The sequence below is a fragment of the Felis catus genome, chromosome B2, assembly GCF_018350175.1.
Source record: "Felis catus isolate Fca126 chromosome B2, F.catus_Fca126_mat1.0, whole genome shotgun sequence".
NCBI lineage: Eukaryota > Metazoa > Chordata > Mammalia > Carnivora > Felidae > Felis > Felis catus.
This window is the reverse complement of record NC_058372.1, coordinates 101378599-101666956: the sequence shown is the minus strand read 5'-3', so window position 1 is coordinate 101666956 and position 288358 is coordinate 101378599. Positions and strand designations below refer to the sequence as shown.

Sequence of the window (288358 nt, the reverse complement as noted above, 5' to 3'; positions counted from 1 at the left end):
ACATGCAGCTTAGTTGAACCAGCCTGGAGAAAATCTTAGGTTGAAAGCCAAAGTCTTAGAAGTGAAAATTACCAAGCTGAGAGTACGTTGAGCCAGTTGGTCTATTCAGTACCATCTAAGTGTTTGACAATATTATAAAGGAGCATGACTGAAAATAAAAACAACTCTAAAAATACATTTATGTGTGCTTGGCAAATTAGTACTTGTAGTATGACTGTTTAAATACCTCTTTGTGTTTCATTATTATTATTACTATTATTTTGGCATAGGCTTAGTGCATATGACAGTATATTGACATTTTCATCAGCAGGGTCACTGAACATCTGTGCAGAGCCTTACGCGTTGGCGATCACAAAATTTCTGGTCCTATAATCATTTATTATTTATATAAATGCATTTATTTCTCTAGTTTTTAAAGTCTATTTATTTATTTTGAGAGAGAGAGAAAGAGAGAGCGAGCACACACGGGGGAGGGTAGAGAGCCAAAATCAAGGGTCAGACTCTTAAGCAACTGAGCCACCTAGGGGCCCCTACATAAATATATTTATATATTTATAATTCATGGGGCGCCTGGGTGGCGCAGTCGGTTAAGCGTCCGACTTCAGCCAGGTCACGATCTCGAGGTCCGGGAGTTCCAGCCCCGCGTCGGGCTCTGGGCTGATGGCTCAGAGCCTGGAGCCTGTTTCTGATTCTGTGTCTCCCTCTCTCTCTGCCCCTCCGCCGTTCATGCTCTGTCTCTCTCTGTCCCAAAAATAAATAAACGTTGAAAAAAAATTTATATATTTATAATTCTTATATGTTTATTTAATCATGTCCTACATATTTCTCAGAAGACAACTCCCCTCTTAGCCTGCCGATGGCTTCTCTGGCAACAGAAATAATATCAGATTATCACGTAAATTATGGAGATGGGAAGATTTCTGAGGAGTTTACTATGCAAAAAAGTATATAATACAGAAGTTAAATCCGTGTAATAATAACCAAGCTAAATTGTCCCTTGTGTGTAAAATAGTATTTCTCCAAAGTATTTTAAGGAGTGAAATAGCTGTCAGAAAGAACAACCATGGATGTAAGCTAATAATAACAATTTCCAGCATTTACTGAGTCCTTATCATGTACCAGCGATTTTACCACATATTTTATTTGTCTTATTTTAACTCTCATAACACTATATGAGATTGCTATTATCCTTATTTCATGTGGGGAAATAGTCTAGAAAGATTTAGCAAATTACGTAACAACCTCAGTAAATGGTGAAGCTGATTTTTCATGAGGAGAAACAATCATGAGGCAAAAAGCCATGTCAAATGCTCGTAGGAAATGGCATGTGGGTATTTGTATGTGTATATGGGGGGTCGGGGTTTGCACATGTATGTGTGTGGTGTGTATGCACGTGTTTATATTTGTAGTATGTGAATGTGTGGGGTGTGTTTGTTGCATGTTGGGAGTCCTGGGCTGAGGGAGGACAGAGGAGGGTGTCCTCATCTTTACGGAGTCTGTGTTGGTGTGACCCATCCTTGTAATGAGGGTAATATGATTTACTTTGTATGTGAGGAAATACGTCAGTATTTACTAGACTGTCTGAAATGAGTTGTAGTTTGAAAAACCAGCTTATTTGTGATCATAAGTGTATGTTCCATAGGCCCTTTCTTTTTTGTTCATACTTGCCATTCCCACGGGGACAAACACATGTCATCTATGACTTTATATAAGGCCATATACCAAATGACTCAATTCTGTGTTGTTTGTTTGCTTATTTATTTATTTTTGAGAGAGAGAGAGAGAGATTTGGGAGAGGGGCAGAGAGGGAAGAAGAGAAAGAATCCCAAGCAGGCTCCTTGCTCTCAACACAGAGCCCTATGAGGGGCTCAGTCCCACAAACCATGAAATTATGACCTGAGCTGAAATCAAGAGTCAGAGACTCAACTAACAGAGCTACCCTGGTGCCCTCCAAATGATTCAATTCTTAAAAGGCCTCATGAGGAACTTCCTCAGAAACTGAACAAGAATGCCCACCTTAAAATGAAACATGTTTGGGGTGCCTATCTGGCTCAGTCGGAAAAGCATGCAACTCTTGATCTTGGAGTGGTGAGTTCCAGCCCCATGTTGGGGATAGAAATTGCTTCACAAATAAAAGTGAAGTAAAATCAATAAGATAAAATAAAGCATATTTGGGAACACTTTATGGAACTGCAGAAGGTACCTAATTATGTGCCTAGAGGCACGGCTTTTAACTGTGACTGCGTAATATGTAAGTTTAGTTGTTAGCTTCTACTTGCGGGGTTGATTTATTCGAAGACGGGCGACAAGACTGCAGCTTTGGGGAAGACATTGTTTTCAGCCAGTCTCCAGGTTTTGCAAATGCGTAGGCTCCTGGTTGCAAAATCCCTCCCCCTAAACAAGCCCATGTTGGTAGTTCAACACCTCTCCATTTGTGATGGAGGTTTCTTTTTCCCTCAACTTCAGTCATACTGAAACTTACACTTCTAGTTTTTGGTCTCCCTTTATCCAGATGGCACCTTTGGCAGGATTCAACTTATTATATGCAAATATTAAAAATATTGCAAATACTAAATGTCAGATATGGAACACAAATATTAAACTTCACAATAAAAGACTAGAAATCTATTTTCACTCTTTAGACTTTCCATGACCTTGAAAGATGTCTGCCAGTTGGCAGCGGCAGCTTCACAGAATCAAGCTGTTGACCTCAGCTGTGCCTTTCCAAGAACTCAAAGGGTAACAGAGCTCTTAAATGGGAGTGGGACTGCTCCATGTAAACATTTTGTTTTTAATTCCCTCACACCTGCTACTGGACCCAGGGAGGAGGTTTGCAAACACAGAGAGATACAGTGAGAGTACGCTTAGGTCAGGGCTACAAAAACAGGCACTGTTTGTTTGTTTTGCAAGAACAAAAAATGGCCACTTCCTCTCTGAAGAGCAGTGATAAGCACTCCTGAGGTGTGTTTGGCTCTTAATGAAATTAATCTTTGTATCTTAAGTCGCAAAAAGAGCCTACAGCCTTCATAGTTAATATAAGCGTTCACACTCCATTTCCTCAGTATCACCCCTTCTTTTACTCCAACCTTCCTCTTCCAGCCGCAACAAGCCAAGGAGAGTAAAGGCGTAACACCCGCACACACCTCCCTCACACCTCCCTGTGACACTAGCATTTTCAGAGATTAGCATTTCAGCTTGCAAACGGATTGTCTGAAATGAGACAGAGACATATAAGATAATGTGCAATTCTTCCTCTCCCTCATGCTGTTAGTGTAAGAATACACTCGAGTCTACTGATAGGAGGAAAAGCCATTTCAATCCTATTGAAATACTCTGTGCAAATACTTGTGAATTGCAACTAACGTAAGTGCAGCAAATTTGCTCGCTTTGTATTGGAAGAGTGATCGTTCAGCTTTATGACATGTATAAATAAACAAAGTAGCACAAATCCGCTAATTCTCGGAAGGAAAATAGCTCTTCTAAGGTGTAGATTTGAATATGAGGTATAATTATTTATGAGGCAAATCATTTGCTTATTATATCTGCCTTCCTAAAAGACAGTTTATGAGGTGGTAAGTTAGGCCTTCAGGGCAATGTTTAACCATCCCGAGAAGGAAGAGACAAAAACTCTCAGAGCCACCATAATACAATAGGGAAAAGAGACTGACTTCCTAACCGAAATTTTGTGATTTAGACTGTTTTGTGGGCTTATGTTTGACTTATCACTTACCAATGTTATGGGTGGGAGAGTCTGCATTGTATGAATGGAGCTCTCGTGTTCTTGGGTTCCCCAGGAAAGATTTATGTGAGGATCTGCACTCCAATAAAGATAGCCAGAAGGCAAAGTAGCAAACACAAAGCAGTTTGTGAGGGACAGTGCACTCTAAAGGTAGGAGAGTGGGCAGGCCCACAGGTGACTACTGCCCTTGAGGCTACAGGGGTCTTTTGTTTGTACGTGATCTTCGGTCATGGAGGTGATGGGCTCTCATGGAGGCTACTTGCAGCCATCTTCAGGACTCCTCCAGCAGGTCAGGAGGGGAAGTTTTTAACCCCTTCCACAAGGGGGTACCTACAAGGTTTGTACTGGAACTGTCATGGCCTACTTCACCATGAAGCGGGTGGCTAAAACCATAATGCAAATGCATTGTAATGAGTCTTGGGGTTACCCTGTGGCATAGGTAGAAATGGAGAGTGCATGTTCTACACCTGTGGCCCTTGGTCTTTTAGCCCTGGGGTCATGGAAGCCCTAAGGCCAGGATGTTGTACCCTGAGGCTCCCAATGTGTAACCTGTTTATCACCATCCTTGCTTCCAGTTCAGGTCTGACTAACTGCCTACCCTATCACTAAGAGATCACAAATACGGAAAGGGGCAATTCTGTCATTGACTCTAACATCATTTCAGAGAAGAAAAAATCCAGTGTAGAACTATTTGAAGTCATTCTTGTCACCATTTCCCCCAAAAACTTGAGTCATTTTTTTCTTAAGACAATTATCATTCATGGAGTTAACGTCGACAGTATCAGATTTTGTCTAACATGTATAGAGAATGCATAGTTTTCTATTTAAAAAGTGTACAGTATCTTGTACATAATTTTTAATACAGATTACATGTTGAATGATAGTATTTTGGATATATTAGGTTAAATAAAATTTATTTTTTTTATTGTACCATTATGTGTTTGCACATGTTTTTATTACTAGAAGTTCTTTTCTTATTACAAAATGATCATTGGTGTCAAAATTTTACATACTGTAGACTGGAAAAAAGAATATTAAAGTCATTCTCAGTACGAATATGTCAAGATTATTAATAATGCTATGTAATGTCCTTGTGGACATGTATCTAGGCATATAGAGATTACTAAAAACTAGGATGGAATTATATACCTTTTTTTAAATTCAAATCCAAGTTAGTTAACATATAGTGTAATAAGTATTTCAGGAATAGAACTTAATGATTCATCACTTACATATAACACCCAGTACTCATCCCAACGAATGTCCTGCTTAATGATCCTGGCTCATTTAGCCCATCCCCCCACCCAGTTTGTTCTCTGTGTCTAAGAGTCCCTTATGGTTTGTCTCCCTCTCTGTTTTTATACTACTTTTGCTTCCCTTCCCTTATGTTCATCTGTTTTGTTTCCTGAATTCCACATGTGAAAGAAATCACATATTTGTCTTTCTCTGACTGACTTATTTCACTTAGCATAATACAATCTAGTTCCGTCACATTGTTGCAAATGGCAAGATTTAATTTTTTTTTTTTTTTTTTTTTTTAAATTTTTTTTTTTCAACGTTTATTTATTTTTGGGACAGAGAGAGACAGAGCATGAACGGGGGAGGGGCAGAGAGAGAGGGAGACAGAATTGGAAACAGGCTCCAGGCTCTGAGCCATCAGCCCAGAGCCCGACGCGGGGCTCGAACTCCCGGACCGCGAGATCGTGACCTGGCTGAAGTCGGACGCTTAACCGACTGCGCCACCCAGGCGCCCCTAATTTTTTTTTTTTTGATAACCGAGTAATAATATTCCATCGTATATCTACACCACATCTTCTTCATCTATTCATCAGTCAATGGACATTTGGACCCTTTCCATACTTTGGCTATCGTCGATAGTGCTGCTATAAACATTGGGTTAAATAAATTTTGTTAAAATTACTTTCATCTGTTTAATGCTGCTTAAAAAAATCCTCTTAGCATTTATTTATTTTTGAGAGACAGAGAGACAGAACATGATTAGGAGAGGGACAGAGAGAGAGGAAGACACAGAATCCGAAGCAGGTTCCAGGCTCTGAACTGTCAGCAGAGAGCCCAACGTGAGGCTTGAGCTCAAGAACTGTAAGATCATGACCTGGGTTGAAGTTGAACACAACCAACTAAGCCACCCGGGTGCCCCATTTTTTTTAATTAATTTTTTTTTTAGCAAATGTTACTTTTTAAAGATATGGCTGCTAAAAATTTTGTTATGTATGTAACTCACATCCTATTTACATTACCATAAGTGCTGCTTTAGATACTTCATCTTATTTTTCATATCACTTGACTGGCTCTAAGAATGTATTTTATAAAACGGGGTTTTAAAATTTTCTTTTCCCCAAAATACAACTTTATCTTCTTGTTATGTTTATTTTGAAAGAGAGAGAGAGAGACTGAGAGAGAGAAAGCATGAGCAGAGGAGGGGCAGAGAGAGAGGGAAAGAGAGAGTCCCAAGCGGGTTCCACAGTGTCAGAGCAGAGCCTGACTCAGGGCTTCATCCCATGAACTGCGGGCTCATGAACTGAGCCAAAATCAAGAGTCATATGCTTAACCATCTGAGCCACCCGGACGCCCCCAAAAATGCAACTTTAAATTCATGGCTAGATTTTTGATGTCACTTTTATTTTTCTATAGAGTGTCCAGCAGTTATTCAAGGTCAAAATGTTAAATAGAATATTTTTATATGTTTAATATTTCATTATTACGTGTGTGTGTGTGTGTGTGTGTGTGTGTGTGTGTCCAGCAGAACTAATGATTATTCTCTGTATTGTCATATTAAGGTTTTACTCAAAGATACTATCTTACCTTAGGACGCCTGGGTGGCTCAGTTGGGTAAGTGTCTGTCTCTGGATTTTGGCTCAGGTCATAATCTCACAGTTTATGAATTGGAGCCCTGAATCGGGCTCTGCACTAGCAGAGTGGAGCCCGCTTGGGATTCTCTTTCCCTCTGTGTCTGCCCCTCCCCCACTTGCTCTTTTTCTCAAAATAAATGACTAAACATTTTAAAAAACTATTAAATACTATCTCACCTAATGGCTGCCAACCTAGCTCCTTCCCACCTGGCACCACTTGTGTTTTAAGATTGTTAGATATTCTTTTGACCCTAGCCATTTGTATTTTTAAAAGTTTTTTTTAATATTAACCTTATAAAGAATATTAAAATAGTTTTTTGAATATTAACTCTACAGTTTGTCTTGGAAAGGACATAAACAGTCGGTCATGTCTGTTAATCAACAATATCCACTACGTGCTTTCTTTAGGTGTGGCTCTCAGTTAATGCTTTTGAGTAAGTGGAATGAAAATCTTGGCTCCTACGCTCAAGAAACGAATAGTTTTTTAGCTAAAGACACGACACAGTTTGCACGAAACTGTGCAATGGCAGCCACTGTCTGGTTACATAACTATTGTCCACATTAGGTGGGCATAGAATGTGCAGTGCGCTACTTTAATTACCTGTCTGGCTCATATAGGTACTTGCCTTTTCAATTTCTGATCTAGGTAATTATTTATGTCCTTTCCAACTCCTAGTTTTAATTATGAGAGTCTTGATCTAGTTATTTAGAATCCTTCCTCAAAGGACTGTACTGTCAAAGTAGTGTCAGGACTATTACCCTACATAATCTCGATTGAAAAGGCATAACCTTACAAACATTGCTTTCTTTCGCTAGTGGTAAGAAAAGGTATCAGGTGGCAATGCAAAAAGTAAGCATTATGGAAAATCATTTATTAGGTTGATAAACTTTTCATGAGAGTAAAATTAATTTAGTATTTGAGAGATCTAGTCTCTGCTGTTAAGTGTGAAATGCTTTTTTGGGTGAATAAATACTAGTATGGAATTATTAAAACTGCTACTCATGTTATTGATGGCATCTAACAAATGGAGAAGAGATAAATCTGTGTAGTGGAAGATTGTGATGGTATTGTTTACTAGCCCACTCAGAACTGAGAGTTCTTTTTTTTTTTTTTTTTTTTTTTTTTTCAACGTTTATTTATTTTTGAGACAGAGAGAGACAGAACATGAACGGGGGAGGGGCAGAGAGAGAGGGAGACACAGAATCGGAAACAGGCTCCAGGCTCTGAGCCATCAGCCCAGAGCCCGACGCGGGGCTCGAACTCACGGACCGCAAGATCGTGACCTGAGCTGAAGTCGGACGCTTAACCGACTGCGCCACCCAGGCGCCCCTGGAACTGAGAGTTCTAAAATGCCATGATGGAGAACTAAATCGCCATTTTTTCTTATGTTCCTAGATATTAAAAAACGTATTCCTCACACAAAATATCCTACTAAGAACTAAAATAAGCCAACATTGCTTTTATTGGACATCCCGAGGAAAGCAATATATTAACGATTTGATGGAATTCTATCCTGAAAATTAAAAAAAAAATGATAGTAGGGAAAAGGACCATAGTAATATGTAGCAATGAATGTATTATTATCAGAAATTTGAAAAATCTTAATTATATGAACTGAATAATAATAAAACTTATTGGATCTACATTATATCCCTTCAAAAAATGGTAAATTATGTTTTCCACGTTATAGACAGAATATTCTAAACAATTCAATGTACAATTAAAAAAGACTTTTTAGAATTTTCTAGCATTAAACAATAGGCATTGTACCGATAATTCAAAGCCAGGTCCAAAAATATTATTAATTTTGACAATGATATTCTAGGCAGATGAGAACAGTGGTTTGAGGGAGAGAGAATGACCACTCCAGAGATGAATAAACTGAACTCTAGTTTGTATTTTCTATGTATTACTTTGCTAATTCTTCATCAGTAAAGGAGTGACAAATTAAAAACTGATTTTTATGAATTCTCTCTATATACCGAATAGCTTACTAGATTGTGCAAGGGATTCAGTGAAATACAAGTCATAGTCACTGCTTTCAAGAAGTATACACTATGTCCTGGGATTCAAATTGTAAGCACATAACAGACACTACTTGATAATGCGTTACTTAGTCCTGTAAGGCATTAGAAAAGTGTGGTGAAAATTTGGACACTAGAATAGCCTGGGAAAATGTCATGGATGAGGTAAGACTTGAGGATGAGGATAAAGCTGAGTCATAGTGCTTGCATATATTAGAAGTGATACGAACCCCAGGAAATTTTAGGCAAAAATTCCTTTTTACTCACCATTTTAACATTTTATGTTTCTTTCTAAGGGGATGGGAAATCATGCATTCAAATTCTAAATCTACTTTTATATGTCTGCAAATGAAATAAAACTATACTCTATTTTCCCTACAATTCCTTGTAATATAGAATAGCATGAAATCAACCTAGTTCCAACTCAGTTCTTTCATAAGTGAAGAACTGAGGCCCAAGGAGATGAAGTAATTTGACCATGATTTACTCAGTTGCTTCTAGATGTCTAAAGAAAATAAATGGATAGCTAGCTACTATCCTGACTGGATTGTACAGTTGACAGATTAAGTACATTTATAGGACACTGTCAGGTTAGACTCAAATATTTTTGGGGAGCATGACACAGGCTTTTATATTGACAGTGAAAATACTATCAAAAGAAAAATCCAAATTTTGTTGGATGTTCTTATACTTATTTAATGGCTCAGTATTGTCTTTTATTTTAAATTTATATAGATGAATGTTAATGAGTGGGCATCATGATTTTTTAGAGTGTAGAACTTCTTTTTTTATTTAATTAAAAAATTTTAATGTTTACTTATTTTTGAGACAGAGAGAGACAGAGCATTAATGGGGGGTGCGGGGGGGTGGTCAGAGAGAGAGGGAGATACAGAATCCGAAGCAGGCTCCAGGCTCCGAGCTGTCAGCACAGAGCCCGACATGGGGCTTGAACTCACAAACCGTGAGATCATGACCTGAGCCGAAGTCGGCAGCTCAACCAACTGAGCTACCCAGGTGCCCCTAGAGTGTAGAACTTCTTAAAATCGTAATACAATGTTTGTATTTTATACTACTTTGATCTTTACTGTAAAAGCCATCTTTACATTTTTACTAGAGTCTCACATGATCTTTATATAATTTATAATTCATGTAAAAGTCTTCATGCTGCTATTTGACCTAGCTTCTCTGGATCTTTCCCAAGTGTGTGTACTCTTTCTGTGATAGACACCTGGACCTTTAGAGCAGCACTTCATTCCTTTGCACAAAGCATGAGTGGGGACAGGATCAGGCACACAGATGGAAGGGTTTCAGGCAAGATGAGTGGAAGCCCCTCTTCTGGATTTTGCCCTTCCTATAACATCCTAAAAGGAGCAGAACTTTTTGGTGACCCATGGAAAAAGGTCACACACAGATAGGAAGGAGGCAGCTCTCCCCATCAATAGCACTCACACTTGCCATGTCAGAATGTACTTTTATTGATTGCGCTCTCCAAGATCAAAGGGATCATGGATCTAATTTTTGCAGAAGACCATATAGTCAAAAGTTGCATTTAATGGGAACACTGTTATGTAAGAATTGCCATACCCGTGAAAGGAGATGAGATTTCTTTATCCATACCTTTTAATGCTACGTTGCTGTCAGTTAAAGGGATGAGTTTTTATTGTTGTTGTTCTTCAGATTTATTGACTAAATTAATTGAGCCATAAATTGAAAATCATTTATTTTCTGTCTTAGGTTTGATAGCATTTTTCCTTCCTTCCTTCCTTCCTTCCTTCCTTCCTTCCTTCCTTCCTTCCTTTTTATTTTTTATTTATGTATTGTTTCAAGTTTTTACTTAAATTAAATATATAGGGGCGCCTGCGTGGCTCAGTCGGTTAAGCATCCGACTTCAGCTCAGGTCGTGATCTCACACTTTGTGAATTCAAGTCCCACACAGGATTCTGTGCTGATAGAGCCTGGAACCTGCTTCGGATTCTGTGTCTCTCTCTCTGTCCCTCCTCTGCTTGTGCTCGCTCTCTCAAAAATAAATAAACATTAAAAAAAATGAAATATATATATACCACACCTTCTTTATCCATTCATCAGTCAGTGGATTTGAGATCTTGCCATAATATGGTTATTGTTGGTGATGCTTCTATAAACATCAGGGTGCATGTATCCCTTCAAATAAGTGTTTTGTATCCTTTGTGTAAATTCCTAGTAGTGCAATTGCTGCATCATAGGGTAGTTCTATTTTAAAATTTTTGAGGAACCTCCATACTGTTTCTGCAGAGAGGCTGTACCAGTTTTTATTCCCACCAACCCTGTAAGAGTGTTCCCTAAAGGGGTAACTTTTATTTGTACCTTTGATTCATACAAAAGGTTAGTAGCACATTTGGCCAGCAGAATGAGAAATAACATTGGACTCTTGAAATCTGTGCCCTTGGCATTATTTGGAAAGGTTCTTGTAATATTAAAAACAAAATAAAATCAAGCTTGAATTTTAACCATTACTATGGCAATTATGCCGATGTGTTTATTTAACTAAAGCAAATCCATTATGCAATGAAAGTTTGCATTTTAATAACATGTGGTAAAGTAAGTTTTCTCTCTAGCTGGTTGAATTGGTTCCATCTGAAACTGAGTTAGGTAACCTATTTGGTAATGATTTCTGCTAATCACAGTGTTTAGCTTCTAGTACATACTAAGTGGATGTGAACTAATGAGGATGATATAATTTTGACAGTGTTGAGGAGACTGAGGAGCCAGAACTCTATGACTCTATGATAAAAGCATATCTTTAACAGACTCAGCTAAGAGTTTTAGCTTAGATTTGACATTGTCTTTGGATAATTCTTGCAAAAGATAATGAATACACTTACTTGCATCTTGCCTTTTTATTTTTATTTATTTATTTTTTTTATTTTTATTTATTTTTTATTTTTTTTCAATATATGAAATTTATTGTCAAATTGGTTTCCATACAATACCCAGTGCTCATCCCAAAAGGTGCCCTCCTCAATACCCATCACTCACCCTCCCCTCCCTCCCACCCCCCATCAACCCTCAGTTTGTTCTCAGTTTTTGAGTCTCTTATGCTTTGGCTCTCTCCCACTCTAACCTCTTTTTTTTTTTTCCTTCCCCTCCCCCATGGGTTTCTGTTAAGTTTCTCAGGATCCACATAAGAGTGAAACCATATGGTATCTGTCTTTCTCTGTATGGCTTATTTCACTTAGCATCACACTCTCCAGTTCAATCCACGTTGCTACAAAGGGCCATATTTTGTTCTTTCTCATTGCCCTGTAGTACTCCATTGTGTATATAAACCACAATTTCTTTATCCATTCAGCAGTTGATGGACATTTAGGCTCTTTCCATAATTTGGCTATTGTTGAGAGTGCTGCTATAAACATTGGGGTACAAGTGCCCTTATGCATCAGTACTCCTGTATCCCTTGGGTAAATTCCTAGCAGTGCTATTGCTGGGTCATAGGGTAGGTCTATTTTTAATTTTCTGAGGAACCTCCACACTGTTTTCCAGAGTGGCTGCACCAGTTTGCATTCCCACCAACAGTGCAAGAGGGTTCCCGTTTCTCCACATCCTCTCCAGCATCTTGCCTTTTTAGTACACATAAATATCTTCCACAAAAATCTGGGTGTCCCCATAGCAGAGGCATGTGTCTGGCAACATTGTTGGAGATTCTAACTGCCTTCTCTATTCTACCTGTGATACTACTTAATTGAATCATGGCATTATGGGGACAGCAGCAGAATTCCCCCGGGGCCTGCTACAATTAGGCTTTTCATAATCTGTTTATGTTGTATGTTTTATCTGAAACACACTGAGGAAATAGGTTTTCTGCCTGCATTCTGAACTTGATTTCTCTGTTGATAGTTCATGAATATTAGTTGTTGAGTGACAGATTTTGTGTATGTGTTTGTATTCATTGCTCTCCAGAGTGGTTGTTATATCTTGAATATGCCAGCTGTCTCTTGGGACCACTTCACAAAATGAGAGGCTTTTCTCACAGGATAGTATTTTTCTCCATAAAGCAGAAGTCAAGTTCTCTTTTTTCCCTTCATTATTTGATAAAATTAAATATCGTGTAGGAAAAACATTTCCTTTTCAAATTATTTCTTTCACATAAATGACATTTAGTTCAAAAATGTTTGCATTTTTCCCCCAGAGATGAGTAGCACAAAGAAATCTGACTTCAACTTAGTGGATTTATATGGTGAACACTGCGTAGCACACAGAATTGTCTTCCACGTATAACAAGACCTTTATATCAATAAAAGATTATATAAGAGAATCTGCAATTCCTCGAAATTCTTTATTTTTAAAATTGATATCGGCAAACAGGAAATGGATATATTACCGAGGAAATATGAAACATACTGAATCTGGACAAGGATCATTGTGCTAAACACGATTATCCTCATGTTTTTCCCCTGCAGTGAGAAGTAGCCATGAACCCTAAATCAGGAGTCATTTATATTGAAATCTACTTACATTTCAAGATATGTGAGAATCATAGTTTAAGGAAAGGGTCATTCCTTTTGGTTAAGTCCAGTGGATGAAGGGCTGAGGCAGCAAGTCTCTCATGACACCATTGAAAGCAGTGCATTTGGGGGGACATCAGGATGACCACTGGACTGCTCAAGGAGAGATGAGTGACAATGGATGACTTCTCAAACTGTCAGGTTTGTGTTGGAGGCTTCGTACTCCTCTGCAGAAATTCATGGCTGACTGAAAAAAGGCTCTGTAACCAGAGGGTGAAAATATTATCTCTAGAGGCCAATTCCTAGGACGCCTGGGGATGAATTCAGTGTATACGGCAAGCCTAAGCTGTAAGAATCCAGCCAACAGAAAATGAAGGAAAGTAAGCTATTTAGGAATATGATTAAATGCAAATTAAGGCTGGCTTCATGGGGAACATTTTGAAAGGCTTTCCATATTAAAAATTATTCTGACTTGCAAATCCTTTCTCTCAAAGACCCATTAAAATGTGAACAAGAATGTCTTTGGTTCAGAAAGCCATCTTGCTTGGCCCTCCAGAGAAACGGGAAAAAAAGTCTTGTGCATGGCAATATTTACATCCAGAAAGGTGGTATGTCACTTGATAGGAGCCCATTAGTACACGTTCACCACTCCAATATCTAAGCAATTATTTGGATCACCTCCAGTTAGAAGATTTGAATGGGTCTGGGAAGTGTTGTTTTCTGAATCAGGGCCACTAATGGTTGGACCATACACTCTAACTAGGAAATGACTACTTCCCTTTATGTGCTTCCTCAGGGTCACACTGTGTGAATGTGCCCCCCTCCCTTTCACCAATATTGGGTTCTGTTTCTTACCAGGAGCCTGGATTGATTCTGTCCACATAGAGTTAACTGTCTTTTTGTTAAGATTCCAAGATCACTTTTGTTAAAATAGGCTTTTTCATCTTGGAGATTACAAAAAAGAGAGTGAAAAGACCATATGTTTCAGTTAGACTAAATGTGCAAGTGTTTGCTAAGATACCAAATACTGAGCAGCATCATTAGAATATATTAATAGATCTCAAAGCATCCTCTCCAATCAATGATACTCCCCAGAAAAACCTTTCTTAGCCAGAGTGAGGGGTTCCACTGGCGCCTCCAGCACAGAAATGCAGCCAAGAAATTGTCTGATAGCCAGCTGCGTTATGTCATGTTAGGAAACCCAGAGAATTCCTCTCATGCCGTTTGAACAATTAAGAAAACCCTAAATAATGAAAGAGCGCGTAAAGCATAAAACAATTACCAGGCTCATAGTTATAAAAGCTAAAGTTTATTGGGAATTTTCTCTGTGTCAGGTACTATGCCGGACTCTTCATAAGCACTATGTTGCCATTTTATTGTCTCAACACCTTTATAACACAGGTACCAAAATCCATCCGTTTTTCATGTGAGAAAACTGAGGCTCAGAAAGGTTAAATAACTTACCTAAAAGCAAACAACTACTAAAAACCAAAGTCACATTTCTAACTCAAGAGTGTTTCCTGAGTCTGAGTTCTTAACAACTTCTATAAGTTAACTCTTTCAGAAACCATAAAAATGGAGATTTGGTTTCATAAAACTTGAACGGTACTTGAATGTCTGAAACATTTAAAATCATGAAAATAATAGCTATCATTTTGTACTTGCCTTATTGCTTAATATTTATGCCTGTAATAAGTTTACCATCACCATGTTATATATGATACAACAAACTCTTAGCCATAGTGGCTTGTTTGAAATCACATAGGTAGTAATATCACATAGATAGAATTCCGACTGAAAATCCTAGTTTTCCCAATTCCAAAATCTGTCTTGCTAATGAAAGGTTATTTTGCATGCAGACATCTGGAAAAATATTTGCCTCATTTGTAACAAATGGTTAATAACTTTCATATAGAAAAGTAAGATAGCAAAAATAAAAAATGCTGAAAATGAAAAAAAATGGATAGAATGTATAGAAGACAATAGTAGGAAGTAAGCAAAGAGAAATAATTATTGGTCAATAACGAAATCTTAAAAATCAACATAGAGATCAAAAGAAATAAAAACAAAAATCAGTGAAATATCATATCTGAAAAAAAAACAATTGAGCCAGAGTTTTTATTTTATTTTTGACTATCCAGTTATGGGTAGATGTGAGAAAATAGTTATTCATACACAGTTAGGCCTTGAATAGCCTTAGGCAGTCAAAATAAAAAAATCTGTGTATAATTCTAACTTCCCCAAAACTTAACTATTAAGGCTCTGGTCAATAGTAGGCTATTCTTAATAACATAAATACTCAATTAACACATATTTTGTATGTAATATGTATTATATACTGTGTTCTTAGAATAAAGCAAGCTAGAGAAAAGAAAACGTTATTAAGAAAATCATAAGGAAGGGACGCCTGGGTGGCTCAGTCTGTTGGGTGTCGGACTTCGGCTCAGGTCATGATCTAGCGGTCTGTGAGTTCGAGCCCCGCATCAGGCTCTGTGCTGACAGCTCGGAGCCTGGAGCCTGTTTCGGATTCTGTGTCTCCCTCTCTCTGACCCTCCCCCGTTCATGCTCTGTCTCTCTCTGTCTCAAAATTAAACATTAAAAAATTAAAAAAAAAAGAAAATCATAAGGAAGAGAAGGTATATTTACATTACCGTACTGTATTTATTAAAGAAAATCTCTGTATAAGTGGACCTGCATAGTTCAAACTCTTGTTCAAGGGTCAACTGTACAGTTCATGGGAGAGTAAGGTGATATAACCTTTAAAGAGGAACATTTGGCAATATTGATCTTAAGTGCTAAAAATGAATACTAACTTTGAGTCAGTAATTCCATTATTAAGAATTTGTCTTAGATTTAACAAAGACATTATGTAATAGTAATTATAACATCTTTTATAATGGTGCAAAATCAGAAGTAAAGTAAATGTCTAATAAAAGACATTAGTTAAATAAGTTAGGGCACATTTATACAATATAATGTGCTGCATTTTTTTACAAATGATAGTGCAAATGTATATGGATTCATTAAAAATATCGACGCCATATAACAGAAAATAAAGATACTTAAACAGTTATTTGTACTAATGTCACTTTTTTGTTATAGGTTTGGTCATAGAAAAGATTGAATACATAGCCTCTAAAATACTAACAGGGTTTTCTTTTTTTTTTACTAGTAGATTTCTGAATGATTATTTTTTTCTGCTCTGAATTTCTAATTTTCTTTGGTTAAGAACATTTACCTAAAAATTAAAGTTAAAAAAAGTGTAGTATGTGTACACACACAAGAAAATTTCAAATTTAGTAAGGGATATAAAAATTACTACCAGATTTTCCCAGCTAGAAAAAAAAAATTCTCTGGATTTCCATACAATTTAGTGTCTGGTAAATTAGTCCCTAGATACAATCTAAGTAAGACTAGTTAACTTCAATACTGAGGGGAACTAAAATGTTGTATTTCTTTATTAATTTATAAGAAGGCTATGGAGATTAAAAGAATAGATGTTTCTGACTAAACAGTCATTTGTTTAATAAAAGGAGAAACCCTCACTAAGATGAAATATATCCCAGATACAATAGTAGAATGGTTCAATTCTTTCTTATTTGGATGATTAATCCTGCTCATGTTTCTCAATGTATAGACTGTCTCAACATTGTTTATCAACATTTTTGCCAACAGTAGATTAATTTACTTCACCAACTGATAATTATTGCCCTGTAAATTAAAAACAATTTGATATATAGTCCCAAATGATTTTTTTAACTTTAGGAAAATGATAATATTACCGGTTATTTAGGTTAATGAAAAAGTTTCTTTGCATCATTATTAATCCTATCCTTATAGGGAGATCTTGATTACATACTGCAATTGCAAATTGTTTGATGTGATAGTCTCAGAGCACTGTTTGACAATAATTCACATTTTAATCAGTATGCTTGTAGGAATAACAGAATAATGAAATTTTAATATTCAGGTTTTTAAATTTACATATGTACAAAATGACAACTAAAATGAAGATAGTTTTGGTCTGTTTCCTCCCTCAGCTGTCAAGACTTAACATCTATTTCTCTATTCTATTACCTGTCTCTGTCATATATATATGGTATATATAACATTTGCTGAGTGTCAAGAGTGGAAATAAATGGGCATATACTAATTTGAAATACAATTACATACAAGACATTCATTTTTAAATTTTTATTTTATGACCTAGAACAAACGTGTTAGATTTGAAGAATGTAATCAATTTTCTCCCCCAAAAGTCTATTCTTTTTTCCTCTCTAAAATACTTACGGGAAATTTAAAAAATATATTTTGTCATTGTTTTATAATAAGTGTCAGTTCACTTGTGTCAATTTTGGACATATATATTTTTCTATCACTCTTTCTGGCTTTCCTTTCTATTTAAGATGTATTTCCAGGGCCCCTGGGTGGGTTTGAGCGTTTGACTCCTGATTTTGGCTCAGGTCAAGATCCCAGAGTTGTGTGATCAAGCCCTGTGCTGGGCTCAATGCTGAACATGGAGCCTCCTTAAGATTCTCTCTCTCTCTCTCTCTCTCTCTCTCTCTCTTTCTCTCTCTCCCTCTGTCCCTTTCCCCTACTAGGATGCTCTCTCTTTCTTAAGAAAAAAAACCAACTTATTTTGTATCTATATGAGATAATGAATATTAACTAACCTTACAATGTTAATTATTTCACAATATTTGAAAGTCAAGTCATTGTGCTGTATACCTTAAATTTACGCAGTGCTACATGTCAGCTATATCTTCATAAAACAGGTAAATAAATATTTCCTAAGTATGAACAGACTTCTGAGGAGGAATGTTCTGAGAATTTCTTAGCTTGACTAAAAATCATTCTTTAAAAAAAAAAAAAGAAAACACAAAAATAGAAGAATGGTATCAAGATGACTTTGTCCTTAATAATAATTCTTATCTTAGGATTCTCAACACAAGGTCAGAGAACCCATACTTAACCCCAGCCTTCGAACCCGGATTTCAAACAATCGGTCTTAAATGGCCTCACATCTATGATATTATGTCCCATTCAGTACAACAATAAAACCAAAGCTGTTTTTCCATAGTCTGTTATCTGCTTGGGTTGAGGCCTCCTGAATCTCAGAAATGATTTGTTCTTCTTCTGACACTTATTGTTAGAGACAATGTCTTTTCACCGTTGTTGAAAAGTGCTGTGTCGACAGGCAGTGTTTGGGTGAGTGCAGACGGTGCTTTCCTCTCTAGCGGAAAACAGACAGAGGAAAGAAAAACGTGTCTTCCTGCGGCCCTGCGCTGCCCCCCTGGTAGGACGCTCTCTGCAGCTGTACAGCCGGCCACCTGGGCCGCGGCCCTGTTCAATAGCTGGATATCCTGTTCTGCTTTTCTGCTGCCGAGCTGTCCAGGAGGATCGCCTGGGAAGTGAATTGTGACTTTCCAGGGTTTTAAGCTTGCCAAGATTACTTAGGAAAACACAGTTTGGGGTTATACAAATTCCAAATCTTCGGCACCCTCGTTGCCTGAAATCTGAGCGAAGGAAAAAGTATTGGTGAGAGTCGTGAGCTTAAGTGCGTTTTAAAGCAAGGACTTTTGTTCAAAATATATAAATTACCGGAGAAAAATATTTTATGTACGAGTTCAGGCACCCTGTTGGTTTTTGTTTTTTTTTTTTTTTTTTGGTTTTGTGTGTTTGTTTTTGTAATGATACATTCAGAAGTAAGAGCTTTCTCCGTGCTGTGTGGATTACCATGTGGAAATTGATCTCAAAGGCAGTAAGACAAAGTCAGTGCCTAATTTGAAAGGCAAAAGGGATCTTTGAGACTTGGTTGCACTCAGTGCACTCAGATTTTACAGGAATATTCTTACTTTGGAATTGTTCTAATGCTCCAGGAAAAAAAGAAAGGAAGAAGAAAGAAAAAAAGAAAGAAAGAAAGAAAGAAAGAAAGAAAGAAAGAAAGAAAGAGAAAAGAAAGAAAAAAGAAAGATAAAAGAAAGAAAAGAAGAAAAGAAAAGAAAAGAAAAGAAAAGAAAAGAAAAGAAAAGAAAAGAAAAGAAAAGAAAAAAGAAAAGAAAAAAGAAAGATGTTCTGAGAGGAAAGGTGGTCTGTGTACTTCTTCACTGGCAATACTTCTCCCAGAGGATTCTGCTGCTGAATAAATTCATGTGACAACTGGTTTGAGAAGACCTTTAGATCCCACAACACCAAAAAGTCGACTTCAGCCTCATTTGTAATGGATAAACTCATGCATTTGTTATGTCAGGAAACTGAGGTGTTTTTTTTAAATTTTTTAATGTCTATTTATTTTTGAGAGAGAGAGCAGGGGGAGGAGGAGCAGAGAGAGACAGAGACACAGAATATGAGGCAGGCTCCAGGCTCTGAGCTGTCACCACAGAGCCTGATATGGGACTCGAACTCGCAAACTGTGAGATAATGACCTGAGCTGAAGTCGGACACTTAACCAAATGATCCACCCAGGAGCCACAGGAAACTGAGTTTGACCAAATTTTCTCTACCTTATGTTGACAACTGATAGCCCTATTTTTAACTTCCTTTTAGGGCACGTTAAAAATTACACTTTTTGTTTGCTTTCAGATTAATGCTTTGATGTCCTGAGCTTTCTCACTAAAGTGTCTAAATTTTTTTGTCTGGTTTTAAAAAAAGAATGTTTCTTTTCCTATTTTTGTTGTTTTGGGGAATTGTTATTAGTGAATGAAACGATCTCTAACTTGAAGATGTTGGCTTATGCAATTGAGTTGGATCTGTTTGGAAAAACAAGTATATCATTTTATCCTAAAATTAAATTATTAATGTCAGATGTCAGATCTTATAACAATCAGAATACTTAGCATTGCATACAGCCTTATAATTTAAAAATTACTTGAACAACATCTTAAGAATAATAGAAAGAAAGTAAATATATCACTGAGTGAAGAAAACACATTCCTTCTTTTATCGACTCTCTCCACCCCCATCCTCCAGCCACACACTATGGTTCATTGCCAAGCAATTTTCAAGGAGATACTCTAGGAGGATATTTATGGGAATATCTTCTTTCCTTTCTGGATCACCACTTCACTGTTTGCTTTGTCAAATCAGACTCATAATGACTGATATTTTGAGAGGTATATAAAAATTAAATATATCAAGAAATCAAGAATTCACTAAAGGCTGGTATTAATTTGGAAGTCTGCATTTTTACATGTGAGTCATATAAACCAGATCTTCATCCACACATTATAGTTCACTTTACCAGTCCTAAACCATAGAATATGAAAACTAAATTTTCCTTTTTAATTTATTTAAAGTTTATTTATTTATTTTGAGAGAGACAGAGATGGCACAAGTCGGAGAGGGGCAGAGAGAGAGAGGGAGAGAGAATCTCAAGCAGGCTCCACACTGTCGGCCCAGAGTCCGATGTGGGGCTTGCACTCACGAAACTGCACAATCATGACCTGAGCTGAAATCAGCAGTCAGATGCTTAACTCACTGAGTCACCCAGGTGCCCCTGAAAACTATAATTTTGTTGGAGAACAAAGCATTTATACTTTCACAGGCTTAAAGAGAAACAGTGATTATTTACTACCACCAAACTCCATACACTTAATTCTGGGACTAGATAATTGGCCCCCAGTGTTCTTTTCACTAAACTTATCATTATAATTTGAAAGTCTAAAATATCTAAGTATTTTTTTTTCTTAATTCTACATTACTTTAAGATCTACACTTTAGCTGAAAATTTACTGGGCTTGTAATATATTGGTATCAAATTTGCTGATTTACTTGTAAGTTTTATCTTTTTAAAAGTTAAGTGTATAAATGTAAATTTCTTAGACACTCTTGCCAAGGAAGAAATTTTATATCCTATTATTCAAATTATGCATAGGGTTCACTCAAAGCTCCAATTTCAGTTCTGAGAAAATGTTTCCTAAATGTATAAACATTTACACACATACACACATGTGTACAAACGTATAAAAAACCCAGAGTGTGGATCCTCAAAGAGGTCAAGTTAAAAAAAAAGTATTATTCATATTATTATTTTATGCACAGCTGTGTTTTTTCCTCTTTTGTATTTAGTAGGGCTGTATCTTCTGTTTTTAGTAAAAACAAAATAAAGGGCAAACTGGAGATTACTTTAAGGTGAGACTGAATGTTAACATTCAATGTTTAGTTAGGGTAAGGGTGAATGTGTGTGTGTGTGTTTAATTTCACCCACCATCGTGACTAATTATCATATCAAATGGTTTTTTTAATCTAATAGCCTTGATTTAAGTTTTATAGTAAATAAAATTAGTTTTAGAACAGCAACACTAACAAAGGTGATGTTTGCTCAGCATTAATGTGTGAGTAATATAAGTCACCATGTCTTAGACGCCTAGTTCCTAACATAACATCTGATAATCCAAACTGAGTGTTCTTTGGTTGCCATGCTTCATTCATTTCATTCATCTATTCAGCAAATATTTATTGTATGACAAAAGATTAATTCAATTCACTCAATAAATTGACCATAAAAACAAAAAATGTGGTTAGAATATTTCTATATTAGGAACTAATTTATTGCTTAGCCTCAATTGTTGATATCATAAAGTTAAGAAAAGGACCCCTTTAAGGTTGATTTTAGGGTTGATTTTTTTCAGGCACACACATTATATCATTCTGATAGCTTCAGGGCTGTGAAATATTTCACATAAGCCACAATCTCTTAGCATGCCACAAATGTGCAGTTTCTAGATAAAACAGGTAAAAATATGTATAGTTCTCAATGTAAAAATATAAGGTAGAACACCAAATCAAATTCAGCAGCATGTTAAAAAAGGTCATATATGACAAACCCACAACTAGCATTACACTCAAAAGTGAAAAACTGAAAGCTTTTTTTCTAAGATCAGGCACAAGAGAAGGATGCCCAGTCACCGTTTGTATTCAACATAGTTCTGGAAGTTCTAGCCAGAGCAATTAAGCAAGAAAAAACAGTAAAGGGCATCTGAAGGGACGCCTGGGTGGCCCAGTCCATTGGGTGTCCAACTTCTGGTTTTGGCTCAGGTCATGGTCTTGTGGTTTGTGAGTCTGAGCCCGGCATTGGCCTCATTGCTTACAGCACACAGCCTGCTTGGGATTCTGTCTCCCTCTCTCTCTACTCCTCTCCCCCACCACTCAAAATAAGTAAATAAACTTAAAAAAAAGAGAGAAAACACTGAAGACCCTACCAAAAAACTGTCAGAACTGATAAATGAACTCAATAAATTACAAGACAAAAAATCAACATAGAAATGCAATATATTTATAGATATATGCTAACAACAAAAATTCAAAGAAGAAATTAAGAAAACAATACCATTTGAAATAGTATCAAAAATAATAAAATACTTAGGAATAAACTTATCCTAGTAGGCATAAGATATGTTCACTGAAAACTATAAATATTCGTGAAAGAAATTTAAGAAGGCACAAATGGAAAGATGTCCTGTGTTCACGGATTGGAAGAATTAATATTATTAAAATGTCCATACTACCAAAGCAGTCTACAGATTCAGTTCAATCCTTACTGTAATTCCAATGCCATTTTTCACAGAAATAGAACAATTCTGAAATTTGTATGGCATTAGAGAAGACCTCAAATAACCAAAACAGTATTAAGAAAGAAGAGCAAAGATGGATGCATCATACATTTTGATTTCAAACTATATACAAAGCAGTAGTAATCATAACAGTATAGTACTGGAATAAAAACAGATAAACATGAGCGAAACACTATCGAAGATCTAGAAATAAACTTACACATATGTGATGAACCAATGATTGATAAAAGCACTGAGAATGCAGAGGGGAAAGGATAGTCTCTTCCATTAATGTCGTTGGGATATTCACATGAAATTAAATCCTTACATCATACACAAAAAATCACCTCAAAATGAATTAAACAGTATTATTCATCCATAAAAAGGAACTCCTGCCATTTTCAACAACCTGGAAGATATTATGCTAAGTGAAATAAGCCAGATGGAGAAAGACAAACACTATGTGATTTCACATATATGCGGAATAGAAAAAAGTCAAACTTAACAGTAACAGAGACTAGAATGGTAGTTAACACAGCCTCAGGGTTAGAGAAATGAGGACAAGTTGGTCTAAGGGTCCAGTCTTTTAATTATAAGATGAATAAGTTCTGGAGACTTAACATACAGCATGGTGATGATAATGATGTGTATTTGAAGTTTGGTAAGAATATGTCTCAAATATTGTCACAGAAATTTTTGATTATGTAAGGTGATGGGTATATTAATAAACTTGATTATAGTAATCATTTCACAATGTATGTGTATATCAAAATATATTATAAACCTTAATATGTATAATATTTTTTGTCAATCATACCTCAGTAAAATGAGAAAGAATTTTAAAAAATGAAATAAATAGGTTTGAGTCATTTTAATTTTTTTTAGTTTTAGATTTTTATTTTTTAATTATTTTTAATTTTTTTAAACGTTTATTTATTTTTGAGGCAGAGACAGAGCGTGAATGGGGGAGGGTCAGAGAGAGAGGGAGACACAGAATCTGAAACAGGCTCCAGGCTCTGAGCTGTTGGCCCAGAGCTCGACACGGGACTCAAGCTCACGGACCGCAAGATCACAACCTGAGCCAAAGTCAGACTCTTAACCAACTGAGCCACCCAGGTGCCCCAGTTTTAGATTTTTAATATGCAGTTTAAATCAGGATTTATATTTCAGTTAACTATGTATACATAACTTACATATACATACAATATACATAAATAGGTTAGAAAAATCCTTGACATTTATTAAGTTTTCAATAAATGTTAGCTCATGTTTTAAAATAATGAGAAAAAATATTAGCAAATACATTTTATGAAAGAGCTTCTTTCCATGGGAAATCATACAGTTTAAATGAAAAAGAAGCCACTGAAAATTTTGTTCTCATGTACATTTTGTTGTTATATTGAAAACATAAGAATATTTCAGGGCACCTGAAATATTTCAAGGCTCAGTCCCAGGGCGTCCGACTTCAGCTCAGGTCATGATCTCACAGTTGGTGAGTTCAAGCTCTGTGCCAGGCTCTGTGCTGACAGCTCAGAGCTTGGAGGCTGCTTTGGATTCTGTGTCTCCCTTTCTCTCGGCTCTTGCCCTGTTCATGCTCTCTCTCTCACTCAAAAATAATTAAAAAAAAATTTTTAATAAAAGAATATTTCCACGTATAAAATACAGGAAATAGGTTTAAAAGCTCAGCATGTAATATTGGACATGGTTCAAGGATCCCAGATGTGGAAAAAATTGTCAGATTCTGGCAAAAAATCTAATTGTCTGGATGATCTCTGACTACGTCTTCAAGACAATTGAAAAGAATTTGAGATTTGTGTCTACATATTCCTTACAGAGTGTATGCAAATAATTGCCTTTATTATTTACTATTTAAATATTGGTCGTTTCAATGAATTTACAAATGCCAGTTGTTTTAAAACACAATTTGTTTTTATTTTATATACTTTTCTTGTTACATGTCCAGTAGTTTTAATTAATTTGAACATCTTAGCAATGAAAATTGTCAAACTAAACTGTGCATAAAGACATTGTTTGTGTCTCTTAATAAGATTCAATTAAATTCATCAAGCAGTATAGTTATCTCAACCAATATGGAGAAATCTTTTTAACCTAGAAAATAATCCACATTGTAAGAAATGTCAAGTAACTTGATTAATCATCTACTAAAAATTTTCTTTTAAGCAAGACATTGTGGCCCCAATCAGAGTTGAGATTATTTACTTCATGTTTGTTCACTGCTTACAAAGGAAGAGGGAGAGGGGGTAAGAGGAACCGTGTCACACATGTGTTCAAGTTCCAATAATTAAATATTCAACAAATTTGGCTATGTTCTTATATAATTCATACAGGCTTATGTATATATGCATATATATGTGTATATATACATATACATTATACATATACAAACACAAATATGTTTTTACTTTCTGTCTTATTTCATTGGTAATTACATATCTGTTCCCAAAGTGTACTATTGGAAGATATCTTTTTCATTAACAGAAGAATTATAGTAAAAGTACATGGTAGGTAAGGAAACTATTGAAGACTCATAGGCATTTTAAGACCATATCTGAAAACAGTGTGTGTCAACAAATGTCTGTCATTAAAGCAACTTAAAAATACACTGATGAATAATTTTAAATGTTTCCATTTAAGGCATTACACAAGCTAGTTTTCTAAAGTTATATGTGGTAAAGTTTCTCCTAGGAAGTTTAACATTTTGAAATCTGTGTAAACAGTGAAGCAAAGAAAAAGTTAATAAAGCAGTTGAACATAGCACAACGTATATTGAAAATACATATAGTCTAGGTCTAATACATTTTGCGAGGATTAGTTTGCTAGGGTTGCATAACAAAACAGCACATAGAGAGTGGCTTAAACAGAGAATTATTTTCTCAAGTTCTCAAGGCCAGAAGTCCACAATTAAGGTCTTGACAGGTTTGATTTCTCTTGAGGCCTCCTTCCTTGGATTGCAGATGGCTCCCTCACTCTTGTGACCTGGTAGTCTTATCTCTGTGTCTCTGGATTTCGAAGTTTCCTCTTCTTCTAAGGACACCAGTCAGATTGGATTACAGCCCACCCTAAAAGCCTCATTTTAACTTAATCATATCTTTAAATGACTCATCTCCAAATACATTCACATTTTGAGATTCTGGAGGTTAGAGCTTCAACATATGTATTTCAGGGTAACACAATTCAGCTCGAAACACTCTAGTCAAAAGTGAGAAAGCATAGGTTCTTTTTTTTTAATGTTTATTTATGAGAGAGAGAGAGAGAGAGTGCTAGCAGGGGAGGGGCAGACATAGAATCTGAAGCACTCTCCAGGCTCTGAGCCATCAGCACAGAGCCTGAAGTAGGGCTCGAACCCACAAACCATAAGATCGTGACCTGGGCTGAAGTCAGACGCTTAACCGACTGAGCCTTCCAGGTGCCCCAAAACATAGGTACTTTTAAAGTAACTTGAAAATTTTGGTCTCAATATCTTTAATGTTTGAGATGATTTTATTTGAGGTTAGCAACGTCACACTTCAACTATCCTCAACCAACTGAGGAGGCAGTTTTCCGATAACAATGTGACAAAAACAGTAATCTCAGAACAAGCAACAGGAATAACAGTACTAGCAGTAATAGTGGTAAAGGCATTTATTTGTCCTGTACCAGGGACTCTGCTTACAGTATTTTTTTCTTTACAACCACACAGAGTTGTAATCTCCATTTTATACGGAAGAATGTATGAGAGAAGTAAAATAACTTATTTGATGTCCTTAGCTATTGAGTTTTAGAACAGGAATTACTAAAAGCAGTAAAAGTAATAGATGTTGACTCAATACGAATGACACATGGGATTCTGTGTAGAATGTCATTTATGATCTTGAGAGGAGAAGCATTCAGTCATTGAACGATATTGATTTGTGCACCTCCTAAGTGCCAGACTGTAAGCTGGAGACAGTTGCAAATAAGACAGACTTGGTAGTTGCCTTCATGAATTAGGTACCAGAGGGGAAATGCAGGAGAGACGATCTCCTATTTTCAAAAGCTATTTTCCCTTTTTCTTTTTAGCAGTGGCGAACAGGCATGCCAATAGCATCGTTTTTATAGTTTGTTATTACTGACGTATTTCAGTCTTAGTCATCTCTTTGGCCATCGGTGCTTTTTAACTTTTATTGTTTTGGTTTTTGTTTTTTAGTGGAATTTGAGAATTTCAGTAAGTCAGTCTGGTCAAAGTGATTTTATGCTGATATACAAAAATACTTTTAAAATATTCATGAAGCTAAATATATTTTTAGGGCTGAAGGATTGGGGGTTGAAGGAAAAACTAACACAAAATGGTGTAAAAATTCCCATTTCGAGTGTCTTTTTTATGAGATGTTTTAATTGTGAAAAACACAGGACAACAGATTGCATTAGGTGTATATGATTGAAAGGAAATGTAAAAAGAAAATGCCATCACAAGCGTTTTCATTTGGAATGGAAATTATCACCAAGGATTTGTCCTTGTCTCTTTTCTTATTTTATTAAATTCATGACATTATTGAACATTGTGTTCTATTCCCCTGACATTCTACTGAATGAAAAATGATAGAGCTCGGCTAATGATTTGATTATGGTATAGAATTATACCTGATATGTCAAGATAAATGTTAACATTGATATGGAATTTATGAATTTGTAGACAGTACTTAATTTTTGGAAAGAAATCTTTTATCAAAATTATTAATCATTTATTATTGTCAACAGAACTGTGTGGCAGGTTTCATTACACTGCAGTAAAACATGTTGAATGTAAAATCTCTTTCTAGCCTGACTGTCATGCAACACCGAAAGCATTTTAAAGAGGAATAATTTTTATCTGTCTTTCACAAAGATTTATATTATCATCAGTTTTATATAAGGAGAAACCTTGTGCCTAGTGAGAAAAGATACCTGCAAGTAAAATGTACATTGTGTGAATGTGCCTCCATGAAACACTGAGGTCAGGGAGCTGATCACTGATCCATTTAGTATTTATGGTAAGACAAAAAAAGCTGCTAATTTTCTAAACATTAAAAAAGTTTTCTGTAAAGTTGCTTTAACGCAAAATTAATTTGTACAGTATTTTCCATATTTATTGGTTTAAAGATAAGTTCTGCTTTTATTTCAGGTAAGACAACCCACTAGTAAGGATGTGTCTTTTCTTTTAAAAAAATTTTTTTTTAACATTTATTTATTTTTGAGACAGAGAGAGACAGAGCATGAATGGGGGAGGGGCAGAGAGAGAGGGAGACACAGAGTCCAAAACAGGCTCCAGGCTCTGAGCGGTCAGCACAGAGCCCGATGCAGGGCTCGAACCCACCGACCGGACCGTGAGATCACGACCTGAGCTGAAGTCAGACGCTTAATGGACTGAGCCACCCAGGCGCCCCAGGATGTGTCTTTTCAACATCAAACATGCCAATTCAAATGTACAAGGAGTTTTTCAAAATTTTTAAACATTTTTCAAACATTTGAATATTTTAAATATAGTCTTGCCCTTTAACAGAGCAAAATGTTGAGCTGAAATGTGGCTCTTCACTCAATCGTTTCAAACAAGGACTTTTTAAAAAAAATTGTATTTATTTTTGAGAGAGAGAGAGAGAATGAGAGTGGGGGAGGAGCAGAGAGAGAGGGGGAGACCCAGAATGCGAAGCAGGTTCCAGGATCCGAGCTGTCAGCACAGAGCCAGATGCAAAGCTCAAACCTGTGAACCATGAGATCATGACCCGAGCCGAAGTCAGACTCTTAACCGACTGAGCCATCCAGGCACCCCTCACTCAATTGTTTTAGTAATTGGTACAGTTGCTCTATTAAGTGTGGTGACACTTTTCTTAGTAAATGTCACTTATTAAATAAATAACTCTTATGTATGCATGACAAAACAAGCAAACAACAGAAACAAAAGGATTATTCCTTAGCAATCTATATTGAAAAACCTCTGCTATTATCTTAAAGAAATAACTAGCTATCACAAGCAGAAACAAATGATTTGATTTCTCAGAATAATTCATCTTGAAACAAAGTGATTACATAAATATGAAACTTAAATCACATATGCTAAAATCGTATGAATTGAATGCTCTGGTGAATCATTTGAAGAATAGTGACTTCGACATACTGAAAACTAAGCCCTAGTGCTCTTAAGCAGTTAATGTGTTTTTAAAAAGGAAAAACAAAAAACAGCTCAATTTACTCACAGGGAATAATTTATGCACTGGGAAAATTGAGTTGAAAAATGAAAACTTGTAAATGAAAGCCAGTCTTTAATGAGTATTAGCATAAAAATGTATGGAATACACACAAGATGGCAATTCAGGTTTTAGTTGAACTCTTTTGAAAAGAGAACGTCTTGACTAGATCTAAGAAAATGACTCAACAGGGAAATTACATATATATATTTTGAAATAATAATTTATTCTAAATTACCTTCTGTATGACAGAAGGAAAAGTGAAACTGCAGGATTTGAGATTTACATTGAATATGGACTTGGCTTACATTTTTTTCCAGTTATGACCTCCTTGTGTGGTGAGCCTTAAAGCTCTCTTCTGTGAACAAATGTTCCCTGAACTCTCCTTTTGCTGTCAGTACCAAATGAAATGAATAGCAATGGAAGATGATGTGAACAGTTTTCCTGCTATAAAGAAGTTGTTTAGTTAGGAAGTATTAACATTGGTAACCGTAGCTTGCTTTTAATCAAAAATGAAGAATCAGTGTCCATCCTAAGCCCTCCATAAACAGTGGATTTAGAAGAACACAGGAGAAGCACCGCTTACTAAAACGATAATTATTTCCACAGAATTGCCCATGTCCAACATGGATGTTTAATCCAGACCAACATATCCATTGTGATGCCTTCTCACAAAGATGAATCGCCCATCTGACCACTATTGCAGGTCTTTCTTCGAGTGTCCTCACTTATTTTGAGTTTTTTCCCAAGCTATACTCATTCCTAATCTGTTGTTCATCTTCATCTCTTACAGGGTTGAACTTCCGCCTGTTGATTTCATCATCCATATTTGTTCTTCCTTCATTAATTCTTAGGCCTCACTTAGGGACTTAGATTAATTTTCATACTGATTCTTCATGTTCCCAACTCCCCATTCAACTGATCACAGACTCATGGCAGTTTTCCTATTAACTACATATAGAATGTATCACCTGCTATCCATCATTACTATCAATTTCTTAGTTCAGAATTTTATCTTCTCTCACTTCAAATATTACAATGCTGGGCTTGCCAGTGTTCTTGCCAAATCCGTTGTCAACTTCCAATCAATCCGCTACAGTTTCCCAGAATAATCTTCCTAAAATAAAACTTATTATGTAAGTTCCCTGTTTAAAACCATTCAGTATCTCCCTAAGCCTTTTTGGATATAATGCAGACTACATTGCATGATATACAAGGTCCTTCGTGGTCTGGCTCCTGTCTTACCTATTTATACTATCTGCTACCAGTCTTCAAAACGAACATGATACTCCAACCATACTGGGCTACTTTTTCTTCTTTGAACACGTCATGTTGTTTCATAACTTGCTTTTTTCAGCTGTATTGAAGTGTAATTGACAAATAAGATATTTAAAGTATACATCATGATAACATACTGTGAAAAGATTTCACACAATTTAGTTAATACACCTATCATTTCACATATTTCGCTCATTCTCTCTCTCTCTTTGGTAAAAACATTCAAGTCATACTCTATTAACAAACTTCACTTGTAGAGTACAATGTTATGAACTATAGTCATCATATTATACATTAGATCCTTAGATCTTATGCATTTTATAGGTGAAAATTGGCACTCATATATTTTATAGTTCTGTGCCTTTGTATTAGTTGTCCATTCTACTTATATCCTTCCTTATTTGTCTATGACAAATGTAAATCAAGTTCTGAATACAAAAACCAAATGTGCACTGCCATTACTGGGGAAAATCATGCATGAGTTGAAACTTGAATAGCTCCCAAAGTGTGAATATCAGTCAAGACCATCAGAAAGTAATAGGAACCCAGATAATTGCCTGAGAGTTAGGGTGGCGAACGGTCCCAGTTAGCATGGGACTGAGGAGTTTCCCAGGTCACAAGATTTTCGGTTCCTTCTCTCTCTCTCTCTCTCTCTCTCTCTCTCTCTCTCTCTCTCTCTATCTTTTTAAGATTTTCATTTCTAAAACCCAATAATCCTGAACAAACCAGAATGACTGATCACCCTAGCTGAGACTCAAGAGCTCAAAACAAATGTCTTCCCCTTATATGTACCCAGTGTTTGCGGAATCTCTATTCTAACCCGTACTCTCTATTGCACCTGCTTTATAATTTTGTGTGATTACCACACCAGGTTATGCATCTTCAGAGACTGGGTCTTATTCATTTTTGCATCTTTAGCAACTACTTTGTTGCCAGCCACATGTCTTGTTCTCAGAAAATGTTCCTTGACAATGAATAAAAGAATTTATGAGTAAATGATGAATGAGTGAATGATAGAGAAAGATTGAAAAAGCAGGGGCAGGACTCACATATTGTAGAAAAAGTAACAGAATTGATGAAGGCTCTAAGACCTGGGTTGTAGATCTCAGAACCAAACAAGAAAGCCACTTCTCTGATTATATTGTTGTCATTGTGGTTTTTTTTAAACATTTTTGTAACACAAGCATTTCTTATATCTGATTCCAAATCTTCAGTAAATTCTACAATTTTGCAAATGCTTTGAATGAGTGTGTTGATTGTGGAAACCATGGCAAGACTGGATTTTCATCTGTTTTTGGCTGATACAAACACATGGTACTTGAAGGCATATGTGACCATCAGACCACCCCTAGGATTTATGAATTTATTGGAAAGAGATTTAGACTGCCACAATATGTGGGAGCCGGAGTTCAAACTAATACCCCTCACATCTCTAGAGCCCAAGAGACTTCTGTTGACCTAAATTACTCTATTAATATTTGCTTTATATAATTACCTGCTCCTATGTTGAGTGCATAAATATTTATAAATGTTATATCCTCTTGAAGAAGAGTTGAAGACTGACCCTTTTATTATTATGTAGTGTCCTTCTTTGTCTTTGATAGTCTTTTCTTATTTTATTTTTAAATTTTATTTAAATTCTAAAGTTAGTTAACCTATAGTGTAATAATGGATCCAAGAGTAGAATTTAGTGATTCATTACTTACATATAATACCCAGTGCTCATCCCCAGAAGAGCCCTCCTTAATGCTCATCACCCATTTAGCCCATCCCCCCACCTACACTCATCCAGCACCCTCATTTGTTCTCTGTATTTAAGAGTCTCTTGGGACACCTTGGTGGCTCAGTCGGTTGAGTGTCCAACTTCGGCTCAGGTCGTGATCTCACAGTTTGTGGGATCAAGCCCCGTATCGGGGTCTGTGCTGACAGCTCAGAGCCTGAAGCCTACTTCAGATTCTGTGTCTCCCCTCTCTCTCCCTGCCCCTTCCCAGCTCTCTTTCTCTCTCTCAAAAATAAATAAAAAACATTATTTTTTTTTAAAGAAGAGTCTTTTATGGTTTGCCTCCCTCTCTTTTTTATCTTACTTTTCCTTCCCTTCCCCTATGTTCATCTGTTGTGTTTCTTAAATTACACATGTGAGTGAAATTATATGATTTTTGTCTTTCTCTGACTGACTTATTTCACTCAGCATAATACAATCTAGTTCCAATCACGTTGTTGCAACTGGTAAGACTTCATTCTTTTTGATTGCTGAATAATATCGCTGAATAATATTCCATTGTGTGTGTGTGTGTGTGTGTGTGTGTGTGTGCATGCGCGTGCACATGTATACCACATCTTTATCCATTCAGCAGTCCATGGACATTTGGGCTCTTTCCATAATTTGGGTATTGTTGATAGTGCTGATATACACATTGTTACGCATGTGCCCCTTTGAATCAGCATTTTTGTATCCTTTGGGTAAGTACCTAGTAGTGCAATTTCTGGGTTGCAGGGTAGCTCTATTTTTAATTTTCTGAGGAACCTCTATACTGTTCTCCAGAGTGGCTGCACCAGTTTGCATTCCCACCAGCAGTACAAAAGGGTTCCCTTTTCTCCATATCCTTGCCAACATCTGCTGTTTCCTGAGTTGTTCATTTTAGCCATTCTGACAAATGTGAGGTGGTATCTCATTATGGTTTTGATTTGTATTTCCCTGATAAGTGATGTTCAGCATCTTTTAATGTGTCTTTTAGCCATCTGGATGTCTTCTTTGGAAAAGTGTCTATTCATGTCTTTTGCCCATTTATTCACTGAATTGTTTTCTGGGTGTTGAGTTTGATAATTTCTTTATAGATGTTGGATACTAACCCTTTATCTGATATGTCACGTGAAAATATATTCTCCATTCCTTTGCCTTTTAGTTTTGTTGATTATTTCCTTCACTGTCAGAAGCTTTTTTATCTTGATGAGGTCCCAATAGTTTATTTTTGCATTTGTTTCTCCTGCCTCTGGAGACAAGTCTAGTAAAAAGTTGCTCTGGCCAAGGTCAAAGAGGTAGTTGCCTGTTTTCTCCTATAGGATTTTGATGGTTTCCTGTCTTACATTTAGGTCTTTTATCCATTCTGAGTTTATTTTTGTGTATGGTGTAAGAAAGTGGTCCAGGTTCATTCTTCTGCATGTCACTGTCCAGTTTTTCTAACACCATTTGCTGACGAGACTGTCTTTTTTACATTGGATATTCTTTCTTGCTTTGAAGATTAGTTGGCCACACATCTGTGGGTCCATTTCTGGGTTTTCTATTCTGTTCCATTGATCTGGGTGTCTGTTTTGGGGCCACTACCATATTGTCTTGATGATTACATCTTTGTAATACAGCTTGACATCTGGAATTGTGATGCCTCCAGTTTTGGTTTTCTTTTTCAACATTACTTTTGCTAAAATAGTATTTGTTTTAAAATCTATTTGGTCTTATATGAGTATTGCTACTCCAGTTTTCTTTGCATGTCTATTTGCATGGAATATCTTTTTCCATCCCCTCACTTTCAGTCTATGTGTGTTTTCAGATCTGAAGTGAGTCTCTTATTGGCAGCATGCCATGTTTTTTTTGTTTTTTGTTTGTTTGTTTTTGTTTTTTTTTTAATCCATTCAGTCACCCTGTGTTTTTTGATTGGGCCTTTTAGTCCATTTACATTTCAAGTAACTATTAATAAGTGTGTACTTATTGCCATGTTAATTGTTTTCTGGCTGTTTTTAGAGTTCTTCTCTGTTCCTTTCTTCTTCTCTTGGTCTCTTCCCTTGTGGTTTCATGGTTTGCTTTAGTGTTGTGTTTAGGTTCCGTTCTCTTTACTTTGGGTGTGTCTGGTGTAAGTTTTTGGTTTGTGGTTACCATGAGGTTCATATACACTGAAATATATATATATATATATTTTAAGTTGATAGTCACTTAAGTTCAAATGCACCCTAAAAGCACTACATTTTTATCCGCCTGCCACATGTTTTATGTTTTGGAGGCCATATTTTACATGTTTTTATTTTGCATGTCCCTTAACTATTTACTGTAGTTACAGTTGATTTTACTTGTAACTTTCATATTAGCTTTAAAGTGGTTGATTTAGGGGCACCTGGGTGGCTCAGTTGGTTAAGCGTTTGACTTTTGATTTCAGCTCAGGTCATGATCTCATACTTTATGAGATCAAGTCCTGCTTTGGGCTCTATGCTGACAACATGGAGCCTTCTCGGGATTCTCTCTCTTCCTCTCTCTGCCTCTCCACCTCCCCCTATTTGTGCTCTCTCTCTCTCTCTCAAAATAAACAAAACAAAACTTTAAAAAATAGAATAAAATGGATGACTTACTGTCTTTATTATATATTTGTCTGTACCAGTGGGACTTTTACTTATTTCTGGTTATGACTTTTTGTTTTCTGCTTAAGGAAGACCATTTAGACCAAAGGTCAGAAATAGATTAGTCATAATGGCATAATGATGATGAATTTCAGCATTGAACCAAAGCTAACAATTTCTTGTTATACAATGATAGGCAGGACAGGTCATGAGTGGAACTAGAGTCTAAATCTGCCTGAGGGTAGAGACCATTTGTAACTTATCCACTAATATTAATAGCACTTAGCCCAGTGCCTGGCACATAGTAAGTACTCACTAGATATTTCTGAATTTTGAATAAATATAAATAAGTTTGCAAGTTTAGTTACACAAACATTTAATCTGTCATTAAAATAAATGGTCAATTCATAGAAAACAGTTAATCCATTTACTTAACAAAAAGGAATGGCCAGTTTGTTAAACACAATCAGTTGATAGCAATCCTGAGACTCAGCAATGCAATTTCATAATTGTTTGAACAGTAGAAAAATAAAACTACTGAATAATCCTTTTCATTTAAAAAATTAAATGTGAACTAAATATTTATATGTTCATTCTTACTTTACAAAATTGTATAGACTGCAATAAAACCACAAATAAGCATTTTTGCCTAAATGTACTCCAACAGAAGACATATCATTGGTTTGGGCTCATAATTAATATTAAGAGGTTCAATAAGTATACATATTGGAGAGTTATAATTGAATTATTGACATAAAGCAAACAGGCACATGACACAATGCTCTAATTTTGCTAACACTTCTTATTCAGAGTTATGTAGACCTAATTTGTTTGAAAAAACAATTCATAAATGCACAAAGTAATGTCAACATTAGCAAAAACGGAAGGAATGATTTCTTTCCATACCAGGATTAAAGGAATATCTTCGCTGATAACAATAGTAAATATCATCATCAATATTTTGAAATACATTAAAGAAAAACCAGAACAAGAATTTTAACTGCACAGTCGCGGTTACCTAAAAACAATACTTTGGCAGGAATGATTTCAGAGGATTTTGTCTTTTGATACTTTTGTATTTTAAACTTACATGCATGTTAGAAATATTTTACTTTTAGAAGCCCCAGAAACAATGTTTTAGTATTTTACTCTATTTCAGTTATTCTTCTAATGGATTATTTTTATACTTTTTAAACTCAGAGTCAAAGAAATAAATCTATGGACTTTCATTATGTTATTAACAGACATATATTATTACATAATGAATTCTGGTATCTAAAATTCTACAGAACATTTAATGACTATTAGTAAGACTGAGAGTGATAGAGAATCTAGACATTGCTTCAATAAAGTCTGTAAGTTTAACTTTTATAAGTATAAAACACTAAATCTATGAGTTAAATACTGAAAACATTTAAAGTCTATTAATGGGCCCTCTCATCAAATGATGAGAGGTCCTGTCAAGTATTGATTCTCTCCTTCCCTTTTGCAGACTTCAGAAATGGGAAGACACATGACTTTCTTTTGTTCTTGACTTTGTTTTTCAGTAGCCCCAAATGTGTCTCAGACAACACAGTAATTTCAGCAAAAACATGAGCCTATTCTGTGATGTGAATAAACTCAGATTGTTAAGTGGCTCCAATTACAAAAATTCCCACTTTGGTATTTTTCTCAGGGATAGCAAGAACTGCTAGCATCCCAGTTTGAAAAAAGAAAAAGAAAAAAATAACTGTACGGGAAGCAAGAACTAGTCCATTCTGTTTTTTAAAAGTCTGGTGTGGTGAAAAGGAAAAAAAAGCTTTTATTTGATTTGTTGAGTGGATCATTTTTATAAATCTTTTGAATGACTGAAATGCAAATATATATTTATTTTCATGTGCCATTTGTGAGGAATGTACAATTTCAAAAATTGAAATAATTGCAAATGTGATGCAAAATGAGTGATCTAAAGTTTTTCTTTTGAATGGCTCCCCCACTCTCTGCTTTGCCTCACATCAATTATAGATCCAAGGAGACTGTTGATTTTACTTGGATTATTTATGGCAGCGTAGTCTGTTTCTGACTTCCTTTGGTAGAAAGGTCTCCAGGGAATTTTTTTTTACCAGTTCCTAAAATTGTTACACCATCCATTTCTTTTTTCTTATTGAACACTTTAGTTGTGTTCATACCATATGTAGCTAAAGTTCAGTATTTCAAGTTAGGCTAACACTATCCTAATATATATACACATGTATATAAAACCATATTTTCTAGAGGAAATAATATGTATGTATTTACTTCTTCACTGGTTTGCTTTATTTTCTTTGATTACTCAAGGTCTGTGTATTGAGCAAGCACAGGCACCTTGGTTATATTACATAGGCACCTTGGGGAGTTGCAGTCAGTGGAAGGGAGATAATGTGAAGTGGCTTCCAGTGAGTGGAAAGAGTTCAAGCAACTTCCAAAGGTACCTCCTAGGGTATAATTTATATGCATTAAAAATCCACTTCATTTTTCTTAAAGACCAAAATGTTCCTCTTATCCCCTAGCATATTTTTAATTGTTATTTATTATCATAGATGTTGGAAAAGGAAACACTTATTCATATTACCTTCTTCCCAGAAGTGTATTTTCTCAAGCTATCCTGACAATGTTGCCCAGTCAAACTTTAAATGATTCTGAGGTTTTTTTGTCACCAACTTGAAAAATTTTCAAATGAGCACTCCTAAGTTTTCCCCCTGATATCTCTAATTAATCACCCAACCTTACTAAAACCAATTTACCTAAATTAGTCTTCTGAACTGATAGTCTTCAACATTTGTGGGGTAGAACAACACCAAAATTTTTTTTTTCTGCCATAGAAATTTCTCAAAGTCATTTATTAGTCTTGAGTTTTTTTCTTTGAACTGTTAGATGCATTTTCCTATATTTTTAAGTTCAGAGTTTCTGTGCTACATTTAATAGTAGAAATGTCATTATTGCTTTACTCTCAAGAAATATTACTGAATTATGTATAGATAGTAGGTGTGTTACATCCTTATACTGAAAGTGTTGGTTAATGCATCTTTATAATGAGGTAGTTTAATCTTAAATATAATTATATTTTCTTTATTTTTTAATTAAAATTTTAAATGTAATCCTTGCCAATATGTATACACAGATTCAATAAATATGCTATCCTTTACTTATTTAATTAATTTCTATTGATGGTTAATTAAATGATGGATGTTACCAATAGAGATTAATTAATCTCTATTGATGATTAATGCCACTGTTCTAGGCATTAAGAGATCTCAGTGATTTGGGAAGTTTGTGTATGATAGCTTTGATTCATTCTTAAAATTTCAGATAATTTGGGGCACCTGAGTGGCTCAGTCAGTTGAGCGTCCAACTTTGGCTCAGGTCATGATCCTACAGTTTGTGGGTTCGAGCCCCACATTGGGCTCTGTGCTGACAGCTCAGAGCCTGGTGCCTCCTTCGGAGTCTGCGTCTCCCTCTTTCTCTGCCCCGCCCCTGCTTGTGCTCTTTCCCTCACAAAAGTAAGTAAACATTAAAAAACATTTAAAAAATTTCAGAGAATTACCCCTATTGTATCATTGCCAATGAGTTATATATTATTTATCTTATATGTAATAGATGTGTAAAAAGCAAATGCAAATTCCAAATAAATTAAATACTCACTTATAAGCATCCATAAATGTGCCCTATTAGTTGTATGTGCAGTGAACATGCAAGGGAATAACACAACTTTCCACAAGGTCATATGGGGTGAGACAGTATCCAAGCTTATCAAGGAAAATTAAAGACATAGTGCTTTTTTCTTTGCAGTGCAAAAATTGTAAAAAAACAGATATATGGTTCTTTTGTCCCTATGTACATTTTCTATCAGTAATGAAATACATTGGGTTTGGAAAGAAGAATTTGACTTCTTAAAATTTTTAAAATGTATCTTAAAACTATGTGATTAAATTCTTTCATCTTGAGTTGTTCATTAGAACTTGGCAAACCTTGGATGCAGATGGTTTATCTTCTTGCCTGAGGAAATAATTTTTTCAAAAGGATGATTGAGAACAATTGTAGATAAAATACTTCTCATGCTAGGAATTCCAACATCATAAGAAAATTATATCATAATGTAAGTTGTTAGTTATTGTACATTGTGCCAGTGACTATACTCCAGATAGCAGGTCTTCTATTGAAAACTATTGAAATGAATAGCTCGCTTCTCAGGCTACCTAATCTATTTTGCAATATCAAATCTATCAAGTGAAAAATAAAATGAGACAGACAAATAGAATTGTGTGGTAGCTACTCAAGTATATATATGTATATATGTATATACATATATATATGTATATATGTTCATACACATACATACACACATATAATTATATGTGTGTGTATATATGTATCTGTGTATCCATTAAATTATATATAGGGAGAATTTCTCTTTTATACTGTGCTGTAACCTCCCAGAGAGTTCTGAATATAGCTCTTAAGAGGGAGAGAAATAGGAGACAAAAGACACAAATCTAAAACAGTAAACATTCCCATAAAGGTCAAGGTTAAGACATTGAGACCTGATACATTTTTTCAAAAGTATATGCCTGCTATGGAATATTAATTTCAGGTTAATTCAAAACGTCTAGTTTCTTTATAGATTTTTAAATTTCTATGGTGTATACGTGCGTGTGTGTAATATATATCTCATGGGACAACTTGTTAAATTCTCCTATGTGTTTCATTCACATTTTTTTGTGTGCTTTCAATCAACGAAAAGTCAGAGTGGACCTAAACTGATCTAAAACTAATTCACAAGTTACAGTTTTACTACTAACATAACAAATAAGGCTAAATAAATATATTCAGTAAATACATATAAAAGACAAATCATAAGTTCTTGATATTTAATATTATATATTTACTTGCTAGATTTCAGTGTTTGCTGGACTTATTTAAAGTTTTTATAATGGGATACCACACACACACACACACACACACACACACACACAAGCTCTTGAATATTTAGAATATCCTCCTGAAAGTCTGAATCATTTTTCAGTAAAAAAGTCTCATCCCAAGTATACGTAACTGAAGTATTAACATCTTTTACTCTTATATTACTAAATATTGATTAATGGTATAAAAACAATTTTTTACTGTTTTATGAGATTTAACACACTAGAAAAAAAATATTGGATACTTAGATTCTTTCCTGCATTTAAATTTGTGACACCAATTTTATGCCACATAAGATTCAATTTCATCATCTGGAATGTCCCAGAACTGTTTGAGATTCATTCCCTGGACAAGACATATTGTCTCTCCTCACCCAGGTGACAGATTCATGCTTAAATATTAGTCTTAGATGAAATAGTAAGCACAATATTTTTCAGACAGTTATAAAATACTTGATTTTTTCACAAGGAGTCCATTGTGATATTTAAGAATCCTTATAGTCAAGGGTGTGGTTGCACATTTAGTTATAATCCTTAAAGTTGAAACTAAATATCACTTTCTTTCTTGCAGCCTCTGTAGAAAGAAAGTTTCTGACACTTGCTAAACTTGTAGTATATTTATTGAATGAATGAATGCATGAAGAAATAGCTGTTTACAGTATTTTGCTTATGAACCTCTTTTGGCCAGTATATATTAATACATGTATTTATTAACATGGTTTTATTTAAACTTTTTTCAGTTTTACTGAGAAGTAATTAACACACATCACTGTTTAAGGTGTACAACATGACAGTTCGATTTATACATATTTTGAGATGATTATCACAATACTTTCAGGTAACATCCATCATTTCATATAGATAAACAATATAAAGAAGAAAAAAAAATTCCCCTTGAGATGAGATCTTTTAAGATTTCTTCTTAACAACTTATATACCATACAGCAGTGTTACCTACAGTCATCGTGCCGTATCTTATAGCCCTACTACTTGTTCATCCTATAACTGGAAATTTTTACTTTGGGACCAACTTCCTCCCAATTTCCCCTCCCCTTCACCCCAATCTCGGTTAAGCACGTGTCTGATCTATCTTTGCATAACATTTTTTTTAGATTATACATACAAGTGAGATTATACAGTATTTATCTTTTTTCAATCTGATTTATTTCATATCACATGATACTTTCAAGGTCCATTCATGCCACAAGTGGTAGGATTTCCTCTTTTTATGGCTGAATAATAACCTATTTATGTATGTATGTGTCTATCTATCTATGTATCTAAAATCCCACAACTTCTTTATCCATTCATCCACTGATGGACACTAAGGTTGCTTCATGTCTGGGGTATTGTAAATAATGCTACTATAAGCATGGAGGTGCATTTTTTTTTTATTTATATGGACATGCAATGGGCCTAGAAGTACTAGAACATTTTTTAAGTGTATTTATTTAGTTTGAGAGAGAGGGAGAGTACATGGGGGAGGGGCAGCCCTCAGAGAGGAGAAAGAATCCTGAGCAGGCTCCATGCTGTTAGTGCAGAGCCCAACAAGGGGCCCAGTTCCACAAACCATGAGGTCATGACCTGAGCCAAAATCAAGAGATAGATGCTTAACTGAGCCACCCAGGCACTCCCGGGTATCTTTTTTAGTTGGTGTTTTTGTTTCCTTTGGATATATTTTCAGAAGTGACATTGCTGGATCCTATGGTAGTTCTATTTCTAATTTCTTGAGGATCTTCCATAGTGGCTCTGCCAATTTATAATCCTACTAACAGTGCACAAATATTCCTTTTCTCCACGTCCTTGCCAGCATCTGTTTTTCTGTTATCTTTTCAATAATGCACTAGCCAATATTTAACTATAAAAGCGCAAAAGTAAAGTTTTTATTCTATTTTTATTGCATTGAACTGTGTGGTAATATACTGAATGTAATATAGCAGTATACTAAAGCTGGGCACTTCATGTATGACATAATGATACTCAATTTGTTTCCTGTTCCCAAACCTAAAAACTTCCTGTCTACATTATCCTGGGCTCCTTCTATCCTTTCTCTCTTTAACCTAAGTCAAATGTTACCCATGTACTGCGTTTCACCCTCTCAGCCTCTGAGGGAATTTGCTTCAGTAGTGATCCTGCTTCCAATCTGTGACTGTACTTTATCCTTCATGTATCTAGGGATATTTTCACCATCAGTGCCTCTTAGCTTAAAACAGCAAATATGGGATGATTCATACTTGCTGCCTCTACTTCCTTCATTGCTGTATATACCTTTGTACCTCAACTGACTAAGATCTAGACCCCTTTCTCATCATGCCATTCAAGCTGCTCATACAGTTTCATTACTGGTCACTTTACTATATACATTTTCCAGTTTTCATCTAATTTGACTTAGCGGTACCATTGACAGGATGACCCATGACTATATCTTCCTTGTTGGAAACTTGCTCTCAGAATAACCATTCATTCTAGGTTCTTTTTCTGATTCATTAGGTATTCCTTCCTAGGTTTGGGTAGTCTTAATTTTTCTAAGCACTTCCTTCCCTTCCAGAGTATAGTGGTGGGTCTTCTCATGAAGATCATTGTGTGCACGTGTTTATTTTTTCTCATCCTGAAAACACTCTCTATGAATTCATCCACCTTGACAGCTCGTATTGTCACTGAAAAAAAATGATGACTTTGAAAATTGTATCTAAATTTTGAGGCTAAAATTCCTTCCCAGGGCATTTGGGACAAGCTGGAGTCCTGTGGCCCCAGAAGTATCTCTTGGCTGATCCTTTCAGCTTCTAGAAGGTACTATATTTCTCCTAATTCCAACTGTCCTGGTTTAACTCTTCATGTTTTTTAGGATTTTGTTTTGTTTTGTTTTCCTGCTCAATTGTGTCATTTAAAATAGAAATAAAACTTTTGATTTGAATTGCCTATCAATATTATGATTTTAAAATCTACTTTATAAATAAGTGAATTTTAAGGATTCAATTGAAGAAAATGGGTATAGATTATCATATATAATGTTACACTTATATAATTTTATTGTGTTCAAAATATATTGTCATATTTATTCAATAAATTCTCATGTCACATAACTTATTATTATTATTATTATTTATTTTATTGTAAGAAACTTAGACTTCTAGAGGTTTGGAGGCTCACCAAAGATCACACTAATAAGTGACAGAACAAAGATTTGAAATATTTAGGAAAAATTACATATCTTTGCATAAATATTACGTAATCTTTAATTTTTACCAACCACAATTTAATCACATTATACTCCATACCTTAGAGTAGTTTGTTTAAGTTTTGTATTCTTTACTAGTCCGTTTTTTTGGATAGATGTAATAATTTAGTTCTAAGGCATGAGACAAAGTAGAAGATTAAAAGGTAAATCAAAGACCATTTATTAGCTACAATTTGTTTCTGTATTCTAAAAACGAACAGTGACTGTATGTTTTCTTTCTTTTGCATGAGATCCACAATAAATACAGGTGAGAAAATTTGTATCTAAACCTAGAAAATAGATCTTTTTTTTCCTCCTGAAGAACTAGAATGCTACTTCCCCAAGATTCAGAGAAATCACCTATCCCTATTGCATTTTGCTCAGTTCTCTTATATAGTGATGGCCTTTTGACATTTGCCTTAAGGGCTCTTTCTGATCTTACCACTCATTCCACATGTTTAAACAAAACATGTGGTTTTCCCAGTGTCCTGCCACCAACTGGGAAATATAATCTCTGAAAGAGGCCGGAGCCAAGACCCCAGAAGTTCTTAAGAATTATGCTAGTACGAGACTCTTGACTAGCAATGAGGGGCACTAACATTCCTCTCTGGCGCCTGCTGAAACAAATTTCAAGAATGGTAACAGGCTTGTTTTAGGGTTTTAAAACTATCAGTCTGGGATCAGCAGCCTTTTCTAAGAGGCTGTGGATGCCAAATTCCAGCTGTCACAACTTGCTTCTGTGAGAACCTTGTGCTCAGTCTGTCAGAGACTTGGAAGATGAACTTCGTTAAGACCGTGCGCCACATCCCTTTTTATAGACAGACCAAACCCAAACCACAAATCTCCCTCTTGAAAACCCCAGCCCTTCCTTCCTGGTTTGGAATACAGGGTCAACACAAGGTTATCTGTAGGTTGGGTGTGAGCACCCAAACAAAATATTTAGCCAACTGTATGACTAGTTTGTGGTTTCAGGTTTTTATTTCAAAATCTTTGCAGCCCATTAATCACTACCATGAAAGAGTCTTCATCAAGAGTTCATGCTTAGTTCACTCATTGGGCTACAGAATAAGTGTATTTTCTTAGCACAAAGAGAAAAGTAGTAATTGACCAAATTGAATGACAGGCATGCCTAGAATTTGAGAACTTCAAGCAAATATTTTTCTCTATACAAGATTTCAATTATCTGTATATGACTCTACAGTAGCTACTTGGGTGATATTAGTTTTCTTAGGGAGGGAAAGGTAAGCTCTGTGTGTTTTCTCAGGACCAGAACCATGACTAATAAACTGTTTATCAACAGAAGGAATAGCTGATCCTCAAAAAGTTGAGTGTTTAGCTGATAGCCTCAGTGAACCTTATACATAAAGTGTTTGTTGGATCTAAGTGGTCTCTGATTACTCTTAATCAGAATTTTTTAAATTATTTTCAAAACCCATGAAGTAATATTTAACAATAGTTGAATTCTTAATAGGTTTGGGGCACTGTTCTGAGTCTTTTTTTTTTCCTTTAATGCACTAAATCCTCATAATACGATGAGGTGGCTATTTCCATTATACCTGTTTTATTGATAAGAAAGAACAGCCCTGGAAAAGTTAAGTAACTTGGACAGGATATCACGGTTAGAAGGTGGAAGAAATGGGTTTCAAATTTGGTGCTATGGCTTGAAATATAGAAAGCAATGGATGGAAGGCTCCATTTATTATTGTGGAACTTAATCTTTTGGCTTCCCTCTCAATATCCGTAAGAGCTATTTGTATACCAAGCATGTCTATGAAATAATAGTATGGTTAGATTTTTAGTCACATTGTTCTTTCCATGATTTGGTTTTGTTGGTTATATGAATAGTCATTTTCAGTAAGTCAGCCTCAGTATTGATACCTTTGGATGGTACGCTAGGTTAGGAGTCAGAAGGCCTGAGTTCTGGATATTCTGCCACAGACAAATTTTGTGTCTATAACAAGTCGTTTTGAGTCTGTTTTCTCTCTTCATCTGATGGTAGTAAGGTTTGCCTTGCTCTGGCCAACTAACAGAACTGCCTTATACATCAGAGACAAGAAATATTTTAAAGTATTGTGTCCATAAAAATATTATATGTATGTAAGCTGCTATAATTGGTGTGATAAACACTAATCTTAAAGCCATCTGAGTGACTTAAACAAATACTAATCCCTATACTTATAAAGTTGGCGATTTTGTCAGATGTTATAGTTCTTACTTTTGATAATGTACATCTTACCTATTTTTAGTGCCTTGGTGTGTTGTATCTAAAACCTCATAATCAATCACAAAGTTACCTAGATTGTATCATATGTTTTCTTCTAGAAATTTTAGTTTTGGATTTTACATTTAGGTCTACAATGCAGTTTGAATTAAGTTTTCTTAAAGGTGTAAAATCTGTGTCTAGGTTATTGTTGCTTTTTTGCATGTGGATATCTGTTCGTGCGATTTGTTGAAAAGACTATTCTTTTGTTCCTTCGTCAAAGATCAGTTGACTATATTTGTGTAGGTCTGTTTCTGGTTTTATTAATCTACATGTCTATTCTTTAATCAGCCAGCCAATCAATCAGTACTACAATGTCTTGATTACTGTAACTTTATGGTAAGTCTTAAGATTGGTGGTGTGAGTCCTCCAACTTTGTTCTTCTCCAGTACTGTGTTGGCTTTTCTAGGTCTTTTATCTTTCCATATAAATTTTAGAATACGTTGTGAGTATCTGCAAAATAGTTGAGATTTTTATTGGGATTATATTGAATTTATACATCAAATTGCAAAGAATTAATATTTGTAAATGTTTATTTTTGAGACAGAGAGAGAGAGGGGGAGGGAGAACGAGTGGGAGAGGGGCAGAGAGGGAGGGAGACAGAGGATCTGAAGCAGTCTCCACTCTAACAGCAGAGAGCCCAATACAGGGCTCAAACTCATGAACTGTGAGATCATGACCTGAGCTGAAATCAAGAGTTGATAATTAACTACCTGAGCCGCCCAGGCACCATGCAAAGAACTAATATTTTAATAATGTCAAGTATTTCAACTGAACACAGAATATCTTTTCATTTATTCAAATCTTTCTTTCATCAATTTTATAGTTTTCTGTATATAGATCCTGATATATTTTGTTAACTGTTTTGTTTATAAAATGCTTACTTTATTTGTTGACATATTGTAAATGTCATTTTTTTAAATTCCAAATATCAATATTTCATTGCTTATAATAGGAAAACATCAACTTTTATGTATTTATCTTATATCTTGCAACCTTGCTATACTTGATTATTATTTTTAAGAGACTTGTTTTTTGCTTTTTATCAGTTCTTTCACATTTTCTGTGTATAAATTTATGTCATTGTATGTAGTTCTTTGTATACACTGGATTTGATTTGCTAATATTTTATTGAAGAATTTTATATCTATGCTCAGGAGACATATTAGTTTGTAGTTTTCCTTTCTTAAAATATTATTAGTATAGTATTTTAATGTGACAAAGAACTAGTTCCAATATAGATCAAGATGCTAACTCCAACGGGCAAAATTAATTTATGAGTGCAGTCAAGAGCATATTACAAACCTTTTTTTAACTTCCTGGTCCATATTTTTTGTGTTAGCATTTACATAGCATCCTCAGCTTACTAGCTTAGAACCTAAAGGTAGGTAAAGAAAGTCTTTGATGGCCTACAGTGGATATCCATTAATGAATATACATAGGAAATAACCATCACAGATTATTTACTATTCATGTTTGATATAAAATATTAACAATCTTGGTAATATAGCCTGTAAATACACAGACTAGAGGAAACAAACAATCTGTTTGAGGTTGAAGGAGCACCTACAGAAGTGTTATTTACAGAAATGAGAAATTATAGTTGCCAGTTTTGGCATACTGGCCGCATGAACACCAGTCACAAGAACACAAGATAATTGTGGGATAGGTATAAATTTAAAGGCTTCTGACATCTCATTAGGCAACAGAAATACTACTGTGTTGTAACTACATATATTCATTGCTTTCACAATGATGTCAGTGAGCCCTCAATAAAAGATTAAATTGCATCTATAATTTTTCCATTCTACATCGCTGTCTAATTTAGAAGAGACAATTATTGATGTGGTTCAAAACAAATGAAGAAACTTCTATAAAAATAGTTAAGCCAAGAAATTGTTATGTAATATGATTAAGTTTCAGTTTTCCTTAAAATCTAATATAGAGCACCACATTCCCTAAAAATGACAGAATAAGTAAATTATAGCACATTATAGTACAGGATTTGATTTGCAAACATATATTTGGGTACACCATTTCTTAGCTTTTCCTCCCTAGGGAAGCAAATTTGAAGCAGGGATATAGGAATGGGCACTGAAAGTCCACATAAACAGTACTTCTCAGCCTTCATTTACATGAGATTAAGTCAGATAAATCAAGTTTCTTGAGGTCATATTTGGCACTTGGTGCCTTCACTTCCTCATTTCTATTCTGATTAATCGGTAGTGATCTGGATTTTACCTCCTACTACGTCAGTGAAATTACACATCCTGTTGAGTCCAAAGCGCACTTTCCCATCATTCTATTACTTGAAATTTGTGGTATTTTACACTACTGGGCACCTTCTTTCTTTCATCTCTATTTCCTTTGGTTTCTTGGACATTAGGCTGTCCTGATTTTCACCATCTACCCTGATCAAATCATCTTGGTCATCTTCACAATTTCTGCTTTATCCACTAATTAATATATATAGTTGTGTATAATAACATGTATAATACATACATATACATGTATGTGTATATACAGATATGAGTACCTCTATAGGACATGTTTAAAGGAGGCCTATACCTATATAGGTGTGTGTGTGTGTGTGTGTGTGTGTGTGTGTGTACATATATACACACTCTCCTAGAGAAGAATGATTATATACATATGCATACACACACATATGTATATATAGATGTGTATATGTATATGTATAGAATCACTCTTCCCTATAATTTTATTCTTGTTCCTCTGATCTTTTCAGTACACTCCCCCAATGAGCTATTTCATCCAAATGCATGGTTTCAGTGATTTCCTCAGATGTGCAATACAGGCCTCACTTTGACTCTCTGATTTTCATATCCCACCATCTTTTGTACAGCTTCACCTAGAAGCTTCATAAATACCTTGAACTCAACTTGGCTAAAATTAATCTCATCATCTTTCCCCTAACTTGCCGTTTTACATATATCCTCCCACTGTACTAATTTTCTATTGTTGTTGTAACAACTTACCACAAACTTTGTGGTTTAATACAATATACGTTTATTGTCTTACAGTTCTGGAGGTCAGAAGTCTACAATGGGCTAAAATCAAGGTGGTGGCAGGGCTATGTTCCTTCTCAGTGCTCTAGGGGAGAATTTGTTTTCTTTCCTTTTCTGGCTTCTAGAGACTGACTTCCGTGGCACATGGCCACTTATTCCAGCACTAGCATCTTCAAATCCCTCTTTGATTCTTAACCCATTTTCTGCCTATCCCTTTCATGTTAATGTACTCTTGTGATTACATTGGACCTACCAGTATAATCTGGAATAATCTCCTTGTTTTAAGGTCTGTTTATTAGTAACCTTAATTTCATGGACAACTTTAATTCCCCCTTGTCTTGTTACATAACAGGTTCCAAGAATTAGGACAAAGACATGTTTAGAAAAGGCCATTATTTTTCCTACCACACCAGTTTTTGTGAATGGCGAGTCTGCAAGCCAAAAGCTATTCTTCCTAAACTCTGAACACAAGATTTATCAATGTTACACTTTACGTCATCCTCTCCTCCACACAATCTCTGATCCCTTTTCAAACACAGAAGTTCATGTTTTCGTCCTATCTAGCTCAGATAATAGTATTATCCTCCTAACTGTTCTCTCTGTGGCCAGTCTTGCACCATCCTTGCTCTGATAATACTAACACCCTTGCATATTTCAACATCTACCCTCTACAGACATACAGATAGATATAAATAGGCAAATATTTTAAGATTTTAGCTCTTTACAGCATTACACGGTGGTGATAAAGCATCTGAGACTTCCACTCAAAGCCTTCAGACCTGGTTCCTGAAACCTGTTTACTCTCACCATATGCCCTATGTTCCAGCCACAGCATGTTCTAGTCAGTGTCTGATTCAATGTTGCTGTTTCTTGCTGTATTTGTCTTTTTAGTTTCCATATTCTATATCAAATGCTTGTCCTCCTCTATCGTCCTTTATTCTAGCTATCTACACTGTGAGACTCCTCACAGATAAATCTTCTTTCAGAAAAACTCGCCCTGTCTGAGTGGAGACTTAACCCTTCTCTATGCTCAAAGAGAGCTGCATTTGTATCAGAATATCCAATCTACTGGGTATAATTCTGGATTACTTGTCTATCTGCTTCATAGCTTCCTTGAAAACAGGAACTTTGGCTTCCATTTGGTACCATCAGAGCGATAGTGTGATTGGTAAAAAGCAGATACACAGAAACTGCTTCATGCGTGAGTACTGGGGATATTAATCTACTTTAGGAACTAAAGGAATATTGTATCTTCATCTTGATGGAATTAATCTAGTCTTCTAGGCTTTCCCCAGGTAGAAGCAGAAACTCTAATCTTTAATATCCTAAGAACTGGACCAGAATTTAGATGCTTTCTTCAAGAGGGGTCAGGAAAACATTTCCTCTGGCTCTAGTCTAGAGCCATAGACCATGAGGCAGGGTTTTTAAGGCAGCTAGAATGCCTGTACCAGATAAATTTTACAGGAGCTGAAATGACATTTCCCTCTTATCTCAATTCGTAATTGGCTGCTCATGGTCACTGAGGTGTTTATACAGCCTCAAGGCTGGCTCCATTTTGCTGCCATCTGTCTTAGTTATAAGTACACTACAGGTTCCATATGGCTCCTTAATTCCAATGACCCTAAAGCATTCTAGTGTTTCACAGGGCCAGTTGAGACAACTGACTCACCTTATTTGTTTTGGGTGTGGAATAATTAGGAAATGGAATTAATAGTACCCCAGATCTCTCAAAATGCTTTTCCTTTAATAGAAGAGGCTACTATAGACAACCAACATCTATGTCATAGCTTCTCATGTTCATCTACTCTCTAAATAGAGAAGACATTTTGCTCTTAAAATAGTATAAAGGTTACATTTTTATTTGTAGTCAATAAAAATAATGTAATATCCACCAGATTCATGCTCAGTTTATTATTTCTGTCATAGTATAGATCATTATCCTTTTTGCTTCATGATGATGGTACACTCTTGCTGTACGTGGGCCCGCCATGATTATAAATTCCATATGCATGTATTCAATCAAAGTTTTTATTCAATGCAAAACTTTCTCAGTTAATCATCTAAGTTCTTTTATGAAGTCCCTTTGAATCTTCATTTCCATTGCTATTTTTTTCTGTTTTATAACTGCCCTTGCAGATTAATTCTGTAACCATCTGCCTTACCAATTATAACTAAACAGTGCTGGAGAATTAATGAAGCCACGCAACTTGGCCTCAGTACCCATTCACTGTTTCCCAGGTCTGGTGGGACCTCACTCTGTTACAAGTTTCTTTCTTCTTCTTCAAAAGCTTCTGTCCTATTGCCCTCAACAAAAATCTGAAGACTTACTATTCTCTTTACAATCCAAACACTTCCCTTCCTCTCTCACACCCCACCCAACTTCCTACCTCTTTTAGCCACAGACTGTTCAATGAGGCCACCTTATCTTTATCCTCTTTTCTAATCCAAGAGAGTTAGTTATTCCATTGAAGATTAATCCATTGAAATGCTCTCCAATACACTTCTTATCTTCTCAGAGGGCCTTGCATTATCAGTTGTCTGCTCTGTGTTGAATCATAATCTACTCCTTCTTTACTGAAGTTTCTCAATAAAACATGCAGGTCAACATATCCTCCCTATGTAAAACATAAAAACAAAGACTTTGCTACTAATACTATCTTCAGATTATACCAGTCTCTTCCACTCCTTTGTCATCAAAAGCTCTTGAATCCATCTCTGTCTTCACTTCCTCCCTATTTCCCTCCCTTTACCTCCACCTCTATTAACTGTCTTAAAGGATGTACTTTTATCTTTCATGGGACTTCATGCTTTCCTTATACCTCTATCATTTGTGTGAGCTTCTTTTTCTCTGTCCCTTAAATTATAAATATTTCTAAGATGTTGCAAACTGACCTAAATTGGTGAGGTGATTCATGATCCTAAGTTTCATTTTTTGGTGGGTAATGACAATCATTCCAAGAATTTGAGGTGAACTAAGAGAAGTAACTAACTTCTGCAGACTTGCTATTAGAATATAATAAAAGGAAGATACAGACCAGATTCTGCACACACATGACAGACATTTATTAAACAAATGTTCAGTAGAAAAAGCAGGCATTAAATGGTTCTCTATGAGATTGATTTGGTCTTTAATTTTTATACTGAAACCCATCTTCTTTCTTTAGTTGCATTAAATACCCATGATTTGGAATTATTTTATATGTGTATGTATTGGGTGAGTAAATAGGTGTATGTGGGAATCCTTGTATGTTCATGTTGTCATGTCATGAAACAGGTGGAATAATTCATCGACAAAAATCTCAAACACATTCCCACGTTTTCTGTGTTAACTGGAAAAAGGAAAGGTGAAGGGAAGAGGGAGGGAGTGATGGTGAGACAGAGAGGGAGGTAGAAATAAGAGAAATATTTTACTTTTTTTTTCCAGTTCCAATCATTTGAAAGTACACTATCATTCAGACCTATTTTGGAACAAGCTCCAAGAACATCTGAATATATTTATTTGAAAAAAATATTCTTGGGGATCTAGTAGTTAATTATGATACCTTTTAATTTCCTTTTTTTAAAAAAACTCCCTCTGTTAGAACAGATAATAATTATTATATTTGAGTAAAATTAGATCTTATTTAACTATATTCTATTTTTATAGTGATTTGAAATTAATGAGGGCATGATAGGTTTTTAAATCAGAAATACTAATAATACATATAACATTCTGGCATAATTAACTGAAATGATTATAAAATCACCCATAATAAAACTTACCAAGTAAAATGGCTTTAATTTTTATTTCTTTTAATACTTAATCGCAACATATCGTTTTTTACAGTTGTAACCATAACGTAGATAAAATTTCTTTTCTAATATTATTCAAATAGCTGTTTTCCATGTTGCTTCATAGTCATAATAACTATTTCTAGTTGTAACAAGATATGTAATGTAGTAGATAAACATCCTCTTTCTTACTCATATCCCTATTTCTTGGCATTTGCTTCTTCCATTATTTGGTATTGTAAATATGTTATATTAACATCTCCATAGATTATATTTTCTTTCCTGTTGGATTATTACTTAAAATAAATTCCCAGAAGTGATATTACTGGATCAAAAAATATGAATCATGTTTGTGATTCTTGCTGCATACTATACATGATTTCCCAGAAGTTTCAAAGATAATAGTTAACAATCATTTATTGATTATACATTAAATTCCAGGAAACATATTGCTGTTGGACATACAGAAAAAAAAAAAAAAAGAGTCCTTGTCCTGGAGAAAACTAATTCTGTATTCTCTTCTTGGGTAATCCATCTATTGCCATAGGCAAGGAAACCATTTATTGAACTTTAGTGGCTTAAGAATTATATGGGGTGCTCAATTAAAATAGAACACTAATTTAGTGCCACTTTCCCAGAGATTCTGAATAAATAGGCCTGAAAGTGCATCTAGGTTTTCAGCATTTTTAACAATAACCCCTATATGGTTTTGATTCAGGTGATTCACAGACCACAATTTGAGAAGTACTGATGTATGTGTCAATATCCAAACCTGAATCTCTGGACCTGCCCTGCCCCAAGTGCTTCAGCTCAACTGATTTTAGAGATAAACTCAGCACATCCCAAACTGAACTCTTCCTTCCCCTCGACTTCAACTAATGCACCCTTTTCTGCTTCTAGGAGAGTGAATAGCTTATCCCTAGTTACTACATTTAGATTTTATCATTTAATGCCGGCTGCTTTTTTATTAAGGTATAATAGACGTATAAAATTATGATAGGTGTACAACATAATGATTTGATATTTGTTTAGATTGAAAATGATCTCCACAATAAGTCTAGTTAGTATCAGCTACCGTACCGAGTTATAATTTTTTTTCTTGTGATGAGGATTTTTAAGGTCTACCCTCTTAGCAACTTTCAAGTATGCAATACAGTATTAACTATAGTCACTATGCTGTACATTATATCCCCATGACTCATTTATTTTATAACTGGAAATATGTGCCCTTTTAAAATGTTTATTTATTTATTTAGAACGTGTGTGTACAACCTGGGGAGGGGTGGAGAGGGAGGGAGAGAATCCCAAGCAGGTTTCATGCTGTCAGCACAGAGCCCTATGCTGGGCTAGATCCCATGAACCATGACATCATGACCTGGACTGAAATCAAGAGTTGGACACTTAACTGAGCCACCCATGTGCCCCATAGAAATTTGTACTTTTTGACCACCTCCACCCGTTTTGCCTACTTCTTGCTCCCACACTCTGGCAACCAAAATACATTCTTCGTGAGCTTGTTTTTTTGTTTGTTTTTGTTTTTATTTATTAGACTCTACATATAAATGGGATTATACAGTATTTATCTTTTTCTGTAATGATTTATTTCACTCAGCATAATGCCCTCAAGGTCCATCCGTGTTGTCACATTTGAAGATTTCATTCTTTGTTTTGACTGACGAATATTTCAGTGTGTATTTCTGTGTGTATGTGTGTGTTTATCTATGTTCATGTGTGTATGTGTGTATGCGTGTGTATCATTGTTTACCCATTTTCTTTATGCATTCATATATTGATGAATACTTAGGTTGTTTCCATACCTTGGCTATTGTAAATAATATTTCTTTTTTTTTTTAAATTTTTTTTTCAACGTTTATTTATTTTTGGGACAGAGAGAGACAGAGCATGAACGGGGGAGGGGCAGAGAGAGAGGGAGACACAGAATCGGAAACAGGCTCCAGGCTCTGAGCCATCAGCCCAGAGCCTGACGCGGGGCTCGAACTCACGGACCGTGAGATCGTGACCTGGCTGAAGTCGGACGCTTAACCGACTGCGCCACCCAGGCGCCCCAATAATATTTCAATATATATGGGAGTGCATACATCTTTTTAAGTTAGGGTTTTCATTATCTTTGGATAAATTCTTAGAAGTGGGATTGCTGGATCATATGATAGTTTGTTTTCTTTTTTTAGTTTTTTAAAAAACCTTCATACTGTTTTCCTTAGAGGCTTCACCAATTTACATTCCCACCAACAGTGCACCAGGATTCCCTTTTCTCCATTTTTTCACTGACACTTGTTATTTTTTGTGTTTTTGGTAGTAGTCATTCTAACGGGTAGAGTGGTATCTCACTGTGGTTTTGACTTGCATTTCCCTGATGATTAAGGTTGTTAAATGTATTTTTGTGTACCTTTTGGCTATCTCTATATCCTCTTTGGAAAAATGTTTATTCAGACATTCTGCCCATTTTTCAATCAGCTTGTTTTATTTGTTTACTCTCAAGTTATGTGAGTTCTTTATATATTTTGGGTATTAATCCCTTATTACATAAATGATTTGCAAATATTTTCTCTTATTCAGTAAACTGCCTTTAATTTTGTCGATGGTTTCCTTTGCTGTGCAGAAGCTTTTTAGTTTGATATAGACACACTTGTTTATCTGTACTTTTGGAGTCAGATCCCAAGTACCAACAGAGACTGATGTCATGGGGCTTATCACCTTTGTTTTTCTTCGTGATGCTTTACAGTTTCAGGTCTTACATCTGAGTCTTTAATCCATTTTGACTTAATTCTATATATGATATAAGAAAGTGATAGTTTCATTCTCCTGCATATGACTGTCCAGTTTTCCCAGTCACATGCAGAAAAATGAAAGTAACACTTTCTTATATCACTATTTATTCCAGAGACTGTTCTCTATTATATATTCTTGGTCCTTTGTCATAAATTAATTGAGCATATAAACATGAGTTTATTTCTGGGCTCTCTATTCTGTGCCATTGACCTACATGTTTGTTTTTATGTCAATACTATACTGTTTTGTAATGTAGTTTGAAATCAGAAAATGTGATGCTTCACATTTTTTTTCTCATTGTTTTCACATTGTTTTTTCTCAAGATTGCTTTGGCTATTTTGTGTGTGTGTGCTTCCATAAAAGTTTTAGGATTGTTTGTTCTATTTATGTGTAAAATGCCATTGGGATTTTGGATAGGGATTGCACTGAACAAATTGCTTTGGGTAGTTTGGAAATTTTAACAAGATTAATTCTTCTAATCCATGAACACAGAAAATCTTTGCATTTATTTGTGTTGTGTTCAGTTTCTTTCATCAATGTCTTAGGTCTTTCCCTTTCTTAATTAACTTATTCCTAGGTGTTTTATACTTTTTCATATAATTATAAATGGGACTTTTTTCTTAATTTCTCTTTCTGATAGTTTGTTAATGCCTAATTATTTGTGGGTATGACTTACAAATAACAGTTTCTTTCTTTCTTTTTTTTTTTTATTTACAAATAACAGTTTCTATGTGAACACATTCATTAAGTTCTTAAAGGTTTCCCTAAAAAACATAGGCAACCCGGGGCGCCTGGGTGGCGCAGTCGGTTAAGCGTCCGACTTCAGCCAGGTCACAATCTCGCGGTCCGTGAGTTCGAGCCCCGCGTCTGGCTCTGGGCTGATGGCTCAGAGCCTGGAGCCTGTTTCCGATTCTGTGTCTGCCTCTCCCCCGTTTATGCTCTGTCTCTCTCTGTCCCAAAAATAAATAAACGTTGAAAATAAAAATTAAAAAAAAACAAAAACAAAAAACATAGGCAACCCGCCAAATATTTAGTTTTATATTCATGACCCTTCAAGTAACTTAAGTTTTTACTCTGGAAATTCTCCATGAATAGGTCTCCATGTGACCCCGTGGCACATTATTTTGGAAAGGTGTGTGCATGTACACAGTAAATATATGTATGCATCTTTATGCATATAAGCATTCACACATATGTAACAGAGAAAGTTATTAAAACAAACATGACTAATCTGAAGATATTAGAATAAAAAGCCGTGCTCCTTTACATATTTATTTTATAAATTAGAATTAGAGGGACCAACTGAAATTTATTAGAAAGATCCTATATGCCAGTCCTCTGTACATACCTGCATACTACTCTATCTTGTCACATTCACTTTGACCAGTAGCCTTGTAGCTATCAGAAAAGTTCTTACTGCTTACTTTACTTCACTGGTGTGTGTAATGGAAAATTTAATCCACCTAACAGAGATTTACTGGAGTTTATTCATGTTATCAAAAATACATCTAGGGGCGCCTGGGTGGCTCAGTCGGTTGAGCGTCCGACTTCGGCTTAGGTCATAATCTCACAGTTCGTGGGTTCGAGCCCCGCATCAGGTTCTGTGCTGATGGCTCAGAGCCTGGAGCCTGCTTCGGATTCTGTGTCTTTCTCTCTCTGCCTGTCCCCTGCTCACACTCCGTCAATCTCTCTCTCAAAAAATAAATAAACATTAAAGAAAAATTAAAAAAATACATCTAGTCATCATCTCTTTAATGAATACTTTCACTAAATTCTCTTTTCTCTTGGGTTCTAGAATATTACTCTTTCTGGTTCTTTATATTCTTCTATTTCTACTTTTTCTCAGCTATAAGGGTATCTGTTCCTCCACTCATATAACCACTGCTGTTTTTTGGAGTGCCATCCTCAGCCTCCATTTCACTCTGATCTTTCTGGGTTGATTTCCCATGTTTGCATGGTACCAAATACTGGTTATAAACTGATGTTACCATTCACCATCTTCTGTTAACCTATCCTGATTATATATGTTTGTATGTATTTATTAAAAATACGCTATTGTGTATTTGTAAAGTTACATATAAAATAACCCAATCATCCAATCATTGTCAGGCCCAAATGAAGCAAAACAGCAACATTTGCTTTTCCTAACTGTCCACATATGAAACCAGGCCATGAGCGGTGTAAAGGATGTATTTATGAAGAGTATATAGTGAATGGATGTGCCTTGAAGTTTGTTGGCTAGTACAAACCACAGAATGAGAAAGCTACCAAGTAGAGAGGAAGAAAGCTGGCTCCTTTTTATTGCAGGCCTATTTCTTTTTACATCGTTAGGTTAGTGGAGGAGTTCTTTCAGCACTCAAGGGTAAACCTATTCCTGCGTAAGTGCTTCTCTATACCATTTCTGATGGCTTCATCAGGCCTATAGCAGCCTGGCTATAGCTTTTCAAACATGTGTTGCTATAAATGTCCTGATTCCAGTTTACTTTTGCAGTAATTAGAGATACCTCACACATCTCCCATTGCTGCCTACCCATCCTAGTTTCCTGAGGAAGCCATGCTCCAGGTCTCATCCTTGCCTTTGCAACAGATGTTGTAAAAAAAAAAAAAAATCTAGACTATTTTACCTGGACTACATTTCTTTCATCTTCTCTTTTATGGACTGATTTCTGTATGTTATGTACTTCTCAATCCTCACTTCTCGGCAGCCTTTCTTCTCCTCCTGACTCTTCCTAGGTCCTGAGTATTCCTTCTCTGTGCTCACTTTGCCATACATTTTATTGTGTTACAATTTAATTTCTCACCGGCTGACTACATCATAAAGTCTTTGAAGACAAGGATAATGTCTTTTCTTTGTCTGAATCTTCAATGCTAAACATAGTTATCTCTGAGGAAGTTATCTTAATATGGAATATTTTATGCTATATCTTAATATCTCTATGAAATGTAAGCTGAAAGGAGTTTATGACTCTTAGAATTTACTACCCCATTCAGCATATATTCCTTTCAGGCCCTCATTTCTGAGCTCAGGACTGCAGTGGTTCTGTTTCAATGTTTTTCACCAAAATTGACTTTAGTGAGAACCAACTCTAAGACCTCTGTGACAATTACACTTGCTGATCAAATTAGGGTACAGCTAGGGTTTCCATGTTGAAAATCATCATAATAAAATTGGCCAAGACCCTCACAAAACACTCTTCATTTTAAAGTTTTCAGAAGACTTCTCATTTTGGTTGCACAGATTTACATTTGGAACTGTGGTATTTTAGGAATATCATGGTCAGAGGGATGGCACCTGGGCTCCCATGAGTTGATTGCAGCTCCCTGTGGGCGTCAAGTGGCAGGTAGCCTGTAATTTCTGCATTTGACACACACAGGGCTTTCATATCCACTTAAATAATCATAAACAGAAACGTGAAGAAAAAAAAAGCGAAAGAGGGACTCATGACACTGAGGTTTTGGGAAAATGCTATGCTGCTGAAATATTAGCAGCCTGGCCTAATTCTGGATTTTAACTCCTGGCTGCTGTGATTTCCCTGGTTATGCTGGTTTTACTCATGATTTTTATATTCAGAAGTGTCTGTAACTATCATTGATAGGTTTCCTTTGGTCTCATAATACTCCAAATCAACAGTAAAGACATCATCTTTATCCTGAGAAACACAACCAATTTAAATGTAGTAATAGCCGTGATACTTTTTTAGGTTGGCATTTTTTAACTTTATGGGTTTCTGCAGTCATTGTCACATTCTTGCCTTCTTTCCAGGTAAAACAGTGAACATACTAAAGGCATTTGAATAAATTATTTATAATACCCTCCATAGGCAAGAAAGCAACAAGAATAATGGGCTCCATTTTTCAGAGAAGCAAATAAGTCAGGGTGATGCTTTATGACTTACTCATGGCACATGCTCCACAGATCGGTAACAACCAGGGAAGCAGATTGGCCGCCACAACCTATTTGCAGGTTCCTGAACATGGCAGACCCAAGGGCAGGCATGGCAATACATCACGGAGAGTTCAAAACATTTTGTCTTGAAATATTCTCAAATGGAATTTTTCTAAAATACAGACTAGTTTTGAGAAAAAGAAATAGGTATGAAGAATAAAGGTTTCTCTTAGACACTAGTTTTATTTATTTCTGTATATTTTTCAGTGTATTTATATATTTACTCATTTAAATAGATCACATAAGTCATAAAGTACAAGATGTATGCGATGAAAATACGTCGTTACCCCATCTCTTGCTTTTCTCCCATTGCTCTCCAGAGTCAACCAGTTACTGGTTTCTTGACTGGTAGGTAGTTAACATCTGTACTTGTACTTTATACAGGTATATTTCCTTAAGAGACTTAAATGCTTTTTAGTTCAATTCAAATTTTTTGGAGCTAAAAGAAGGCTGATATTAGAATAATACCTGTTTTCTTTGCAAAGAGAACCACAAGTTCAGAGCCATTATCAGTCCTAACAAGTTATCTTGCTTTAAAGAGAAACACATTTGTTTCCGTCAAAGCTGGTTGTACTTGTGAGGAATACAGAAATATTTAAAGAAACAGCAAAAGCTGCAAAAGTAAAAATAATATATTGGCTGAACTTTTACAGTACATCTTATGTACAATATTAGATACTTTTTTTAGAGTTACTCTGGAAAGGTTCTTTAAAAGGCATATTTATGAAGTAAATTTTAATGCTTTCTACTGAATGTTTTTAACTGCATATTAAACAGGAAGTTGTAAGAGTGATACAACATTATTGTCAAGATATAATATAGTGGAATGTAAAGATCACTTTCTTTTTCACTTTAGGAAGTCCTTTGCTTATGATTTTCTTTCATTTTCATATCTACTGCGAATCCACATATATCTGGAGAAATCAAGAAGAGGGTGTCATGGTTGCTTTTATCTACCTTTTAATTCCTAATGTTTAGGATAAACAAAATTTCTCAGGGGGCGCCTGGGTGGCTCAGTTGGTTAAGCATCCAACACTTGTTTTCTGTTCAGGTCATGATCTCAGAGTTCATGAGATGGAGCCCCATGTTGGGTTCTACGCTGATGGCACAGAACCTGCTTGGGATTCTGTCTCTCTCTCTCTCTCTACCCCTCTCTGGCTCTCTCTCTCTCTTTTTCTCTCAAAATAAATAAATAAACATTAAAAAAATTACTCAGTGAATGACTTGCCTGAAGTATAATTGCATTTTGGAAAATACAGAGTTTAGAAAACTCTTGGAAAAAACCATCAAATTTCATTAAAAATCTATGCACGTAATCACAAGAATAATGGATCTTAGTAAAATTTTAGTTCTATGGTCAAGGTATTGGTCATGATGGTTAACACAGTATTCAATCAGATTATTTTGGGTAGGTTTACTTTTTTATTGGTTTTATATAATTATGTAAAATTACTAACATTAATTTTGTTTTTGGTATAATTTGTGAGTATATTTTTCTAAAAATGTAATTACTTCCTGATAACTTAAATTGAAATTTAGTAAATAATATTTTTCCATTTTTTATAATGCCCTCTTCCCCATATATTGAATACTTGACATATGATATATCCGCTTCATGAATGTTCTTTGTGATCCACTGATATGTATGTATGATAAATTATGAAATTGTAATTATTTGGCTTTATAATGAGTTGTGGCAAAGAGCTATCTTAACGTTCTTTCTTGATAATTCCTTTAAAATCCATTAATATGATATGTTAACATTATAGCATTTAAATATTTTGTGGTGGAGTTATATCTCGTTGTTTTGTTTTCAAATATTCTGAAATTTTTATCTGATAGACTTTTATATGCATAGTTCCAGATGAATTCTCATGGGGCACCTGGGTGACCCAGTTGGTTAAGCGTCTGGCTCTTTATTTCAGCTCAGGTCATGATCTCATGATTGTGGGATGAATCCCACCTTGGTCTCTGTGTTGATGGCACAGAGCCTGCTTGGGATTCTCTCTCTGCCTCCTTTTCTAACCCTCCCCTTCTTGCCCACGTTCTATCTCCCTCAAAATAATAATAAAACATTAAAAAAATTAAAAGTAACAAATTAATTTTGTTTTTAAGCGGAAGTCAAGTTTTTGTACTATATTAGCTGTATACATTCAATTTAGAGGAATGAGTAATGTATAATTTATTCATCAAGGAAAGTGGTGGAAATCACTCAGATAATTTTTTAAAAGTTATTGTTCTCTTCTAAGAAATTTTAGTAACTGGGAAAATGTTTAATATAATACCAAATGACAAGAAAAGAAGTTACTGTTCTTTATAATCATGTTACCTTCTATGATTACTTAATTTTAATTAAATTTTATATTTTAAAATAATTTTAGATTCCCATATAGCTGTAAGAAATAACAGGGATTCTATATACTCTTTAGCCAGTTTCCTCCAGGGATAGTATCTTACAAAATTATAGTGTAATATCATAACCCAGATATTGACACTGATGTAGTCAAGATACAGAATATTTCCATCACCATGAAGATTCCTCATGTTGCCATTTTATAGCCACACCACTTCCCTCCCCAGACCACAACCTCCTTTACCCTTGGTAAACACATCACTGTTCTGTTCTCTATTTCTGGAATTGTTAGACATTGTATAAATTGAGTCATACAGTACAGAACGTTTCAGAATTGGCTTCACACCCCACCCCCCCCGCAGTGTAATTCTGTGGAAATTCACCCAGAGTTGCATTTATCAATAGTTTGTTCCTTTTTACCAATGAGTAGCATTCCATGGTATGGATGCACCACCACTGTTTATTTGACCGTCTATCCATGATGGACATCTTAATTATTGCCAATGTGGGGCTATTGTGAATAAAGCTGCTATAAGCTTTCATGTAGAAGTTTCTGTGTGAACCTGTTTTCATTTCTCTGGGATAAGTGCTTAGAAGTGCAATTGATGGGTTGTATGGTAGTCTCATATTTAGTTTAGTTTAGTTTTGTTTTTGTTTTTGTTTGTTTGTTTGTTTGTTTTTTTCTTTTTTTGTAAAGTAGGTTCTATACACAGCATGGGACTCAAACTTACAACCCAAGATCAAGAGTTGCATGCCCTACTGACTGAGCCAGCGAGGCACCCCACATACATAGTTTTTAAAGAAATCACTAAACTGTTTTCCAGGGTGGCTGTCCATTTTATATTCCCACCAACAATGCATGAGTAATCCAATTTTACCACGTCCTTGCCAACATTTAGTGTTCTCCCTATCTTTGCCTTAGTCTATTTTTTTTTTAATGTAATGATATCCTTCACTGTGGCTTTAATTTGTATTTCTCTAGTGGCTAACAAAATTGAAAATCTTTTCGTGTACCTATTTTCTATCTGTATATCTTCATCAATGAATTGTTTTTCATGTATTTTTTCCTCATTTTCCAATTGGATGTTTTTTATTGTTGAGTTTCAAATATGCTTTATATATTCTAGATTCTAATTTTCTGTCAGATATGCGCTTTGAAAATGTTCTCTCTCCGTCCGTAGCTTGTCTTTTCATTCTCTGAACAGAATTATTACAGAGCAAAAGTTCTTAATTTTGATGAAGCTCAATTTATCAAATTTTTCTTTTATGGATTTTGATTTTGTTGTCAAGGCTAACTCTGTCTGGTCTTAGGTCTTGAAGACTTTCTCCTATATTTTTTAAATATATATATATATATATATATATATATATATAGTTTTAAAATTTATGGTTAAATCTGTGAACCACTTTGTGTTAATTTGTGTACTAGATGTGTGACTTAAGTTCACTTTTTGCCAATGGATATTTAGTTTCTTCAGCATCATTTACAAGACTGCTGCATTGAATTGCTTTCACCTTTTTTGTCAAAAATCAATTAGGAATATTTGTGTGGGTCAATTTGTGAATCATTATTCTCCATTGACTCATGTATCTGTTCCCCACCTAATACCACACAGTTTTGATTATTATAACTATATCATAAGTATCATATTCAGGTAAACTGATTTCTCCTACTTTATTCTTCTTTTTCAAAAATTGTGCATCTCTTTTAGTTTCTTTGCATTCCCACATAAATTTTAGCATAATTTTTGTATACATCTTAAAAAAATTCTTCTTTTATCCTTCTGATATATCTATATATTAATTTATGGAAAGTATTTATCTTCGCTATATTGAGACTTTCATTTATTATTATTTTTGTGTTTCTTTCACCAACATTTTGTAGTTTCCACCATGCAAATTCTGGACTTGTTTTGTTAGATTTAGGCCTAAGTATTACATTTTTTTTTTTTAATTTTTTTTCAACGTTTTTTTATTTATTTTTGGGACAGAGAGAGACAGAGCATGAACGGGGGAGGGGCAGAGAGAGAGGGAGACACAGAATCGGAAACAGGCTCCAGGCTCTGAGCCATCAGCCCAGAGCCCGACATGGGGCTCGAACTCACGGACCGCGAGATCGTGACCTGGCTGAAGTCGGACGCTTAACCGACTGCGCCACCCAGGCGCCCCCTAAGTATTACATTTTTGAGCCAATGGAATAGTACTGTATTTTTTTATTTTTGTTTTCATGTGATTGTGGCTAGATTAAAATATATTTGATTATTCCATGGTGCTCATATAGTCTCTGACTTTTAGTTCTAGGAGTTTTTATGTCCATCAATCGGGTTGTGCCATGTGGACAATTGTTTTGGACTGGAAGTTTGTGTCCTCGCAGAATGCATGTGCTGAAATCTATCCCCAATGTGATGATTTGGAGGTGGGAATTTCAGGAGGTAATTAGGTTATTAAGATGGAGCCCTCATGAATGATATTAGTGTCCTTAGAAGAAGAAACCAGTTAGCTTACTCTGTTTATGTCATGAGAGAATGCAATGGGAAGTAGCCAGTCTGCAACCCAGAAGAGGGCACTCGCCAGAACTCAAGCATGCTCTCAGACTGCTAGCTTCCAGAGCTATGAGAAATAAAGTTGAGCTGTTTGTAAGCCACCAACTCTATGGTACTTTGCTATAGTAGACCAACTGACTCACACAACAGTCATGTGACCTGCAAATATGTACCCTTCTCTTTCTTTCTGATCTGCACACCTTTTGTTTTTCTATTCTTGCCTTCTTGCACTAGCAAAAACTTCCAGCACAGTCATGAATGAAAAGTGGTAAAAATGGACATCTTTCCCTTGTTTTCAATCTTAGGGGAAACCACTTGCTCTTTCAGCAAGAAGCATAATACTAACTGTAGGTATTTTGTACACGTTATTTATCCAAGTGAGGAAGTTTCTCTCTGTTCGTAACTTGCTGAGGATTTTTATTCTGAGTTAAGTTTTTAATTAACTTTATTTTAAGTTATTTAATTAAATGGATATAATTGCGTGATTTTTCTGGGTTAGCCTGTTAATTCGACAATGTATGTTGGTTAATTTTTGAATATTGATACAGCGTTGCATCCCTGGAATGTTAGTCATGGTGTATCTTTATAAATATTGCTAAATTCTATTTGGTAATATTTTATTAAGGATTTTGGTCTATATGAGGAATATTGGTCTGTCGTTTTCTTTGTTTTTACTGTCTTTGTCAGTTTTGATATCAAGAAAATACTAACTTCATAAAATGACTTGGAAGCTGTTCCTTCTCTTTTTATTTTCTGGAAGAGATTGTGTGGAATTGTTGTTAATTCTTCTAATGTTTGGTAATAATTTTCAGTGAAACAGTCTGGGCTTAAAGACATCTTTAGGGGAAGTTTTCATTACAAATTAAATTTGGGGTGAGATATAGTAGTTTGCATTTTGGGGGGCTTTTCCATTTCAACTCAGTTGTCAAAAGTTTGTGTGTAGAATTATAATATTCCCTTATCATTTTGATGTGTACAGGGTCTAGAGTGGTAACCTGTTGTTTTACTCCTGATACTGGTAATTTACATTTTCTCCTTTTTCCTTTGTTAGCTTTGTGAAAAAGATTTCTCAATTCTCTTGGATTATCCAAATAATAAGTTCTTTATTTCATTGTATTTCTCTATTATGTTTCTGTTTCCAACTTCAGTGATTTGTGCTCTTATGTTTACTTTCTTCTGCTTATTTGGGTTTATTTTTTAAATATTTTTTAGGTACTTGAGGTAGGCCTTTAGATTCTTGAATTGAGATTTTTACTCTAATCTCGTGTATTCATTTAGTGTTATAAATTTGCCTCTCAGCTCTGTTTTACTTAGATCTTTGACTCAAGGTATATTTAGAAGTAGGTTGTTGAGTTTCCAGGCCTGGAGATATTCTTGTTAACTTCTTTTTACTGATTTCTAATTTGATTCCATTTTGCTCAGAGAACACACTCTGTATGGTTTTTAGTTCTTTTAAATTTGTTGCCTTGTGGCCCAAGACATAAATTATCTTGGTATACATGCCATGGTCACTTAGGGAAAAAAAAGCGCTTTCTGCTGTTATTGGGTTGTTGATGGTGTTGTTGAGTTATTGTATATCCTTGTTGATTCTACATTTGTTGAAAGGAGAATGTTGACGTCATCAAATATAATTTCACATTTGTCTATTTTCCCTCTCATTTCTATCTTTTTTGCTTCATATGTTTCACAGTTTTGGTTTTTTGATGCATACAAATTTAGAATTTCTATGTCTGGCTGCTGGATTTCTCTCTCTTTCTTTCCCTCCCTCCCTCTCTCACTTCTTCCCTCCCTGCCTCTTCCTTCATTCTTCGTCCTTTCTTTTTCTTCATTTCTTTCTCTTTCTTTCTTTCTTTCTTTCTTTCTTTCTTTCTTTCTTTCTTTCTCTTTCTTTTTCATCCTACTCTATAACATCCTCCTGGCTTCTGTTAATTTTCTGTATGCTTTATGCAATATTAATATAGCTATTCCTGCTTTCTTTTCATTAATTTTTACATTATAGATCTTTCCCCACTATTTTTACTTCAACTTGCCAATATTGTTACATTTTAAGTCAGCTCCTTATAGACAATACATATTTAAGTAATGTTTTATTAAACCACTCGACCAATACTCTGTCTTTTAGATAATTTACATTTAATGCAATTATTCACATGTGAGGGCTTAAATATATCCTAAAAAATTAATTCCAATATAGTTGACATACAGTGTTGTATCAGTTTTAGGTGTAAAACATAGTGATTCAGCAGTTCTGTACATTACTCAGTGCCCATCACAAGTGTATTCTCAATCCTCTTCACCTATGTCACCCATCCTTCTGACCAACCTCCCTTCTGGTAGTTTTTCCTCAATAGTTAAAAGTCTGCTTTTTGGTTTGTCTCCTTTTTTCTTTGTTTATTTGTTTTATTTTTTAAATGAGTGAAATCCAGAAATGAGTGAAATCATATGGTATTTGTCTTTCTCTGACTGACTTGTTTTACTTAGCATTATGCCTTCTAGATACATTCATGTTGTTGCAAATGGTAAGATTTCATTTTTTTATGGCTCAGTAATTTGTGTATATATATCACATCTTCTTTGTCCATTCATTAACAATGGTTGGGCTGCTACCACAATTTGCCTATTATAAATAATGCTGCAATAAACATAAGCATGCATATATCTTTCATATTGGTTTTTTCATCATCTTTGAATATGGATGTAGTGGAAGTATTGGGTAATGCGGTAATTCTATTTTTAATTTTTTGAGTAACCTCTGTACTGTTTTCCACAGTGGATGAACCAGTTTGCATTCCCACCAAAAGTGCACGAAGGTTCTTTTTTCTCTACATCCTTGCCAATACTTGTTGTTTCTTGTGTTTTTTACTTTAACCATTCAGACAGGTGTGAAGTGATATCTCATTGTGGTCCTAATTTTCATTTGCCTGATCATGAGAGATGTTGAACATATTTTTATGTAACTGGCCATCTGGATATCTTCTTTGAAGAAATGGCTGTTTGTGTCTTCTGCCCTTTTTTAACTGGATTATTTGGGTTGTGTTGCGATGTATAAGTTCTTTTATATTTCAGATGCTAACTCTTTTGGGGTTTGTCATTTGCAAATATCTTCTCCCATTCAATAGGTTGTGTTTTAGTTTTGTTGTTTGTTTCCTTTGCTGTGTAGAAGATTTCTATTTTGATGTAGTGCCAATAGTTTATGTTTGCTCTTGTTTCCCTTGCCTCAGGAGACATATTTAAAACAGTGTTGCTTTGACTGATGTTGGAGAAATTACTGGCTCTTCCCTTCTAGGATTTTTATGGTTTCAGGTCTTACATTTAAGTCCTTAATCCATTTTGAGTTTATTTTTGCATATGTGTAAGAAAGTGGTACAGTTTCATTATTTTGCATATAGCTGTCTGGTTTTCCAAATACCATGTGTTCAAGACATCGTCCTTTTCCATTGTGTATTCTTGCCTTCTTTGGTGATGATTAATTGATCATATAATCATGGGTTTATTTGTGGGCTCTCTATGCTGGGTCATTGACTTATGTGTCTATTTTTGTGCCAATGCCATGTTTTGATTACTACAGGTTTGTAGTATGTCTTTATATATGGGATTGTAATTCAGATCCTCCAGTTTTGTTCTTTTGTTTTCCAAGATTGCTTTGGCATTTTGAGGTCTTTTGTGGTTCCATACACACTTTAGGATTATTTGTTCTAGTTCTGTGAAAAATAATTTGATAGAGAATTTGATCGGGAATTTGATAGAGATTCAATTAAATCTGTAAATTGCTTGGAGTATGGACATTTCAAGAATATTTGTACTTCCAATCTATGAGTAGGGAATACCTTTCTATTTTTTGTGTTCTCTTCAATTTCTTTCATTAATGTTTTTTTAGTTTGCAGAGTATAGGACTTTCACCTTCTTAGTTAAGTTTGTTCCTAGGTATTTTATTAGTCTTGGTGCAATTGTAAATGGAATTATTCTCTTAGTTTCTCTTTCTGCTACTTAATTATTAGTGTATAGAAATTCAATGGATTTCTGTTATTAATTTTATTTATTTATTTATTTATTTATTTATTTATTTATTTATTATTTATTTATATTTTAGAGAAAGACAGCATGAGTATGGGAGAGGGGCAGAAGGAGAGAGAACCTTAAATAGGCCCCACACTCAGCATGGAGCCTGATGTCAGGCTCAATCTCATGACCTGAAACATCCTGAGCCAAAATCAAGAGTCAGATGCTTAACTGACTCAGCCACCCAGGTGTCCCTATGATATTAATGCTATATTCTGCAACCTTACTGAATTTATTTAGCAGTTCTACTAGGGATGTGTGTGTGTGTGTGTGTGTGTGTGTGTGTGTGTGTGTGTGAATGCTTTATGGTTTTCTATATAATCATGTTATCTGCAAATAATGAAAGTTTTACTTCTTCCTTACCAATTTAGATGTCTTTTTTTCTTTTTCTTGTCTGATTCCTATGGCTGGCATTTCCAGTAGTGTGTTGATAAAAGTGGTGAGAGTGAACATCTTTGTCTTGTTCTTGACCTTAGGGGAAAAGCTCTCAGTATTTTTACTATTGAGTGTGATGTTAGCTGTGGGTTTTTCATTTATGACCTTTATTAGGTTGAGGTATATTCCCTCTAAACCTACTTTGTTAAGGGTTTTTTTTTTATCATGAATGCCTATTGTACTTTGTCAAATGCTTTTATGCATCTATTGAAATGATCGTATGGTTTTTACTCTTTCTCTTGTTGATATGATGTATCACATTGATTGATTTGTGAATATTGAACCATCTTTACACTGCAGGAATAAACACTACTTGATTGTGGTAAATTATTTTTTTAACATATTGTTGGATTCAGTTTGGTAATATTTTGTTGAGGATTTTTGTATCTGTGTTTATCAGAGATGTTGGCCTGTAGTCTCTTTTTTTGTAGTGTCTTTATCTGGTTTTGGTATCAGGGTAATTCTGGCATCATAGAATGAATTTAAAAGCTTTCCTCCCTCTTCTAATTCTTTTTGAATAGCTTGAGAAGAATAGGTATTAATTTTTCTTTAAATATTTGGTAGAATTCACCTAGAAGCCATCAGGTCCTTCACTTTTGTTTGTTGGGAATTTTTGATTACTCATTCAATTTCATTGCTGGTAATTGGTCTGTTCAAATTTTCTATATCTTCCTGATTCAGTTTTAAGTGGTTATATGTTTCTAGGAATTTATCCATTTCTTCTAGGTTATCCAATTTGTTGGTATATCATTTTTCATAATATTCCTTTACAATCTTTTGTATATCTGTGGTGTCAGTTACTACTTCTCCTATTTCATTTTTTATTTTGTTTGAGTTCTATTTCTCTCTCTGTCCCTCCCTCTTTCTTTTTGTTGAGACAGCCAAAGTTTTATAAATTTTGTTGATCTTTTTAAAAAAACAGCTCCTGGATTCATTGATCTGTTTTATGATATTTTAGTTTATATTTCATTTATTTCTGCTCTAATTTTTATTTCCTTTCTTCTACTAGTTTGGGGTTTTGTTTATTATTTTTCTAACAGTTAGGTTTAAGGCTAGGTTGTTTAGTTGAGAATTTTTCTTGCTTTTTGAGGTAGACTTATATTATTTTAAACTTCCCTCTTACAACAGCTTTTTATGTATCCTAAAGATTTTGGACCATTATGTTTTCATTTTCATTTGTCTCCCTGTATTTTTTGACTTACTCTTTGATTTCTTGGTTGACCCATTCATTGTTTATTAGCATTATTCAGTATCCATATATTTTTTTCTTTCCAGATTTTTTCTTGTGGCTAAATTTATAGTTTCTTAATGTTATGGTTGGAATAGATCCATTGTATGAGTGTAATTTTTCTGAACTTTTTAAGACCTGTTTGGTGGCCTAATATATGATCTATTCTGGAGAATGCTTCGTGTGCACTTGAAAAGATAATGTATTTTGCTGTTTTAGGATGGAATGTTCTGAACATATCTGTTAGATCCATTGGGTCCAATGTGTCATTCAAAACCACTATTTCCTTGTTGATTTTTTGTGTGGATAATCTATCCATTGATGTGAATGGGGAATTAAATTCCCACACCATTATTGTATTACTATTGATTACTTCCTTTATGTTTGTTATTAGCTGCTGTATGTATTTGGGTGCTTCCATGTTGGACACATAAATATATACAATTGTGGTATCTCCTTGTTGGATTGTTCCCTTTATGATTATATAACTGCCCCTCTCTGTCTCTTGTTAAAGTTTTTGTTTTAAAGTCTATTTTCTCAAAATAAGTATACTCTGGCTTTATTTCACTTCCGTTTGCATGATAAATGTTTTTCTGTTTCTTCACTTTCAATGTATCTTTAGGTGTGAAATGAGTCTCTTGCATATAGATGTGTCTTACTTTTTTGTTCATTCCAGAGGATTTAGTCCATTTACATTCAAAATAATTATTGATAAGTATGTACTTACTGCCATTTTGTTACTTGTTTTATGATTGTTTTTGTAGTTCTTTTCTATTCCTTTCTTCTCTTGCTCTCTCAGTTTGTTGACTTTCTTTAGTGATATATTTGGATTCTTTTCTGTTTATTTTTTGCATATCTATTACTAGTTTTTGATTTGTAGTTACCATTACATTTATATTTCATATCTTACACTATATTAAGTGGGTCTATATTAAGTGGGTAGTCACTTAAGTTTGGACCTCCCCCCCCCTTTTTTTTACTCTTCTCCCCAATGAGTTTCAGGTATGTGGTGTTATACTGTACATCCTTTTATTTTGTGAATCCTTTGGTTAATTTTTATAGATATACTTAATTTTGCTGCTTTTATGTGTCCTCCTTTCCTTGTTCTTCCTTATGGTCTTTCCTGTCCAGTCGAAAAGTCCCTGTAACATTTCTGCTAAGACTGGTTTAGTGGTCATGAATTCGTTCAACTTTTTTGTCTGAGAAACTATCTCTTTAATTCTGAATGATAGCATTTCTAGATATAGTGTTCTTGGTTGTAGGGTTTTTCTTTCAGCACTTTGATATATCACACCACTCACTTCTGGCCTGCCAAGTTTCTGCTGAAAAATTCACTGATAACCTTATGGAGTTTCCCTTATATTTAACTGTTTTCTTTTTTCTTGTTGCTTTTAAAATTATCTTTTTGCCATTTCATTTACTATGTGACTTGGTGTGGACCTCCTTGGCTTGATTTTGGTGGGAGCTTTCTGTGCCTTCTGGATCTGGATTTCTGTTTCCTTCCCCAGATTTGGGAAGTTTTCATCTATTATTTCTTGAACCGAATTTTCTTCTCCCTTCTCTCTCTTCTTCTTCTGGGATCCCAGGTGATGATGTTGCTGATTTCCTTTGGTGCATTTTCATTTTTTATTTTTATTTTTCTCTCTTCAGCTTGATTGCCTTCTACTACATGTCCACCAGGTCGCTTATCTGTTCTTCTGCTTCCTCTAGTCTACTATTTATTCCATCAAGTGTATTTTTTTTATTTTAGTTACTGAGTTTTTCATCTCTGATTGGTTCTTTTTTTTTAGTTTTCTATCTCTTTGTTGAGGGTGCCACTGACGTCCTCCTCATTCTCAAGTCATTGAGTAACTTTATGACCATTACTTTAAATTCTCTATCAGGCATCTTATTTGTGTCTCATTTAACTCTCTTGCTGTGATTTTGTCCTATTCTTTCATTTGGGACATACTCCTCTGTCTTCTCATTTTGTCTGACTTTCTGTGTCTGTTTCCATGTTAGGAAAGTCAACTACATCTCTTGCTTTTGAAAGTAGTGACCTTGTAAAGAAGAGGTCCTATAGTTGCTTGCTGTGCAATGTCCTCTGTTAACCAGAACTTGATTCTTCAGGGGTGTCTCCTATGTGTGTTGCATGCTGTATTTGTTGTGGCTAAGCTGCATTTCAGTCCAGTCATCTTTAATGACTCTCTTTGCCTATTGTGGACAGGGTTTATTCCCTGTGTTGTTAGTAGGCCAGTCTGAGACTACCTTGGGCTTGAGTTGAGTCAGACAACACATTTGCCAGAGATACAGTAGCACTGAACTGCAAAAAAACTTTCCCTGTGCTGTCCCTGAGAAGATTTTATTTGTGACTGGGTTTGTAGTTAAACTAGTTGTCTACCTTCAGCCCACTGCCAAGGCTACAGTCAGACTGATGTGTGTGGTTATCTTCCTCTATCCCTGGGACAGGAGTCACTTTGGAGTGGTGCTGGCCTCTGTTAGGGCTGTTTGCCAGGCTTATGGCACCACTTTGGATGGTCTCTGTGAAGGGCCTATTGGAGTGTGTAATCCACATGAGAATATAGGCGCAGGATGTGTGGTGCCAGCAAAGTCCATGAAGGTCTGCTGTGGGAAGGGGGCTACAGCTCCCCAGGAAATCTCCAAGTGAGACCAGCCAGGTTATGAGGGTAAATCCACAGAAGCTACCATGAAGAGGGGGAGAGGGCAGAGTGCACTCTTAGCAAGCTAGGTGGAGAGTGTTTGTGTTGTGCTGGTTCCTACAGGTATTGGTGTTTCTAGGTGGAGGTGGGGGTAGAGGAATGAAATAGCACCCACCAGCTCCTTATTTCTTGAGAAGTCTCCAAAAGATCACTATCCTTCTAGCATATGCTCTGAAATTAGTAAATACATCTCCTTCCTGTATACACCAGATATTTTTCAAACTGTTGCTTCTATGCTGTGTCTCAGGAAGACTCTTTATTATGCTATCTCTTTAAGGGCAAGGACTCAGTTTCTTATTGCCCTCCAGGCTCTCCATGAGCCAAGCCACTGATTTTTAAAGTGTCCGGTGTTAAGTCTCACTGATTGTAAAAACTCATAAAGTTAGGTCAGTCCCTCTGGTTTTCAAAGCCAAATGTTATGGGGATTTGTACTTCCCAGTGCTGTTCTTCCACGCATGAGGTGCCTGGTGTGAGGGTCTACTTCTCTCCCCTCTCCAAGACCATGGTGTCCCTCCCTCCTACACGTAGTCCCACTGGTCTGTTTGACTCCTGACTGCATCCAGGCCCTTTCTACCCTCTTTGATATAGTCTCTTCTCTAGATTTAGCTGTAGAAAATCTTTTTGGCCAGTCTTCAGGTCATTTTCTTGGTTATTTGCACCGATATGGGTGTTATCTCATTGTACCAGTGAGACAAGGTGAGCCTAGGGTCCTCCTACTCTGTATTTTCCTCAGAAGTCTTCTATGTACTTTTATTTTTGTTTTCTGGTTGCTCCCTTTGTTTTTTGTTTCTCTTTTGTTTGCTTGTTTGTTGGCTTTCCTGAAGGTTATTTAAATACATTTTATAATTATATTGTTTTACCTATATTGTTTTCTTAGTGAATTGCTTCATGTAGTTTTATTTAAGTGGTTGCTCTGTGTATAACATTATATGTAGATAACACAGTCTACAGTTGCTATTTTACTAGTTTAAGTCAGGTATATGAACTATTCCTGACTTTGTGTTCCTTTACCCTATTTATAATCGTTTTAATTATTCCCTCTATGTTTATTTGGAGCTACATCAGATGGTGCCATAATTTTCACTTCAGTTATTAAACAATTTAGAAAATTCATGAAGAGAAGGAAAGTCTTCTGTATTTACTCATAATTTTGCTTACTGTGTGCTTTCTTTCTTCCTGATGTTCCAAGGTCTCTTATCATTTCCTTTTTAGTTTGGAGAACTTACCATAGTCATTTTTTTTTAGATTTATTGGAAACAAATTTTTAGTTTTTCCTTATCTTAGAATGTCTTGATTTACCTTTAATTTCTGAAGAATATGTTCAGAGGACATAAGAGGCCAAGTTGAAGTTCTTTTTTTTTCAGCACTTGGAAAATGGTGTGACACTTCCTTTTAGCCTCTACAGTTTCTGATGAGAAATCTACTGTTAAGGAAATTATTTTTCTCCGATAGGTAAGATACTGTTTTCATGAATTCAAGATTTTTTCTTTGTCTTTACTTTTCAGAAGTTTGACTATTGTGTGCTGTAGTGTATCTGTGTGTGTGAGTGTGTGTGTGTGTTTTCTGTTTCTTGAATTTGTGGGTTTATGTATTTTACCAAATTAAGTTGGTTTCTCTTTCACTTCTGTCCAGTTTCCAGTGGCATGAATGTTAGAACTCTTTTCATAGTCCCACAGTTCTCCAAGGTACTCTTTATCATTTTTTTTAATCTTTTTTTCTCTGTTTTTCAGACTGACTGATTTCTACTATCTTATCTTCCAATTCACTGATTCTTTCCTCGGTTCCTTTCATTCTTCTATTGAGAGCATAAATTGACTAACTTTTTTATGGTTGTTATATTTTTCCAGCTCGAAAATGTCTGCTTTGTTTGCCTTTATATCTTTTATTTCGTTGCTGAGATTTCTCTCTCTTTTTTCATTTATTCCAAGTGTATTTGTAACACCTATTGAAAATCTTTATGGTGGCTACTTTAAAATCATTTTAGGATAATTCTAACATCAGTGTCATATTGGTCTGGGCATCTATTGATTGATTGTCTTCATTCAGTTTGAGATCCTCTTGGTTCTTGATATGTGGAATTTTTCTACTGAAGCATTATGGTAACAGACTCTAGATCTTATATAAGCCTTCTAGTTCAGCTAGTTTTGTCTGACATGGTTCCATCAAGGAAAGAAGGGGTGTCTGATTTGTTATTACCAAGTGGGTATGGAAGGCAGAAGTTCAGATTCTTCCAATAGGATTCAAAAGTGAGGTTCTCTACCCACACTTCATTGATATTAAACAGAAGGGGCTTATCCTTGTTGTGGGTATGAGTGAAATTTTTGGCTTTCCACCAGGCCTCCATTGATGTTGCCCTGGCTGAGAAGGGAGAGAATGTTTCATTGCTGCTTCCTGTGTAGCTGCCAGCTACATCATGGGGGCAGGGGCACAGGGCACTCCTTACTCCTGGTTGATGGTGAAAGCCCCACTCTCTTCTAGGTTTCCTCCTACATTACCTGAGAAGAAAGAGGTAGGAATGGCTTATTACTCCTGAGTGGCAGTAAAAGTACAGACTCCTCCATCGTCCCCACTAACACGATTTATTGGGGGACGGATGACCTTGTTAATGCCAAAAGAGATGACAGTAGTGGCGCCCTACTTGGCCTTCTCTGACACCACTTCTTTGGTGGATGAAAGTAGATTAGATCACCTCATGACAACCAGGAAAAGATGGAAATCTAGGTTTATCATTCAGCCTTTGTTGACATGGATACAAATGAGGCCATATTTTTTTTTCTATGGTGTTAGGTTGGAACAGAGTGGTTATTGTCTAAAAATTTTCTGTCTTGTTATGTTGCTTCTTACCTTGCCCTTTGGCTGAGAGAGTAGTTTTTGTTGATTTTTGTTTATTTATTTTGCCTGTACCTGTTGGTGTTTCAGGGTTTTCAGCTTCTTCAGCTGCAAGGCTGGTGTATATGAGACAAAAAAGAAACACAAGGAACTCAACACACCCCCACTCCTAGATATTCTGCCTTCTCTTCTTCAGCTTTCAGAGTCTTATGTTTTATATATAATGTCCAGTGTTTTTAGTTGTACTTAGCAGAACAAATAGGAAAGTATATATACTTCATCTTCCCAGAAGCAGAAGTCTGAAAGTCTTTAAGACTTCGAAAATCTATAAAGTATAACATTTTAATACAAATTTTATTAGATCCTTAGGAGAAAACAAAATGAATATTTCATTAGTGTATCAATCACTAGTACTTCAGATAACAAATATGTCACAGAATTACCTAATCACCAATAAAACAATCACAGATCTTACTCAGAAATCCTTGTTTGGAAATGACCTAATGAAAAATTGACACCAGGTCTACCAAAGAAAGTGCCCAAAGGCTGGAAAGTATTCTGATTAAAGAATCTCATGGGGCTGAGATTTATCTTTTTCCTTTTCTCTGTTTTCTTAAAATGACACTAACATTCTTGATTCAATATGATTTCATTTGGGAGGAGTACAACTGCAAAGATAAAAATCCCAGAGTTTAAAATTTAACATTTTACATTACCTTTGCTTTATTTTTTTTCCCTTCCCTAATTGGGCTGGAGTAAGAGCAAAGGCTTGCTCAGTGTGTAAGATTAAGCCTCCAGGTTGATGACAGAGTAAGTGGTAAAAAAGCAGCAGCTCACTTGAGCTCTTTTTGGCACATAGAGACGAGCTTGTGGCTGTGTGGGGGTTTGTGCATTGGGGCATTAGAAGACACTGCCTTTAAATGTTTGTGTCTGGAAGAAGATCTTCGTCTCTGCTTGAAGGTCAGTATTTAACTATGAACCTGTGGAAATAGCCACTTTCAAGGCCACACCTAACCTTGTTCAGATGGTTCTAGTTCATCAGCAGTGGAATATTATTGTCTCATTCCCTATTTTCATTCACTTAAGAACCACCTTTTATTTTAGTAATAAACTATTTTATTCGTAACCAAAGGAAGGAAAGCATTTCAATAATTCCTTTAGAAAAAAACAATAGCTTAAGATACATTCAGTCTTGATACCTTAGTTGGATCGGAAAATGAAATAGTTTGAGATTGAGTCTCATACACACACACACACACACACACACACGCACACCTCAGTCTGATACATAACTTTCCAAATATTTTTTAGAGGTATCCTCCCAGAAATTGCTAACCATTACCTGTGCTAATTTTCCTCCTTGTTCACAGCTTCAAATATTTATTTAAATCAAGCCACTTTAGAATGCATGGCAGATTTTCAAAACAATGAGTTCTTACATTTCTTTCCATATGCTCCATATACTTTCGGGAATCATCAATATTTAAGATTTCCCCATTGAGAAGTCAGTTCCTATGGGAAACATGAGGAAATCATTTCTGACCCTTTTCCTTATATCTGTGTTGCTCTGCTGAGAACTACAATAGAAAACAAAATAAAACACAATATTTAAATATTTCATGCAGTTTGTTACTTGAAGCTATATTGACATCCAACTAGTATGTCCTACTTTCCAGCCACAGAAGATCATTAGATATTGCTTTTGATTGATGTTTATTTTCAGAAGTATCACAAAAGAGGGAGAATGTATAATTTGGATTATGTTTTGGATATTTTAAGGAAATTCCACACATATTTCAGAAAAGCCACATGTGAAAGATATAGCTATTAAGATAGTAATTATAAATAAGGATTAATTAATAGGAGCGCCTGGGTGGCTCAGTCAGTTAAGCAGCCAACTTCAGCTCAGGTCATGATCTCGCACATGGTCTGTGAGTTTGAGCCCTGCATCAGGCTCTGTGCTGACAGCTCAGAGCCTGGAGCCTGCTTCAGATTCTGTGTCTCGCTCTATCTCTGCCTCTCCCCTGCTTTCTCTCTGTCTCTCTCTCTCTCTCTCAAAAATATTAAACATTAAAAAAATTTTAAAAATAAAAAATAAGGATTAATAATTTTTAAAGCTATGCATAAAAAGAAAGAGATAAAGAGGAAAAAGACTAATTATGAACAGCCTTTTTTTCTTTTCCCAAAACAATATTTCTGAGAAAAGAACATTATGCCAGATTAATGGGTCATTGAATGTGATAGTTCAATGGCTCCCTTTTTAAAAGTGATACTCTGAGCAATAGGAACTCAACATAAACATAGATATCTCCTTCTACTTGTTTTCACTCAGGTTATATTTCATGCACTATTTCAACCTTGCAGCAATTACCTTAGCCAGGCATTACATTCTCTGTTATGTGAGTACTTATATTGCTGGATTATCACTTGATTAGAGAAATTGGTATCTGTTCTTTTCAGTGGGCATTCTGGAAAACAGAGCACATGTTCTGTGATGGAGATTATTATTACAGTATATAACTAACTGAATTGTTGCTGTTTTGGTTTTTTTTTTCCTTCATACAATTTGTACAATGTTAACATTCATTTACCAAACATTTCTTCACTCCTGGAAAGGAAAATGGAAATGTGCTCCCTTCATAGATAAAATGGGACTCCATTGCCTACCAGAGGTTCAACTTTATGTCTACTGCCGGTGTCTTGTCAGGGAAAAGGCAGGCAGAAATGAAAGCTCTAAATTTGCCAAGAAAATTCAATCTAGTTATGAGGCATATTGCAACAAGTTTCTGTTTATTTGCCTTAAAATAATTTCCCAGTTTATAGAATGCAGCAATGTATTAATAGCTACATGTTAGACAATTTGCAACTTTTTGAAGATAATAAAAATAGCAAAAGAATATAATCATATTGTATAGAACTTTCCATTTTCAAAAGTGCTTTCGTGTGCATAATCTCATTGCTCCTCACAATATCATATTGTATAGACTGGGAAAATATTTTTCTCATTTTTCAAAGGAAACTAATGTTTGCAAAATTGATTGACACAGATAAGAAAACATAGAATCAGTCTGATAGCTACCTAATGCTAATTCTCTAATAGGTCTAATGCTCTAAACAACAGATTAATTCCCAACAATTTTAAAATAAAATCATTTAAGGTTGAGTTTCCTAGAAGAATCTAAGGCAAAAATTTTTGGCAAATGATACATTAAGGAGGTGTTCTCAGGAGAAACTTTTAGAACCGTGAGGAAAATAGGATAGAACAGAGGAAAAGAAAAACAAACAGACAGAGATGGGCCACAGGAGAAGTCTAGCCTCAGCCTGATCCCATTTGCAGCCCTGGAGTGAGTTGATTTTCCCACCCAAAGGTGAGAGAGCTATTGTTACTACTTTCTTCCCATCAGTCATTAGCTATGGACACCCCTGAGGGTGGAGTGGGAAGAGCTTTCTCAGGGATAGCTAGGTGAGATGGCTCCCAAAGTAGTAAACTAAAGACAATACTCTGAAGAAGGGTGCACAGGAGAGCAGCAACCAGGGATGGGGCACCAGACCTACCAAGTTACCGTGACAGAATCTGCTACAGATAACTAATTAGCATTCTTTATGAGAATTGTTTAATTTTTCACTTTCTTGTGAATAATTTGAAACATATACCAAGATAGAATAGTATAATGAACTCCCAAGTACACGTACCCATCATCAGTTATTATCAACATGTGACCAATCTTGTTTCATTTGTGAGAGTTGAGTTTTGAAATAAAGTGTTTGTTATTCTCTGCATTCAGCAACGCCGTCATACACAATGTAGTTTAAACAATTATTTTGACTAAGATAATTTTGTTAAGGAACAATTTAGTGTACTGAAAAGAGGTTGGGATTCCTGATATATGTGTCTCAGTCTTGTGTCTGCAAACTCCTGGGTAGATGTTTGCTTTGTAGGAATCATCATCTTTCCTGTGATCCTTTGTAGTTTAAACACTTGGTACTCTTTCTTTTTTTTAAATTTTTACTTATTTTTGAAAGAGACAGAGAGACACAGAGTGTGAGTGGGGTAGGGGCAGAGAGAGACAGAGACACAGAATCCAAAGCAGGATCCAGTCTCTGAGCTGACAGTACAGAGTCCAACACGGGTGTCGAACTCAAAGTCCATGAGATCATGACCTGAGCTAAAGTTGGATGCTCAACCATGTTGTTGGAGGGTTGGAACCTTTAGTCGCACCCCCTCTACCTCTTAGAAGGGGAGAGGGGCTGGAAATATTTAATCAACTGTGTTTATGTAATAAAGTTTTCATACAAACTCAGAAGAATAGGGTTCAGAGAACTTCTGGGTTGGTGAACACATGGATATTTGGGCAGCATGATGTCCTTAGAAGACATGGAATTTCCCTGTCCTTTTTCCATACATTGCCATATGCATCTTTTACATCTGGCTGTTCCTGAGTTATATGCTTTCATAATAAAGTGGTAATCTTAGTAAAATGTTTTTCTGAGTTTTGTGAGCTGCTCTAGCAAACTAATCAAACCCAAAGAGGAGGTCATTGGAACCTCCGATCTACAGTCTATTGGTCAGAAGTACACGTGACAACATGGACTTGCAGCTGACTTCTGAAGTGTGTGTGCGTGTGTGTGCGTGTGCGTGTGTGTGCGTGTGTGTGTGTTGGGGGAGTAGTCTTGTAGCACTGAGCCCTTAACCTACAGAGTTTGATAATATCTCCAGGTAGATAGTGTCAGAATTGAGTTGAACAGTAGAACACCCAGCTGGTATCTGAGAGTTACTTGGTAGTGTGGGAAAATTCCATTTCCCCTATGTTCAAATTGGGTGTGAAGATGTTTACAAAAGAGATTAGCATTTGAATTAGTAGATTGAGTAAAGAAGATCACTTTCACCAATGTAGGTGAGTTATCATCCAATCCATTGAAGGCCCAACTAGAACAAAAAGGCAAAGGAAAGGCAAATTATCTCTCTCTTTCTTGAGTTGAGGTATCCATCTTTTGTTCTCAGACACTGGAGCTCCTGATTCTCAGGTGTTCAGATTCAGACTGAAATGATTATACCACCAGCTTTCCTTGTTCTTCAGCTTTTATATGGCATATTGTGGCATATGGATAGTATATGGAGGCATATCTCAGGTTCCAAAATCAGGTGAGCCAATTTCCACAATAAATCCCCTAGTATATTTGTATATGTATCCTATTGGCTTTGCTCCTCTGGAGAACCTTGACTAATATACCTATTGTCTTATTTGGGGCTTTCCAAGAAGCAGACCCTAAGATAAGGATTCTAGGACAAGTCACTTATTTGTAACATAATGCCAGGAAACATGAATAGGAGAGTGGAAGAACAAGAAAGGGAAGAAGAAATTAGCACTGTGGGCAACTGGAGCTTGAACCTGATAGGGAACTTTAGAATCTGTGAATGAGGATTTCAGTGTTATCTCATCTGCAGGAGATTGGTTTAGGGCTGTTTTTAGGTGGAATTCATTTCCAGCTCTTCAGCCTGTTGCACGCGGGAAGACAAGAATTTGGTGGCCAGAAAGAGATTCAGGTGCTGGCTGTTGGAAATTAGTCTGGCATGTGTGAAAATAGTAGTGCCAAGATAATATGGGTGTGGCACCAAGAGCATCTGTTATAGTTATGAATTGCTGGAGTCGTTGGATTTTAATCAAGATCTATTCTTTTGCCCTATCCCTTTAAGCTAATAACACAGAGGACTAATTAATTAGAACACTACTTAAATGCTATAAAATGAGTAAATTGATAAATGAAAGGTGTAATGAATATCTGTACTAAGTTACATACTTTCTAAGTCTACCTAGACTTCTGGGTCCACCAAGGTCCCAAGGTATCCAGCAAGGATTCCTCAGGCCAGTATAACCCTATCCTGAAATGTGATATACTCTTCGAGACTGACAGATTTTAACACTCTCAAGCTGAGTCCTTTTAACACATGCATACTACTGAAATGCCACCCCTGCTATATGTGGTAATTCTACTCTCCAACTGTGGCTTGTTACCTGAAACCATAAAACATAGTCATAAAAGACCTTGATATCGGTACATTGCAAAGTGTTTCTAAGCCCATTTTCCATTAAGTTGCCAATATGTGATTATTTCAAGTGGAATGCAATCCATATGGCTCATTTACATTTTCTTCTCTGAATATTGCTTTATAAAAACAGGTTAATGTCCTGAGGAACATTTTTGAAGGCATTTTAATTTGAATATATTTTTCTTTGCCTGGAAGATAACTTGACCCAGAAAAATGAACTTGATTTTTGTGGGTCTGAGTATCCAAAGTTTTTAGAACTGAGTTGGGTATGCACTTAACACAACCCAGATTAATACTGTATAAGGCAGTGGGAAGTTTGGGTCACAATTACTGTATTTGGAAATGAATGTTATTATAAGGATTTGGGGTCAAAGATTTTAGCTAGGACAAAAGAGATGTATGTATTATGGCAAATCTTCTATAATAAAAGAATATCTGACTTTGGATTCTCAGAGATAGCTGATATAAACTCATTTATTAGCACATACTGAGGTTATTAAGAAAACACAACTAAACTGTCCATGGACCTTGAAATAGGTAGTAAAACATTAGTATAAGTTTGTGATAGAACTTATACATTAATTTTGCTTGTATTATGTTGAGTTTTATGACCACATATGTCTACTTATTAGCATATATAGTGTATATATGCATGTATGTGAACATGTACACACATACATACACACAGGGGAGGAATTTGTATTTAATTTCACTTGTGAATATAATATTGTTATTGTAGTCTAAGATATATAGTACCATGTATCATACAATCAATATGCTTGTAACATCATAGGTAATTTTTTTTTATTTGCTTGAAATCTGTGAGAATTTAAGATCTTTATGTTAAAATTTGTCCCCCAAATTTTCTTATGACAAGTTAAAAAAATACAGAAAATTTAAAATAAGTTTATAGTAAATACCCATATACCCATTACCCAGACCCTACCATTAACATTTTAGTGTACTCAATTTATCATATAACTACCTTATAAAGCTATCCTTTATAGCAATCCTCTTAGATTTTTTATTTCAATATAAATTTCAAATCTCAGTACTCCTTAAATTCTTCAATACAATAATTTCCATGATAGATTATCTTTGAACAAAAACATGCTTTAAAAGATAATGATAATAATTTATATCATTGAATTTTATATTGTTTCATAGTTTACAAAGTCTTCTCTCAAAACAACTTTAGAAAAAAGGAAAATGGAAGATAATGTAGCATTTGTCTCAGTTTAGAAAACTAACAAGTAATAGAATCTAAAGAACATAGAGATGGGTGTTGTGTCTCTCAAGTCAACACACTGCCAAATAAACTATCAGGTTGAGGTATTTATACTAAAGATATATGGGTGGTTTTGTTTAAATATATATATATACATATAAAAAATTCATATATATATGAATTTATATATACATATAAATCTTAAGATTGTGTGTATATATAGGAAGAGAAAGTCTGTAACATTTACTTATATTTTTCATTGTTTCTTCTAGATGTCTCAAAATTCTTTCCTTTATTGTTTCCCTTCTTTCTAAAGAACTTTCGTTAGCCATTCTTTTAGGGGAGGTCTGCTAGTGACATATTCTCTTCATTTTTCTTCATCTGAGAATTTCTTGGTTACCCCTTCATTCCTGAAGGATACTTTTGTTGGATACAAGATTCTAGGTTGACAGTGTTTTCAGCACTTGAAAATGTACTGCCACTTCCTGGCCTCTATGGTTTCTGATGGGAAGTCTGTTGTCATTATAATTATTTTTCCACGTCTAGACTGCATTCAAGATTTTTCCTTCATCTTACTTTTCAGAAGTTTGATTATGATATAATTTGGTATGGATTTCCTTTAGTTTATCCCTTTTATGGTTTCCTCAGTTTCTTGAGTTTACAGGTTTAGGTCTTTTGCCAAATTTGGGAAATTTTCAGTCATTATTTTTTCAGGTATTTTTCTGGTCTCCTCCTGGGGCTTTAGTGACATGGATAATAGGTCTTTTGTTGTAGTCCTATGAACCCATGAGGCTCAATTTACTTTTTTCAGTTTATTTTTCCATTTGTTTGCTCAGATTGGATAATTTATATTGTTTACCATTGATTGCTTTCCCTGTTCATTCCGTCTAATGTTGGGTCCTTTCATTTCATTTATTTTTTAAATTTCATGGTTTTATTTTTTAATTTCTAGAATTTCCATCTGATCCTTTTTTATATCTACAACATTTTGCTGAGACTTTCATTTTTTCATTTTAGGTGTTTTCATAATTGCTCAAGGAAGGATCATGTTATGCCCAGAGATATATGCCTATATCTTTTATATTCAATGTTTTAGGAACCAAAACATAAATACACTAATTTCTTTAGTAGCAATATGGATTATATTATAGGGCTACAGTTTTAATCTGTCAATTCTTTATATTGCTAGAGCTTTTTCTTCTGTCATAAATAATGTTAGCTATTCAAATAACTTAGTTTTATTGTTACATCTATAATATAATTTAGTAACACTGGGGTTTTTTTTGTCAAAGGGTACTTACAACTTTTAATTTTGATAGATATTTCTTAAAAAGTTGTGCCAGTTTACACTTCCAATGATAAATGAAAAGACCTATCCCTCAACCCCACCCAATGTTAATATTACTAAGAATAAACCATGCATTTTTAATGCTTATGTATATATCTAATGGCTGAAAATCATATATTAGCATTAATTCAATTTGCACCTAATTATGAGTAAGGTTGCTTTGTTTTTTACCATATGCTCACTTGGAGGTCTTCAACTATGAACTACTTATTTGATCATTTTAAAATTGAGCTCTTTATCTTTTTAAATTTATTTTCAGAAACTTTTCATTAAAAACATTAATCTTTTCTGTTGATTTGTTTACAATATTTTTACTGAATAGATTTTTTTTCTAGTCAATTTGAGAACCTCATACTGTATGACTTCTGTGATTTTCTTCAAATGTCTATTGAGATTTTGACTGAAATTATATTGAATCTTCAGGCCAATTTTGAGACACTTGACATCTGATAAATATTTTCTCAGATAATTTTCTCAATAACATGTTGTGGTTTTTAGTGTAGATATCTTGCACATCTTCCCTTTGTGGTATTATAAACATTATCATTTTTTAAAAGTAATTTTTGAGAATTGTTTTGCCGGCATGCATATATAAAATTGAGTTTTACTTGTTGACCTTGTCCTTAGTATTTTACTGAATTTACTGAATTTGTATATTTTCTTTTTAGATTCTTTTGCATTTCTATGTGCTAAAGGTACAAACTGTTAAGAGTAACTGCTTATTTATTCTTCAATCTTCACATCCCTTATTTTTTCTTGTTGTACTGACAAAACCCTCCAGACAATGTTGAATGGAAGTATTGGTATAAGGTATCCTTATTTCTTAACCAGTTTCAAAGAGAATGCATTCTATAACTACCTTTAAGTGTAATGTATGCTGTACTGTTTTTTCCTTGCAGATATTCTTTATCAAATGAAGGGCAATCCATTTTAATCTTAATTGGCTATGAGCTTTTGTCATGAATAGTGTTGACTTCTGTCAAATACTACTTCTGCATTTCTGAAAAATACTATATTTTTCTCTTTTTTCTATTAATATGACCTATTAATTCTTTTTACATATTAAACCATCTTCACAATCATGGAGTAATAATAATATCTTCCTGATAATGTTTTTTTGTGTGTGTGTTTGGATGTCAGGATCATAATAACTTTATAAAATGTGTTGGAAAGTGTTTCTTCATTGTTTTTTTTTCTTTTTTGTTTAATGTCTATTTTTGCATTCTTTTTTTTATTTAGAGAGAGAGAGTGCATACACATGTGCAGCACACACATGGGGGAGGGGTAGAGGGAAAGAAAGAGAGAGAGAGAATCCCAAGCAGGCTCCACTTTCAGTGTAGAACCCAATGCAGGCCTTGATCCTACAATTATGAGGTCATGCCCTGAGCCAAAACCAAGAGTTTCATACTCAACCAACTGAGCCACCCAGGTCCCCCTCTTCATTTTTCATAGGAAATTTATAGAACCATTTATCACTGAAGCCAATAAGATCTGAAATTTTCAATTTTAGAACAGATTTTGATAATGAACTTAGTATTTAATATGTATAGGTTCATTCATATTCTTTTATTTTTCTTGTCTCAGCTATGGTAAAATTTATTTTCAAGTTATTTATCCATTTGACTTAAATTTAAATATGGATTGCTATAAAGTTTATAATATTCCTCTGTGCATGCATGTGTGTGTGTGTGTGTGCATATGTGTGTGTGTGTGTGTGTGTGTGTGTGTGTGTGTGTTTGGCAGTGAGTAGGATCTGTAGAGATGTCTTTTTTCTTTTGGAAAGATATTTTATTTATTAATGCAATGATACATGACACAGATAGGACTGTCACTGATTATAAAGTAGGCTTTCTTTTATTATTCTTGTCTTTAGCTGGGTGAACTTGAACAAACTTCCTAAAAATTCTAAATGTTAAAATTGTCAGCCATTTCATAATGGAAGTCTCCTTTACAGACTATGTTTGGATTTTGGTAAAATCTGTTACTTGTTGCATAACAGGGTATTATAAAATAAATATGACCATTTGAAATAAACATGCATTTGATCAATTTTTCTTTCTGATTTAACAATTGTTTTCCCTCTATAAAAACACCATAGAAAACTCAATGTTCATATTTTGGGTAACTTCATAGAAAGATAAAACTTTTCTGTGGTGTTTGATGAAGTTTTATTAAAACTTTGATAAAGCTTCCAAGTGGGTTTAGTTGTAGAAAATAACAACCTTGTATCATTCTAACTCTCCACTCTTTTTAAAAGTAGTTTCCTTTATTTTTCTAGCCATTGACCCATAACAAATATATCTTCCTATGAATTACTTGTTATATTTCTTATATTACTTATTGTAAAGCTATATTATTGTATTACTTATTATATTACTTGTTATATATTACTTATTATAAAGCTATATTATTTATTATAAAGATGCCTTATAATAAACCACTTAGAAAGGCCAAAGGAGGGGCACCTGACTGGCTCAATTGGTAAAGTATGCGACTCATGATCTGAGAACTATAAGTTTGAGCCCCATGATGAGTGTAGAGATTACTTAAAAAAAAAATCTTAAAGGAGACTTCTGCAATTTAATTCCTAATCACTCAAAGCTTATTTAAAAATTTGCTATACTTTTGTACTTTGCTGGATTCCAAGTGAGAAAAAAAACCCTGTAATACTTGTCTCCAATGGCCTATTTTACTGATAAAAATCTTATATCTAAAATAGTTGAAAGATTAAAGAGAATATAATAAAGTATATTTTCTCTTGGAAGTTATGTTAGAATGGGGAGCTGGCTAGAGTATTGGAAAAGACTTCAGACTGCTTCAATAAATCATTTAAGAAATGCCATCACTTTATCTGTGCCTATGTGATGCCAGAATAATCTACTGAAATACAAAGAAACCATTCATACTTGCTAGGTACAAACTAGTGGTCTATTGGCAAAAATGGTGTTTCAATTCAATATTTTCTTTAAAATGTCAGTCAAATAAGATATATTGCTAGCAGTTGGTTAAAAACTGAAAAAAATGTCTAGGTAAATAATAAGTGAATATTTTTGTGTACATTAGTCTAGAAAATAAAATTTGGGGTATTTGGCTTTTTTTCCTTTTTTTTTTTTACTAAATTAAGTAATTTTTATGGACCTGAATAAGCATGATATCAGTAGTTCTTTCCTGAACTACTGGATCATTGCAATTAATTTCTCTGGAGAAGACTTCAGGATGACCAGGAGGGTACTCAATGATCAAGGCTAATCCCATATTATCAAAACAAAAAGTTGATGTACAGAGCCCCATGGTAGCATGATACCTAAAAACTAGATACAGATACTTCCCTCAGATATAGAACATCTAACCTTTTACATAAAAATGCAGAGTTTACAGGGTACCTGGGTGGTGCAGTCTGTTAAGTGTCTGACTCTTGAGCATGGCTCAGGTCATGATCTCGCAGTTTGTGAATTCAAGCCCCTCATTGGACTCTGCCCTGATAGAGCAGAGCCTGCTTGGGATTCTGTCTCTCCTTCTCTTTGCCTCTCCCCAGCTTTTATGCACTCTCTCTGTCTTAAAATAAAAAAATAAACTTTAAAAAATGCAGAGTTTATGAGAATTGGATAGTGAACTTGTAAAGTCATTGTTCATTTAACTTTTTTTGGTGTGTAGATAGAAGATAAATATGGGATACTTGACAGCATTTAGTAGAATTGAAATAAGCATGATTTCTTTGCCATGTAACATGATAAAAAATGATTACTGAATTTAATGTGGATACATATTCTTCCGAGCAATATTACATAACAATTTTAAAAAACATTCTATTCCTAAAATAAAATACTTTGATTGTATGAAATTAAGACCGTAAACATAAAATTTATGAAAAATATTAGTCTTAGCGATCATAGATTTAAATTAAATTTTGGGTGTTAAAAATTTGAGGGATATAAACTGTTCTACATTTTGAGGTTAGATTTAAAACAACAACAACAACAACAGAGGAGCACCTGAGTGGCTCATTCGGTTAAGGGTCCGACTCTTGATCTCGGCTAAGGCTATTGTCTCATGGGTTCCTGAGTTTGAGCCCTGCTTTGGGCTTAGGATTCTCTCTCTCCCCTCTCTGTCCCTCCCCTGCTCACCCTGCCCCCCCCCAAAGTGAATAAATAAATTTAAAAAAATAAATAAAAAATATCATGGGACACAGCATCTACTGTTAGCAAGGATGCAGACATTTCAAACTCACAGATTATTGGTGCAAATACAATTCAGTTACTTTTAAAGTTTATCTGGCAGTGTCTAAAAATTTGACACACCTATCTTTATCACCCAACAATTTCACTCCTAAATATATTCTCAAGTGGAATGTATATGTAATGAATACGCATAGACACACAATGTGTGTTTTATTCATAAAAACCCCAAATAGGAAACAACTCAAATGTCAGCCAATAGGAGAATGGATAAATGAATTTTGACACATTCATACAATGGAATATTACATACCCATAAAGAACATACTACTGGTACACACGATGACACATGTTAAGATGAAACATATTATGCTAATTTAAGAAGTCTGGAAGAAAAGAGCACATGTTGTATGATTTCATTCATATAAAGTTTAGAATCAGGCAAAATTAATCAATGGTGGTAGAAATCCAAAAAATGCTTAGCAAGGGATTAACTCGAAAGCGGTATGAAATTATATACATGCGGTGTATATCTTGAGCTTGTTGATGGGTTATAAGCAGTCTGTCTTGGCTTTCTGGGAGGCTGAGGTTGGGGAAAGTCTGACTTTAAAGCACAGGCAAACTTCCATGTTGTAAATACTGTCACCATGGTATATTTCAAATTACCGATGTGACATTGCTGAAGTGAAACCAGGAAGAGATGTTCACAGAAGCTCTTGTGAGCCAGTGTGAGTGGGCCTTTGTGTACTGCCAGTTGGGAGGGGGTATATGTTTGTCAAAATGCATCAAGTTGTACACTGAACATGTGTGCATTTTATTATATTTAAGTTATATTTTTAAACACTAAAAATAACTTATAAAGAATAAAAACATTGGAAGTTTCTCTAACTTCTTTTAGTAACTTGAAATGTAACATTGAGAGGGTCACTCATTAACAGTGACGTTATTTCTTAACTAAGACATATTTATGAAGAATTTAAGTTTGCTACATCATGTTAAATGGTTTATACAGATAAATAAGCCTTGGTCCTTATCCCCCGTGCAATTAGAGAAATAAAAGGTGCAATTAGAGAGATTTAAAAAAATACATCAATAGTTGGAAACATATGGTAAGAAATATAAATTCAAAGTACACATGCACACACTCACACACACACACGCATACACACCAAGTATGAAAGTGAAAGTATGAAGGTGAAAGTGGCTTGACATTTTCCTAGCTCTCCAATGATGCTGTATGACCAATACTCTTGTGCCTCCATGCACCTATGATTTTTTTTATTATTATTCTATACTTTTAAAGTATCTGTCTTAAGATCACATACTACATTCACTGAGGACTTTCTCCTTGCTTACAACAGCCTTCTATACCTTAAATCCTATCATCTTTGGAAGTGATTCCAGCATCCATGAGAAAGGAAGTCGAGCCCAAGATTAATCTAATCTCTGTGACTTGCGCTGCTAAGGTAGTGTAGCCATGCTCTAAAGTGTCTCCTGTAGCATTATTAGCTAAAGCTTCTGCAACTTTGAACTCTAGTGGCCAACTTCTTGATCTTAAACTTCTATTTTTCCAACTTTCCACTCACCTCATTCCTTATAACTCTTAAATGCATCTTAGAGTTCAAAAACATTTCTAGTCCTTGCCTTCATCCTTTATACTTTCTCTGGGGCTCATCGTTCTATTTTAGGCTTTCCTCCTCTCCTCCTCTTTCCTGTCTGGCTCCCAGGTTGATTATTTAATTCTCTCATTATCTGGCACTGGAATATACTAAACTTTTAATAAATATTAGTTGAATGAATAAATGAAGAACCTCGATGCTCATTGCCCAAGGTAAGCACACAGTAACAAAATGGTTTTAGAAAGAAACCATGACAAATTTAATAAATTGTGAGTTAAAGTTATAATCTATTTAACACATTATGGTAATGTGAGTAAATAAATCTTAACAGAGAAATTACGGCATACTCTGTATATTATTCATCTAAATGATGATGATTTATTCAACCTTGTATTATATTCTTTAAAGCTGGTAGTCCTTTTTATGTTCTAAATATTTGCAGATTATGGTTAGAAATCTCTTTAAAATCTTCAAACTGAACTTCATTGTATTGTTTGATACCATATGCTATCTAGCTTTAAGCTGTCTGTGCCTGCAAGCTCCACAAATCTTCTGGTAACCATTCAGGAAAGGTGGTTATTTAGATATTAATGAAAAACAACAATGCAACTTACTGAAGTGGCACCTTGCCAACAATTTTCCTTTTTCCTTTCTTGTTTTTTTCTTTAATACCTAGTGCTGTAACATAATATATTAGTGATTTTAATTCTAACATATGAATTGCCTATCCTAAAATTTACATATGTTTATAATGCATTTCTGAGATTACCCTCAGTAATATTGATGTAATTATTAGAGCAACTTCCCATTCTATGTGTTTCAATATCATTTATTTTCCAACTAAGTTACTGTATTGTTCATAAAAGATATGGATAATTCCAAAACCCACACTTATGTGATTAGGCACCTAAAGATATAGGAAATGTATTTATTTATGAAGGAAAATGAGCATTTGTTAATCTAAGAAATATTAAAAAGGAAAACCTATCATTTGTATTTTATACTTTCTCAGACCATCAAGTACAATAATTCAACTGTATAAAAAAAAGTGTTTCTTTTTGTTTTGTTTTGTTTTTGTTTTTGTTTTTGTTTTTGTTTTTGCTAATAAAAGTATATTGGGATAGGGACGCCTGGGTGGCTCAGTCTGGTAAACATTCAGCCCTTAATTTTGGCTCAGATCATGATCTCATGGTTTGTGGGATCCAGCCCCACATCGGGCTCTACACTGACAACATGGAGCCTGCTTGGGATTCCCTCTCTCTCCCTTTCTCTGCCCTCTCCCTTGCTTGTTCTTGCCCTCTTTGTCTCAAAATAAAGAAATAAACATTAAAAAATCTTATATTAGGGTATAACAACAGGAAATAAAACTCTTCTACTTCAACAGCTAATGAAACTTTACTTAGTGTATACGAATTGGTCTTTTTTCACTGTGAAGGGATGCATCTGGCATGAGCTAAAAGATTTGGTAAGAAGTAGCCAAGAATAATTCATATTTTGCTTCCATGGGGGGGGGGGTGTCCGGGAGAATCCATTGCAGATATTTTTGACCAATTTGTCTACTTTTGTTTTGTGTAAAACAAGACCTTCGCAGTGACTGACAAAATGTTTAGAGGCCATTTTTTGTGTATGTTACCTAGTCATATTGAAGAGCACATGGTCAGTCATTTCAATTTCTTTGTATTTAGTTTTTGAATAAGAAGAAGGTATATATAAACAAGGAAGATACTAACAACATTAATGTTCTTAAGAACATTCATGTTTATTAGACTAAAAAAATTTTTAATGTTTATTTATTTTTGAGAGAGCAAGTGGGGGAGGAGCAGAGAGGGGGGCAGAGGATCTGAAGTGGGCTCTGTGCTGACATCAGAGAGCCTGATGCAGGGCTCGAACTCATGAACATGAGATAATACCCTGAACTGAAGTCAGACGCTTAACCAACTTAGCCACCCAGGTGCCTCTGGAATTTTAGAGTATAAATTTAAACGGAGATTTATTTTTATGTTAGAATTGAGACTACTCAGTGATATTTTGGGTTTAGTAAAGAAATTTCACTTTGTTCAAATTCTTGTTTAAGAGGGTATCCCATATACTTTTCATATTCTACCAAGTTTTGGAACAATTCAGTCTAGTGCATGTGTCATGTGCTTTATATTTAAAAATAAATATAAAAATAACGTTATATATACATGTGATAGAATTGGGCAAGATCAAATGATTGGATTATGAGGTCTAGTTTGATAACTGATCTGTTTGGGCACCAGAAATTGACTCTATTTCTAACAGGCCCAATATAGTGAGCTGTTGGCACAAGTAAATGTGTCCATGCCCAATAATGCCAGGGCACAATGACATGAATATATTTAGCAAAATGTTAAAATGGCACACTTGGTTAATGGCCAAGGAATTTATTTATGAACATTAACTAGTTGCATCTCTATAAAAATGTGCTTATTTTGTTTGTGGCATGTGGTTAGATATTTATAGAAAGAAATCATGTTTATCAAATGGACTTTCAAATATAACAATTTTCAATTAGAAACACAACTACAAAGTTTATATATATTCAAGGAAAATTTGGTCATCTTCAAACTATCATAGTACAATTTTATTCTACTTTTAAAAATTTCAATCTGTATCTCATGGGTTAAATGACAAAAAGGTTTTTGTTTTCTTTTGTTTTAAATTTTAGTCCATGTGAATTGCTTAGGTCTGCAAAATTCAGAAGGAAATCTCTGCAATACAGATTTTGTTAAAAGAGTTCCAGTATTTCCTGCATCTGTTGGGTGGAAATGGCACCCAATGTAGTTTTTACAACTATTTCAATAAAAAACAGAAGTGGGCAGAATCTAAGTTTAAAACAATGGGGAAAAATTGTTGGTTATTTTTAAAGTTTAAAAAATGTGTTTTAAGACTAGTTCCTGAAAGGTTAAACTATTATTTCTTATCCTACTTGAATTCCTTTAGTGCTTTAGTCTTGAATTGAAAGTAACTTCAAGGAAGTAAGGTTTAATTTATTATTATATGTGCATTCACATGCAAATCTCTTAATTTCTAGCAGTTTCATTTTTCTGGGTATTATTAGTTTTTCTATTAGTCTATAAACCATAGTTAATTAAAGAGAATTTCTGCTTTATTATATTAAGTTATGTTATAGCTCCACTTACATTCCAAAACACAATATTTAAAGTGCCTCTTGGTATTAGGAATTAATCTGCATAGGTTCATACATATTTTTAAAATCCTTTAAAAACCATAACAATAATAGAAAGAAAACATCTTTCAAGCCCGTCTACCCCTTCTCCTTTTGTACAATCTGGGCACACTGATCAGAAAGCTCACACACACTCCCTCTTTGGGTACCAGCAGGAAGTTTAAACCTTACAACCGTCCAGCCCTGGCTGAAGGAATTTTTCCCCACTTACAACCCCTAGACTCTATAAAGGGTCAAACTATACTCTGTCTCACTCAACCCAGCCCAATCCTGCTTTATGCTTGCCTTTTTCTGTCCTGGAATCCCTCCTTATATGGACCCATTGAAGGAACACCATACACTCCTACCTGGCTATCCAGAGGAGCACTTGTAGAGCCCTGCCATGGCACAAAATATTTGCAGACAAGATCTTAATCACATCCAACTTTCTCCAGGAACACAGCCATGGTATTCCATTGATGACCTCAGCCCCACAGCTGGATTCACCCCCTCTCCTCCCATGTTGACCTCAGCCCTGAATGCGTATTCACTTCTCATCATATGATCAGCTCCACAGATGGGTTTACCTCGATGAGGACCTCAACCCAAAAGTTAGAGCAGTTGGACTTATTCTGGGTAGAATTATCCACAACCTTATGTCCCTTTATAAAACCTATGAAATGTATTCATGTCTCCCTATATTCTCATCTATTCCTCTATCTCTTCTTTCCTGATGCAGCCCCAACCACTATGAGCTACCCTTCCTCCTTTTTGCCTTCTGTTCCTGACTTTTGGTTTCCTAGCCCCACCTCCTGATATAAAATTATCAACCATGAAGGCATTATGAGATAATTTTTTATGTTAGCCTCACTGAACCTACAAACTCATGTCTTAAAACATACCTGGTGTTGGGTATTTTCCCCTCTCAATTACCTGGCCATACTAGAGTCTCTAGATGATCTTAAAGAAATTTTACAATAGCATAATCCACTGCCCTGTCAATCTGTATAGCTGGCCACATCTTTAGACGTAAGCCTTAATTGTTCTCCTGGTCTTCCTTTTAAAATACTAATTGCAAACTGAAGGTTGATGGGGGGTGGGAGGGAAGGGAGGGTGGGTGATGGGTATTGAAGAGGGCATCTTTTGGGATGAGCACTGGGTGTTGTATGGAAACCAATTTGACAATAAATTTCATATATTAAAAATAAAATAAAATAAAATAAAATAAAACAAAATAAAACAAAATAAAACAAAATAAAACAAAATACTAATTGCAACTATTCAGGATAGCCCCATATAATATCCTGATCCAAATACCTACTGGTAATATATTAATTCTTGGTTTCCCATGCAAAATGCTAAGCCTAAGATTTTAGTCCCAAAGGTTAAAGGTTATTGGCATCATTGACCCAAACACCCCTCAGTTTTGTACTTTCTGGTTCCTCTGCCTCAGACATTTCCTCTTTGTTGACTGGTATGCTTTGAACTTTGGGCTAAATATAAGCTATTTATTCAGAACATATACATATCAATAGCAAGTGTGATCCTGCTAACAACTCACTAGACAGGTCGGCTAGCAGCAGAATCAATTCCTGGTGCCAAAGCAGTTAAATCAGTGGTCAAAACACATAGGTTTAGCCCAGTCTTTTGATTGCATCCTCTTCTACAACATGTGTCTAAATAAATTTTGTTTAGTCACAGTTTGTCAGTCCTTTAGTTTTTGAATTCTTTCAACTGCAAAATCTTGTCCTTTTCTGATTCTTACACAATATCTGAAAGCACTAGTTGTCATATCCCCTTCTTCAGTTTGTTGCTTTAGTTTCCTGCTCGTCTCCTGTACTGTTTGGTTTTTAGCTTCACCTGCCCATTCATACTTCTATGGATATTTGCTCCCCTATCTGCATGGATTTCCTGTATCATGTTCTCCTTTTTGCTTCTACACCTGTCACTTACATAGGACCTTTTTGACATACTGCTTTGTAGTCTTGGTCCTTTTTCTTTTTTGTAAATATTATATTCCCTCAATAGTTGCCAAAATTGGGGTGCCTGGGTTGTTCAGTCGGTTAAACATCTGGCTCTTGATTTGGGCTCAGGTCATGATCTCACGGTTTGTGAAATCAAGCCCCACATTGGGGTCTGCACTGACAGGGTGGAGCCTATTTGGGATTTTCTCTCTCCCTCTCTCTGCCCTTCCTCTGTTTCTGTGTGTATTCTCCCTCCCTCCCTTCCTCCCTCCCTCCCTCAAAATAAATAAATAAATTTAAAAAAACTATTAAAAATAATCACTGAAATTTGCCACCTGTCTCTTTAACTTCTCTCTCTCTCTCTCTCTCTCTCTCTCTCTCTCTCTCAAATCTTGGCTGTCAGGAGTTAGAAAGTATGACTATCTCTGGTGGTATCACAGTGTGCAGGGAGCACCTGTTATTTATGCCTGTGCAGCAGTCATTAACTGTTGTTTTCAAAAGTTCCCACTTTCCTGTAAGAAAACACCTCCTCCAATTCTTAGTCCATGCAGATTGGGAGAAGTTGGTCATACCTCCACATCTTGGAGGACGTATGACTCGAGAGTCCCTTGGAGCTAATAATGTTTAAAGGGGGGACTCTTGCAGAAGTATAGGAAACTAAATAATTTATTTCCTGTAGTGTTTGCTATAAGAATAGATATAAGCTTGGAGATTCCTTGCAATTACCCCTTGGATGGGAGTTCTTTTTCTATGTTTTCACCAAAGGAGATCTGGACTGGATACATAGATTTGTAAATCATTATCAGGTGTGCTGTGGTATAAGCCAAGGGTATAAGTGAGCTCACTGAAAGACTATTTGTAGAGTAAGAAAATTTGCCAAATGGAGCTTTGGGGGAAAGCCCAATATTTCATGGTTAGATAGAAGAAGAAAAATCCAGAGATGAAAAGAGAATGGCCAAAATAAGTAGGAAGAAAATTGGGAGTCATAGCTGAAATAAGGCAGAAGAATATTTTGAGGAATAAGATATGATCAGTAGAGTTAAAATCTGCTGAGAAGCCAAGTAAACCGGAACTGAAAACTGAGTGGTCTTTGGCAAAAGATACTGAAATAAATCGAAGACGGGATGGGAAGTGAGGAAATGGAGACGGCAAGTACATCTACTCTTTCAGAAGGCTGCAGGGGCTCTGAAGGGAGAAAAAAGGTTAGGGGGCAGCTACAGACCAACAAAGGATCAAAGAGAGGTAATTTGGGGGGTGCCTGAGTAGCTCGGTTGGTTTTGGCTGACTGACTCTTGGTTTTGGCTCAGGTCATGATGTCAGGGTTTCATGAGTTTGAGCCCCGCATTGGGCTCTGTGCTGACAGCGCAAAGCCTGCTTGAGATTCTCTCTCTCCCTCTTTCTTTACTCCTCCCCCACTTGCGCTGTGTCTGTCTTTCTCAAAATAAATAGATAAACTTAAAAAAAAGAGAGAGAGAGGTATTTTTGAGGATGAAAGAGATTAACATGTTCATAAGTAATAAAAAAGAGGAGGGACTTGAGGGGAGGGAGAGCAAGAGAGGGAAGAAAGGAAGAAAAAATGGGGGAAAAAAGGTTACTTTGTGGAATGAAGTCTCTGAAGATGTTGGCTGTAATAGATGTCAAAACACAGTTGAAAGGAAGATTGTCTATCATCTCAGCCATACATCAGCTGCCCCCACCCTCCTCCCAGATTGAGAGTTATGCCTAGTAAAATGCATTGTGTAAAGACTTAAAGTCACTTAAAATCTGCATACACTAGTTTACTTTTTCTCTGAAAACCCATTTTCCCTCTCAATATCCCTTATCTTGATAATGGTACCACCCTATACTTCGCATATACTTTCCCTAGTGAATGATCTCACATTCTTTCTTGAAATTTTGATCTGTCTTACCCACTAGCTCATTAATCAAAATTTTTGGTCCAAGTTCTTATTATTATTTACTAAAGGCAATGCTTTAAGAAGCATCAAGAGCCTCCTAAGGATCTCTACTCTCCTTTATATTCCTTCACAGCAATCCTTTCTATACATTGCTGTCAGAATAAAATGTAAACAAACAAACAAACAAACAAAAAAGTACATTACCTAGCTTACAAATCCTTCAGAATTCACTATTACATTAAGGATAAAATTCAACATACCTAACCTGGATAGTAGATAAGTCTTATTTTGATTATTTTCCTCTATCCAGTAAGTCCTCCGTATAGAATTTTGTTCTTTTCCTAAATTGTATCTTCCTCTGAGATTTTTCACAGAATTCCTTCTCTGCCTATTTTTTCCTTTTCTGTCTTTCTCATATATCTTTTTGAAAAAGCAATTTTATTGAGGTGTGATTGACATATTAAACTGTACATTTTTAATGTTTACAATTAGATGAGTTTGGGGATAAGTACATTCATGAAAACATCACCATCATCAGGGCCATACACATATCAATCACTTTACAAAGTTTCCTCCCACTCCCTTTATTATTGTGCTTATTTTTTTGTGGTGAGAACACATAAGATCTATTGTTTTAGCATATTTTACTACAGAATACAGTATTGTTAGCTAAAGACACTATACAGCATAGTAGATATTCAGAACCTATTTTTCTTGCATAACTGAAACCTTGTACCTTTTAACCATCACTTCCCCATTGCTCCCCTTTGTTGATATTCCCTGGCAATCACATTTCTACTTCTGTGAGTTTGACTATTTTATATTCCACATACAAGAGAAGTCCTACAGCATTTGTCTTGCTGTGTCTTATTTCACTAAGCATAGTGCCTTCCAAGTACATCCATGCTGTCACATATAACAGATTTTCTTCTTTTTAAGGCTGATTAACATTCCATTATATGTATATACTACAGTTTTTTTATCCGTTCATCTGTTGATGGACACTTAGGTTGTTTGCATATTTTAGCTATGATAAATAATGTTACAATGAATATTACAATTATATGTAATTGTATGTAAATTACATATAATTTATGCGTGTATTATTACAATTATATGTAATTATATGTAAATGAATGTTACAATGAATATCTCTCTTTGAGATCCTGGCTTTATACCCATAGATAGATAGATAGATAGATAGATAGATAGATAGACAGATATAGATAGATAGATATCCATATATAATGTGGGACTATTGGATCATATGGTAGGTAAATCTGTATATTTTTGAAGAACATCCATACTGTTTTCCATAATGGCTGCACCAGTTTACATTCCCAAAAACAAGTGTACAAGGGTTGCAGTATTCTCCAGATCTTCACCAATACTTGTTATCTTTTTTTTTCTTTTTGATAATAGCCACCCTAACAAATATGAAGTCATATCTAATTGTGTTTTCTTTTAATGTTTATTTATTTTAAGAGAGAGAGCACATGCACATACCTATGCTAGCAGGGGTGAGGCAGAGAGAGGAAGAGAGAATCCGAAGCAGGCTGTATGCTGTCAGCCCAGAGCCTGACGTGGGGCTTGATCTCATGAACTATGAGATCATGACCTGAGCCAAAACCAAGAGTTGGAAGCTTAGGCTACTGAGCCACCCAGGCTCCCCTCATTTTGGTTTTGATTTGCATTTCCTTGAGAATTAATGATGTTGAGCACCTTTTTACATACTTGCTGGGCTTTTGTGTATATTCTTTGAGAGGTGTCTATTCAGGTCTTTTGCCCATTTTTAATTGGATTTGTTTGGTGTGTGATCTTTTCAGTGTATTATTGAATTAGGTTAGCTAATATTTTGTTCAAGATATTTGTATCCATGTTAATCAGGGATATTGGGCTGTAATTTTCTTTTCTTGTAGTGAGTATCCTTGTTTGACTTTGGTCTCAGGGTAGTCTGGCCTCATAAAATGATTTGGAAGTGTTTCTTCAGTATTTTGGAAGAGTTTGAAAAGGATTGGTATTAGATTCTTCTTTAAATATTTGGTAGAATTCATGAGAGGCCATCTGATCTGGACTTTTATTGGTAGGTTTTTGATCAATTACCTTATTAATAATTGATTTGTTCAGTTTTTTTTTATTTCTTCACAATTCACTTTTGGTAGGTTGTGTGTTTCTAGGCATTAATCTATTTCTTCTAGGTTATCTAACTTGTTGGTGTATAATTGTTCATTGTAGTTTCTTATGATCCTTAGTATTTCTCTGTTCTCGGATATAATGTTTTCCTCTTTTATTTCTTATTTTACTTATTGAATCTATGGCTTTTTTTCCTTCATTAGTCTATCTAAAGGCTTATTAATTTTATCTTCTTAAAAAACTTAGCTCTCAGTTTCCTTGGTCTTTTCCACTGTCTTTTTAGTCTCTGTTTTGTTTATTTTGACTCTTATCTTTATTAATTCTTTCCTCTGCTAACTTTGGCTTAGTTTGCTCTTCCCTTTCCAGTTTCTTGAAATATAATGTTAGGTTGTTTATCTGACAATGTATATTCTGCTGCTGTTGGATAGAATGTTCTGTATATATCTATTAAGTCCATCTGGTCTAACGTGTGATTTAAATCCAATGCTTCCTTATTGATTTTCTATCTGGATGATCTATCTATCAATGAAAGTTGGGTATTGAAGTCTCTGCTATTGTTGCATTGCTCTCTCTTTCTCTTTTCAGATCTGTGAACATTTGCTTTATATATTTAGGTGCTCTGATGTTGGGTGGATAAATATTTAACAATTGTTATATCCTCTTGATGAATTGACTCCTTTATTATTATATAATGACTTTCTTGTCTCTTTTTACAGTTGTTGGTTTAAAGTCTATTTTGTGTGATATAAGTATAGCATCCCCTACTTTCCTTTGGTTCTCATTTTCATGGAATATATTTTTTTATTCCTTAACTTTCAATCTATGTGTGTTCTTAAAGCTGACATGAGTCTTTTGCAGACAACCATATAGTTGGATTTTTTTTTCAACCTATGCAGCCACTCTGTGTTTTGATTGGAGAATTTAATCTGTTTACATTTAAAGTAATTGTTGAGAGGTATGGACTTGTTATTTCTATTTTTTTAAGTTTATTTATTCATTTTTGAGAGTCAGACAGAGAGCATGAGTGGGGAAGGGCAGAGAGGGAAGGGGAGAGAGAATCCCAGGCAGGCTCCCAGACTGCCAGCGCAGAGCCCGACTCAGGGCTCAAGATCACAAACCATGAGATTATGACCTGAGCCAAAAACAAGAGTCAGATATTCACCCGACTGAGCCACCCAGGTGCCCTGACTGTTGCTATTTTTTAAATTACTGCTATTTTGTAATGTATTTTTTCCTTTATTCTTCTCTTGCTATTTTCTTTGTAATTTGATTATTTGCTTTAGTGTATGCTTAGATTTTTTTCTTTTTATCTTTTGTATATACTATATGTTTTTTGTTTCATGGTTATATGAAACTAACATAAAACATAACAGGGGCACATGGGTGGCTCATTTGGTTAAGTGTCCAACTCTTGATTTTGGCTCAGGTCATCATCTCATGGTTCATGGGTTCAAGCCCTGCCTTGGGCTCTGTGCTGACAGTGTAGAGGCTGCTTGGGATTCTCTCTCTCCCTCTCTTTGCCCCTGCCCGTCCCCTGCTTATGCACATGTGTGTGCTCTCTCTGTCTCAAAAATAAACAAATAAACATTCAAAAAACTTATTGTAGTTAGTTGTTTTAAATACTCTGTCTTTTAACCTTTATATTGGAGTCTTTAAGTGATTTATCTACCATTATTATAACATTAGAGTATTCTGAATTTAAATATATATTTACTTTTCCCAGTGATTTTAGTACTTTTAGATATTTTCTGTTGCTAATTAACATCCTTTTGTTTTAGCTTGAAGAGCTCCCTTTAACATTTCTTGTAAAGCTGGTCTAATTATGTTGAACTCCTTCAGTTTTTGTTTGTCTGCAAACCTTTATCTCTTTCAATTCTGAAGGACAACTTTGCCAGGTAAAGTAATCTTGGTTGACTGTTTTTTTTTTTTTTTTTTTTTTTTTGTTGTTGTTGTTTGGTTTTTCTTTTTCTTTTTTTTCTTTCAGCATTTTGAATATATCATCCCACTGCCCACTGCCTCTGGCCTGCATATTTTTGCTGAAAACTCCACTGATAGTCAGATGAGGCTCCCTTGCATGTAATAAGCTGCATTTCTCTTGCTGCTTTAAAACTTTTTTCTCTCTGTCTTTAACTCTTTTATTTTTTTTTTAAGAGAGAGTGCAAGCATGAGTCAGGGAGGGGCAGAGAGAAAAGGAGAAAGAGAATCTTAAACAGGCTCCATGCTCAGCACGGAGTCCAACATGGGGCTTGGTCCCACGTCCTGAGATGGTGACTGGAGCTGAGATGAAGAATCGGACCCTTAACCAGATACTTAACCGACTGGGCCACACAGGCACCCTTCTTTGTATTTCATTTTGACCTTTTAATTATAATGTGTCTTCGTGTGGGTCTCTTTAGGTTCCTCTTATTTGGTACTATTTGGGCACCCTGGGTCTGAATGTTTCTTTTCCCAGGTTAGGGAAGTTTTCAGCCATTTCAGTTGTTTTTTTAAATAAGCGTCCCACCTCTTTCTGTCTCTCTTCTCTTTCTACAACCTGTATTTTGTGTATATGTTTGTTCTCTTGATGGTGTCCCAAAACTATTTCACTTCCTTAGTCTTTTTTTTTTCCTCCTCTGATTGGGTGAATTCCACTACACTGAGTTTGGGTCAGCTGATCTTTTCTTCAACTTCATGTAATATGCTGTTGAAGCCCTCCGTTAAAATTTTCAGTTATTGTAGTTTTATGCTCTGCGGTTTCTGTTGGTGCTTTTGAATATTTCCTCTTTGCTGTAATTCTCACTTCATTCATACATTCCTCTCCTGACCTTTGTGAGCATCTTTATGACTGTTATTTTGTACTCTTTATTGAGAAAGCGCTGATCTCTGTTTCATCAAGATCTGTTAATGGAAGTTTATCTTGTTACTTTGTTTGGAACATATTCTCCTGTTTCTTCATTTTCCTTGACTCTTTGTGTTGGTTTCTGTGCATTAAAGAAAACAGACACTTCTCCCAGTCGCGACAGACTGGTCTCATGCAGGATATCTCATCAGTTAGTCCAGCCATAGCTCCTGGTTAGCTCTTAAAACTTTGGGGTTGTTCACATTATAGTCTTTACTTTTAGTGATTTGCAATAGTTGAGAGAGTGCCAAGACCCATCACTGCCCCAGAGGAGAGGATCACAGTCACCTAGATGGAGACTGATTAGACGCCAGATCCAGAAGCAACTGGGAAAGTTTCCAGTTACATCACTTCCACAGAGTATCTGGGAGATAGGCATTTTATCTGCTCTCTCTGCACTGAGCCCAGGTTTAAGCCATAGACTGGCTTTATTTATTCATTTGGTGGTATTCTCTTTCTTTTATTTTTTTGTGTTCATTGCATTAGTGTCTTCTAATGTGAACATTGGTCACCTCCTCCAGTCTTTACTGACTGGCTTTAGGAGAGAAAGGTCTATACCGATCAGCTTGGTTAGGAATTCTCAGTGTCTCAGAACTTTTTTGTGCTTGTGCCTACTCCACTTCTCTCATTCTCTCTTAGTGTGGTGGTGGGGGAGGGGGTGATGGGCAGGGTGGGGAGGGAGTCTTAGGATTATGTGCATTCTCTCAGTTCCACAAAATCTGGCTGGTCCCTAAGAGCTTCTCATTTACTTTCCCTAAGGCAGTGTCCTGAAGCTGTTAAGGTTGCACTCTTCCTGCCAATCCAGCAGAGATGAACCAACTGCTAAGATTTGCATCTGCTACTGAGATTCATATCTCTCTGCAAGAGCTTGCGTGTGCCATCGTCAGTGCTGGGATAGGCATTGGCTGACTGGGGGTTCTGTAGTTAAGTTATCCTGTGGAGTTTGAGGGTGAGCTTCTTGGTGCAGTTCACGAGCCAGTTAGTGGGGTCCATGGCCAGCTGTTGAGATCCATGTGCCAGTTGCTATGACCCCCTTGCCCTTTTCCATGCTTACTAGATGGTGAGAGTTGCCCCCTGACAACTCATCAGCGCCAATCCCCTCCATATTCTGGATGGACTAGAATAGAAGTGGGCCTCCTGGACAGTGTCCCGCAAAGCCAAGGAAGCCAGGTGCTCATTTAACTCTCACTTTTCCTTGTTGGAGAATCACAGGCCATGGTGGTCTATTTCAGCACCAGTTTGTGTCACCGTGGAGAACAGATGATGCAGGTAAAGTGAAACTGATTTTCTTATCCTCTTCAATGCATCCGCCAGGGGGCTGGAACCTCTCAGCTATACTCAAGGGCTCATCTCTGGATGGTTGCTCACATTGGTGTTTCTGTGGAGGAATGAGGACAGAGCTTCCTATTCTGCCATCTTGCTGATGTCATTCCTCCTTGTATTTCTAAGTCCTCTTTACCCTTCAGGTTACCACTTCTTCTGGAAAGCTTTTGGGTAACATTTGGGATCTGTGGTTGAGCACTTATAGCAACCTAAGATTTCTATTATAATTTTTAATATTACATATGTTTTTTTCTATTCTGTATACTAGATGAGATTTTAAGCTCCTTGTCCTCTATGTTTATATTCTCAGCATATATCACAATAATTGACACATTTCCTTCCATTAATTTATATTTGAATGAAGGAAATGATATTGCAGGTTGGCTAAAATTTTTTAACAAATTTTTAAATTCTTAAACAAATTTAAAACTTTAAATTTAAGCTTCTTGTCATCCTCATCTCTCCTTTATATTTTTTCTTGCTTTCATCTTTTCACATGTGTAGGATCTTCATGATGTAAGTTTGATTTTTGGTTTTTTTTAGAGTCAACATCTAAGTATCTGTCCGGCATCCCTCTCTTCTGGATCCTTTTCATTCTGTTTCTCTTCAGTGTTCTTGTGTGGTTCATGTTGGAGCTATCATGTTTTTATACAGTGTTGATGACTAGAAATAGTTGATTGACTCTAGAGTGACCCAAGATGTAGTATGACACAATTAGGATTCTTTCCTGGAACCATTTGAACTAAAACTGGGGAGCTGAAAGATACAGGGTTTTTTCCCCCTTGGGGGCATTTTTTTTTATTTATTTTTTTTAATGTTTTTTTTTAAATTTTTTTTCAATGTTTATTTATTTTTGGGACAGAGAGAGACAGAGCATGAACGGGGGAGGGGCAGAGAGAGAGGGAGACACAGAATCGGAAACAGGCTCCAGGCTCTGAGCCATCAGCCCAGAGCCTGACGCGGGGCTCGAACTCACGGACCGCGAGATCGTGACCTGGCTGAAGTCAGACGCTTAACCGACTGTGCCACCCAGGCGCCCCTTGGGGGCATTTTTAGGAGAGGTGAAATTTCATGTTCTATAGAAAAATTTGGTATATAGTAAGAGACTGTACACACACACACACACACACACACACTCACCCAAAGAAAGAGAGAGAGAAGTTGACATATACAGAATGATAGACAAGATTTTGAGAATGATTTAAGGTGATGTTCAGGGTCTTGGCATTAGTTGTTTTTAACACTCAGACTTTATTGTATGCCTACTCGTACTGCAGTCATGCCCTTTTTCTTACCATTATTTCAGGCAGTTTTCCATCACTTCAAACTAAAGGATTTTGAATAACAATCTCTGTTTAAAGAATTTAGGTACCAAAAAAAAAAGGAATTTAGGTACAGAATATGAAAAGGTAAATCTGTTGTATCCTTTAGATTTTGTGAGATTATTTTGTGGTAACAAATAAATCTAAGTTTCACTAACTTATAACAACAAAACTTTCCTTTACTCTTGTGTTATATGTGAATTGAGCATCACTGGGGGTCTTATTCATTATTTGAACCAAACCAAAGGAACAGTCCTTGTTTAGGATATACCGTTCTCATGGTAGATGGAAGGAACAATTCCAGCACTATGAAATAACTTCAATGAGTTTGCCATACATAACACACAACACTATTGGTCTATTTGTACAACAGAGTCACATGGCCAAATCTTTGTCAACATGATGCAAAGTATTTTCCTCCCACAGGGAAGTCCTGTAAATCATATAGTAATGGATATGTTGTATGAATTTTATAACAAACATGATGAATAGTTGATAATAATGGTATAACATAACAAACCTACTTCAAACCTACTTTTTCTTTTTAACTAAAGTATTCCATGTCCTAAAGCTATATTTTTTCCTCATCAAGCCAATTCATCCCATTAAAATTTCACTTATCTTACCTGGTCTCAGATACATATTAGGAGAAAAAAGAATGGACCTACACTAAAACTTTCCTAGACTTGTTTCCCTTGTTAAAATAGAGGTTGGTAAAAAAAGAAAAGAGAAAATAATTTAGAATTGTTTAAATGCTAGGAGGAGAAATAAGTGAAATATCTCAGACAGTGTGAGGGAAATGCATTTTGAATGATATCTGCTTATTTCATATAACTTATAACTAGTTAGTATCTTTCCTATATGAAAGAAGACACAAGAGCAGGAAAGCATGGTATGGTAGTTACACATCCCTTACTTTGGAGCTAGACCACCTGAGTTGACATTCTGACTCTAATTTTTCCTGCTTGTGTGACATTGGGTTAGTTACTCTTCTTCTTTGTGTCTGAATTTCAACTAAATAAAACTTTCTTTTTTTAAGTTTATTTATTTATTTGGAGAGAGAGAGAGAGACAGTGTGTGTGTGTGTGTGTGAGCAGGGGAGGGTCAGAAAGAGGGGGGAGGAGAGAGAACCCCAAGCAGGCTCCACACTCAGTGTAGCCCAAGCAAGGCTTGATCCCATGACCACAAGATCATGACCTGAACTGATACTAAGAGTCACAGGCTTAACTGACTGCACCACCCAGGCTCCCCAATGATACTTTCTTTTATAGAATTACAATGATTAAGCAACTGTAGAACAGGCAAAGAATTTAGAACAGTGTCAAGCATGGATATAAGTCTGTCATTATTGCAGAGATGTAGATTACATCAAAATCACATTCCCAGTGCTTAGCATGAAGCCTGTATAAAGCCGAAAATATTTATATGTTGAATGGACGAAAAACTATAAAAAATAAATGATTATTTCACTGATACACTTTTATGCATATGAATATGCATCAATATTGTGTATGTATGTATATACATATATACATATAGTTATTTTATCTTTGTATGATAGCACATTAAAGCAAATACATTTAAAATGTAGAGGTAGTGAAAGTCTTAAATTTTTAAAGCTACACAGTCATTAATTTTGCAAGATGTCAGAATTTGAAAAGAAATTATCAGTGAAAAGGAATGGAGGTGGTTCTGTGTAATGGGGAGCAAAAGTAAAGAGGGATGGCCTTTATTCTTCTGCCCTGTCACTTCGGTTTTATGTCAGCTGCTTAAAAGGTGGCACTGAAGCATGCGATTGGTTTCATAAGAGCCTTAGAAATGAAAGAGAAAAGTGATTCTTGCATAAAACGAAAGTGCAGCAAATTCAACAGGCTGAAAGAAAAAGAGGAACAAGACTAATCATATTTGTTTATAAATACCAGTGATTTTTTTTTTTTTTTTTACCATCCTGAAGTTGACAGCCAAGAGGACCAGAGGGCATTAAGTCATTGCTTTGTGTCTTGATGATTCCCTGTATTTAATAAGTTTTTCTGGGCAAGGGACCTTGACAGTGATAATCGGCTGGGAACATCTGCCAAACAGAGCCATAAAATGCAGAAGCGAGAAGAGAAGTCAGGTTGTCTGACTTCAGGTCCAGGGTTCTCTCTCCGGTCTATGATTGCTCCATCTGGTCTAGTCTATTTTGTGGAGCTTGTTCAGAAAAGGAAATAAAACATTTACCAAATGTGGCATGTCACCTTCAATAATTTGAGTATATATAAATTATTCATTTGAATTCAGAGAATTTTTTTTCACATTTAAGACAGGGTAATTATAAAATTGAAATTTAGTGCCTTCCCAAACCATTACTAATTAAAACAGTGAATAGAGGTTTATCCAATAGACATTCAGTAAACAATTTATGATTGATAATTACCTAAAGAAATTATTTTATTTTATTGCTTTTAAAAAGATTATTTTAGTCTCACATACAATAAAATATCCAGATTTAAAGTATTCAGTTCAGTGAGCTCAAGCAAACACCCATGTAACAAACTACCATGAACATGATATAGAATATGTCCTTTATCCTAGAGAGTTCTCCCATGCCCCATTCCAGCTAGTTCTTGCCCCCACCCAAAGTCAACTGCTATTCTCATGTTACTTTTGCTTGCTTTTGAACTTCCTGGAATTTAAACCATGAAGTATGAACTCTTTTGTTCTTAGATTTCTTTACTCAACATGTTTTGGAGTTTTTTCTGAGTTATTGTATGTATCAGTGCTTCTTTTAATTATGGAGTAGGATTCTATTACACTGTATGAATGTATTACAGTTCTTTTCTTCATTTTCCCATTGCTGAATGTTTGATTGTGTTGCATTTATCAGTTATTATGGCTAAACTTTCTATGTGCTATCAGTTCTTTTTAGTTCTGTTAGTATTTTTGTGTATGTATGTTTTTCATTTATTTAGAAGTGGAATTTATGGGTCAAGGTGTAGGTGTGTTTTTAACTTTATAATAAATGGCCATTTTTTTTTCTGTAAAGTGGGACACTCATGCAAACCATATATGCAAATTCTGGTGGCTTCATATCTTCCTTTTATTGATATTACCAATCTGTGAAATTTTAACCATCATAATAGATGTGAAATAGATCTCATTATATGTTTAATTAGCATTTCTCTGGTGATATTGAGCATCATTACAAATACTTATGTTCAGGTCTTTTCACTTTTATTTACAGGCTTAAAATCCATCTCAAATTAATTTCTACATACAAGATAGAGGTCAGGACATTGGTTTGTTGGTTGGCTGGTTTTGTTTTTAAATGTATGAATATCCAGTTGTTCCAGCACCATTTGTTGAAAATTCTGTCCTTTCCTCATTGAAGTATATTAGCATATATGTCAAAAAATGTAATAGAACTTGTATATGTGAGTCCATTTCTAAAAATACTCTTCATTCCATTGATCTGTTTGTCTATTTGCAGGCAAAATCTACATCATTTTAATTACTGTGGTTTTATGGTGAGTTTTAAAGTAGGTAATACAGTTTCTCTAAATTTATACTTTTCAAGATTGTTTTGACTATTTTAGGTCCTTTGTTTTTCTATAATTTTTAGAATATGCTTGTCAATGTCTACACAAAAATCCTGCTAGAGTTTTCAATGGGATGACATTGAATCTATAGACAAATTTCTATGCTATTAGCATCTTAATGATGAATATTCCAATCAATGAACATGGTATATGTCTCCATTTATCTAGATTTTTAATGATTATCTATAGTGTTGGAGATTTTTAGTATAAAAAGAGATTTTGGACATAGATGTTAAGTGTATTGCTGAATATATCATATATTTTAATGTTACTGTAAATAGTATTGTTTCTTAACATTATTCCCGTTTATTGTTGGTATATAGAAATTGAATTGATTTTGTATATTGACTTTCTATTCTTAAATCTAGCTGAAGTCACATTTTATTTCCAGCAGGTTCTATGTGATTTTATCACATGGGAATAGTAGTGTAATCACCACTGCCATCAAGTACCTCTTGCTACTTCTTTATTTTCATAGCTATCCCTGTCCCTCAGCTACCTCTAATCCCTAGCAACCACAAATCTAACTTCTTTGTCTATAATTTAATTTGGAAAATGATATATACAAGAGATCATATAGTATGTGACCTTTAACATTTTTTAATTCAGCATAATGTATTTGAGGTCTATCATAGTTATTGTATATTTATTTTTTTTATTTTTTTTAATGTTTATTTATTTTTGAGACAGAGAGAGACAGAGCATGAATGGGGGAGGGGCAGAGACAGAGGGAGACACAGAATCGGAAGCAGGCTCCAGGCTCTGAGCCATCAGCCCAGAGCCCGATGCGGGTCTCGAACTCACGGACGGCGAGATCGTGACCTGAGCTGAAGTCGGAGGCTTAACCGACTGAGCCACCCAGGTGCCCCAAGTTATTGTATATTTAAATAGCTCATTGGTTTTATTATTTAGTAGTATCCTATAGTATATATGTAACATTTTATTTAACCATTTACCTATTGAGGAACATTTTTAGTTGTGTCTAGTTTTTTCTGTTGCAAATTAAGATGTTATGAACATTCATGTACATGTTTTTGTTAGAATAAAAATTATCTGGGGAAAATGCCCAGTAGTATGATTCTTGAGACATATCTTATGTATGTAGCTTTTCAAAGAAAATATGAAACTATCTTTCAGAGTGATTCTACCATTTTCACTCCTACTAGAAAAGTATGAGATTGCTTTATTGAATATTTGCCAGCATTTTATATAGTCACTATCTTGCTACTTTAGTTGTCTAAAATGTTTGTGATATCTCATTAAGGTCTTAATTTGCATTTCCCTAGTGGCTAGTGATGCTTGATACTTTCATGTTTTCCCCCCATCCATGTATACTTTTTGATGAAATGTCTCTTCATGTCCTTCACCTATTTCCCAATTGGATTGTTTGCTTTTTACAAAAAAGTCCTTTAAAATTCTGGATACAAATCCTTTGTGATATGTATTGTTTTCAGATTTTTGCTAATGTCCCATCACCAGTATTTTCATCTTCTTCATTTTTTTTTTTTTTTTTTGCAGACTAAAAGGTTTAATTTTAGTGAAGTTTAATTCATCAAACATTTTTCCTTTTATGGATCATTCTTTTGTTTGTGTCTGAAAAGTCATCACCAAACTCTAGTTCTTAAAGATTTTCACTTTTGTTTTCTTGTATAAAATTCAGTTTTACATTTTACATTTAAATCTATGATTTATTTATTTTTTTTAAATTTTTTTTTTGCAACGTTTATTTATTTTTGGGACAGAGAGAGACAGAGCATGAATGGGGGAGGGGCAGAGAGAGAGGGAGACACAGAATCGGAAACAGGCTCCAGGCTCTGAGCCATCAGCCCACAGCCTGACGCGGGGCTTGAACTCACGGACCGCGAGATCGTGACCTGGCTGAAATCGGACGCTTAACCGACTGCGCCACCCAGGCGCCCCTAAATCTATGATTTATTTTTAAACTTGTATATTGTGTGAGGTTTATTTTTTAATAATATTAAATGTTTATTTACTTATTGAGAGAGAGAGAAAGAGAATGTGTGCATGAGTGAGGGAAGTGCAGAGAGAGAGGGAAAGAGAGAGATTCCCAAACAGGCTCCACACTGTCAGTGCAGAGCCCAGTGCAGGACTCAATCTCATGAACTATGAGATCATGACCTGAGCCAAAATCAATAGTCAGACCCTTAACCCACTGAGCCACCAAGGTGCCCTTGTGGTGTGAAGTTCAGATGGATGTGATGATGATGATTAGAGGAGGAGGAGGAGGAGAATTGTGAATGGTATATGAGGCAAAGACTATTTTTCTTCATTGAATTACTTTTGCACTTTTGTCAAAAATCAACTGTATTAATGTATACTTGTGTATTTTTATTTCTAGATTTCTATTCTACTCCATTGTTGTATATGTTTATTTCTCTGCCAACAATAAAGTTTAAGACTATACGAAGTCTTAAAATTGGGTAGGGATATTCATCCTACTCTATTATTATTTTCCTTTAAAAGACCTATTCTAGTTTCTTTGCCTTTCTGTAAAATTTTAGAATCATCCACACTATAAAATATCTTGCTGGAACTTTGATAGATAGTGCCTTTAACTTACAGCGATTTAAGAGGCTTGAAATGTTTTTAGGATGTTGTGTTCCAATCCATGAACATGGTATGTGTCTTCATACCCTTTGATCTTCTGTGATTTTTTAATCAATGTTTTGTAGTTTTCAGCATATAATTCCTATACATATTTAGTTGTTTTTTTTGTTTTTTTGTTTTTTTACCTAAGCACTTATTACTTAGTGAGTTTACTTAGTATTATTTATTTAAGAATACCTAAATATTTTATTTTAGAATGACTGCAAATGGTATTATATTTTAAATTTTAATTTCCGTGTGTTCACTGCTCATCTACAGAATTTTTAAAATTATTTTTAATGTTGATATTGTATTCTGTGGTTTTAATGAAACCAAGTATTAGATTTAAGAGTGTTTTTGTAGATTCTTTGGGATTTTCTATAGGCAATCATGCCATTTGCAATAGAGATAGTTAATTACTTCTTTAATGAACTTTATGTGTTTTATTCCTTTTTTTGCCTTCTAGCATGATTTACCATTTCTAGTACTAAGTTGAATAATAGAAAACATTCTTGTATCGTTCCAGATATTAAGGGAAAATAATTCAGTCTTTTACTAATGCATATGTTGTTAGATGTGGGGTTTTTTATAGTTGAGGAAGTATCCTTCCAATTTCTAATTTGCTGAGAACATGTATCATAAACAGATGTTGAATTTTATCAAATGCTTTCTTGCATCAATTCATATGATCATGTGATTTTTTTTCTTTAACCTGTTAATATGGTAGATTACATTGACTGGTTTTCAAATACTCAACCAGCTTTTCTTTTCTAGAATAAATCTTTGATCATAATGTATAATTCTTTTTTATACACTGATCAATTTTATTTTCCGTCATTTGGCTAGGGATTTTTCGAACTATACTCATGAGGGATATTGGTCTGTAGTTGTTTTCTCCTCCTCTTCTTCCTCCTCCTCCTCATTCCCTTTCTTCTTCTCCTCCTCCTCCTCCCCTTTCTTCCTTCTCCCCTCCTCCTCCTCCTCCTTCTTCTTCTTCTTCTTTATTCTTCCTGACTTTTTTTTCATATTAGGGTAATAATAGCTTTATAAAATGAATTAGGAAGTATACTCTTTTCCATTTTTGCAAGAGATTGTGTAGATTGGTGTTTTTCTCTTTTTTTTTACATATTTAAATAGAGTTCTCCAATGAAATCATACAGATCTTGAATTTATTGTTTGAACTATTTTAAAATTTTACGTTCAGTTTTCCTAAATTTTTTAGAGCAACACATGCTAGGACCACCAGACACTGCAGTTTTTAAGAAACTCATAGTTTTGGGAGCTATACGCATTACTTTTCTCACTTTGTATCTATTATTTTGTTATTCTTCTATAGCAATAATGTCCAAACTTTTTTTTCATAAGATGAAAATTTGGAAGATCAGTGTAGAAAACAAATAAAAAGTGTTAGGATTGAGAGATCTCTGTTTTGTGTTTGCTACTGAGGTGTCTTTGAAATGAGTAGCGCTCTATGGGACACACTTGTCTGTAACCCTGGTCTAGGGAAATAGAACACTGGAGTGTGAGTCAGCACGCATGCACTCTAGAATCATCTTTGCCACAGAATTTCTGTGTTGCCTCAGTTAAGTACCTTCATTTTTCTAGGTTTCATTATCCACTCTGTAGAATAAAGCATTTCAGTTGATCAGGAATTCATACATAGGACACATGATACCCATGAAATTACATGCAATATTTTGTATCTAAAAACATTAGGCAACATGGAACTAGAAAATGCTCTCTGTTTAATTGTAGTTCTAAAAATTTGTGACTTCTCATCATTGCATTATAAATATGATAAAACCATTGAATATAATGGTTTGTATTTTCTAAACTTTTATGATTTTCACTTGCTTTTATTCACATTCTTATTTGATTCTGGTAATAGTCTCAAACCATGGTAGAATAATTCTTTTTGTATCTATTCTATTGGGAAGAAAGAATGAGTATAAATGGCTTGTCCATGGTAAAGAGATGCCTGTAGACAAGCTGACAATGAGCACAAGCCTTCTGGTTTCAGATCCAGAATTTTTTTTTTTTTTTACTTCATGCTACTACCCCCATGTACTCCATCTAAGAAAAGTTTGAGAGTCATTCTGAGGTTAACTTTATGCTGAAGTAATCTGCAGCAGTTCAGTTTATTTACTGTCATATAAGGTCAACTTAAATTCTAAGCCTACTATCCCACCTAGGAAGGTAGAAGATATTCCATTAAATTCACCTCCAAGTTAAAGATAAAACCACTCTACCACCTAAAATGTAGGTAAAGCCAAATGCAGGGGGGAAAAGATCTAAAAACTATATTAACAGCTTTTGGATTATTATAAAGAATGCGATTTTTTAGAGTTTATTTGGTATTGGGAATAAGGTTCTTTTACCATTTTTATGCTACAGATACAAATCTTATACTTTCTAAATTTCTAGCTAATTGTCTTCTAAAACCTCAAAGAGCATTACCTCTTACAATAATGACCACTTAAACTATAAGTATTACTAACAATCTTGAAGTAAACTGAAGGTCCAAGGTAACATGAGGGGGAAACTATATTTCAGTGCTTTGATCTCACTATTTCTGGAAAGAGTTAAATCTACTCTTAAGAGTTCCCAAGAAGAAAAGTTATATAGTCTGAGAATACTAACATTTTGTACCAGATTCCTGGAAGTTGTTTATGGAAAGGATTTTGCTGACAAGAATATTTTTTCTCTCTCCTTACAATTTTAACTTAGAACTATATCCTGCTGGGTGGACTTTAATAGGAACTCAAAAACACAAATTCAGATTTATAAAAGACACTATTCAGAAGAGATAATCTGTGAAGTGACTCAGAGGAGTAAAGTTACTGAATATACTGAGTGGTTTTAATGGCCTCTTCATTTTCTTCTCCAGAAAACATCTACACTCCTAATTAGAAGTTAACGGAGGAAGTTAAGTAACTGCCTTCACAATGACAGCTGAAAAAAAATCACTTGCATATTGAGGGCAACTATTTTGATATTACATGTAAAATTTCTGAAATAATATGCATCTCTTAATATTATGTATATATTTCTGAGAAAGCTGTTTATACTTATCCTACTTTAAAATAGAGTTTGTTTTCATATTTTTCTGGAGTACTGTGAACCAACGTAACTGCCCTCTAAGGATAAATTTCAAAATAATCAAATTTGAATTATACGATTGTCCTATAAAAAGAAACTTTCAGTTCAAAGAGTCAATTTCTTTAAATTTCATTGCTGATAAAGAAAATATATAGAGAGTTGCCTTTAAGCTAAAAAAAAAAGCCACACTTCAACTGACATCTGGTAAGTAGGAAATTCATCTGCCCTTTGTGCAATGACATCTGAACTTCAGAGAGTAGAGGTTACAGTGAGTCCAAATCTTTTAAAATTCTCTAGACCTTATTCAGTATTCAGAAATCCATCACAGTGGAGCTATTGTTGTTGATGTTGCTCAAAAGTTTCACTAAATATGCATGCCAATATTTGTGGGAAAAGTTAGTAATCTTCTATTTCAGAAGAAACAGGAAGACAATTTCTTCAAATTGATATAAAGAAAAACTACCCAAAGCTTTTATTTATTTTTATTGTGGTAAAAGCACATAGCATAGAATCTGCAATCTTAACTGTTTTCAACTGTATGGTTGAGTATCATTAAATATATTCACATTGTTGTGAAATAGATCTCTAGGACATTTCATCTTACAAATTCGAAATACCATATCCATTAAACAACACCTCCCCTTTTCCCCTTATTTTTTGTTTATAAAAGTTTGATTACTTTAAATACCTGATATAAGTGAAATCATACAATATTTGTCTTTTTGGTGCCTGGCTTATTTCATTTAATATAAAGTCTTCAAGCTTCATCCATATTGTAGAACACAACAGGATTTCCTTCTTTTTTTAAAAAAAAATTTCTTTTTAATGTTTTTATTTATTTTTGAGAGGCAGAGAGAGACAGAGTGCGAGTTGGGGAGGGGCAGAGAGTGAGGGAGACACAGAATCCAAAGAAGGCTCCAGGGTCTGAGCTGTCAGCACAGAGCCTGATGTGGGGCTTGAACCCAGGAACCACGAGATCATGACCTGAATGGAAGTTGGATGCTTAACTGACTGAGCCACCCATGCGCCCCAAGATTTCCTTTCTAATGCTGAATATAATATAATAATATAATATAATATAATATAATATAATATAATATAATATAAATATAATTAATATAATATGTTTATATATATTATATATGTATATAATATGTTTGTTTATATGTATATATATGCATACACATATATATATATAATGACATTTTGTTTATTTATTCATTTGTCAATAGACATTTGGGCTGCTTCCTCCTCTTGGCTGTTGTGAGTAGTGGTGCTCCAAAGCTTTTATTTACTTTTCTTTTCTTTTTAAGTTCATTTATTTATTTTGAGAGAGAAAGAGAGTGTGAGTGGAGGAAAGGCAGAGAGAGGGAGAGAGAGAATCCCAAGCAGGCTTCATGCTGTCAACACAGAGCCGAATACAGAGCTTGAACTCACGAACCATGAGATCATGACCTGAGAAGAAATCAAGAGTTGGTTGCTTAACGGACTAAGCCACCCAAGTGCCCCATTACTTTTCTAATTTAATCTGATTGCTTGGCTAACACCAAAGCAAATATGGAGAACATATTTAGTTAATTATGTAGGAGCTTTGATTTGCTCTACAGTAACCAAACTAGTAAACATGTATAAATGGATTTTAAAAAAATATTTATTTATTAAGAGAGACAGAGAGAGAGAGAGAGAGAGAGAGAGAGAGAATCCCAAGTAGGCTCCAAGCTGTCAGCATAGAGATTGACAGGGGGCTCAATCCCACAAACCATGAGATAATAACGTGAGCCAAGATCAATAATTGAACTCTTAATTGACGGAGCCACCCAGGTGCCCCTGTATAAATGGGTTCTAATAAATAAGTCAGTTTCAGTTTCCTCAAGAGCAAAATCAAAGAGGGTAACATATCCCAGGAAAGACTGTTGGAATTGGAAGTGGGAATGGAAATTGGGAATCATTTGTGTAGGGTGATAAGAAACGAGATTGATTTGCTTACCTCTATAACCTAGTAACCCATGCAGGCATAAGAGATGGTCCATGAAAGTAAGGGATTTAGAAAAGGGGCCTTTACCTAAAGTGAAGACATTTGAGTTGCCATACCATTAATTAAATGGTGGACAAAAATAAATCGACATAACTATATAGGAAGATAGTAAGGAAGGATTTGCTCTGGCTAAGCAAAGAAGAGTATCTGTGGTAATTTCTAACTTTTTACTTCTTACATGAGTTTGGTGTTTGAAATATATAACTAAGCTTAGAAAATAACACAAAAGTAGTTTCAGCTACAACAAATATTGGCAAAGGTATGGAAGAAATGGAGTTCTCAAACACTGCTAGTGGGAATATAAAATTGTACAATTGCTATGGAAAATAGTTTGGAAGTTTTGTAAAAAGTTTAGCAAGCACCTACATATGAGCCAAGAATTCCACTCTTAGGTATTTATCCAAACAATTATATGTTCACATAAAAGCTTGTGCATAAGTGTTCACAACAGATTTGTTTGTGTATAATAGCATCAACTGAGGACAATCCAAATATCCATCAAAAGTGAATGCATAAGTAAGTTGTGGTATGTCAGTGCAATGGAATACTACTCATTTTAAAAAGCAATAAACTATTGATACATGCAATAATTTGGGTGAATATCAAATTTTTAAGGTTTTGATATCAAAGTATCAAAATCATTATACTGAATGAAAGATACTATGCAAAAAATAGTGCACACTATTTGATTCCATGTATATAAAATTCTAGAAAATACAAACTAATATAGTGATAGGAATCAGATCAGTGATTGCCTGGAAAAGAAGTAGAAGGAGGGATGGGATACAAAGTGATACAATGAAACTGGACTGATAAAAATGTTTACCTGTATTGTGGTAAAGGGTTCACAGATATATATATATATGTATGTTAAGCTAGACACAATTTATACTTTAATGTTTGACATTTGAAATAGGGTCCATTCATTTTGAAAATTGCTAATGGAAGAATTACTGTAAAAGCTGGATAAATACTTGTTGCATAAAACTTAAAAGGTCATTTTAAGTGTTATAAGGAAAAACAAATATGAAAAGACACACTTTTGAAAAAGGAAAATAAAGTATGTACTGAGAGGTATTACTCCTGCAAAATATCAACATTTATTGTTAACCTCTCTTAGAACACTTATTGAAAATATTACAGAGCTTGACAGATAAGGTTGTAACAGAGTCCTGAAACAGACCTATGTATATATGGAAAAGATGTGTCTCAGAAGTAAAATTATGTATTAATTGAATGGAAGATACTGTTTTGGAAAATCTAGTTAAAAATATATGCAAAAATAATTTTCAGATGGATCAAAGAACAAAATACAAATTTTCAAAACTTTAACAAATGTAAAGGTACATAATAATGACCCCAAGTTGGGAAATTTTCTGAAACATATATTAAAGGCATATATCAGAAAACAAATAGAAGTACATTAAATTTTAAATATCCTGTTTAACGAAGGGTACCATAAACACATTGGGAGGAGATATTGAAGATATAGGTATCATATATATGCACATATCCCATAAACACACACACACATACATAGGACATATATATAATATATATTAATTATATATATATCCCACAAAGAATTAGGGCCCATAAAATATAAAGAACATTTGCAAATGAATAAGAAAAAGAGAACTGAATGAAAAGCAAATAAAGATATGATCATTTCACAAAAGGAGCAGCCTAAATGACCAATAAACATGTAGAAAGTTATTTAATTTTATTAGCAATCATAGAAATGCAAGTTTAAACAATAGTTGTGTACATCAAACTTACTGAAATATTTAAACATAAGAGAAACTGAATGTAGACAAAGAATTCTCACACTCTCCTGGTGAGAGTATAAATTGGTACAACCTTTTTGGAAAGCAACATGACAACATCCAGTAAATTTTAAGATTTGTATACCTTAAAATCCAGAAATTCCATTTCTTGGCTATCTCAACTCTCAAACATGTACCTAGTAAACCATATACATATTTTCTTTTCAACATTGTTTGTAATGGCAAAATCAGAAATATCCCAAATATATAGCTACAGAATAAATAAATGTAGCATTTTCATTGTCATTAAAAAAAAGAACTAGAAAATTTGCCAGTAAGCTTAAAAGCTAAAAAAAATATAGGCCCATTAAAAATAGCAATTCAAAATACTATTTAAACATTATGATACTAATGTATTTTTATGTCTAATAGGTTTGTGGTAAAAAATATAAGATAAAAATACTTTGGGGAATGATTAACTCTAAATTCACTATGATAGTTGTATCTAAAGAAGGGACACTGGGTAATTTCGTCAAGTAGGAATACATAAGGGCTTTCAACTGTATATATATTGTTTGACTTCTTAAGAATAAATTTAAAATATCTCAGTTCAACACAGCATACAATTCAGATTGATCAGAGTTTGGTACAAACTCTTGAAAGTGTTCATCATAAAACAACAACAAAGGAATGGGTTAGAAAGTATCTGACTGGGACTCCTGGGTGGCTCAGTCAGTTGGCTGTCCACTTTGCCTCAGATCATGATCTCTGGGTACGTGGGTTTGAGCCCCGCATTGGGTTCTGTGTTGACAGCTCAGAGCCTGGAGCCTGCTTTGGGTTCTGTGTCTCCCTCTCTCTCTCTGCCCTCCCCCACTCACGCTGTGTCTCTCTCTCTCTCTGTCTCAAAAGTAAATAAACATTAAAAAAATTGAAAAAAAAGAAAGCATCTGACTGTATGATGCTGTGATGTAAAGATATTCCCATCACTGTCTTCTGTATCCATGTGGCTTATTGCTTAACATTATAAAAAATAAATAAGCAGTACAGGAAGGTTGGATAGTTATGTTTCAAGGATATGTTGGCTTTCTTTTGTACTTGCTGATCAACTACTGGAAAAATCCATGCAGACTTAGGTTACTCTGGTTAATGAATTTTATAGGTTAAGGATCCCATTGAAAGTTTGTTTTCCTAATTCATTGCCTAATCATTTGTGTGATAAAAGTTAAGGAACGTTTAACCAAAAGTCACAAAACTATCCTTAGTTAATTTTCTGACCTTATGAAAATTTCTTAAGCTTCCTGTGCTTACCTTTTTTTCCCCCAAAATGCAGAATTTGGACTCGCTCACTAATAACCATGTTTCCAGTTCTAAATGTTTCAAATTTCCATTTTAAAATTAATTCATATTGTTAGTCCAAAGGGAATCATTATAATTCTGTCTACTATGTTGACATAGTCTCACTGTAACAAAACTTTAGGATGCCTAGCTTGAGGTCTCATATTTTATTTGCTGACATTAATTCTCTAAGGACCTAGTGATATTCAGTTTATCAACTAAAGGCATGATCAGAGATCTTTTATGAGAATACAATTTAAAATGTTCAAATATATTCTTTTAAGCTAAATATTCATGTAAAGATGTAAGCATAAAATCAGTTGCTTTGTGAGCTGTTGGGGAAATTTACATACTTCTAGGATATTCATTAAATTTTGGTCTCAGCATGTGTCTTCCTTCTCCAAACTTTGTTTCATTGACACACCATAATTGAGTGCCTTTTAAATAAATGTTCTCTTCATATTTCCCTAGCTGGAAAGAAATTAAACAAAAACAATTATTGAACTTTTTAATATGAAATAACTTTGAGAAAAATTTAAATATGTTTCTTTGTTATATAACTTCCAGTTTCCTCAAACATACAAATAGTTCAGGAACATTTTGGGTATTACAGTTGACTATTTGTTACCTTCGAATAAATAGGAAAGCTCATATTTTATAATATTTCTTTAATGAGGTATGTATTACATTAACTTGTAACGAGATGATTGCAAAGATACAGTTCCAAATACCAAAACAGTCTGCTACAGATTAAAACTAATACCTTCCAAATGGTTGGTAACTGTTATACACTCCAATCATCACCACCACCCCATAAAAGTAATTCTGGGATTTATACAAAACTGTACTTTTAAAAAATTTAAAATAGTACTACATTTTTAAACCTTATTGACTATGTAATTAGCTGTATAAAAATGTATCTAAATGGACCCTTCCCACAGATTCTTTAACATTTCATCTTTATCTTACCAGTGTGCATGAAGTGCTTTCTGGGGAAAATATGTTCATAAGCAAGTCTTTCAGGGTGCTGATTAGGATTTTAAAGGAAAGAATTAATAATATATGAATTTCAAATATGTAAGGAGTTTTACACAGTATATACAACAATGGTCCTGTATTGATCTCTTTCTTATACTTGATCAGAGAAGTCTTTTTTGTTACTATAGACAGACTGACAAAATTTCTGTATATGTTACAAATGGACAATATTTTAATTTTCACTGATTTATTAGAAAATTAGCCACATCATATGATTAATTAAGTATAAATGGTAAGTTATGGAAAAATCATTATTTAAAATGTTTGGTTGTATCAATATTTCATCCATATACTATAAAATATATAGGTTCTAGAAGACAGCTATGTAGGTCTTCCCCAAAAATTTATGATTCTTCCAGGTACATTTGTTACTACCTGTCAGTCTTGACTTTCTAACTGAATTTAAAGCTTCATATATCTTCTGAGAAAATAGAAAAACACTAATTAAATATATGATGTTTGCAGTAATTTTAAAACAGATAAATCCATTATTTGGGGAAAATGTACTTTTCAAAAAGTCATAGAAATGAATCTAAGGGTCTTTTGGTGATGACCAATTAGAGATCTTCACTGTTTAGCTTATGACTAGAATATAAAAATTAATTCCAAAAATTATAAACGTAATAAGATTTTATTGATTAACCTTATCAACCAAAATGGCCCAGCCTGTTTTCAGGTTATTTAACTATAAGCTAAAGGCTCAAGAAAGTTATAAAAGGATGCAGCTCTTTCCCCAGTGGGTTAGTTACTAAGTAGCACCCAAATTGTGTCCAAATCTGTTTATGGGAACTGTACTTGTTATTATAATTATATGATTAGTGTCACAATAACCCAATTAATGTCACGTTAAATCAATGACATATGAACAACAAATGGAATAAACTTGTTACTTCTATGAAAATTAAGTTAAAAGTTTTAGAAATATTAATACTATTAAAATGAGTTGCTACTGAAATAAATGTTAAATCAAATTTGATTAGACAGCTGTAAAATATAGAAGAACATACTATACAAATTTTGAACAAGTCAGCATCCAGAAGGCTTCACAAGTGTCTTTAACTACTTGCTCACTCTTAATTGTCTGGTAACCCCACAGACACTGCTTCATGTGGGAACTCTAGTCACTGGATCCACACCCAAAGACTCACCCATGTGTAAAAAGAACATGAGTGCACATTTTTCAAATTTTTTTGGTGTGTGTATTTCATATGTTTTCTGGCTTTATAGACTTTTTAAAAATTAATTTACCAAAGACTGTTCCTAAGTATTTGAGATTAAGGGGTATCTATTTTAAATGCCACACAAATTATGGACATTGGGCACTGAGTAGTGAACAAAAGCCTTCACAACTTTGAAAATCACTTTCTTTAGGGGACGGGTGAGACAGGTTAGTGAGACAGACAACAAATATAAAACCTAGCAATCGAATACTACAATTTAACTTAAAGTTGTAAGGGCTATGAAGAGACTATAAATGCAGAGAGTATTGCGAAGTTATAGACAGTTACTTTACAGTGGTAAGAGAAAACATCTTTGAAGGGCAGAAATTTGAGTGGAGACTGGAAAATAGTCATGAAAATGTCTGGAGCAGGAGAACTCCAGGCAGAAAAAGGTTGGGCATACTTACGGAACATCTAGAAGGCCTCTGCGGCTACAGAGTTGAGAAAAATAGGGAAAGTAGAGAAGTTAAATTCAGAGAGATGGGAGGGGTCAGTTCACATAAGGCTTTTTGGATAATAAGTCTTTTGTTGATAGGGGTTTTGATTTAATTTAAATGCAATGGGAAGTCACTGGAGAGTTTTAATCAAGTATATAATATAATCTGATCTATACTCTGATTTATTCTTTAACATGGTCACTTCAAGAGGTAAGCGGAAAAGCAAGAACAGAAGATGTTACAGAATGTCAAGGATTAGTGTGTTAGCAATGGAGATTCTAATCTGCGATTTGATTTAGTGTCTCTGGCTTTCTTAGAAAGTAGCCAATAGATATTGTTGAGAGGTGGTATAAGTGTAATGAAAGAGAGAAGAATCAAAAATAACTTGTAAATTTTTGGCTTAGCATCATTAGCTAAGTTCAGAATGCTTAGGGGAGGGGTAGGTTTGGTGCATGGAGCAGACGGTAATCAAGTGACCAGTTTGAACAATAATTTCAAAGTTGAAATGCTAATCCAATATTTAGGCACAGATACCAAGTTGAACATACAATTCAAGATATCAGTAAAGGTGTTTTAGCTGGAGATAAATTTTAAAATCTTTGAATCCATAGGTCTGAATGAGCCTATCTAGGGAAAAGGGCATGTCCAGAAAGGAGTAGAAAGACAAGAACTAAGTGAGACATAACCATGCTTTTCTTAAAACATTGGGGTAGGGAGGAGGGGCTAAAAGGGAGATTGGAAAGCAGTAGTCAAGGGGTTGTGGAGAATTAGATAACTTTGTTCTAATGGAAAGTAAAGGGAAAAGCTGTTTAGAGAAAGAAGGAAGCTAATAGTATAAATGGTTGAGAAAGAGAAAGATTGCTATGACTTTGATAGCATGTTGAGAGCCTGTACTCTCAGACTTTGTCTTGTGAGTACTGAGAAAAAGCCTAGAGTTCCTTAAAGGAAAAGACACTTAGAAGTGGACAAGTATAGGGGTGCCTGGGTAGCTCAGTCAGTTGAGCATCCAACTCTTGATTTCAGCTCAGGTCATGATCCCAAGGTTACGGGATAGAGCCCCACATCAGTCAAGCTCTGTGCTCATCCTGGAGCCTACTTAAGGTTCTCTCTCCCTCTGCCCCTGTACCCTGCTCACACCTCTCTGTTTCTCTAAAAAATAAAAATAAATAAATAAAAGAAGTGGACCCCACAAGTATAAATGACTCATGCAAAAAGTTTTGCTATGGATTGAAGAGAGAAATTGGTACTATTTAGAGGAACATAAGGTCATCAGACATGTAGAAGAGAGCTAATGTTAAGTGAGGCATGTTGCTATATCAATGATAGTAATGCAGGTGTGGGGAGAAACTGAGGACACACAAGAGAAGTGGGACAATCACAGAAGTAAAATCCTTAAACAAGTAATGGCTACTGGTTCCAAGTAGAAACTAAAGTAAATCCACGCCCATTTGATCACTTACTGGTTAGGAGCACTGGGGCAGAAGGCTGAGATTCAGTTCCTTAGCCTGGCCTCTGACAGCTTTCTAATCTGGGACAAATTACTTGACCTCTCTAGGGCTTAATGTCTTCATCTGTAAAATGTAGAACTACCTTATAAGGTTGTTGTGAGGATTTAATGTTGTGAGCTAAGAAGAAGAGATAGAAGGGGATTGGGGAAAGTTTTATTTTTCTTCTCTTTTCTTTTTTTTTTTCTTCTTTTCTTTGCTTTTCTCTTTTCTTTTTGCTTTTCCTGCTCTTCTCTTTGTCTTCTTCTTTTTTTTTTAAGGAAACAGAGTGAATGGAGGAGGGGCACAAGGGGGGGGGGGAATCTCAAGCAGGCTCCATGCTCAGCATGGAGCCCAACTTGGGGCTTGATCCCACCACCTTGGGATCATGACCTGAGCCAAAATCAAGACCCAACTGACTGAGCCACCTAGGTGCCCCAAGTTTTACTTTTCTTAACATATTCTTTGTCATGGTAATTTACTAGGTACTGTTTTAAATGCTTTTAATCTGTGAGTATATTAAATACAACATCTCTATTACACATTGATAAGAAACTTGCCCAACGTTACACAGCTGGTAAGTAGCAGAGTTAGTAGTATTCATACTAACAAAGTCACCTCCAGGGCCTAAAATATTTTCTTCTTTTAAGGGGTATTTTTTTTTACTATTGTGTTGAGGTACAAAATATATAAAGAATATATTTAATATATATAAATTACACAAATAATATATACACAAGAATATATATACAAATACAAAATATATAAAGATATACAAAGAAGACATAACAAATAAATACATAAAATACATTCACCATCATTGACTATTAGGGAAATGCACATTAAAATTATAATATCATACCTATCAACATGAGTAAAATAAAAAATAGTGATAACACTAACTGCTGATGAGGAAGAAGAGAAACTAGATAACTCATACATTGATACTGGGAATTTAAAATAGTATGGATACTCTGGGGAATAGTTTGGCAGTTCATTTCAAAACCAAAAATGGACTTACCATACAACTCATAAATTGCACCCTTGGGCATTTACTTCAGAGAATGAAGACTTATTTTCATACATGAATGTTTATAACAGCTCTATACGAGTAAAAAACTGGAAACTACCAAAATGTCTTCCAATGAGTGAATGGTTAAATAAAATAGTTAAACACTATGAAATACTACTCTGCAATAAAAGGAACAAACTATTGCAACACACAGTTTGTAAGAATCTCAAGGAATTATGCTGAATGCAAAAAGCCATTCTCAAAAGATACATACTGCATTATACCATTATTCTACATTCACAAAGTATCATAATTAGAAAGACGAAGAACAGATTCGTATTTGCCAGGGGTTAGAGACAGGGAAACAAGGAGAGGGGTGTTTGGCTATCAATTGCTGGCCCAGGGTAATCTTGTAGTGATGTAACACTATCTTGATTATGATGGTAGTTATACAGGCTACACATTAATAAAATTGCATTGACCTATGTACATAAAAATAGAGTACATGTATAAACTATGGCATCTGAATAAGCTCCAGCAATTATACTAATCTCATTCTCTTGGTTTTGATATTCTGATATAGTTTTATGAGTTGTTAAATTTGAGGGACACTGGAGAATAGATGCGCATGATTTCACTGCGTATGTTTTTGCAACCTGCTGCAAATCTATACTTGTTTCTAATTAGTTTATTTATTTATTATTTTTTTAATGTTTATTTTTGAGTGAGAGAGAGATAGAGCATGAGCACGGGAGGGGCAGAGAGGGAGACAGAATCTGAAGCAGGCTCCAGGCTCTGAGCTGTTGTCAGCAGACAGCCCAACATGAGGCTCAAGCTCATGAACCATGAGATCATGACCTGAGCCAAAGTCAGACGCTTAACTGACTAGCCACCCAGGCACCCCTCAAATTAGTTAAAAAAAAAAAAAAAGAAAGGAAAGTACAGAAATGTGTTATTCCCAAGTGTGTAGCTCAATGAATTTTCACACATGCACATGCCCATGTAATCACCTTCCAGGTTGAAAAACACAGCAATTCCAGCACCCTACAGTGAGGTTTCCATGTGCCTCTCCCCACTCATTCAGACTTCTTTCAGCACTCTGACTTCTATTTGCCATCAATAAGTTTTTGCTGATTTTGGAACTTTGCACGTGGAAATGGAATCCAATTGTATATACTCTTATGAATCTGGCTTCCATCCATGTTGGTGCATGCATCAGCCATTGTTCTTTTCCATTGCTGTGTGCAATTTCATAGTGTAAATATACCACATATTTTTTTACTTTGCTATTGATGGATATTTGGGTTGCTTTTCAGTCTCTGGCCATTTTGAATAAAACTGCTGTGATCTTGCACATGTGTTTTGGTATAGACATTTTTTTCTTGGGAATGTGCCTGGAAGTAGAATTGCTTTAGTAGATACAGCCAAACAATTTTGAATCAATTACACTTCCACCTGCAATATATGAGAGTTTCAATTTTTTTAGCATTCTTGCTAGCACATCGAACCTGTGATCATAACCTCTATGCCATATATATATATATATATAAAATATGTATAGCAGAGACTAGCAAAATGGCTTTACTTGGATCATGTGGTAGGATTATTGACATGAGTAAATATCCATTTGAAATGTTGTTAACTTTAAAGGAACATGAGTGGTCCATATAGTTAATTGTCTACGTTAAAATTCGTCTACTTGGGTGCTGGTATATGTTAGTGGACTTAATCAAAGTGTTTTGGGAAAAGCAAGTAGAACAGATTAGAATCCTTTGAAGTACCTAACACCTTGTAAGTAGGTCATTTCGAGATGATAGCAACAAGAAGAGATGATGCACGATCCAAAGAGCTATGCCTGGTATATTTTCGTGTACCTATGTTTATGTTTTATTAGAATCTCAGTATCACCTTTGAATCTTTTAAAAAAAATTACATACCTTTTAGAGAGTGTACAAATTTATGGTATCTGTGAGCGACTACTTGCGACAATCACAACAGATGAAATTGCAGTAATATATCATTGCTTATGCATTAGTCTCTCCCATTTTGCTTTTATGTTGCTTGCACTTTTTATTAGCAAAGCCTATTATTTGATACTCTTTATAGAACTTCAGACAGTTTAAAGTTTACACAGTCTATAGTACATTTATTATCCTCTTTTTCAAAGCTTTTAGGAGGAGACAATACCATTATCACAAATTTCTGATTCCAGTTCTCCAAATATTTGTTAAATCTATCCTACAATCCTGCCATTTGAAAGATTTCACTGAGATTTCCCTCCTGAGATGCCATGACCTTTTCATACTCTACCTACAAAGGAGATTTAACCAAGAAGTATCTTTCAAGGAAACAAGATATCAAAATACTGGATCTTATAGAAAATCAACAATTTTTTATCACCGTTTTGGGCTTTCATTAGCTTTTTTTAGAAATAAGCTTACTAAGAAGTTATCTGTGCATGCATGTATGTATATAGCTGTGCACTATAACAGATTTCATGAATCTGTTGATTTGGCCATCCCTTTTAATAACATCATTTTAATCTCATTATGTAGAATCCTTGATCCAGAACTTTGGCCACAGTGACTTTAAATTACATTATTATGTTTCAGTTATATCCATTGAAGTGATTTCAAAGTTCCTACTACATAGCTGAATTTTTCCAAAACATTTTTTAAATAAAAATGCCATTCAAAAAAATTCTAGTAAGTATCTCTGATAGGTTAAAATATCGGATGATTCCTAATGCTAGATCTGTTTATTATATTGGGAGGTATGATTTTTAGTATTTTGATGACTACTTCTAATAGAACACCCTGTATTTCATCTGTGTATGCCACGTGAATTCGAAGGTAGTTGAAATGACCTTGTAGATGAAAAATATCAGCTTAGTAGTAAGTTAGCTTTTCTTTGCATAATTTATAAAGATAGGTTTATATTAGTATAGTGTCATTTAATATTGTAGTAAGTCAGTGGTCTGCCTTCTACTACCAACACCAGAAGGGCAAGACCTTCTCTTGCTTTGCCCTGTCAAGAAGCATCTATGCATGTTTACATTTATATAACATTTACAATAGAGATTTATATAAAGAACAGATATTATAGTACATTTCAAGTTTCCAGATATAAAGAGAGCCAAGTTTCAACTTCTTCCCAATCTCAAAAAACACAGACCTTAACTTCTTATTTTCTATTTTGTTGAGAGAAATTATCCAGTAGTACAGAAATTATTGTTATCCAGTGCTGTCGTTCCTTTTGTATAACTACCAATTTGATAGTTTTAAGGATTTAGTTTGAGGAGAGAAGATCTTCGATGGCAAGACTGAGTCTGAATCTCCCCTCAGCATTGGCATCATCTGCAATGCAATTAACTGTAAAAAGCAGAAACCAATTCTACCTTGCTCAAGCAAAAATGAAGAGTTATTAAAAGGAAATATAGGGCCACAGTTCGAATGTTGAGTCTGGGAGCCAGGCTTGATATTCGAAGAGCTTCTGGGAGCCAAGATGCTCAACAGACACAGTGAGGCTATGTTTTCTGAGTTCTAGGACATGGTCTCCACGACAGTCTCGAAAGAATTCTTATGTTCCTCATTTTTTTGTGACATTCGGCCAAGAGACAAAGTCCTGGTGTGGGCCATCTGCGTAACTGTTGCAAAGAAGCATGCACATTTGCTGCCTTCCAGGGCAGAGCAAGAGAAGGTCTTGCCCTTCTGGTGTTGATAGTGGAAGGCAGGCCATTGCCTTTCAACACGATGACACAGAGTAGGGAACTCCTGCCAAATAGGAAAGAAGGATGGGAGTTCATCAGCTAAAAGAAGACGTCAAAAGACTTTTTTAATAAAAAATATATATACATACACCTATACATTTGTTTATATAGTATTAAATATATTTGTATAAATTTATATATACACAAGGGTGTATTTCAGGTGAACATTCATGTATATTGTACACATGCACTTCAGAAGAAATGAACGTTCTTGGAAAAAAAAGATATTAAAAGTTTTTTTTTTCTATAATCCTTTCCCTTCTCCCCCCCCCCACCCCACCCTTCGAAACCAAAATATTTTAATACAGAGAAATTCTGACTGCTTGTTTCCTTGACCTCTGTGTAATGAATCAGGCTCTTAACTCTGTGAATAAAATCCATATAGGCATTTTTCAATGCCATCGTCATCTAACATTCAGAAAAAAAAAATGTACAATTGTTCCATTATTTCTCTTCTCAGAAAGACTGAGGGAAAATTAAAGTTGCTTATTTTAACATGGAGGAGACAAGCAGCGCTGCCACAGGTGCTCTGTGATGTATCCCACATACGTGACCCTGCTGCCCCCAGAAAGCTCCATGACATGCTTCCTTCAGCCCTCTCCTGTCAGGGGTCTGAGCACTGTGAGGACAGAGCTAACCTTTCCCAGCTGCACCCTGATCTCTCAGTCCTTTCGCTCAGTGCCTTGCCAAGAAGGGGCTGCGGGGCTTCCGGCAGCTGTGGCCACAGAGCGCCCGGCTAATTCGGTTTCTACTCTGGGTGGATTTTCCAATGATAGAGTTTACGGTGCCGATAAAAAGTGGCCGTTTCTCATGCTAACGCTGCATCTCAGAAGTGGAGCCAGAATCCCCAGTGTAACAAGTTTTAAGATGTGAATTTGTAAATAGAGATGAGGTGAAGCAGAACACTGTGTAATTGAAGAAATTAATAACCTGGAGACCATTAGATACCTAAAGACACAGATAATCACAAAGTTTGAAGATAGTCCCACGCCAGGTTTGTAAAGTCTTTGAGGGGAAGTAATGCTTCCATTTCCTTTTGCTGATATTTAGTTAAAATATATCTTTTAGAGAAAATATCTTTTAGTCGTGTTTGTAATTTGGGAATAATTTCTAAAGCTCTACTTATAAAGATAATATAAATGGATTGTATTAGAATACAAAATTGAGCAGTTAAGAAAATCATTCGCCACCGATCTTGTTTCTGTATACGGTGTCTCAAAAGTAGGGTGACTATTGAATTCAATCTCTCCATGACACTGACCCAAGGTTTTTAATAATAAAAACCTAAGTAACCAAAGAAATTGAGATACTTTTTGGTCTTTTTAATATTTTCTATTTGTATTTTTCTATTAAAATAGAAAGAAAAACAATCAGCTCATTTTTTATGGAGAAAGGGTTATTCTTCTAAAATATTTTGACATATTTAAGTCACAATACAACAGTACATTTTTTAGCGTTTAGAGATGGAACATTAAAGGAAACTCATTTGGGAGCCAAGTTGGCACAAATTCCTTACAGCTGTAGTCAGGATGACTTTAAAACAAAAGCAGAAAATGTATGCATCCAACGTGACCTAGGTATATCTCAGTTGTAATTGAAGCCTGTCTTCCCTTTCCCGTTGGAAACCCTGAGTCTTTGCAGAAGTAGGTGAAGAGAGAGGACACCTGCTTTTCATTTGAGAGTTGACAGGTCATCAAGCATGAGTGGTTCTTGCACAGTTTTTAGCATTCTTTTCCCTGTTCTGCTTTTATTTTCATTCTATGCTCTTCACTGTAGATTAATTTTTCAGCCCAAATGGTCCCAGGCTAGCTTTTCCTTACAGAACCAGCTTGTCTCTTACCGACAGGCCCTAGTTGTTTTCCTCTGTTGTTTCGTTATTCTGTTGCCATTTCTTCATTCCTGGCTTTAGTGAGTCACTCCCCACCCGCACTTCCCTGCTGAGCCGCTCACCAAACACAAAGTCACTTTATAGCAGCTGCTCTTAACTACCAAGAAGAGAAATAAAATTGAAAACAAACCTCATTATTTCTAAGTGCACTCCTTTGTTTTCGTATTCACAGATTCTCTGGGCTGCTGCTGCTTTTTTTTTTTTGGTTACAAGTAGAACGTGAGTGGATCTGACACAGAATACAGAGCACAGAGGGAGAGTAACAGTAAGTAGTTCTAACCAGGGATAAGAATAACCAACTTTTGCCCATTGAGATAGTATACACAGAGATTACTCACACTGCTGAGGAAAGACCCTTTTCCTAGAAGTTTTACAAGCCAAATGTGTTTCATTCTTACTAATATTTACCCCGTCCCCCTATGAAATTCATAAAGCTTCATGAAAATTATTAGGCAAGGGATGGATAGAGGCTACTTTTTCTGGATACATCAAAGAACAACCATTTTGTTCTATCTACATTTTTTTTTTAATTTCAAAACTTTTTATTTTCTTTTCCCCCTCTGCCTTCACATCATTGAGGTCCAAAGATTGTTACCTCAAATTCTTTTTGAAAATTGACAAATACATGGAAGTGAAGTCAGCCACAAGAGTGGATGTTTGTTCAGATCTGATTAAAGACAGCAAAATTTGATCAAGTTTCTACCATTCCAATTTAAGCTTGCCTCCAGCAATACTGAAATGACTTCCTTCTTTATAACTGTTTTTAGCTCGTTGACATGGGACAGGATCCACTTCACAGCTTGGGTGATTTCACATTTTAAGTGCACCATATATATCCTTCTTATAATTTATTAGAAGTTAAATTTAGGTCTTTAAATATATTTGTTTACTGATTTAGCTGTCATGTTAAAATTGCACAGCCGGATAAATGGTGGTCAGTTCTACCTGCCCTATGATGCTGTTACTTCAGTAAAAAGTCTATAAGGCATTTCTATTTCCTCCAAGTAAAAGTATTATTCAACAGGAAATATAAACAGGAACATGGATTAACAGTGACATTTGTGAATATTTTAGCGATTGAAGGATAGATTTTGAGCAATTGAATCAGAACTTAAATTCTTTCATATTGTTTCAACATGGATGTACATGAGCCAAGCAGCAATTCTCCTGAAAAATTTCTGGGCCATTCTAAATTTCATCTCCACACCACATCAGTTTTAGTGTCTAGGGAAAGTCTATGAACTAGCCATCACCTGGAAATGATCTACCTTGAAAACCATAAATGTAACTTTCTACTCTCTGACCACATTCTTCCATTCTTCAGACTCACTCAGACTTTTCCAATATACCTGCTGTTCAAACTAAAATACCCACACTCCCCAATACTCCTTCTTTTCCTAACCTATCAGCCCTCCTTACTGCTGAATCCTGTCTTTTTATTTCCCTCTCACTCTCTCTCCCCCCTTTCTGGTTCATCTCCCCTCTTCCGATTCCACTGCTCCCATCATGTGACACCAGTAGCCCCAACCTTACTTTCTTTGATTCCTGTGGACAGAGAGCTAACTATTACTTAACCACACATAAGAGTTGTGCAAATCCTGATGTGTAATCCTGGTAGCAACTGCAAGTTTCCCAAGTACGGAAAATGTTAGTTTTCTTTTATTTATTTATTTTAATTTTTTTAACGTTTATTTTTGAGACAGAGAGAGACACAGCATGAACGGGGGAGGGGCAGAGAGAGAGGGAGGCACAGAATCGGAAGCGGGCTCCAGGCTCTGAGCCATCAGCCCAGAGCCCCACGCGGGGCTCGAACTCGCAGACCGCGAGATCGTGACCTGAGCTGAAGTCGGACGCTTAACCGACTGAGCCACCCAGGTGCCCCTGTAAGCTTTCTTTTAAAAGTCTTCCAATTTATTAAAACCTGTCCATCCAGGATAACATCTTTGGGTTAACGTAGCCCATTTGGAAATTTAAATGTATCTGTAGGGGTGCCTGGGTGACTCAGTTAAGTGTCAGATTCATTATTTTGGCTGAGGTCATAATCTTATGGTTTGTGAGATAGAGCCCTGTGTTGGACTCTGTGCTGACAGTGAGGTACCTACCTGGGATCCTCTCTCCCTCTCTGTCTCCAAATAAACATTAAATAAATAATCTGTAAAATCCCTTTATAATAACACCTGGATTAGTATTTGATTAAATAACTGGAGAATGTATGTTTATGCCACAGAATGGTGGCTGTCTCCTTTCCATCATCCTACTCTAATCTGAGACTATCCCTTGTAGCTCATCTATATGGAAACATACTCAAGAGGGAATTCTAGGGAATACAGTTCAGCCTAGCTAACACATCAAAAAATTATCACAGCTTTGATGAAGTATATATGGTATTTGTCTTTTTCTGAATGATGTATTTCATTTGGCATGATGCCCTCTAGGTCCATCCATGTTGCCACAAACGGCAAGATCTCATTGTTTTTTTATGGCTGCATATATTCGATTGTACATATACACCGCATCTTCTTTATTCATTCATCTATCAGTGGACTCTTGAGTTGCTCTCCTACCTTAGCTATTGTAAATAATGCTGCAGTAAACATCAGAGGACATATATCTTTTTGAATTAGTGTTTTCATTTTCTTTGAGTAAATACCCAGTAGGGGGATTATTGGATCATCTGGGGTTTCCATTTTTAATTTTTTGAGGTACCTCCATACTGTTTTCAATTTTGGGTGCACCAATTTACATTCCCACCAAGAGTATACGAGGGTTCTCTTTCCACATCTTTGCAAACACTTGTTACCTTTTGTCTTTGATACTAGTCGTTCTGACAGGTGTGGAGTGGTATCTCATTGTGGTTTTAATTTGCATTTCCCTGATGACTAGTGATGTTGTGCATGTTTTATATGTCTGTTGGACATCTGTATGTCTTCTTTGGAAAAAGAAGTCACCTGTCCATTTTTTAACAAGATTTTTTTTGGCATTGAGTTATATGTCAATAACATTTAAATTAAAAAGTAATACAGTAGATAAATGGACATATATTTGAAATCTGTAATTAAGTAACCTCTTTTCTTTTTTTTTTTTTTTAAATTTTTTTTTTCAACTTTTATTTATTTTTGGGACAGAGAGAGACAGAACATGAACAGGGGAGGGGCAGAGAGAGAGGGAGACACAGAATTGGAAACAGGCTCCAGGCCCTGAGCCATCAGCCCAGAGCCTGACGCGGGGCTCAAACTCACGGACCGCGAGATCGTGACCTGGCTGAAGTCGGACGCTTAACCGACTGCGCCACCCAGGCGCCCCAAGTAACCTCTTTTCTTTCTCATTTTTGGAGCAAACAGTGCCAGCTCGTTCAAGAGAGAGTTGCTTTTCTTTTTTCCTCTGTGTTAGCCTAGGTCATCCAGAAGGCAAAGCCTGGAATAAAGGTTTATAATCCCAGCCTGAGGAGCAGAAGTAGGGGGTAAAGACTGGAGAAGCAGGAAAGGGAGCCATCATCAAAGGCTTTGTTATCAAGCTGATCACTAACTGACAGCAAGTGTAATGAATTGCTTAATCTCTTGGGAATGCCAAGAGAGGACATGTAAATAATTGATTCTCAAAGCAATCTTGCCAAGTTGAGGAAGGAAAATAATGTCTCTGACAGCACCCACCTCATATTGGTTCACCACAAGGACCTGATTTTTCTCCACTTCCACGTGGCTAATGTGCAGCGGGCTGCCTGGTTCCTCTGTTGCTTGCTTTAAGTATCAACAGAAGAGCTTTCAGGGAGGAGGCAAAAGTTTGGGCAGTAGCTGGCAGACCATCTGAGTCCGTGGAGGCAGGTTACCAAGGCAGGGGCTGGAGTGGAAAATTGCCCCAAGACCCCAGAGACAGAAAGCACTGAGAGTCTCTGAAGTATGAGGAAGAACTCAGTATTATTTGCTGTCTACGTGCTCCCCGAGAGCTATCCTGCGGCTATAACTCTCCAGACACAAGGATTTAATAACCTGACTTGTATTCATAGTGGAAATAATATGCAAGGCTTGGAAGTGACTGTGAGGAAAGCAACCCAGCTGTGGGGAGAAGCCCACAAATATGTGAAGCTGGTCCCCTGAGACTATGTTCCTGTCTGAGATTCATTATCTTTCTTCCACTTCCCTAGCTCTGAACCTGGGTAGATGCTGGGCTCCACTTCTGTTTTTGAAGAAGCACCCCAGCTAAACATGACAAGAACATTTTTATATCCTAGAAGAATGAAAAGCACAGAAGAGCACAGAGCTTATATATAAGTTAGTTTAAGTTGACTAAAATAACAGCTAGGGGCGCCTGGGTGGCGCAGTCGGTTAAGCGTCCGACTTCAGCCAGGTCACGATCTCGCGGTCCAGGAGTTCGAGCCCCGCGTCAGGCTCTGGGCTGATGGCTCGGAGCCTGGAGCCTGTTTCCGATTCTGTGTCTCCCTCTCTCTCTGCCCCTCCCCCGTTCATGCTGTGTCTCTCTCTGTCCCAAAAATAAATAAATGTTGAAAAAAAATTAAAAAAATAAAATAAAATAATCAACTGTTACTTTACTCTTTACTCCTCCAGTTGTCTTCCTTCAACACTTTGGAGACTCTAACAGTGGTGTCGTTTTCCTACATTGAAGATGGTATATTTACACTTGGGGAGTATCGTGGTCCCACATAGGCATCATTTCATCCCTAACTCTTAGAGAAAATGATTAGAATAGTCTGATTTTAGCCCGAGAAAAAAAGAAGGGCCGTTGTAGAAGTCACGTTTGTCTTACTCTAAGGTTATGCATTTCTTTTAAACTTGTCCCGGAGTAAGTATAGTATAAAAGGAAATTGGGACTAAGAAGAAAAATTAAGAAAATTCTCTAAATCAGAATCTGAATAAATTATCCTTATATTAGTTTCTCAGGCTGCCAGAACTAAGTATTGTCAACAAGATGGTTTAAACAATAGATATTTATTTTCTCACAGTTTCTGGGTGCTAGAAGTCAAAGATTAAGGTGTTGACATGTTGACAGGCTCGGTTTTTTCTGAGGCTACTTCCTTTCTGTGTCTTCACATTGTCTTTCCTCTGTGCATGTCTGTATCCTAATCACCTCTTCTTATAGGAAAGACATCATGTTTGAGTCAGGGCCCATCTTAATGAACTTATTTTAACTTAACCACCTCTTTAAAGGCTTTATTCCGGGGCGCCTGGGTGGCGCAGTCGGTTGAGCGTCTGACTTCAGCCAGGTCACAATCTCGCGGTCTGTGAGTTCGACCCCCGCGTCAGGCTCTGGGCTGATGGCTCGGAGCCTGGAGCCTGTTTCCGATTCTGTGTCTCCCTCTCTCTCTGCCCCTCCCCCGTTCATGCTCTGTCTCTCTCTGTCCCAAAAAAAAAAATAAATAAACGTTAAAAAATAAATAAATAAAATAAAGGCTTTATTCCCAAATGCAGTCACATTCCGAGGTACTAAGGCCTTGTTAGGGCTTCAACATATGAATTTGAGAGAACACCATTCAGCCCATAACAATGCCTAATTAATAAGATAACTGCATTTTTCCTTAATTATATATCTTTGATTTACCTTTCTGATTCAAATCCTATTCCCTCCTCATCCTCAATTAAACTACTAATTTATTCTAGGTCTGATTCTTAATTGTTTCAGATTATCAAGGAAACACTTTATTTGCCTTCCTGTGCCCTTGCTCTATACCCACGTGGCTAATTGCTAAATGTAGCCAAAATTGTTCTTTATTATACAGGAAGTCTCTCTATATCTATGTGTATATAATCACTGATCAAAATAATTATAGGCACATGATGTATACAGAATTCAGTGTAAACCTTTATCATGTAACTCATTGTACTCACTGGTTTATTTTATTTTATTTTTTTTTATTTTTATGTGCTTATCTCTTACACTAGTTCACGAGTTCCTGGAGGGTAGGGTCATGTCTAATCCAACCCTGACTTAGAACCAAATACAATGCTTGAAATATGCATAGTTGTCTCTCAGTAAAAGTTAAAGAATGCTCACTTAAGAATTTTATCTTAGTTTTTACTGCATTTCAACTGATTATGTGTTGATTTTCCTTTAGTTGGTGTAAATCTCCTCCAGACTTTTTGGTGAGCATAAAGGAATTAAATAGTAATTCAGTTTTATTTATGTCTTTAGAAAAGAATGTTCTCAACATCCAGATGGGACAAAAGAATGGGATAAAAGCACGAAGTTTGAACCTTTTGAGTTTTCTGCCCTTTAATGTTCAAAGCAACTGATACTTTAAATCTATTTCCTTACTTTGAGTGCTTGAAAGTAAACGTCAGTGTTTTAGGGGAGGAAGCATCTTGTTCTATTTAGAACTTCTTTTCCTGTGCAGGAAGCTCCTTTTTTGCTTTTTTCCCCTCTCCCAGAGAATTGGGTTGTATACCAACAGACCTGTCTCATGTCTTTTACGATTTCCTAACTCTCCTCACCAACTCTCTGCATTTTTACTTCAGGATCAGCTGGTAAATCACACTCCTTAGCTGTGATGTTGAAAATGCTCACTGCTTCAAGGTTCTAATGCAGATGGTCAGTTCCCATAAACCTCTTCCTCATCTGATCAAACATACCCACCTGAGGTGACAGAGGCGCATTGTGATCTGTATAATTCTCTTTGTGACACTTAGCTTTATGTTCGTCATCCTTTACATGTGAGTTATATGAATTCGTGGACAAAAAGGTAAGAAATTATGCTTTCCTTAGCTATGACACGCCATATTAATGTTAAAAATGTTTTAGAGCACAGTGTTAGCTAAATAGACTTCATTCTGTGAGGTTGTCTGTAAATCGTCCCCGGTGTGAAAAGGACTGATAAGTGAAAATATTAGTCTTAATTTACTAGAGATTACTATAGAAAAATATAGCCATGTGAGAACAAATGTTATTAAATAAATGTCTAAATGCACCAGATATTTTCAAAGACATTTTATCTAGAAGGAATGAAAAGCAATTATTATTTAAAGTCAGCATGCCATACAAACACAAAATATGTACCATGGGTTAAAATAATTCCACTCAGATAATTTTCTGACTATAACCTACAAATGTTAAAAGTTCAAACTTTATCTTTCATGTACGAGAATATATAGATGTATTGATGAATTTTAAATGATAACCAACAACATCCTGTTCTCAATGAAGTAGGGAGAAATAAATGCAAGGTACATTTATCTTTTTATTGATAATGTTGGCTCAAGAAATTCATATTTCTAAGCCTTTATAAAAGTCATCCGAAATAAAATTAATCTACACACGCTTGGGGACAAAAGAAATAAGGCTGCTTAGGCTGCTTGGGTGGCTCAGTTGGATAAGCATAGACTCTTGATTTCAGCTTAGGTCATGATCTCATGGTTTGTGAGCTTGAGCCCCATGTCAGGCTCTGTGCTGACAGTGTGGAGCCTGCTTGGGATTTTGTCTGTCTCCCTCTCTCTCTGCCCCTCCTCCACTCTTGCTCACTTTCTCTCTCTGTCAAAATAAAAAAATAAAAACTTATTTGAAAAAAGAAATAAGTCTGCTTTAAAAAAGTTTTGATTAAAAAAATGAAAAATTGTGTACGTATGTCACTTATGTAGAAAATACTGATGTCACTGCTTGACAGCTGCCTCGTATTTACGACTTATTTCTTAAATACTCTTAATAATAATAAGCTTATTAGAGAGGTATTACTGTTCCTCACTTACATGTGAAAAGATTGAGGCTCAAAGAGGGTTAAGTCAATGGCCCAAGATCACACAGCTAGAAATAGAAGAACTAAGTTGAGCTCCTTCTTCTGACTTCACTATATCTAGTTCCTCTCTTGTGAGCAGCAACTAAAATATTTGTTTTTCATACCTAAAATTGTAAATCATCTTCAGAACATAACAGCAAATGCCCCGTAGATATTTCAAGCCTCTTTGCCTCCTGGCAATCTTTAACTTTAGTCATCCCCCATACCCTTGCCCCATTCATTGCTTAGTCAAATCATAGGGCTGAAAGAGACCCAAATCTCTCCTTTTGTTTATGAGAAATCAGAGATCTCAAGAAACAAGCCTATTTATTCTAGGTAATCCAGGTAATCATTGGAAAATTGCAAGTAGAATTTAGTTTTTCAGTCCCGCTTTTATGATCTTCCCACTGCGTTCCTAGCTAATCACATACTCATTCAAAAGTACTTATTGAAAGTATGTTCACTGAGGTGATGGAACAATTTTATCATTTCCTCTGACTTTTAGGCATCTTATAATTCTGCTGGAAAGACATAAAGATATAATTAATAAAGTGATTGCTATTGACCGTAAGTTCACCGACCTACTTCGGAGCAAGGAAAGGTCAGTGCAGGGTGTGCTGGTAAAGGAGCTCTAAATGAGGGAGGCTGGGCCTTAACTATAACTAAATCCTTCTTGCTGAGTGGAATTCTGATGGAAGATGGAGAAAAAGAATATTTTAGCGGAGGACAACAGTCTGACCTTCACCTGAATGCCATGAGCTTTTTAAAGATGCTCCATCAAACTGTGAGCAACTTCTTAAATTCATTATGGCTGCAAAATACAGGCTCTGGTGGTGACTATTGGATGGGATGTTGAGCTAAGCAGGACTAAATAGACAAGATGCTGAGCAGTGTATGAAGGATGTCAGAGGTGTGACTCAATATTTAGCCTGCGTCAAGCAAAGACTACTTTTGTCTCACACTTATAAGAGCTTTGCTTTGTGAAAATAGAAGAGAAAATAATCAGGAAAGTAAACAGAAGCAGTGTGCAAGACAACTGAGTAAAAGAAACAATAGCTGTATCTCCTTAAAGATGCGCTGAGCCAAGGGTGATTATCTAGTCTTTAGTTTGCACTTGTTTTGTAGTTCCTACATATAAGGGCTCCACCATACTAATTTCTAAAACGTGGCTTCAAAAACAAATAGTTGCTGGTCTAATAGGAATGTCCACAATGACTATCGGTCGTCAGTAAAAAGATTTGCCTGGGTGAAGTGGATGACCTCAGTTGACGTGGAGAAGAAAATCAACTACCACTCAGATGGAGGAGAGATTGACAAGCATATTTACCAGACTTCATTGGGATTTTTGTTGTTACTTTTGGTAGACTTTTAGTTAAAATGGAATTCAGTCTCATTTCTTTTCCTAAGTTTCTTTTAGAGAGAGAGAAAAAAAAGAGGATCAAGAAAACCAAGAATAAATCGCTGAATATCTAACAAGGAAAGAGATGAGATAGAGGTCCTTCCTGACCTGCCCTAGAATCTAAAACACACTACCTTGTCAATCAGAATTATCTCCCTTGACAAGAATCAATGTACCTTAATAAATATGTAATTAACAGCCTTTTCTTTATTCTTGACATGGTCTAAAGATCAAAAGAAACTGTGAAAGTCCAAAGAGCAAAATTAAAATAATGAAATGGAAACAATAATAATAATATGAAGAACGTAAAAGGATTTTCGTTTTAGTAGAATCATCGAAACCTAGTAAACCAATGGGTAAAGAGAAGCCAGATGAAAATAGAAAGCAGAGAATAGGTGAAGACAAATTTGATGCAAGACAAAGAAAATGTATGTATTTAAAATACTCAGGGATGCCTGAGTGGCTCAGTAGGTTAAGTGTCTGACTTCAGCTCAGGGCATGATCTCACGGTTCATAAGTTCGAGCCCCGCATCAGGCTCTGTGCTGACAGCTCGGAGCCTGGAGCCTGTTTCAGATTCTGTGTCTCCCTCTCTCTGCCCCTCCCTTGCTTGTGCTCTCTCTCTCTCTCTCAAAAATAAATAAACATTAAAAAAATGTTTTTTAAATAAATAAAATGATCAAAGAATATTATAAATTATTATACAGACTATGTTCCAATATAGATTAGGAAATAAAAAAGATACTAATAGGATGGAATTGGAAAGGTAACATGATTGTGGACAATTTGATGCCTGTCTAAATAAAACAGCAATTACAAATACTCAACACTACAGATTTTCAATACTGAGAATTTTTAGTCTTTTTTAAAAGTATAAACAGCAGATAAATATATCTTGACAGAATTAAGTAACAAAATTTCTAGAGTTTAGAATATGCTGTATAATTTATAGTTCTTTCAGCGAAATTGCATTTTACTGAAAATGTTCTTAGAAAAATACTTGGCTGGTAATAGGTTCAAAGTCGAATTCTTTTTAACAAATTAAAGGAAAGACTTGCATTTTAAAATAAAACGAAGAACTCATATGACAAGAATTTTATTTAAAAGAGTTTGTCATTATTTTAAAAAATATCAATGAACATTTTAGTCTGGTTACAACCTAGGGAAAAGAAATAACAGAGGAACACCTGGGCCACTCAGTTGGTTAAGCGCCTGACTCTTGATTTCAGCTCACTGATCTATGGTTGTTGAGACTGAGCCCCTCATTGGGTTCTGCAGTGACAGCTCGGAGCCTGCTTAGGATTCTCTCTCTCTGCCCCTCCCTTTCCCCTCGCTCTTGTGTGTGCTCATGCTCTCTCTCTCTCTCTCTCTCTCTCTCTCTCAAAATGAATAAATTAAGAAAAAAAGAAATAACAGATATTTATGAAAACATAACCTAAAAATATAAAACTAAAGTAATAGAAAATGTGTGTCAAGTAAAAATGTAAAGACAGGAAAAAAAGAATGCTACACTTCTATTCCTAAAATGTGAGGAACTCATGAGAAAATAAATATACAGAAGTACTGAAGATTTTAAAGCAAATAATAGAAAATTAAAGTAAAGGAAATCAGTGGTGGTGGTGGTGTGTGTGTGTGAGAGAGAGAGAGAGAGAGAGGGAGAGAATATCAAAAGGAAAAAAAAAACTAACCAATTAGGTTTGGTGGCTACATTTAAATTTTTTTCTTTTAAATGTTTATTTATTTTTGAGAGACAGAGAGACAGAGCAGGAGCTGGGGAGGGGCAGAGAGAGAGGGAGAACAGAATCCGAAGCAGGCTCCAGGCTCCGAGCTGTCAGCACAGAGCCTGACACGGGGCTCGAACTCACAAACCGCGAGGTCACGACCTGAGCCCAAGCCGGACGCTTAACCAACTGAGCCACCCAGGCGTCCCAGGTGGCTACATTTAAAACTAGGGCAAGTTGATCCTTCAAGCTCAATGGTAGTATCATGGGGTTTAAAAAAATTTTTTTAATGTTTATTTTTGAGAAAGAGAGAGAGAGAGAGAGCTCAAGTGTGGGAGAGGCAGAAAGAGAGGGAGACACAGAATCTGAAGCAGGCTCCATGTTCTGAGCTGTCCGCACAGAGCCCAGTATGGGGCCTGGACCCACGAACCCTGAGATCACGACCTAAGCTGAAGTCAGACACTTAACTAACTGAGCCACTCAGGAGCCCATATGATCACGGGGTTTTAAATGAAAACCCATACTCCGTAGAGTCACATACTTTCTTTCTCCAAAACATTGCACAGTTGTGGATTACTAGTGCTGTGAAGATTTGGCATTGCACAGCTCATTATGACAGATTCATCAAACCATGGATAGAATCACGCCTCTAGCTTGTAAGTCCAACTTTTATACTGCATGTTCTATAAAAAGGAGATGTACTTTTGAGAAACCAGGGGGTCCAGAGATACTACTTAAACTACACTCAATAAACAAAGTGCACAGTAATTTTATGAATCGTACGTACTCACTTATAATAGAGTGAGGTTAAAAAGGAATTTGAAGAGTGCAAAAAAAGAAAGAAAAGAAAGAAAAGTTAACAAAATGAAGTCAATAAAATGATAATGATGTAAGAGAATAATAGGAAAGGTAGGGATGAAAGGGAGTGTAGCTACATGGGAGACAGACTTCCAAGGGTGCTGAAAAGACTGCTTTTTTTGAGTGCAAAGAAATGGGATACTCGTGATTGGTGCATAAAATACCACAATGGAAAGAGAGCAGGCTGGTAGATTCAAGTAGATCTTCCCTGATCCTACTTTATTGAAATTAGAGCCCAGGGTAAGTTTTTGTCAAAGACAATGTGCTGTCTACCCTAAACTGGCATCATGAATACATTTCTTAAAATCCATTGACCTCTGCCTCTTGTCTTGCTAGTTGTGAAAAAGGAAGAGGCAGAAGACGAAAAAGAAAAAGAGCTCAGAGTCGGTAGTTACTCATTTCACTCCCTTTTGGCATCTAACATTATGCATGCCTTAAATTGACCAACTCACTGAGACACTGGAGAAACAGCAGGGTGCAAAACCATGGGTTAAAAACGGGGAAAAAAGAACAGGAAAGGGGTTTCAATGTGTCAGTTTTAGGTGACAAGATTACTTCAAAATAGAATTAAATTTTATGATAGAAGAGAACACGTGAAACCCTTTTCAAATGATTATTCTTGACTCTTTCTTTGCTGAAACCTGCATAGGCTAAAATACTTCCAGCAATTGCCTCAGGCTGCCTGAGATCATTTCTGGCTCAAAATAGATAAGATTGGTGCAGCAGTTTACTGATATCCTACTTTTATGTTAATGGGGTTGTAAACAAGAAAAGATACTCCCAAGGCCAGTGTGTTCACAAGTTATCAAAAACCAGGCAAATCTCAGTCTAGACAAATAACTACTATACTGTTCCTTTCAACTTCTGACTCTTCCAATTCAGTTGACTACCAGGTTGTCTTTGATAGAGTGGTGTTGCTAGGCAACAAGGGTAGTCAGTGCTACTCCTGGGCATGAGGACCTGAGGCTGTGCAAAAGCATTTGCAAAACCTGTATTTGTCTATAAATGTCTAGTACTTACCATTGTCTTCTTGCTGAGAATCACAAATGATAGCAAAGCCTATCAAGAATATTTAAAAATAGGGGCGCCTGTGTGGCGCAGTCGGTTAAGCGTCCGACTTCAGCTCAGGTCACGATCTCGCGGTCCGTGAGTTCGAGCCCCGCGTCGGGCTCTGGGCTGATGGCTCAGAGCCTGGAGCCTGTTTCCGATTCTGTGTCTCCCTCTCTCTCTGCCCCTCCCCCGTTCATGCTCTGTCTTTCTCTGTCCCCAAAATAAATAAACGTTGAAAAAAAAATTAAAAAAAAAAAGAATATTTAAAAATAAATATTGGATTTTGATGAAAATGATTCTGAGGAGTTCAAGGGTTTTACAGACAACAAAGGAGTCCATTGCACACACAAAAAAGAAAAGGTGAATAATCCCTGCCCAAAGACAATAAAGAATTATATGAAATCGGAATTTAATTTGGAAGGTCAGAAAATTTAGCTGTCTATATTAGATGTCATCTACAGAATAGAATTTGGAAGTTTGACCCATTTAAAAATATCAGTGTAATGGGAATTCTCCATTTGTCTACCTTGGGGAATGTATGCAAGGCCAACAGGGAGTTAGAATTCCAGATGATATCTGCTTGTGTTTTTAATATTTTCTGCTAGTGTTTTCCTGCCACTGGACATTGCATTCCTTTCTGTTGTTTCAAACAGGACTATTATATCATGTGCTACCTTTAAATATTTATGTTATTATATTATCAGATCAAATACTAATAATACCTCATTACTCTTCATTTTGCTATCCCTGCCTCTTTTTACACTTGCCAATATTAACAAGTATGTTTTTTAGATATATTTGTGTTAATGTTAAAGGAGTTTTTAGAAAAAAACATGGACAAAAATTAAATTCATTATCTTCAGTTTATTGAGATACATTTTAATTGACTTTTTGCTCTTGGTTTTATGAGTCTCATTTGTATATTGTTTAATTATAGTCCTTACTTTTTTTTTAAATTTTTTTGTAATATTTATTTATTTTTGAAGGAAAGAGAGACAGAGTGTCCGTGGAGGAGGGGCAGAGAGAGGGAGACACAGAATTTGAAGCAGGCAAGCTCTGAGCTATCAGCACAGAGCCCAAAGCTGGGCTCGAACTCACGAATCATGAGATCATGACCTGAGCTGAAGTCAGATGCCTAACCGACTGAGCCACCCAGGTGCCCCTATAGTCCTCACTTTCATGGCACACTGTCATTGGTCTGTTTTATCTGAGGCTCTTAGTTTTCCCACTTTGGCCTCTCCTTCTAGCCCCCTACCACCTTTAGGGACCCAATCTAATGTGTTTCATATATGACTTCAGTATTGATGTAATCTTAAAAATTATCTATGCTTATATCTATATATCTGTATGAATGATAGTTTCCAGTATGCTACTTAAAAAAAAAATGATATTGTGTTATATTTTTGTTTTCTTTCTCACTTTTTGCTGCCCAACATCATGTATTTAGGACACACTCATATTGAGATATAACACACACATACATACACACATACACATGCTTATCAACTTCAGTGCTTTTGATTGCAATATAATATACTGTTATGTGTTTCTACTGTATGAGCTTCCTAATGCCCAGAAACTGCTCTGATAACCATCCATGTCCGTGTTCACCCCTGGACCTGTGGGTGAGAGTCCCTGCGGGCACACTAAGAAGTAGGACATTTGTTGTTTTCCAAAACATTTTCCGTTTTCCAAAAAGGTTGCATTTGTCGGCGCTCCCACTAATAATTTATACAGGTTTCTATTTCCTGTTTTTTTTTAAAAAACAGTATTATTGAGCATTTAGAATTTTTGTTAGTTTAATGGAGAAAAGTAGGACCCCACATGAATTCTCCGATGGCATATGGCACTTGTGATGAGCACTGGGTGTTACATGTAAGTGATGAATCACTAAATTGTAATATTACGCTGTATGTTAACTAAATAAAAACTTAAAACAACAACAAAAAAAATCAATTTATCATGCCATTCCTACATGAAAGCCATTTAGGATCTCCATTTGTGAGTTACCTATACATTTCCTTGGGCCATTTTTCCGTTGTGTTTCTCATCATATTCTTGTTAACTAATGAGACTTCTTTGTTAATTTTAGATACTTCTCCGATTTAGGCATCACTAATAACTGCTTTAACAACTTTGTCTGAATAGAAAAATTAAACTGAATAGAAAACATTGATAGAAAACATTTTGATACTGTTGAATCATTTTTTTTTTCCTTTTGGCTTGTGATTTTGCATTTTATTGAAGAAATTTCTATTTCAAAACCAAAAGACCATCTTCTACATTTTTTTCACCACTTATCTTACAGTTTTACCTTCCCATTTGGATTTTTAATTAATCTGGGTTTGACTCGTCTATGTTGTTTGAAAGATGGGTTGAATTTTATTTTCTCCTATATAGAAAACCAATATCACAAATTCAATCAATTAAGAAAAGATCTGCAACTCCCCCTCGGATCTGTGTTGTGACCACTACTACATAATATTACATAAATAGATCTGTTTTGGGACATTCTCGTTTTCTTTGGTTCTGCATGTCTGTTCCTGTACCAGGAATACACTTTCTAGCATTATGGTATAGTATGCATTAAAAAGTGATAAATCCGCCTCTTTTCTTTCTCCAGAATTTCTAGGAGGAAAAACTATTGATTGGCCACATTTTCGCCTTCAGCATAAAGTTTGTTATGTTTGAACTGTACTGAAAAACATTGCATAAAAAACTTTATGACCTGCTTTATTGAAGGCCAGTGCAGAGTTGGGCTGTGTTAGAACCACCAACACTTGGTGTTTGGTCTGTTTGAGAAATAGAAACTGGCAGCAGCACTTAAGCGTCTCATTCACAAACTGTCACGGATCTCAAAACTCAGCCAGCAACGTATTCTGCAACAGGCTTTGCGTTGTCCGTCACTGCTTGAGAACGTCATGTGAGATGGAGAGTTCAGTAACATGTAGCCGAAATCCTTCTTAATACCCTATTTCCACTCTTTGTTGACTCTACTCCTCATTTTACCTCCGCTAGCAAAAAGTACAGACAGTTCTGACTTAATGATGGTTCAACTTACGAGTTTTCGACTTCGTGATGGGGCGAAAGGCCATACACACGCAGTAAAAATTGTACGTTGCATTTTGATCTTTTCCTGGGCTAGCGATATGTGTGTGTGATTCCCTCCCATGATGCTGGGCAGGGGCAGCAAGCCACAGCCCCTAGTCGGCCACGCAATCACAAGGGTGAACAACCGGTATACTTACAACCATTCTGTACCTATACAGCCATTGTGTTTTTCACAGGATTCACAGGATTCAATAAATTATATGAGATATTCAATACGTTATTATAAAATAAGCTTTGTGTCAAATGACTTTCCTTAACTGTAAGCTAATGTAAGTGTTCTGAACACAGTTAAGGTAGGCTAGGCTAAGTTATGATGTTTGGTAAGTCAAGTACATTGCATGGCTTTTCAATTTACGATATTTTTCATTTACGAGTTTATCAGGATGGAGCCCCATTGTTAAGCCAAGGAAGTTCTACATATGAAGGAGTTTAATACATGTGTTAATAAATAATAATAAATCTGTCATACATCATATATTTCCCAATGTAAAAAAATGTTGTATAGGTCATCATCATCATAGATCCTTATATTTGTATAACGTTCTATAAGTTTATATAGTAGGACTTTATTCCTTACTTTTAATGACAGAACTCTAACTTGAGTAGAATTGTTACTATCTCAAATTATAAATGAAGGATCTGAGAGGTTTACTGTGATTCCCTTTTCCTAGATCATACCGCTGAGTGAAAGGCAAAAGCAGAATTAGACCTCAAGTCTCCCTTCCTTTAATATACTATGCCATGTGCCTGAAACATGTTCTGATACCATTTCATTACTTATCTTGGCAGAAAAACCTTGTCTACTCGGGTCCTGTGAGAAACATCCACAAGCCAGAGTTGAATATATCTGAATCTACATTGGATTGCATTGCACCAGAACCTCTGGGTAAAAAGGTAATCACGCATAATGATTTTGAGCTTGATTTATAAAAGAATATACAGTAGTGCTCAGGCAAACTGGATTGTGGTAACAAGAGTATTAATAATCCTCAACTGGCAATATCGTTCTAATACGACTGAATATTCCTATTCCTTAAATCCTGTCTCCCCCCATGGCTCAGTTTATATCATTGTAAGTTCTCTGTATCTGAACAATTATGCCAGACCCCCTTGGCATTTATCAAAAGCTTTTCCTTGCGGACAAAAGTTGGCAAACACATGTCGTGAGACAAATGTAAGAGGTACTATGGCATTTGTGAGACTCATAATATTAGAAACATGTGATCACTGATGGCAAACAGACTAAGAAAAACTAAAAATGTGCACAACACATCTCTGGTTTTCTAAAATTGTGATGTGGGTGATTGGAAAGCCTTGATTTGTTGCCTCTATTACTATATCTATATATTTAGAATTATCTCCACATTTTTGAGAAAGGGAAGAACTTATATTGTCTGAAACATGCTGGAATGCTAGATGAAAGAAAGTTTAAAGGAGTAGATCTTGCCACCTGCTCTTTATTTATTTTTTTCATGATAGTCTATAAATTAAGGGACCCAGCAATATAGGTGAATGACCATGCAAGGAAACACGTGGAACCTACTGAGAGGTTCCTAGCAAATGTTTTTATTTCTTTCAAAGGAGCTGCATTAAACATTACTGATACCTTGTGAGAATCAGATCTGTCAGGTTTCTGCAAACCACTTAAGCTTGAAACTATAGTTGTCTCCAAAAGGCTCTTTTCTCCGTATTTATCTCCCAGGGGCAAGTCCTTGTTTCTCCGCCTCTGCCGTGGTCTCTCACTCTCTCCATTATTACTATCATTGCCTTAATAACTCTTACCCATAGTAGTTCTGTGTCCCTGCTAATATAACGAGTAATGTAGCCTCTTGACAAATCTTCCCACGATACCTGCAATCTATTTTACATAGATTACTCTCATATTAGTTCTCATGTAGAACAAGTCCATTGAAGAGTTTCCTTTCCCTAACTAAGATGTGGAAGCCTGTAAAAAAGCCCAAAGACGGGTTTTACGTGGCCTGATTTTTATGCTGTGCTTCAGGTATATATGGGTGGATTTGAACCGATCACTAGCCTCCACTCAATGTGAGGGCAGGGTGCATTTTTCATTGCCCTTCCCAGCAACTGCAGCTCATCGACACTGAATGCTTTCTTTGTGTCCTAAGCAAGATTAATCTATCTACATCTCGGTCAAGATTCATTTGCTTCAACTTTGATTACATTTAAGTATTTGACAACAAGACATAACCCAAGATATAACAATGGGAACATGAGGAATTTACAGACATTCCTTTCTTTGCACAGTCCTGGTATGCACAAATTTCAGGAAGTAACACCAGTCTCTCTACAACGCTGCTCGAATTTCAGTGATCACTGTATTAACTGTCAGTAATTGTATTAGGTACACACTTAGCTAGTTCTCACTCCATAAATCACTGTGTAAAAAACATGCCGTCATAATCAGGGACCAATCATATCATTCTTTCAGAGTCTGTCAATGATTGGTCACTGCACATTTGAGATTTGGTTCACCTACAGACAGCAAAGGGTGTCATTACATTGCTTCCTTGTCTCCCACTTATACACCTACATGACATTTACAAAAACGAATGATCAAAACAGGAAAATTGGCCAAAAAGCATCAAGGCACTGCAAACAAACAAAGAACAATGGTGCTGGAAGTAAAAATAAAAACTGGGCATAAATGGAGTTTTATAAGAAATGGCTGACCGTGGGAATGTTGACATGACCTCTGCCCAGGAGTGTACATGTGCAGCCAGGAGAAATTAGTAAAAGGGAACTTCTTGACATAAATGGAGGAGGTGATTGTGACCAAAAGGATGGAGGCAACCTAGAGGAAGCAATGTTAGCCAAACACTTCATATTATAGGAAGTCTTGGAAATATTTCCCAATATTGAAAGCACAAAGGGTAAAATGTCAAAAACACGTTTGAACTTGGAAAAGAAGTATGACAATTCTCCAAGGCCTAGAAAAGATGGTAGCTCTGTATCCTGTTACGCAATAAGAAGAAAGCAAGCGCTTTTCAGAGAACCAGGCTTGATAATTTTTTACAAATCAGCAATGCCCCCTAATTCTAAATATTTCTAATGGTTTAAATTACAGTGTGCTATTATCGATGCTTTTTAGCAAAAGATTTTGTTTCCATAGACTTTTATACAGACTTAATAGACTTTATACAGCCAAGTATGGAGCTCATTTTTTTCTGGCACGTCCACCTCAACCTCTCTGGGAGGAAACATAACATGACAGTATAGCAGTGAACACTCTCTGGTCCCTCCTCTCAAAAAGAATATTAAGTGCTTTTAGTGGACAGTGTCATTCAGCTACTCATATGAAAATATTCTAAGTGCAATCATTGGCCTCCTAGAAATAGGCTCCTTAGCAGATTTCTCCTCTTGTAATTTTGTGCCCCGTTTGTGTGTGTGTGTGTGTGTGTGTGTGTGTGTAGATATGAACAAACCATATTCAATAATGGAGTGCATATTGCAATCCGTTGTGCAAGTAGAACATAAGTTTTTCCTTGATATTGAGACTTTGCAGAGCAACACATTGCCAAACTTTATTTTCAAGGGTGAGGCTTCCAAATGTTACTCATCTGTGTATGCATATGCCACTTTAAAAAACAAAACAAAACAACAAAGACAAACAAACAAACAAAATCTCTTATGGTACTCGAAATCTTGTCCACGTGTATGGTGAATACTTTTTAAGCAAAAAGTTGGAGAACGGAGTGTTTAAATTATTCAAATATTCTTAGTAATGCAGAGTTATTCTACATGTGTCTTCAAAGATTAGCAAGTTTCACAGAAATAGGAACCAACAGCATTGCTTTAAGTATAATTCTTAATGAATTACAAGACATTTTAAGTTATTCATGATGAATGGCAATTTCAGACCTCAGGAAACATAATGCTGGATACTGGGGATTTCTGACTGAAGGGAAAAGAACATCAGATTTCAGAATGTACTGTAAATACAAAAATGTTCTTCAATTTGCAGCAACTGCTATTTCAAAGATTTGTGTGGTTTAGGAGATTTTGCCCAACTGTCATGAGAAAAGGCAAAAATTACCCAACTGGGTTAGACTCATGCTGAGGCCATGGGGTTCTAGTATGCTCTAAGGAGGTTTCCTCTCTTTTTATCCTTAAAAAGTGGCATATTCCCCCCACCCTAGCATTTACTTTACTCCGATAACTCACTCGGACCCTATCATTCTTAAAATTACCATCTGAACATGGTTGCAAGAAGATCCGTAAATAGATCTTCACTCTATAAATTAGATTTTCATAATTTCTACTTAATTTATCTCTTAAGGTTTCAAGGGATAGGCTCTGGTTTTCATATTCCAGACTCGCTAAAGGGACTTTCTGCTTTTGAAAAAAGCATGGCGGCACTCTGATCCTATTTGACACTTAGTTTAAAAATAGGCGATTTAATAAATTTATGGTTCAGCTATTGAAACTTATTTCCATGTACACGTTTGTTTGTTTGTTTATCTGTTTATTTAAATGTTTATCTTTGAGAGAGAGAGACAGTGTGAGTGGGAGAGGGGTAGAGAAAGAGGGAGACACAGAATTTGAAGCAGGTTCCAGGCTCTGAGCAGCCAGCAAAGAGTCCGATGCAGGGCTCGAATTCAGTGAGGCTCAAACTCACAGACCATGAGATCATGACCTGAGTTGAAGTCAGACACCCAACTGACTGAGCCACCCAGGTGCCCCATCCCATTTACACTCTTAATATTTACTTTGACAAGGTCCAGGAAATGTGAATTTATTGTGAGGCAGTCAAGAGATTACCAAAGATTTGGAGCCAGCAATCCCGGCTCCATTGATTAAAGTCAGGTGATATTTGCTATATTACATGAACTCTGTGCTTCACTGTTTCTTCATCTGTAAAATGAATATTATAATAATAATTTATATTGTATAGTGTTGTTGAAAAGATGTTATTAGGTGACATATCTATTTATACTTGGTGGCATATGATAAACACTAAAATATTATCAACTATTATTTGAACAACCATATAATTTCCCAAACCTGGAAGTTCTGTCTGGTGCAAATGTTAAACCAGACAGTATGTGGGACTTATTATAAAATTGCCCGAGGAAAACTATGGTGTATGGTGTCCCAATATTATTATATTGTTACCTTAATTATTTTTACTTAAGGCAACTGTGATTAACCTTTCTACCTAGCTGTTCTTTTTGTTGGTGTATCCAAGATGGCAACCTATCCAAGATGGCAGCTATGAAAATTGCTAGATAAAATTAGCAGGTGGTATGCCTATAAAATCTCCCTGGACACCTGGGAAGGCATTGGATCACTGGACTGGGCCATAACAGCAGTGCTGTGGACATGATAATGGTACCAGCTTAAATACAGGCAGGCTATTTCTAGGGCAGCTGGGGGCCAGTGTACAATGTAGTAGGGCTGCCTGAAATTTCCTCCAATATACCAGGTTTTGGAGTTGAAGAAGCATGACAGTTGTATTTTTCTGACTCGTGGTAGGAATTGTTTTCATTACTATAGTAGGCTCAGTGCCAGACTGAGACAAGGGGAACTTGGGCATCAGTGAGAGTTTTCACTTAATCTCTCCAGAGTTCATAGTTCTCTCCTAAATATAGGAGAAATGGAGTAGATAATCTTCAAGATGTGCAATTTGTTGGTAATTATGTGTTTCTACACCCTTCTTGCTAATTTAGGAGAAACTAGTCATACTTGTGGAATAGTAAGTCTTTCAGTTGCATGATTCAAAAGAGAAAATTGAAGGAAGGCAGAGAAACTCTCGTAAGAGTCGAAACCAAGGCCCTTTGTATTCATACAGCATCCCCTCAAAATTGTACCTTGCTCAGAAATGTTTGCAATAGGAATTTTAGGCATATATATTTAAAATCAAGATCAATGGTGGCCACAATTTAATTGTTGTTCTGAACTACCTTTAGCACTAAGCACTCCACTAGTTAGGTGTTTTTGGTGTGTTAATGAGAATCTTTCACATCTCAGAATCTTGCTGTTTCTTATAGCCACTCAATACACCTGTCTCTGTTTCTCAGGTTAAGTCATTACACTGTTGATTATACAGGAGGATACACTTGCCATGTAGACTGTCTGTCATTCACTAAAATATGACAAATTAAGATTTAATGGAAGAGTTGACGAAGTCAGTTTCACCTAGGATGTAATAAGGTTGGTCCTGCTTGGTTTTGAAAGACTAAGCAAAAAGGGGACTTCTTTATCCTTTGTAGATTTTAATGTATACTTTTCTTTAAATCTCTAGACTAAGCCTTTGTTTTATGTTGAATAATGTCTTGGTTTCTTTAGCTTTTTCATGAAATCCATCATCCTGAACTGTCTTTCAGAATTACTAGTTGTATGGCACTTATCCTGAACATATGTTTGAATTCTATTTAAATTGCATGATAATAGACTTTCTTATCACTCTATCTCAAAGCTTTTGCCAACGTCTTCCATATATCCTTATGTTAATCAGGAACTTAAACAAGCAATCAGAGATCTATTCTTTAAAAACGAATAGATATATAAGTAATGAGAGGAGAAAGTTGAGTCATGACATCATCCCCAGATACCTATCAAGGTGAAGAAAAACAGGACCAAGTTGTACTAATATCCAGGCCAAAGAGATTCCAGAGGAAGTTACTCGGTATCTGCCAAGACCATAGAACTTCATCACACGTTCCACTAGGAACACTTAAAATTCAAACTGAAGGAACTTTTAATATGATTTTAGCTACAGAAAAAATATTTTATACCTCCAAGAATAATATGCTTTTTTGGTGAGCTGACATATCCTGGCCTGATTTCCTGCATGAAAAAGCTCAAATTTCAGTACATTAAATTTACGATGCCATTTGGGCCTGCCAAAGGAACTTAGAAAACAGACACATGATGTCCTAAGCTGAAATCTTGTTTTTAAAACCAACCCTATTTTGTGTAAAACTCAGCTATGTCCTTTGGTTTAAAAAAAAAAAAAGACTACTCAGCATTTACCCCCCTTTCCAAATCAGGGAGCTGAGGTCCATTCTATAATAGGCTGAGAATATGTAATTTTATCCAATGCAAGTTGGGCTTCAAGTTTTATGCCCAATTAGATGTTTCATTAAGCTGCATGTCCCATGAATTTGATTCCCTGTCTATGTCTTACCTTCTTGCCAAGTATAGCAACCTTGAAATACTTGCCTACTATAAAATTGTGCTTCGAATAATAATTCCCAGAGAAAACCAAATTTAAACTTGGTCAGTCTTTTTTTTTTTTCTAATCTTTTTACCAAGAATGTCATCACTTTAGTAAAAATAATAAATTTCATTTGGGTGACACTACCAACATGAGGACCCAAGACTGGGAAACTTTCCCTGGCGTATCTAAGGTAAAAGCTGTCAGACTTCCTGGGATCCTGGTCATATGCTGTGGAATGTTTTTGTTTCTCCTTGTGCAGTCTCAGGAGTCTGGGGGTATAAAATTTTTATGTAGTGAAAAGCCTTAAGAGCTAAAAAGTACTGCTAATGTGGAAATCACTAGGCCTGGAGGAAAGAATGGTAACTTAGAAAAAAGTCTGAATAAAATATTTTCCTTTTGTTGGATATTTGGAGGGATTAGGATAGAAATACCAACGTCATAAGAAAAGATACATGTATCAATGCACAACACATCAGATTAAGGAGAGCTCCTGGGTTATTTGAGCTCTCAAGTAGTTTGGGGGAGGTTTGACAAAAATTGGAGGTCTCCCCTGGGGAAAAAAGCCAAAATACCTTTAAACAAATAATTTTACTGTTGTTTGTTGCTAGGTGAGGGCCTAGCACAGTGTCTGACACAATTGCAAGTGTCCTTTCTAACTGGTTATTGTATCTGTTTCATATATTGTCCTTTCATTAGTTTATAATATTCTTATTATTCCTTGTGATGCTTTTTACTTTTTTTTGATTGAAGTATAATTAGCATACAATGTTACATTAGTTTCATTAGTTTCAGGTGTACAAGACAGTGATTTGCAAGTCTATCCATTATACTATGCTCACCATATCTGTCACTATACAACGCTATCACAATATCATGGACTATATTCCCTATGCTGTACCTTTTATCCCCATGACTTATTCAACCCATAGCTGGAAGTCTGTATCTCCCATTCCCCTTCACCTGTTCTTCCCATCCCCCTACCCACCTCCCCTATGGCAACTATCAATTTGTTCTCTCTATTTAATCTGTTTCTGTTTTTTGTTTCTGTTTTTTTATGTTCCACATATAAGTAGAATTATATATTTGTCTTTCTCTGTCTGACTTATTTCATTGAACATAATACCCTCTAGATCCATCCATGCTGTCAGAAATGGCAAGATCTCATCCTTTTTTATGGCTGAATAATGTTCCAGTGTGTGTGTGTGTGTGTGTGTGTGTGTGTGTGTGTGTGTGTGTGTAGCATATCTTCTTTATCCATTCATCAATTAATGGACATTTGGGTTTCTTCCATATCTTGGCTGCTGTAAATAACAATGTGATACACTTAGGGGTACATATATCTTTCACATTAGTGTTTTCATTATCTTTGGGCAAATACCCAGTAGTGGATTTTGGGGGATTTCTGAATTATACGGGGTTTATTTTTTTTATTTTTTTTTAATGTTTTATTTTATTTTTGAGACAGAGAGAGACAGAGCATGAACAGGGGAGGGGCAGAGAGAGAGCGAAATACAGAATCCGAAGCAGGCTCCAGGCTCTGAGCTGTCAGCACAGAGCCCGATGTGGGGCTCGAACTCACAGACCGTGAGATCATGACCTGAGCCGAAGTCAGATGCTTAACCGACTGAGCCACCCAGGCACCCCGGGGTTTCTATTTTTTTAACTTTTTGAAGGACTTCATTCTGTTTTCCAGTTTGACTGCACCAATTTGTATTCCCACCAACCGTGTGTGAGTGTTTCTTTTTGTTCACATTCTCACCATCACTTGTTATTTCTTACCTGTGTGGTATTAGTCATTCTGACTGGTGTAAAATGATAACTCATTGTGGTTCTGATTTGCATTTCCCTGGTGATTAGTGACATTGAGCATCTTTTCATGTGTCCGTTGGGCATCTGTGTGTCTTCTTTGGAAACATGGCTATTCAAACCCTCTGATGTGAGGACTTTAAATTCTATTGTGTCTTAGGTGGAAATTGTTTGTTCGCTTTTTAAATTCCTGTATTTTTGATGTATATTTTCATTCTTTGATTTTCATACTTTCTGTTTCCTGTTTTATTTTTCTTGCAAACAGTATACTGTGGGATCTTCTCTTTAAATAGATATGAGAGACTTCACTTTCTGATTGTTTAACCTGTGTATATTTAACTCTTACCTATATAGTATTCCTATTACTCTTCTATCTGCCATCTTATTTTGTATTTTCATATGTGTTCCTGTGTTTATGCATGTGTGTGTGTGTGTGTGTGTGTGTGTGTGTGTGTGTGTGTGTGTGAGGGGGGGAGGGAGAGAGACAGAGAGAGAGAGAGAGACTTTAAGCTCCCTGATTTTCATGGCCACCCAGAAAATACCAGCTGAAGTTTATGACTACAGTAGGGGAGGGGACACCTTTCTCAGGCTTTCTTGCTGACAGTTCTTGGACTGGCCCAACTCAGGGCAACCAGGGAATGAAAACAGAACACAAGGAGAATGCACTCCAGCCTAGTGCACTTTAGTTGACTATTTCCTTTGTATCTGGGGACTTGCTCCATTTTCTTATCTTTCTCACATAGCTTTAAAGTTTCGCCTGTGAATACGCCTCAGGACCAATGACTTTTTATCCTCGCTACATTATAGCCATTGTGGAAATAGTTAACAAATACCAATGCCAATCTGATTTAATTGGATGAAATATGCAAATTGGTATGTCTTTATAATGTCCTACCACCCCTGAGGATTCTAATATATAGCCAGGATAGAGAACCACTGCACGACAAACATTGCTTTCCATGATATTGTCATGTTTGCCTAACACAAGGAACAAAAGCCTAGTCCTGAGTGTGTGCTCGCTGGGAAGGTTTGGAAACTTCCCACATGTAGAGAGCTATTTATGGGGCTATGAGTACCATGAGTTCCAGACTGAGGTAACAGCCCAGACATATTTGTGAGGAAAATGGAGAGAGTGCTGCCCTACTCAGACCTTTTGCTAAGAACTTCTGGATTGTCTTCAACTAAGGCAATATGAGAGGAAGGGGTTTAGAACAAGGAGAACTTTCTACCCAAGCTCATATTCCATATGTCTACCCTGTCCCCCTCCCAGTCTAGGCTCCTCTTTTCTTAATCTCCTTCTTCCGAGGGTCTCTCACAAGATTTTCTTTTCGATGTCCGGTGAGGCTCAAAGTTCTGTAAACCTCTCGTATGTTCTTTCTAGTGTTGAATACTCGGTTTGAGATCAGCATTTTCCCTTAGTTAATTTTCCATTAGTTCACCTGCTGTTATAGTTTTACATGTTTAAATGTCTCCTAGACTAAACTGCAATCTTCTTGAAGGTCAGAGCCTTTGTGTCTGGTAATTACTGTTTACTCCACAATCAGAATGAGGCCTGGCTTGGTGCATTAAATTATCTTTATTCCTTTCTATTATCTTCAAATGTTGAGGCTTTTGCATTTTAAACAGCTTTGCCTTTACAAGTTTCAACAAACACATTTAAAGAAATATTGAGAAATAACATACATTAATTCAAAGGATGTACAGAAAATGTGTTTTTTTTGGTCATTTAGTAGGAAGTGTGGCCATAATTTCAATTTTGCTATAGATTTTAAGCAGTTAAAATGAGCTTGTTAATATCAACCTATTCTTGGCACGCTGTGATCACTGTTGACACAAATCAGTTTGATGTGTTCTAGAAAATCACATTTTCTAAAAGACATAGACTTCTGAGATATTTTAGCCTTTTGGCTTATTGCTGCATACTACTTTTATAATACCTAAAGTTCTGGCAGCAAATAGAGCCTTACAGAGAAAGCAAAATAGTTCAGGATGTTTTACTCCACCTTGGGATACAGAAAGGGAAAAACAAGGCCATGCTTTGGCAGGAATAAAGCAAGTACAGGGTACCAGAAGCCTCAGGAAACAGGATCTGATGCCTTCAGTCAGTCACAGAGGATGAAGAGGGAAGGTCATAGCACACAGTAAACAAACCGTCTTGCAATCGGCTATAGAGCAAGCCTGGAGTCAATTTCATGCCTGAAGATGTGGAAATTGTCCTTGTGGAAAAATCTGCCTGAGAAGAGTCTATGTCTGACAGGCGAAAGTGGAAGAAGAAAAACCTAATTGGGTTTATGAGCACTTTAGTAAACAAAGCAAAGGAGGGGGAGAGAGAGAGGCAGAAGTACTTTTCATAACTAAATGATCTTTTGGGAGAGTTTTATGATTTTCCTTTTGAGAAAATGTCACAATTTCAGTGGAATGCAATCAATTTCTAAAGCTTACTCACTCTCCTTTGATTCTGGCTGCCATACTTATCAAAGGTAGTTGGCTAAAGATTATTTTTCACCTATGCTTGTCAGTTTATTTGCTAAAAGATCCAGAAATAGTTATAAATGTAAAATCATTTTAATGTATAACATCAGTATGAGATACTAATAATCTCAATTTTCTTTTAGAAGGCATATAAAAGACAAACTTCAAGTATCTGTAATAGCATATTCATCATTTTGTTCTATTAGTTTGAAGCATTAAATATTTTTTTTAAATTCAAGGAGACATGTTTAAATGAATAAATTCATTCTCTGTGAATTATTTATTCATTAGATTTCTGGTAGCCAATGGAACATTGGGATTTAATGTTTGTTCATATTCTGAAAGTGAAATAATGTAAGCCTTACACATAATTTCAATACATTCACAAATAAAACAATAGTGTGTATCAAACTGGCTGGTAAACTGAGCTAAAGAGTTTTAAAGACTGTACAAGCCAATTTAAAAAGGAATTCAGAGATATAAATCACTACAGCTAATGTCCTGGTTCCAATTAGTGAATGAAAAACATTGTAGAAAGTCTACAGACTCCTATTATAGAGAATGCCCTGAAACAGCAATTGTTCCACACTTTATTATCAAACAATAAAACGTTGTCTTTTCAGCCATATAAAATTTAAATATTTTAAACAAAGTAGAATACCACCCATCTCTTGAACAGCTATTACAGCTGTTTTCCCCCGAATAAGGAGTCTATTGTTTTATAAACCAGATATGTCTGGAGCTATCAACATGGCTGAGAAGAACCAGATAGTGAACAGCTCATCTATAATCCTAGCAAGTCAGTTTATTGATGATTCAGTAGTCCCTCAATTCCTTGATTTGAAAAACTGGGTATTTTTTTTTCTTTCAGTTGATAGATATGTCTGCCTCCAGACTCAGGATCTGCCTAAGGCTCCTAAGTTAAAACATAAGTGCACATACTTTATCAGTTAGGGAAAGCATGTTTAAAGTTTCAGACCATTGGCTCTCTGATGGTAGCAACTTCCTTAATTTCTGTTTTAGATTAGTCTTTTCAAAACCGAGGAGATAGAGTTTGTATAAATTATCCAATAGCTTTCTTCTTTCTCTGAAATTCTGTGGCACTACCAGAAAACCTCATTCCACAAAAACAGTCGCCAAAATTATTTTGATCAAAAATCAGACAGAGATCTATTGCTCTCAAATTGAGATGCTTCATGAATCAACTGAGCACTAACGTTGGGACTCAAGTGGAGTGTGTATACTTTTGAATTGTTAACATCGAGAGTAAAATCAAAAGCTGTCTGAAAAGATGAAGGGAAAAGGTGTTTGTATTCACTTGTTGTTATACTTAATGATTAAGAGAATTAAGCTTTATTATAGATATTAAGCTAAATCCACAATTCGATCAACACAACCGATGGTGTTGAGGTTATGACCACATACGAATTATTGACAAGTCATTCCATGGATTGTAATCACTCTCCATTATTGGAATGTCACTGCTCCAGCTGTTTGCAGGATTCAGCAGTAGTGACCCAGACTGCAAAGCATTGGGTCAGCAAGCATGATATGTGCTCTGTGAATCAGCTCTTTACAGTTGGGTTATCATTACAATTATTCCTAATAACTCAAACACGTGAAATATAAGACAAGAAAATTTTTCATCTAGATTTGAACAAAAGTTAAACTAACCTTTTTTGTGTGTAAAGATCGCAAATATAGTTTATCTGCTTACCATGTTTTCCCGTTTAGAAAAAAATCTGCATAAATAGCATACTGACCCCAAAGAAAATAATTATTTAGAGCCATAAATCTCACAACAAGATTTTTACCAACCAAATTTTGCAAACCTCATTAACGTATGAGGACCTTGGGCTGTTTATCTACGTAGGGCTGCCATTCACCAATCACTGAAAAAAATAAAGGGAAAATTCAAACACTAGGCACACTCATTGCAAAAATGGTAGAAACTGTGAGGTTGTTTCTGATCTTTAAAATAATTTCTTGGGGCACCTGGGTAGTTCGGTGGGTAAAGCATCCGACTCTTGGTTTTGAGTCAGGTCACGATCTCACAGTTTGTGGGTTCGAGCCCCCATCAGGCTCTGTGCTGACAGCTCTGCTTAGAATTCTTTCTCCCTCTCTCTCTGCCCTTCCCAGCTTGCTGTCTCTCTCTCTCTCTCTCTCCCTATTTCTCAAAAAATGAATTAATAAACAACAAATTTTTAAAAATTAAAATTGAGTAATTTCTCTTTTGGCGTTTATGGAATCAGTTTTTAAATTTATTTATTTTTTAACATTCATTTTTGAGAGTGAGAGAGACAGAGCATGAGCAGGGGAGGGGCAGAGAGAGAGGGAGACACAGAATCGGAAGCAGGCTCCAGGCTCTGAGCTGTCTGCACAGAGCCGATGCAGGGTTCGAACCCACGGGCTGCGAGATCATGACCTCAGCCAAAGTCGGACGCTCAACCGACTGAGCCACCTGGGCGCCCCATGAAATCAGTTTTTATAACTTACATTTATATACGTTTTTAAATATTTTATAAAAATATGTTATTTTGTATTATATATTATATACAACACTATATAAAATAATTTTTATATGTATATATGATATTATATGTACTGTATATTATATTTATAAACTTTATTTATATTCTATAAAATCAGCTCTTAAACCTTCCTTTTCTCATCGCATCCACTCATGCAAAATTCCATTCTTTTTCTAGAATATTTAGTTCATTATGTATGGCTTGCTTTTATGTACCTGTAAGTGCTTTTTTGACGTAAATTCTGAAGTATTGTCTAAGCTATACCTTAACTTTTTAACTCTTCTCATATAAGAAAACAATATTTTTTTTTATTTTTTTTTAACATTTATTTATTTTTGAGACAGAGAGAGACAGAGCATGAACAGGGGAGGGGCAGAGAGAGAGGGAGACACAGAATCGGAAGCAGGCTCCAGGCTCTGAGCCATCAGCCCAGAGCCTGATGCGGGGCTCGAACTCACGGACCGCGAGATCGTGACCTGGCTGAAGTCGGACGCTCAACTGACTGAGCCACCCAGGCGCCCCAGAAGAAAACAATATTTGAGGTGAATAATTTTTTGCTTCATTAAATATCAATAATGAAGACAGAGGCATCAAAAATAACTTCAAACTTTTAAAAGGATAGCATAGTGGTGTATGCATGTAAAAACAAAAGCAAACATCATAAAAATTAAACTTGGAAGAATCTGAGGAAATCTACAAATATATGTCAACAAAAGAAATTAATATCATAATTGAATTATGGACTATATTTAAGTAGCATATATCCATATATTATATATCCCATGTAACCACATCTAGGGATCTAACTTTATGTCTAGTACTTTATAGTTTTTCATATTTTTATGAAGTAATTTATACAAATTAATTATAAGCAGTGATTCCCCTGACACTTCATACTACAGACTTATTCTTTAGAGGTGAACACCGTTAGCTCTTTCTTCTGGAAAATAATATTCTTCTAGCACTGGTTCTCCATCCATCATTGCAGTCACTGACTATCTTTTGCCATGAGAGAAAATTTATCTTGTTTTTGCCAGACCTCTAGCTCCCCTCCTCCCATATGGGGGATATATACGTTTTTTTTCTCATGATTTAGTTCCTTTTTTTTTAAGTCCCTTTATATCTGTAAGTGATACATTACCTTCTTATTTCATGCTCTCTCAAGTACAGATGGTCTCTTTGATGACCCACTTTGTAAAATATGGATACAATCTCCCCCATCCTATTCCCTGAAAGCTCTTTTCATAATTGTCTATAAATACTGTTTCTTAAAAATCCAGGAGTGACTAATCCCGTTTCACTTCTGCTGCTGCTTTTCTTTCCTTGAAATTTTTAATTATTTCTGTGTATGTACTGTTTATAATAAATCTATCCTTTCCTTCTTTTGTTAACCTCTCAGTCTAATCATGTATTTTATTTTTTCAGCGATCTTACCAGAGCTCTGTGTTCGGCTTTGATCTAGATTAGTACTCTGTACTAAGCACTCTGCCCTTCTTTCCTGTTTCCTGGATTCCATGTCTTTTCTTTTCCTTTGTTTTTATTTACGTATTCATTCATTCATTCATTCATTCATTTTGAATTTTGTATTTCTGAAAGGTAGTTGGAGTTGGGGCCAGAGATTTTGAACTTCCCGGTGATGCTGATATGTTTAGTTGGGGAAACACATTTTGAGTAGCATCATCCTAGACTAGTGCTGTCCAAATGCAAGCCAAAGTGAGCATTTAAAATTTTCTGGTAGCCATATTTAAAAAGTAAAAAAGGGGCACCTGGTTGCCTCAGTCAGTTGAGCGTCCGACTTGGTCTCAGGTCATGATCTCAGAATGAGTGGGTTCTAGCCTGCTTCTGATTCTCTGTCTCCCCACTCTCTCTGTCCCTCCCCTGCTTATACTCTCTCTCTCTTAAAAATAAATAAACATTAAAAACATTTTTTTAATAGTAAAAGATGGGGCGCCTGTGTAGCTCAGTCAGTTAAGTGTCTGACTCTCGCCTCTCGGTTTGGGCTCAGGTCATGATCTCATGGTACCCTGAGTTCAAGCCCCACCTTGGACTCTGCACTCACAGTGTGGAGCCTGTTTGGGATTCTCTCTCTCTCTCCCTCTTTCTCTGTCCCTCCCCTGCTCATACTGTCTCTCTCGAAAATAAATAAATAGACTTAAGAAAATTAAAAAGTAAAAGAAACAGGTGAATTAATTTCAACAATGCATTTCACATAACCCACACAAGTAGCAGCATTTAAGCATGCAATCAGTATTCTAAAAGTATTTGAAAGTTATTTTCATTCTTTCTTATGCTTATTCTTTGGAACCTGGTACGTATTTTATATGTTACAGCGTGTCTCAGTTTAGACTAGCCACATTTCCAAAGCTCGGTAGCCACACGTGGCAAGGTGCCACTGCATTGGATACATAGCCTAAGGGACCCTCTTGCATATGTGCACCAGGACATGTGCACAAAAGTGCTGAAAATAACAAAACAATGCTATTGACTGCCAAATGCCTATTGACAGGAAAAAATGAATAAATTGTGGCAAGTAAATTATATTATTATACAGGATTGAAACTACAACTTCATAAAACAAGGATGAATGTTAGAAACATACTTTGGGTAGAAAAGGTAAAAAAAAAAAGGTTGCGGAAAACTGCACATTTTATGGTACTGAAAGCTCAAAGACAGAAAAAAGAAAAACAATATATTCTTTTGCGATACATAAATGTATGATAAAACTAAACACACACACAGACACACATACACACACACACACACGCACACACACACACAAAACTGTGGTAAAAGAGTGATGAAACCAAAGCTTGTGACTGTGGTTCCTTGGCCAGCTTCTGGGGAGGGGGCTGGGGTAGTGGTGGCTGAGGAACGAGACAGAGAAGAGACATTGTTGGCTGCAAGTTATGAGAGTACGCCAATTATTGAACTGGGTGATGTACCCAAGGGTATTGTATTTTATATATTTATATTTCAAATCTTTTAACTTGCCGTCTTTCTCTAGCAAAATAGAGCCTGAGACAAGGGCTGGCATGCAGCTAGTTTATTTGGGGGAAGGGATTCCAGGAAGCAGAACTGGGACTTTGGGAGGAAGTGAACAGAGAAGAAGGGAAAGCCAGTTGAGTTATTGAGGGCAACTGAGACTCAAACCTTCTAGTACCTTTGGTGGAACCAAAAGAATATACCTCAGAACTGCAGAGAGCCATTCATCACTGGCTTCTGATGTCTTTGGTCAAGGGGAGCCCCATGGAGCATTGTCTACTTCCAGGCTGGGCAGGAATGCCAGGTCAGTTCCCCCAGGCCTCCCCTGGAGTGGCTTTGGGGAAGCCTCAGCTTCCAGGTGAGAGAAGGCCACTCAGTCGAGGCAAGATGGTTGTGGCAGGTATGGCGGGAGAAACGAAAAGGCCCAGAGGATGTGAGTCAGGAGACCAGAGTGGTCCAGTATACTTACCTGCACATATATTCTTGTGTGTGCATCACACACACTTTAAAAGATAATAAAAAGATTACACAAAAACTTTTCTTTTCCCCAGATGAAATCATTTCTTGGAAACTTAATACTTAATGGGGGACCAGCTTGTCCCTAACACAGCATAAAGGCCTTCTGTGACATAGCCTTGGCTACTTCTCTTAACCCCACTTTCTAACATTCTCTCTGTTCTTTATAGCAACCTACAAAGGCGGTCAGTGTCGCCTATTATGGCTCCTGGAACTCACCCACTCCTGGAACTCAAGTCACCATCCCTCTGCCTAGGGCGCTCTCCCCATGGCCCACCTCTCACTCCATAGAGGTTTCTGCTCATCCGTCAGGTTATATAAGAGAAGTTATATACATGAGAAGCCTTTCTTTATCACCTTTACCTTCACGTGAACAGCCCTCACTCAGCCTGCCCGTGTGTCACTCTCTATACTCTTGGGCTGCTTTCTTTCCGTGACATTTATCACTGCTTGGCATTCCACTGTATAATTACCTTTGCTGTCTGTGTCTCCTCGCAGAGTGACAGCTTCATGAGGGGCAGGGATACCGCCTATTCAGCTCACACCTGTACCTCAAGGATATAGAGTAATGCCTAACATCTACTAGTTGTTCAATGAAGATTTACTGAATGCTCTCTTATTTGTTAAAATTGAAACAATCATACCTCTGGCTAGTTCATTTAATTTCAAATTCATGTAGACTGAGGGACTTCACTCATTTAGTTTTACAAAATTTTCAACTTTTTTTTTTTAATTTTTTTTTAACGTTTATTTATTTTTGAGACAGGGAGAGACAGAGCGTGAATGGGGGAGGGGCAGAGAGAGAGGGAGACACAGAATCAGAAGCAGGCTCCAGGCTCTGAGCCATCAGCCCAGAGCCCGATGCGGGGCTCGAACTCACGGACCGTGAGATCATGACCTGAGTTGAAGTCAGACGCTTAACCGACTAAGCCACCCAGATGCCCCCAAAATTTCCAACTTTCTATCTGAATTGCAGTTGACTAAATCAGTCTAAATCTAACAAAAGCTTAAACTCTTTTTAAGAACTCAAACTGAGGGGTGCTTGGCTGGCTCAGTCGACTGAGCATCAGACTCTTGATTTTGGCTCAGGTCATGATCCCAGAGTCATGAGATCCAGCCCCCACATCGGGCTCTGTTCTCAGTGTGGAGCCTGCTTAGGATTCCCTCTCTCCTTGTGTTCCTCCCCCACTCATGTGTTCTCTCCCTCTCCCTCTAAAATAAATTTTAAAAACCTTTAAGAACTCACGTTGAGAACCACTGTTTGGAATACATGACCTCTTTGTAAATGGATGCGCCTTTTATAGAAACTGAGCTGGTATTTAAGTTTTGATGAAACCTGAAATTGGACAAATCCACATGGCTTCAGGCCTAGCTGAGCATTTTGCATGGTAATTGCAAGAATTGTGTGAAGTGGTCATTCATTAGCGCTCCCTGATAACACTTGGCCTCCCTGGAAGGATACTGAGTATGCAGAACTACAGCTGAGTGGCTGCGGGATTACTGAGGTGGCATAGTCTGTGTCTCTGTGAATCACAACTGTGGGCTGGAGAAATGTGCTTCGCGGTTTAAATAAATGGAGAATAATGACTAATGTTAGTACATCTTAGTTAATCTAGTCCTAGGTCTTTGTGAAAATATTTTAGGTTTCACTAAGTGGTTTGGGTGCTGTTTGGAACTGTTTTTCCCCTAAAAATAGTACCTTTAAAACCGACTCCGGTGCTTTCCACACAGAAAATACCGTGTATTTGTGTATATTTGGTATGTATCCACATGATCTTATCACAGGGCTTACTGGAATCACAGTGGTGGTCAGCGGGGAGGAGCAACATAAATAACAATGATGATTTTTCCACCAGAAAGTTGTAACTCTGAAAATAGAGGACTAGAGACACTTTAGTGTTGGCCCCTCAGGTACGTTTTCACGTCCCCTTTGGGCTGAGTTAATGTCCCAGAGTCTCCTCTTTGACCTGGGCTGCAAATCATGAGTCTCTAAGGAGAAAGGACGGTGACATTCAGGGGTGGCGAAACTCTACCTGAATGACATCTCATTCATGAGTATAGTGCCTGATAAGTGTCTGTTGACTGAGTTAATTAAATGTCCAGAAGCAGTGATCGGTTAGGTACTAAAAGCAAGAAAAGATACAAATTTAGCTTTTGTAATTCAAAAAAAACTTGCTTGAAAATGCCCTTTTAAACAAATGTATGGATGAGGAGCACCTGGGTAGCTTAATCGGTTAAGCCTCTGACTCCTGCTCAGGTCTTGATCTCGCAGTTCAAGGGTTCGAGCCCTACATTGGGCTCTGTGCTGACAGCTCAGAGCCTGGAGCCTGCTTCGGACTCTGTGTCTCCCCCTCTCCATGCCCCTCCCCTGTTCACGCTCTGTGAATCTCTCTCTCAAAAATAAACATTACAAAATGTATATATACTGAAGGTTGTGGAATCTTTTATTTTTTAGTTCTCTTTTTATTTCAAAGTTTTTATTTCAATTGTAATTAGTTTACATATTGTGTAATAGTAGTATCAGGAGTAGAACTTAATGATCCATCACTTACATATAGCGCCCAGTGCTCATCACAAGTGCCCTCCTTAATGCCCATCACCCATTTGGCCCATTTCCCTCTAGGAACCCTTAGCCTGTTTTTGGTCTGTTTTCTCTAGTTAAGGGTCTGTTTTATGGTTTGCCTCTCTCTTTTACCCATAGTCTTAGAGCAACATCATCATTATTTAGATTCAAAGTAAACAATGAAAAGACAATACAAAAAAATGAAACACCAAAATTTTTGTACCACAGAATATTTTTTTTATTCGAAGCACTATGTATGAGTGTGTGTGGTGTACCTTTGTGTGTATGTGCAGTGCAAAGACTTTAGTAAATTGAGCACTATGACACAAAAACATAAAGAGCTGGAATCCTGAAAAGTACATTGAAGTCAATGGTTTCCTTACCACTGTAATACATAGGGTGGGCTTTTTTGTTTTTGTGTTCTTTCTTTTTCATAGCTGAAGGTTTAATTAATCAATACATAAGCGACACTCGAAAGGGGGCCTATTTAAAAGGGCACTTACGGGGCGCCTGGGTGGCGCAGTCGGTTAAGCGTCCGACTTCAGCCAGGTCACGATCTCGCGGTCCGTGAGTTCGAGCCCCGCGTCAGGCTCTGGGCTGATGGCTCAGAGCCTGGAGCCTGTTTCCGATTCTGTGTCTCCCTCTCTCTCTGCCCCTCCCCCGTTCATGCTCTGTCTCTCTCTGTCCCAAAAATAAATAAACGTTGAGAAAAAAAAGTTTAAAAAAAGGGCACTTACTTTTTCATGGGGACTTGCCGATAACTGGAACATCTGTATCTAGCTGGATAAGAGAAAAAAAATACTGCGGTCTTTTTACGGTTTAGTGCAATGTTTCATCAAAGACAACAATATAGAACTTAAGAGAAATAGTAATATCTCAGGCTTTAAGCGTTTTTAGCTTGTGCTGCAATACAGAGTTGTGTTCTGTAGATACACACGCCTCATTTTCTCCACTGTTTCGTGCCAAGTATTTTGGCTGCACCATCTTCAAATATCAATTTGGAAAAACATGTCTGTCAGCAGCTCATTTTCCCATCAATTTAAGCTACTAAACTATAAAATTGTTGCAAACTGCAGATGGCTTCAAAGATTGTGTTGACTGTATAGAAAATATGCTGGATGCTTTCTAAATGTATAGCAAAATAAGAAGCTTTTTTCTAAGCCAAGACATTATATCTTTTTCAGCGAAAGCCAGGAAAATATTTAGATTATCATTCAAATGCTCCCCATCAGTCTTTTAGAAAAAAAAAATATGCTTTCCAATAAAAAAGAAGTTCAAGAAAAGATCTCCATGGAAGAACAAAATGTTAGGGTACTTTCAAGTCTGAGAGCTACCTTCCCACTATATGATCCAAGATAGAGTCCACAAACAGACAATAATAGCTTTGGAAACCGCATTTCCAACAGTGGTGGCGGTGATTTAAAAATTACTCTATTGGGGGCACTGGGTAGCTCTGTTGGTTGAGCATCTGACTCATGATTTTAGTTCAAGTCATGATCTCGGGGTCATGGGGTGGAGCCCCACATTAGTCTGCATGCTGAGCTTGGAGACTGCTTAAGATTCTCTCTTTCTCCCTTTCTTTCTTTCTTTCTTTCTTTCTTTCTTTCTTTCTTTCTTTCTTTCTCGCCCTCTCTCTCTCTCTCTCTCTGTCTCTCCTCTCCATTGCCCCTCTCCCCTGTTTGTGTTCTCTCTCTAAAATAATAAGAAAAAAATGTAAAAAAAATTACTTTATAGGCTCATTTACCAAATACATAAAAGAAGTTTCAAAGCAATAAGAGGGCAAATCTTTATTTGTATAGGTATCAAAAAAGAAGCCAGTGTAATTATATAGTAAACCAAGTTACAACCAGTGCAACATCTATTAAATGCACTTTACAGGCTTTCAGAATATTTACTACTATGCCTTAAAAGACTGCAAAAGTGAACTTTTAAAAATTCTATTTTATTGCCTTCAGAGACTTGTTCTGTAGACTGGGGCTGATCTTCAATGTTGTGCATTATAATTAATAGCATGTATAGTGGGAAATACTGTGTTTGAATAATGGATTCCTTAAGAAGGTAAATTTTAAAAATGTGTTAAAGACAGCCTACATCAAGTTCTGTATGTTCCATGTGACTGATAAGAGGGGGAAAGGACCTTGTGTGCCTTTAAAGACGCTGAAGATTACCAAAAACGAACTCTACAAAAACTTATTCGGAAGTTAACTTATGGGTCAGAGGAGAGACTTCAGGACAGAGACTTCTATTCATAGTTGTTGCAAACCTTTAAACATCTCCAAACTTCAGATTCCTCATCTATGAACTGAAGATTTTGAACAAAATTATATCTAAAACCCTATTAGCAAAAACATTCTGATTCTGGCCTGAAAAGGGACAGAGTCTTGATTAGTTATTTTTTTTTCATGAAACCCAAATCCTTGGTGCTTAATCATATCCCAGATTCTTTAAGTGATTTTTACATACTGTTAACTACTGTATTCTAATTATTTTTAATGATTTTAGATAGTTGTACATGTAAAAATCTTTGCAAACATTCACTCGTTTTGAAGTGTGTTAGTATATATGTGTACCTGTCTCTGAAATATAGCTTTCATAATTGTAATCTCATACATTTGATGTTCTGTTTTTTACTTTTAACATTATTTCGTAAACCTATTTCCAGGCATGAGGATGAAATTAAATTGCATACATAAGGGTCAAAACTCAATGTGTGTTTCAGAGTTTAGGAATTTTTCTCCACTTGTATGTGAACTGCTCAAATTCAGAGATCCTTTTTTTTTTTTAAGTTTATTTATTAATTTTTGAGAGAAAGAACACAAGCTGGGGAGGGGCAGAGAGAAGAAGAGACAGAATCCCAAGCAGGCTCCACACCATCAGCTCAGAGCCCGGTGTGGAGCTCAAACTCATGAACTGTGACATCATGACCTGAGCCGAGATCAAGAGTCAGATGCCTAACCCACTGAGCCACCAGGTGCCCCACAAATTCATAGATTCTTTGTTATTCATTTATCATCTGTAGAATATAGCAGGGAGCCAACATGCTGACACTCAGTAAAAATTAATAATCATAACTAACATTTTTTCAGCTGTTATATCAGATGTTGAACTAATTGTTTTGTGTATGTCATTTATTTAGTAATCACAAGTAACTTTTCATTAAAAAAAATGCTATCATTGGGGCACCTGAGTGATTCAGTTGGTTAAGCGTCTGACTTCAGCTCAGGTCATGATCTCGCGGTCCACGAGTTCGAGCCTGGCATCAGGCTCTGTGCTGACAGCTCAGCTTGGACCCTGGATCCTGCTTTGGATTCTGTGTCTCCCTCTTTCTGCTCTTCCCGTGCTTGCACTCCGTCTCTGTCTCTCTCTCTCAAAAAATAAACATTGAAAAAAAATTTTTAAATACTCTCGTCATCTAACTTTTTAAATGAGAAAAATGGGGCTCAGTGAACTCCAGCAACTTTCTGAGTTAACCCAGTTTGTAAGAGGCGGCACTGGCTCTATAACCCAAGCAACAGGCTCTTAACAATCTCATTATACTTGGATTCATTTTTTATATCTCTATATTAAATGACATTTTATCCTATTGACAGTCCATAATTTGTGTAGCTCTTTTCCTCATGGATGGACATCTAGACTATCTTTGTGCTGTCAACATTATCCATAATGCTGCTACTAAACACTCCTTTGTGTGTGTATGTGCAGATTATTTCTACACTTGAAGAAGTCAAAATAAGTAAAATTATATATTTTATATATGTATAAATATATATAAATATATGTAAATATATTTATTTATTATAAAAATATTTATATATTATTATATAATATAGTATACTTATATATTATATATACTTATTATATATATTTATTATATATATATTTTATATATATACACATATATAAATATATATAAATATATTTATTTATTATAAAATATTTATATATTATTATATAATATATTATATTTATATATTATATATACTTATTATATATATTTATATATTATATACACACACATATATATAAATATATATAATTATATTTATTTGTTATAAAAATATTTATATTTTATATATATATATACACCTACACACATATATATATATATATATATATATATGATGTGATATACATGGAATATTATTCAGCTGTAAAAAAGAAGAAAACTGCCACATGCCACAACATGGATGAACCTTGAGGACAATGAAAATGAGGACAAATACTGTATAATTCCTCCTGTTTGAGGCACATGAAGTAGTCAAATTTATAGAGACAAAAAAGCATGGTAGTGTCCAGGGAGCTGATGCTTAATGGGCACAGGATTTCAGTTTGGAAAGATGATGTAGATGGCCCCACAGCAGAGTGAGTGTAAGTGAGGATAATGAGCTGTACACTTGAAAATGGATCAGATGGTAAAATTTATGTTAAATTTTGTCATATTAAAGGAGAACTGAAGTTAAGACTAGGAATCAAATACACGTCAAAGTTATTGACTACTGTTTAATATTTCTGTATCTTCTGCAGTTATTGGGTTTTTTTTAAATTGTTTTATTTAAGGTACCATCACAGCAACAGGTTTTCAGGAATTATCCCAGTGTTTCAAGATCAAACGTTTTGAGATTTTTAGTTACAGACCTGAGTAAGTGCAGCTCATGTTGTTATAACCTGGCCAGCTTAGCCTTCAAACATGATAAATCTCAGTGATACGAGCAATGGTGTTGTGGGGAAATATATGAGGGCAGAGCTGAGTTTTGGGTTATTGATCTGTCCGTAGCGCTGGTGTCACATTTGGTAACCGCTATACCATAGTGCAGTTTCTTTTTTTTTTTTTTTTCAACGTTTATTTATTTTTGGGACAGAGAGAGACAGAGCATGAACGGGGGAGGGGCAGAGAGAGAGGGAGACACAGAATCGGAAACAGGCTCCAGGCTCTGAGCCCAGAGCCTGACGCGGGGCTCGAACTCACGGACCGCGAGATCGTGACCTGGCTGAAGTCGGACGCTTAACCGACTGCGCCACCCAGGCGCCCCATAGTGCAGTTTCTAAAGAGATAGAATAAGTTTTGCTTTAGACCAAGATCAATATGAAAGAGAGCCAAACTAGTGTGTAGGGCATGACCATGGTTGGAAACTATAGTCAGACAGAAGAGCTCATCATGTTCTATTCAAAGAAATATCCCGCAATCGACAGCAAGACAAGGAGGCATCGTCAGAGGGAGAAGCAGAAACTTGCAAGCTCTCAAGTCCTCCAGTTTGGGAGGAAATTAAAATACACTTAGACTCCTTCTTCATACGGGATTGCCTAGAACAATATGGTATACCTCATGCATAGCTGTGTGATGTCAGGGGCAGATCTTTAATAAGTTGGATCTCAAGACAGGAAAACTAATTCCAAATTTGCTTATTGTACTTATTAATTACTGAGCCAGGCTTAGGGCTTTCTCAATAACTTGCTCTATAATTTGAAGAAAGTATAGTAAGCTATCGGGATGAGAAAACGCTCTCCCAATTGAGTGAACTATCTTGCTTTTAGGCTTTTGATACTTATTGGCATAGTTAACTTTTAGCAAATATGCAGCAGAAAAGACATCACTGTATAGTTGAAAGAGTTTGGCTGTAGTGCAACATACACACCTCTTCTGATGATAACTAGGATGAATTATTCATCATGAGTTATTAACTATTGGATGAGTTCAGCCCTATAATACTCTTCAATTCTAAGATTCTATGACTTAGAAATTGGTGATTTAGAGTTGCAAATAGAAAATTGTCAGCTTGATTTTTTTTCTACACTGTTAAAAGCAGTTATTTTTTCCCAAATATATTCAATTGAAATGAAAATATTAAAAATAAACCAGGGGAGACAAAAATTAGATTCAGTAACATTGAAGTTAGCTTTAAGCAGAAATCAAATATGTAAATTTTAAGGAATAATTTAAATATAATATGTAAAAATAAATTTTAAATTACTGTCCAAATAATAAGCATAGAAGTGAATCATATCATTTCTCAGGTAAAATAAAGCTTTGGGTAAATAAGTTAATGACTTCAGGGTGTTAATTTTCTTTAATCAAAAGCAATGGGAAGGACATAATATGCACCTGGCACTATGATACGTATTGAACATTTAATGACAAAGCAAGATACCTTGATTTCTCTCAAAGACATTATATATTTAGGAGGAAACCGGGACTTCTGTGGAAGCATCTAAAGAAGACATTGAACCCTGCCTAGGTTGGGGGATCATTTCCTGTAGGAGTGGAGAATTCAGCGTTTGTCTGATAGAGGAGGCCCAGGAAAGTCATTCTAGACACAAGAACAGCATGAGAAAAGCATACGGGTTTAAAAACACACCTCTCTTTTAGTGAAATACAAGTATTCGTGAAATACAAGATTTTAAGGAGGGAGTAGTAGAAAGTGGGCCAGAAGGTAATGCATAGCCAATAGGGTAAGGAAGGCCTTATATACTGTGAAGAACATGGATCTTAGGTTTTTTGGAACTAGAAAAAGTAATAGAAAATTATAATAATACTATGAAATATTTCTGTATTTCCTTTGTTGATGTCATGACAAGAGCAGAGATGTTAACACAAATTCCTTGTTTTTTGCTTTGTTTTTAGTTTTAAGTTTTTATTTAAATTTCAGTTAACATACAGTGTAATATTAGTTTCAGATGTAGAATTTAGTGAAGAAATTACTGAATTCTGTGTTTTCTAACTAGCCCGGTACTTACTAGAAAATTCCTTCACCTCCATGAACATTAACATTATTTTTGTCTCTCTTTCCCCTTCCTCACCCTGCTATTTTTAATCTGTTTGACTAGATGATCTGTAGCAATGTTTCTCATCCAAAAAAAATATGCATTCAGCCCTATCAGGGCTTGATATAATATAAAAATAAAAATCTCATATATTTAGGACTTCAAAACCTTGCCTGAAGCAGACATGGAAAAAAATTTATTTCTGATGTCATTGGCTATGGAAAACAATTATAATAGAAACAAATGGCAGGAAAGATACAAATTTTATCTCTTTTGCATAAGAAAAATTTTTATGCTTTCATAAAACTTATTGAAATTGAAAACTGCCACAGAGAGAGACAGTGTCTAACAGGAAATCGGCCTTTGGAGCATTCATGACAGACTACCATCTGGTGCCCAAATTTATAGGTACCGTAATTCCAGTTATTAATTAATACCATATCAATGACTTTTCAGAAAATGTACTCCTACTAAGCTCTTATAAGACCTATTTTTAAATCAGAAATCCAAATATATTTATTGCTTCAGTCATCTGTAGTGAGAGATACATATTTCTCATGGCTAATAATTAGATAAGGCATTTCTATCCCTAGGGTATAATTATATTCTCATTATTTACATAACGCAAAAAAGTGGTCACCAAGAAATAGTATTACAGATTCCCACTCATCCTTCAGAACCTTATGTGGCTCTTAAATTCCACTTCTTTAGATTATATTCCCTGATATCTAGATAGTTACATCCCCTGGATACATGCTTCAAAGCACAATGCATTTTTTCTCCCATAAATCTTATGACAAGAGCAAATATTATGTGATAATATTTACATTATATTTAGATTATGTGATTATATTTAAATGACTCTCCTTTCTCCAGTGAACAAGGCCTGTGACTGCCTTGTCCACTTCCATAGCCCTAATATTGTATCAAACAACTGAGCAGACAGTTGGTTATATGGGAAAAAAATATGCCTACTTCATTCAACTCGTATTCCAACTCCATATCATATCTAAAACATCCAACGACCACCTGATAAAAATATTTTATTGTTATTTCAATCAATACATGTTAAATATGTGCCATATCAGGTAAAATTCTGGGATCAAGTAAAGACTTTGTTTTCAGATAGCTTACATTTTTAGAGAATAGACAGAGGAAATATCAGACAGTAGGATGCCATATAGATATTTAAAATAGGGTAATGCACTAGGTGATGTCTGACTGCTCAGTGAAGGCCTCTCTCAGAAGTTGACATATATGGTAACATTTGAATGACAAGAAATAATTACCCATGCAAAGATCAGGGGAAAGTCTTCCAAGTAAAAGAAAAGCAAGATCAAATGCCTTGAAATGGAAGTGGGTTTGTCATATTTAAAGCCCAACAGTGACATAAAAGCTCTGTGACGTTGGAAGAAAATTAACAAGGAGAAAGTAGTGCACAGTGAAATTGAAGTATTAGGTAAGGGCTAAATCCTATAGCGCTGTGCTGACCAGAGCATAATCATAGCTTGAATTTAATTGAGATAGAGATGCATGGGTTTTAAATAGGGAGGAAATAAGATCTGAATCATGTTTTAAATCAATTTCCTCTTCTTTCTGAAGAATAGATGATGGATGATCAAGAATGGGAAGAGAAAACAGTAGGGAGATAATTACAGGAGTCAAGAAAGGTGAAGATGATGTTAGGATTAAACTAGTGATGGTAGAGAAAAAGAGGAGTGGATTACACATTCAGGATGTGACTTTTAATTAGAGTAAACAGAGCTAGGTTGGATATAGTATGTTGAAGAGGCCAAGAATAACTATGGGAAACTTAGAATTTTAATGTAAGCAACAGACGATATCTAGTATCATTCCCTGAGATGGAGGAGGCTTGAAAAGAAGCAGTTTTGGGGGTGAGAATCTGGAACTGACATGTTGAGTTTGAAAAGTATATGTAAATGGCAAGGAAAACTTTGTATACACAAGTCAGGACTTCTCAGGAGAAGCAGATATTAGAGACACAGAATTGGGGTCATCAGCATGTGGAGGATATTTAAGGTGGTGGGACTGAATCGGGTCATTTAGGGACTATAGATAGAAAAAAGAAGGGGAGCCCAAGACTTAGATCTGATGCATTTAACAATTAGAGGCTCACCAGGGATGGAGCAACCAGCAAAGTAGGATGAAGCATAGCTAGGAAGGCATAAGGAAGTAAGTAAACAAATAAACAGGAGAATGTGGTATCACAGAAGCAAAGAAGAGTTTCAAGAAGAAAGCATGACCTTGAATCCTTTCGTAATGTTGTATATTTCCTTTCAAAATTTCCTTCTTCCTTAACATTCATGGTTCTGTTGTCTCTTGGCTTTCCTGTGGGCACCCTGGCCCTTTCTTAATCATCCCTTTTGTTAGCACCCCTACTTCTGCCTGTGTTTTGAATACTGGCACAGCCTAGGATTCTACCTTAAACGTTTTTCTTCTAACTTCTTACATTTTCTCTGAGAGACTGCATCATATTCCTGGACTTAGTATGCTTCTTGATGTACATGATCCTTACATGTAATTCCAGCCAGAGTGAGAAGAGAATAAATAATAGATGATAGTGGTAATCAGAGGCTTGAATTCTAGTCCTGCCTCTACCAGTTATAAACTGTGTGTCCTAGGAAAAGTCACATCAGCTTTATAGGCCTCAGTGCATCTTACATATTTCCTATGGGTACACAGAGATGAGTAGATAAATGAACACCTTGGTCCTGCCTTGTCCATGCCTTTGGAAGGAAAAAATAGCAGGGGGTGAGGTGTGGGGGAGGTGGATTTTGTGCCAGTGTGATAATGTAATTTTACTTTATCTCTCCATGTATTCTCCCACTGGTGACCTATTTCAATATGTGCTTATTTTTTCCTACATAGCGGGCATATTTTCTCATAAACACACTTTGTTGGAAAAAATAGTCTCTATTTTAGTAAGCCTTAATTCAATGTACAACCACGGTGTACCCGATGAGGGTACGAAGATTTGGTAATGAAAGTCTACTAAGCCATTTTATACTTGGACAGGGACTATTGAGAGAATAAATTTCATTGGAAGTGAGAAAGACTTATGATCAGCTGAATTTAAATTATATCTAACGAAAATAATTTGCAGTTAAAAAAACTTTCCATCATCTAAAACAAAAGGACCACAATAAATGAGAAGGGAAAAATATATTTTGGATGAAGACAGAGACATCTGTATAAAGAGGGAAAAACCCAACCTGATAGGTACTTTTCATTGTTGTTGTTTGCAGTGATATGAAGTAGATATTCTAGTTGGGAAGTTTGCATTTGTTTATTTTTTTTCCAATATGTTATTCCAGAAGAGAGTCCCTCTTTCGAAAATATACAGTATAAGCCCTATACATTAAAGATTCTGTTACAAACCCTGAACGGACTTTCAGATTTCAAAAAGAAAACTACATACATGCCTCCTATCACTGTAAGTCAAAGTACAGATAAGGCTAACCATCTGGAGTGGACATAGGATGACAATGTCTAACTGTTTCTACTTGTGACCCAGGCTTCTCAAACTGACTTGTTCCTAATGTCCACCAAGGAATCTTAAACCCATCACTTGTTTCTTACACAAATCCCTTTTATTGTTTCCATAATAATTATCCTGGTGCTGCTATAATTTTAAATAATGGTTTCAGGGAAACTTATTTTTCACACTAGCCATAGGAGTTCTTTGGGACACCTGGACCATGTTCTGCTTTGATTTTCCTATAAAGCCCAGGGCCAAATGGTGAAAGCAAGAGAATAATTATTCCATGTATGGCAAACTAAAGAAACTTCTAACCCCTTTGCCACAACATCCCCTGAGGGTTGATATAAATACTTTAATCATTCTGCCAGGAACTGAATTTATATTCTCGTTTGCATAAGCATATCATGACAAGCAAGGTATTTATGTTTTAAGACATCATACTTAATTAAGATTTTTTAACCATCTTCTTCCCTTCTTTGGAAGAAGAATCCAAAACATTTAAATTCTAGCTTCCTAAAGTTTACAATAATTTGGTCAAATTAAACAAAAGTATTATAACTACGTTATAGATTTTAGTTTATTTTTCTAAAATATAAACCAGAAAGATGAATTAGTTACTCCTTAAATGAAAATTCTAATACATTTCCATTACTAACCCCATTTATTATAATAAAGTTAAATAATACAATTGTATTATTGCAACATTATATTATTTTTACAGCTACTAACACAATTATAATGGCTACTAATTATTGTTTTATATATGTTAATATGTACAATTAACAATTTGTCAGATACAAAATTCACAAGTGCAATGATAAAACTCTTGGGAGAGGAACATATAGTTTGTGACTAAACACCGAGTTGAAAAATCCCCATAAGTTTTATTAGAACTTTGTCTCAAATTCAGAACACATACAATCCTCATACATCTTTCTGTACACTGGATTATACATTTTAAATGCCATGTGGTTACTGTTACTCCTTATACATATTATAAGAATAATTTTTAAAAGGTTAAATAAATGCTCAGAAGCAAATATAATTCATATACACAATTACTGCTTCCCTTTCACATGTGTGTCAGCATTTATGACTTAAGAAGCATGGTTCACAACTGATCACATTTGTTTATTCTTTGGGATAAATGATCAATAACATATAAAACCTCTGAGCTGATCCTTGGGGACATACGCACTGGTGTTTATACATATGAAAATGGGTGGTTCGATGATGGGGGGGAGGTGGCTCACTCTTTATGAGTGATAGTGGCCTGGACCTCTCTTTTGGCAGCAAAGGTAAGGGGGTGGGGGGAGGCAGAAAATTCCTGGGGTGCCTGTCATGACCATCACTATGACATCTCTAGGCCATCATATTATGTATGAAAAGGTCAGTCCTCCTGGGATGATGAACCTGATAGGATCCACGTCTCTGGTTTGGGTCTCAGTTCTCAGTGTATTCAAAGTAAAGAGAAAAGGCCAGTCTGTGGTAATGGAGTTATCTGTGTAACTGGACCTTTAGTATAGGGTGAATGGTTAAGGTATCCAGGTCATCAGTGAGCCCGGCCAAGTGTGTCTTTTCCAGCCAGTCAGGATGTCAGGCACCTGCATGCAGTGTGGGCTCCAGAAAGGTCTACATCTACCTAAATCCTAAGCCCCCCTGTGGTCCTCCCATACCATGGCCCGAGCCAAGGTTGATGTGGACCCCAGCAAAAGTCTATACCACTTTCTTTCCTATTCCTCTCCTGTCCCTCTAACATAGCTCTGCATAGAATTTTGCCCATAACCATAATGCCTTTAACTGCTACAGCCCTGGGCTTTGTGTTCAAAAGGCCATCAAGAGGTGGCCTAGATCGCTAATTACTTTTCATTGTACGTTCCTAATTTAGACAGTCTGTGATCAAGTCCTGGTTATGCCACTAATTAGTTAGGGAATTTTGAAGGAAGTCACACAACATAATTAAGACAGAGTCAACTTATCTTTAAAATGAAGAAATGATACCTATTTCATAGATATTTTGTGTGAGATGTAAACAATGCCTAGTTCCATGCCTGGCACTGAACAATCAATGAAAATATGATAGTTGTCTTCTTTCCCTTTTATTCCTCAACGTAAAACATTGCTTTCCCAACAATCAGCTGAGTATGGTTTTTACATAGTCATCACATGGTCACACATTCATACCTAGACAGAAAGCATAAAAACCGCTCTAAGGCAAACCTGGGGAAACAGTGAAAACTACTTTCTCAGAAACTCATCTTTCCATCTCCAGCTCCTCTCCCGTCTTTGTTTTACCATCCTCTGCACTGCCCTTCATACTCGTTCCACACTGAGCCTCTGATTTCTCACATGGCTCTTCTCTACCTCTATTCTTGCTTTCACCTCTTACCTACCTTGAAACTTGTTCTCTTAGCCTCAGCTCAAATGTCTGCTCTGTAAGGTCATCACTGACACTTCAGGGAGAGTTGAGGTCTCATTTTTGCTCCCAGCATTCTCAGAACTCTTCATATGAACATTATTTCATTCTTCACCTGTAAATTTAAGGAGACATCAGTCTAATGGCTGCTTTTTATATTTTACTTCTCAGAAAGGTAAACATCTTCCTTTGCAAGTAATGAAAATTCAACATTAATTCACAGATTTTTAAGTCACAGACTTAAAGTACATACTTTAAAGGTTGAATATATTCTCATCTCACGATGGAACAAGAAAAAGTATTTTCTGGATTGATGCCAGTTTTCCTGATTGCCGATAACTACTTTACATTCAGTGTTATGGATATTTTTGTTCAACTAGATTTTTTCATTGTCTGCATTTGGGCAGTCTGACCTGCAAGTCTTGGGGTAACGATGACAGGGTATATGATGACAATAAACAATGATAAATAAAATCTTTTGACCATTTGAGAATGTAATTAAGTTAATGAAAAACAGGCCCCCTAGTATCTAAATAGCTGATTCATTCCTTAATTGCCACCTATAAATTTTGTAAGGATCAGGTGTTGGACTTGGTTAAAAGGGAAAAGTTGAATATCTGTAAGGCAATATACTAGGCTTGTTTGGCATTGTTTGAAACTAGCTGAACAAAATGATAATTACTTGTGAGGGCAGTACCCTTCTATATCTTTACACTTATTAAAAAATTTGTTATGATTTTCCCACAAAAATCTAATCCAGTAGCATTTTTTAATGTTTATTTTTTTTTTTTTTTTGAGAGAGAGAGAGAGAGAGAGAGAGAGAGAGAGAGAGAGAGACAGAGGACGAGCAGGGGAAAGGGCAGAGAGAGAGAGAGGGAGACACAGAATCTGAAGCAAGCAGGCTCCAGGCTCTGAGCTGTCAGCACAGAGCCTGATGCAGGGCTTGTACTCACAAACTGTGAGATCAAGACCTGAGCCAAAGTCTGCGCTTAACCAACTGAGCCAACCAGGTACCCCCCCACCATAGCATTTTTAATGACTCATCTCCCTGCAATGTTTCAAAGCACTCAACATTTCACACACACACACACACACACACACACACACACACACACACACACTCTTTCTTTTTTTTTTTCTTTTTTTTTTCTTTTTTTTTCAACGTTTATTTATTTGTGGGACAGAGAGAGACAGAGCATGAACGGGGGAGGGGCAGAGAGAGAGGGAGACACAGAATCAGAAACAGGCTCCAGGCTCTGAGCCATCAGCCCAGAGCCTGACACGGGGCTCGAACTCCCGGACCGCGAGATTGTGACCTGGCTGAAGTCGGACGCTTAACCGACTGTGCCACCCAGGCGCCCCGTCACACTCTTTCAAAGTCATGTTTCATAGGTTCTTATAACACATAATTAATGGTATGATTATAATAGTAAGAAAAACTGACATGATCAATGTTGGGGAAAAACACAATGGACTCTTGGTAAACACGACTTGTGGGAGAAAATAGGTGAATGATTAACTTGCAGGTTTACTACAAGCATTCAGTATCTTGTGAACATCATTCAGCTATGTTTTGTAGAGGCAGTAGAGAGCTTTATTTGGGACTGAAAAATCCACAAATTGTACTTACGCTGAGTGAAAACATTGGTGTGGGGATAAATTTATTTATTTGTGTAATTCCTATAAAACTACATGAATAGTTTATGAACATTTAGTCAAGATGTCCTACAAGAACTTTAGCCCAGGCCATTCTGTTAGATGACAAGTCCAGGTTAGGCTAGAATGGCATATGAGATATGCCACAAGAGGAGGAGAAATGGTGGAGTAGAGCAGATTCTAGGAGAGGAGTCTGGAGTCCAGTCCCTATATCATCAGCACAGGCCAGGCCATGCTTCTGAGCCTCTGGTTCCTCAGCTGCAAAGTGGTGATCCCATCTGCTCTCCTAAGACAAGACTAAATGAGATAGTGGGTTGGGGAAGACTTATAAATGGGAAAAGTACGATGAAAACGACATATGGCTTATTATATTTTTCATGTTATATTTAATCCATCAAAAACCAGTTTTTAAAATGGAAAAAAAAAAGACATTGGGTGGTTTTCAAATATGTTTAGTTGTCAAAACATTGTTTTAAACAGTATCTTATATGGAGCCCTGCTATCCATAGGAGATAATACCAAACAGAGAACATCCAGTGGATTACAGGATCCTAAAGTCCAGGGTCCTACTTCCTGAGTCTTTCTCTCATCCTGTCAGGCAGCCATTCAGGCATCTTACCTCACTCATGAGACTCCGCAAAATTCAGTTGAACACCAGAGATCCAGGCCAGAACTCACATTCTGCAGATAAGAAGTCTGAGGACCAGAAGGGCCAAATAACAAATCTACAGAGACTTGGGGAAATAGCAAGTCTGTGGTTTCACCGTTAGCAGTTCCTACTTTCTGACAATTTGCTCGTGTGGTGCCTTCTGAGAGCCCTACTTAGCACATTGCTGTATTTGCTGGTTCACTGAAAGGTTACTGCCAGCATGTGAACAGATGAGAGAGAAGCACTCACTGTCAGCGCCGCACCTAAGGCCAGCTATGTTGGAAAGGTTATTCATTCACTATGAAACTTTCTGGCATCTGCCATGTGCCAATGCTAAACATATTTTGCTCAGTTTTTTTTTTTTAATAAGCCAAGTTTGTTGACATAAAATGTCAAGATAATGACATTTCTAATAGTTTCTTCTGGAATTTTTTTGGGTAACAGAGACAAAGAACACAATTTCTGTTTTCACAGACAGTATTGTGTAATTCTAGACAGTCAGGCGGTCTCAGTTTTCCTCTCTCTCTCTCTCTCTCTCTCTCACACACACACACACACACACGCACACAAACATCCAGTGCAAAAAAATTGATCAAATGGCTAAACAATGTTTTTCAAAATATTATACCATGCTCCAATACATCTGTCCAAGGCAGTCAACGAGAAGAAGGTATTGAATCACACACCTCCCAGACTAGAAAAGGTTATCACATATCCAACACAAGACATTCCTGGGTTTTTATTTTCCATGTGAGTAGATTTCATTGTGAAGACTGTCACTTCTGTCCTAATGAATTTGATAAAAGTATGCAAATATTTTGAATAATAAGAGCCAAATTGGGAACAAGTATTTTTAAATGATTGGTGCAGTTGTTAAACCTTGCTGAAACGTTACAGTTGGTTCATTTATGAATGTGGGAAAAGTTTGAGTAACACAAGAGGCACCCTAAGGGAATGGAACTTAAGAATGGCCGGAAATAATACTTCAGGAAAAAAGGGGAACATTTTTGACCCTGTGGGAGAAACTAGAATTAAATTCGTGTTGGAAAATTATAAACAAAGGATAGAAACCAATGTGGTTAACTAGGATGTAATTGTAGAAAAAGAAACTAGCAGAGGAACTTTAAAGCACAAACAATGTGGTAAAGGGAACAATTTTGAATATGTATTATAAAAATAAGCAAAACTAAATAGAAAAGGATAATTAAGAAACAAATGAAAACAAATAATATGAAAGTCAACTAAAATTTGGCCAGTGATTGAAAATGAGTTTGACAATATGTGGAAGTCAGCAGTTATAACTTTGGTGAATTTTAATTGAAAAAAAAATATTTTTCATTGTAATTGGAGTATTTTACTGATGAAAAACTTCATTTTGAATATTTCTTTTTATTCATAATTGAATTAATGATAGCTTCCCATCAAAATATTTGATTTAATTAAAGATATCCTGTTCAGAAACCTGCTTCCAACAAGTAGTTCCTTCAAGTAGATGTAATTAAGTAATAATTTTCACAGTTTCAAGTAGCTTTTTCCTGGAATTTGTCAAGGTGATTTACTTCTTTTCCCTCTCTTTCTCTCTGCTTTTTCTAGGATTCACTTTCTCTTTGTTTAGGATGATGAGCCTCTACTGGAGTATATATATGTCCCAAACTGTTTTTCTTTCTTTGGTCTTCCAAATCAAAATAGAGGAGCAGACCTAACTTGGTACACTTGCACATGTAACTGAATGACTTTTTTTATGCAGTAGAATGTTCCAGATATCAGTTCTAATTCAGATCTATTTAAGATTCTTCTTGAGATAATAACTAAGTTAATTGTGCATTAACTTAGGACCAGTTAGAATGTATGGTATCATACTTTCCTTTGAAAATCTTTCTCTAAAATATGTGTTTAGAGTTTAGTCTGGATGAGGAGAATTCCTTTGTTAAATCATTCTCAATTACCCAGTATTCATTCAAAAGTTACCACTCAATTACAGTGCTGCAGATGATATAAAGAAGTATCAGACACTGTATCAAGGGAGACAAATATATATTCTCACAACTGTATTTTAAAATAGATGATAATGCATTTTATAAAAGAGACCCAGTTAAAGGGCTGTGAAAGGATCTTTGCTGTCTGCGCATGAATTTTTCTCACACTGTGCTATCCTTACTTGGTTGAGGCCTGTTTCTCCTGTATTGCTGATGGATTCTCTCCACGATGACCCTTGGACAATGAAAAATTGACTGGATTGGCAGTCTTCCAGCATTTTTCTCCCAGGGGCATTAGTAGCAGGGGCAGGGGTTGAGGGAGAATTAAAAATTATCTTTTGCCTCATTTTCGGCCAATGACCTCTATTCTCTAGAAACAGGGAAATGCATAACCCTAAGCTGCTAATTGCCCTTATTCCCTTATGTTATTCGTGGGAAGAAACGTTCTGCTCTTTTGTAATAAAACAAAAGTTTATATCTCAAATGCTTTATAGCCACTGTAGTTTCAGTATGCAAAGATTTCTATAATTAACTGAATATAAAATAAATATGGTTTGGCATCTTGCTCATCACATACTGACTTTTTGTTTTGTTTTGTTTTGTTTTGTTTTGTTTTGTTTTACAACGAAAGCATCACACAGGCAAAGATTTTAGTAGTGAGACTATTTCGGACCATCCCTCATGTCCAGGGCTAGGGTGAGATGGAGGAACTTGTCTCGGAACATAAAACGTAGGGAGTTGCCAAAAAACTCAGTATGAAGGCACATAATTTATGCTGTAATATTTATAAAAGTGAAAACCAACTTAGACAATTCATAATGAACAAAATATCACAATTTCAAATAAAGACCAATCAGTGCTGTTGATTTTTCCTATTTCCTCCTGCTCTGTCTCAGTAAGGCACTGGCATCCTCCCTGAACCTTCCATGTCAATGGCCAATGTTGAATTGTCATTCATTTAGATTCGTTTGTTCAATTAAAGACATACTAAGTGGACAGATCTGTAGTGTATAGTTATGAAGCAAGTTTGCCACTGTGGTCCCAAATTTATTTTTCCTTGAACTGATAAAACTGACAAATAATTTTAATGACATGTAGAATTCACTATACTTACTTTCTTATATCTTTTTCAACTTTGCAGTTCTTTCAGATTTTTCCTCTTGTGGTCTTATTTATCAAACAAATTATGGTTGACTTATTGGGGAGCTATTTTTTTTTCAGCAATGTGGACTGTAAAAACCATTGTTTTGATTGAGGAGTCAACAGGCCTGGGTTCTAGTGATCCTTCTCACACCATCTGGATAACCTCAGTTTCTCCATCTATGACTAAAGTGATCATATTTATAATTTTAAATATTCTTTAGATTTCTGGATATTCAGGGGCGCCTGGGTGGCTCAGTCAGTTAAGCGTCCGACTTCAGCTCAGGTCATGATCTCGCGGTTCGTGGGTTCGAGTCCTGCGTCGGGCTCTGTGCTGACAGCTCAGAGCCTGGAGCCTGTTTCAGATTCTGTGTCTCCCTCTCTCTCTCTCTGCCCCTCTCCCACTCATACTCTGTCTCTGTCTCTCTCAAAAATAAAAAACAAACATTAAAAAAATTTTTTTAAAAAGATTTCTGGATATTCATAGTTTTAGAAAATTTTGATCTTAAAGATTTTTAAACTTCATATGTTAAAGGTTTTTCTAGTCTCTATTTTATCTCCTTTTTCTTGTTAGCCATGTTGATAATAATATATGGACTAGAAAAAGACAAACAGTAATATATAAGTTCTCTTTCCAAGAAAATTATACTCTACTTATGAATTATAGTACATATATAACGTATTATATTATATAACTATATATAACTATATACAACTATATATATATATAACTGTATTATAACATTTACAAATCAATACAAAATTACATATCAGATTCTACACAAATACGTTCATGCAAAGAAACCCAAACAAATATGTGTATTTGTCTGAGAGAAATACAATAAAGGGAAGATGGTGTTAAGACTAGTTTCTTGATGGGGCACCTGGGTGGCTCAGTTAATTAAGCAGCCAGCTTTGGCTCCGGTCATGATCTAGCAGTACATGAGTTCAAGCCCCACATCAGGCTCTGTGCTGACAGTTCAGGGCCTGGAGCCTGCTTCAGATTCTGTGTCTCCCTCTCGCTCTACCTCTACCTCATTCGCGTTCTGTCTCTCTCTCTCTCTCTCTCAAAAAAAAAAAATATATATATATATATATACATATATAAATTTTCAAAAAAGAGTAGTTTCTTGGTTTTAGTAGATATGTGAAAGGTAAAGTCTTTTTGAAGGGAGTGAACGTTAATGCTTGAAATATTTATCAAAGTTTAACGACTGCAATAAGTAAACATTTCTTTTTATTGCTAAGTAGTATTTCATGTATTCCATTATATGGGTGTACTACATACAGTTTGTTCATTCACTGATTAAAAGACATTAGTTTTATGTCTAATATTTGTCTATTAAGGATAAAGTTGCTACACATTCTCATCAATGTATTATTTATGTAACTCTTAAAAAGTTGTTGTACTCAGGTATATATACTTTATTTAACTTTTTTGACAAACTTGTTGATAGTTTCCTTTGCTGTGCAAAGCTTTTTATTTTTATGTAGGGGGACTATTTTCATTATATGCTACAGCAGATTTTTTATTGCTTTCCTAGTGAAACTTTGCTGACTTACCTCCTCTCCAAAACTTTGTAAATGTGCTTAGAAGACATGGGAAGTGATGGGTTAAGATTTTCAAGTGTGATTACAAACCTAGATTTAAATTTCTTCTAAAGATGATTTATATTATTTCTTTTTTTAATAAATTTATTCTCAAGTTAGTTAACATACAGTGTAGTCTTGGCTTCAGGAGTAGAATACAGTGATGCTCACTTATAAATAACACCCAGTGCTCATCCCAACAAGGGCCCTCCTTAATGCCCATCATCCATTTTCCCCACCCCCATCAACCCTCAGTTTCTTCTCTGCATTTAAGAGTCTCTTATGGTTTGCCTCCCTCTCTGTTTTTATCTTAGTTTCCTTCGTTGCCTCTATGATCATCTGTTAAGTTTCTCAAATTCCACATATGAGTGAAATCATGTGATATCTGTCTTTCTCTGACCTATTTTGCTTAGCATAATAACCTCCAGTGTCATCCACATTGTTGCAAATGGCGAGATTTCATTCTTTTTCATTGCCAAACACTATTCCATTGTACATATATACAACTTCTATTATTTCTGAAGTTCAGTGTTCTTTAGCACCACAAACAATGAGTAACAGAAATATTGTTTTCAAAATGAATGTAGAGTATAATTCCTAGCACTTATAATGCTAAATGACCCAGTTCCATCTACTTCCCTTAAATTTATGAATGAACTCAAATGATCCAGCTCTGAAGCCAGTTTCAAATATCATACCTCTTCAGATGGAGAGTAAGGGCCTTGCAACAGTATAATCTCCATTCCTCCCTCCTTTCTTGTGTGTTACTGTCACCATACAGTTTACTTTTACATATGGTGTAAATCCAAAGTATGTTGCTACTATTTTTTTGCTTTCAATATACAATTTTTAGATTAATTAAATAATAATAAATATCTGTTATAATTACCTTTATTTTAGCCATTTCCAGAGATCTTCATTTCTTTGTTTATACTTGTTTCTGTCTGATATGTTGCCCTGGCCTAAGGAATTTAGTTTAAAATTTCTTGTAGTCATGCTGCTAATAATTTTGGCTTTGTCTAAATGTTATGTGTTTGCCTGTAAAATGCTTTGTTATCGCTCCACTTTGATAGATATTTTATTCGGTTATAGAATTCTCGGTCCACAGTTTTTGTTTTCTCTTTTCTCACTTTCAAGATGTCATTCCATTTGCTTCTGGCTTGCATAGTTTTTGATAAAAAGAGTCTTCTGTAATTCCTTTGTTCTTCTGTAAGTATTGTAGCAGTGCAGATAAAGATTTATGAGTCATTCAGGAAGACTCCTCTAGTACTAACTTGTGACACTTAGCATGCCTGGGTCAATTTGAATCCATTCAAAGATAAATAAATAGAAAAATTATGGCATTAAATGAAATATTTGTGTAAATTTTGGGCAAGAAAGAGAGAAAGAGAAAGAAAGGAAGGAAGAAAAAGAAAGAAAGAAAGAAAGAAAGAAAGAAAGAAAGAAAGAAAGAGAAAGAAAATACATAAAGCACGCAAAATAGAGATGAGGAAATGATATTTTCATTGCATACCCCAAGACAGAAAAGAAAATTGTGGGGGGATAACAACTTCTTTGAACTTTTCAGGAAATTAAAGGAAAGAGAGGGAGGGAGACAGAGAGATGGAAATGAAGTACACCATGGCTCTAAATACTATAGGTCTTTTGAAGTCAAGAAAAGAAATGTGAGTAAAGTAGCACCAGTATGTCACATGGCTTCTAAATGCTTTCACCTTGTGCCCCTCAAATTAGGGAACTATGGAGTAATTTGTCAACACTTCTCTATACAAACTCATTTAACATGCCAGAACTCTCTCAAAAAATAGAAGTATAGGCTGATTCCTATGATCTTTCCCACAAAGTCCTCCATATGTGACAGAATTTTCTTTATCTATATATTTGACATTATTAACTAGTTTTGAAACCAGTGAAGTGTCTACCCCATTTCTCATTTCTCCTTGATCATTTCAGTCAGATTCTGCAAGAGAAATTTGTAAGCCCCTTTGCTGCTATATTTCCTAGGAATGTGTGTAACTGATGAAAAAAAGAAAGAAAGAAAGAAAGAAAGAAAGAAAGAAAGAAAGAAAGGCTCGTGAGGATGCAGAGAAACTTGCTGGTGGGAAGGTAAAATGGTACAGCCACTCTGTAAAACACACAGGTTACCATATAACAGTAATTTCACTTTTGGGCATTTATCCCAGATAAATGAAAACTTCTATTCACACAAAAACGTACCCACACATGTTCATACCAGCTTTATTCCTAAAACTACGCAGTAATAAGAAGGAATTATTGATACATACAGCAACCTGGATGAATCTTCAGGGAAATATACCGAGTTAAAAAAGTTAACCCCAAAAGATTACATACTACACATTTTCATTTATGTAACATTTTGAAATTAAAAAAAAATTAGAGATAATGCAGTTTAATATAGTGCATGACCTTTATCATATTTTATCTAGAACTTTACTGTCTAATATCACAATTTTTTATTCCTGATTAAATTATAAAATCTCTTTATATATTTCTCAATTATGGAATTGTGATAGAGTTGAATTACTCCATTAAAATCAGGGATTTGTCCCTACGATACTGAAGACTGTGATTTAAGACCTAATGAGTATCTCCAATTCAAGTGTGCTTTTATGTTGCTCAGTAGAATTCATGGATGCATCCGTGGTGGTCTTTCATGATCTTAAATAGATTTCACATCACTTCATGCAAATTTCCTTTTATTAGTTTCTCATTGATTTGTGTACATTTATTTGATAAAAACACACTATTTATTACGCATAAAATATGCTAGTTTTTTTTCCTCTCAATTCTCAAGATTACCGAGCCACCAAGGTTAACATGTGGGTTGCAGACACATTTATGGAAGATTAGATTTTTCTTGTTACGCTGTTAAATCATATTTGAAACATTATTTGCATGGTGGATTATTTTCTTTTATATTTGAAATTATGAAATCCCTTGATTATTTAATCGTTTGTTAATTCACATCCAGAGACGCCAAATTGACAAAAAAAAAGACTTTGATTGTTATTTGGGTTGAATTTTTCTTTGGTCTCTTGGAAAAGACATTGAAGATCACTTCAAAGCTCTTTGGGAGTGTGAAGCACAGATTTAGATTCAGACACATCTGACTGGGTATCTCATTTCTGTCACTCATCAATTCTGAGACCTGGGTCAAGTGACAACTTTCACCAAGTCTCAGCTTCCTCATCTGTGAAGAGAAAAGCATCCATTTTATAATGTTGTCATACAGATTAAATAAACACGAAATAATTGGCACACTGCCGAATACAGAGTTAGAGATCAATAAATAAGACTGTGTAGGTGCATGTTTGTATATTGGTATAAATATATTAGTGACAGATATTTCATATGAGAAGATTTATAGTGATGATCTGGACTCTTGTTTTAGTTAAAGTCATACAAAAGATATAATAAATACACACACACACACACACACACACACACACAAAGGATAAAATATATTAATGCTGATTTTGCTTCGGGAAGTTTTTACTGTGCACACAAGACCACCATGAAGTGCCATACAGATTGTGTACAACCCAGCTCTTGGAGTATCACTCACGCACACACAATAGTGCCCTTCATATTTGTGCAATGTATAATCAGCAGGGCCAAGATTAAGGTGATGTGAATGGTGCAATTAAACAGTAAATACTGTTCAATGTTGAATAAATTAAAAAAGTAATATTTTGGCATAATATTTTTCAAGATTCAAGTACACATGTTTTCCTTTTGCTTCAGACTGGCATGACTGCATTAGACCTGTTACTGATCCTGCCTTTATTTAATTTTTAAAGTTTTGTTCATGATTAATTTTTGCATTAATTTTATTTTTGAAATGATTTTTTAAATATTACAGTAAAATATTATTAATCTTGACGACTGAGAGTTTGGGCAACCCCTTAACTTTTGCACCTAAGTCAAGTGCCACACTCACTTCATCCTGGTTCCAGCCATGACAGTTACCACAACTTTACCTGGTAGACCTACATACACATAATCCCAAACTTGCTTTTCCTCTAGTCGTTCCCATCTCAATAGATGGCACCACCATGAGGCCAGAATCCTCAGAGGTATCTTCAACTGATCCTTCTTCCTTTATACCTCATATGTATGGAATCCACATATAATGCACACGTGTGCAAGTCACATGTAAAAAAATCTAATTGGTTTCCCTTAAAAATATATTCTACATTCGCTCTTTATCACTTCTTCATTACCACCTTAAATCCAAACCTAAATTAACTGGTCTCCTTTCTTTCTCTCTTAAACCTTCACTCTCCTAATCAAGAGGAACCAGAAGAATATTTATAAAATGTAACTCAGATCATGTCATTTTTTTTCATGATCTGGAGAGACATGATTTGTGGCTTACTATGTAATTAGGGTTCATTTTTCACAAATTGGCTCTCAGAGTCTAGATTCTAAACAAACACGAAAATGTTTATATCTCAATCATCATAGCCCTCTGGTGATTTCCCATTCCAACAGAACAAAATTCAAATTCATTTCCATGCCCTAGATCATTACAGATCCTGACTCTAGTTTATCCTCTCTGATCACTGTTGGCCACCCTCACTCCAATTTAGCCACATTGGCTTACTTCTGTTCCACTACCCTGAATTATTCTCCATCAGATCAATGATCACTTTCTGGTGTTTTAATGTTAGTTGTCTCTTTATGTATTTATCGTTTGACTTCCACAATTGAAAAAAAAAGAAAACATTATTTAAACTCATAAACTATGAGGATTGCAAGAATGTAATTGTCTCCAGACAGAACTTTGTCTTAGGCTCACTATGTTCTTGCTGCCTAAAACCCCACCAGACACATAGAAGGAGCTCAATAAATATTTTCTAAATATATGAATAAATATTAATGACAATAATAATTAAATAGAAATTAAGCAGATTATAATCAGTCTACTATTTTCCCCAAGACAATAGATAAAGGTGAAACCTTAAAACCCTAATCCAGAGGCACCTAATATCTATTGGTATAGACTTTAACTTATTTGTTTCTGTCAGCTATAGCTAATCATTAATGAAATCTTCCAGCAAATTATGTAAACACTGCAATGTTTTTCTATTGGCTCTCCTATATAGAAGTTTCTTCTCTTCAATGAGCAATGGAGAAAAATAGATACTTATAAATTTTCACTGCTATTATCATTTAAAACAATTAAAAATGCTTAGAAAAGACGCTATCACAATTGCAAAATGTCATAATTGTAAAGTGCCAAGAAGCTTTTATAAATTTAACAAGCAGCTTTTTATAATTAACTTGCAAATTCGTCTACCATTTCTATGTCTTATTTTACAAATGAGGAGTTAGAAATATAAAATACATTTTCTCATGTACATTGTTCTCAAACTTATAACTCATCCACCAGAATGCATTAGTATAATAATAAGAAAAAATAATGGTTGCAGACAAATCTCTTAAGTAGAGCAAACAGAAGTATTGTTACGACAAAGAAAAACCATGTGCGGCAACTTATTCCCAAAGGTTTCAATATTACTTCACACGTATTTACATTAAATTTTAGCAGAGGCGGAAGCACCACATATCCCATTTCACCTATATAGAGGATGGTTCTTCAAGTATTATTATAGATTCTTGAGGTTTTATTATTTATTCTGTCAAGAATCTCTAAGTCAAGAAACTAGTTTTATTTACTCATAGTTAAGTGTTCCATCATCTGGATGAGGCCTAAATACAAGAATTTATTTAGTATAATTATAATCTTTATGAAATACCTGGTGTCATTTCAGTTTAGATATGCAATAAGACAGCCATGTCTTTAGACTCTGTACCCATTGGGATTAGAGATGAGATTGATTCAAAATGTAATTACATTAAATAATTAAGCTGCCATTATTTTCTCTTCACTTAAAGTCATTACCTCCTTAGCATCATCTTTGAGTTTTCCCTGTGTCTTACCCTTAAAATATATTATGTAGTAATTAAAAAAGAGTATATGCCAGTGGCTTGTTAATCAAAACTTGGATTAAATATAAAAGATAATTTTATAAGTTTTAAAAATCTTAGAACACTAAAAAAGATAAAAAAATAATTTTCGGTTAACAACTTAAAGGACACTCAAAGTCAGTTACCGCATTTGGTCTAGGTTAGACTGGGAGGAAACTAGTAAAGGCAGACGACGTTTAAAGAGATAAAGCAAAATCAACAACAATAAACCCCTATAGTTCACAGCTGAACAGAATACTAGATTTCAATGACATAAGTTCATATAAATTAAGGGTACTTCTGAAGGTATGTTTTTAGTATCTCATATGTAATTAGTTTCAGTTCCATAATAGTTTTACATTTATTTTGTTTTGTTTTATAGCTAGTCACCACTTTAGTTCAGAAATAATGCTACCAGTATTATGGTGTGCTCTCTTGATCAGTCTTGAAAAAGACTTTAATTTAAAATCATTTATACGTATATATGTACGTAACTGGACAAATTCTGAATGATCTAATATTATAGCATTTTTAAGAGTTATTTCTGAATAGTTAGGCTACGGTTTATTTATTTTTTTACTTTTTACTTTATGCATATTGTTTGAAATTTTAACAGGACACACACGCATTGTATTTGTAAAATATAATGATTTCATATCCAAAGCAAATTGTTTTTGTATTATTATTTTATTTACATTTTATTTATTTTTGAGAGAGAGAGAGAGAGACAAAGCACAAGTGGGGGAAAGGGCGGAGAGAGAGGGAAACACAGAATCTGAAGCAGGCTCCAGGCTCTGAGCTGTCAGCACAGAGCCCGATGCGGGGCTTGAACTCCCAAACCATGAGATCATGACTTGAGCCACAGTCGGACAACGAACTGACTGAGCCACCCAGGCGCTCCTTACCCAAAGCAAATTCTAAAATGAGTCATAAAATCTACCCATAGTATTCATTTAACATTTAAGGCTTCTTACAAAGTTATCCTTTGAAATCTCATAAAATCATAATCATTTATATTTAAAGATAATGTTTTAAAAATATAACTTATTTGTAGGAAATTTGAAAATGATAGGGCTACTTTGCTTTCTAGTAAAAATATTATGTGGGTCACAAACATCATTTTAATTTGCTAATAGTCATTTTAAAAGAACAAATAAACAAGTACACTTATTTTTTAATGTATTCTATTTAACTCAATATATCCCAAATATTATCATTTTAATATATATCAATATAAAACTCTTTACAAGAGATTTTATACTCTATACAAAGTCTTCAAAATCTAGTGCATGTTTCATACTTGAGTGACATCTTAGTTCAGACCATCCACATATCAACTGGTTAATAACCACATATGGCCAATGACTACCCTGTTGAACAATAGAGAACTAAAAAGTAGAGAATTAAGCTTTTATGACAATTACTTGTACACTCCCTGCAACGCAGGTTAAGTGTTATTTACATAAAAATTTAAGAGTATTTTTTTTAGTTTCAAAATTATCAGGTAGAAGTTTTCAAAATTACAATCTACTTTTTAAAATAAAAAATAATCTGGCCATGGATGCAGTGTTTTAATTGGCACTTAACTTTAATATAAAGTAAAATTATTATTTACAAGAATTATTATTAAGGAAGAGTTGCCACCAAAGAATACTGGACTGGATAATTTGAAGGACTTGCCTATGGCAATAGGACCATATACTAGATAAATTACAAGAAATATATTTGGTAGTGAAATGCTGAAAGTTATGAGGGACAATCTTCAAGGAAAGCAGAGAATAAATATGAAATCACAGCCATACTTAGGACAAAGGCCATACCAGTCATTGCTAAGAGACCCAACTAACCTTGGCACTACCTCAGTTTACAAAATGTAATCCTGGGATTTATTGTTAAGCCAAGACCCTCAAAGTACATCATTGTGGTCCTGATTCAGTAATACCCTTTAGCTCCCAGCAAAAGCAAACATTATGTCTCTTTAGAAAAAAAAAGAACCCTCCATTTAGGTTCTCAGGTTACCCATAGATAAAGCCTAACCAAACATGAGCTCACAATGAAAAAATAAAGGGCCAAATAACAGACACCATGATTTCATGACAGCTACAAATATAAATAATTAATTTGAGCCCCAGGGACTTCACATGACAGAATTATTAAACATACAACATAAGAAAGATTAAGAAAAAAAGCAGATAGCTTTTAAATAAGAATAAGAAAACACCCCCCCCCATAAAAAAGGCATAAGTATTCAATGTAAATTTCAAACAGCAGAGAGAATTAATGGACTGAAAGACATATCTGAAGAAATGATCTTATGTGTAGCACAGAGAGATAAGGAGAAACATTGTGGCTCAGGTCACTAGTTCTTTAGTGCTATGCCAGGATCTGATACATGGTAGAAACTTATTAAATATTTATTTAATCATTTACACAATAAAACTAATAGTGTTACATTCAATATATTTAGGTGGTACATATTTAATATTTGAAAAATTCTCTTTCTCATAATAAACACTACATGTCATTATGAAAACATGTTCTCAGCCATCTGGATTTATCCCCATGATATCTAGTGACCGCATTCCTCGAAACATTTGATTAATGAAATATTTCCTTTACACTAGAATACTTTCTATGACATAAACACCACTTCAAGATTTCTATATATAGTAATATATAGAATTACTATATATATATAATATATATAGAATATAGTAATCTATATATATAATATATATAGAATATAGTAATTTAGTAGTAATTTAGAATATAGTAATTTTGTATGAACAAAATCTCTGGAATTAAGCAACAAATATGTTCATGTACAAAAAAATTAAAAAAATACACATAGACTTTCACAGTAATAAGGGTAACATCCAGCTCTATCTTGCAAATACAACCAGATGGTAGAAAAGAAACATGTCACCATTTGAGATTTAGACCTCTGCCTTTAAAGCAAATGCCAGAGTCAGAATTCTACTTTGCTGGTAGATTTTGTTGCAGTTCATATTTAAATAAAATTGGACACTTTCTCAACATTGACACATTAAGTACTGGAGAAAAGAAAAATAGGAAATTTCCAAGTTCTAAGCACAGTCTTTTGGGTAACAGTTTTACTTTTAAAAATATTGATAACAGAATCAGTCTCTTGCCTCCCTGTGTTTTTATGTGTTTTTTTTATTTTTACTATTCAAATAGTGCATATTTGTAAGATGATAGTATCATTCCTCAGTACAGTGCTTATAGTAATATATAATTAACTACATATTTTTTAGATTCCTTAATGTTCAGATGGTTTACCAAAAGCCTTGATAGAGCTAGAATTAAACCCATTTGGGAGAACCTAGAAGGGGAGGGGATAAATACAAACAAAGAGCTCTGAAAAAAATCCAGCTCTGGAGTTCTGCCTCTGCTTTGAAGCAGGGTCAGTGAAATTGAAATCCTATGGTATGACCCGAAGCCCTATGCTCTGGTCTTGTGGTGAGTGTGACTGAGTGCATTCTGACACTGCACCTCCAGAAGTGTGAAAAGCCCGAGAAATGGAAGCCAGGGAATTTGCATACAGAGTGCAGAGTCTATTGTTTGAGTGAAAGCTGCCCTTGCTTCACTTCCATCCTTTTAAGGATCAGTCCAGCCAACTGTTTGCATGCTCTCTATTATGTTGGTGTTGGCTAGGAAAGGGCTGTCACAGAGAGATTTTCTTTCAGCGTACCATCTGGGGAACCGTGGGTGTTCATTGGCTTGACAGACAAGCCTGCCTTCTCTTTCCAAGAAATAAGATATATACGACAGTAAACAAGGATACGTAGCCTGAACACCATCTCATGAAGTTCAGCTCTCAAGCGAGGGAGAAGGCAAAGCAAAATAGGACAGGAGAAGAGAACAAAGTCAGGGCCATGGCGTTTAAGGGTACAGTGCTACCTTTATTCTTTGTAGACCCATGAGGTCTCACTGGTTACTTCAAAAAACTTATGTAGACTCATTATTTTGTCACTGAAATCCACTTCTCTGACCTGTTGGGAGTGGGAAGATCTGTAGTTTTAAAAGACAGAAGTCAGCAATTTTGCAATATAGCGTGCTATGATTGCCTAAAATATTAGCTTGGGTCCATAGCACTGCTGGCACAGAATCAGAAAATAGGGCCTCCAGTTAACTTAACTGGTTATAACACAGATTCCTATATATCAGGATAAATCTCATTCCTCAAAATGTAAACCACTCAACGCAAGAAAGATGCTCATGTAGCAACCGTGAGGATCTTCCTCTATGCCGTGTATGTGGAATTTATGTGATTCTTTTTAAGGCTGGAGTTCGATATGGTCTGACAAGAGGAAGGGCCAGTTGTACAGCATAAACCAATCTGAGTAGGTCTAGGTATAATTAGTACTAATAATGAGTTTGATAGTACCACATTAGCTGTGAAGTCTTAAGCTGTTTTGTGTGTTCGCATTTGAGACCTTGTCTCCTATTCCTGCCATCCAACCAAACATGGTAGTTAACACAGAGTTTCACAGTTTATCAACAGATGACTATTCTTAGTGGAAAGGATTTTGTTAAAAAGAAAAAAGCAAAAACAAGAATTTGCATAACTTATTTTCATGTTTTCTACTTATAACATTGGAAGTCAAAAGAGAACTTAGAAATGTAGAATAATTAAATTCATCAACTATAAAATAATTAAAACATTAAAATCAAGGATTGGGGATGGGCACATTGACTCACAGAATGTGCAAGAGGTTTCTAGCGTTCTGCTAATGATCTCGTTATATGTGTGCTGGTTATCTGGTTGTCTCACTTTGTATTTAATGAATCTAGTTGTACACATTTTTGCACTATTCTGTTACATATACCTCAATTAAATTATTTGAAAAAATCAAACTCCACTCCATAAATATCCCTTTCTCTCCCCTAAAATCACTCTTGAGGATTTCCATTATGAACATTATCAAATAGGCTCAATATGTTCCCCTTTCTCTTTCGGGAAATCATACCAAAGAGCCAAGAAACAAAAACAGGCAACCAAAAATTCTAGCACAAACTCCCTTTTTAGCAACACTGTGAGATTGGCAGCTTGAATATTGTCAAAACTTAGATCTAAGGAAACACAAGCAAAAAGACATTAGAAGTTGAGGTGTTCGCCCTGAAGTGCAAAAGTAACATCCTTTTTTTAAAAAAAGAACGTTAGTGAGATCTTGGCATAAGAGGACTGATTTCTGGCTGAGAATGCACAGAATGACATGGAAAGAGGGGCAGTGGGAAGTCTTAACAGGACCCAAGAGGGACAAAATTCAAAAAGTGCCAGGAAATATAGACGTCCTAAATAGAAGGGGCTCAGGCTGTGATGCAGAACCAATGTCTCTCGTTCACACCAGCTAGCTTGAAATCTGGAGGGCCATGGTTTATCACTAGAATAAATTATCCTGGGCTGGTGTGTTTGAGAAGCAACTGAGGCAAGACTATACACAGATTCACTGGAACTGAAAACCCCTGGTTCAGGAAAGTCCATCTCACGTGATTATGATTAATAAAAATATCACCAGCAGAGCATTGATACAATGGTATATTAAAAAACCATAGTGGAAAATAAAAGCAATAAACAGATAAAGAATGCTTTCCAGAAAATAACGTTGCCACAAATCAGAGAAAAACAGTTAACAAATATTCTATCATAAATTTTAAAATAATATAATGCAACAATCACCTCTCTGATGGAAGAGCAGAGAGTATAAATGTAAGAAATCAGAGAAAAGATGATAAGACACAGTAGACTATAAAACATAAGCTGGCAGAATTCAGGAAAATAGAAGAAAACTATCACAGAAATAAAGATAAAATTGGAAAAAAGAAAAGGAGTATGGGCAACACAGAAAAGAGAGAAAGAATCACATCTATATTCTATATTCTATATTCTATATTCTATATTCTATTCACACAGAATATAGAAATGAGAAAATAAAGCAAAACAAAATGGAAACAAGGAAATAATGAAAAAGAATTGGTATAAAAATGGTATATAGAAGAGAAGCTATAGAAGAATAAGATAATAGAGAAGATAAGCTAAAGAGATACAGCATACTTTTCCTTAAAGTTTCAGAAGAAGAAAGAGAGAGAAGGAAAGACAGAAAATGAAAGAAAAAGAACAAAAGAAAGAGTGGAAGAAATAGTTTAAAGTACAATTCAAGAAGACTTGAATCTAAATGTGAGAATGCATCCTGTGCCATATCCTGTAAATTTTACACCTCCAAATCAGTACTGAGGCACAAACTTGTAAACATATTGGCCATTAAAAGTAGAGAACAAATCCTTTGGACAGGCAGGCACAGAGATCAAATATTTATGTGTGAGAATGAGGCTGCCCATAGTCTTAGCCATAGTGACATTCATTAAAGAAGACAGAGGAACAACACATCTACAAGATGCTCATGGGAAGGAGATAGGAGATTTGTATCCAATCAAACCCTCATCCCAGTACAAAGACTGTTTTCAACATGCCATATCTGAGGAAATATTCCCACGAATCCTATGGAAGACCCTTCCAAAGAATGAACTTCAGCCAAATGAAGCATTACTGTAAACACTGTGGCAGAAGAATTGGTCTCATTTAATCTCAGACAAAGAAAAATCTAACATTTTTTTTCGGTGATACTCACTTAAAAAAATATTCAGGAATGTTAAAATAATTGTTTTTTAAGCAATAGGTAAATGTGTATCGACAAATGCAAATATACAAACAGAAAAATGTAGAACTTGCAATCTTAATATCAGGCAAAAAGGTATTTCATAAGGATAAAGGGAACAATTCTTACTGAAGATTTACAGTTCTGTATATTTATGTATCAAATATCAGTAGCAGAATTCATGAAACAGAAATTACAGGAGATGCCAGGAGACATAGAAACAAACTATCAGGAGAAAATGTTAATTCACTACTCTCAACCCATCACAGCTTGAGTAAATAAATAAATACTGAAGACATTTAACATATTTCATGAAGTGACTTTCTGTCATCTCTGTATCTATCCATTTATCTAAATATCCATCTATACATCTCACAAACTACTAAGAAAATAGATAACTCTCTCTACAGCAAAAATGGAACACGTAGATGACCTTTAGAGCATTTATAAAATTCCCTACATATTAGTCCATTAAGATAATCGACTGGAACTTTAAAAAATATGCAAACATATGAAAATTCAATTCAAAACATATAGAGTTTGTATAAGGCCATAGGTGATCTCCTGTCTTCTGGACACCCTCCTGCCTTCCTCTTCAACCTACCCAGGCCATTACCATTCTCTCTATTCCTGATGACATTAGGCATGTTCTGCCTTGGAGTTTGTGTCTTATTCTTTTCTTGGAATGTCCTACCCCAGGTAACCATGTGACTTGCTTCAACATTTCATTCTGATTTTTATCAAATACCATTTCAATGAAGTCTTTCTTGGCCCTTCTATCTAAAATTAGAAAATTTCAAATCATGCCTTGACATTTGTTACCCTCCTTTGTTATTTTTTCTTTAGAACTTCTTTTTATCTAGCATACTTAGATACCAACATACTTGTGTTATAAATATTGATTATTTTCTATATCCCCTACATGAACTTCATAGAAGTCAGGGGATTGCTATTGAATCCATTCACTTTTGCATCCCTACTTACTAGAATAGTGATTAGATGCTTAATGAGTATTTCTGAAATAGATTTCTGAAAGAACAACCACTTGGAAGAAATCATCAACTAAAGATAACATTTAATATATCAAGAAAAAAGATAAAAATCTAGTAATAAACAAAATAAGCAATGGCAAGATCTAAATTACATAAAAACACAGATAATCAAACTTGCAATGCTTACTGAAGAACACAAAGGAAGATTTGAACTATGTTAGTTCTCTGAAGTCAAAATGATACACTTCATCCATTTCACAATAAAAAATACTAATAGTTTCTTTTTTAAGACAATATCATTCTAAAGTTTATATAGAAAAAAGTAACAAGAGACCATATCCAGGTATAATATGAAAAAGAAGAGTAATAAATACTGATATCATTACTAGATTACTATAGCATTACAAAGCATCAGTTATTTAAAGGGAAAGTCTGTACAAACTTTATTTGCCATTTAATACTGCTTATGAATTAGCAAATACTTTGAATTTTTCTTTGTGACTTTTTGTACTTGATTTGAGAAGATTTTATTCCAAATTTATTAGTTTTCTTCTAACATTTTGAGATTTCCTTTTTTACATTGGGTGATTTATTTCCTCTGGAATTTATTTTAGCGTGAAGTACAAAAATAAGATATACGATTTTTTTTCTCCAAACTCTTCCCAATTTCCCTGATACCATTTATCAGTTTACATATTGACTTATGTACTTTCTTTGCACATAATACGTACTATGTATAATTACAAACAAAGCTATATGTATAATACCTATCATCTATCTATCTATCTATCTATCATCTATCTATCTATCTATCTATCTATCGTCTATCTTTCATTATAGGGCCTACACATATTTTATTAAATTTATCCTTAGGTGTTTTATGTACTGTAAGCTTGCAGAGTCTTTGTTTCAAATAGATCTTATTTATTTTGGCAACAGGATTTTAAGATATTTTGGCTTGCATCAAAAGTATCAATGCTGATTTAATTCATTTTTTATCATAACAGTTCACAACTGTTACTCTTCAAATTTCTGTTTTATACTTTATTTTAATGACCGAGACATTTCAAAAAACAATTAAATAATGATGATGTGAATTTTCCTCTGCTGTCCCTAAATTCAAAGGAAATTTTGATGTTTTTGTGGAGTTGGAAAGATATTTTATATCAAATGAAAGTATTATAATCCTGTTTACAATTTGATCACTATTTTTAAGATTATGATTGGCGTTTCAAATTTCTCATTAGCTTTTCTATGATCTATTCATATGGCATGTGGTTTGTTTAATAGGCTAACTGGTATTGACTGGTAATAGTATTACAGTTTATGATCCTAAATCATCTTTGCATTCTTATGTAAACCTAGCTGAATATGATCATTTTTAAATAAGACATTAATTTTAATTAAATATCCAAATAAATATGTGTATACTTTAATATTTATTTAATCATTCAATAATAATTTATTAACACTTATTTGGGATTTCACATATATATCCATTAGTAAAATGGCTCTATAAAATGTTATTGAGTGATCTTGGTATAAAAATGTTTCTAGTTTCATATTATAATTAGAGAATCTTTAAATTCTATTGTATTTTATTTTGTATTTGGGTGGGGGGAGAAAGAGAATGCATGCAGAGAAAGGGCAGAGGAAGAAAGAATTTCAAGCAGGCTCCATGCTCAGCACAGAGGCTGATGCAGGGCTTGATCGCACAACTCTAGTATCATGACCTGAGCTGAAATCAAGAATCAGATGCTCAACCAACTGAGCCACCTAGGTGCCCCAAGAATCTTTATATTCTAAGTGTAATACACAGTGGTCCATATATTTAGAACTTGAGAACAAACTTTCACATAAAATTACCACATCTCCTAGTGAAGACTATTCAATATCACATACCCATGTCTTAAACATTTTATTTTAGTATAATATTGCTAATTTAATATGTTATGAAAAAAGTAAAATAAATAAAAAATAAAATGTTATGGCTACTATTTTTGTGATATTTTATCCCATGTTTATCTAACGAAGCCTGCAACAATCTTTTAGAGTTCTACCCAAATCCTTAAATATACATAAGACTTCTGGGAAGTCACTTTATCTTTTAATAAATACAGTTAACACATGACTTTCCCTGATAAAGAATACCTAAAACTATGAAAAGAATACAGAAAATCAAATAATATTTCAAAATTAGATTTTGGACCTCAGGCCAAATGATGATAAATTGAAATAAAGTTGAGGGTATATTACATATTTTTCTTAATTAAAAATATGTATATATAAAGATACAATGAAAATTTTAACTCTTCACCTTACCTCTTATACTGTTAAAGATCTCTATTTAGCTATTTATTTACACACATCTGATTTATGTTGGGTGATAAATGGCTATGGTGAATGAAGGTGTGATAGATTATCTAGAATAGAAGAAACCTCAGTTGGTAGCCTAAACATGCATTTATAGTTATTGTTCTGGGAAAGTTGCCAAAGGGGGCATTTTGTGTAGTAAGTCTGGGGAAAGTGATTTTTTGTGTGTATAAATGGGCAAAATATGGGACTTTCTAAAATAAAAAAGGGCAGAAAGGTAGAATTTTTATTTCACTGTTTCAGGAAACATATAAAGGGAGATATTCTCCCTTTAGTAGAATATCTTTATGCTCTGAATAAAACTTAAGTTTCTCATACCAACGGGACCACTGAATAAATATAATTATTTGCCTTTTATTTTGTTTGGTTTTCACCTATAAGGTGTGAACAGTTTCAGGATAAAATAAAAGAATTTATTTCACCTCTGAAATCACTTGACTTTTTATTTGAAATAATTTATAAAATGTTAGTGCGTGCATTTTCTATTTCCGGAAACCATCAGTTTGTTCTTTGTGTTTATGGGTCCGTTTCTGTTTTCTGTTAGTTTTGTTTTTTTAGGTTCTACATATAAGAGAAATCATATGGTATTTTTCTTTCTCTGTCTGACTTATTTCACTTATCATAATACCCTCTAGGTCCATCCATGTTGTCACAAATGGAAAGATCTCATTCTTTTTTTATGGCTGAGTAATGTTCCACTGTATGTGTGTGCATGTGTGTGTGTGTTTATATGTCTATGTGTATATATACAAAAAAATGAAATATAAATATAATATACATGAAATATGTAGAATAGTATATTACTTTATCGTATTTGTCTACGTACCTATCTACAGATACTTGGGTTGCTCCCATGTCTTGGCTATTATAAATAATGCTGCAATAAATATAGAGGTGCATGTATCTTTTTTGAATTAATGTTTTCATTTTCTTTGGGTAAATACCTGATTGTGGAATTGCTGTATAATATGGTAATTCTATTTGTAATTTTTTGAGGAACCTCCATATTGTTTGCCACAGTGATTTCACCAATTTGCATTCCCATCAATAGGACATGAGGGTTCCTTTTTTCCATATCCTTGAAACACTTGTTTTTTCTTGTCTTTTTGATACTAGCTATTCTGACAGATAATAAGGTAATTTCTTATTGTGGTTTTGGTTTGCGTTTCCCTATAATAAATGACGTTGAGCATCTTTTCATATGTATTCTTTGGAAAAATATGTACTCATGTCCTCTACCCATTTTTTAATAGAATAACTGGGTTTTTATTTGTTTTTCTTATTGAGTTTTATGAGTTACTTGTATATAGTAGATACTAACCCTTTATCAGATATATTGTTTGTAAATAACCTCTCCGAATCAGTAGGTTGCCTTTTTATTTTGCTTATTATGATCTCCTTCACTATGTAAAAGCTTTTTATTTTCATGTAGTTTTAATAGTTTATTGGTGTTTTTGTTTCCTTTACCTGAGGAAACATATCAAGAGAAATGTTGCTGAGGCTGATATCTCAATGTCCAAGAGATTACTGCCTGTGTTTTCTTTTAGGAGTTTTATGGTTTCAGTTCTCATGTTTAGATATTTAATCCATTTTCAGTTTATTATTGTGTATAGTGTGATAAGGTGGTCCAGTTTCATTATTTTACATGTAGTTATAGACTCTACCTCTTGATAGAAAGAAAGCCAAGTTACATGGCAGAGAGTATGAATACAGAGGTAGGAAGAATTATTATGGATCTTTGCAAAAACCCTACCACTATAGTTAGTATTATGGAACCACTAATGAGAAAGTTCTAAAAACTAGGTGAAGTTTTAATTATAAAATAAAATATGTAATAAAGAGATAATGAGTATATTTATCATGCCACTTAATCAATTAAATAAGCTTCAAAATAAATAAATTTGATGAATCATTTTCCCCTGAATTTAAAATGTCAACTGGATCCTTTTCAAACACTTTCCACTTGTGTGTGTGTATGTAGGTGTGGAGGTGGGGGGCGGTTTGTGATTTGGTTTACAACCTGCCACAAAGTGAAACAACATGAGTGAGAGGAAAAGCAATTTGTCTTCATGAGGTTAATTTCAGCAAGTGTTTTTATTAATTTACCTTATAGTAATAAGTAAGTAGATTGGCCAAATAGTTTTATAGGCAATTGTTTTCCTTACTGATACCATTTCACTTCAATGTAGAATTGTGCAAAAGTTAGGCATGCTTTGGGGCACCTGGATGGCTCAGTGGGTTGAACATCTGACTCTTGGTTTTGGCTTCGGTCATGGGTTCCAGTCCCACGTCAGGCTCTGCAGTAGTAACATGAAGCCTGCTTGGGATTCTCTCTCTCCCTCTGTCTCTAACCCTCCCTGACTCATGCTGTTTTTGTCTCTCTCAAAATAAGTAAGTAAACCTAAAAACAGTTGGGTGTACTTCTCTTTAACAATTATGTCATGCATTGGATCCAATGCCACCTGAGTGAAAAACACCATCTTACAATAAGTTAAAATGTATTGTGTGTCAACTGTACTTCAATTTTTAAAAAGTTTAAATGTTAGATGAAGATACCTAAGTGGTTAGTCCATCCTGACCAATTAAAATTATTTAAATATATGCAAATAGTAGCAGAATTGTCTTTTACAAAAAGAACTGGGAATAAGCATGGCTCCTGGAAGTGAATCACCTCTTGCACAGCACCTGAGACTCTGGATTTAATAGTATTGTGACTATTTGGTGACAATAATCATAAATGTTAAGCTAGTCTTTATACAGCTTTTCCCCCCTCATATGGAATGTATAATCTACTTTTTTTTCCTCTGATCCTATCACTTTATGGATGAAGAAACTGATACTCATTAAAGTTAAAAGTGACCTATCAAAGGCATTTAAGAGTTGATAATAGAAGGGGCCTGAAAACCCAGATCCTCTAACTACCAAAGCAATGTTGTGTTTGTTCAGTGTTAGTACCTACCTGACTGTCCAAGTCTTCCCTTCTTCTAGGCACTTAGCCAATTCCACTCTTTTTTCTTCCATTTTTGTTTGGTAGGTATAGACTAAACATTGAGGGTATCAATAAAAAATGTAAAGAACTCTCTTCCTTGATTACATTTTAATGATATTATACAAATTAGTATAAGCATAATTAGCCCCTGTATTAAACATTGTTTTATTAAAATTAAATGCTTAATTCAAGTATATTAACTTCTGCAACATCATTAAAATCAAAATATCAGGAAAGAGAATCCTTAAACTGTCATTGATACAACGTATGGTATATTAAACATTGGTTTATTAAAATAAAATGATTTTTTTTCAATCCAAATAGCCAATTTCATTATCTTCATTATTAATAATTTATATTCAATTGTATTTATTTATTATTGAAGCATAGTTTACATACAATGTTATATTAGTTTCAGGTATATAACATAGTGATTTGACATTTCTATGCATTACTCAGTGCTCAGTATGATAAGTATAGTCACCATCTGCCACCATACATCATTATTACAATTGTTGACTATATCCTCTATGCTGTACATTTCACCTCCAGGACTTATTTTATAACTGGAAGTTTCTTCCTCTTAGTCCCCTTCACCAGTTTTGCCCATCCTCAATCTCTCTCCCTCTGGCAACCATCAGTTTATTCTGTTGTTTTGTTTGTTTTTTGGGGGGTTTGTTTTTATTTTAGATTACTCACTTAAGTGAAATCATATGGTATTTGTCTTTCTCTGCCTGACTTATTTCACTAAGCACAATACCATCTAAGTCCATTAAAGTTGTCACAAATGGTAAGACTTATTCTTTTTTCATGGCTTAGTAGTATTCCAATGGATGTATATACCACATATTTATCCAGTTACTTATTAATGAACACCTGGGTTGTTTCCATAGCTTGGTAATTGTAAACAATACTTCAATAAACATAGGGTGCATATATCTTTCTGAATAAATATTTTCAGCATTTGGGAAGCTGAGGTATTAAAATAGTATTTAAGACATCATGGAAAATAATTTTCACATAAGGCACATTAAGCAAACTACTCATTTGTAAGTTTTCCCATTTATATTTTGCACAAATATTTAGTAGTTATTATAGGAAAAGTCTTTTTTCATAAGGTTTATACATAATTATTTTATAGCAATGCTGGCAATTTGACATGATTTCACCTAATATACTTGTTGATTGTATATTATTCTTTTTTTAAATTTTTTTTCTTTAACATTTATTTATTATTGAGAGACAGAGAGACACAGAGCATGAGCAGGGTGAGTAGAGAAAGGAGAAGACACAGAATCTGAAGTAGGCTCTAGGCTCTGAGCTGTCAGCACAGAGCCTGATGCAGGGCTCCAACTCACAAACTGTGAGATCATGACCTGAGCCAAAGTCGGTCATTTAACCAACTGAGCCACCCAGGCGCCCCAGTATATTATTCTTTATTATTTAAATAAGCTATTTTCTATATGTGTGTATTTCTAATTAACAAATTTTCTTCAATATGTATAAACCATTAATTCAACAAATATAAAATGAAAGAAATGAAATAAAGCTTTTAAAATGGCAGGATGCCTGGGTGGCTCAGTCAGTTAAGCATTTGACTCTTGATTTTGGCTCAGGTCATGACCTCACAATTCATGAGATGGAGCCTCGTGTTGGGCTCTTTGATGAAAACACAGAGTCTGCTTTGGATTCTCTCTCCCTCTCTCTCTGTTCTTCCCCCATTTGCGTGCTCTCTCTCAAAATAAATAAATAAACTTAAAAAAATATTTTAAAATGGCAGAACACTACACAACTGTGCTTTTAACAAAATCATGTAATTTTCAAGTGATAAGAAAATTTATTCTTAAAAATAATAGATAATACCTGTTCTGGATCATACAGCTTTGCCTTTTTTTCTAAGTAAGATAAGAGAAAAAGAACCATAAAAAGAATTTGAGTAAAAAAAAAAAAAGACTGAAACACAAAGGAGAAGTTGTGAGTAGAAAAGAAAAGGAAAAATGTACTTTTGCCAAAAGGTTCATAAGTACTATTGGACATATTTGTGCCAGAATATTACATAGATTATCTGAGATTAAATTAGAATCAGGAAACAATGTAATATTACATTTCCTGTGCTCACAAATATATGCCAGTTAAAAGACTGACTATGAAGACGTTCTTTTTTAAACAATGGTTAAACCAAAACTACCTCTGAAATTGCCAAAGAATATTTGAAAGCACAAGAACAATAAATTTCTATTTAAATTTAATATTTTATCTTAACATTGGGAGGCTATTTTCCACTCAAAAAACCCCATTTGTTCAGTGCAGCAATGAAATATGAGGATCAAAGTTATTACAATGTTTTGAGAAGATTTTAAAGCCCCTAAATTCAGTCTGAGAGTCTATATATATATCCAGGGGTGTATATTATATTTTTGTTTCCTTGGAGTTTCCATACTTATATTTGGAGTGACTTGGGGCAGTTAACCCCAGTTGTTTGTTTATTTTTAGCAATGATAAAGATATGATTTGTAGATATACCATTGTCCCTTGTCTGGTCATTATTACCATATACACTATTCTTTCCTTTTCGAAGAATTATGACTTTTTCTAGTTTTTCCAGTCATTAATTTAGAGAGGCCTCAAAGCTCAATAAGTGTTCACAACCCAGTGGGTTAGATGGTGATCTTCTTAGATGGAAATTCAGAGAAATGTAGAGGACAAGGCAGCATGACCAGGTAGAGAGACCTTCTCTGAGCTACCACGTTAAATGGGGCTCCCAGCTGTCACTTTGTAACTTGATGAACAAGAGGTCAAAGGTCTTAACTTCCTTGACCTACTATTGCTTATGTTGCAGTGACTCTTCACTCAACCTTCAGGAGCTTCTTAACTTTCTATTCAATAAATCTTAGATACTCTTAATACCTTATTATTAGTATTATTATTATTTTTAACCAAGCAGTGTGTTGGGTCTTGGGGATATAATGGTAAATAAAAAGACATAGTTGCTGCCATCATGGAAGAGAAAAATAAATTATTTATCCATAATTTGTCATAAATTAGTTCAAATTTATACATCTTCTGTCCATTTTTAACTACCACATCCTGGTTAGTGTGCTTAATTTCATCATAAAGGGATAGTTTTGCTCAGATTCTCAATTGGTCTTTTCATGTTGAGACCATAGTCATGTAAATTAAACTTCCCCATTCTCCCTTCTAGATAACATTAGTTTAGTAGCCTATGTTAAGCAACACTATATATTAATTTATGTTAGGTTTTTAAAATCTTCACGATAGTCCTATGAAGCAACTGTTCTTATGCCTGCTTACAGATGAGGAAACTGAGGCATTGAGTGTACACCCACTGGCCCAAGACCAAAAACAGGCATTCTGAACACAGGCCACGTACATATAGGAGAAAAGAAAGTAATCCTATAGCTTCTCACCATCATACACAGGTAGTACAGTCAGTTGAATTGATTCAGAAAATATGAGATGGACTTATAATTATTTTATTGTTTATATGAGTTAAAATTTGGGAATAACCCAACTCCTCAAAAAAAGGATAGAGAAAATATAGTCTAAATATAAAATGAAATAAAATATAGCTATTAAAATAATTAAGTATACATATGCTTAATAATACAGAAAGAACCCACATGACATACAGTGGAGAGAAGAAAAAACAGATTACACAACAGCAAGTAAAGTGTTATCACATTTGTGTAAAATTGCATATACATGTTTAGATGCAGAGAGAAATATCGGAAAATGTGTTTACTAAGAATGCTTACTTGGAGATCTTGAGATTTCATCTAAGCTTCACATTTTTATTTGTACCTTCGTATAATATGTGAGCTTCTTTTTACTGTAATAATGCATCAGTTCTATAAAATCAAAGGTATATAATAAATAACACAGAAAATTAAAACTATATAATAAATAACACAGAAAAGTATAATAGAAAGTAGACTCAGCAGGTGAGTAGTTAGGTCTTGGTCCTGGCTTTGCATCTAGGTATTGCTGTGACCTTGGGTAAGTCTCTTGAATTATTATTTTTTTAAGTTTATTTATGTATTTATTCATTTATTTATTTAGAGAGGAAGGGGCAGATAGAGCGGGAGAAAGAGAATCCCAAGCAGAATCCATGCTGTCAGAGCAGAGCCTGATGTGGGACTCAATCCCACAAACCATGAGATCATGACCTGAGCTGAAATCAAGAATTAGACACTTAACCAACTGACCCACCCAGGTGCCCCTTGAATTATTTCTATGTCAGTTTTATCAAGTGAGCTTTAAAAATAAGCTTAATAGTCTTATTTTCTAGTGACTGTGATTCATTCATTCAGAAGGGGCTTGGTTTCCTGTGTTCAGCATGGGGCTGGATTAACCTAGAAAACTGGGTGAAGAACCAAAGATGTGTTTCCTAAACAACTTCCACTCTCTTCTCTTTTCTTTTTTCTTCTGTCTAAACTGCTATGTTGACAGTGAACTTTGGGTATATAGATAAATAGAATTCAACCACTGTGGCCATTGTGGTCACATCTGGTGCCCTTGTGAAGGATGGGACCAGGAAGATCTGCATAGTCAGACCTGGCCTATCCACACACACACGAGCAACTTTGGCCAGAAATTTTTATGGTTGTTTGGATAATAAAATGGCTACATGAGAAGAGGTTTCAGTGAGTTGGATAAAGGAAGTTCTTAGCGCCCAGAGATATGTCAGAAGACGCTCTTAGAGAATTATAACCAAATGTAATTTCTTTGAATGTTCTATGGGATGCAGAATAATTATTAGACTGTGCCATCAAATCTTAAAAAAACAAAAGCTCCAATCTTAGCATCATCCATTCATCAATTTATGTAGTCATCAGACATTTATGAAACACTTACTTGTTGTCAGACATTGTGCTAATTGCAAAAATTAATAGGTTCTAGACCTCAGAGTTGGTGGTAAAATAAGGAATATACAGATACTGCAATTCAACGTAATACGTACGAAGATGATAGACCAAGAATACTATAGTAACCCACAACTGGGAGGCCCTCCACACTTTAAAATCCTCCTAAGAGCAGAAAATAAGGTGCTTTGTCTTACCAAAGATTAAACAATCTTCCAAAGTGTGAGGAAGGTTTACAGGATAGAGGCTTTTCCTGTGCATTTCTGTTTATGAGAGAAGTTTTATAATCTATAATTAGATTCCATTCGGTTGCAAAAGGTCTAACTCATTACTCACTTTCTCAAAATCCCAGGCAATTCCCTAAATCCTGGGATTCCCTAAATCCCAGGTAAAGACGCACAGTTGAAATCCTCAGTTCTCTCCAAATATAAACACTCAGTGGGCCCCGTAAGAAAAATTCCCTCTGGCCACTGTGGTTTAGCAGTGTATGTTCCCACCTGTATTAGTTTCCTAGGCCTGCCATAGCAAATTACCACAAACTAGGTGGCTTGAAACAACAGAAATTTATTCTTCGCGGTTCTGGAGACCAGATGTCTGAAATCAAGGAGTTGGCAAGACCACACTCCCTCCAAGGTCTATAGGGGAAGTTCCATTCCCCTATTCCAAACATTTTTTGTAGAAACCAGAGTTTAGTTAATACTTTTAAGCACATCCTTGTAGGGCTCTAAAATAATCTTAACACACAACCATTCTTCACTATTTATAATTAACACCTTTCTAATCCACTGACAAACACCAGTAAGTACATGACAATCCGAACTTGATAGTAATTAGAATGTTAAAAATGTATGTATTGACTGAGAAATGTTGTACATTATTTCTCATTGCACTCTCTGAAAACTAATTAAGATTTAGCAGCATCTCATAATATTAGGCTATGTGTTGTCACATATAGACTTCAAATTTGCTCAAGCATTTCCAGGAGCAAGAAGATAAAATCACATCAAGGAGTTATTCTATTATGGCAATAGCAATTAAAATCACAGCTGAATCTAGTTTGACTAGTGTTTAAGTCACCCAGTGGGTAATGGCAATGGACTGTAGAGTCCCTAATATTTTTAGGACATATTCTTGGCGTGTATAACCATCCTAATTTGCTAATATAAGCCTGTTATGCTTCCTTTAACGTTTCTAAAATAGATAATGCTTTGATCTACTGGAAACCCAATTAAATTAAATGTATTATTTTTTTTTTTTGTAATTGAGAGGCTACCTATCTCCAAGGAGATTCCAAAAAGATTTATTGTACTGAAACATACTTACAATAGGACCTTAGAGATATAAGAGACCTGGGATATACTATTACTATAGAGGAGCTATATCCTTAGTTTTAAGCTTCTTGGGAAAAGGACACCTGTCAGTTTATAATAATGATGTGTGGTAACTGCTACTTTTTGTCAGCCTTTCTTCTCTTTGAAGACCCTGTCCTTTGGCCACATATGACCTAGCTTCGGCTCATCAAACCTATCTCACATACATATTGGCAGCTGACACATTAGTATCAAAATTGTGACTAAATTGATTACTCATATTTCTGCTCCCCTGGATCATGGACTCCTCATTGGATGTTAAAAGAATATAAAATAGTATTCTGGTCATTTCTTAGAATGCTTGGTTATGAGAAAAATGCATCTTATCCACCATGAATTCTTTTTGCACAAAAATAAAATTATTTCCTGAGTGATTAAAGAACATGTGTTTGCATGGTTAGTTGCATGGTTAGTGCATAAGTTAGTTCCTATTTTTAAAATATTATGTGTCGGGGCGCCTGGGTGGCGCAGTCAGTTAAGCGTCCGACTTCAGCCAGGTCACGATCTCGCGGTCTGTGGGTTCGAGCCCCGCGTCGGGCTCTGGGCTGACGGCTCAGAGCCTGAAGCCTGTTTCCGATTCTGTGTCTCCCTCTCTCTCTGCCCCTCCCCCGTTCATGCTCTGTCTCTCTCTGTCCCAAAAATAAATAAACATAGAAAATAAAATAAAATAAAATAAAATATTCTGTGTCAAGGCCATCAGATACAAATTATTCATTAGTAAAATTAAGTCATCTTCCTTTAAAAAAATGAGGATATCATGTTACTTAGATTTTCATATATACTATATATATATATATATATATATATATATATATATATATATATCTCACTATATCTCACCAGGACATGGAAGAGATATTTTTGCAGTTTATATTTGATCAGAAAAATCAAGATTTCTGCCCCCTCTGTTAGAAAATAATCACATTAATAAGAGGTTACAATTATGTCTCAAATGGGCACTATATGGACATTTAAATTATTACGTCTATTTAGTTTGGGTGCTTAACAAAGTGCTATATCTTAAGTAAGCTCTTTTACTAAACTATGTAGTCAATAAGCAATGTTATTTGTATGGTGAATTTTCCATTTAGGTAAAGTATTTTGGTTATTTGTATTTCAGTTTGGACTTGGTATAGATTTGATTGCATGCTATTTTTTATGGCCATGTTATCATACCTTGATACAATAATCTTGTTTGGAATCAGTTAGAACTGATTTTTATCTAACACAGGTTCTATCTAAGACATAAATTAGTTATTAGTTTCAAGTTGTCTAATCAAAATGACAACAGCCCCTAAAGCTCCCCTTGAGAGTTTCTGACAAATACAGTGGAATTTATGTTGTAATACAAAAGACTTGGAAAAAATATATTCATGACAGTTTCTTACTCAATGTATGATCATTATAATGTTGGTCTCCGTTCTTTTGGCTAAAAATGTTTTCAAGGTAACTAAAGTTCAATATGTTTTCAGCAAATCTTTTTTACCTAGTGATTGCTGAATCCCTTCTGACAAAAATTAAATCTTTGACTAAAAGACCTAAGTTTTTTACTTCTTTCCCTCTCCTTTTCCTTTTCCTTTTCCTTTTCCTTTTCCTTTCCCTCTCCCTCTCTCTCTCTCTCTCTCCCTCTCTCTCTCTCTCTCTCTCTTTCTCTCTCTCTCTCTCTCTTTCTATAACTACTGATATCTCTAGAATATAATAATAAATAAGAAGCTGGGAATGATTTAAGCATAAAATTTCACCTTAAGGATCTGAAAACAAGGCAAGGAAATTAAGAATTTGCATAAATTACAAGCAATAACAACTGGGAATAATGGGGTGTGAGTAGAGGAATAATGGGAGATACCCATTAAGCAACCCCAAAACAAGAAAATTAAGAAAAACTATAATGTCAGCCTCTTTCAGATCAATTTAAGAATGGGAATTGGGCCCATATTTGAGAGGGAAGAATAGTACTATAATTTCTTTTGAAAGCAATGGCAATGGGCCATTTATCTTGTTGGTTTTACCATCCCGGTGCCAGCATGGACAATTAATAAAATATTCTTGTTATGGAACTGGCAACTTCATCTTGCTAACTATTAACAAAGTGTCACTAACAACTATGTGCACACACTCGATACATACTCTAAGCTTAAATGAAGTGAAAACACAATCAATAAAGAAATTCAATATAAATAAACCAGTCAGCAAAGGAGACCAATATCTGCTTTTTCTTGGGGTAAACATGTAGAGTAGAAGCACAAATCAACCTGAATAATTTCATGATAAGCTCATGTTTACAATGAAATATCCAGGTGATATCTGAGTATTTAAGTGAGTCAGCAGGATAGATTATTTATAGGATTCCAAACAACTGGATATTTGGAAGTCCATATACATTAGTCCTCATAAACACCCAGGTAAAATAATCATAGATAAATGTGTTTCCTTTTTCAATAACAACAAAATATATAGTGCATTCTGCCTTGCCCCAATGACATTTCTAAGTTAGAACCAGGATTCGATGTTCTATTTCTGTAAGTATTTTGTAGAGCAAATGACTACGAATACATTAGAGTCTTTTGTTTTTTTCAACGTTTATTTATTTTTGGGACAGAGAGAGACAGAGCATGAACGGGGGAGGGGCAGAGAGAGAGGGAGACACAGAATCGGAAACAGGCTCCAGGCTCTGAGCCATCAGCCCAGAGCCTGACGCGGGGCTCGAACTCCCGGACCGCTTGATCATGACCTGGCTGAAGTCGGACGCTTAACCGACTGCGCCACCCAGGCGCCCCTAGAGTCTTTAAATTACAAAGGAATTTTCCAGTATTTTAGCTTCTCTATGGTTTTATCTCAATTTATTTTTATTCCCTAAAATAGTTTTTACCAGTAGTAGCATTATTATTATAAACAATGTATTTTGTAATAAAATTCAGATAATTAAATGATTTAATGTATTATTTGATGCAAATTTTCTTTTTCTTTAAGAGTATTGTAATTTCTGAAAATTCTTATTTCTCAAAATACAATGTTAGTCACAACTGGGTCAACTTAATGTCTTTCAAAATCAGGATCCTATCCAAGAACAATAAATCACTCTCATTATTTTAATCACACTACATAAACATTAGAGAAATGTTGAAAATTCAACTGCTGTCTTTCAGAGTTCTTTCAGTTACCAAAAATAAATAAATACACAGAAGGGAGTCTAAACAATATGACTGGAAAATCCTGATAAAGACACATTTATTTTCATTATCTTAGAGTTTTCATATAGCATGATGTCTCACTGAAAACTAAATTTGGTGAGTGTGTTGAATTATAGTAAAAATCTATTTTCTATATTGTTTTGTTTTAGAAAGTAAAAACTTCAAATGTGAACTTTACAAATAATATCTTTTGTTGCTTTTTCTTCTAATGGAAAATTGAGATACACTACCCTGTAATCTATGTAATTTTTATAATGCTGGAAAAGATGTTTTGTTTGATTACCTCTTCTATGAATGTGAATCCCTAGTATGAAAATGAGAATACAAAATTTTGAAGATTTTAGTTTATTACCATAACAGATTAGACTACTATTGGGAGATTTTGTTATGTCAGGAGGGCAATAAACATGCACATACCCAATATACAGAAAATAATAGAGAGATAACAATTAACCACTGAGGCATAGCCCCATAATTTAATGATTTGGTGAGCTATGTATGCATTAAGATAGCTTAGATAGTATGGTCCATCCAAGTGGTGTGCCTTACTTATGTACCAACATGGCCTTATCATTTCAAAGTAATTTTTTAAAACAAAAGTTATTCAAAAATCTGTTGTTCATGTCAAGGGCTTGAAGATAAACTGCCCTATTTTCCAAAACTAGCCGCTCTCCCTACTTTAGTCATTTTAATACCACGCATATGAAACAGCCTAAGTAAAATAAGTCAGAGAAAGACAAATATCATATGATTTCACTTATATGTGTATTCTAAACAACAACACAAATAAACAATAAAACCACAGAAATAGACTCATAAATAGCGAGCAAGATGGTGATCGCCAGAGGGGAAGGGGATGGAGTTGGAAGTGAGTGAAATATATGAAGGGGATTAAAAGGAACAAACTTCCAGTTATAAAATAAATAAGTCACGGAGATGAAAAATACAGCATAAGGAATATAGTTAATGATATTGTAATAACACTGTATGGTGACAGATGGTGAGCACTGAGTAATGTATAATTTGTCGAATCGTTACGGTATACACCTGAAACTAATATAACATCATATGTCAAGCACACTTCAATTGAAAAAAAAAAAAAAACCTAATGAGACTTTTCACAAAAGTAACACTCTTGATAATGCACAATGATAGTAAATCTTCAGAATGGCGAAGGGTGTTTTTCTTGGCTTCACTACATTATTTCGATGACTATTTTATGCACTGTTTATTTTAACCAGAGGTTTTTAATTGTTATTGGAGTTGTTGGAATCATGAAAACATCTCTGATGATTTAAATAGGTAAATTCCTATATACCATTTGACTAACAGTAGTTCTTTTAGCAATTGTGTGATGAAACAAAGGACATTTCCTCTACATACAAAAGCTGTGTTTTAATCCACACATTGTTGCTGACTTCCAAGAAATTAGGTACAAATATTCAGCTTATCCCCATAAAATATTCCCACTGAAATTAGGTGGAGTTCTGATTGGTTTAAATCTGAAGAGCATGGCTTACTGTCATACAGACTGTTGAAAAATTATGTGAAATAATTGAAATTGGAATGGTACACACCCATAATGCTCACTAGAAAACAATATAATTAAAACCACACTGATATATGACCTTGACCTAAATGGAATCAGTCTTGGACGATTCAGCAAGGCCTGTTTATCTTTGCTTTTTAATATATTTGCTCATCTTTTTTTTCAGTACTGAGAAGAAAAGAAAATAGCTTATTTTTGTTGGAAAATATCCAAACATCTGTATGTGGGTTTCTACTCTCCTTAATCATCTAGCTAAAACATAGGTCACTTCCTTATTATGTATGTGGACCTCTGCACAAAGTGGGACGGAACCTAGAGTATGGGTATATGACTTAAAAAAGCTTACTTCCAAATTTTATATATTTGAGTTTAAACTATTTTCCCATAATTTCTAACATTTAATGGTTGTATCTTTTTAATCTAAAATATGTATTTTATACCTGATATTAATAAAGATAATTCAACTACTCTTATTAAATATTTCCCTACCTTCTCATTCCATCCCAGTTCGTCCTAGACGAACTAGCCTGCATATCCACATCCCTGTAAACAGCTGCCTTGTGGTTACCCTCAGCATCAAGTTTCTTCCACTCTAGAGTATGATCTGCCCTCAGAAGGTGGACCTGGTGAGGAGGCTACAAGACTTCTGGAAGCGGGTCCAGTGACCTGTTCCTAGAGTATGGTTCAAAAACCCTCACAAGAGGCTATAGCCTCTGGATGAGCAGGCTTTCTTGGTCTATCAGTTTTCTCACCCCATATAAAGAGGTACCTGCAGGAAGGTCAGAAGAGGCACCTCTAAAATATGGAAGCCCAGCATAGGGGCATTCATACCTGAGAATATGGACATCCAGGAAATGCGAGTTTCAGACAAAGATGGCCAGCCATGTTGGCCCTTTAGAGCTGGAGTAGAGGCAGCTCTAGCAAGAGGTAGGGCGAGCCAGAGGTTGTGCCCTCAGCAGGAGACTCAAGTGAGCAAGATTGTATATTTGTATTGTACAAGTTGGACTCCTTACACTTTATATATCCTTTGTGTTTATTCTTTGGGGCATCTGTTCTCCCTTGTGTTTAGCAATATATTGTGTATTTTCAGCTTATCGCAGCTTTGCTAAAGAGAGCTATCTGTATTTGGTTCATTTAGAGCCTTTAGAGGAGATAGCCACTACAAACGTAAGCAAGGAATGAGAGGAGTAATCCAAGGGAGGAAGAGGTTTAGGAGAGAAAATGTGACTGAAGAGAGCAAGGCTCAGATCACTCAAACTCTGTACAAAGGTAACCTTGAAAATCCTGGGTTTATTTAACTAAAAGAGATCATTTCACTTCTCTCACTTATTTTTTCTTGTCACTAAAGTAGTCTGTCTAAATTTGTGATACAGCATATGATTTCCTAGTTCAGAAGTTACACATGACTCCCTATTGCCCACTATCTCATATCTAAAATTTTATTCACTCATTATTTATTGATCATCTACTATGTATCAAGAACTATGTACTAGGCATGGGGCATATGAAGACAGAACAAACTTGGTCTGGACCTTACACAGAATGTAGGAGAGATGATAAACCATAAAGGAAGAGAATAGAGCATGGGGGAGAAAGAAGTGAAGGTGATGAACTACTTTAGGTTAAGCGGTTGCAGAAGATTACATTGAAATCAGTACCTAAGAAAGAGAAGGACTCAGACATTCACAAAGCAAGAAAAACAGGGTTCCATGAGAGGCACCTGGGTGGTTCAGTCAATTGAGTATCTGACTTCAGCTCAGGTAATGATCTCATGGTTTGTGAGTTTGAGTCCTGCGTCGGGCTCTGTGCTGACAGCTCAGATCCTGGAGCCTGCTTTGGATTCTGTGTCTCCCTCTCTCTCCACCCCTCCCCCGCCACCAAAATAAATAAACATTAAAAAATTTTTAAGAAAAGAGTGTTCCAGGAAGGGGGGACAGCATGTGCAAAGGCCCTGAAGTAGAAATATTTGCCTTTTACCAAATTGAAAGAAGGGTACTGTACCCACTGTGTAGCAAGGAAGAGAGAAAGGGTGTTGGAGTATTAAACAGCAACCATGTCAGGCAGCACTTTTCTGGAGTTTGATATTTTTTTCCTTATAAAAGATTGCCATTGAAGAATCCTGCAGAAGGCATCAGCATAATTGATGTTTCGTTCTACAAAACTTCGACTGTTTTGTGAAGAGGGAATTGGAATGGATCAAAAGCTGGACCTAAGATACTATGAGAGGTGGCAGCAGTCTGGTGAGAAGCTATAGGGTTTAGTTTTCGTTCACAGTAGAAACAGTGTTTGAGGCACATTCTAGTGGCAGAACCTGACCAGTGAGGTGAAATTTCTCCAACAAGTCACAGCGTCATGGATATAAACCTGGAAAAAGTAAACGGATTTTGCTGGAGAGCTGGCAAAGGCAATGAAGATGTTTACTGTTATTATGTAACATATAACAGTGGTTATAAAACGGACTGTGGAACGTAGGTTGGAACAGAAGAGCTGGTGAGAGAGGAGAAGATTAATGGGTGAAAGGAGTATGGTAGTGAATAGACTTGAGATTTGAAATTTGTGGAGTAAGAATTTCAGGGTTGCTAGAAATCTATTGTGGGTTTTTTTTTTCTTTTTGTTTTGTTTTTGTTTGTTTGTTTATTGGGGGGTGGATTTTTTTGGTGGCAAACCAAGAGCTAACCCTGACTCCCGTAAACATTAAAAACAAAACCAAACCAAAAAATCTTATGATCAAGCCCTGGCAAATGCGGGACTGAAATTCAGGGAAGTTCCTAGGTCGATAAGATGACTCCGTGAAAGCACGATTCATTCCTATTTATCTTTGATCATTTGTATTTTCTAAATCTCCAAAAGAAATACTTTTTGAGTGACTTTTAAATGTGTTTTATATATTTATATCCATTGATTATCCATCTGCATTCAGAAGACAGGCCTGATACACTAATTGTATAATCAGGGAAGTAACCATTACCTACTAAAGCCCTATCAGCTTAAGCAAGAAAGCTGGAAAGCACAGGAGGTTATGTCCAAAGGGTGGAAAGTTAGAAAGTGTGATTTCAGAAATGGTGCCACTGCTGATGATAATAAGGAGTGATAAGGGGTGGTGGCTGAGCACTGCAGGAAAAGTCCTAGTCAAGAAACCAAGGTCACTCGTTACATATTCAATGAAGAGAGAAGGTGTCTGACGTATGGGAAGAATTGAAGAAGCCATAATCAAAATAAAGATTATGTATTATAAGAGCTAACTGGAAGGCATGGAAAGAATGGATAGGGAATTATGTGGGTTAAAAGTGTTAAACAGGGAACAATGCATTATATGGAGCAATGGGAATAAGTAAGGGAAAATGGAATACAGAGGTCTCAACCCTGCACTGGCTCCAGAAACCTGTTGTTCCCTATAAGACTCCAGGTCTCTGCACAATCTCTTGTAGTTCTCCTGTACTCCCCTATACCTTAGTTATAAGCCCTCAGGTAAATGAATCCTTCTCAAAGGATTCCAATTTGAGTGTATAATTGATTTCCTGTTAGAAGCCTAAATGATGTATCAGCTAACCTAAAACATCGTGTCTCACTTTTTTCTCTTTTATATCTTATGGTTAGCAATGGTGGCCAAGTTTTGAATAACTGCTAATAATCAAGCATTATGTCTATATAACATAGTAATAGGTATTATATTATTTAATATTTTAACAACTCTGTGAAGTAGGTTGTGCTATCTCCATATTATAAGTGAGGAAACTAAGACTCAGAGATGTTACATAGTTAGTAAGTTGCAGAGCCACTCTGTTCCAGTGTTTATAATTTTAAATACAAGTATTGTACTGACTCCCACAAGGGGGATAGGAAGATGGGTAAGCCTTTTCTCTGCACTTAAGGCAGCATCTACACACACTCACACACACACAGTCACACACACACGTTAAGGCAATGAGTCATAGGTTTCTTGGACAGATATAAATGGTATAATTTTAAAACATTTATGTTCACTATAGTTCGAGGAAGACAAAAAAAGAAATGGTATACACTCTAAAGAAAGGGTGTTATTGTCCTTAGCTGCATACAGTATGATATTCATTCTTTGTACATGTAAATTACTAAAATTTTTGAAACAGTTGTAAAGAAAGTGTGTATATGAGTGTTCTTCAAACTATAAACTGATAGCGGGTACAGAAGAAATGCACTCGAAAAGCTCCCTGAAGTCTATCAAAATGAGTCCTAACTAACTTGAGAAGTTAGCTGGGTGAAAACAACATTTATTCCAGTAGGGGTATATGGTGGAGAGTTTAAGCCATTCTGGGCACACAGACAGCCACAGCGAAAAACAGCTCAGTAGATTCAAAGCATGAAGATCAAAGGTGTTATAATTACATTCTGTTTCCATTTCTCCCTACTTTCTGTGCATGCTTATTATTTTATGCTGTTTATTCAGCCCCATTACCTATTCCCTCTAGTTCTGAGGTCAACAGAATGGCATTTCCCCTCTAGAGCACTACTAGCTCACATCCTGTAATTGGCTGGTGGAATTAGAGAGGTTGAGGTTATGGGAACAGAAGATTCCCCCTTTAATAAAAATGCAGAATTGTCCCTGTGTGATTTACTTTCACCCATTCAAACATTATTCAGATGCACAGAGGGTTTTTTTTTTCTTTCATTTAAAAAAAATTGAGATGTTTGGTATTAAATTGGGCTGGCTAAAAACCATTAGACAGAGATATTTACAACTTGGAGGAATTCCAGACACTATCAATCCAGACACTTTTGTTAAAAAAAAAAAAAATCTTTAGACATCATTTGCAATTCACAGGACAGTCGTTTTCATATAGGGAAAGGTGTTATCTGAGAAAATTATATCAAAGACAACACACAAAATCTCACAGAACAGAAAATTAGATAAGAAATGTTCTTTGAGTTTTAAAACTTCATTTTATTCTTAAAAACACAAATATGCTTTTGTAAAATACTTCATTTATGATCTGGCATTTCTGTTGTCAATACTTTATAGAAAGGGAGAATAGCACTTGACTTATTTATTTCAGGGAAAATTTTGAATCTTTTCTTAAGACAACAGAACTTGAAAACTAAATCAAAAACTTTACCATCCCCAAAGTGCATCTCTTAGAAGCAGAAGCCCAGCCAATCTTGGTAATCTTAATAGTGACTCTTAACCACTGGCAACAAGGGGACTTTTCCATTCAGTACCATCAAAGACAGTTGAAATTAAAGAAACTGAAAATGAAGGAGGTGGTTTGGGTGGAGGGGAACCACTGATGTAATCTAAACCACATTCAACCAGACCCTGATAAAAAAAAAAAGGTTTCCGTATTCATATTGATTGGATAGATCGTATAGGCTTTTTTTTCTGTTGTGTTTTACTTTTCCTGGTTATTGTGACTCTGCACAATGGAAATAGAAATTCTAAGGGTTTGTGATGTGTCTTTGCAAGCCTGTGTGTGCTGCGCAGATGGGAGAAGGAGGGAGACAGAAGGGAGGGAGAAAGAGAGAGAGAGAGAGGGAGAGAGGAGAGAGAGGGAGAGAGGGAGAGATTGCACAATGGTAGATGGAGCTAGTATTCTTGTAGGCTATTTGGCACCCTTCACAACACATTCCAAACCCCAAATTGACTATGTGAAAATTAACTCTTATGTGGCAGCCTTCGTGGATTTAGATTTTCCCAAGTACATCCTTCATTTCACTCTGAGCCATTTTGAATTTGGCCTTTTTCTAGGGCAATAGCATCCATGAAAGCTATAAACACAAAAGAGTGGGACTGTTCATCAATCAAGCCCACTGAGTTTTGTTGGTATATATTCTCTTCACCGTGGATAATGTGGAGAAAACAAGATTTGTGTGAAGCCAAAAGAACTAAGACTTGAGACACCAAGACTGGTAGGGCACATAGGGCTACGTGGGATGGGCTAGAGCACGAGGGAGTTAATAATCAAGACAGGTGAACTCCAAAAATTCACTTTCTGGGGAGGTTGGAGGAAAACTTGATTAAAAACTTTCCCCATTTTCTTTTTTTACCAACACGAAGCAATTCCTTCGGGCAAGCTTAATCCCTATAGACCTCAGTTTATTCAATGAGTAATGTGGAATATCTTCTACATCAGGATAAAAAAATAATACTTAGCATGCATGGTGAGTCTTCCGTATTCCTCCACCATGTGGCCAGGAGGCTTGGATGGTTGCACCTTTTCTTGCCATAGCCAGGTCCTCAATCGTCAAAGTGATATGCCAGAAATAACTATTAATTGACTGGAGCTGGTGGGCGAGGTGGAACCAATCCACCACTCAGAGCCAGAAGGACCATTGACATTTGAATTTATGAATCCAAAATGTGTGGTAAATGCTCTGTATTTTTCTGTGTGGCAGAAAAATAAAAGAGATGGGAAAAGGTCTTAAATAATAGCCCTTTGTGAGTAACTTTGGGTTAAACCTGTCCTAAACCAAGTGGTTTCTCAATATTCACTATGCATCACAATCACCTGGGAAGATTTTTAAACTACCAATGCTCAGGCTTAATCCTCAGAGGTTCTGATTCAGTTATTCTGGGGTGAGACCGAAGCATCACTTTTTTAAGCACTTCTAATGATTCGAATGTACAGACAGGGTTGATAACCATTGAACGGATGGAAACAAAACAGCAGCACTGAATACCACTCCTCTCAGATAAGCATAACAAGCAACGGGGGGGGGGGGGGGAGAGAGAGAGAGAGAGAGAGAGAGAAAGAAATACTAGAGAAATTTGCTCTAGGAGGCAAGGATTTTGTTGAGCTTTGAAGATTAAGAAGGATCTGAATAAAGGGGAGAAAATTTCAGGTTGAGGAAGCAGAACAGAGAAAAAGAACAGTGGTATAAAACATTCCCGTAAGTGGAGTAGACGTAGAAGACTGTCATGTTGAAGCTATGAGAAATTAGATTGGCTAAGTGTATGGAGCTATTGAAATTGGCCAGCTTTTATCTTTCCAGTGCTTGCTAGACTGTCATATATACTTGCAATACCGAGTGTTACAAAAGCATTCAATCTAAGTGTTAGTAACTGAATGAATAACCACTTTACTACTTTCAAAAACAAAATAATTCAAGTTTTTGACCTGACCAGCAAAGTAGAGAAACCCTTAACCAGGTAGGGAGAGCTGGTAACTGGAAAGTCTCTGCCTGTTCTTCTTGTTTAGATACCAGGAAGAGATGTAAATTGTTTCTGAAAATGGTTTCTTATGAAAACAGTGTAAGAACTCCACAACCCATGGAAAATAATGTAACCTGGCATCCATGTTGGAGGAAATGCATATCCTAAGGATCACGTTTCCTCTCTATAACAATATTGAACTCACTGGGGCATAAAATAAAATGGTTTTATACATCATGTCATCATTACGTGCCTAAAATAGAGCTTTGTAACAGGTGGGTACAGTAGTCCCCACTTTGTCTTCCATTTCAATTTTCAGGGTTTCAGTTACCACCAGTCAACTGTGGTCTGGAAGCAGACGCTCCTCTTCCTGGTAAATGGTCAGAAGCAGCTTAACGCTAAGTCACAATACCTAAACCATTCACCTCCATCTCACCACATAGGCACTTTCTGGCTCACATCATCGCAAGAAGAAGGAGGGTGACTACAGTACAAGACAATATTTTGAGAGAGAGACCACACAGAGTTTTTATTAAGTATATCATCATAGTTGTTCTATTTTATACATTATTGTTATTAATATCTTAATGTGATTATTTATAAATTAAACTTTATCATAGGCATGCATGTGTAGAAAAGTAACATAGTATGTATATGGTTTCGTACTATAGTTTTGGCATCTTCTGGGGGTCTTGGAACATATCCCCCACAGATAAGGGAGACTACTGTATTCGGTGCACGTCTGAAATTAACAAACAAGTTTATGGTCCTTGTTTTTTGTTTTTCTATTATTGCCCTTTTGTTTTCTTGCATTTGGGTTCTTATAGTCTTTCTCCTAATTAAAGTCTTTTTGTTTTCTTCACGTTTCTTGCAGCACAATGCACCTGTGCAGCTAGCCTCTTGGTTCGGGATGCATTTCTAAAGTCAAAGTAATGGAAGCTTTTAAGTAGCTTCGGACTAAATTCACTTAACATGAGGGAAAGGTTAATGGATATAACCAGACCATGAAAACAGAGCTTTACATGCAATTTCTTTTCTATTTAACTTTGTGTTTTGGAGGCAGCTAAAAATAACCCAGGCACACCTGTGCCATTAAGTAATACTTTATAACGTAGACTTTAAGTTATGCTATGTTTCCAATTAAGGGTTGATGGCTAAGTAGTTGCTTTAATTTATCTGGTCCATTTGAATGATTTCAAGTTGGCATCATTTTTTCCATGATTTGCAAAAACAGGAACAATAATATAAAGCTCTTCCTGTGACTCATCAATGATACTATTTTTAGTCTTGGCTTTTCTGGTTATATTCACTGATAAACAAAAATAAAGTGCCTTAGGTAATAAAATTTTAATAATAATAATAATAATAACAATAATGACACTCAACAAAAAATCAGCACTATGCATAATCATAGAGGAATTCTCAAGCATTTTTCTCCATTTTATAGATAAGCTGACAATCACATATTTTCCTACAGCCTATAAAAATTCATAAAAATCTCTGTCATTGTTCAGTGTCTTCAGTTATATATTTTTGAAAATCGCATGCCCAGAAACCATAAACAAAGAGGACTTTGACACTTTTGGATTAGAGAATGGTCAGAACCAGGATAGGCTCTGAGAGCCGGTGTTGGCTCTGAGTCTCTCTTAAAGGAGGCACATTCCAAAGAAGGGGTTTTGTTGGAGTTTCATAGTGAGTGGCTCACTCACATCAGAGACTCCCCAGTATTGTAATCTGAAAATTTTCCACTTCTCATCTAGATTTCCCTTAGATCTTGTTTTTAATTCATCCATAATCGTACTGCTTTATATAACACATCTTTATTTTATTATATATTCCCTTCTAGTCTTTCAATTAGTAAAATATTTTTTAGTCATAAGCCATATATATATATATATATATATATATATATATATATGGTTTGTATATATATAAAGCTTGTATATATGTAAAGAGAGATAATATCTTGTATGCACAAAATAACAGACACATCTGCATTTCCTTGTGTACTTAGGAAAAATTTTAGCATCATACCAATATTGCAAAGAGTCTTAGAATGTCCAGTCCAATGATCCATCTGATTTTATTTATTTTTTTTATTACATGTTTTTATTTTTGAGACAGAGAGAGACAGAGCATGAGCAGGGGAGGGGCAGAGAGAGAGGGAGACACAGAATCCGAAGCAGGCTCCAGGCTCTGAGCTGTCAGCACAGAGCCCGACGCCGGGCTTGAACTCACAAACTGTGAGATCATGACCTGAGCTGAAGTCGGACGCTCAACCGACTGAGCCACCCAGGCGCCCCATCCATCTGATTTTAGAATCCTCTTCTACTACATTTCCGTAAGCATTGTCTAGGTCAGCTTTGAATATTCTCAGGGGCAATCCACCATCAAGTCTTTGGATAACTCTAATCATATTTGAAATTTCTCCCCCATATCGCACTGTACTTTCTGCTTATGGTTCTTTCTTTAGTCTTTGACAACATACAAATTTGATCTAATGGGTCTCCCACATGCGAATGCACATACCACTTCTATTTCTTGCAGTAATTCCTTAAATGATGTCGTTTCCAAATCAATCTCTCATCAAGCAACATTCTCAAGAGTATTACCTTGAGGGGTATTCCATTTCCAATTATAGAAAAACGTATGAAAGTAAGTATGAAAGGAAGGCCAAGCATGAGCTTGACTGCTTTGTATTTTGTTTTATTTCATTCCTGTTGGCCCGTATCAAAGTTTACCATTAAATAAAATCACAAGGTTTCTAACCATCACATGGTTGCTAGCCAACACTCTTTGATGTTCATCACTACTAGGTATGTTCACCACAACTATAGTTTATCCTTACGATGTGAATTTCTAATGTGCTCAGGTGTGTAGCCTTAGAAAAGGTGTCTTTATCTCAAACTTCAGGTTAAATTCTAAATCCATGTTCATTGTGATTAATTAGTTTTCCTTGCCAGAATTGATTAAGAAATGGAAGGACATGTGACTCAGTTGTAGTCCATGAGATGTGTAGGAGAGTCTATTGTGAGGGGGTAAGGAGACCGGTCTCTGAAAAATAATTTCCTACAAGGAAAAAGAGAACACCTAAAGGGACAGCTTCCCTTCTGCCGGACATTATCTGATCTTCCTGTAATGCCTGGGAATACAGCAACTTCCTTGCAAGCATGAGGTGAATTAGCCATGCACAGAAAGGTCAGGCAGAGGCACAGAAGATGAGAAAGTAGGTCTCTTTTGTTTATTTTAAAAATTTCAAGGTAAATTTAAATCCAGTGAAATAGAGGTTAAAAAAAAAACCTATGAATTTTGACAAATCAATATGGTCATGTAACAATCCCACAGTCAAGGTACAGAATAGTTTCATGACCCTAGAGAGTTCTCCTGCATCTTTGCAGTCAGTCACCTTCCTCCACTTCTGGCCCTTGGTAACCACTGGTGTCTTCTCTGTCATAGTTTTGCCTTTCCCAGAATTCCATATAAATAGAACCATGTAGTATATAGCCTTTGACTCTGGCTTTTATCACTGAGCATAATGGGTTTGAGGTTCATCTATGTTATTACATAAGACAGTGGTTTATTTCTTTTTATTGCTGAGTAGTACTCCATTTTGTGCATGTGACATGGGAACATTGGTTCTTGATGATTTTCAACCACAGAATTAATCAGATTGAAAGTCATCCTACTCTGGGACTTATTGATAGGTGGGATAATTTTTCCCTTTTAAGCTATTTTGGTATGTGTTGTCCAACTCATTCTAGCTATTGTCCAACTCATTCCAGATTGACCCATCCTAATATTAATGGCAGCAAACATCAAGTTCAAATGTAAGATGGTATATTTATTCCTGTTAGCCATTTCACCTAAAGTGAGTTCATTCAAAATAAGTTTCCCTAAAACTCCATTAGATAGCCCATTCATTTAAATTCTGTCTTGTTAGATTGAGTACACAAAGCGGCTGTCAAGCTATATTTTTGCCCTAATTTTGTCATTTAATATGTGTGATATTGTTTTATTTATGCTGTTACAATTGGGTAAACTTACCTTCTATAAGCTACTCAAACATAACAATATAAGAAAAGTTATATATATTGAAATCTAGTCACCTTGCCTTTTATTATACTTTTCGTTTCTTCTTTATGCAGTTTATCTAACCTTCCCAATGGGGATGAACATGTTACTCCAATTGTTTCTAGATTTTCTCTAAATCTTCTTTTCTGTTTGAAATGTTTGTCTTTAGTAATGTGGAATGGTGATCTAATTAATTCTTGTACATACTGATATTCAATTATTTCAGCAAAGTTTATTAATGATGGCACCTTTCTATAAGTCATATTAATCTAGAAACATAATGGGTAACACTTATTCAGCATGTATAAAGTTGTTTACATCTCCTAAAGATTTTACTTATATTCTCTCATTTATTCTTCACCACCGTTATCTCAACTTTACAGAATTAAGCTTAAATCTTGTATCACCATAGTAACATGTCCCAAATTAAATTTTCTATACTTAATTTTGTGTAATGTCATAAAAAGTATGTTCAGCAATGTGTTCCCTTTTTGAAGTGTATTTCTTTTGGCTATAAGGCTAAAGTTTCATTTTATTTCATTAATTTCTCAATGCTGATGAAAATAAATATGCCAGTCTGCTACACTAAAATCCAATGGTTGCATTCAGATAAATGTATCCATATGGTTCCTATCACTGTTTTATATTTTGAGACTTGCTCCAGCTAAAAAAACTTAATAGCAACAACATAACCTATTGTCAATACATATGGGGGCCCCTTAGAAAGTAGCAACTAAGCCTGTGTCCCTTATCACTCACCTGATATGCAGTTAATATATTTCACTAGGTATGATAGTTATGTTCATGTGCTCTGTCATGTGTTTGTCTTCATCTCAAAAAGGATTAATCAAGTCATCAGATCACATACTAAAAGTACACAGACAAAACTAAGAATCTTCTGTGAGTACTTTATAAAACTTCATTTCCAACATGATAAAGCTACCATGAGGTGATTCTCTAAATCATCTGTGAGTATTTGAGGGAAGACATCAATGCCTTTCCTAGCCAGTCATAAAGCAGGTTGCCCTGGAGGGTTTGCTGGTATTCCTGCCCAGTGGATTTTCTTTTTTCATAATTTGTTTTTATAGTCAGTGAGTATATTTAGTCATGTCTCCATTAATCATCTCCAGGGGAATCAGCCAACAAAGGTTATGATGTTCTGTTTTAGGACGTCAGTCCTGGTGTTTGCTGGAACACAAAAATCTCCTAGATAATTAGCCATGGCAATTCCAAAGCTAATGCTTGGAGGCCTTCCTTCAATTGAGGAAAGAACCCTGGGAAGCTACAAGAAAGGCCAGAAAGTAGGAGAATGTCTCTGTTTGAAATAGTCTGAGACTAATGTATAAATATGTGTAATGAATAAGCAAGGAGGATTCTTACTTCATGAAGCAATTGTTTCTGCCCCAGGCATCAGTGTCTTTGCAGTAATAATGATAGATGCCCCTGCTGCAGCTTTCTAGGCTAGAGCTGCAATGAACAAAGAGAACACATGAGTAGTAAAGGCTACCAGCTTATCACGGCTTATTGTAGATTGTTTGATTTCTTTCCATCAACTTAAACAGACAGGGCATCCGAGGAAGACGTATGTGTAGTTTATAGAACACTATTTGGGGAGGATTGGGAAAAGCCTGCTTGGGTAATTTCACTCTATTTCACATCCTACCTCTGTCACATCCATGTTACCTTGGCCAATTCCCTAGTTTCTGTGTGCCAAAGCTTCCTTACCTTATAGAATAAAAATAGTATCCATCTCATAGGGTTGTTAAAAAGACTAAATAAACGATTTCATGTTAAGTGCCAAGAACAGTGTCATGCATATTATAGGCCCTCAATTAATTTTTAGCTGTCATTACCATTGTTGTTGCATATATGAATTACAGTTCTACTATAGGACATCATTTAAAACATTTCATACCTTTTACGTACCAGAATTCATCAAATATTTGGGTTCCATTAAGTACCAAAACACTTGAATGTCGAGAAACTCTCAGTATCTTAATGAACTAACTAGAATTCACCAAGAAGGCTTAATCATAAAATGTGTTTAGATACTTAAAGATACATAAGTGCCATTATTCTTCTCTGCATGTTATTCAGCATGAATATACATTTTCTATACTTTTGTTTTAGTTGTTTTCAAAACAATATTTGTTCTCATTTATAAGGTGCTAATTAAGAAAGAAAAAAATTTTTGAGACCCAGAACTAAGACTGATTCTTACTGTTGGTATAGTTTACTTGAACTTGCTAAAGAAAGATCATCTCAGCTGCATTATTTTTCAACTCTTTTCTATTTCTACTAACTCTTACATCTCTTTGCCCTTGAACTATGAAAAAATAACCAACTATTTGGGTATAATACCAATTGTACAGTAGGTAATATGTGTAGAGGACCTATGAATACTCCAGACTGTTGTGAGTGCTTCACATGTATTATCTCATGAGGTCTTTACAACTCTAGTGGGTCTTATTATTATTACCCCCACTTTACAGATGGGGAAACTAAGGCTTAGAGAATATGAGGGACTTGTTTCAGATCACATAGCTAGGAAACCAAAGGGCTGGGACTGAAACCCTACAAAACATGCCTTTCACTACCTAAAAGCCAGCCAGCCATTCAGAGTAATCATAATCATCCATGTGGCTTCACTGGTCATCCAACAATAATCTTCCTGGGTGATTATTTTATACAGAATTCTGTTTTTATTTGTCTGAATATCTTTCTAAATATGCTATTGTCTTATCATTAAAATTGACAACTATCATAAACACAAAACAAGAGGGTTACTTGTGTGTCTGATTTCCTTCTTGCCCACACATGTAGTGAGCACAACTTCTATGATCAGGTGATCAAACAAAAGAAAGATTGGGTCCTTAATCTCTAGATTTATGAGACTGGACTATAAAGTAATAGAAGCAAGTTTTTAAAACAGCTCCAAATGAGTTCTATTTCAGTTCGGTTTTGTAACATCTCAGTGGGGATGTGGTTATCATTATAAGTTCCCACTACTCTTACTGGATTTCCTTTTATGTCTGAAAAACATTTCTTTTTCTTTTTCTTTTTTTTCTTAATTTTACTTAGTGGTGAATGGTCATGTGTTGAAGAAAGAGGATTAATTTTTGGAAGGAGCCAAAATTCGTTTAAACAAAAGTATAAGTGACAAACTATTTCAGTGTTATAGCAAAGAAAGAAAGTGAGGGGGTGGGGAAAGAAAGAGTTTCTCTAATGTTGTTATAATGAATGAAATTCTGTAAAGTAGTCTCCAGGAATATTTTGAGTGGTATTGAGTTGTATGCATTGAAACATATGGGTAAGCTCCACATTTGACAGCTATAAAGGCAACATTCCTTCTGTTAAAACTTTGAGGAAAACGTTTTTAACTTGTATTTTATTATTATTTTTTAACGGGCACTGAGTCAAAAATCCTAAAATTTTTTGAGCTCCACAGAAGATAGCAGGATGGTAAAGAAAAGAAGTTGGTTAGAATGTGAATTTCATATAAACTTAAACTTATGTCCTTCTTATCATCTTCTTAAGCAGCCAATGCTCCATTTCTACATACTATTTCTCCTAGGTCACACTGCTCTGGAATTTTGGGCTCTAATCCAATTGTAACTGTGGAAAGAGAATAGTTTTAATAATAATGGAATCTGGCTGTTATTATTCAAACTTTATATCATCCTGGAACCAAAACATCTTGTTTGCAAGATAAGACCTTCCATAAGCCTGTATTATCTATCACGGTATTCCTAGGTTCAAATCGCAAAAGTACCCAGTTTTCTTTCAAGTGTATTTCTCACCTGTTTCAGCTAGATCACCTTCTGAATTATATTCCACCATCCCCCCGCCTTCTCCTTGCCAAACAATTTTTAAAGTTTCAGGAAAGCACTCTTTGGATTGTGTTGTTCATGGCAAAGTCAGCATGGCTAATTCTTCCTGAGTGTTCTCAAATTGTGGCTTGTGGCCAAATCCAGAAATGCAAAACAATGTGATTTCTGTAGTTTCCTACATGATCCAATTTAAGGCATTTGGGGTACTCACATTTTAGATCATTAAGAGGGCTTTTTAATATTTTTTTTTATTGAAATAGTCCCTAAAAATTATTTGCATGGTCAGTAATAGATAAATTATGTGGTCAATTAATGGTATTATAAACATATGGTTATGTAACCTCTAAACCCAAAGATCTATCATAAATAAATAAGACAGAATTCAAATCCTGTGAGAACAAATTACATGCCTCCAGTTTCCCTTAGGAAACAGCTGTACTGAATCAGGTGGATTGATGAAGGCCAACTACATTTGGCCTTAAGAGTTGGCCTTAATTAACAGCCGTGACTCTCACTAAAATTTATGTGGATAAACTTGCCTTGGACATAAAGGTACCTGCTTTTTTGTTATCTCGCGTCATGCTCATTGGCATCCACAGAGCACTTTAATATGTTCAGACCTGCATGTAGAATTTGATAGCATCTTATTCCTAAGGCTTCTTAGGGTTGAATGATATTTTCTCTAGATACATTGAACAACAAGTTTCCATGAAGCTTACAGATTACTAAATGAGTTTTCCTGCTAGCTAGACGTAATGTGAGTAAAACCCAACATTAGAAAAGTCTTATGTATGTTTTCACAGACATTTATAGCTGTTGCCAGTTGCTAAAGGCTAAGTCGTTTTATTTAGCAAAAATACTAAACAAGGTAAGGTTTTTCAGATAGTCACCACTATCTGAAATTTGATAAGCTCTGAAGCTTTATGAGGTTTAGAATAGAAACAATATCTTTGCAGACAGCTTCAGGAGATGCACGCGGGATCCATGAAGCACAATAAGTTTTTACTTTTCACCAATTATCCCTGCCTAGAAATTGCCAGATGGTGCTTAAGAGATTGACTAGATCACTTAATAATCTATAGATGGAAGTGAGACCAACTTTTATAGGAACAAGTGGACATTATTCAGTTATTCAAAAAATACTAGGACTAACATCGACTAGGTAGATAATCTAATATTTAGTCATTATTAAATTAATTTTTGTAAGGATGTTTAGAGATTTTCTGATTTAAGAGAACATAAGAAACAGAATAACTCAAACCCTACAAAATAGGTCAAGATTTAATTAGTCAATTACATCTTATTTAATACTCTGATCCATTTCCTTATGCATTTAAGACCACTTTTGACTCCTATTTAATATAAGTGAATGAATGGGTATTTAATAAAGCCAGTACTTAATGAGTAGCTTTTACAGTATTTTTTCACAAAGAACCTTGCAGGACTATTACCCCATCTCAGAGAAAAGACCTAAATTGTCTTCCTCTGAGAAATAAAACTTCATCTGTGCACTTTTGATTGGGAGTTCAATATTTTGCCAATTTGTTAATAAGATCGGGCATAAGCATACATCTTATTCTGACTAGCTGTGAACATAGCTGTTAATTTTGGTAAAATTATATTACAAAAAAAACTATAGAAAATTTGTGAAAATATACTTTAGTGAAAAATTATCCAACGTTTATTTATTTTTTGGGACAGAGAGAGACAGAGCATGAACGGGGGAGGGGCAGAGAGAGAGGGAGACACAGAATCGGAAACAGGCTCCAGGCTCTGAGCCATCAGCCCAGAGCCTGACGCGGGGCTCAAACTCACGGACCGCGAGATCGTGACCTGGCTGAAGTCGGACGCTTAACCGACTGCGCCACCCAGGCGCCCCATAGTGAAAAATTATCCATAACCACCAAGGCATAACCAGTCTTAGCATTCTGTTGCATAGTCACTTAGGAATTTTACTGTGCACATAGGATTACATATATGCATTACAATATATAAACACATATGCATTACAATATATAAATTATAAACTTATAAAACAGTAGGTAATTAAATATACAATACAAAATATGGCATAATAAAGCTTTTGAGATGAAAAAATCTTTAAATCCACAACAATAACTACTTTGATAAGAAAATTATAACCGCACTTCTGTTGTTTTAAGGCAATACTTTTAACACACATTCATTTCAAATTCTTCCAAGAAGTGAAAAACCATGACATTTACATCTGAGGTGTTTTAGCCTTTTTGGGTGACAAGTCAGCAGACATAAAAAAAAAAGCAATAACATAAAAAATTCCAAACATCTTATTACCATATGGGAAGCAGCTGTTCTTTTTCACGCTGGTGAAGGGAGATTTGTATGCTCTTTGCTCTATCTAGCCTACCGGGGCCCGATCACTGAAATCTCGCTCCTGCTCAGATACATCTCTGAAGGCTGGTGGTGATACAGACAATATTCCCTGGAATTTATTCTAAGACAAGCACTGTGCTATGAATTTTATAGTCATTACCTCATTTAATTCTCCAACCACTATTTTAAAAGATGAAGGAACGCAGGCTTAGGAAGGTCACATATCTTGCCCAAGTTCATACAAATTATAAGTGGCAGAGGCAGGATTTTCATCTGAATGTTGCCAGAGCCCTTGATCACAGCACAGTGTTATCCTGTATGCTTCTGAGCAGCTACATTCCACTGTTGACTAGGAGATTAGTGATTGGATGTCTTTTGCTGGAACCCTCCATACCGTATCAGTTGTCTCCACATCTTTAAGTAAATACTCTGGCTTTCAGAAGATAGCCTGGCCTTGGAAAATCTATCATTCTACTCCTGGGAAATCTCCTGATACACTGTTCCTCTTCTAGCAAATTTTTTGTCCATTTCTTGGCTCAGTACCTTGAATTAATTCCCTATGCAGAATCAATCATTAGCTATTTCTACTTTATTCCTCTCACCCAGACCTGAAAGCTTTATGCCTCTCCCTAATATCAACTTGCATATACTTGTCTCGTCTGCAGTCTTTTAGGCATTTGAGACATTTGAGGGATCTCCTGACATTTCCAAAGTAATTTAGTCCCTCAAAAGTCTTCCATCTAGTTTTCCAGTTGCTCAGATCAAAATTTTTGTGGAGTCAACCCTGAATCCTCTTTAAATCATGAGCACACCCTATGGGTTCTACTTTCAAAATAATTTCAAGATACAACCACGTCTTACTTTTTAACATTGCCACAATTCTGTTCCAAGCTTCTCCTCCCTTCTACCTGTGATTCTTCTCTTCTACCTTTGCCTCCTATTCTATTACGCACACAGAGGCCAGAGGGATCCTGTTGAAACTCCTGTTAAATCGGACCACTCTTCTGCTCAAAGCTCTCCAGATGCTTGCATCTCAGACCAAAAGCCAGGTGCCCGCAAGGCCCTTTTTGCTCTGATCCCCGCAACCCGCTGTCCTACCAGTCTCCCTCCATTCTGTTTGTCTAGCCAAACTGGTCAGCTGCACTTTCCCAAGTAAGTCCAGCACCTTTACACTTTGCCCTTGTTTTGCTCTTTGTCTGAGACATTTTTCTGACCAATAGACACATGACATGATTCCCCATCTTATTTCCTGTCTTTGCTTCTACGTAACTTTTTTTTTAGAGAAGATGTTCCTGAGCACCTTATATAAAATAGCAGGTGCCAGCCTCAGTGTGACTTAATCAGCCATTCCTTTATTTCTCACAATAACAGTTATCAAAACCTGACCCATAATATATTTATTTCTCTAATTACAAAGTGCATCTCTACTAGAATATAATTTCCATGAGGGAAAGGAGTCTGCTGTGTTTACTGCTATATTGTCAGCCTAGAATAGTGCCTATGCACAACAAATATTTGGTGAACACATGAATAGAATTCACCTTACTTTTGAGATATCATCATTTTAGAATGATACTAGTTACTTTATAAGTAGGGTACTCTCTAATGCAAGTCACTTTAAAAATCATACTTAAAGTTTATCATTTATTTTAATAATTTATATGTTGAGACTTGAGTCCAGAATTAAATTTATCACATTATGAAATGTAAATAATTAAATAGGTATCTAAACAGGTAGACAAAGTAATTTTTTGATGATGTATATTTATAAATAGCACTCGATTTTGTCCAGTCAGATGCCTTACTGTCAACATTGCATACTTTGGCTGTGTGCCATTTTATAACATTGAGAATGTTCCAAAGTGCAATAATGCTATCTTGGCTTCTCTCTTCCCCTTCGTTGTTCCTATTTCTGACGTTTCTTACCTCCTTTACCCATACCTCTTCATTAGAAGACCATGGTAGTTTTTAAGGCGGTCATTGCAAGGGAAGAAATTCACTTTCCCAAGATTGGATAAAAATCTATTCGTTGTTTCATGTAATATTTTCTATTTCTTCCTAGAAACCATTTAACAAAAGCCACCAGGACGAACAATAAGAGGAACATAAAATCTCAACCGAAAGAATTATAGCTATGCTTACAAATTGAAAACTTATTAAAATTAAACATTCATAAGGCAAGTTGGCCTTTAATGCTATTCTGAATACTATCCAATTTCATTTAGAAGATGAACCTAAGATCAAATGGGTTTTTACCCAAAAAAATCCACATAAAAAATAACTTAAGCCAAATACTGATTAATATGCAAAAGAAAGGAGGAGACATGAGCTAATTTAAGGAAAAGACCTAGGTTTTTTTGTTTGTTTTGTTTGTTTGTGTCTTTCTTTCTTCTTTCTTTCTTTCTTTCTTTCTTTCTTTCTTTCTCTCTTTCTTTCCTTCTTTCTTTTTTTCCCCCCTTTTTGGTGGTTTATTATGACCAGGACTGAAACCATCTATTTACAGTTTTCAGGGAAAGAAAGTATTTTTTTCTGACCACAGCTGAAAAGAGACCCTGACAGAGCTTTCCTGCTCCCCATCTCCCATGTCATCAGTGTTTTCTGGGAGAGGAATCTGAGGTGGTTTTCCAGCTAAGTGGTTACAGCTGTTTCCACAGCATCAGTCAGATGGAGTTTCTGCTCATGTTGACTTTGGCTTCAGTCTTCCCCTGGAGCCCAGCAGCGTAAGAGCATTTGCTCTGAGGCCTGGGGCTCTGGACAAACATTCCAGTTTCTGAGTCCTTAACATTAGCATTTGATGAATTCTTCTCTTAATTTCTCCTGGAGAAAAGTCAAAGATACTGGAGAGTCCCCTTTGCCCTGTGACAACTATGGTATTTCCCCCACACAGAACCTTTCCTATTTTCTATGGAGCTGAAAACCTGGAAAATAGCATGTACAAACTATGCCAATCTATAAAAATACGCATTCTTTTAAATATGTTTCAACACATTTTGACAGTTTTCTGAAATTCCAGGCTCCTTTGAAGACTTTAAAAGTAAAAGAGAAAAATAGACTTTAAAGCAGACCCTGAAATATTTGTGTCAAAGGCTTTATGAGAAAATATGAAATGTAGTTACAGAGTTAATTAAGGGGGTCAGCTGTCATAATTGCACTGAGGTAGAATAGCACTTCTTAATGTTATTTTGATAACCTTTCAAAAATAGTAAGTCTAATGCTTACTTTTGGTGAAAATAATTTCTATGTGGATCCTCACACTAATCATAAGAGGCAAAATTAACGATTGATTCTTCAACATCTGAAGGATTACTCACAAAGTATTATAACAAAATGGCAGTAGGAAATGGTCCACTTTTGTGGACCAGCATCAAATCGGTCCAATCGTATAATGGATGAAACCTGCCTGCATTCAGGATAGCAGTAGAGGAATATGGCTGTGGTTTCCATAGAAGAATTCCAATTATAAATAAGGGAGAACATTCTGACAAAGGTTATAAAAACAATCATTTGGATAACAAAAAGGACTTTAGAATCTTTTGCCTGGAAAGTTCTGAAAGCATGTTTTTTTTTAACTTATTGTAATAAATCCGCCAGTGTAGTCAAAGTAGGCATGAAAGTGGTATTTAATGACATTTCAAAGTTCTATCAAGTCCACTACTATTTATATAATGCTACATAAAGACATAAAGCCGCTACATGCTTGATCAATTTATTTTACACACACACACACATACACACACATACACACACAGGTAAATTTTATTTATCATTGTAGTACTGTATACCTCCTTATATGTTTGTATTATTTAGAAAATAAACTCTATCAGCATACCCTTGATTCTTACACTGTTTCATTAGATAAAGCACATAACAAGTAACCTGGAACCCATGACTGTATTAATTTATGTTATTTTCAGTATTAGCCTAATGGTAAATAAATAAAATATGCATTGTTCATATGGTTGTGCATTGTTTATACCCCGTCTATTTCTGGACAATTTAAAGGCTTGGAAAAAAAAATCTTCACTTTGACAATATAGTGTGACACATCAGAGTGTGGTCTCTGGAGATGGGTTGCCTGGGATTAAGTTCTTTTTCAGTTTCTGGCTACCTGCGTGACCCTAATTATTTCTGCTCCGTGCCTGTTTTCTCATTTGTAAAGTGAAAATAATAAAGGCATTTGCACTTATAAGGATTAAATGCATTTAAGAAAGGTCTGTATAGAGCACCAGACATGTAATTCACTCTCAATAAAGAAATGATTATTTTTGTTGTTGATTTTCTATTTTAATGCAACTCACCACTTAATGGGAAAAAAATGTTGTCTATAACATTGTGCCTGTGGTCATCTAACATAACCTTGAATATTAAGGGACTTGCTTTCTGGAAGAGCTCAGGGCTTTTTGGATAGCCCTATGGGCCGGAAGTTTCAATGTTCAATTTAAGCAAAATCTGTGTTCCTGAATTTTCTGGATGTACAGATCAAGTCAGATCATTTTCTACATCTTCCCCATTACAGCCTTCAAATAAAGCTTTCTTTAATTCCACTCCTAACTTTTACCATAATTACTCCTACAGGCAGGCCAAACACCCTCCATGCATTCAGATATTTCTTCTATTATATAATTTCATTAGTCTCTTACCATCTTAGTGAGGTGTAAAAACTTTGAATTTTTTAGTCTCTGAGCCTCATCGGTATCTTTTTTTTTTCCCTGACTTGGACACATACTTATATTAAAACCAAGAAAATATTTGTTCATATTGTTTGTGGTCTAATAAAACCCCTTGATATATTTCATATACATTTCATAAATCAGCCTCCTGTAATTCTTTCCTGTTATTATTAGTATAAATATTGGCACTAGGATTTCTGATTTCAGCAGTGGCAGAGTAGCTTGTGTCAAACCAACCCAGTGGCCAAGAAAACCTTTAAATGTTGCGTAGAACAACAAGAAAGATGGCAACACAAACATACCAGGTAGGTGCAGTCATTAGCAATCAAATAAGACAGCCATAACTTGAGGGGCCCACGTCACTATGAGAAGGAAAATAGATTGAGATGCTTGGGGACCTGCTCTGTCACTTCTTTCTCTCCAAGAAAGTCATAGGCTGGAGTTTTTAGCACTCCCACCAAGTTGTGGAAACAAAACTACAATTCAGAGCTACCAAAGCAGGCAGATCCCACAGACAAGGGAACCACAGAGAAGAAAGCCTCATAATGGGTATGTTTTTCTCTCTTCAAGATATTTGCCTAAACCAAAGCTTCAAAGAGAAGAGAAGGGAAGACACCAAGTAGAAAATGACTACCAAGGCCAGAAAGCCAGGCAGAGTTCTTGTGTGGGGGAAAAAAAAAATGTCGTTTGGAGGTGCCAAGGAGAAGTTTTGGTAAACACTCCGGGCTTTCAGTTTAGACCCATGAAAGATTACGATGTGGGAAAAAAAAGCACAAGCTAGAAATAAATCAATCTGCACAGAGCCTGCAACCCAGCAACAGTCATCTCAGTCTGTGATTAATTCAAGTCATCTATACCCTAACTGTTACTGTCAGGGAAAAACTTATCTCTGAAGGAATATAATTCAAAGCCAGCACTTGTACATTTTTTTAAACAAAATATCTGAAATTCAGTATAGGTATGTGTGTATATACACACATATGTATATATATACATATGTGTGTATACATATATATATATATATATATATATACTTGCCTTTTAAAGAAATTAACAAGAAGGCATAGTCTTTAATATTTATAGAGTTAACTGAGTCTCTTTCCTGTGTTACTAACATTCTGCTGTTGGACCTACCTATGGGACGTTTTGTTTGGTTTTATGATATTGTATTTTTCTGTTCTAAAATTTCCATTTTGGGGGCGCCTGGGCGGCTCAGTTGGTTAAGTGTCTGACTTTGGCTCCAGTCATGATCTCATGGTTCATGGGTTTGAGCCCCCCTGTAGGGCTCTGTGCTGGCAGCTCGGAGCCTGGAGCCTGCTTCCGATTCTGTGTCTCCCTCTCTCTCTGCCCCTCCTCTGCTTGTGCTCTCTCTATCTCTCTCAAAAACAAACATTTAAAAAAAGTTTACATTTCCATTTTTAAAAATGTTTTATTTCTTTAAGGAGACTTTCTGTTTTTTCATTTATTTCAAGCATGATCGTAATCAGTCATTGAAGCATTTTGATAACGGCTGCTTTAAAATCTTATTAGTTAATTCTGACATCTCTGTCATCTTGGTGTTGGCATCTGCTGATTATCTTTTGTAATTCATTCATTCGTGGTATGACAAGTGATTTTCACCTGAGGTCTGCACATTTTGTGACTCTGCAAGCTCTGGGAATCTTGTTTCAGGTGGTATGCTGACGCCATGCTTGTTTCAGATGGTGACCTCTGACACCATGCTGCGGGGAATGGGGAATGGCACCACCTTCTTACTGCCCGTGGGGCTAGAAGTCCAGTTTTCCCACTTGACGTCCTCATGTTTGCTGGGCAAGAATGAGAGTTCCAGCTCCCCATGTGGCCTCCACTGACCCTGTTGAGGTGGGTTGCCTCTCTGTCACTGGGTGGTAAAAGTCCAGACTCTCACTAACCCTCTTGTATACCACCTCAGATAGAAATGGGAGACCTCATTATTTCCAGCTGCCCCATGTGGTCTCTACTGATACATGGGGGTGGGTGGATTGTGTATTACTGTTCAGCAGATAAAAACTCTGGTTCCCTACTTGGTCTTTTCTGATATTCTACAAGGAGATAGGGAAGGGATAAAGCAATTCTTTATAGCCTGGAAAGAATGGAAGTCCACCTTCTGCTTTTTGGCGTTTCTGATGTGGTTAAGAGCGGGGCCACAGTCTTTTTCTGTGGGGTTTGGCTGGCTAGGAAGTTATCATCTCAAAGCTCTTTGTCTTGTTAGGTTGTCCTTTTTTCTGGTCTTTTAGATAGAGGAAGCAGGCTTTTATTAGGATTTTTTTTGTCCACTCCCCTTGATGCTTCTGAGTTTCCACATTCTTCAGCTCCATGTCTGGGATATATGAAGCAAAAAGAAAACCCAGGGAACCCACTGCAGTGCCATTCCTTGGGCTCTGAGGTTCCAAGCGAGTCTGATTTTCTTCTCTCCATCTTTCAGGGATGAAATCACTGATTGATTATGTCCAGAGTTTTCAGTTGCACTAAGTGGAAGGAATAGGGGAAAATGTGTCCCCTTCATTCTCCTGGAAGCAGAAGTTCCCTCTTTGTTTTCTTTTATATGAAAATGCCATTATGTAGTTTTCATTCTTGAAGGATATTTTTGTAACCTTTTTTAAAAAAATGTTTATTTATTTAGAGAAAGAGAGAGAGCACTAGTGGGGAAGGGGCACAGAGAGAGGATGAGAGAGAGAATCCCGAGCAGGCTCCACGCTGTCAGCACAGAGCCCAATGTAGGGTTCAGACTCATGGACTGTGAGATCATGACCTGAGCTGAGATCAAAATATGGTCGCTTAACCAACTGAGTCACCCAGGTGCCCCCTGAAGGATATTTTTGATGGAATAATACAATATTCTGGGTTGTCAGGATTTTTTTCTCTTCTGTACCTTAGAAATGTTCCACAGTCTTCTGGATTCATAGTTGTTTTTTTTTTTAATTTTTTTTTAATGAGATTTTAGACATCTGAACTTTTCCACTATATATTAACATATATAACATATATATAACATATATAACATATATATAACATATATATTAACATATATATTAACATATATATTAACATATATATTAACATTTTTTTTCTATGGCTGCTATTAAAATGTAATGTCTATCACTGGTTTTCACACTTTAACTGTGACATGCTGAGTTGTGGTTTTATTTTTATTTATCTTCTTTGGGATTTTCTGACCTCCTGAATCTCTATGAGTTTGCAATTTTGGAAATTGTTGACCATTTTTCTCTGAATTATCTTTACTGAGTTCTCCTTCATCTGTCTTTCTGAGATTTCAGTTAGACATATGCTAGACCATTTACAATTGTCCCACATATCCCTGAAGCTTTGCATTTTTTCAATTATCTTTTCTCATTCAGATAGATAATGTCTACTCTCTATCTTCAAGGGAATTAGTTTTCTTCTGTAATCTCTCTTCTACTATGAAACCCACCCAGTTAGTTTGTTATTTTACATATTATACTTACAGTCCTAATTTTGATTGTTTAAAATTTATGTATTGAGGTTTCCTATATTTTCATTCATTATATACATATTTGCGTTTAGGTCCTTGAGTAGAGTCATAGTAGCTGCTTTTTTAAATGTTTACTTATTTATGTTGGTGGGGGTGGGGGAAGGAAGAGAAGCAGCAGGAGAGGGAGAGATAGAATCCCAAGCAGGCTTTGCAGTGCAGAGCCTGATGTGGGGATTGATCTCATGAACTTTGAGATCATGACAGCCAAAATCAAGAGTTGGACACTTAACCAACTGAACCGTCCAGGCACCCCATATGATAACTGCTTTCAAACCTTTTTTGCTAATTTCAGTTTGTCATCTCAAGAGTAGTCTTTGATACTTGTCTTTTTTTCGTGAGAATTTGTCACATTTTCCCGTTTCTTCATTTGTAGACAAATTATAAATGCTATGTTGCAGAGCCTCTGGATTTTGTTTTATTCCTTTGAAGAATGCTACTTTTTTTAAGCAGGCTATTAACTTGATTAAAATTCAAACTTCAACCTCTATCTTCTGGGAACACTTGAAATATCAATTCAGTTCTTTATTTTTATTATATGGGCTCTTTATGAATTCCTGGCATGTGTGCCTCAAAGGTAAGCCAAATATTTGACAGATTTTTACACAGAATTTGGATTGCTCTATGTCGCTCTTTTCTAAAATTCCTTTCTCCTTTTCCATTGGCTGTAGTTACCCTGAATTCTGTCCTCTGATTTTTCAGGCCAGAGAAACTGCAAGTGTATCTTTGTAGTTGTAATTGCCCTTTATAGAGCTAACTTTGCCTTGCCCTGAAGCTAAAAGTCATAAAAATGGGTAGTTCATTAATATACAGCTACTTTCAAGTGTTTACTCTGCTCCAGTATCTCAGTTTCACTTATTGTCTACTGCTTCCATAGCTGTTATTTTTACTTACTATTGCATTTATACTTGCCATCTATAGGATGGTCGGGTTTGATAGACTCTCACTTCATCAGTCCAGAAATAGAACTTTCTTAGTTACCTTAGAGTTTTTGTCTATCAGTGGTGATTGTAGAATTAAGAACACCTTACTGCGCTGTGTAATAAATAAAATAAATCCTTTTTTAGTTATTCTCTCCTAATTTCAGTCTACTGACTCTATCTTCTTCCTAAGGTTACATCTGAAGGGGTCCTGAAGATAATATTTGGAAAAATACTACATAAAATCGTCTTTGAGTTATCTCTACATAATCTCTAAATAAAATTTCTATATATAGAAAGATATAATTAAGATAAAAATGGAAGCCACAAATTGGAAGAAAATATTTGCGAACAAAAATGACAGTGTATAAAATAGTTCATGAAGTCTTCCAAGTCACTAAGAAAACAACATAACTGAAAAAATGGAATATTAAGATGCAATTCAGAGATGTGGAAACCAAACAGACAATAAATATATGGATAAAAAAGTTCTTAAATTATCCGATAAGAAATGAAAGACAGAATAAGTTGTCACTTCCCACGTATCACACCGAGCAAAACATAAAAAGCTTGGCCACACTAGACACTGGTGAGAACGTGGAGCCTGAGGAGCTTTGATGAAACCTTCACAAGGATTTTCTTGCAATAGGATTTTTCAAAGCAAAACTTGGGAAAGAATATGACTACTTTTTAATAGGATGTTAGAGACCGAATTGCGTCTCCCCAAAATTGTATTTTGAAGTCTTAACTCCCATAACCTCAGAATGGGACTGTATTTGGAGACACATCTCGAAAGAGGTAATTAAGATAAAATGATGTCAGTGGGAGTGGCCCCTAATTCACCATGACTGGTCCTTCTAAACAACAGATAGGAGCAGTTACAGACAGAAGACCATGTGATACAGAGAGACGACAGCCATCTGTAAGCCGTCAGGGGTTGGGTCTTCTTCAGAAGAACCCAAATCTGCTAACACCTTGATCTCTGACTTCAAGTCTCCAGAAGTGTAGAAAATAAATGTCTGTTGTTGAAGCCACCCCATTGTGGTACTTTGTCACAGCTGCCCTAGTAAATTAATGCATGCAATGAATGAAATAATGTGGTATATTTATTTAAGTTACTACTACATAACGACAATCATAATTAATGAATTAAAGCTAAATGCATCTGCATGCATGAATAATCTTGAAGGAAGTAAACAAGTTACCAAACAATACATATATGGAATGATTAAACTCTTAAACACAACTCGATTTATGGTTTATGTATACGTATGCATGTAGTTAAAGAAAAAAGACACTAATGGAAAAATTAAACAGCAGCTTCAGAATTCTTTCAACGTTTTTTATTTATTTTTGGGACAGAGAAAGACAGAGCATGAACGGGGGAGGGGCAGAGAGAGAGGGAGACACAGAATCAGAAACAGGCTCCAGGCTCCGAGCCACCAGCCCAGAGCCTGACGCGGGGCTCGAACTCACAGACCGCGAGATCGTGACCTGGCTGAAGTCGGACGCTTAACCGACTGCGCCACCCAGGCGCCCCACAGAATTCTTATTTCTGAGGAGGGAAGAAATGAAATTGAGGTAGTGAATACAGGGATCTTCCGGTGTACTTGTGGGATAGGAGGAAGTGAGCTGTAGTAACTATACAAAATATTAACATGTCTTTTAGGCGATAAACACATTGATTTTTTAAACAAAATTCTCTAAAGTTATATTTAAACATGTAACAGAATAAAAAAGGAGAGGTGGAGCGTCATTATCATATGTTGACTGATTTTATAGAATTCAATTGTTAATTATTCCCATCTTTCCTTGGCAATTTTCGTTCTAAAATTATTTCTTGAGGTTTCTTTTACAATACATCTAAAAGAATAAAAGGGGTGCTTACCATTGTTTGTCATGTCAAAGTCAAAGGTAACTACAGCACCCATCAAATACCTGCGACTATTTCTAAAATGTTAGAATTAGAGATGCCTGGAAATTCCAAGTAATAGAAAATAAATTTAAGTGACAGAAAATTTAAATAAAAAAATCCTTTCCTCATCTCGATTTTCTGAACAATGTTGGTTTGCATATGATTGGGATTGTATTAATCTTATTTTCCCCTGTTGTTTCAGTAATATCTATTTCCTCTTAGAGGCTTTAAATATTCATTTTTGAAAAAGCAGAAAAATAATTCTTAATTTAATTTCATCATTGTCAGCCTATCAAACATCCAGGTCAGAAAACTCCATATGGAAGGAAAAATAGAAATTGAGACAAATATAAAAAAAAAAAAAACCATACTATCTTTTAGATTAGTAATTATAATATAATCAACTTGATAAACTGAGTGTTAGAGAAAAGTGTATTAAAATTAAAAAAGGAAAACATAAATATCTTCAAGCCTTTCTTGACATTAGAGAGGTCTATTTTAAAAGGTATTTTCTGATGAGGTCAGACTAGATCATCTAACATAAGAAGACTCAGGGTAATTTTTACACTGCACAGCTGTGGAGCCATAAGAGAGTATTTTTATTCTCTAGACAAAACCAGTCTATTAGACGCTTTTAAACCTGATTTCTAAAATGAATCACACAATGGAAATGGAAGGAACACTGAAAGGTAATTTAACTTAATCACCTGGCTATAGTGAGGAGGAAACTGAGGCACCCACGAATTAAGGGTCTTGATTAAAGTAAGGATCAAGGACAAGGCCAGGAGAAAAATTCATTTGTAATCTATAATTCAATCTTTTTTAAAGCCTATCCATTTAATAGATGTATCCACTAAAATACTCAGCTCTTCTTTGCCTAAAACATGCTTCTGGGAATTCTCAGTTGGGATTTCTGTGCAACTTCTCTCTGCGTTCTGAACGCAGCCTAAGTCTAAGGCTAACCACTGACTGTGTATGAGATCACTGACAGTTTTCAGTGCAGGTGCCTTTGCAGGTTCTCGGATTTCAGCCCACCACCACGTGGCCTGGGCAAGCAGAGGCACTGAAAACCACCCTGTTGATTCTGGAAACCTGTCCAAATTTGTGTCCTTTTATTCCTAAAGCAGTCACTAGACCATCTCACGTCTGAAGAATTTAGTTAAGTATGGTGACAAGCCAACATCTTTCCTCGGCTGATCACTATTTCTCTCTTCTGTTCTCATTCCTTTTCCTCCATTCTTAAAAAAATACCAAGAACTGCCAATTTGTTGCTTTGATAAAGCAGTCACACAAATAGGTTTCTAAATCAGTCTAGAGACATTTTTGGAATGCCTACCATATTCTAGGCAATGTGCTAAATATATCTGAAAGTATCATGAATACAGGAGGATCTGGACAGCCCAGGTCTTCCCCCAGGCTATTTGGACGCAGAATCCACTGTTTGTGATTCTTGTCAGATGTACATAATCATCATCTTCTTTCATTCACCCATAATTTGTCATAGTTGAAGACAGTGATCCAGTGCACTTAGAGTTATTGCAAATTTTTGGAAATAAGCCCGGCTCATATTGACAAAGGGAGATCCTGTCTAATCTTTATCCAGAGTCTTTCTTGGAATCTAATCCAGAGCTCTGACACATTTCAGGCCACTCCTGCCACCATCAACATCACTGGAACAACCCCTGCTGGTCTTTGATGATATCTCCTCAGCTCCAAGCTGAGATCAAAGTAAAATAAGTTGGGCCACAGAAGAGAGAAACCAAAGTGGGGTTGAGGGTAAGAAGGGAAAACAATTACCATCTATGTATGAATAGCACAGGGAGTAAAGGGAAAAAAAATTTTTTGATCAAATTTATTGTTTAAAGAAACCAATAAAGATTTCTTTCACTTTTGTTAAAAGAATCATTTAAGCAACTGTTATAAAATTTAACCTGTATATATTTAAAATTTATCATTTTAACACAAGCAATATACCTGTTATGCCTGTTTGAACAAGATGGCATATGAAACTTCCTGGTGTTGGATAAGGAGAGGATTTCTGTCTATACTGAATTAAATCAGGGAAAGCAAGAGCTCAGAGCTAACTATTATCATTTGTGTCTTCCTTCAGCAAATATTTAGGACCTTGGTGAAACTGTTTAGAAATAAATGAAACATGGGGCGCCTGGGTGGCGCAGTCGGTTAAGCGTCCGACTTCAGCCAGGTCACGATCTCGCGGTCCGTGAGTTCGAGCCCCGCGTCGGGCTCTGGGCTGATGGCTCGGAGCCTGGAGCCTGTTTCCGATTCTGTGTCTCCCTCTCTCTCTGCCCCTCCCCCGTTCATGCTCTGTCTCTCTCTGTCCCAAAAATAAATAAAAACATGGGAAAAAAATTTAAAAAAAAATAAATGAAACATGAACTATATCTTATTTAAATTTTTGTATCTAAAATATTACTAATAAGAACTATTAAGCTGCTTAATGCATATTCTGTTTAATAAATATTAAATGGAAGGGATAAATATTTTAGCAAACCATTTTGTTTCCATGTGGACCTGAGACTTAATTAATAGAACATCAAAATAGTTCTGAAAAATCCTCTACAAAGTGTTCTGATCTCAAGTGGGTATAGTAATTAACTTCAAAACATTAAATACAGTATATGATAGGATTCTGAAAAAGGTAAAAAAAAATCTCGGAAACTACGGATTTAGAATTTGAATTAGGAATGATTCCTCGAAAACTAGGAATAGAGTTAAATTATGGTGGTTCTATGCAAAATTAAGCAATGTTTATTACTCATATTTATTTTTTTTAATTTTCTCCAAAGCTTGTAGGATACGACTAGCTTTATAATGGATTTACAGGAGGAACAGATAACATACAGTTCATGACCCCTGAGCCTTTCAGAATTGGGTGTCAATTTTCTTGCTCGAATTCTTTTTGCGCTGGGAGTCGGTCCGAATGGAAGGATGCTGTGTGAGGCTCTGGGGAGTCAGAATGGAGTAGACAAAGAACGATCTCCTTGTTCAAGGATATACTGCTGAAAATGAAAGTATTATTTTGAAGGACTAAGCCTAAGTACTCACTTTGGACAATGATCTCTTTTAATCCGATGACAAGACAAGATACCTTCCTCCCAGATAAGCCAGAGACTTAAAGAAATTAACCAGATTGAGGAACAGGTAGGGTGATGAGGAAGGAGTGCAGACAGTACAATATGTGCTGGAGCAGGAGGAGGTAAATATTTGCTCTGCCACCTGTTCGTTTGGTGACCACAGAGAAGTTACTGTACCAGTCCAAGCTTCGGTTTCCCATCTGTAATACAGTGACTATATAATGTTGGAATAGTTGTGAAAATCAAAGGGAAAACAAGTAAAATACTTAGCACAGTGCTGGAAAAAAGGACAGGCCCTGGGGGCACCAGCGGGGCTCAGTAGGTTAAGCATCCGTGTCTTGATTTTCGGCTCAGGTAATGATCTCACATTTCCTGAGATCAAACCCCACATCTGGCTCTGTGCTGAGAGCACAGATCCTGCTTGGGATCTTCTGTCTCCCTCTCTCTCTGCACCTCCCCTGCTCGCTCTCTTTCTCTCTCTCTCTCCCTCTCTCAAAAAAATAAATAAACATTAAAAAATAAAAGGACAGGCCCCGTATAAGGAGTAATTATAAGATTTTGAGTCTTAAGTCAGAGGAGAGGCTACAGAGAACAGAATTATTCTACTTTAGCAAATAGGAGAAATTTAGCTTTCTGCTTCTGAAAAGAAGAGGCAGAGAAATGCCCAAGAAGAAAAAAAAAGCAAAAGGGAGAGTGAGAAAACTGCCCAATGCAAAAATAAACGCATGGACAAATAAAGGCAAAAGAGAGAGAAAAGAGAAAAATGTTCTGAGAAAAATACAGTGTGCTAGAAAGAAGTGAAGGCGGACACTTTATCCTGGATGCCCAGGAAAGATGTTCAAGACTCTAACTGCAAGATGAACTTAATAATTCAAATACATAAGGGAATAATGTTGCAAGCAAAGGGAGCACAGTGTGTATAAAATGAGCTCAAAAGTTGAAGCAGAAATAAGTCGGTAATCCTAGAATCTAGAGAATGAACGCAATAATAGATGAAGTTGGAAAGGAATAGACTGCAGTCAGATCATGTAAAGTGTTTAAGGTCTACTTAGACTTAGACACAGTAAAACTTTCAATTTTATTTTTTAAGAGCAAGTCACTGAAATCTGCAATAAAAGTTGATACAATCTATATTTTAATATTTAAGATAAATATTAAGATGTATCTTACTATATCTTATATATATTTAAATAAATATATATTTATTAATGTATTTAAATATTAAGATATATTTTAAGGTAAATACGGCAGCTCTGTGGCATGTTATTTTAAAAGCAAGAATAGAACAATATCATTTATGGGGCTTCAGGAGTCCTTGCAAGAGTTCAGGATTGGTCTAGGATGGAGATATAGAAATGACTAGAGATTGTCAATCAGATTCAGAATAGATGTTGAAGGTGGACCTGACACTGTAGGAAGATGAGGAAAAATCAACCATAACTCCTAAGTTTGGGGCTTGCGAAACAGAATGAGTAAGGTTGGCATTAACTGATGGAGTATTTGGAAATAAGCACTGTGAGGAAGAATGGATTGATGTATGCAAAATGGTAAAAACTTAGGGTTTTAATCATAATTCTAATTTAGTAGACATTGAATCTGAAATGTCAATTTGTCAGTCAAGAGGAGATATTATTGAGAAATTGGACTAGTAAGATTGAGTGCAGTGGAGGGATTCAATCTGGAAGTATAAATCTGGGAGTTATTAACGTATCAAATTAGATGCCATGAGAATTTATCAGATTCTCCAGAAAAAGTGTAGATAGAGAACAGGCCCTAATAGTGAGCTTGGAGTGCTAGCATGGTTTGAATGCAGGAAGAAGAAAAGCCTAAGGATTAGACTGACAAGTCAATGTGTGGTGTCCCAGAAAGCAAATGAAGAAGCCAAGTTTCAAGTCAGGCTTTAAGGAGAGTGTCTGTCTGTCAAATTACCTAAAAGGGGCAGTTATAATGAAGGCAGAAAATTGAGTATTGGATTCACAATGTTGGAGTTGTTGATGGGCTCAACTTGGGTAAGTTCAGTGATGCAATGATTATGAGGGCTTGAGTGTGGTGGATTAAGGGAAAAGTGGGTAATAAAATTTGTAGACATGGATTTTAATAACTTTGTCTATTTAAACAAAAATATAAGCAGTTCTTGCAAACATAAAATGAGTTGCATCCACATGCAATACTGTCTCCAAGAAACATGGTTTGAAAACCACTTTCTTAAAAAGACACCTGCCAAGCTTTACGATTAATTTTCAAAATTGATTCCGTGGCTTCCTCAATAGTGCACATTCTCTTAATGGTGCTGAAGCTTAATGGTGGCAGAGCAGATAATGTTCCTGTCGTCCGACTTTTCAGAACGTAAACTGGATCAGAGTGAGAAATAATGATGTGGCTCTTTTTGCAAGGTGAATAGAGCTTGAAATGGCAATAAACTTATTCAAATCATTCTAGAAGACTAACTCAAGAAAAACTTCTCCAAAAATGTCTATAAACATTCAATATGACTTTTTGACCAGAGGTTCTCAAGCTCACACATGGTCAAGTCAGATGCTTTTGGCCAGCTGTGCAAAGTAAAAGGACTCAAAATACTCTACCTTTAATTCTTTTCACGATCAGAATCCCTTCTAGACACAGCTGCTAGGTAATAATTCCATGTGAACGGTTCCCAGATGTGCTGCTTGTACCAAGGCCAAGACGATGGGATATCTATCTTCTTAAATAGCAAAAATCTTCGTCTATACATGGGATTGACTCATGTGGATGAATTGTGAATCCTCCATCACTTTCTCCTGGATGTTTCCTCCACATCTAGTTTTAAATAACTAGGATCCATTGCAATTGGTCTCATCATCCGGCCTCAAGATACATTGATATAAAAATGTATTTATTCAAAATCGTATGCAGCAGCACCCAACATAATTCAGAATCTACAATGACAGTCACCCTGAGCCTTCAGAATCCAACAGTATTCTTCCATAGTTTAGGCAGTAGTTGTTGGCACTGTGCAAAAGTGTCCCAAACAAGGCTAATAAACACAAGTAATAAAAACCTAATACACAGGTATTTGTGGAACTTCTTTAATTTTTTTCTTTTCCTCATTTTTTATAAGCAGTTTTGTTTGATGTAAGAAACATCCTTTGTAAAGTACAGAAGAGAAGAGAATAAAATTATATCTTTTATTATCATCCTAACTGTTGAAAATATATCTACCTCTGTTGAAGAGAAGGAGAAAGAGGACAGAGGACTATATATATATATATATATATATATATATATATATATATATAAATTTATCAATTTGTTCTGGGTTTCAGTGTGCAGATGACTGTTGAGTACATTGCTTAATTAGGACATAATATCATATATATATACGTATATACATATGTATGTATGTACACATATGTATATATACATATGTATATGTATGTATATACATACATATACGTATATATATATTTATATGTATATATATATTTATGTGTGTGTGTGTATATATATATATATATATGTATGTATATATGTAGTTTGGCCTTGGAAAGCATTCTTCTTAGGTAAAGAATTGAACATCTTTCTTTTGGGAAAACTCTTTAGCTTGTTATTTGTCTGTGAAAGATGAGAGGCTTCTAACCTCAGTCTAGATGGACAGCATTTGATAAACATAACTGGCTAAATGGCTATACATAAAGAAGAAACAGAAATTTTGACATTGTTTCTGTCAACTAGAAAAGCTGAATGGACTGGGAAGAGGAAATAGAAGGATCTAATTGACTTTACAATCAAGAGGTCCCTTGTTGAAACTATTTCAATATAACTGGTTTTCTTTGCAATCCTATGTATTCTTACCATGCATTAAAAAGTCTTATTCTGAGAAAGGGTTCACACACTTCACCAGATTGTGAAAATATATTTTAAAAACAGTTTTAGACACACTGCTTTAAGGAGAAATGATTCTAAATAACAGAACTATAGAAAAATACCCACAGAAGAACATAATAGGAAAGCAGTTTTATATGGAAGAGATTGGGACAGTATATTCTAGGTATCATTGAGTTGTCAAATTTAAAATAGATTATTCCTCTGGGGCACCTGGGTGGCTCAGTCGGTTAAGCGGCCGACTTCAGCTCAGGTCATGATCTCAGGGTCCGTGAGTTCAAGCTCCGTGTCGGGCTCTGGGCTGACAGCTTAGAGCCTGGAGCCTGTTTCAGATTCTGTGTCTCCCTCTCTCTCTGCCCCTCCCCCATTCATGCTCTGTCTCTCTCTGTCTCAAAAATAAATAAATGTTTAATAAAATAAAATAAAATAAAATAAAATAAAATAAAATAAAATAAAAAATAGATTATTTCCTCAACTGTAATTACCCTCCATACTTTCAAATCTTTTTTTTTAAGTTTTATTTATTTAAGTAACTTCTTTACCCAATGTGGGGCTCAAACCCACGACTCTGAGATAAAGAGTTGGCACTGTCTCCTGACTAAGCCTGCCAGGCGCCTCTCAAATCTTTGATGTAAAAACTTAATGTTAATGCTCTTTAGAGAGGGAAGGGGTTGTAATACTAAAATGGCAGCAAATGAGGAGAAGCCTGAGTGGTCTAGCAGAGGCATGGAGGGAGGGAGCAGTAAAGAGTGATATGGGCATAATTATGTGGTAACTGTCTTTATCCAAGATGTGCTAGAGGAAAGGCACCCTCAAGAGGGGTTAGAGGACAAGAAATTAGATCCTGATGCCCTGGAAGAGATGGTCTCAAGAGAAGGACAAATCCAGAAGGATAGAAAAACTGTGGCTAACCCGGAAGGAGATACTTTGTTTATCAACCAATCTTTCTGTTACCTATCTATATAAAAGAGATCATATAACATCTTGTAACTTGCTTTTCTCCATTAAATGTGTATTAGGAGACGTCTCATTTTTAACAAATATATTTCTATGCCATCATCAACCTTAATGACAAAATGTATGAATATAATTTTCTTTATACCATAACTTACTTTTATTTTTTTTTTAATTTTTTTTTTCAACATTTATTTATTTTTGGGACAGAGAGAGACAGACCATGAACGGGGGAGGAGCAGAGAGAGAGGGAGACACAGAATCGGAAACAGGCTCCAGGCTCTGAGCCATCAGCCCAGAGCCCCACGCGGGGCTCGAACTCACGGACCGAGAGATCGTGACCTGGCTGAAGTCGGACGCTTAACCGACTGCGCCACCCAGGCGCCCCGTTACTTTTATGTATTTAGACTGTTCTCTTTCTTTCTTTTACTTTTTCTAAATGATAAATGCCTCAAGTATTTCTTGAATGAATACACTGAATACTACAATAAAAATTCATTAGATTAATTTTGGCACATTTGTTTACTTACTTCCTCATGAAGGTGGAATGCTTAGTCAACCAGTATTCATACTTCTTTTTTTTTCTTTGAAATGTATATTTATTTTGAGAGAGAGAGAGACAGTCAGAGTGTGAGAGGGGGAGGGGCAGAGAGAGAGGAAGACACAGAATCTGAAGCAGGCTCCAGGCTCTGATCTGTCAGCACAGAACCCGACACGGGGCTCAAACCCATTCACTGTGAGATCATGACCTGAGCTGAAGTTGGATGCTTAACTGACTGAGCCACCCAGGTGTCCCCATTATTCGTACTTCTTAATTGCAGCACTTACAATAACTAAAAACCCATTTATCAATTTGTTCTGGGTTTCAGTGTGCGGATGACAGTTGAGTTGAGTACATTGCTTAATTGGGACATAATATCACATTCAGAACATCTGAGGTACCTCTGTATACATACCAGCAGAATTTAATGCCTAAAAATTTCATCTGGGCTATGTATTTAAAGTAAAGTAAAATTGCCATTCTTTAAACAGTTATGAATAGAGGCCTAAAGTAGATTTATTTTTATTTATACTTTTAGATATGAAATATAGACCTGATGCTTAAATTGAACAGAGGTTAAAAGCTAAATTGATCTGCATTAAAAGGTTAGAAAATCATGTTTAAATATATACCAGCTGTTCTAGACCTACTGACCAACTATCATCCTAAGAATTCCTTTCAGTGAACTTTTGAGTTTACTCTTCTCTTTCTTAGAGCCTATATTTTTGTCTGGATATGACAGTAACAATTTCAGAAACAGTGCATATCAAGTAAACTCGCTGAGTGCTTGTGTGTTTGAAAATGTTTTTATCTGGCCGTTGCTCTGGATTATAGTTTAGCTGGGTATATAAAGATTCAAAAAAATTTCTCTTTGATCTTTAAAGCATGGTTTTATTGTATTCTACCATCAAAGCATTGTTAATGAGAAGTTCAGTGGTCTTCTGGTTCTTTCTTTCTTTCTTTCTTTCTTTCTTTCTTTCTTTCTTTTTTTTGTTACAATTTATTGTCAAGTTAGCTAACATACATTATATACAATGTGCTCTTGGCTTTGGGGATAGATTCCCATGATTCATCACTCACATACAACACCTAGTGCTCACCCCAAAAAGTGCCCTCCTCAATGCCCATCACCGGGTATCCCCTCTTCCTTGCCCCTCTCTCCAGTGCTTATCAGCCCTCAGTTTGTTCTCTGTATTTAAGAGTCTCATATGGTTTACCTCCCTCTCTGTTTGAAACTATTTTTCCCCTTCCATTACATCATGGTCTTCTGTTAAGTTTCTCAAGTTCCACATATGAGTGAAAATATGATATCTGTCTTTCTCTAACAGACTTATTTCACTCAGCATAATACCCTCCAGTTCCATCCACATTGTTGCAAATGTCAGGATTTCATTCTTTCTCATTGCCAACTAGTATTCCATTGTATATATAAACCACATCTTCTTTATCCATTCATCAGTTGATGGACATTTGGAATCTATCCATAATTTGACTATTGTTGAAAGCACTGCTATAAACATTGGGGTACATGTGCCCCTATGAATCAGCACTCCTGTATCCTTTGGATGAATTCCTAGTATTACTATTGCTGGGTCATAGGGTAATTCTATTTTTAATTTTTTGAGGAACCTCCACACTTTTCCAGAGAGGCTACACCAGTTTGCAATCCCAACAACAGCGCAAGAGGGTTCCCATCCTCGCCAACATCTATTGTTTCCTGAGTTGTTAATATTAGCCACTCTGACCAGTGTAAGGTGGTATCTCAGTGTGCTTTTGATTTGTGTTTCCCTGATGATTAGTGATGTTGAGCATCTTTTCATGTGTCCATTGGCCATCTGGATGTCTTCTTTGGAAAAATGTCTATTCATGTCTTCTGCCTATTTCTTCACTGGATAATTTGTTTTTCAGGTGTTGAGTTTGGTAGTTCTTTGGTTGGCTACTAAGCCTTTATCCAGTGTGTCATTTGCAAATATCTTCTCCCATTCTGTTGGTTTACTTTTAGTTTTGTTGATTGTTTCCTTTGCAGTGCAGAAGCTTTTTATCTTGATGAGTTCCCAATAGTTCAATTTTGGTTTTTTTCCCCTTGCCATCAGAGACATGTCAAGTAAGAACTTACTATGGCTGAGATCAGAGAATTGCTGCCTGTTTTCTCCTGTAGGTTTTTGATGGTTTTCTGTCTCACATTTAGGTCTTTCATCCATTTTGAGTTTATTTTTGTGTATGGTATAAGAAAGTGGCCCAGTTTCATTCTTCTGCATGTGAAGCAAATGCAGCAAATGGTGCTGTGCAGTTCTCCCAGCACCATTTGCTAAAGAGACTGTCATTTTTCCATTGGATACTCCCTCCTGCTTTGTCAAAGATTAGTTGGCCATACATTTGTGGGTGTAATTCTGGGGACTCTTTTCTATTCCATTGGTCTATGTGTCTGTTTTTGTGCCAATACCATACTGTATTGATTACAGCTGGTAATGATGTAGCTGATAATGATTACAGCTGGAATTGTGATGCCTCCCACTTTGGTTTTCTTTATCAACATTACTTTGGCTATTCAGAGTCTTGTGATTCCATACAAATTGTAGGATTGTTTGGTCTTGCTTTGAGAAGAATGCTGGTGCAATTTTGATCGAGGTTGCATTGAAGGTGTAGATTGCTTTGGGTAGTATTGACATTTAAACAATATTTATTCTTCCAATCCATGAGCACAGAATGTTTTTCCATATCTTTGTATCTTCTTCAGTTTCCTTCATGAGTTTTCTATACTAATCCTTTATCTAATATATCATTTGCAAACATCTTTTCCCATTCTGTAGGTTGCCTTTTAGTGTTGTTGATTGTTTCCTTTGCAGTGCAGAAGCTTTGTATCTTGGCGAGGTCCTAATAGTTCATTTTTGCTTTTAATTCCCTTGTTTTCGGGGATGGGTCCAGCAAGAAATTGCTGCAGTTGAAGTCAAAAAGGTTATTCCTTGCTTTCTCCTCTATGGTTTTGATGGTTTCCTGTCTCACGTTTAGGTCCTTCATCCATTTTTACTTTATTTTTGTGTTTGGTGTAAGAAAGTGGTCTAGTTTCATTCTTCTGCGTGTTGTTGTCCAGTTTTCCCAGCACCATTTGTTAAAGAGACTGTCTTTTTTCCATTTGATGCTCTTCCCTGCTTTGTCAAAGATTAATTGGTCATACATTTGTGGGTCTAATTCTGGGTTCTTTATTCTATTCCATTGTTCTCTGTGTCTATTCTTGATGATTACAGCTTTGTAGTAGAGGCTAAAGTCTGGGATTGTGATGCCTCCTGCTCTGGTTTTCTTTCTCAATATTACTTTGGCTATTCAGGGTCTTTTGTGGTTCCACACAAATTTTAGGATTATTTGTTTAGCTCTGAGAAGAATGTCGGTGTGATTTTGATTAGGATTGCATTGAATGTGTAGATTGCTTTGGGGAGTATTGACATTTTAACAGTATTTGTTCTTCCAATCCATGAGATGGAATGTTTTTCCATTTCTTTGCGTCTTCTTCAATTTCCTTCATAAGTTTTTAATAATTTTCAGCATACAGATCTTTTACATCTTTGGTTAGATTTATTCCTAAATATTTTGCGGTTCTTGGTGCAATTGTAAATGGGATAAATTTCTTGATTTCTCTTTCTGTTGCTCCATTATTGGTGTACAGAAATGCAACTGGTTTCTGTACGTTGCTTGTGTACCCTGTGATTTTGCTGAATTCATTCATCAGTTCTAGTAGGCTTTTGGTGAAGTCTTTTGGGTTTTCCATGAAGTGTATCATGTTGTCTGTGAAAAGTGGAAGTTTGACTTCTTCTTTGCCAATTTGGATATCTTTTATTTCATTTTATTGTTTGATTATTGTTGCTAGGACCTCCAACACTATGTTAAACAACTGTGGTGAAAGTGGACATCCCTGTCATGTTCCTGATCTCAGGGGGAAAGCTCTCAGTTTTTCCCCATTGAGGATGATATTAGCCAAGAGCTTTTCATATATGGCTTTTATGATGTTTAGGTATATTCCTTCCATCCCAACTTTCTTGAGGGCTTTTATTAAGAAACGATGCTGTATTTTGTCAGATGCTTTTTCTGCATCTATTGACAGGATCATATGGTTCTTATCGGTTTTTTTATTAATGTGATGTATCACATTGATTGATTTGTGAATATTGAACCAGACCTTCAGCCCAGGAATGAATCCCCTTGATCATGGTGAATGATTCTTTTATATGCTATTGAATTCGATTTGCTAGGATCTTGTTGAGAATTTTTGCATCCATGTTTATCAGGGATATTGGCCTGTAATTCTCCTTTTTAGTGGGGTCTCTGTCTGGTTTGGGAATCAAGGTAATGCCAGCTTCATAGAATGAGTCTGGAAGCTTTCTTTCCATTTCTATTTTTTGGAACAGCTTGAGAAGGATAGGTATTAACTCTGCTTCAAATGTCTGGTAGAAGTCCCCTGGGAATCCATCTGGCCCAGGAATCTTATTTGTTGGAAGATTTTTGATAACTGATTCAATTTCTTCACTAGTTATGGGTCTGTTCAAATTTTCTATTTCTTCCCATTTGAGTTTTGGTCATGTGTGGGTGTCTAGGAATTTGTCCATTTCTTCCAGGTTGTCTAGTTTGTTGGCATATCATTTTTCATAGTATTCTCTGATAATTGGTTGTATTTATGAGGGATTGGTTGTGATAAGTCCATTTTCATTCTTTATTTTATCTATTTGGGTCCTGTCTCTTTACTTTTCAAGAAGTCTGGCTAGGGGTTTATCAATTTTGTTTATTTTTTTCAAAAAACCAGCTCTTAGTTTCATTGTTCTGTTCTACTGGCTTTTTTTAAAATCTATATTGTTATTTCTGCTCCGATCTTTATTATTTCTCTTCTTCTGCTGGTCTTGGGGTTTTGTTGCAGTTCTGCTTCTAGTTCGTTTAGGTGTGCTGTTAGATTTTATATTTGGGATTTTTCTTGTTTCTTGAGATAGACCTGGATTGCAATGTATTTTCCTCTTAGGACTGCCTTTGCTGCATCCCATGGAGTTAGGCCTGTCATATTTTCATTTTCATTTGTTTCCATATATTTTTAAATTTCTTCTTTAATTGCCTGGCTGATCCATCATTCTTCAGTAGGATGTTCTTTAACCTCCATGCATTTGGAGGTTTTCCACTTTTTCCTGTGGTCGATTTTAAGTTTCATAGCATTGTTATCTGAAAATATGCATGGTATGATCTTAATTTTTTTATATTTATTGGGGTCTATTTTGTGACCCAATATGTGATCTATCTTGGAGAATGTTCCATGTGCATGCGAGAAAAATGTGTATTCTGCTACTTCAGGATGAAAAGTTCTGACTGTATCTGTCAAGTCCATCTGGTCCCATGTATCATTCAGGGCCATTTTTTCTTTATTGATTTTTTGCTGATATGGTCTGTCCATTGCTATAAGTGGAGTATTAGAGTCCCCTGCAGTTATCATATTCTTACCAATAAGATCGCTTATGTTTGTGATTAATTGTTTTATATATTTGGGTGCTCTAGAATTCAATGCATAAAAATTTATACTTGTTAGCTCTTCTTGATGGATAGACACCATAATTATCATATAATGTCCTTCTTCATCTCTTGGTATAGCCATTAGTTTAAAATGTAGTTTGTCTGATATAAATATGGCTACTCCACTTTCTTTTGACTTCCAGTAGCATTTTAGATGGTTCTCTATCCCCTCACTTTCAATCTGAAGGTGTCCTTAGGTCTAAAATGGGTCTCTTGTAGACAACAAACAGATAGGTCTTGTTTTTTTATCCATTCTGATACCCTATGTCTTTTGATTAGAGCTTTTAGTCCATTTACGTTCAGTGTTATTATTGAAAGATATGGGTTTAGAGTCAATGTGTTATCTGTAGGTTTCATGCTTGTGATGATGTCTCTGCTCCTTTGTAGTCTTTGCAGTATTCCCCTCACAGAGTCCCCCTTGGAGGGGGATCTCTTGCACGACTGGTTTAGTCGTCATGAACTCCTTCAGTTTTTGTTTATCTGGGAAAGCCTTTATTTCTCCTTCTATTCTGAATGACAGACTTTCTGGATAAAGGATTCTTGGCTGCATATTTTTCCTATTCAGCACATTGAATATTTCCTACCACTCCCTTGTAGCCTGCCAAGTTTCAGTGGACAGGTATGCTACTATCCTTATGTGTCTACCCTTGTCTGTTAAGGCCCATTTGTCCCTACCTGCTTTCAAAATTCTCTCTTTATCTTTGTATTTTCCCAGTGTCACTCTGATATACATGGAGAAGACCTATTCTTGTTAAATCTGAATGGAGTTCTCTTTGTCTCCTGGATTTGGATGTCTGCTTCCTTCCCCAGATGAGGGAAGTTCTCAGCTATAATTTCTTCAAGTAAACCTTCTGCCCCTTTCTCTTTCTCTTCTTCTTCTACTGGAACTCCTCTGATATGGATATTATTATGTTTCATTGAATCACTTAGTTCTCTAATTCTCCCCTCATGATCTAGTATTTTCTTATCTCTCTTTTTCTCACCTTCATCATTTTCCATAATTTTATTGTCTATTTCACTAATTCTCCCTTCCGTTTCCTCCATCCTTGCTGTCACTGCATCTAGTTTATTTTGCACCTCATTTACAACATTTCTTAATTCATTGTGACTATTTCTTAGTTCTGTGATCTCTGTAGCAATAGTGTCTCTGCTGTCTTCTATGCTTTTTTCAAGCTCTGCTACTAATCTTATGACTGTTATTCTAAATTCTTGTTCAGTTATATTGTTTATATCTGTTTTGAGTAATTATTTAGCTGTCACTTCTTCCTGGAATTTTTTTTGAGGAGAATTCTTCTGTTTCATCATTTTGGCTAGTTTTCTGTCCTTTACGTGTTTTAAAGGCTTGATATGTGCCTTGCACCTGCAAACACTACTATATTAAAAAGGGGTCATACACTGCCCAGGGCCTAGCCCTTCAAGAGGTGTTTCGGAGTCTGTTGGGTGCTCTCTGTTGTTGTGACTCTGATTGCTTTATCCCCCTACTCGTAGTGGTGGTCTGAACCTTTCACCAGCTGTGCTTTGATTTGTTCATTGGAGTTACCCTGGGAAAAATTTAAAAAAGGGGGGATGGTGGAAGTAGCCTTATCGCAAACAAAGACAGAAATGATAGGGGCAGGGAAAAAGAAAAGAAAAAAAATCACCAAGCAGAGAATCAGAGAAACTATATGGCTTAATCCAGAGAGAGAGAGAGAGAGAGAGAGGAAAATACAGAAGGAGATACATAAGTGGTGTAAAAAGAAGATATTAAAATCTCTGCTTAAACAAACCAACAACCATAATAGAGAAGAGAAGAAATAAGAGGAAGATAAGGAATAAAAAATTATATATATATATAATTTCATGTATACTTATATACTTATAAGTATATATACTTATATAAAGTAATATATATAAATTATATATATTATGTATATAATATGTTATATGTTATATATTATATATATGTATATATGTGTGTGTGTGTGTGTATGTATATATAAGAATTGACCAAGAATTAAATCAGAAAATGCAAAATTGCTAGACCAATATCCGATGGTGCCTTGGAACCAGTGGCTGTGCTGGTCTAGATGAGGGTTCATATGGTTCTGTCAGTGTCAGTCTTGCTCCAGTGGAGACACAGCTACCAGGTGCAGAGGGGCATGGTTAGGTGTAGGCAGGTCCTGCCTCACTGTGGGCCTGCTGTCCGTTGCCTGAAGCCCCACCTTGTTGGTGATGGAGAGAAAAATTGCAACACCTAGTCTTTCCTCCCTGGACCGGGTATCCCAGACCACTCTGTTTAGGCTGTCCTCACAGTGCTGCTCAGGTGCCAGCTGGTGGTTTGTCCTGCTCCAGGGTCTCTGGTGCCTCCCAGGAGCTTGGTTGGGATTCAAACCCCAATGTCTTAAAGGATCCCTCTCAGCGGGCCCCAGTTCCAGGGTAGTGTCACTCTGTCCAGCTGACAAAGGGCCTCTGGCTGTTGGGGGCCTCAAGGGTCTTTTGTCCTTGGAGCTGCTATATACCTTCTTCCCACAGCACTCAAGGGAGGGGACTACTCTCACAGACTGCGCCTCTGAGCTAGTTACTGAGCCCAGGGCTGGCTCCCACTCCCTCGGACCCCTGCCACCAGGCAAATGTACAGGGCAGCCGGCCCCAGTCTGAAGAAAGCCCCGATATCCTGGATCATGTTAGATATTGGTTCTTCCTCTGTTTTTTCTGTTCCCTGGTCCATGGTTTTTCTCTTGTCCAAATACAATCCTACATTTCCACCCCCTCTCTTTCTCTTTCTTTTTCTCTCCATAGAAGGGGATCCTTCCCTTCAGTGCCTATGCCACCCATTTTACCTCTTCCAATTTGCAGTCATGCACCTGTGGCCCACCAAATTGTCTCTGTGGGCCCCTGGGGACATTTCTGTCACTCTGTATCCCAGATTCCTGGAATTCCAAGTTTTCTGGCCTCAATCCTGCTGTGTTTGAGGGAAGAGGGAACTTCAGTCCCATGTTGACTCACTCCCTGTTACTTCTTTCTTAGTAGATGATCTACTTTTTTTTTTCCCAACTAGAATGTTCAAGAATCTTCTCCTTATATTTTATGGAGTTTTGTGAGAATGCATCTAGATGAGGGATCTGTCTTCATTTATCCTGTTGATACTTAGTAGAGTGAATCTAAATACTATATCTTTCTCCAATTTTGGTAACTATTCACCTATTTCTTTTTTATTTTGATGTGCTATTCCCTTCCATTCTCTCTTTTTTCCCCTGAATTTCCAATTTGTTGAATTTTGCTCCTCCTGTATTGATCCTTTATGTCTTAAATTTTTAACCATTTTTCTTTCTCTTTACCTGTTTGTCAGAACTGTCTTCTCAGCTTTATTTTCCAGACCTTTGAAACTTTTAGGCCAATCATCACATTGTTTTAATTCTAAAAACTCCTGATCTCATGGAATTTTATGGACTTTTAGTAACTATTATAGGAATACAATATCATCTTTCATATTTCTGTGAATGTTAAACACTGAATTTTTTCTCAATTACCTCTCCAATAAACATTCACTGAATGTTATTCAGAGCTTTGTGTGTAACTCCAATACAGTTGGTCAGCAAGCTTCCCTTCTTCCCAAGCAACTGAGTGAGGAGAGTTTTTGAATCGTATCACTGGCATCTACAGTGGAAACCCACCCCATCCTAAAGAGCAGCTTTACAGTTGGATCATCTCAAAATGACATAGTTGTTAAATCAGAGCCAGCACCATATTCCAGGGATCCTGATCCCAACCCTGGTATTCTTTCCTATATACTTTTGGCTGAGTGACCCAGCAGATATGATTATGACCAATTAGTATTATATAATAAAATTTTAAATATTTTGCATAAGGTACTGGCCCTTTATACTTACCATAATGGCATGGTAATATATAAATTTGGCATGCGATATATAAATCATATAAAATTATATCATTTTTGAAAGTATGAGTCATTTACAATAATACATTCCTTCACATTTATAGAAGTTTTCATGTGTGCAAATAGTTTGTATAAGACATTTTAGTTGAGTAAGCTCCACTGTGCCAAGAATGCTGGGTTTTCCTTGAAATGTCATGGCTTTGAAGTCTAAGGAAAATATTCTACAGCTCCATGGCAGCTGTTTTCAGAGAGAGTTATAGTTACTTGTTTAGGGTTGCTGTAGTATCCCAGTTAATACCATAGCAATGAGATTTAGGCCCTGTCAAGAACACAAAGTCACTATATTTACATGGATTCAGAGGATATTTCTGCTCTACAGTTAAGGCTGAGTCAGAATTTTCAGCTAGTGAAATTCAGATCTTTTGCCCTTTCAAAGTTCCTCTCTAAAAGGGAAGGACTGTAGCATCTGACCTATCCACAGGAGCATTTAACTTAAATGTGTCAAGTCAGGGAGGAACCAGAGGGATGCCTGTCATCTGGAATCCTTGTAAATTTCTACAGTTTCAAGGCTTTACTGAATAGCCAAAGAATTTTAGGAGGAAATTTGAAAGAACTTTTTAGAGCACAACAAAGGGGGTGCCTGGGTGGCTCAGTCGGGTAAGCTTTCGACTTTGGCTCAGGTCACGATCTCACAATTCAGGTCATGAATTCGAGTCCCACGTGGGGCTCTCTGCTGGCAGCCTGCTTCGGATTCGGTGTCTCCCTCTCTGCCCGTCCCACGTTCACACTCTGTCTCTCTCCATCTCTCAAAAATAAACGAGAAAACAATTTTTTTTTTAAGTAACACAACAAAGGACTAAAAAGGATCCACTTTTTTTTGAAACAGTTGATTTTTCAGGACAGGCAACTACAAAAGTTGTTTACCCCTACTTCAGCCACATTGCTTGTTCTCCATGAGGACACAGGAATTTCCTCAAAGAGTAATCAAATATCTGCTTCCTAAGAGACAGAACTGCCATAATGCCTCTGGAAAATTTACCCACTGGGCACTTGTCACACATATGTGGAGGCCATCAATTCTTGCCATCAGGTGTCGAGCAGAAAGGCCAACAACAACAGTGACTTGGCATGTCATGACATTCTTGGAGCACCTAGGTGGCTCAGCCGGTTAAACATTAGACTCTTGATTTTGTCTCAGGTCATGATCTCACGGTTTGTGAGATCAAGCCCCATGCTGTTAGTGGGGAGCCTGTTTGGGATTCTGTCTCTCTCTCTTTCTGCCCCTCCCCTGCTCATATGTGCTCTCTCCCTCTCTTTCTCTCTCTCTCTTTCTTTTTCTCAAAATCAATAACATAAACTTTAAAAGAAAATAAAATGTCCTGGCATTCTGGTGTCTCTTGAGGTGACTAAGGTTTTAGCCTCACTTCATTCATTCGTTTGTTTCTTGGGGAGATTTTACGTTGTAAGAACAGAGAGTACATTTTAATAAAGTAGTACTCTGGAAGGTAGACTTATGTCGAATGCCTCTGTGGATTTTATTTTAAGAAATACAAAATTAAGAGCAAGAACACAGACATTTTTAGAAGAATAGTGCACAAGAAAAAACAGAGAATTCAACATGGAACACATTTTTTTAATGACTCACAAGCTTTAAAAAGGTCACAGAAACATCCAATAAATGTGTGGTTGTTCAGGCAGGAAATTAAAGGCCTGAAAGGGTTCATCTGCAATTGGACAATACCAGTATGGCTATATTGACCACCCTGGAGGGAGGAATGTGCCCTAACTGCTAGTTGTGGATAAGCTCTCATACATGTGCAAGTGCTACCTGCACTTAGATTAGCTTCACCTAAAGGACAATGATTTGCCTGATACATTAGATTTATTCCAGCAAGAATACAGACACGGCCGTGGGTAAAATGACAGAGGCTTGGGTGCTGAAGTAATTTCAAAATTAAGGTAGAAGTTAGGCGACAGCAATTTCAGAAACTTCCAATTAGAGGTAATGCGTGCATTCTTCTGTGTTTTCTTGTCATCTCACTCAGTGTATTGTTGCCCAGTAAAGTTCAATAATGTTTTGCCAAGAGTGACTCAGCCTTTAGGTTCAAGGGAATTTTAATTTGAATGCAGCTTCCAAAATAGTACCCAGTCTCTCAAGAAATCAAATTCCATTTTCTTGATAAAATAAAAACGTATCACTGTATTTTGAGAGGAAAGTAATACCACCATACTGAGTGGCAAAGTCTTATGATTATTAGAAGCTTAATGGTAACTAACAAGGGGTGCCTGTGTGGCTGCTTAATGATAACTAACAAGGGGTGCCTTAAGTGTCTGAATTCAGCTCAGGTCACGATCTCACAGTCTGTGAGTTCGAGCCCCACATAGGGCTCTGTGCTGACTGCTCAGAGCCTGGAGCCTGCTTCAGATTCTGTGTCTCCTTCCTTCTCTCTCTGCCCCTCCCCCTGCTCACATTCTGTCTTTCTCTCTGTGTGTCTCTCTTTCTCTCTCTCTCTCTCTCAAAATAAATAAACGTTAAAAAAATTTAAATACTTATAAATAACAACATTTAGGAAGGTAATTATAATTCAATTTACCAAAAAAAAAATTGATCAGAGAAGGACTTAATTCTGCCTTTATATATGTATTTAACTCCCTGCTTTAAGTGATCAAAAAAGCATATTTACTATCAGGTCAGTTGGAACATAATTTCAACGGGGCATGCAGATCACTCTTAGAGTGTACTATATGTTCACTATTTTATTATTGAGAGAGCCCCTAATCCCATTTCTGTGCTGTTCTGTAGTAGAATTTTGGTTAACATTCTAATGGTAGAGATTACTGCTATTTATTTATTTAGTTATTTCTTTAAGGTGGAGCTTGTACCTTACATAGAAAAATAGAAAGCAAACTCAAATTTAAGGAATGATTTCAAAACACAGTTCAAAGAACAACCTCTGGTATTTCCCTAACTCAAAAATGTCAATTGGCAGGTCCTTTTTGGATTACAAATCCAAGTGAGAAAGTGCTCATCAGCAACACATAGCCTCTGAATCATATGGTCACTCCCTGAGCAACCATGGGACTTCTGTGACTCACAGGGCCCTCGCTGCACTTCTTTATGAATCTAAACCTTTTCACCAGAAACTCAGGAGCTTAGTCTACTCACTACACACTTTTCTCATCCTCCATCACACTTCCTCCCTTCTTATGTATTTATTTATTTGACTCCTCTTTAGTGAGTGATCTTTTTTCCTTAGGTTAACACTCTTTAAATCATTTTTGGATAGGGGCGCCTGGGTGACTCAGTCGGTTGAGTGTCCGACTTCGGCTTGGGTCATGATCTCACTGCTGGTGGGTTCCAACCCCACGTCGGGCTCTGTGCTGACAGCTCAGAGTCTGGAGCCCGCTTCAGATCCTGTGTCTCCCTCTCTCTCTGCTCCACCCTCCCCCTCAAAAATAAATAAACATTAAAAAATTAAGAAAAAAATCATTTTTGGATAATCAAATGCAAATACTAGACTACTAAAAAGGCTATTTTCTAAAGTGAATAAAAATTATGGGCAGAAAAATAAAGTGTTAATTCATTTGTTTTTCGGGTGGAGAAATGGGAACCCTCTTGCACTGTTGGTTGGAATGCAAACATGTAGCTGCTCTGGAAAAGTGTGGGGGTTCCTCAAAAAATTAAAAATGGAACTACCCTACAACCCAGTAACAGCACTACTAGGATTTTACCCAAGAGATACAGGAGTGTTAATGCATAGGGGCACATGTACCCCGATGTTTATAGCAGCACTTTCCACAAGAGCCAAATTGTGGAAAGAGCCTAAATGTCCATCAACTGATGAATGGATTAAGATGATGTGGCTTATATACAATGGAATACTACTTGGCAATGAGAAAGAATAAAATCATGCCATTTGCAACAACATGGAACTGGAAGGTATTATGCTGAGTGAAATAAGTCAGTCAGAGAAGGACAGATATCATATGTTTTCACTCATGTGTGGAACTTGAGAAATTTAACAGAAGACCATGGGGGAAGGGAAGGGGAAAAAATAGTTACAAACAGAGATGGAGGAAGGCAAACCACAAGAGACTCTTAAATACAGAGAACAAACAGGGTGGATGGGGCGGGGGTGGGGGGAGGTGGGGAGAGGGAAAATGGGTGATGGGCATTGAGGAGGGCACTTGTTGGGATGAGCACTGGGTGTTGTATGGAAGCCAATTTGACAATAAATTATATTTAAGAACAATAATATTAATTTACCTTTTCAATGGGAACTTTGAATGACATTTTGGTATTTTAAAGAGCAGAGTTTATCTTATCCAGCACTTGAATGCCTCTAAGAAAACATGGAACTAGTTCTCTGTCCTTTCCAATTTTTACCTTCCCCTGACAGGTATATTCACACCATGGCCCTCTATAGTAGTTTGCTAGGGCTTCCATAGCAGACCACAGACGAGGGGGCTTAAACAACAGAAATTTATTTTCTCATACTTCTAGAAGCCAAAAATCTAAGATCAGGGTGTCAGAAAGTTTGGTTTCTTCTGAGACCTCTCCCTTCGTCTTGCAGGTGGCCATGTTCTCTCTGTGTCCTCACATGATTGTCCCTGTTGGTGCTGTCGGTGTTCCAATCTCCTCCTTTTATAAAGACACCAGACATATTGGATTAAGACTCACCCAAAAACTCCATTTGAATTCAATGACCTTTTTAAAGGCCCTGTCTCTGAAGACAGTCAGACTCTGAAGTACTAGAGGGATGAGCCTTGAACATGTGAATTTTGGGTGGCGGGGATACAATTCAACCAATAACAATGTCCAGTAACATTCTCTTATTTATTATCTTTGATGATAATTTCCTCATTTTTTTTCATGGTAAATGTTGTTGCTGCTATATTGTTTACAATAAAGCACAAATTTTTATGATAAAATGCTGTTTGGTTTGGTAATAGACATTGTGTTTAACAACTATTAGAAATGTTTCCTTTCTGTCTGCGCATTATGATTTAGTTCTGCTCCTTGATGGACATCCCTTTTAATAATATGATAAAAGGAAAGCATAAACTTCAAGTCTTAAGATGTTACTTGTATTAAGCACCTATTATTTTCAAATGAACTACCTTTTCAATTTTGTAGACTATCTTCCAAGATTTTTGTTATTTTTTATAAAATATTTGTTTTGATATAAATAAAATGGAATATTTTGATATAAAAAATGGAATATTTTTATTTATATTATATAAAATGATATAAATAAAATGGAAAATAAAATGCGTTTATAGGACGCATAAAAGGGAGGTAAAGAAAAGAGTAGTTTCCAATCAAAGTGGGAGAAAGAGGAAGAGATAAATATAGCCAGATCTGATGAAAGGGAACGCAGTTGGTGGAGATGTCCCATTCACCTGAGGCTTGCTGGAAGATGGCAGAATGGCTTGCTTCAAGACCACATGCCCACAGCTCTGTGTCACACAGTTGGCACTACTTAGAAGCAGAGTGGTGATTTTGATCCTTCAGCAGCATAATGGCAGTGAGGTTAATTAAAAAAAAAATCAACGACACATTAACTACTCATTTTATCTTAGGTGGTTTTCTGTTGTGTAGCCCTTTCTATAAACTATAGTCCCCTATTATCTTGCTCACACCCATAAAGCTGATATTCGTAAGTTAAAACCATGTCTAATCTGAGAAATGTGTGATTTTCTCTTTTCTGAGAAAAAAAATATTTAAGTGTCTTTGATAGTGCCTGTTTTCCAGGACATAGCCAAAAATAAATGAGTCTCTGTTTCACTGGAACTATCACTCAACAAATGTAATATGGAAAGGGTGGAAGGTATTTCTAGGGGACTGTTTATTAGCCTTGTGTCGGACATTTTTTTAATGGTATTCTAATGTCAGTGTCTAAAAGTGTATGTGGTTTTTACAAATATTGTTGCTATTGGTTTTTTTACTATGGATTACTTTGTTAGCCAATAATTTTAGAGTTAAAAAGACAAAACAAACACTAAAGCGCATAAATGTACTGTAGCTTAACATGTAAGTCTATCCATCGCCCTATCACTAAAATCAGATGTTGAAATTGAGGATTCTGTGGAGCTGTAAATATCAGCTTAGAGAGCAGAAAAATATGACCCAAAACAAACAATTTGACCATTCTTGGCCGAAAAAAAAATAAGTATTACAGTTTATTTCGTGTTTGTGCATTTTCAAAAACAGAGTAAACTTCATTCATATGTGCACGGATGGGTATTTTATCTCAGCAGTAGTATTTGCAATGAAACACACATAAAAACACATCACTCGATCTCTCTTCATGTAATTTTACAAATTTATTCTTAAAATTAGTCCTAATGTTTGGTAAGCTAAAATAGTCTTGGTGAGATTGATGAAGAGTCACAAAGTATAGAAATGTGTACATGGGCATTTATTCTGAGAATGTGTATGTGTGTCCATGTGCAAGTGTGTGAGACATGTGATTTAACCCTCAAAATAATATATGGTATTTTGAAATTAATTGTGCAGGTGTTTTGATTACCAATAGCTCCAGTAGAGCTTTCATTTAGAATTTTATCTACATATTATGCCACCAAAAGAAATCGCTATCTTGCATTTTCAGATGGGTATCAATGGATCCGCTAAATTTGCTAGAGTTGCCTAACTCCATTGTGCTACCAATGGATTTCTCTTAGTACCTTGACTGCACTGCCATTTATTTTAAAACTGGAAACTAAAGTGGCTTTCTGACTCCCTTCTTTTCCACTGTAATTAAGTCTGTAGTGATTTAAATGTAAAGCTCATGGCCTTAAGCAATACTGAGCAAAGTAAAATAAAACAACATTCACAATTGCTTATTGAGCTTCCTCTTTGCCCAAAGCACTACTAGTGACTGAAAGCTATGTGAGACAAGACCTCTGCCCCTGAGGAGATTCCTCTTGGGGCTATTGTCCTTGGAAATGCTCTTCCTGGAAACTGTGCAAGGACCTTTCCTCTCAGGAGATCCCAAGCTTGTAGGAGGCAGCTGGTGCAGTGATAACACTTAATGAAGGGAGTACTATTCTCTGCTCTCCTATCTTGGCCTGTAAAACAGGGAAGACCATCAATTAGAAATGGAAAATGAATATTCATGGCTTCTCTTAAATCTCATCCCTCTACCTGCCCACCTCTGCCAAAGAAGAGAAGTAGCTGCCCTGATTCATGGGATTGGGAGAAGAAATGAGCCTATTAGGCTTAGCCCTAGCCTGTCCATTCCTGTCAGCAGGGTATTTCTCTGCTCCAGGCATGACTTCCAGAGACGGATCTGGAGGATATCTCACTCTGTCCAGTTGTTTAGGGCCCTTGCATATGAGATGGGAATTCTGGATCAGAGTTATCTGCTCTGCAGACACAAATTCTCTCTCAGGAGAATTATCTTAAAGTCTAGAGGGGGTGGGGGAGAGAGTGGGGACAGGAGCATCAAATGGCAGATTGTCTCCCCACATCTGAAACAAATTATCCAGGCTAGTCTTATCAGGATTAAAGCCAATACATTTATTTAGCTACCACATTTAATTTTAGATTTGGGGCTGGAATTTTAGAGGATAAAGTTATTTGATTTTTATTGTTTTTCAACACTCATGCAGCTAAGCATCCATCAACAAAAACTTAAAGCTCTTTATTAATCTATAATTCTTTTTTTTTTATTTTTTTTTCAACGTTTATTTTATTTTTGGGACAGAGAGAGACAGAGTATGAACGGGGGAGGAGCAGAGAGAGAGGGAGACACAGAATCAGAAACAGGCTCCAGGCTCTGAGCCATCAGCCCAGAGCCCGACGCGGGGCTCGAACTCACGGACCACGAGATCGTGACCTGGCTGAAGTCGGACGCTTAACCGACTGCGCCACCCAGGCGCCCCTATTAATCTATAATTCTTAACAACGTTACGTGAACATGGTAAGTTCCTATTCATAGATTGATTAAATTGATGTTGCAATCCAAAATCCAGGTTTAATTTTTTTTTTTTTTTTATTGAATGGGAACAATGTAATAAACATTACTTTAGTGGCCTTGGAGTTTACTTACAGATCTGTGTAAGTGCTCCAACTTTGATCTTACCTTGAAAATTACATAAGTATAGGACTCATAGAATATCATTGCTACCACAGTGTCACATTAACTTTTTTGCTCAGAAGACAGCATAATTTTTAGTTGTTAATGTGTCCTTAAAAACTAATCCAGAAAACCAATGTAGACTATTTGTAGATAAATAAATTAGATGATGTTCCAAAAGAGAGACAGAGAGAGAGAAATGTCCAAAAGGACGAAGCAATGGAAGTCTTCAAGTTAAAATTCGGAAAACAGTAATTTGTAGTATTCATCTGATACCTTAACTAGATTTTGTTTTCAAAGGCACTCGATTCAATGGCACTTAAAGGTCTTTATCAAATCACATGGTGGTGTAATAGAGAATGTTTGTTTGGAATGTGTCCTGACCTCCTTCCTTATATGTGTTCCTGCTACCATTGTGCGTCTTCCTCTGCATTCAGCTACCTCACGTTCAAGTACCTTTGGCACTTGAAAGTGCCACTTTTATGGGTATGACTCACATATGACCTCCATTCTCAAGAATTCTCTGGAAAACCAATTTAGAATTACCCATCTGTCTTCCATGGAGTTTGCTGGATTCCATGCTTTAAGGTGGTTTCCCTTCCTTCCCTCTCCCAATTCCCCAATTCTTTATTGGTTTTCTTCAGAATACTTCTGAGTATCACTTTCACATTATTCTTCATTCTTTATTATTCTTCAGTGTCTGATTTTGAGAACCTCAACCTAAGATACCAGCTATGTAAATACAATGCATATAATATAGGAATAGCTTCTAAACAAAGCAATGTCTTATTTTTATGTAGGTTTGAGACCTTAGTACTTTAAGGTCCGAATATTAAGGGTGGGTATTGATCATTTGACTGGTTTATTTCCTTTAAGATTTCCACTGACTCAGAAATGTTCTTTATGCCCTTCTACATTTTCACTCTTATTTATAAAAAGGGGCAGAAGGAGGTTTGAGTTAGAAATGTCTGCCTTCTAATTAAATTGTAGCAGCTAGTGTGTCAGGAAATGATCTATATTCTTCTAACTGTGCCATTAGTTGTGGCTAGGCAACTTAAGAGGAACTAGAGTTAAATGGATAAAAACAAATGAAAATTAATGTAAACATGAATGAACATAATAGAATTTTCAGGTACAGTGCATCTTAAAAATTTTTTGAAAGACTACTTAGGAAATGATCATCACTGGACTTTTGTATCTGGTAATGGTAGCCCAGGTAATTCAGACCAAATCTGTTACTGAAAGCAACTAGAAACACTGGATAAAACATTTTTTTTTAAAATATGCTAAAGAGGTTAACAAAGAGCTGACAAGGCAATGAAGATTTAGAGGTCAAGATCTAGTTGGAGGATGCTTCTTCTGTAAGGACATCTGCCCATTCTGGATTAGATCAGAGCTTTAACAATCTTCTGGGGTTAAGGCAACACAAATAGGATTCCAGAACCACCAATAAGTGAAGACCCTAATAACTTTCCCAGGATTGGAATTGAGATCCTAAAGGGATAAACTCTGGACTTAAGGATATACAAAAATAAATAGGCACCAGAAGGACTAAGATCTAGGTAATAAACTCAATCTCTGAAACTGAATTAAAGACTGCTAATGCCTCTACCTGTCTGCACAAAGCAAACATTTTTCCTTTCTGGAAAAGACATTATTATAGGTCTCAAATAAAATACACAATTTTTATATGTAACTTCTGGTAATTATTCAGAAATTACTTGACACAAAAGGAGATAAGATAATATGATTGCAAACTTATGGAAAAAGAAGTAATAGAAACAGACCCATAGCATACATAAGTAATGCAGTTGTCAGATAGAAATGTTACAATAAACATGCTTGGTGTGTTCAAAACATAAAACGACAGAATAAGGAATTCTAAAACGAAACCAAATATATATATAAATATAAATATAAATATATGTATATATAAATATAAATATAAATATATGTATATATAAATATAAATATAAATATATGTATATATATAAATATAAATATAAATATAAATATATGTGTGTATATATATATATATATATATATATAAGAACTACCAGAATTCTAGAATTACAAAATAACAACAATAATTAAGAATTAAATGAATGGGTTTGGAAGGAATTGATGAATGGGAAGATTTAAAACTAAATACACAAAATGAAGCAGAGAGAGACAAGTGAAGAAAGGGTAGAAGATAAAAGGGATAGAAAGTCTGACATATGTGTATTGAGAATCCCAGAAGGAGGGGAGAGAGAGAGAACTGGAGAGAAGCAATATTCAACAAGATAATTGCAGAGATTTCTAAAACTAATCAAAGAAAATAAGCTATTGATTCAAGATCTAATGTTTCCATAGTAAAATTGCTTGAAATCTAAGACAAAGGACAGGTTATATTCAAAAGGTCAACAATTAGTCTGACAGCTGGCTTCTCAATGAAAAGTTGTAAGTCAAAAGACTGGATTTAGATCCTGAAAGTGCTAAAAGAAAAAAATCACTACTCAAGAACCGTATATCTTGTGAGAATATCCTTCCAAAATGAAGCTGTGTAGCAAAGCCATTTCAAACAAACGAACAAACAAATAAAATTTCTGAAAAGAATCTATACCAACACACTTTCATGAATAGGGATACTTAAAGGTGTTCTGCAGACTAAAAAAAAGACAAAGAATTAATGTCAGAGAGAAACGTGGAAATACAGGAGAGATTAAGAGCAAGGAAAAAGGTAAACACGTGGGTAGACATCAATAAAAAATGGCAACATAAGTATATAACAATATTAACTACAATGTTTTTAAGAGACATAACCTTGAAAATAAGCTGACTCAGAGACAGAATTTCATATATAGAATGATTACTAAAGACTTCCCTTGAGATTAACACCTGTAGGAAGGTAAGGGAAGATGTATGGATTGGAAAGAGGGAGAAGTGAAGCAAGGATCTAGTCTCAACTACAGTCTTGGAAGATCCTGTGGGGAGCTTTGGATCTGGAGTAGTTTGACTTGAACCAAGACAGTCAGGATTTTGTACCTTGACATTGATCAGTCATTGGATGTGGATAGCCTTAAGAAGAAGTAGAATCTTAGTTGAGGAAGCTGTCTTCAGCAGAGTCAATTCATGAAATGGTTGACATATGAAGGCTGTTTGCCAACAGGACTCCCAAATGTTGGGACAAATAAATGTTCATTGAAAAAGAATCTGGACAGCATATTACAGCATCCACTCCATTATGTCACTCTGACCCACTTGTTCACTTCTGTTTTGGAGCAGTTCCAAAAGATTCTGGTGGATGTCTCTTCTTGGGACTAAACATAAAAGAAGAAAGATAGTATCCATTACAGAGTCCCTCATCTGCAGCTAGGATGTCTGCTGGACTCAGTGGCTCATCTAGTCACATGAACTAGACCCTGATTACTGACAGCTCTGTTCCTCTCTTCGGGAACTGGAGTTTCTAAACTAATAGAGCCCATATATGTACGCACAAACTCCCTCAAGTGGGCCATTCCTGCTTCTAATCCTTCATTTCCAATCCCATGTATTCTTTTTTATTTTCATTTTTGAACACAGTCACGTGATGAAACTGCATGTACAGTACCAAATTGCACCTTGCGTCCTGAGTCTGAGTCTCATTCTCATAAAATATTACCTCCAAACTTGTACTTTAGCTTTACCTTCAACGGGTTTAATATAGTCAATTTTCCAGCTAGTAGCCGTTGGTCTTCTGAAAAGATGAAGTCCCATATCAGGGACAAAGCACGTGCGCAACCCTGAGAATACTTCCTTAAAATGTACACCTGAAGTGCTTCTCGATTCATTCTAATGCCAGCCTAAAATATGAATATATTAAGATTATTTATCTTTTACTACAAAGTCGATGACCGGATGGGTCAACCAAAACTCTATTCATTGGAAGGATGTTCTCTTACCGCTGTCTTTCAAAGCCACTCTTGGACGGGTTTGTTTTATAGCTGCCATCCATTTTCAGCTTGTAGTCACATAGTAAGAAAATTCATCCAGGAACCAAGTTTAGGAATTTTCTTTCTGTGCCAGGTCCTCGTAAGAAATCCCTCATAAAACACAAGTGTGAACTACCTCTTGTCTGAAGGCAGCCTTGGGATGTCAGCATCCTCTAGGACTGCCTCAGCTGCGTGAAGTCCCCTCACACCAGGGCAAACCCCTTTCTGGGCCAGCTCTCATCCAATACAAGCTGATGGAGGACAGTAAAGACCTAGCCAACTTGGGGCATCTCTGAAAGTTGATTTCAACTCCAGAGCTTCTATGAAGCAAATTATTCAAGTAGTAACCACACATGTAGCCTTCATTCCAAATGGTTATCTTTGCTAGAACATGACTAGAGTCACATGATTTGGAGCTTCTGAATAACTTCTTTCAACATTTTTTACAAGGCATATCTCCTAGCAACAAATTCCCTCAAGTTTTGTTTGAGTAGGAAAGTCTTTATTGCTTTTTTTACTGTTGATAAATCATTTCACTGTATCCAGGATTCTGGGTTGGTGGATTTTTCTTTCAACACTTTAAATATTTCCCTCTACTCTCTTCTTGATTACATCATTTCTGAAGACAAGTTCCTATATAGGTAAGTTTCACTTTTTTCTCTCTCTTCTTTCAAGATTCTCTCTTTTCTTTGACTTTCTGAAGATATGACTAGGAATAGATTTTTGTGGGTGTGTGTTTATTCTGCTTGGTGTTCTCTGGGATCGGAATCTGTGGTTTGATAAGTAAATAATACTTAAATGGAGGAATAAGACACTTATTCCTTTTACAACTGAAAAGAAATGAATCCTGTATTTTATAACATTATGTCTCTGCTTCTACATGCAGACTCTCAAAATTTACATTAAAAAGTCAGTAAGACACATTTTAATTTTTTATTATTATTTTTTACACTTATTTTTGAGAGACAGAGTGAGACAAAGTGAGAGTGGGGGAGGGGCAGAGCCAGAGGGAGACACAGAATCTGAAGCAGGCTCCAGGCTCTGAGCTGTCAGCACAGAGCCTGACTCGGGGCTCAAACCCACAGACCGTGAGATCATGACCTGAGCCAAAGTCAGACGCTCAACTGACTGAGCCACCCAGGTGCCCCAGTAAGAGACATTTTAAAGACAACTCCATAGATGTTTTATGACTGTTATTTTATATGCTTCCCCTTTATGCTAAGTGTTGAAATTTGTTGTTTTCTCCCTCCTTCCTTTTCCCCTTTCTTTCTTTCCTTTTCTCCCTCTCAAAAATAAAGATGTGAATAAGACTTGGCAATGAGTTTTGCCCTCTCTATACCAGTTGCCATAACTCCTTAATAAAGTAATCTTTACTAAAATTTATGCTACTGAGAATACTATGTGAAATATTCTCAATAACAATAAGATAAATATGCTTTTACTCTAGTGAGGTCACCAACTGTAACCCTTCTAAATAGTTCACATTCTGACTAAGAAAACTTAACAGTGCTCTTTATGAATATAATTTAGTAGACACTACAGGAAAATAAAACTCTATTCTTAACTCAGCACAGCAGACAAGACTTCTTTCTCAGCTCTCACTTATTAGGCGATCAATTAATTTCTCTTTACACTCCAGGACACAGCATGGAAAAGACCTGATAATTTCAATCAAACCTAGAAAGCAATGAGATGATCACTTCCCACTGGGGGGTTTAAGTGTTCACAGGCCCCTGCTGTGTTTAATGTAGATCCAGTACCCCTGTTGGGAGGCTGCCCTTTTTGTTTCCATATTAGCTTTTAGGTCACTAATCTGTGAGGTCTCTAGTACTATGAACAAAATGGAATAGTCATCTACAAATGAAGGTCTTACATGCAAATATTCAGTTAGAAAAAGTGTGTGTGTGTGTGTGTGCGTGTGAATCCATTTTCCCTGTCATTTTGGAATTAATGACAATGGATTTCCCAAACCTTTATAAAATGATTTTCTAACTAATAGTCTGCTAACCTGACTTACTTTGAACACTTCCAGTAATGGAGGACTTTCCTCCCCAAGTTGCACATTCCATGTGGACAGATTTTATAATGTTGAATGTAGATTGTTTCATGGTAGCATTCATTCACTACCCTTATTTTGTTTATTTTTCTCCTGGTATTTCATATGGCAGCCTTTGGGAACACGATACATGTCATATCCAACAACCATTAGCGCAAGGCATCTCTTTTTCAAGGCAAGCATCCCCAGTAACCTCAATGGTATCTCACACTACATGGCTTACTCTATCCTATCCTGTTTCCTCTGGAGGTGTGGCCCTCAGAATGAGACCCAGGAATCTGTGAGATCAGTGTATAAATTTTAGATTATCTACCCTGTGTTCTGTCTCTTGGTTGTATTTGATATTTGCTCAAAGACTGAATACTCTCTTGGGTAAATAATGCCCAGGGGCAGAGAGTCAGGGAAGTGACAGCAGGGAGCTGAGATTATCTTTGATGCCTTTCCTCTCTTAAACTACTTTATTTGAGGCCCTCATGACATACTCATAGCATGACCTCATGAGACTCTGGCTCTTTCTCATCCATCAAAACTTCCTTTTCTGTGCCCTGTCTCGGCAGGTACTGTATCTTCTCTGTGGAAAGTGTATTGGTGTTGAGTGAATTAGGAAAGTTTAATTTCAGACTTAACTAGCAATGTTAGCATCAGCCACAGAGTTGTGCACAAATCCAGCACCTTCATAAATGGCTTAAAACAGATGTTTTAACCAACCTAAAATGCAAATGTACCCAGAAAGCCCTTAAAGAATGGCCATGGAGGTAATATTCCATCCATATTTAGAAACACACAGATCTGAACTGCCTCTGTTTAGGAATGGTGTATAAAAAAGACAAATCTTTTCTAAACTGGTGCTACTCAAAACGTGGTCCCTGAATAGACCTATCAGCAACATCTCAGGACCTAGTAGAAATGAAGACTTGAGGCGCCATCAGACCTACTGAATCAGAATATCTAAGGATAAGGTCCAGAATCCTCTCCCTTCCTTAGAGTTCTGGCTTCCCGTTGATATAGCATCAACTGTGGCAACCCGAAAAAAGTATATGATCTCCAGCATTGGGTGTCTGTAGTGTTCAAGATCTCCAATGACCTGATTTGTTAGCCTTACCTCCAGCTTTCTCCTAAAAAAATCTTCCCTAGATTACTGCTCTTGGACACATTTTTGTTTACCATTACTTGACTTGGAATGTCAGCGGTATCTATTGTCATCTGTTAGAATTATATTCATTTTTCATAACAAAACACAAAATCCCCACCTCCTTCTTGTCACTTCCCTGACATTCTTAGAAACCACAGGTAGGGAAGACAAAACCTCTTTTTTCTATACCCTCACATCACATCATTCACAACTCTTGAAGTAATTGCCACTTTTTCCATGTATAATAATTAAGCGTGCTGGAAAAGGGAGGCCGAAGCAAAAATATATATACCAACAATTAATTAGAGAGTGTGGTCACAAAGAGGTAGAAGTAAAGGGAGAAGGGATGAAGTCATGGAAGGAATAAACAAATTAAGTTCAAGTGGGTGAATTCTTGACATGGACACTGCTTTGTATCAAGCACAACTAATTGGTTATTCTTGAGAACCACCCTGGTGGAGTCCATATGAACAACTGCATCTCGGGACAACCTGTCCAGAGCAAAGAAGGAAGAACCAATTACGTGCTGGCTCCTGTCTTCATTGGTAAAACTTTGTTCTCTGATAGGTTAACTTCCCCTCTCTTCTCAGTGTACTTGAGCTATTCTCCCTGCAGCTTAAGCCTCAGCGTGGACAGGAAAGTTCTGGGATACAAGGTGAGAGAAGAGCAGTGGGACAGGGAGCAAAGCAGATGTCAGGTTGTTCATATGAGGTTGGTCTGAGCCCACTTAGAGTCGGCCAACCTAGTGGCAGCTGGGAATCAGAGGCAAAGACCCTAGGAAAGTGTGATACTCAGGGGACCTAATGTAACTCTTAATGGTGTCTGATACAAGTTATGCATATGTGTGATTTATCTGCCGGTAGAAACTGCATGTTCCTTGAGGATAGAACTTGGCATTTTACATTTTTACAGCCACGACTGTTTATCTCAAGTGCCACAGTTTCTTCCTGAATGTACTACAGAAGTACAAGATTATCAGAGTTTTAAAATGTTTAATAATTGCATGGTAATTAATAAATACTCCTCTTTCTACCAGAAATTTACTCTCTGGAAGTTTACTGTAGGAGGCAGAATTCTTTGGTTGTATATTTTCACTGGGCATTTCAAGGACCTAAAATAGTGTTTGACACACAATGGGTATTCAATAAATATTTGTCAGATGAATGAATTTTATCAAATCCTAAAGGAGGCACGCAAGAAGAGAAACATGTGATCTTGAACATACTCATACTTCGTAGGAGCCAGTAAAATTGATCATCAGAAAAGATGCACTTTGCATCTGTGACCTTGTCAGCTTCCCCTATTGTAAAATGGGAATAATAATATGATAGTGGACTTCACTTGAATACAAATTTGGAAGTTCCCAGTTTAATTATGTAGGACACTTGACCACACTGAATGCTGGTCTCCTCATATCCTTTAACTGTCAAATAAATTTAAGACTAGACTCTATTTTATGGGTTATTAAAGTTGACATGTGGACTCCAAAGCAGTATTAGCCATAGACATATAGCGGGTAGACGCAAGAATAAAAGGAGTAAATAACCACAGGGAGATTTTTTAAGAACATACAACATGTCTGCCCATTGCCATTAGCTAGTCACATGACCACACTTAACAGCAGGGAAGACTGGGGAATATAGTTTCACTGTGTGCCCAGAAGGAAAGCAAAAACTTTTATTGAATAACTAACTTATTTCTTCCACTAGAATTAGACAGTAGGCTTCATAATGTCTTCTTCCTATTAGTCAAGTTTGTGGGGATATATTTTTGCAGAGACATTCTCTGCATCCATGTGATTTCAATTATAAAGCTATATACTTAGAGAGAGGTGAGGGGAAATCTGTGTAGGTTTTCATTGCATCGTTGAATGTTTCAGACCATGCTCTCTTAACATGCTGGTACTTTTCAGACATGGACAAAAAAACAGGCTGCAAACAGGCGTTGTGGTGGTTCTAGGATCAACTATAAAATTGTCTTATACATAAAAGACCCCATATACACTCCAGCTATCTACATTGGGTGGTCATTTGGGAGGTGACTGTGATGTCCCAGTACTGGGGTGACCAGTATGATTTCTCAAAAGGTGAGACAATTAATTCCTACAATACTGGCTTTGATACATCTCCAGTGAATGCTTTGATATGTATGTATAGTATTTGACTTTTTAAATATACTGTTAATAATTGTAATAAATATTCCCATTTAGCACATCAACTGGTAGTGTGACTGAGGTTTCGTGAAAAAATGGTAAATTAATTCACATTCTATTTGGTTAAAGAATATGAAGTAAAAATCCAGGAATGAGTGAAGTTGAGCTTTTCTATCTAATTGTATCTAATAAAAGACAATCACAATCTCATTTTGTCTTAGATGAGATGATTCAAAATGATTATTTTTCTGGCATCGTATTTGATGAAATCTATGTGTTTATAGATTCAAAATAATTGTATTAATGCCTAATATGTTATAATTGTTTTATATTTGAAATATTTGTAAGTAATTTGAAAGGCATTTCTAAATCAATGAATTTTATGTAGAGAAGGGATGAAAATTATCTCTTCAGCACCTTACAATAAAATGCTAATTCAGTTAATAATTAAGATTTTTGTTTGGAGATTTAAATTCCCTCAGATAAATATTCTTCCAGAGCTTTGAAATTCTTAGATTACGAATATGTGTAGGCCAGGTTTTAAACTGTTTACTCCTTTCCTTAAGTTATACCTCTTTCTTTTTCTACATATCTCATTCAAATTTGCCTTTGGAAATTCCACTTATTATGCAGTTCACAGAGGATGTTTATGATGTATAGCTCAGTCACACAAATATTCCTAGAGGCATTGCTCACATGAGTGCCCATTTTAAATTCTAACCACATATGTTTTTTTGGGCACGATGTTTTCTTTAGAAGACCAGAAATAGGAAAATTCTATACAAACATTTCGATAACAGAATGTGTACACACACACACACACACACACACACACACACACATATATATATATATATGTATATATATATATATGAAAGGGGACATATGGGCAGACAGAGAGGGAGAGAGAGAATCCCAAGCAAGCTCCAACCTGAGCACACAGCCCGATGCTGACTCAATCCCCTGATGCTCGGATCATGACCTCAGCCGAAATCAAGAGTCAGACACTCAACTGACTGAGCCACCCAGGTGCCTCAGAATATATTTTTAAGAACCACTCATCTTATATTTTTGGGATTTCTTTTCCTCTCCTTTTCCACAGACTCCTCCCACCAAAGCACTCATCCTTCTTCCACTTCCCACCCAAATCAACTCAATCAACTATATTAAAAAAGAAATCTATGGCTAGATTTGTCCACAGAAGGCGAGAGGCCCCTACTCCTCTCCAAAGGACAGAAACTGATTCATCTTCATTGTTTGGCCACCAAAAGTCCTAGTACCTTTTATGTCAGACACACACACACACAGTCATGGTGACAGGGGAGGGCATCTAACATATAGAAACTTTAAGATAACATGTAAAAGATCAAATTAGTCCACCTTCAATTCCTCTTCTCATTACTTCATGTATTTGGTATTATGTTTCTACAATATTTTATGATGTTAGCTTCTATGCTACCTGTTGCTTAATTAGTGCTCAGAATCTGGATGTGCCATATATTTTTCTTCTAAAAAGAAGCATGTAATACTGGTGTACTCAACAATTATTGAATTGGGCAGTTGTGAAAAGGAGTAACCTCTTCCATGATTGTTTCAATTTCCAAAAACCTTTGGGTTGCATTTTTTTTCTATTGCAAAAAAAAAAAATTTCTGCAAAGAACAAAACTATTTTAAGATACATATTCCTACAATATTGGCATGATAATAAGCTTATTGCAAGGCTCAATTTATACTGAGTTGTTAAAAAGTATGGAAAGACATTTCCCTCTCTTGGATAGCCATTTAAAAATATTAGAAAATGTGGACTATCTGGAACACTTCCTTCCCTATAAAAGCATTGTTGTAGGCAGCATGAGGAGAGGCATTCTTTTCAGCCTGAAATATTTTTACTTTAGAAAAAGCATCTATGTTATGAAGAAGTCATCCTTGCAGCACTGCCTCTAGCTCCCATTCCCCACAGCATCAAGTACAGATTCTGCCTGTATTTCCCTATAGCTTTTTATGTGATTGCCAGGAGCAAGATAAAAATGTATCTTGCAAAGCATGTTTTATTTCAGGTGCTGGAGGGGGGAAAACTGAATGCAATCATTTTCACTACAAATATTTTCAAATAAATTTGGAATAGAAGGCATCTGACGTCTCCAAAATATGCACATACAAAAAGGATCAGATACTTAATTCCCTAGCTAGAGCTCATCACTAGAGGAAAGTAGGTTTAATTTAAAATAGATTACTTTCATTCATTTAATATTCACAAATATTTATAAAACTATTATTAAAACCCAGACACTATGCTAGACATAGGAAACACAAAATTTAAAGACTTGGTTCTACTTTTCAAGGGGATCAAAGTATAGTGGGAAAAGGGGACATGTAAGAAAACAAATTGTAACCCAAATGACTGCGAGAGAAGAGAGATATCCAGGGTGCAAGGGGAAAGCACAGTGGATAAGCACCCGAGCCTCCCTCAGGTCAAAGTTCTAAGGAGGAACAAACGATTATAACTTCCAGGAAGTCTCAAAGTGGCCAGGTCCATTCAGAAGTGAGGAAGAATATTGCCGGCAAATGGAACAGCAAGTGTGAAAGTAGGAGAAAGTCAAGTATATATAAACAACTAAAGTTAGCTCAACCTGGCCGAGTTATAAAGTACAACAATGGGAGGGTGTGATGGTGGTGTGAAACGAGGCAGGAAAGGATGGACATGGCATCAGATCATGAAGAGCATTGCATTTCAGAGGATTGATCCCATAGGTGATAAGTGGTTCTTGAAGAACCTTGACTAAGAAATTATACCATCAGTGTGTGTGTGTGTGTGTGTGTGTGTGTGTGTGTGGCCGCGCGAGCACGTGCGTGCGCACACTAGAAATATCACCCTACAGGCAATACAGAGGATGGGTTGGGGTTTGTGGGGGCGACAAGACAATGTGCAGGCAAATCTATTCTAGTTATCCAGCAGTCAGAGGTTGGAGATGTTTAGAAGATTGAGTTGAAAGGGCTTGTGATTCCTTAGGAGAACAGAAAAGAAAACGGGAAAATGAAATGACTCTTAGGTTTATTTGTTGGGCGGCTGGATACATGGTGGCATTGTTACAGAGACAATGCAGATCTAGAAGCATTTTAGTATGTGCGTATCTGCATGTGTGCACCTATTTTGGAGATGTGGGAATAATACATGACATTATATTAAAAGGTGGTTTGGGGTGCCTGGGTGGCTCAGTTGGTTAAACGTCAGATTTCAGCTCAGGTCATGATCTCGCGGTCTGGTCCGTGAGTTCAAACCCTGCGTTGGGCTCTGTGCTGATAGCTCAGAGCCCGGAGGCCGCTTCGGATTCTGTGTGTCCCTCTCTCTCTGCTCCAACTCTGCTTGCTGTCTCTCTGTCTCTCAAAAATGAATAGACGTCAATTTTTTTTTTAAGTTTAAAATATAGTTCAATGGATTTCTTGATTTCTATTTCCTTTTTTGTTTTCTATAATGAATATAGCTTGAAGTTAAATACATCCCATCCCAAGAGGCATTTCCTCATCATTTCATCCCACATCTGTGATAGCCTATACAGGTAATAATTCAGAACCACCTGTCTCTGGTAAAGTTCTTATTTCTTCCAACCCCCCACATCACTCTGTTGTTTCACCTAATTCTTTTTTATCAACCAGTTTCATTAGTGCCTGGTCTAATCGTTAAACTCTTTCAAAGGCAGCTTCCAATTTCTCTCTTCCAGATTTCTTCTGATGCCCCTTTCTTAATAATTCAGTATTAGTTAAGAGTATAGAAATCTTTTCACCTATGATATTCAAACTTTCAGCTACACGTGACACTAACAGACCTCTTTTCCTCATTTAAGCAGGTAGAGGTTTCCTGCAAGCATTTTTCCCCCTGTCTTCCCTTTTTGTTCTTTTTGCTATGTCTCTTTCAAGAATAGGTCTTTTCTGTCTGCTCCTCTATCCTTTCACCCACAGGAATACTGAGAAACTTTTAATTTCAAATTTAGTCAACGCGGAGTTTGATTTTTGTTCAAACATTTATCCTGTATGGCGTAATATTTAATACCTCAGACCCAAGTTTTCTGATGCATTTTAAAAGGGTAACATCTACTCATAGGATGCTGAGTCAACTAAAGAAAACACAACATATGTAAAGTAGTTAGCATAGTGCCTGACAAACGGTAGGCATGTCATTTACAACAGTTCTGTTACAATTAGTATTACAAATATTACTGGGCATTTCAAGGCAAATGACTGGGGAAACTTAAGTTTACTATTTTAGATATAGTTTAAGCTGGCATCCTGAAGAAAGAACACTTTTCATTTCCATTTGGAGATTAACATTGGTTTGGATTTGCTCGAAATGGGTGACATACTATACTTCTCCAAATAGTGAAAACACTTGTAAAAATAAAACTCTAATAGGTTAATTTGAACCAGTTTTCTAATTCCCATGAGTACATTTATTATGTTTTTATTTCTCATAATCATACAGTCATAGAAAGAACAATTTAAGTGTTAACCAAATTAATGGTACTCATAAAAATTGTTAATTTGATGATGCGCTGATTTTATTATTAATGGTTTTAATAAAATACTCCCCAATGGATAGTAACTCATAGTCTATAATTTAGTAAAATAATGATTTGAAATCATGTGGTACTCTCTAATTCACACAAAATAGTTTTGTATAATTCATGTTTCATGTATGTTCAGATGTGCAACAAAGAAAAATGTTGATTCATTGCCTATAGCCAATCATATTAATAAATATCAAAGCTGAAATGAAACTGCCTGTCTCATATTTTCATTCTATTTCCTGTATAAAGAAGAATTTCTTCATTTTAAAAAGTGGAATTATAAGCATTAATAAAAAGGAATGGAAGTTCTTAACGATAAGGATATTAAAAGAGAACAGACTGTTGGACCACAATGTAGTCTCTGACTGGGACAGATGGTGTCATGGTAAATAACCAAAGTCTTAGGGAAATTCACAGGTGAGACAGATTCTTAGCAGTGGTCCAGCTAAGAAAACTGTAGAACAAGAAAATCACTATAATTCCTGAAGACGATCAATGCTAATAAGAATTCTTCTCTGTGAAATTGAAATAAACATGAATATATTCTGTAATGTTGTATTCAGAGAATGGTTGTTGAGTTCTTGAAAGAAAAACCTGCATATTTTCACAAGGACAAGTCATTGCTTCTTAGTCTTTTTTTTCCCTTTTTTTTTTTATTTTTTTTTTAACGTTTATTTTTGAGACAGAGAGAGACACAGCATGAACGGGGGAGGGTCAGAGAGAGAGGGAGACACAGAATCTGAAGCAGGCTCCAGGCTCTGAGCCATCAGCCCAGAGCCCGACGCGGGGCTCGAACTCGCGGACCGCGAGATCATGACCTGAGCTGAAGTTGGACGCTCAACCGACTGAGCCACCCAGGAGCCCCTTTTTTCCTTTTTTTTAATATAATATAAAAGTTGGTCATTCAGGGAAATACTATCTGTTGTTTCATATTATTTCTAAATTTTAACATGGAGTATAAGAACCCTTACTATACGCACTTTCAACAATAGACAAATTATGGAAAGAGCCTAAATGCCCATCAACTGATGAATTAATTGATAAAGAAAATGTGGTTTATGCATACAATGGAATACTACTTGGCAATGAGAAAGAATGAAATCATGCCATTTGCAGCAATGTAGATGGAACTGGAAGGTATTATGCTGAGTGAACTAAGTCAGTCAGACAGGGTCAGATATCATATGCTTTCACTCATGTGTGGATCTTGAGAAACTTAACAGTAGACCATGGAGGAAGGGAAGGGAAAAAATAGTTACAGAGTGGGAGGGAGGAAAACCATAAAAGACTCTTAAGTACAGAGAACAAACTGAGGGTTGATGGGGGGTTGCGGGAGAGGGGGAAATGTGTGATGGGCATTGAGGAGGGCACTTGTTGGGATGATCACTGGTGTTGTATGTAAGCGATGAACCATGGGAATCTACCCCAAAAACCAAGAGCACACTTTACACACTCTATGTTAGCCAATTTGGTAATAAATTATATTAATAAAAAAGAACCCTTGCTACAGTTTTATGAAAAATGTAAAATATTATATTCCAAATATTAATGCAGTTTGGGACATTAATATTGATTTAAGTTGTAATAATATAATAAATGTTAATTAATGAGTCAATTTGGCAAATGGAGGATCTGTCTCTAAGTCTGTTTCATTCAGTAGTTTAATTTTTTCATATTTATTAAAGTAATATGTAAATATTTAAAAATCTCACAGTACAGAGTAGTTTATGTTTAAAAGCCTTACTCCCTACCCTTTCTTTTCTCACCACAGTCATACCCATAGAAGCCATTGTTAGTGATTTCTATGCTTAGATAAACTTAGTTATGTCCATTTTCTCTAAATGGTATGTTAATATTACTATCTCTTGATTTATCAAGAGTAGGCGGGGGCGCCTGGGTGGCGCAGTCGGTTAAGCGTCTGACTTTAGCCAGGTCACGATCTCGCGGTCTGTGAGTTCGAGCCCCGCGTCAGGCTCTGGGCTGATGGCTCAGAGCCTGGAGCCTGTTTCCGATTCTGTGTCTCCCTCTCTCTCTGCCCCTCCCCCGTTCATGCTCTGTCTCTCTCTGTCCCAAAAATAAATAAACGTTGAAAAAAAAAATCTTTAAAAAAAAAAAAAGAGTAGGCGTTATTTATTGCTTGTTATACCATGACTGAAAATTTAGCTTACTTAAAAACTCTGCCTCATTCTCACCTCTTCTCAATAAAATAATAGCATTACTTTTTTTTAAATGTTTTTAAAGAATATACTTTAAGCCAGGGATTGAAACACTACTGTCTGTAGACTAAATCCAACTTGCCACCTTTTTAAAAATAAAGTTTATTGGAACACAGCCATATCCATCTGCTTATGGTTGTCAGTGGTTTTTCTCATAACACAATAACCAATTATTAGTTGCAAGAGAGAGCATATGACCTACAAAGTCTATCATGTGCCCTAAAGGAAACAAAATCGCCAGCCCATGGTTTAAACGCTTTTTAAATAAACAGAATCCCTTTTTCATAGACTGAATCCCTTTATTGTTAGAGAGTATATCAATATCCATAATCATTCCTTTACCTCTCATCCTTCTTCTTCCCACCAACTTGTATGAGCTATATTTTGACATTTACATTTTCAAGATTGGTGATATTTAAATTCAATTTGGCCATTATGACAAAACTTCCAGGTTTTATCTGTGAAGTGAGCCTAAGAATCGAAAATCAATAAAGTTTTTATATTACTTTAATCATGTGCATAGTGCCCCTTGCCTACCTCAGTAATTTACTTCAGTTCGATTTCTTTTTTTTTTATTTTTTTTTAACATTTATTCATTTTTGAGAGACAGTGCAAGCCCGGGAGGGGCAGAGAGAGAGAGAGAGAGAGATAGAACCCAATGCAGGCTCCAGGCTCTGAGCAGTCAGCACAGAGCCCCAGGCAGGGCTCGAACTCATGAACCAAACCGCAAGATCATGACCTGAAGTCGGACGCTTAACTGACTGAGCCACCCAGGAGCCCCAAACTTCAATTCAATTTCTACTGTATCACTCAAGAAAACATGTTCAAATGGATTATTCTTAGGGTTCCTGGGTGGCTCAGTCGGCTGAGTGTCTCACTCTTGATTTCAGCTCAGGTCATGATCCCAGGGTCGTGGGATCAAAAGCCCCATATCAGGCTCTGCACTGAGTGTGGAGCCTGCTTAAGGTTCTCTAAGATTCCCTCTGTCCCTGAAATAATAATAATAATAATAATAATAAAGACTTCTTCCTTCCCACATCCCAACAGCTTGTCAAATATGTGTCTTATTTTAAATTTAGTCCATGAGTGTAGTAAACAGAACTCTACGATGGTCCTCAAGATCCCCATATCCTGTTGTACAGAACTTGTATAATCCCCACAATGTGTATATGATGGATTCTAGTCCTGTGCTTATATTATGTTATATGGCACTTCACTTTAAGAAAGGGAAATTACTTGTAAGAACCTAACTTTATTACATGAGCCATTTAAATCTGGGTGCTAATTTCAGATACAGAGGAAGTAGAGCAAGAAGTCAGACAGATGCAATCCTGCTGACTCTAAAAAAGGTAAACCGCTAATGATTGGGGAGGACGTGGGAGAGGGTATGCTGTAGAAATTGACAGCAAACCCCTGCTGACAGCTAGCAAGACGATCGGGACCTCAGTCCTACAGGCACAAGAAAACAAATCCAGCCAAAGTCCCAAATGAGCTCAGAAGGAGACTCTTTCCCACGTCCTTCAGATAAGAACTTAGTCCTGCCAACAACACCTGACACTTTGAGCTCAGCCATATGAAGCCCTGGGCAGAGAACCCATTCATACTGTGCCAGATTTCTGACCTACTGACAGTGAAACAATAAATGCTGAGCTAATAAGTTAGTTGCTTGTGTTTTAAGCAGCCAACTTTGTGATCATTTGTTACCTGGCAGTAGAAAACGAATACATCTATCAACTGAAGTTTGATAGTCAAAAAATCCCTGAGGACAGGCAAGACTTTTTCTTTACCATATTGAGGGAGTTTTACAACATGCCCACACATACACGTTGACACTCTTTCTACAAAACATGGGGTTTAATTCCTCTCTAATTGAATATGGCTGATTTTAGTGAATTATTTTTTTTTAATTTTTTTTTCAACTTTTATTTATTTTTGGGACAGAGAGAGACAGAGCATGAACGGGGGAGGGGCAGAGAGAGAGGGAGACACAGAATCGGAAACAGGCTCCAGGCTCTGAGCCTTCAGCCCAGAGCCTGACGCGGGGCTCGAACCCACGGACCGCGAGATCGTGACCTGGCTGAAGTCGGACGCTTAACTGACTGCGCCACCCAGGCGCCCCTTTAGTGAATTATTTTTAACGGATAGGCTATACCCAGAATAAATGATGTGTGGCTTCCTAGGCTCAGTTGAAAGAGTGATAAATGCCCCAAACTGGAAGCAACCAAGGTGTTCTTCAGTAGGATAATGAATAAACGAATTATTTTAGATTAACACTGCTGAATATTATTCAGTGATCAAAAGAAACAAGCTATTAATCCACAGCAACATGGATGAATCTTAAATGCAAATTCCTAAGTGAAAGAAATCAGTTTTATAAGATTGCATGTTGCATGCTTGCATTATATGACATTCTAGAGAAGGGAAAACTATAGAGATGGAAAACAGATCCATGGTGCCAAGGCTTGGAGCTGGGGAGGGGTGACTAGGATTAGGTATAGGATACAAGATTTTTTAGAGCTGAGAGACTATTCTCGTGAGACTGTTTAACACTATGTGTCAAATCCTATAGAACTTCACAGCGTAAAGAGTAAATATACATGCAAATTTTTAAAAACTCAACCAGGAAGGCAAAGGATCCCAGAATTGAATGCAGACTGTGACAAAAGGATCTAATACAAATACAAGATGTAACTTCACTGAAAAGGGTGGAGAAAAAGGAGTATTGATCTAAATAACTTAGGAAATGACTATACAGTGTAAGACCAAAGACAAAGGAAGTGTAGGTAAGTGTTGTACTCTAGTTGGTAAAATTGTCTCTCACGGGAGTACAGGTTCACAATTCTGAAACCACTACACGTGTAGACTCAAACAATAAGTAAATAGATGCTAGATGGTAGGAGTCAGGACTTTTAAGGAGGAGGGAATGGGAAGTTACAGATAAGCAAGAGGGGAAGGCTAGAATGAGCCATGAGATACTTGACTAAAATTAGAGATACCAGTTTGGACTCAAGTTTAGCTTAGTATAAATACTGATAGATATATGAACACATAGATAGGTGTATGTGCATGCATTATACAGATACATATATTTCTTTGCTCTGTCTGCTGAGAAGACCTAAAAGCAATGAGCATCCCCAGAGTCCAGGTCTTATTTTCGAACCCCATTCTCCAATGAAAGTACACAAGGCTTTTTTGCAAAATGGCTGATTCTAGGGCTGGGGCAGGAAACAAGATCCTTCTGATCTTGTAGTATCAGAAGGAATGTGGAACCAACTAAAAGAACGCCTCATAGTCAGAGCTGAAACAATTTGAGCAACAAAATAAATGAAGTAATATTGAATTATTGCCCCAAATAT

The 288358-nt window shown here is 35.8% G+C and overlaps 1 long non-coding RNA gene across 2 annotated transcripts; it reads left to right on the top strand.

Annotated features, from left to right (window-relative positions):
• The first annotated feature begins 127381 nt into the window (after positions 1 to 127381).
• Positions 127382 to 242151, top strand: LOC123385517. Of its 2 annotated transcripts, none has more exons than XR_006598180.1 (3): positions 127382 to 129223; positions 145602 to 145706; positions 241257 to 242151. It is a non-coding gene; the product is annotated as an uncharacterized LOC123385517 (long non-coding RNA). The 2 variants fall into 2 exon arrangements; XR_006598181.1 differs by lacking the exon at positions 127382 to 129223 and adding an exon at positions 134344 to 135649.
• The last annotated feature ends 46207 nt before the right edge of the window (positions 242152 to 288358 follow it).